The following is a 285,096-nucleotide window of genomic DNA, read 5'->3' as shown; positions in this document are numbered from 1 at the left end:
TTTGATTTCCATTTGCATGGAATATCTTTTTCCATCCCCCAATTTCAGTCGGTATGTGTCCCTAGGTCTGAAGTGGGTCTCTTGTAGACAGCATATATATGGGTCTTGTGTTTTTTTGTTTTTGTTTTTTTTTAATTAATTAATTCATTATTTATTTTTGGCTGTGTTGGGTCTTCGTTTCTGTGCGAGGGCTTTGTCTAGTTGCGGCAAGTAGGGGCCACTCTTCATCGCGGTGCACGGGCCTCTCACTATTGCAGCCTCTCTTGTTGCGGAGCACAGGTTCCAGATGCGCAGGCTCAGTAGTTGTGGCTCAAGGGCCTAGTTGATCCGTGGCATGTGGGATCTTCCCAGACCAGGGCTCAAACCTGTGTCCCCTGCATTGGCAGACAGACTCTCAACCACTGTGCCACCAGGGAAGCCCTGGGTCTTGTTTTTGTATCCATTCAGCAAGCCTGTGTCTTTTGGTTGGAGCATTTAATCCATTCACATTTAAGGTAATTATCAATATGTATGTTCCTATGACCATTTTCTTATTTGTTTTGGGTTTGTTTTTGTAGGTTCTTTTCTTCTCTTGTGTTTCCCACTTAGAGAAGTTCCTTTTGCATTTATTGTAGAATTGGTTTGGTGGTGCTGAATTCTCTTAGCTTTTGCTTATCTGTAAAGCTTTTGATTTCTCTGTCAAATCTGAGTGAGATCCTTGCCAGGTAGAGTAATCTTGGTTGTAGGTTCTTCCCATTCATCACTTTAAATATATCGTGCCACTCCCTTCTGGCTTGTAGAGTTTCTGATGAGAAATCAGCTGTTAACCTTATGGGAGTTCCCTTATATGTTACTGGTCGTTTTTCCCTTGTTGCTTTTAATAATTTTTCTTTGTCTTTAATTTTTGTCAATTTGATTACTTTCTGTCTTGGTGTGTTTCTCCTTGGGTTTATCCTGCCTGGGACTCTCTGCACTTCCTGGACTTGAGTGACTGTTTCCTTTCCCATGTTAGGGAAGTTTTTGACTATAATCTCTTCAAATAATTTCTTAGGTCCTTTCTCTCTTCTTCTTCTGGGATGCCTATAATGCAAATGTTGGTGCATTTAACGTTGTCCCAGCGGTCTCTTAGGCTGTCTTCATTTCTTTCCATTTTTTTTTCTTTATTCTGTCCCATGGCAGTGAATTTCACCATTCTGTCTTCCACGTCACTTATCCATTCTTCTGCCTAAGTTATTCTGCTGTAGGTTCTTTCTAGTATATTCATTTCAGTTATTGTATCATTCATCTCTGTTTTTTTGTTCTTTAACTCTTCTAGGTGTTTGTTTTTTAATTCTTCTAGGTCTTTAAACATTTCTTGCATCTTCTCGATCTTTCCCTCCATTCTTTTTCCAAGGTCCTGGATCATCTTCACTATCATTATTCTGAATTCTTTTTCTGGAAGATTGCCTATTTCCACTTCATTTAGTTGTTTTTCTGGGGTTTTATCTTGTTCCTTCATCTAGTACATAGTCCTCTGCCTTTTCATCTTGTTTATCTTGAATGTGGTTTTCATTCCACAGGCTTCAGAATTGTAGTTCTTCTTGCGTCTGCTGTCTGCCCTCTGGTGGATGAGGCTATCTAATAGGCTTGTGCAACCTTCCTGATGGAGAGACTGGTGGCAGGTAGAGCTGGGTGTCGCTCTGGTGGGCAGAGCTCAGTAAAACTTTAATCCTCTTGTCTGCTGATGGATGGGGCTGTGTTCCCTCCCTTTTGGTTGTCTGACCTGAGGCAACCCAGCACTGGAGCCTACCCCGCTCTTTGGTGGGGCTAACGGCAGACTCTGGGAGGGCTCATGCCAAGGAGTACTTCCCAGAACTTCTGCTGCCAGTGTCCTTGTCCCTGCAGTGAGCCACAGCCACCCGCCGCCTCTGCAGGAGACCCTTCAACACTAGCAGGTAGGTCTAGTTCAGTCTCCTATGGGGTCACTGCTCCTTCCCCTGGGTCCCGATGCGCACACTACTTAGTGTGTGCCCTCCAAGAGTGGAGTCTCTGTTTCCCAGCCCTGTCGGTGTCCTGCAATCAAATCCCACTAGCCTTCAAAGTCTGATACTCTAGGAATTCCTCCTCCCGTTGCTGGACCCCCTGGTTGGGAAGCCTGACGTGGGGCTCAGAACCTTCACTCCAGTTGGTGGACTTCTGTGGTATAAGTACTCTCCAGCTTGTGAGTCACCCACCCAGGGGTTATGGGATTTGAGTTTCTTGTGATTGCGCCCCTCCTACTGTCACATTGAGGCTTCTCCCTTGTCTTTGGATGTGGGGTATCTTTTTTGGTGAGTTCCAGTGTCTTCCTGTTGATGATCGTTCAGCAGTTAATTGTGATTCCGGTGCTCTCACAAGAGGGACTGAGCACATGTCCTTCTACTCTACCATCTTGAACCAATCTCATCTGTTTTTCCCTTTAAATGATGTCAGTCTTTGCTTCATTAATTTTGAGCTCTGGTATTAAGTGCATACATACTTAATGATTATGATTATTGTCTTTTCTTGATGAACTAGCCATTTTATCATTATGAAATATTCCCCCTTTATGTTTAGTAATATGCCTTTTCTTGAATTCTATTTTGTCTGGTATTGATTTAATTACTCCAGCTCTTTGGGTAGTTATTGTTTGCATGGTATGTCTATTCTTTTATGTTAAACCTGTGTCTTTAAGGTATATCTCTTCTAGATACAGAGTTGGGTCTAGTGGCCTTTTAGCTATACTTTTTTGCATTTTATATTTTAGTGGTTTCTCTAGAAATTATAACTTTTCATGGTTTACTTAAAGTTAATATTGTACCACTTCAAGTGAAATGTAAGAACCTTGCATTCATACAGTTCCATTTCCCATCATTCCATCCTTTATGCTATAGTTGTCACTTTGTATTTCCTCTATATATGTTATAATCTCTATCATATAATGTTAGGATGTTTGTTTTCAACAATTATATTTTTCAGTAAATTAACAGAAAAAAATAATTTTTATACTTAGCCACATTTACCATTTATTCATACTAACCATTTTGATTGTTTTTCATTTATTCCTGAATATCTAAAATTTTATCTGGTATCACTTCCATCAGTTTGAAGAACTTCCTTTATCATTTATGGTATGAATCTGCTGGCAGTTAATTCTCTTAGTTTTTGGTTTATCTGACAATGTTTTTATCTGACAATGTTTTTATTTCACCATTGGGTACTGTGATTTGTAAATCTCTCCAAAGCACTGACTCAGGTTTTATAAGCACAGTCTTGCTTATTCAACACTTTTTGATGGATTTCTTAAGATTTTCTAATATAAGATCATGCTATATGCAAACAGAGATCATTTTACTTCTTCCTTTCCATCCTGGATGCCTTTTATTTCATTTTCTTGATCCACATAACTTTTTAAAACAGCATTTGTCTCCTTGCTTGTTTACATATTTATTTTTATTTGTTTAAAATAATACCTCCTCTGACCTTTGTAGAAGCCTTTGGAAAAAAATTAATGAAATCATGGAGGTTATGTATGTGTATGTGTAATACCACAGGGTCATTTCTCCAGAATAGCTTTGGTTGTATTGCTTTGTTTCACAAAACAGATTTGACAGCATCTGCAAATCCAAAGATGTAAGATTTGAAGTCATCACTCATTATTAAAATAAAATTAATAAGCTCCTATTTATATTTGCATACCTTTTTTTGAAAAGTCCAACTAAAGACAATAGATTCACTTTGAAGAACAATTATATAGGATGAATCACTGTCTGTGTTAAAATTATAGGATGCACAAAATAGAATGATTCAGGGTAATGGTAGCAAAGGAAAGTGCAACCTAGTGGTTAAAAAAAAAAAGATAAAGTGTTTCTTTCAAATGACTTCAAGCCATTTCCTGGGATGTTTAGTCTCTCCATAGAGTTCATGCCTCATTATCCTTGTTAACAGAGGCAGTGGTACAAATTATACAGTCTTATCTGATATCCAAAAATATGTTTGGTTTTGAGATAGATGATATTTGGCATTTATTTTGACTTCTTAGATTATTTTATCTGTGTAACTTTGGAGTCCCTGAGTGTAAAAGATAGATATCTAGGGGAAACTGCCCTAGATTCATACTAAGTAAGAGGAAGAAACCAAGTGTATTCATTTCCCAGGGCTGCTGTAACAAATTACCACAAACATGGTGCTCTAAAACAACAGTTATTTCACAGTTCTGAAGCCCACAAATCTGAAATCAAGATGTTTGCAGGGCCACACTCCCTCTGAAGGCTCTAGGGAAGAATCTTCCCCTGCCTCTTCCAGCTTCTGGTGGCTTAGTCACTCCTTGGCTTGTGGCTGCATATTACCAATCACTGCTTCTGTCTTCACGTGGTCTTCCCCCTCCTTCTCTCTTCTGTATATCTGTGTGTCTGTCCTTTTTATATCTCTTGTAAGGACACTTGTCATTGGATTTAGGGCCCACCTGGTATCATCTCAAGATCCTTAATTACCTCTGCAAATCCCCTTCTTCCAAACAAAGTCACATTCACAAGTTCTAGAGGCTAAGATGTAGGACATATCTCTTGGGGTGGCCACCATTCAATGCACTGTAGCAACCAAGACCTAAATATCACTCATACGTAGTCCACAAAGTAAGGCAAAAATAAAAACAAAAAAGTATATGAGTTTAACTTACCGTGAGAATATTTGTATTGTCTGTTTAAAAACTCATTTTTGAGCTTCCCCGGGTGCACAGTGGTTGAGAGTCCGCCTGCTGATGCAGGGGACACAGGTTCATGCCCCGGTCCGGGAAGATCCCACATGCCGCGGAGCGGCTGGGCCTGTGAGCCATGGCCGCTGAGCCTGCGCGTCCGGAGCCTGTGCTCCGCAATGGGAGAGGCCACAACAGTGAGAGGCCCGCGTACCGCAAAAAAAAAACAACTCATTTTTTTAAACCTAATTATACTCTTTGCATGGCTAACTTCTATTTCTTCAAAGAGGCCTTCCCTGACTACTCAATATAAATTATAAAAATTGTCTGTAGCTTTTATAGTTTTTTAAAAAAGAGGCATTAACCTAAAATCTTCTGCCTTCACTACTGTCATCAATTCCTATCCATAAATTATAGACATGGGCTTGAATTTTCACAAATATGGCTTATCAGGTAGAGCAGAGGCTACTAACTGTGATATTTTGTACATAGATAGTAGGCCCTCAATAAATACTTATTAACTGAATTATGCCTCATCTGTCCAGGAGCTCGAACAAACAAAAGTAAGCATTATCCTTGATTCTGTACTCGTTCATCCCCATATTTATTTCTTCAATAAATCCGTGTCCCTGCTTCCAAAACATCCTGAACCTGACTCTGTTTCTCCACCTAGCCTACTCTAGTCCTGATCTCTTTACCTAGGCTTACAGGGCTCCATATGGCATGGCTCTTATATACTCTTTGAGTACATCAAATATCACTTTCTTACCAGTTCAATCCATTCCACATGTTCTTTTATATTCTAGATATATCAAGTTCATTCCCACCCAAAAGCCTTTGTTCGGGCTGTTCCTTCACCTCAATTCTCTTTCCCAGGATCTCTGTGTATTTGGCTCCTTGTAACTCAGGTCTTATATAAATCACTTTCCTGGTAACTCCATCAGCCTGTATCATAGCCCTTATCACTACCTGATATTTTCTTGTGTATTTATGTGTGCATTTATTATCTGACTCTGTTTACTAGAATGCTTATCTGTCTTGTTCCTGGATATATTCCCTGTGTCTAGGACAATATCTGGGATATAGTAGACACCCTATAAATAGTTGCTCAATAAATGAATGAGTGAATGAACATCTTGATAGATGTGAAAAAGACATAGGATCTCAAGCCAATAACCCCTCACCTTTGACAGTAGACCCAGATAACAAATTCATGTCATGAATTCATTGTGTACTATAACCCCTATCTTTTAGACTTAACATACATTTCACCTTCATCCGAGCTTAAGGGGGGTCATGATATCAGCAATGTTAAGTGATGTACTGCAGGGTGCATGCAAAGACTAGCCTGTGCTTGGCTACCGTTCCAAGTCCCTTCCCTCTGTCAGATATGCCTGTCTTTTGCAGGCTCTCCTTGCACTCTCCCCTTTGCTTTTAAACATTCATGATCCTAATAGTCATACTAGTGATTTTTCCATTCGTTTGAGTTCTATACCAATTCTCCTTCCACTGAATCATGGAATTTCACTGCTGAGATGAATCTTAGAAGAGAGGAAGAAAAGTGTAATAGTTAAGAATACTGGATTTGAATCTTGGCTCCATCATTGACTAGCTGAGTAGCTTTGGGCAATTTCTGAATTTGGTTTCTATGTTTTTAGAATGAGGATAATAATATCCACCTCATAGGATTGTTCTGAGGATAAATCTACACAAAGCACTTAACCTTGTGCCTATCATGCAGTGAATGTTTAATAAATGCCTGCTGCTTCCATTATGAGGTTGATGGTATAACCAGATTTAGTGTGGTTCATCCATTCATTCAGCTAGCAGCATAGGCACTGTGCTGGGCACAGGGTTCTACTCTCAAGAAGCTCATAGTCTATTAGGGGAGAAAGAAAAGGATACAAGCTGTTCACGTTGTTGTGATAGGTGCTAATGAGGGCCTCTGACCCCTATGACGGGTGGGGAAAGAGTGAGGCAGGGTTGGCACAGGAACACTTTTGTCTGCCTGCTGCTCTGTCTCAGCTGTCTTCATTTTTTCCCAAAAGGTTAGGACCTTCAGAAATTGGCACCTTTTAGAGGCCCTGGCACTCTCTCTTCCTTGGCTGTTTTAGAGCTTGCAAACCTGTCTTTAGACATAATTTAGTACAGAATTTCTGAAACGGCATCGTGAAGGACATTATATACTGCAATATGTTAATGGTTTTGTGGGTTTAAAACAAAACCCCAAAAAAGTGTTCCATGGTTCAAATAAGTTTGGAAAATGCCAGGTTATACAGAATTTCTTCCTGCAGCACTACTCCTGCCAACTTTTTAATATGCTAATGTGCATTATTAATCTCCAAGAGAGTGATATAGTTCCCAAACTTGACTTGCCTCAGAATGTCTTTAACAACTTATAGAGCTAATGTTCCTCAGAACAGTTAGAGAACCCAGGCAGGTGGCAACTGCAGATTTACATTCCAGCGTGATGTAATCCCTGAGTGAAAATGCCAGATTTCATTGTGGCTATTTCTTTAGTTCTACATGGTTCATGTGAGAATGACAACTGTCAGGCAAGAATGACATGTCTTTGTTGAATTTTGACCATTTGGAGAAAGAACCTCTCTGCATGAACTATAGTACCTTTCTACTATAGGTCATCTCTTTTGTTTAGCACTTAAGAGGAATTGGTTCTATTGCTTATTCATATACATGCTGGGCATAAAATTAGATATATAACCTCTCAAGGGCTGTCTGAATGATTTACCTAGTCTGCTGAAGAAGGTAATGGAAAATTGAACATGGCTCCTTCCCCATGGCATCCTATGATGGAAAAGTTAGAAATTATTTGAGTTGGAGCTCTAGAATGAGCTATGGCCTGTATGACTTAGAGTATTCTTATTTCTGCCAAGAGAATAAAAGGTTTCTAGGTATGGTAAAGCCCCATTATAAGCATCTTAGGATATTAGGGATTTGGGAAACTTGTAGGTTCAGTTGTGTCCCCCGTGTACTTTGAACTATAATACAGGAAATAATCACACAGATATAGGCCATGGCCTTTAGTACTCATGCCCCAGCACAAGCCCACTTAAACTGAAAATCATAATTTATGACATGGTTGTCCTTAATTCTTTATAGTTGTCCTATACATACAGTTTACCTTATTACCTGACAAGCCAAGAAAATAAATAGTAAAACCTGTGGCATATCCCCTACAGGATACTCTCTGCAATCCCAAGTATTTTTACTGAAAGTTAGGTAGTATTATCCCCCATTTTATGAGTAAGGAAATATAAAATGAAACAGCTTACTCTTGGTTACCCTGCTAAGTAGAGCTAGAATTCAAGCTCAGGTCTCTCTGATCCCAGTCTGTGTTCTTTCCACACCATCATGTTGTCTCTCAGTATATCCCAAAATGCTGCTGGAATTTGAAAATCATTGCTGAAACGCAATCCAGGAGACAATGCAGGTTCACCATTTTGAACTGTGGTTCTCAATAGCTTAGGGAAGACAGGCTCTAGGCTATTTCCTCCCAGTTCCCTTTGGCTAAGAGTTGACCATTTTTGGGTGAGAATAAAGTCCTTTTGGTAAACTATGATGTTTTGGAGTTAGTGTCCTTCTCTTGAAGATGAAATATGACATTTTCCCCCTACAATTGTCTCTTCTGTTCAGGACCAGGTTCTCCCACTCAGACATGCTCTGACGTCTGTAATGCATACCCTACAGTGACACAGACTCTTGGAGTTGTCTAATCTAGCTTCTTATCCCACACAGGAACATCTTAGTAGACACATCTGTGTTCTTCACTTTTCTGACCATCCCGTGTACCCTGCATCAGCAGGCGGACTCTCAACCACTGCGCCACTAGGGAAGCCCTATATTACTTTTTGGTGAAGAAACCAATGCACAAAAGCCTAAAGTTACTTAAATAAGGTCATTTAGCAAGGAAAGTTAGTATCCCTTTAAAGGCTACCACAGAACAGAAAAGACGTGTATATACTAAGCTGTCAGTTTCTGAACATCAAATTATAGGATATACAGATGTGGATGGACTTCTCAGCTTTTAACGATCCAGCTGTTCCTCATCACCTCTACTCATTGGTGTAGCAATACTTCGTTATACTTTTAGAGACGATTCCAACATCTAGCATTTATTGAGAGCTAAATATATGCAAGACATTTGTAAGCATAAATTTTGGGTTTAAACTCAAACCTGATTTTGAGTCCCTATTACTCACTAGCTTTGGACTTTGAACAAATCACTGAAACTCTCAAAACCTCAGTTTCCTTATCTGTAGAACGGTGATAAAGGCTACTTGCCTCAGGGCTATTGTGAAAATTAAATGAGATAACCCTAAATTACTGTACTAGATTGAAATTATGACTATACACAGCCGCCTGTTCTGTTTTCAGCCCCAAGGTACTGACTTTCCTCTGCCTGTTTATCTTATTTTTTTAGTTAATTAATTAATTTTTTATTATTATTATTTTGGCTGCTTTGGGTCTTCATTGCTGCGCGCGGGCTTTAGTTGCGGCAAGCGGGGGCTACTCTTCTTTGTGGTGCGCGGGCTTCTCATTGCAGTGGCTTCTCTTCTTGAAGAGCATGGGCTCTAGGCACACGGGTTTCAGTAGTGTGGCACACAGGCTCAGTAGTTGTGGCTTGCGGGCTCTAGTGCGCAGGCTCAGTAGTTGTGGCACGCGGGCTTAGTTGCTCTGCGGCATGTGGGAATCCTCCCAGACCAGGGATCGAACCCATGTCCCCTGCATTGGCAGGCAGAGTCTTAACTACTGTGCCACAAGAGGAGTCCCAAAAAGTTATTTAAAAAAATAATAATCCTAGAACCTGATGAGGCTTAATTTTGTTCTCTTAGAAAGTAGTATCTACTGCTTTTTTCAGTACTTTTTGAGATTTGTATTAGTTTAGAAGTTATAAGTGGGTTTTTTTGTATTTTTTAAATAGGAAAATTGGAGCTTTTAGTTTCTCCTAAGTTTCATCATTCATCCAAAAATTCTTGGGATCATTGCTTTCAGAAGGGATTATCATTATTTAACTTCTCTGTTCCTAGGGATATCTAAGCAGTATTAATATCTCTAGTATCCACAGCATTCAAGGGGGAATTTTCTACTGGACTGTAAACTCTTGAGGACGAGAACAATGTTTTCCACATCTTTGTGTCCTACTCTGAGCCTAGAAGAATTATGTGTATTTATGCAGTAGATATTTAATTAATGTTGAATAAATGAGTGAATTAATTCTAAACATGGTCAGATCCTGAAAAGGATGCTAAAGCTCTAATAAAAACCTAGGGCGAGGGGGAGAATGATAGGAGTATATGACACCTTCCCATGTCATTAATTTCCTTGACATATGGGCAAGTCACAATTTCTCTGACCTCAAGTTTGAGTTATACTAATTATCTCCAAGCGTTCTTCCAGATTTGAAATTCTATAAATAATCAGCTTTTTACTGAATGTTGTAATGTTTTAAGGGACATGTTATAGCCTAAATATCCAAATCTGTGTGAAAATGAACTAACTTATAATTATCAGATACATTTGAAATCAGAGCAAGGCTGTTGAATTCCCAAAAGAAGCGTGGCAGTTTTATTTTCTTGTTAAGAAATTTAAAACTTAATTAGATCTTGGCTAGTGCCTCCATAAGAGCTAGTTTATGGAGCTTGGTATAGTAGTTGCAGAAAAGTGACAGTTCCATAAAATATACCTAGAATGAGTGTAGCTGTATATAAAGTATGATTTGAGGAACGTCAGAAGGACATTCCCAACCATAAATACCTTCCCTACTTAACTTTCTTGCTTATAACAAATTACTACAGATTTGCAGCTTAAAATACCACCTATTTATCCCCTAGTTTCTATAAGTCAGGGTCTGAGCATAGCATAACTGGATTCTCTGCTCAGAGTCTTAACAAGGCAGAAATCAAGACATCAGTAGGACTGCTTTCTCATCTGGAGTTCATAGTCCTCTTCCAAGCTCACCTGGGTTCTTGGCAGAATTCATTTCCTTTTGGTTGTAGGAATGATGTCCCTTTTTCTTGCTGGCTGTCACTCGCAGCAGACTGCTGCAGTTCCTTGCCATGCGGCCCTCTCACAGGCCCTCTCACAATATGACAGCTCACTTCTTCAAAGCCAGCAGGAGAATCTCTTTCCCCAGTGTGCTGAGATGGGTTCTTATATAACTGTAATCATGGGAGTGACTATCCCATTACCTTTTCCATATAAAGTAACCTAATCACAAGAGTAGTATCACATCCTATTCACAGGTCCTGCCCACATTCAAAGAGAGGAGATTTTACAGGGTGTGGGGATGTTGAGAACCATCTCAGAATTCTACTCACCATACCAGAAATTACCACCATTCTATTCTTTGAGGACTTCTGAAGATATGGACATTTTAACTGATCTAAGCCATGTTATCTAAAAAGACGTTAAGAATGGCAGTCATAAAATTTTAGGGCTAGAAAAGAGCTTAGAAATCATTTTACTTAAACCCTTGCTTTATTCTTTTAACCTCTTTGTTTACACTTGAAGGAAAATGACTTGCTCAAATCACAGCTAGTGCGATGCAAAACTGAGACCAGAGATTCAGGTTCACTCACTTCCATACCACTGTTCTCTTTAGTACGCGGGATCCACTGCCACGAGAAGGACCTAGAGAATTCTACTGGGGACTCAGTGCTTTTATGAGAAGGCAGAAATAGGGAAAAGTTCACAGCAAAAATGTATGGGAGAGCATCCCCAGACAGCCATAGAACGAAGGCAGGAAATGGGAATGTCATAAAGACGTGTGGGGAAGAGGTTATGGGAAAAAAGCTCCTATTTTATAAATTCTTTTAAAGTTTGTGGAGGCAAGCCCCTATGCTTCAGTTTGTTATTGCATTTTGTAAAAACATTTATGTGTGAAGAAGAGTGTTGGCCAGGATTTCATTCATTTAAGACAAAGTCATCAATTTTTTAAACACAATTATTCATGATGTAGGCAGGGAAGCTCAAATTCTGAAAGAAATGTTTGCTTCATGAGGCACTTTCTCTGCAGAGACCTGATTTTTTTCCCCTAATTTAAAGTTACTTAGCAATTCTAAAGATTGATTCTGGCTTAACTATGTTGCTTTGAATATGTTGTGATTTAGTAAAATTATATATAAGTACCCCAAGGAGGAAGGGAGCTGCTTTAGGGATTCATGATTACCACTGGGGGAGAGAGGAGAGTGAGGGTAGGATAAACTGCCAAAACATCCTCTTAAATAGATAAGTGAGAACATCAGCCAACATTACATCCTACTATGAAAAGGATCAAAAGGGAGTTATACCAACTGGGGAAGTATAGAGATTACTTTTTAACGCATGTGCTGCTTTTGGGGGGCTTAAGGGGTTACTACCCTTAGAAGCCTCTGAAGTTTTTATAAGACACTTGTTAAGGTGAAGAGTATTTAGCCTTTTGGCATAATTTCAGCAAACTGAACTTAAATATCTCAGTTGCTTTCAACTTTAGCCATCAGAGATTCAGACTCTGTTGAAGCTGACAACCATAGCCCACCAAAGAAGTAATTTTGTAAAGGGGAGATAAAAGGCACTTCCTCCTCAAGATTGAGGTTAGAATAATATGAGAAAGTGGTTATCTAAATAATGATACATCCTCTTGGTGGAATACTATGCAGCTGTTAAAAAAGAACTGTTTATGTATTGGAATGGAATTATTTCTTAGATATATTATTAAATGAGTCAAGCAAAACCATTTAATATACCACCATTTTGTGGGAAGAAGTGAAGAATAAATATTTGATTTTATATCTATAAAATATTTCTGGGGAAACTGGAGATATTGGTTGCCTCTGGACAACTAGGGGGCAGGGGTATAAGTTTGGGAGGGAGATTTCAGCCCTTTTATACCATTTGAATTTGAAACAGCTGAATGTATTATCTAATGAAAAATAACTTTTTAAAATAAAAAATAATGAAAATTTAAAGAGTCAAAGAGGGAAAAGCAAGTTAATATGGTAAATTGGTCTCCAAATAAGACCTGGCTGTGTTGTAAAGGTTTCCCTGCAAGGAGACTTGACTGGCCTCCTGCAAAATCTCGTCCCCACCTGCACCTCTGTTCTAGCTCTCTAGTCAGGCATTAGCATCCTTTCCTGCTTTCAGTACTTTACTCAGACCCCTACCCCCCATCACCTACTATTGTACCTGCCAACTCTGGAGCAGTATGTCTCTTTAATCCTTTAGAATTAGGATCCAAAACGTACCTCCAACGAAGTACAGACTATTCCACTGTGACCCATATGTGTCTGTTAATGTCTGATAGTTCTCCTATGTACTTCTCCATCTTAATGGTTTGTATAGTTTCCCCCACTGAACTGTGATTGCCCTCTGAGCGTGGCACCTTAAACCACTGCCTAATGGTACTGATAGAAATGCTTGCCCTTTGTGGACAAAATGTGTTGAGCGTTTTTAATGACGCCAGATACAATACTGGACAATGGCAATAAACCTTACTGTAAATCAGTTTTACTAGATTAATCATGTAAGCCCATTGAAGCAGTCATCTGGGATGATGCTCTGAGATTCAGAAAACCTGACCACAGGTTTTCTCTGTGGCATATACCAGTATTTAAGAGCCAGGATCACCAGCATCACCTCTGACGGTGGACTGCCTGAGCACACAGAGGGGGTCAACCTGCCTGCAGCTCAGAAGCACCGTGTGGAACACAGAACTGTTATATTTTTTCATTATTAGTATACTGCATTGCTCTTCGTTCCTTAAATTGCTTGTCATCCTAAATATTGTCCTTTCCTCCCCACCCACACCCCTTCAGTCAGGCTGAAATGTGTATGTTGTATTAGCCAAAGTATCTCGGAAGAAGATGCAAAAGAAAGGACAGGTGCTTTTTAAAGGAAAATCCTTCCCCCGTCCCCGCCTTCCCCGAAGCCATCTAGGTATGGATTTAAGAAACTAGGACCTCTGCATCATAAGCCCTTCCAAAGCTGAAGCAGAAATGTCTTCCCTCACTTAACCTTGGCAGTCACCAGCCAGCTTTTGATTTTCTCCACTGCAGTCCAGGAAGACAGGAATAATCACATGGCCGCACAGCTAGAGACTGTCAACCCAACGTGGCATATCACCTTTCCAAACATCTTTGCATTAGGAAGAGACAGGCAGTTCCTAACTGGGTCACACTGTCCGTAGGTCTATCTATGTATCAGAGGCATAGAAGCTCCCAGGGCCACCTTTGTTTCATATGCTTTTCACTGGGTTGCATTTTAATAAACTTCTTTAAGTTCTTAAAATTGTCAGTATGCATTCCAAAGGAATGCTAATGTATAGGGCAATCAGATCTGTGGTTACACTATAATGCTGGCTCTTCACAACCCCTAGTTGTTACTCACTTATTCGTCCCTGCCCACTAGCAAGGAGTAATCCCCAACTTGGCTTTTCTTTCATCTGAGCTCTTTCTCTTGTTTAGAGTGATAGATTCATGGGAATTCCCTGGTGGTCCAGTGATTAAGACTCCGCGCTTTCACTGCCGAGGGTGTCGGGGAACTAAGATCATGAAAGTCATGAGGTTCGGCCAAAAAAAAACAGAGTGACAGATTCATGGGGGGATCCGTTGTCCATATAAGGGACCGAGTGGATCCAGTGTGTATAGGGAAAAGAGCATTAGCTGGAAGTCAGAAGACCCAGATTCTAGACCCAGCTGTGCTACTAGTTAGCTTTGTGACCCTGAGCAAGTTATTCAAATTCTCTGCATTTTACCTTTCATCTGAGGTCTCTTCCAGTTCTAAGATTCTGATTCCAAGTGGATGTTTGGGCTCTTATCCCTCCAGAACTCTCCTTTCCTCTGTTCAACTACTGTTGTGAATACTTTTATGTAATATAGCTTCTGACATTATAGTCACACAAACTCAGTATGTGTTTCTGTCTGAGGCTGAATTGTCCAGTCATGGACTGTGCCAGAGAGTAAATTGGGGGTCCTGGCACAATTCAGATTCTGCCTGGACTTTTCAAAAAGCCAGATGGTTAACACATTTTTGAGTGCCAATTCAGCACGCTTCTGCAAATTCCTTCCCACCCCAATCTAGTAGAAATCACCCAATCTCATGTCCATCTATTGTTCAGGCAGCTGGACCAGATTTGTACCAAAGGAATAGATAGGCCTTGGAAACGTAGGCTTCTCCAGGGTGACTTCATGCTCCATAGAGACATCTTTCAGATCAGAACCCCAACCATCAATCAATTAGCATCATGAAATAAGGGAGGCCCAAATTCCAGTACCAACAACTGGTCTGCATGGGGAAGTTGAGATCTGGGGCAGAGGGAGTGAGGGATTTTTCTCCTTGCTGTGATTTAATTATGGCTTTGTGGTTCAGAGATGTGGAAGCAAATCTGAATGAGCCAACTCTCAGGACCAGCTGTCAAGCACTTGGCTTGTAATCTGCTGTCATCCTACTTGTCCCAAGTGCTCTTGGCTGTACAGCTCACCAGCCAGTTTAATGTTTGTTTCCTCCACTGCTCTGATTCACACCCTGGGGGCTTATCTGAGGATCTTGGACTGTGAAAGGGCAACCCAGCCAGGCTCTTTGCTGGCTGGTAATATCCCAGTGGTTTGAATAACTTAGCTCCTGTAGTACAGATGGCATCAGAGCCCTCTCCATGTGAGATGGAACATATTCTGTAACTGTTCTGTCAAGAGATGGTATTTGTAATGAGGGATTCCTGACAGTGGCTTCCAGAAGTCCCTATTCTACAACCACTTAGTACCACTTTAATGAGCTTTCCACTAAAAAAAAAAAAAAAGCCAAGAGCTCTCACTGACATTCTTGGATATTATTTAGTTAATGGTTTATTTAGAGGAAAGAGTCTATCTTCATGGGGAAAAGGATAGGCACTTGGAACATCAAGAAGAATTAGCACTACTATATAGCACAGGGAACTCTACTCAGTGCTCTGTGGTGATCTAAATGGGAAGGAAATCCAAAAAAGAGGGGATATATGTGTAGCTGATTCACTTTGCTGTACAGTAGAAACTAACACAACATTGTAAAGCAACTATACTCCAATTTTAAAAAAAGAATTGGCAATAGGCACTCTGCCCTGAGAAAATGGAACTGGGAAAGAGAAAAAGAGGGTACTTATCAGTTATAACAGGTGTGGTATTGGTGTGAAAAAGGCATGGTTAACAAACATTGGCAGCGAAAGGAATGGTTAACATAAAGCATTCATGTTTATCTACATAGAACAGGTTTAGAGCCACTTCTCAGGACACATTTCTGTGGCCGCAAAGGGTAATTCAGTAAATGATCACAGTTTGAGAGCATCCAGTGTCTTCTGATCTGATTCTCTTTTCACTGAGCAATCTTCTGAGGTGAACTGAGTTTCCTTAGTAGATTTTCCTACTGAGAAGTATAATGGCCATCTGTCATCAGTTTAGTTCTCTTAACAGTTACTATTTTCATTGTAAATTGGCCTTCTGGTTTCTCCTCTTTCCCCGGGCCATTTAGTTAGCAGGAATCAGTTCTTCCTGAGCCGACTGAGAGAATCAAGTGTCTAGACCTACGAGGCTAAGTTTCTAAACCCTAGAATTTCTACAGTCTAGTAGAGGCCCTCCATCTCCCCCATCAGCACTTAACCACATCTCGTGAACATCCACACAATAATATATTCTGCTTAAGTCTTTTAGTTCCAAGGGATGTTGATTCCTCTTTCACTCTCACATCCCGGGAAGAGGGGCGGTATGAGCAGTAACCTAAAGCTGCAGGAGGAGGAATCTGACTCTTCCCGCTCTCCTGAGCAGCCTAGTCCCCCTCCAGCCAGAGGCTGTGGACACTAAGGTACAGCCCAGCTTGTGGCCTTTATACCTTTCTTCTGCCCTTCGCCACACAAGATCTTCAGCTGTTTCTGTGTACCTCCACCCCTATCCCTCACCCTCAGATTCTAGAAAACGCCAATAAACCATTCTTTGCACTACTAAGCCACCTCAGCAGCTATCCTGTGGCATCCCCTCATTTGAGTATAAGAATATTATACTTGAAGAGATCAGGTGACTCCACCACAGCAAGTTGATGAAGCCAGGACTAGAGCTCAGGTCTTGTGACTTGCAAGCAGTTTTTCTACTGTGTCTCCTTGCTCCTCTGCATTGTTCTGGCTCCACCACAGCAAGTTGATGAAGCCAGGACTAGAGCTCAGGTCTTGTGACTTGCAAGCAGTTTTTCTACTGTGTCTCCTTGCTCCTCTGCATTGTTCTGGCTCCACCACAGCAAGTTGATGAAGCCAGGACTAGAGCTCAGGTCTTGTGACTTGCAAGCAGTTTTTCTACTGTGTCTCCTTGCTCCTCTGCATTGTTCTGGCTCCACCACAGCAAGTTGATGGAGCCAGGACTAGAGCTCAGGTCTTGTGACTAGCAAGCAGTTTTTCTACTGCGTCTCTTTGCTCCTCTGCATTGTTCTGGCATTTGTATCAGCTGACCTCAGGGGCCCTGTGCTGAATATAATGGAGGCTATAGAGGTGAAGTGAAAGAGCAAATGCAGAAAAAAAAATGACAAGAAAGAACTGAAATTATAGGAATGAAATAAGCAGAGAAGGCACACTGCCTTTAGTTTAAGTTCACATTGCTTCTAGAAGAATCTAATCTGAGGTTTATAGATATGAACACTTCATTGCTGGTTGGTTCATAAATAGAAATTCATCTTTTTCTTTCCTCTGAGTTTTACCTCACTTAAGAGTGTGTCTGTAAGCAATAACATAATTTATAGATGTAGCTGGATCAGGCTTGAGGATAAATGGCAGAGAAGGCAGGGGAAATTGCCTAGTCCTTCCTGGCTTGTTTTTTGTGAGAACCCAGTTCTCACGTGATTGCTAGTGTTTAACAGTAAATGTCAGAGAAAGAAAAAATGGCAAGAGAGAAGAGATTTTCTGATGAGATCTGGAAAAAGATAAAAACAAAGAGACTGTATTGATCTAGTGAGATGGGGGCCACTGCTTCTGCCAAGGGGCACAGTTGGGAAAGACGAAGTGGCTGATGGAAAACCTGTTGGGAGGAAGGGCAGGAGCTCAGCCATGCAGATTCTCCACTGTCAGTCAGTAATGGGTGGGTGAAGCCTCAGACAAGTCTCCTTGTTCCCCACTTCCCCATCCTTTCTCTGCCTCATTATTTCCTTGACTTTTTGATATTGTGTTCTTTCCAGTGGGAGGAAAATGCCAAGACAGAGACTATCAGGCATTCTTTATTTTTTTTCAAGGCACTCTTCTGGTAATAATTTATTAGAAAAGCCACCACTGCATGCTGAAGACTTAGAATTCCGTCCTTAAATATTATGTGGATTTTCACTTTTTAAATTTTTATTGTGGTAAAATATATATAACAAAAGTTGCCATTTAAACCATTTTTAAGTATGTAAGTCAGTGGCATTAATTACATTCACAGTGTTGTACAACCATCACCACTATTTCCAAAACTTTTCCATCACCCCAAACAGAAAATCTGTACTGATTAACCACTAACTCCCCAGCCCCGTGTAACCTCCAATTTACTTTCTCTATAAATTTAGTATCAGGCATTCTTACTTAATTATATATACCTCCTAAACTGTGGCAGCAGTAGAAAGAAAGTGGAATCTGAAGTGAAAAGGAAAGGGGGTTATGGATTAAAAACTGAATTATCATTTTCTTAAATGTGACGTAAATACACTTGAAAATTTTTTATTGTGACTGAATAGTTTTATCCTTCCATTCAGAGAAAGCAAAATGAAAGTCCCTCAGCTGTGCTAACTCAACATCTTTCTTCTTTCAGTAACCATGCAGCAGGTGGCCAGGACAGTGGCTAAAGTGGAACTCTCAGATCACGTGTGTGATGTGGTGTTTGCGCTCTTTGACTGTGATGGTGAGTGGGGCCCTCTGGAGTCCGGCGGGAAAACCAAGCCTTACTGCCCTTTAAGTAGACACTTTTATGATGGAGCCTTGCAGCTCCAGGGTACCAGCCTAGACTGCTTCAACTTCCCCATTTCCCACATCAGTAGCTCAGCCCTCAGACTCATGACATTGAGAAATATCACCCCTGGTCCTGGTTTGTGTTCTCCATTTCTTCTTATAATTCTAATTTGCCTGTAGGCCTAAATTCATTTATGACCCTAAGGATCTTAAAAATAAAAACAAGGGAATTCCCTGGTGGTCCAGTGTTTAGGACTCCCCACTTCCACTGCAGGGGGCACGGGTTCGATTCCTGGTTGGGGAACTAAGATCCCACATGCTGTGTGACACGGCCAAAAAAAAAAAAAAATCAGACCCAGCTTACTGCTTAGTAGATAGGAGCACTTGAATATTTGAATGTCTCTAGGAAGAAGATGGTACTGGTCACTCCACCACCCAGGGCACATTTCAGTCATTTACAACCCATCGTAGCATTCCAGCTGCACACCAAGGTCTGTTGTGTCTGTGAGCACTCGGCAGTTTATTTAGCCCATCTAAGAGATCCTGGTTCTGCTCTGGCCTTATTTCTCAGCTATGTTGGCTGATACAATGATGATAATATTAACAGTGGAGGCTCACAGTTTTTTCTTTCTTTTTTTTTTGCCTTAAATTTATTTATTTTTACTTTATTTTTATTGGAGTATAGTTGATTTACAATGTTGTATTAGTTTCAGGCATGCAGCAAAGTGAATCAGTTATACATACACATCTATCCACCCTTTTTTAGATTCTTCTCTCATATAGACCATTATAGAGTACTGAGTAGAGTCCCCTGTGCTATACAGTAGGTCCTCATTAGTTATCTCACAGTTTTTTCATTGCTTACTATGAGCTGGATACACAGTGCAAGCTGCTCATTTAATCCTCTGACACAGGAGTAGTTATTAACCACATTTTACAGATAAGGAAGCTGCAACTCAGAGAGGTAAAGGAGTTTTCCCAGGATCACAAAGGTAGTATTAGATAGCAAATCCAGGATTTGAACCAAAAGTGCACTGCCCCCCTCTGTACTATATGACCTCCATTCCCTGTCTCACAGCCAGGATTCACTGTTCATCTTCCTCCAGGAAGCTAGGCTCACAGAATTCAAGAACAGATCAAAAGCTCCTGCATGTGTGAAACCTTCCCTTTTGATCCCAGCATAATGAATCACTCTGTGTTTTTAATTCCTTAACTTGGTTCAGTTTGTCTGCATTGCTGCATGTTACACTCCATCTCTGTGTATGTGACTTAACGTCCCTACCAAATTGTGAGCTTTTTATGGGTAGTTACAAGTCCTATCCACCTTTGGATCCCCCCTCCCCTGCAAACAGGACCTCAGACAGTACTTTGCACATAACAGGTGTTCATTAACTTTTTGTTTGTTTTTTATTTTTAGTTGTGCCAGGTCTTAGTTGCGGCAGGTGGGTTACTTAGTTGTGGCATGCAAACTCTTAGCTGTGGCATGCATGTGGGATCTAGTTCCCTGACCAGAGATCGAACCCACGTCCCCTACATTGGAAGGTGGATTCCCAACCACTGCACCACCAGGGAAGTCCTCATTAACTTCTTAAATTGAACTCGAGTTATTTAAATCTCCCCCCTGAACTCACAACCGAGGTCTTAGTGAAATGAAGCCCCAGAGCGAGGACAAGGAGAGTCCTCATCCACAGGGAAGGGTGATTATTCTCTAGAGCTGCCCTGTCCAATATGATACCACAGTTACATGTGGTTATTTAAATTTAAATTAATTAAAATTGAATACAATTTAAAACTCACTTCTTCCAGTATCACACGTGGCTGGTGGCTCCTGTATTGAAAATAGCACAGATAAAAACGTTTCCCTCATCGCAGAGAGTTCTAATGGACAGCACTGCTGCAGAGAGAGTAACTCTCCCCAGGTTTTGTTTTTACTCTAATCACTTTTAGGTAGTTTGAGTTTTTTCCCAAAGAACATTTTTATAATTTTTGAAGCCAGTATCCAAGAGCTGGTTTGTGAAGTGAATATGGGAGTAATGGCAACCAGCATCACAGTTCCCCTCTTCTCCCGGGAAGTCCTGGGAAATGTTTGATTTTCCAGCCTTTTAGAAGGAGGCTCTATCAATATCTACTTCTATTACCTTTAAAAAATCATTTTATCTCTGGGACCTAATTTTTTAATTGACATATAACATATTAGTTTCAGGTGTACAACATAATGATTCAATATTTGTGTATATTGCAAAATGATCACCATAATAAGTCTAGTCACCATACATGTTACAAATTTTTTTTCTTATAATGAGAATTTTTAAGATCTACTCTCAGCAACTTGCAAATATGCAATACAGTGTTTTAAAATATAGTCTTCATGCTGTACATTATATCCCCATGACTTACTTATAACTGGAAGTTTGTACCTTTTGAAGCCCTGCACCAGAATTCATCCACCTCCATCCCCCACCTCTAGCAACCTCTAATCTGTTCTATATATCTATGAACTCAATTATTTTTGTTTGTTCGTTTTAGATTCCGCATATAACTGAGATCATACAGTATTTGTCTTTCTCTGATTTATGTCAGCATAATGGCCTCAAGGTCCATCCGTTGTCAAAAATGGCAAAGTTCCCTTCCTTTTATGGCTGAATAATATTCCATCGTACACACAATATATATACACACACACACATATCACATTTTCTTCATCCATTCATCTGTCCATGGACACTTAGGTTGTTTCTGTGTCTTAGCTCTTATAAATAATGCTGCAGTGAACATAGGGGTGCATATATCTTTTCAAGTGAGTGTTTTTGTTTCTTTCAGATACATACCCAGAAGTGGAATGTGGATCACATGGTAGTTTTATTTTTAGTTTTCTGAGGAACTTCCATACTGTTTTCCATAGCGGCTGGACCAGTTTACATTCTCTCCAACAGTGCACAGGTTCCCTTTTCTCCACAGCCTGGCCAACACTTGTCATTTGTTGTTGTTGTTAACAGCCATTCTGACAGGTGTGAGGTGGTATCTCACTGTGGCTTTGATTTGCATTTCCCTGATGATCAGTGATGTTGAGCATCTTTTCACGTGTCTATTGGCCATTTGTATGTCTTCTTTGGGAAGCATCTGTTCAGGTCCTCTGCACATTTTTAATCAGGTTGTTTGGTTTTTTGCTGTTGAGTTGCATGAGTTCTCTGTATATTTTGCATTTTAACCCCTTATCAGTATATGATTTGCAGATATCTTCTCCTGTCTAGTAGATTGCCTTCTCATTTTGTTGATGGTTTCCTTTGCTGTGCAGAAGCTTTTTAGTTTGATATAATTCCACTTGTTTATTTTTGCTTTTGTTACCTTTGCTTTTGGTGGTAAATGGGGTTTATTTTCTTTTTGTTTGTTTGTTTTGGGGTTTTTTTGTTTTTGTTTTTTTTTAATTTTTTTAATTTTTTTTTTTGGCTGCATTGGGTTTTCTGCTGCTCGCAGGCTTTCTCTAGTTGTGGCGAGTGGGGGCTACTCTTCATTGCCGTGCGCAGGCTTCTAATTGTGGTGGCTTCTCTTGTTGCAGAGCATGGGCTCTAGGTGCCTGGGCTTCAGTAGTTGTGGCACACGGGATTCAGTAGTTGTGGCTCACTGGCTTAGTTGCTCCATGGCATGTGGGATCTTCCCGGGCCAGGGCTCGAACCCACCAGGGAAGCCTGGGGTTCATTTTCTTAATCTACAGAAAAGGGAAGTAGATATTAAATTCGAAAGCCATTGTCATTTCTACCAGTGCAAGACGTTAGGTCAAAATGCCAGGGGAGGGCTTCCCTGGTGGCACAGTGGTTGAGAGTCCACCTGCCAATGCAGGGGACACGGGTTCGTGTCCCGGTCCGGGAGGATCCCACATGCCGCGGAGTGGCTGGGCCCGTGAGCCATGGCCGCTGAGCCTGCACGTCTGGAGCCTGTGCTCCGCAATGGGAGAGGCCACAACAGTGAGAGGCCCGCATACCGCAAAAACAAAAACAAAAAAAAAATGCCAGGGGACAGAGAATTCCAATTTTCAAACAGACTTGTTTGTCACAGAATTTAGAGTTGCAGTCACAGATCACACATGCACACAAATGACACTCAGTCATATATCCAATTCACAGGTAACAAAGGCCGTTCAGACTGGTCAGCCCTGGCCTTAGGGAAGCAAGAAGCAAATCCCAGAGTAGTTTGAATGAAATAACCTCAGGTTTGGGGAATTCCATGGTGGTCCAGTGGTTAGGACTCTGCGCTTTTACTGCCCAAGGGTTCAGGTTTGATCCTCCGTCGGGGAGCTAAGATCCTGCAAGCCCCACCACCAAAAAATAAATAAATAAAAATAACTTCAGGTTTTTTCATCTTAAGCTTCTTTTTATACAAAATATTAAGAATCCTATTTAGACCTTTTTGTTCTTTTAATTGCATTCTTAATAAGCCATATTACTGATTAACTTTCAGCCCAGCCAGGCTACTTTTTAAGTTAAAGTATAATATACATACAAAAAAATGCAAATACCATAAGTGTGGAGCTTGATAAATTTTTAAAAACTGAACACACCCATGCATCATCCTGAAGCAGCACATCACCAGGACCGCAGAGCTGCCTGGTGCTGCTGCCCTCCGGTCACTCATACCCCCGAGGGCGGCCACTTCCCTAACTTCTAGTGCCACAGGTTAGCTTTACCTGTTTTTTGTTTGTTTTAATCTTGCTCTGAGGTATCCCTGAGGCTGCCCATGCTCTTTTCAGACAGCAAACATGGGCCCGTTTAGATTTTCAGGTACTCTGTACAGAAGTAAACCAATTATTCCCTCTTACCACTTTCTTCCCAGACTGATCATTAGTAGAGGTCTGTTTGCTAGCTTCCTGTCACCACCAGTAATGGCTGCGATTCTTTTAATCAGCAGACATTTACTCCTGAGCATCTAGTCAAATGGTAACTGTCCTCTACTTTTGGAGTGGTTACTATTCCATGTGGCTTGAGAAGTGACCTTGGGTCGGACCAGATGCTCTCCAGGTTCTCCTCTAGACCTGAGAGTCTGCCACTGAAGAGGGTCAAATGAGAAGCCATGAGAAAATGGGCTTAACCCAAAGCCAGGTTTTGATTTTAGTTTTCACCATGAAAAGCCTCATCATGTCTTACCTGGACTATTGCAGCAGCCTCCTAACTGGCTCCCATACTCACTCCATCTGTGCCACTCCAGTCTATCACCATCATCCAGCTAGAGAAATCTACCCAAAATGGAAATCTAACTACATCTTACTCCCCTCTCCCAGTCCTTTCCTGCCCTGAAGATAAAGTGCAAACCCTTTCATAAGGATACAAGATCCTTGAGGACCTGTCTCCTGCCTTCCTCTTTGGTTTACTGGCCATACCCCTATCTTTGTGTGTCCAGCAATACCTAACTCCTTGTAGTTCTCTAACAGCTGTGCTGCTTCCTACAGGTGCCTTTGCTTATGCTACTACCATACTGGAATGCCTCCCCCGTCTCACTCCCCTCTGCTTGGCCACTTCCTGCTCATCCTTTGGGATTCAACTTAGGAGTCACCTCCAGGAAGCCTTTACTGACCTGTACTTGCACCCTCCCCAGCCTGGGTTAGATAGTCTTCCTCTGTGCCCCCATAGCATCCTCTGTTTACCCCATTATGGCACTTACCATACTATTGAAATAATGTACTTGTCTCTCCCATAACCTGATGGTATTTCAAGGGACAAAGTCATTTTTATCTCTTTATTCTCAACACCTAGCACAGGACCTGACATATATATTCTCATTCAACTTCTGTCACACTACACGGAACTATCACTGAGTTGCAATTGGAAACATCAAGGACAGTACAAACCAGTTCATTTTTAACCAAGAGAATTGAGTTTGGCTGTGAGAGAGCTCTAGGCTTTGGGACCTACATGATGTGAGCAATGGAATTGTCTCATTGTCTTTGTTCCAAGGCTGTCACTTATCCCTGTTGTGTTTGCCTCTTCTTCTAGGCAACGGAGAGCTGAGCAATAAGGAATTTGTTTCTATCATGAAGCAACGGCTGATGAGAGGCCTGGAGAAGCCCAAAGACATGGGCTTCACCCGCCTCATGCAGGCCATGTGGAAATGTGCACAGGAAACTGCCTGGGACTTCGCTTTGCCCAAACAGTAACCGAGAACTGCACGAGGAGCCGCGCCTCCAGGCCAAGCACCCTGGCCCCTTGGGCAGAGCCTTGGCACAGTCCTCCCCGCTGCTGCTTCCGGAAGTAGTGCTCCCCTCCTCCTGGGAATGATCTCAGGACTCATCAAGTTTCCCCTCTCCCAGTGTTCTGATAGGCCCTGGTTCTAAACCAGTGATTCTCCCTAGAGGTCCTCAAAAACATGAGCAGGTCCTAAAAGCGTAGACCTTTGGCACGTTCGACAGTACTACCCATTCAAGCACCCTACAGACAAAGAATGCGGGACCCATCCATGTACCTGCCAACCCTGGGAAACACCCATTTCTTGAGTCATCTTGGTGTGGATTTATATTAACAAGAACATTCCTTGCTTCTCCTCCTGCTGGTGTTTTTTAAGCTACAAATTGGGAAAACCTCTGGCAGAAAAAGGAAATCAGTGATGAATGATAACGAGGATGACCCAGGCACCCTGAGCTGGTGGGAAGCCTGGGCCAGAGGAAGGATCTGTGTCAGTCCCCAGGGTGGCTCTGAGGCAGTGTGCACAGTGGGAATGGAGCAAGATTAGGAATTTAAAGTAGCTGCTGCATGGCTCTCTCCACTCCCTTCTTTTCCTCTCAGGCTCCCTAAGAAGACTCCAGCACGACTGTGCTTATTAAATGAGTGGCAGTGATTAAGCTCATGGCCCCTGCGAGTGCCATTTCCCCTCCAGGTGTGTGCCTCTGAAGCTGAGTCCTGGCTCAGAGCCTGTCTGCCCTGTCTTAAACACTTGTAAAATAGCACTTTAATTATAACGGTTTGCAGTAAAGCCCCACCAACCACCGCCAAAGGCTCTTGTCTCCTTTATTTTAGGGTCCTCTGGGGCCCTTTTCATTTCACTTCTCCACTGGCTTTGAGATCCTAGCAGCAGACCTGTTTTCTTTCCACCAGAGCCTGGTCCTTCCTGTTGAGAAGGCACTTTGAGCATAAACAAAACGGGCATTTGGAGGTTAGTGGTGGCATTTTCCAGCAAGGTTTGGATAGCATTTCATCCTGGACCAAGGCTACCAGGTCCAACGTAGTCCTTGATTACTCATGGCCCACGAGAAGGAACCAAGACAGGGTGGTGGGGGATATGAGACATCATCTGGTACGGTGGACCTAAGTGTTAAGAACCATAGCAACCGGGAATTCCCTGGCAGTCCAGTGGTTAGGACTCTGCCTTCTCACCACTGAGGGCCCGGGTTCAGTCCCTAGTCGGGGAACTAAAATCCCAGAAGCCGCGCAGCACGGCCAAGAAAAAGAAGAAAGAAATGAACCATAGCAACCAGTGTTTTATGTGGATTCAACTCTGCCACTAACTCAGTGTGACCTTGAGCAAGCAAGCAATTTCCCATGTTTTCTCAACTATAAAATGACAGATAGGGTTGAGCTTAATGGGCTTAGAGGTTTCTTCCAGGTCCAGAAACCTCTCCTTCAGCTCTTCTCCAGAATTCCTACAACCTCCAGAACCTCCAGGTAGTGCTCCTTGGCACGATAGGGTCTCGCATCCAGTGTAATAGCACCACCACACCAAAAACCCAGTGCTTCCTGCAAGGCCTAGAAGTTGGTAGGGAGTGTTTATCAGGCAGAGAAGAGCAGAGACATAGGTCTGCACCTGTGGCTCCACAAGGACAGGACTAACCCCAGCATTTTCTCCAGAGCAATTTAATAACCTCACTTCTAACATCCTTTCTGGGAGCAGATTAGATTACCTCTCAAAGGAGCTTCCCACTCATGCACCTCATCTATCTTCCACTGTTTCCTTTCTTGTGGCACGTATTCCTGGCACCCAAGTGTAGCCTTTGCCTTGCTCATTGCCCCAGGGCTGAGGCGTCAGCAAAATGTGAGCTTTTTCTTAAACTTGTCCCATAATCCCCAAATCACTCTTTTCCCCAATCCTCATTTCTCCAGCCTGAAAGAGAAGTCCCTTTCACAGCCTCTGTGGGGCATTCACTCCCTCACCAGGAGAGACCTGCCAACTGGCCTGGGTTCACTGAAGCTGAAAGCCAAAGTATAGCAGGAAAGGATAAGGATCTCACCTGCAACTTCTTGAAACCCAGGGTCAAGAGCACCTATGACAAGTACGTGGAATTCCAACTGAACTCCATTAGCTCCTAGGAGAGCCGGAGGAAGCAGAGGCGGTCCAGGTGCTCAAGAAGACAGGACGGCCACACTTTGGCACAACAGGGCAAATGTGCAGGCAAAAGGTACAAGCTAAGTCACCCAGAAGAGGCCATGATGCCCCAAGGAAGTCCTTGACCAAGGGACCAAGGAAGCATGTGAGCTCCCTGGTGGTCTAGTGGCTAGGATTTGGTGCTTTCACCAAGGAAGCATGTGAGCAGGCTGAGGGGACTTTAGTAGGCAGAGTTTGGGGGTAAGGCTGGGAGCATTTGGGAATACAGAAGGCTGATAATGTGCTTCTCTTTTTATTCCCATTGTTTCTAATACCTAGACAGAATAACCTTCCCCTCTGCCTTCAAGATTCAGATCAAACTGTCCCTTCCTTAATCCTCTTCCAGACAAGATTAATGGCCCCTCCTTTGCCTCCCAAGGATCTCTTGCCCACCCATAACAACGCTGCTGTAACTTGACGTAATTTTTGTGAGATTGTCACCCACAAAGTTCAGACCCAAAGCAGTGACATAATCAAAGAAAGAGTCTACCACCAAAAGCAAATTTTAAAATATTTCTCGGACGAGGTAAAAGTGATACTAGCAGTGCCTCAATAAATTCTTCCTGAGACAGGCTGGGACCTGGGGCCTTTACTGCAGTGCTTGCACCTGGACACACATCTCCACAGCAACAGAGTACAAAGAAACTAATGGAATTAAAAATAACTGCATGCATGCCGCAATCCGGGCAATTATGAGCAATAAGATAAAAGGCCACAAACCGACTGCCACTTAGGTGCTGGGAGCAAAAGCAGGGTTCTGTGCATGATCCCTGCACACGGCACCACCAAGAGGGTGGGCAGAACATCTAAGCCACTCCTCCGGCCCCATCTGCAGATCTGCCTCCGTCCTCACCCCACCGAAGGAACCAGCCTGCCCTCCACGGAGAGCGAGCAAGGGCACCTGTTACTTGTTGCTCCCTCGTGCTGTAGCACAAGTCCCAGTAAAGCCTTGCCTGAATTCCTCATCTGGCCTCTTATCAATTTCTGTTGGTTAAAGAGTCCAAGGACCCAAGTCAGTAACACTCCTACACACCCACAGCTGTTGTCTACTTTTGTTATTGTTCTCTACTTCTTAAAAAAATAAATAACTCCCCAGTTCTAGCCTCTAAGCTTTGGAGAGGAAATGAAACTAAGAGGGGAGCCAGGCTGCTAGGCTTCCTTGATGGGCTCAGCTGGGCTTCCTAGATGATCTAAGAGGACAAGCAGGGAGAATGTGGAGAGAGAGTTACTAAGGAAAGAGCGTAAGAACATACATGATATACAAAAATCATCATTTTCAGAGTTTTTAGTGCCCCACCTAGTTTTATGTCTGGTTGGAGCACAGGCACTGAATAGGACTCTTAAGGCAAAGGAAAAGGCCAGACAGTGACTGCCGCTAGACAAGGAAGAAAGGACAGCAGCAGGGGAGCCCGGAGTCAGGTTCCCAGACCAGAGCATCCTCTCCAAGCCCAAGCACAGCCCAAGCCAGGTTATGTGTCCCAACAAGCAGCTCAGAAAAGGAACGTGGAACAGAGTAGCTCAGCTTTCAGGCTTTAGGTGCCACCTGCTGGCAAGAAGGCTTAGCGCCAGGAGTCACTGGCAGGGGAGGGGCAGCTGCTGGAGTCCAGCCTAGCCCCAGTCCTACTCCAGAGAATAGGCCTCCCAGGGACCTGGGTGGCATGGGGTGGAGGGAGATGAACAACCAGAGATGAACCATAATCACGAAGAGAGACACAATGGATATGACAATACCTGAGGGGAGAGAAGCATCCGGGTATTGTTCTCTGTGGCTCCAAAATGGGAATTTTTACCAGCAAGTGACAGGGTAAGAGTCACCATTCATTCTACGACTCTTTACTGATCACCTACTGTGGGCCAGGCACTGAGCAAGGTCTTCAAGGAGTTTGCAGGCGGAATCTAAAAGTGAGAAAAACAGAAAAGAAGCAAAAAGGTTAAGTACAAGCTGTGTGAGAGCACTTAGAAAAGCAGAAGGCTATCTAATCCAGATTTGGAAGTTCAAGGCAGGCTTACAGAGAATTTTTTTTTATTAAAAATACTGAGACCTGAGGGTTGAGTAGGAGTTAACAAAGGGGGAAGGAGGAGTGTCCGGGCAGCAGGTACGGAATGTACAAAGGTCCAAAGGCCAAAAAGCATGTTTCTGGGAACGGAAGTTCTAGGGTGTATCCAGTAAGTACAGATTGGGGAATGATTTTGTTACCCAAGGATGAATTAAGATGGCAGTCATTCACAAAAAAAGATGACAAAAAATACCGTTGGGCATTTTGAAACACACTTATAGATAACTAATAGGTTGTAGAAAAAATCATGATGGAAATTTTTAAATGCTTGGAACTGAATATGATAATGAAAATACTAGATATGAAAACCTGTGGGACACAGCTAAAGGGAAACTTAGAAACATCTTAACTTCCATACTTATTTACAGAAGATGGGCTGACAGTTAATAAGCTAAGCACCTGCCTCAAAGAGTTGGAAAAAGGGGCTTCCCTGGCGGCGCAGTGGTTAAGAATCCGCCTGCCAATGCAGGGGACATGGGTTCGAGCCCTGGTCCGGGAAGATCCCACATGCTACGGAGCAACTAAGCCCATGTGCCACAACTACTCAGCCTGCGCTCTAGAGCCCATAAGCCACAACTACAGAGCCCGAGTCCCACAAGTATTGAAACCCGCACGCCTAGAACCCGTGCTGCACAACAAAGAGAAGCCACCGCAGTGAGAAGCCCGCACACTGCAACAAAGAGTAGCCCCCGCTCACCGCAACTAAAGAAAGCCCGCACGCAGCAACGAAGACCCAACGCAGCCAAAAAATAAAAATAAATAATTTTTAAAATTTATAAACAAAATATTCAATAGCTATAGTAAATTGGATCAACAGTTAAAAATCTGCTTACAACAAAAAGTACCAAACCCAGATGGCTTTATATAAGGGAGAAAAAAAGAAAATAGGACCAGGTTCTATAGGATCCTGTAAGCTCCAATAAGGAGTTTGGACTTCTATCTTAATGCCACTTGGGAGCCACTGAAGGGTTTTAAGCAGGAAAATGACATAATGAGCTTTGCATTTTGGAATGATGACTTTGCCTGCAAGGCTACAGATGGATTGGAGTGGGATCCAGGTTGGAGACTGCTATAATAATCCAGTTAACAGATGCTGGAAGCCTGGATTAGGGGAATGGCTGCAGAGTTGGAGAGGTGCTAACAGATTTGGAGATTTGGAAGATGTTCAGATCACGCCTGAGGGGTAAGCGTGGGGCATATAAATTGGAGGATGGTAAGGGAGAGGAAAGAATTCAGCATGAAACCTAAATTTGTTTGGGTAACTGGGTGTGTGAGAGTGCTCTTCGCGGGTAGGGAGGCTGAGAGAACCAGGTTTGGGTGGAGAATGATGAGGCAATTTTTTGATATGGTGCCTGAGAGATATCCCAGTAGAAATACCTAGTAGGTAGGTAGATATGAGTCTGGACCCAGGAGAGGTCTAGGGGATCTCCTAAAAACCTGGGTTCTCCCAATTTCAAGGCCAACTAACCATGAACCCATGAGGTCTGAATCAGTGTCCTAACACCAGCTCCATCTCTTCCCCAAGAGAAGCCGGGAATAGAGACCATCAAAGAGAAAGGAGTTTGAATCAAAGAACCCATACTTGGGATGTCCCTGAAACAGACATGTTTGGGAGAAAGGACTTCAAGTGCCCTGTGCCCTTATCCTCCAGCTTCTGGCCCGCCCTAGATGTGAGGTCTCCTCCCTCTTTAGGGAGAAATAGGGAGCAAGGGACTGAAGTGGAGATCCAGAGATGCTATGGAGACATCTTCATGTGTTCATTCAACAAATAATTTATTGAAGCTAAAATTGAAAATTCAATTACCTATCAGTCATTCACACTCTTGGGTGAATTTTCATCATCTTCAATGTGAGGTTTAGGTTTCTCTCTCTTTTTTTTTTTAAATAGGTGAACATTCACATGTTTCCAGAATCAAACTTACATTAAAAAAGTATACATTGGAAAGCCTCATTCCCAACCATTCCCACAGCTGTATTCCATTGTGTTCCATAGTTTAATCAGTAAGGGTCGTTTTTTTGGAGAGAGATTTTGGAGGCTGGAGCTCTCTGAAAGGAAGGCCTTGGTGGATAGGCATTTGGAGGCAGCAGGGGACACTGCGGAGTCAGCGAGCAAAAGAGCAAAGGACAGGAAGTGGGGGACATTCCACTGACTTGGTAATTCTTCCTGGAGCCTTAGGAAGGAATTTATCCCCTTGGCTAGCTCAGGAAAACTCTGGATAAAGTGTTTGGGGAGAGAAAAACCTGTCTCTGGGATTCATTTATTCTATTCATTTAACAAATATGTATTGAGCCCCTGTTCGGTGTCAGGCCTTGTGCTCAGACTGTGGGGAGCATAAGGGCAAGATCTCCATCCTGGTTTAGCTGAAGACAGGATGTAAACAGACTCACAAGCAAAGGGCGCCAACTGTGCAGAGCGGTGAAGGTGGGTGTCCATGGAGGAGCCAAGCTAAGTGCTATGGGAATTCACGCAGGGAGAGCTCTTGGAGGAGTTGGCCCTTTCTCAGCCTCAGACCCAGGCTCAGATGTCATCTCCCCCAGGAAACCTTTCCAATTCTACACACACAAGTAACAGCTCCCTCTTCTGAGCCTCTTCAAGCTTACACTCAATCCCACTGTTGTACTTTCCACACTGTCTTCTAATTCTTTTAATATCTCCCCTACTAGACTGAAAGCTCCCTGATGTCGGGTCCTGTCCTTTATTCTCGGTGCATCTCTGAATCCCTAAAACTCTGCACAGTGCCTGGCTTTCAGTGTAGACATCTATTAAATTTATTCCATCTCTCCACAGAGGAGATATAGAGTTTAAGCGGAGCCCTGAAGAACTAGTTAGATTTGGACAGGTGTAAAAGATAATTAAGGAGGACAGGCAGATGGATGGGGGGTGGGAGAAGGGGGTGAAATATATCTTAAGAGTGATGGGGAGGGGACCATAGGAGATTAAAGCATGTTAAGGTCAGACTGAATTCTTAGTGTCCCTGGAGGAGAGGAATCTGGAGGCTGGTGGTCACCTAATACAGCACAAGGTTTTTTTCAGCTCTAGGAGCAAAATGAGGAGAAGCTGAGATTCATTGGGAGAATCATTTTCCCAGTGACTTCACCTGGATTTCTATGAAGGCAATTAAGGATGTTATCTCTCTTTTTAGGCCTCATCCTCCCACCCATGCCATGATTCCAGCTAGTCAGGATAGAAGTTTCTAATTTTTTCCTTAGATCAACATCATGACATCTTGATTTCAAGAACTATTGAGGAGAAACTGTAACTTCAGGTCACCCCTGGCATACCAGTTCCATTTTCAAACAACATCTATAGACCAAGGGCCATAATGTTTAACATGAACTGAGCAGGAATGTGACTCTCTTCCTGGCCTTTGGACTGAGAAGGAACCACAGAAAAGTCAAATTGCCTCCGGACAAAAAGGACACCCGGTTTGAGATCTTTAAGAAAGGTAGGGAGTGATAACATGGAAGAAGCTGGTTAGCCCAGCATTCAGGCTGAATTTATAATCCCTTCTGAAACAACACAGCCTTTCTGAATTGAAACAGTTCCGTGAAACGAGGCAGGAAGAGGTCCTATCACGCACGCATACACTCCGCCGCCTCTCCAGACCCTGCCAACCAAAAGCCAGATTATTGACTGTGGACTCAAAATTGATATGCCTTGTGGGAAAGGAGAGGAGGGCTTACAAGCCAGTAGCTGAGCAATCACAGTCCAGTTCCTTAACACAACAAATTACAGGCCTTTTACACAGGGGCACCCTTCTCACAAAGTGATGTGCCTGTTGCCAGCCTGACAAGGGAGGTGCCTCGTGACACTCAGGAGATGGAAGAGATACTTAGCAAGAGAGGGGACTACCTAGCAGTCCCGGTCAACAAACCTCAGAGAGGCTATTTGAAAGGTGCCCCAGTGTTTATCCTTTAACACACATGAAGGACCGATCAATTTGTGGAGACCTTAACTTTCTCTAAGCGTAGGGCTGTCTTATTAAGGAGACGCTGATTTCTTCACACCAGGATACTCTTTACAGCCCAGCTTGGAGTTTTCATTGGGAAGAGAACAGTGGGAATGGAAAGAAAGGTTGGATGTGAAGAAATTTCCAAGGGTGAACCTGTAGCCAAGGAGGCCATGACCTTGCTTCTTACTACACTGAGCAAATAAAAGCTATCTGAAAAGAACTTCCTTGTGTTCCCACTTCTAGATCTGCCAGCTGGCCCACAGTATACCTAGCCACACTCCTGAAAATCAATGAGTTGTCCATGGCACTATCTAAAGCCATGCCATCACCATGCCCGGTATGCCACCTCCTCTGTCTATTCCTATAATTGTCTCCTCTCTTTCCTTTTACCAAAATTTCTCACCCAATTAAATAATTCCTATCACAGAATGCTATAATATATCCCATCTTAAAAAACAAAAACAAAACTTCCCCACAGTCTTCCTCACATTCCCCACATTCTTCATCCATTTCTTCCTTACACTCACTCTCTGAAATTCCTTCCTGTCAGGCTTTCACTGCTTATCATCCGCTGAGAGCAGTCCTGTCAAGGTCACCACCGACCTCCACCTTGTAAAATCCACTGGTCATTTCTCAGTCCTCACAAGTGCTTGTCCTCCCACAGGGTTTACCAGAGTTTGGCCCCTCCCTCCCACTTGAAACATTTGTTAAGTGAAAGTAATTTTCTTGGCTTGCCGAGCTGCTTCTTCATTCCCCCTTCCTGGATGCTCCTGTTCCAGACCTCTAAATATGAAACTGGCAAAGGGCTCAGTAACCAGACCTCTCCTCTTCCCTACCTACACTCACTTCCTTGGGGCATTTAGTCCCACGGCTTTAAATACTATTTGTATTTCTTTGTCCACCTAGCCTCGAAGATTTAAATGTCATTTATATATAGTGATAATTTCCAAAATTATATTTCCAGGCCCATCCTCTTCCTTACACCCTACTTACATACAAATTCCTACTCTACGTCTCCACTTGACTCCAAAAGGCATCACGAACTTAACACACCCTAAATCAGACATTTAATATTCCTCCTACCAAACTGCTCCTCTCACAATCTTCCCCCAGCTTCGGTAAATGGAAACTGTTCTTCCACTTACTCAGGGCAAAATCTTGGAATCATCCTTGACTCCTTTCTTTCTCTCACATCCCACATCCAATCCATCGGCAAAATCATTTTGATTGTCTTTAAAATATATCCAGAATTTGACTACTTCTCGCCACCTCCACCATCACCTTTATCCAAATTACTATTAATTCTCACCCGGATTATAGTAGTAGCCCCCGAACTCTCACCTGTAGTAAAACTCTTACCAAATCTCGCTGGGAAGGCCACATAAGGACTGAAAAATGACTGATGGGGACTTCCCTGGTGGTCCAGTTGTTAAGACTCCTCACTCCCAATGCAGAGGGTTTGATCCCTGGTCAGGGAACTAGATCCCACATGCTGCAACTAAAGATCCAGCATGCCGCAACTAAGACCCAGCACAGCCAAAAATAAGTTGTTTTTTTTTTTAAAGAGAGAGAAATGACTGATGGATTTGCCGAAGTGGGTCACTGGTAACGTTGATAAGACTGCTTTCACTGGATTGATGGGTAGGCATAAAAGCCTGACAGAACTGGATTCCACTCTACGGTGGAATCCTACATGCTCCTGTTGATCTGTAATAACTCACCAAGAAAATTTCCCTTTCAGAGCCCTTGTATTTGCTCTTCCTTCTGCCTGGACCACCTTTCTTCCAGGTAGTCACATCTGGAATACCTGCTTTCTCTCTCTCTCTCCTGAATTCGGATTTCTATTAAAATGACAGCTTCTGAGAGAAGATTTCTCCTATCAAGCTGTTTAAAATAGCACCATCCACTCTCAGTCCCTTTATTTCTTTATCTTTTCTTTTTCTCTTCATAGCATTTATCAATTTTTTTTTTTTTTTTGCGTTACGTGGGCTTCTCACTGTTGCGGCCTCTCCCGTTGCGGAGCACAGGCTCCGGACGCGGAGGCTCAGCGGCCGTGGCTCACGGGCCTAGCCGCTCCATGGCATGTGGGATCTTCCTGGACCGGGGCACGGACCCGTGTTCCCTGCATCGGCAGGCGGACTCTCAACCACTGCAGCACCAGGGAAGCGCCAATCACTATTTGAATATATCTCTTTATTGGACGTCTCCCCACCCCACTACACACACTAGAATGTAAGCTCCATGAAGGCAGGGGCTTTGTTTTGTTCACCTACTGCATACCTAGCCAGGCAAATAGTGGGTACTCAATAAATATCTGTTGAATGAATAAATAAGAGACATTCGTCTCAAACGCATAGAGTTACTACCAAGAACGTGCAAGCATACAAAACTTTAAGACCTCCGAATATGCCCCCTTGGACTCCAGGAATGTGGGCTTGCACCCTTGGCGCCTCACTTTGACGTCCCCCTCTTAGAAGACATACGGTAGCGCCTCCGCCCTCGCTCAAATCTCGGAAAAGGCGGGGCGGAGGGTTTATGTCATCACCCTGCGACCGCCTGCCCCGCGACGCGCCGGGTGCTGGCTCAGCCTTTCGCTCTCCCGGCCTCCCCCTCCCAGGTTCCGCGCTCTGGTTCCGCCATGGAATCCAACAAGGATGAAGCCGAGCGCTGTATTAGCATCGCCCTCAAGGCCATCCAGAGCAACCAGCCTGACCGGGCGCTCCGCTTCCTGGAGAAGGCGCAGCGGCTGTACCCGACGCCGCGAGTTCGCGGTGAGTGTGAGGTGCCGGAGACACGGAGGGGACATTAGAACTGATGGGGGGAATACGGGAACGGACCGACAGGAGCAGTTGGAGGAGGGGGAGGGGTGGCGAGGCGCGGCTACGCCTGCGCACTGAGACGCGCGGTGGCCGCCGGGAGGTGTAGTCTTTGGCTCCCACGCCTCTCCGGGATGCTGGACACCTGATGACAGGGGCGACAGCGACTTCAGATTTCCAGGTTCTTGCAGAACGCTCTGAGATTTGGAGTTCCCAAGAATGAGAGGCGCTGGCAGACGGGGCGAAAGGAACTTACGTGGAAGAGAAATCGAAACTACTTTTCCCAAGGGGCCTTTCGGTGGCCCAAGGCCAGTTGCCGGCCTGAGAAATATTATAGTTCAGGAAAATAAAGATAACTCCTCTGAAGGAGAGAATGAGTTCTATAGAGGGAAAGAGGACTTCCGACCTTCGGACGGCCTAAAAAGGCATCTCCATATCTTCACTCCCTCGCACGTCTCCGGGCGAGGGCCAGGGACCACCCTCCCCAAACTAGAGCCTGCCTTTTTCACATTCCACACACCACCTTGGAGCGTCTGTCCTGAGACCGGGCTCTTCACTCCCTCCTGGAGACTCTTTTCCCGCTTGCGAGACTCAGAGCGATGGCCTTATCCTCCCCCACCCACCCTCGCCCCCAAGAGTCCATCAATGGCCGGCCATATGGACGGCTGGACAGCCACAGGCTGCTAAGCGGCCCTAGACTGTTTCCAAACCAGAGAGGGAATAGCGAGGCTGTCTCTACTACTGATCATCTTCCTCTACCCAGGAACCCTTTTTTTCTTTAACCTAAGTCTTCTTTGGAGTTTTTCTTCATACACGCTGGAGGGGAGAAAGAGGTTGTCCGTTAAACATACAGAGTTTGCGCCTGCAATTACCACTTAGTAAAGTGGCGTATAGCAGATACTCAGAAGACCCGGGTTCTCATCCTAACTGCTACCATGTGATCTTTCTGAGCTTGGGTTTCCTCAACTGGAAAATTAGAGGGTTGGCACAGATACTGTGAATAACAATCATACCCATAGGCTTCTCAGTTTAGAGAGGCTCTTTCAGCGCATTTTCTCTCTTGAGCCTGCCCTATCAGGGAGGCAGAGCAAAGATCATTACCTTTGTTCGGTAGATGAGGAAATACCTCAGAGGCCAGGGACTTACCCGGATTACACAGCTAGAAATTGGAAAGTTCTGTGACTCTCTACATGTTTAGTAAAGGAGTGAAGTGAAACTGAACAGCATCAGTCAGCCTTCCAACCCTTCTTACCTGCGATATGCAACTGAGAAAGGGTAATAGTGGTGGAAGAGGCAGCCTGGAATGCCTGAATTTTTCTCCCTCCTGATTCTGCGGGTTGATCTTTGGCCTGTTTGCCTTAGAGAGAGTTTCAGTCTGTATTTTCCAGGACTCCTGAGGTAACCTGCTCAAGGAACTTTTCTGTGAAATCACACTCTGTAAAAGGGGAGCCCCCTATATGGGGCAGGGGGGGCTTCCAGCTCTCAGCGTTCTGACTGATACTTCAAGGGTTCAGAAACAGGCAGCCAAGAAAGGATGGTGACAACATGGCCTGTGGAGCTCTTCTGTCAGCAAGCCCCCTCGTCCAGTTCAGGTGCTTGGATGGGTGTCCTTCCTGGGGCACAAGTACTGGAATTTGCTCAGGCAGAAGAGGGACCTGCTGCATATTTGTCATATTCATGTTATTCTGAAAAGAGTATATGGCTCGTGAGTCTCTGTGAACTTCACCTTGTGCCATCTGCAGCCCTGCACTGAGCTGACAAGGATGTGGGGGTAATTTGGGCTTGAGATGGGGAAAGAATATTAGGTAGTTGTCTACACTTGATGTTTAAAGTTTGAACTCATTCCGGATACGCATTTAATGCAAAGACTTCTTTCTTTTCTTTCATTTGTAAAGTCTCTGCTTGTTGCTAAGTGGTAATAACAAGATTGGTAAGACATGATTGTTCACCTTAAGGAGTTTCCGATCTAGTGAAGGAGACAGAGTTACAGAAAACGTAATATTGCAAACCGTAAAACAAGAGCTGTGATTAAACAAAAATTAAGCACAGTGTTAGATGCTGAGAACCTAAAGATGGTTGTGAAAAATCCAGTCCCTTCCCTCCATGAGTTCAGTCTGCTGAGGTGGAGGGGAGTATGGGGGCCGGGGGCGGCATGGAGGATACACTATAAGCAGTATCATGACGGGGACGTAAAATAATTGTAGATCACAGCGAAGGAAGGCTTCAGGGAGTAGGATGGGAGGCCGCATTTGAACTGCACTTTGGAGGAAGGTAGGAGACTTGAGAAGGGCATACGGGGGAAAAAGACATGGAGGCTGCAAGTTGTAAGAGGTGTGGGGGAAGGGATTGAGTTTAACAAGATGTGGAGGCTGTGGCGGTAGTAATTTGAGTGCGGGAGGACTATGGTTGGAAAATACGATGGAGCCAGATGGTGGGAATTCTTTCCTGCCATGCCAGGATATTTTCACTTTATTCTGTAGTTAATGGAAAAACTACTGAAGTATTTGATAGCAGGAGGAAGATAAGGGTACTGTTCTTAAAAAGAGAACAGCATAGGGGCTTCTCTGGTGGCGCAGTGGTTAAGAATCTGCCTGCCAATGCAGAGGACACGGGTTCGAGCCCTGCTCCGGGACGATCCCACATGCCGCAGAGCAACTAAGCCGTGCACCACAACTACTGAGCCTGTGCTCTAGAACCCGCGAGGCACAACTCCTGAGCCTGCGTGCCACAACTACTGAAGCCTGTGTGCCTAGAGAGCGTGCTCCGCAGCAAGAGAAGCCACGACAATGAGACGCCCGCCTACTGCAACAAAGAGTAGCCCCTGCTCACCACAACTAGAAAAGCCCACACAGAGCAACAAAGACCCAACACAGCCAAAAATAAAAAACAAACAAATAAATAAAATTTATTTAAAAAAAAATAGAGAACGGCATAAAGGGTTAATGAGTGGGAAGAGAGACTCAAGGCAGAAACCTGTTAGGAGACACTTGCCTTGTGTGGGTTAGGAGTTATGAGGGCCTGAGATAAGGCAGCATGGATCAGGATAAAGTCACTGGAGGAAAGGTACTGAGCCTTCTGTGAGAGAAGGATGCTGAGGAGAAATAGGGACTCAGAATTCAAGCCTGTGTGACCAGGAAGAAACCAAGGCTGAAGAACATGGGTGGGAAGAGATGGGCAGAGTGCAAGGTGCCTGTGGGATGTTCCAAAGAAGCTGTCAGCTTGGAGCTCAGGAGAGAGCTCCCGATTCCAGGTGAAAGTCTGCTGTCATCAGCTGGATGGAGCTCACTGGAGTTGTGCCTGGCTGAGGTCACTGTGGGAAAGTGTGAAGCGTGTAGCAGAGGCTGCTGCAGGCACAACCATTGCCACATCTGCCCTTAGGCAATAGGCAGAGACAGAGGAAGCAGGAGAGTGAGCTAGAGCAACAGCAGGAAGAGGCAGTCCCAGGAGAGGGCAGTGGCCAGGGAGCCACGGAGCCATGTGTCAGGGAGGCTGTGAGCAGCACTGTCAGTTGCTGCAGAGGCCACGTGGGAAAAGGGCAGGTCGAGAAATGAAGGGGAGAGGGGCAAGAGCATGGGGGAAGACTGGTCTTGGAGAAGTGGAAGGACAGGCGGAGGGCTGGGGTGGGAGGAGGCTCAGAGAAACCTCAAAGGGTCAGGGGACCTCACAGTTAAAGGATGTGAGGGGACCTGAAACTCTGCCACAGGAGGTGGGGTGGGGAGGCACCGAGGGCTGGACAGATGTAGCGGGGCCCTGAGCTGGGGCCCTTTAAAAAGAAGGGAAACTCTCTTTCTGAGAGTTTCTATCCAGCCCCTGCAGCCTGGTAGCCCTTGGCTTCACTGCAGGCAATGATGGAAGGCACTGTGTTTTCCAGGGAGCTGATGAGAACATCTGCAGACCTCAGTTTCCCCAGTGTACAAAGTGAGGGTTAGCCATGGAGGACAGCTCGGCTGCCTCAGATTCAGTGGAAGCACCTGGCACAGATACTGACACAGTGCAGAATGAGTTGCTGGTAATATTGTGATCTGGGCTGATGAACTGGCCAGCCACGGGAGCAGGCTGGCCAGGGAGGTAAGGGATCCCAAGGTGGGGCACTGGGGAACTCGGGGCTTCGGAAGGTAAAGTCTCAGCACTCAGCAGGCTTTGGACCTAGTTGTAACCGTGAGATGCCAGGCCGTCCCAGACTCCAGGTCCATGCCAAAGGCTGCCCAAGGTTCTATGCAATGGCTGCCTCTGGGGTCCAGGCTAAGTCAGGAAGGCCAGCGCACGGGAGAAGGGAGGATTGGTAGCTGAGAGAGTTTGGCATTCAGGGTCCAGGAATGAGGGATGTACCAGGGCTGGCAAGGTCCAGGGTGGGGCTGTCTGTCGAAGGACTGAGCACACCCCCCATTGTGCGATCAGTCCTTCCATTTACCTTATTTCATAGAATCTTACTTACCCCCCTGAACAACTCTGTGAGGGCAGGGACTGTGTCTTCACTGAGGAATTAGGTAACTTGACAAGGCCACGTGGCTAATTAGCAAAGGCCCCAGACTGTCCAGCCCCACTCCCAGGCTCTTTCCCTAATCCAGCCTCCCTCTCCTCACTCAGCTTGGGCACTGCAGGTACATAGAGACACCTGGAGATGAAGTTACCGTAACAGATGACACAGTGTTTGTTGGGCATTGTGCTCAGTTCTTTGTAAGCATTCACTCATTTACTGATTTACTCTTGCAAGTTTCTTGAGGAAGGTAGTTCTACATGGAGAAGCTAAGTTAACTTGTCCAAGGTGACTCTTGATAGCAAGTGGCAGGCCAGGTTTGAAGCGGGCAGTCTGACTCTCCAGTCTGGGTTTGAGGAGGGGCCTCCGCTAGTAGCTTTGGCGTAGAAATGCTCTCACATCTACCTGAGCTGCTACTGCTCCCACCTCAGCTTTGGTCTCTTCCACCAATTTCCCTTCTTTTTAAATGTCTGCCAGCTTTACTGGGAAGGGGCAGAGTCAGGATTTGAACCCAGTCATGTCTGTCTAACTCTATCGCCACATTAAGCTATTCTATCTCCTACTCTTTTGTTACTTTGTCTGTCAGCCACTGTGCCATGAGGGATGTAACAGTGAGACAGGATGAGGCGGTCACATTCGGAGCCTAGCAGAGGGGATGTCCAGGCCACAAGAGAGACAATTGTCGACAACCAGAAATCTTGAACTGCCACCTCAAATAGGAACGTTCTGTGTGACCCAGAGCACATCCACTCCCCTTTGGGCTCTCTTTCTGCAGTGTAGGGAAATTAGAGGGGCTGATTCCGTGTAACTGCCTAAAAAGCTTCCAGACTCTTCCCTGAAAGGTACTGAAGAGAGTCCATCCCTTCTCCTGGCCGATGCCCCGGTGCATCTACAGCAACGGAATGGCTGCTCACGTTGTCCTCGGCATCAGCCTGGACCAGTGGGGCTTCCAGAGAAATCGAAATAAACAGCTTCTTTAAAAGCCCTAGGAAACCAGCAAACCAGCTCCTCCCTCAGTGCCATCTTGATCAGCATCGCTTTACCTGTTGGTTTCTTCCTTTGCCATTTCCTTGGTGCCTGGCGTAGACCTGGAGCCTGGGATGGCCGGACGTCTCACAGTTACAACTGGGTCCAAAGCCTGCTGGGTGCTGAGACTTCGCCTTCCTAAGACTTGCAGGTCCCCAGCGCCCACACCTTGGGTCCCCTCACCTCCCTGGCCAGCCAGTCCATCAGCCCAGGTCACAGTATTAGCAGCCCCTCATTTCGAACTTTTACTCTATGTCAGTCTTTGTGCCAGGTGCTCATACACATCTCATTTCATCCTTATCTACTGTGAGGAAAGCGAGATTCAGAGCAATTTCACAGCTCAGCCAGGGTCAGTGTTAGGAAGTGGCTGAGCTGAGATTTGAAACCTGGGTCTTTGTGAATGAACTTCTCTCTTGGAACAGCTGTGCTGGAAGGGGCTCCCCCTGCCAGGCTCGTGTGTTCTGGGATAGCAACTTAGTCAAGAGCATGGTTTCAGGAGCTGGACATCCTGGAATTTAAGTGCTGCTACTCATCTTGTATAGCCACAGGCAAGGTGATCAAACGCAGCTCCTCCCTTACAACAGGGATGGCAGTAATAAGACCCAGCTCTAAAGTCACTATCAAGAGTAAATGGGTGTGGGCTTCCCTGGTGGCACAGTGGTTGAGAGTCCGCCTGCCGATGCAGGGGACAGGGGTTCGTGCTGCAGTCCAGGAAGATGCCACATGCCGCGGAGCGGCTGGGCCCGTGAGCCGTGACCGCTGGGCCTGCGCGTCCGGAACCTGTGCTCTGCAACGGGAGAGGCCACAACAGTGAGAGGCCCGCGTGCCACAAAAAAAAAGATTAAATGGGTGAATACATGCAGAGCACCATGTCCAGGCCTGCTGACTCATAGTGAGCACTCATCACTCTCTCCTCTCTGAGTGCCTTCCCAGGCTTTGCTACAGGGGCCTCTCCACCCCATCATGCAGGGCAGGCTCACCTGTCAGCTCTGTTGGGATTTCCCAGCTGCTGACTCAGTGAGGACACGTGAATTTACAGCGGTGGCTCAGGACACAGTGGTCCACTTGAGCCCCAGTGCTCTGCTCTCAGCGAGCCCTGCTCCAGGCTTTGGGTGAGACCCACATGCGTCGCAGTAGAGAGTGTCTGACACCCAGCACGGTGCCTGGAGCCCTGCAAGCACCTGGCACATTTGAAGGAAGCTGATGACCATCCAGACTGTGCTGCCATCCTTCCTCTGCACAGAGGTGTCCTGGGTCCCTGCAGTGGTCCAGATGCCTGGTTTCCCAGGGCGCTGTACCCCAGGCATGACTAGGGGGCTCAGAGCTGGTTTTGTGCCTGTAATAAATGGGCACAGGGGACTCCTGCCAGAGATATGGGCCTTTCCTCATTGAGTCGGCAGGCACCAAGGACTTGGGTTTGAATAACTGTGACCCTCTCTGAGGGTGACAGCTAAGGCCCTGTATAGACTATGAACATTGAAGTAGGACATCTGATGTGGCCAGCCATTTGGAAGAGGTAAACAATAGCAAGCAGTGAGCACAGCAGATGTTAGTCCTGAGTCTCACACCACCCCTGGCCCTCTGGGGCAGAATCACTGCCCCACCCCATTCCTCTCCATGGCTAAGGGAGAGGAAGCCTTCTCCAGGAAGCCTTCCGACCAGCCCCAGCTGACTCAGATGGTCCTGCTAAGTGGAATCCCCATTACAGAGTACTTTGCCCATCTTCTCACTCAATGGAAGGTGGCTATTAAACACATTACTTTGGGATTTAAAAAACCTAAAGCGTTAATGGTTTATTTTTATGCTGAGTTTAAAAATGATCTATACCCGGGCTTCCCTGGTGGCGCAGTGGTTGAGAGTCTGCCTGCTGATGCAGGGGACACGGGTTCGTGCCCCGGTCCAGGAAGATCCCACATACCATGGAGTGGCTGGGCCCGTGAGCCATGGCCGCTGATCCTGCACGTCCAGAGCCTGTGCTCCGCAACGGGAGAGACCACAACGGTGAGAGGCCTGCGTACCGCAAAAACAAACAAAGATCTATACCCTAAGAACTGTGGACCCTAAGAGAGCAGGCAACTATCCCGTTAGCCCTCCACAGGCCCAAGTCAGGGAAGGAGCGAGCTTCGTTGGGAAAAAGACTGGGTGGGATGCGGGGGTCCCGGGATCTCCCAGGGCCAGGCAGTCCCTCAGCCATTGCACATGGCCTTGCTGGAGGAGGAGCCCTGAATAGTTTCCTTGCTTTTGCACAGCCCTGATCGAGTCCCTCAACCAGAAACCACAGTCGGCCAGCGACCAACCGCAACCCACAGAGGCAACCCAGGCGACCCATAGGAAAGCAGGTGGGGCCGGCACCCCCTCGGCCAACGGTGAAGCCGGAGGAGGAGAGAGCACCAAAGGCTACACTGCTGAACAAGTAGCGGCCGTGAAAAGGTAGAGGGCTGGGCGGCAGGCAGGGGCGAGAGCCTGGTGTGTTGGGACATTTTCAACTCTAGAGAAGGCTTCCTGCAGCCTGTCATCCACCTCACCTGGGAGGGTCTTAAGGCTGGAGGAGGTTCAAGAAGTCGAGCTCACCAGACCCTCTCCTTGTTTCCCACAAGGCTCTGGAGTGCCGGCCTCAGGGCTCCACTGTTCCTCCCGCCAAGACAACCCACAGCAGAGGCTGGAAATGCTGACACTGCCGGCTTCCTCTGCCACTGGCCAGCAGGTCCTGGGCCTCGTTACACAGCCCTGTTTGTCAGAGATGAGGCCTGGTCTCCCGCTCCAGATACTCCCACAACCCACACTCCTGCCCCCAACAAAGGCCCTTTCAGATCAGAGCCTGTGTTGGGTAGAGTGGAGACAGGAGACGGTTATCCCTCCGAGGCTTGGGCCGACCCTGCACAGAGCAGCTCACTACCAGGCTGAGACGGTCCAGCCAAGGCTTCTCAGGAGTAGCTACTCCTCCCATTTCTCCTGAGGCCTCCCTACCAGCCAGCCTCGGGAATCCCTCTGCAGTCATTCCCACATGGTCCTGGCTGCTACTGAAGACATTGGCAGGCTTCAGGTCTGGGGTTCAGCCTCTGTGTGACCCAGCGTGACTATAGTTTGCCATAAAAGCATTTGCCAAATTTACATCTTTCTGACCAGACAGGATTTTGACCAGACAAGCCCATGGGTTATAAGCAATAGAAACTGATTGTGGGCCAAGAGTCAGGGGTTCTCCAGGGAGCCCAGGAATAAGAATTAGTGGAAGAGAAACAGCGTCTCTTCAGGGCCCTGAGATGGGGTGAACAGACACCTGCCGTGTCTGGCCTCTCTGTTACCCCCTCAGACTCGGATAGCCAAGAGAGTAGAGCTGGCAGAGCCTGGAACACACCTGCCCTTGGGCAGAAGCCCCTGATGGACGGACACTGACAGTCCTTCTGTGGTTGCCTGCAGTGAGGGTGCTGTTAGCTCAGGGAAATGGTTCCTGGCCTGGCAAAAACAGCGACTGCCCCCTCTTAAATCCTGAGTGTATTCTTGCTGTCTCTACTGGGCCTGTCCTGCTGGTCCCCAAGCCTGCTCAGAGCTGTGCACCCACACTGCTCTTTCCTCGCCCGCCACACCTCCCCTACGTGTTTCTCCACGTAGAGGTCCCCCACCAAGCTCCACTCCCTTCTCTAGGGTCAAGCAATGTAAAGATTACTACGAGATCCTGGGGGTGAGCAGAGGGGCCTCAGATGAGGACCTGAAGAAGGCCTACCGCAGACTGGCCCTCAAGTTCCACCCTGACAAGAACCGCGCGCCTGGCGCCACTGAAGCTTTCAAAGGTGAGCTGGCCCTGGTTCCCTAGTGTATTACCGTGATGGAATTGTGTGTGCAGGGAGCCTTGGGGGGAGGAGGGAGGGAGGGAGGGAGAAGGGGCTTTTCCAGGAAATGGCCTTGGGAAGTGGCTCAAGTCCTCCCAACTCGGGAGCTGCTTCCTGGGAAGAAGGTCCTAGTAGCCGCCTACAGCCACATGGTCTGTCAGAGCACAGATGGCGCCACTCCTCCCTCTCGTTGCCCCTCAATCCCTGGGGGTTACAGGCGGGGAGCTGAGGCAAGAGAGGCCAGGTGGCTTCTCCAAGGTCACATGGTGATTGAGGGGCAGAAGCAGGCCTCCTGACTCACCCGTGTTCACGTCCTCATCCTGGGATCGTGGTAATAGTTTCCCTGTGCTGAGAAACTAGGTGGCCCTGAGTCAGAGCTTGGTGGCCTCCTCAGCACCAGCAGCCATGGCCAACCCACCCCGGCCTCTTTACACACACACACCCTCCCTCTCACACCACACACAGCCTAGGGCCTGCCCTGGGGGGACGTGAAAGTCTCTCTGGCCTCAGGGCCTGTTGGTTCTGGGGTGGGTGCTTCAGTTCTGGCTGAAATGATAAGCTACCCTTTAATCATTTATATTTTCACTGAACAAATCAGGCACACGTGCGGGCTCTGTGCCAGCACTGAGTTGCTGGGCGCTGCAGTTCCACAGACATCTCTTCTCTCACACCCACCTTGTCCTCAGTGGGACCTTCAGGATCTTAGGCTCACTCCCTCTGGGCGATGGTGTGGTGACTAGCCCTGTCTGGCCCAAGCAGGGTGCTGTGCAGTACGGGGGCTGGGACCACAGCCAGATGGGGAGTCTGCGGCAGAGCAGACCCCAAGACCCAGTGTGCCGTCTCACAGCGCTGCCCCAGGTGCTCCATGGCAGGCTGTTTAGGGTTGGTCCCCAGTGAGGCAGTCTGCAGGCATCTTCCCCCGCTGCTGGTCCACCAGCCCCAGGGGAAGAAGGAGAATAGGACTGGGGAGGCAGGGTAGCTGTGGTTAATGTTTCTCCAGCCCTGACCTCTGCCTGCAGCCCTGCCCTACAGGCACTGAGAGACCACACCTGGCCTCGGGGCCTGTCACAATGGGAAGAGGAGGAACATTCTCCTTATTCTCAGGGGTTGCAGGTTGTGAAGAGATGCAGCTTTGACCTCCTCCTTTGAGAGAGTGGGCCGCTGGCGAAGGAGCAAGAGACGAAGGAGGGCTCGGAGCTGGGGCCTTCGGGGCACAGGCCTCCCACCTCGGGGGCTCTAATGGGGAGGCCCCTGGGCTGGGCCAAGGAAGAGCAGCTGGGACCTGGACCCCAGGGAAGACAGGGCTCGCCCTGCCACACCGCCAGCATTGGTGAGCCGGGGGACGTGGCCCCTCCTGGGAGTTCCTGCTGCTCTCCAGTTTATAGCAGCACACCACATGTTTGTGCAGCCCTCATGTCGTGCTATGACTTCAAGATTACATACCCTCCATAAAGGGGGTGCCTGATCCCACTGGACACCCCAAGAGAGAGTGATGAGGTGGGGGCGTTTTGGTGGTTTTCATAAAGTCAGAGAGCCGACTTGAAGCAAGACACACCTGGGTTTGATTCCTGGCTCTGCAGCATCAGACCTGCGTGAGCTGACACTACACCTCTCTGAGCCTCAGTTTCCTCATTGGTAAAATGGAGATGGGATGTTAGGCATAAGAAAGATAATGCCCATAAAGGGCCTGGCGTGTAGAAAAAATCGGACCATCATCGCGAAGTGGAGAGCAAGGAGCCTGAGCATTAATCCTCCACCCGGCCCAGGCTGCCTGCATTCACGTAGAGGTATTCCTGCATGTCCCCCACCCGCCCCCTCTTGCTCAACAGCCAGACTTCCCGCTGGCCCCTAGGACTCCTGCTTCCTAGAGCAGCACTTGAGTACCTGAAGGAAGTGAGTGCTTGGCCGCCACAGGCGCCTCCAGCCACACCCCCAGCATCCTCGGGCCTGACCTTTCTACCTCCTTTCTAGCCATTGGCACAGCATACGCAGTACTTAGCAACCCAGAGAAAAGGAAGCAGTATGACCAGTTCGGCGATGACAAGAGCCAGGCAGCCCGGCACGGCCATGGGCACGGGGACTTCCACCGCGGCTTTGAAGCTGACATCTCCCCTGAAGACCTCTTCAACATGTTCTTTGGAGGTGGCTTCCCATCTAGTAAGTCCCCCCGCTGTCCCCACAGCCAGGCCTCCCTGGTGGTGATGGTGGGAGACTGGATGCCAGCCTCTCCCGTTTCCAGCAGCCCCACTCCTGACTCCGTCCCTCTGACCCTCCAGGTAACGTCCATGTCTATAGCAATGGCCGCATGCGCTACACGTACCATCAAAGGCAGGACCGCAGGGAGAACCAGGGTGATGTGAGTGAGGAGAGCGCTGGGGAGGGGATGGGGAGGGTGCCCAGTGACACCCGAGGGGATGGGGCCTGGGCTGGGGAGTGATACCCCTCGCTGACACTCTGCGGCAGCAGTGCCCCCAGAACTTAAGCCGGGAAGCCATCTTGGCCCCCCCTGTGCCATCCTGCTGAGGGACACCAGAGGGAACCATACTGCCCAGCACCCACGGCCAGAGTGGGGGTTTCATGGCCTCTGCTGGGGAATGTAATGCAGAAATTTCTCTACCTGCAGGCAGGTTCCAGTGTGAATGGCCTTTGTCAGGTCCATTTGTTCTTTTGGGGTTTTTTCCTTTTTTTAAGATTTAATTTTATTCATTTTTGGCTGCATTGGGTCTTTGTTGCTGTGCACGGGCTTTCTCTAGTTGCTGTGAGCGGGGGCTGCTCTTCGTTGCGGCATGTGGGCTTCTCTTTGCGGTGGCTTCTCTTGTTGCAGAGCACGGGCCCTAGGTGCAGGGGCTTCAGTAGTTGTGGCACACCAGCTCTAGAGCGCAGGCTCAGTAGCTGTGGTGCACGGGCTTAGCTGCTCCGCGGCATGTGGGATCTTCCGGGACCAGGGTGTGAACCCCTGTTCCCTGCATTGACGGCGGATTCTTAACCACTGCACCACCAGGGAAGTCCCGGTTAATTTGGTTAAGTCCTAAGTGACATTTTCCAAGCAACGGAAAGTTAAACTTAATGATAGAATTGTAAAGCATGACAACATAGGGCTGGCTCTTCTTGCTTCTTTTCAGCACTCTTTAAAAATGTATACAGGGACTTCCCTGGTGGTACAGTGGTTAAGAATCTGCCTGCCAGTGCAGGGGACACTGGTGCGATCTCTGGTCCAGGAAGATCCCACATGCCACGGAGCAACTAAGCCCGTGCGCCACAATTACTGAGCCTGTGCTCTAGAGCCTGCGAGCCACAACTACTGAGCCCGTGTGCCACAACTACTGAAGCCCACGCACCTAGAGCCCATGCTCCGCAACAAGAGAAGCCACCGCAGTGAGAAGCCTACGCACTGCAACAAAGAGTAGCCCCTGCTCGTCACAACTAGAAAAAGCCCGTGCCCAGCAACAAAGACCCAGTGCAGCCAATAAATAAATGAATAAATAAATAAATAACAGCAAAGAGTAGCCCCTGCTCACCACAACTAGGAAAAGCCTGTGCCCAGCAACGAAGACCCAACGCAGCCAATAAATAAATAAATAAATTTTATTAGAAAAAATGTATACAAAACTATAACAAGACAGTGCATCAAACATATTTTGAATGCCACAGATTATAAGACCAGCTGGCTGACTAAAATTAAAGCAGTTAGCTAAGATTAAAATACTGCGGACAGTTGCAGAATATTTAAAATTATGCCAGGCAGAGGGGTTCTCTCTTGCTCTGATAATGTGGCCTTCTGTTTTTATCCATGTTTTAAACTTTTATTTTGTGTGTATTTAACACACAGAAGAGTTTTTTAAATCACAGATTATCACACAGTGAACAAATTTTTTTATTTATAATTTCTTAACTGGCAGTTTTTAAATTGGTTATATAGTCATATGTTTCAGAATTCAAAAGGGTGTATATAGGGAAGGTCTCCCTCCAGCCCTGCCTCCCAAGTGTCTGGAGGCAGACACTTTTGCTCGCTTTTTTTTTGGTATTCTCTCACAAGTAAATACGTGTACCCACCTCCCACCCCAGCATTTAACCCCAGTTGCTGCTTTGTTTTTATCTGGGGAAACTGGCAGGTAGAGGAGTTTCTGTATTTTGGGGACCCGTGGGAGGGAAAGGGAGGGAGCGGCGTCATGGCCTATCTGCATGGCAGCTGGCTGCCACCACCTGGACTCCATTGTGCTGGGGGAGCTGGAGGCGTTTGCCGCCAGCGTTGCCCCCCACCCAGGTCCAGCTTGGGTGACCATTGGCTCTTCCCTCCAGGGTGGGCTGGGGGTGTTTGTCCAGCTGATGCCCATCCTCATCCTGATCCTCGTGTCAGCTCTCAGCCAGCTCATGGTTTCCAGTCCACCCTACAGCCTCAGCCTGAGACCGTGAGTACCTGCGGCTGGGGTGAGGCCGGGATGGTGGGTAGACAGGGGCCTTTGAGTCTCAGCCCCCATCAGGGCCCTTCCTTCCCATCCTTGTCCTGCAGGTTCTTGATCAAAATGCAGAAAGATGATTAGAATCCAGACTTTCCCTGTTAAGCTGAGGTTCTTGATCTTATAAGGATCATAGTCCCCTAAGAAAATGCAATGAAACCTGCAGATCTTTTCCCTAGAACACTGCACATACACCTGGTTTGCATATGATTTCACAGGCTGCATGACACTCTCCCGATCTTATCTGCAAACCTTGAAATAAGAACCGCTTCTCTTCCATTCTGGTTGGGGGTCCTGGGGCCATGGGAAGAACAGGGGCTCTAGAGTCAGAGCAAGGGTGGCTTTGAATCCCAGCTCCTCTACTAACTAAGCAGCTGTGTGACCCCGGAGTAGTTACATAACTTCTCTGAGCCCTGGTTTCCTCATTTATAAAATGGGAAGAATAATAACATCTAGCTGCTTATGAAAAATAAATGAGTAATACACATAAAATGCCAGGCTCATTAGAAATGCTTGACAACATTTGTTGAATGACTATATGGTCTCAACCACTGATAGTGAACTTGGGCAAGTTATTTGCCCTTTTAAAGCGTCAGCTCCCCTCAATTATTTCCAGCACCTGGCCCAGGATCTGATACAGAGCTGGTGCTCAGCTTCTATTGCTGGAAGCCCTCTGCTCCCATCTAGTGGCCTGGCTCTGCCTGGGAGCCTGGCAGGATCCCTCTCAGCCAGCAGGGAGCAGAGTCGGTCCACTGGACCCACACCAGCAGGCACAGGCGCTCTGTGGCCTGATGCCAGCCTTTTTCTCTGCAGCCCGAGAGCTGAGAGGCAAGAATGGGCAGACAAGGCCTGTTCTCACCAGAGCACTAACTCCTGTCTGCATGTTGAGGCTCTTCCCTGAGCCTGCAGAGCCTGCAGTTGGAGCTGGAAGATAGAATCCAAGAGATGGAAGGATACAACTCCTTGGAATCCTTCCTGTCATTTTGTTCCTAAGACTCTTCACTCTATACCGGGAGCTCCTGGATACACAGGCAGGCCCTTAGCAACGATTGGCTTAGGGTATGAATGAGGGAATGGACGCACAGGGAACTCAGGTCACACAGCTCGTTAGAGGTGGAGCCTGTGTTCGCTCCGGGTTCCCTCCTTCCCTGACCAGGCCCTCCCAGCAGCAGTGTGGTAAGCAGAGAGCCTGAGGAAGCCCTTGCCATAGTCTGTGCCACTCATACGGGAGGGACCCCCTGCCTTTTCTCCACACCCTCATTTGGGTAGCGTGGAGTTCCTGCTCTAGTTTGGGAAGGAAGCAGCTGCTCCTGTGGCCTGTGTGGCGCCTCCTGTTGGGAGCCCCAGTCATCCCTAGAGCTGCCCTGGGCCTGGGGACCCAAGCCCACTTTGTGCCTGGTCTGTTTCTGGCCAGGTCGGTGGGCCACGTCCACAGGCGAGTCACTGACCACCTGAACGTCGTTTACTACGTGGCAGACACATTCTCTGAGGAGTACACAGGCTCCAGCCTCAAAATGGTTGAACGGAATGTGGAAGACGATTATATTGCCAATCTCCGAAACAACTGTTGGAAGGAGAAGCAGCAAAGTGAGTGTGTGTGTGTGTGTGTGTGTGTGAGAGAGAGAGAGAGAGAGTGTGTGTGTATGTGTGCGAGAGAGTGTGTGTGTGTGTGTGTGTGAGAGAGAGTGTGTGTGTATGTGTGTGAGAGAGTGTGTGTGTGTGTGTGAGAGAGAGAGAGAGAGAGTGTGTGTGTGTGTGTGTGTGTTTGGGGGCACAAAGCTTGAGAGCAGGGAAGGAAAAAGCCCTGCTCCCCCAGTGATCTGTGGGCGCAGCACCTGGCACTGCCCTGCGCCAGCCATGTCCTAGCCAAGAACCAGCCTCCACCCCTGTGTTTCCCTGGGGCTGGGAGCCAGGAGCCACCTGGAGATGTCCTCCAGCTTCCCGTAAATCACTGCAATCAGCCTGTTGTTTGGCTGCCGCAGGTAAGTATGTAGAGAGAGATTGGAACATTTCTCCTCCCCACCCACCGATTGGGCATCTGGATCTATCCGTGGGACCCTGGGGCCGTCTCACCAGAATAACAGGTTCTCTCTTTGGCTGGCCTCACCTATATTCTGTAGAAAGGGGCCTCTATTATGCTCCCAAGGTGGGACCATATTTCCTTCTCCAGGGTCTACCCTAAGGGAAGCCAGCTCTGCCCCAGCTCCTGGGCCTGTAACTACCTTTCCCCTCCCGAAAAGGCCAAGCAGGCATCGTAGCAGCCTTAGAGGTTGCCCTAACCCTGCCACATTGCTTTGCAGAGGAAGGCTTGCTGTACCGGGCCCGCTACTTTGGCGACGCAGATATGTACCACAAAGCACAGAAGATGGGCACCCCGAGCTGTAACCGACTGTCAGAGGTGCAGGCCTCCCTGCATGGATAGTCCTGGGCCAGCCTGCCACCGAGGTCCAAGTATGAGCCAGGGCCTCCTCTGCCCTGCAACTCCTGGCAGCTCTGGTCTCAGTCATGAGGCAGAGGAGGGTGGGAGGAGGGAGGGAGGGAGGGAGCCTGTGATCGTGGCACAGTTTCCCTGTCCCCAGCCTGGCCTCCAGCCTGCAGAGTTGGGACAGCTCTGGGGTGTGCTGGGAAACTGAAGTCTTAGTGCCCTTCAGTGCTCCTCCACAGCACCCTGCCCCGCTTGCTGACTCTGGGGCTGTGGGGCTGTGGGGTGCCCAAGGCTGCTGCTGAGGGCCACTCATGCCTCCTTGGTCTACTTCAGCCATCCAGTCCCCCATGGCCCTTTCCCAAGTACAGCAGACTATTATCTGTGCCCTGGGATTTAGGCTGCCGAGGATTACTGGGCCCCCGAAAGCCCCCCCGACACTCCCCTGCTGACACCAGGATGAGCCACGTGGGAACGGGTGGGCCGAGAGCCCTTCCTCTTCCCCTGTCCTTCCAGGCAGGAGGAAATGGAACAAGATGGTTGGGCAGCCAGACAGCGCCCCGGGGGGGAGCCGACAGGCTGGGAGCAGGAGGGGCGCGTGCCCCCAGACTGGTCCTTGTCTGGTGGGGTCAGAGGCACTCTTAACACCACTGCACCTGGAAGCCGCAGGCATCCGGCCCGCCCAGGCCTCTCACCTGTGGTCAGAAGAAGGGAACAGAAGGTCATGAGTTCAGGGTCGAAGGAACAGAGAACCCTTAGCACAGAATGAGTGGGGGAAAAAGGTGCTGGTCGCAGGCTCCCCGCCTCCTTTACCCCTGTGTGTGGATAGCAGGCTCTGTTCCCAGCATTTGCCAGAGGGGACAGCTTGGACCAAGCCCAGAGGAGTGTGGGCAGAGCCGCTAATGGTTCTTTTTTGTGTTGGTCCGCTTGCCCACCCCTTCCTCTGCCTGTGTCCCCTCAGCAGGGATCCAGCTACAGACTCTGCTTAGAGGCCGTTTGCTGGTGCCTCTGGGAGAGAGAAACAGACTGCAGGAGGGCGACGGGGCAGGGGCTGAGGTGGGCAGCGCCGGACAGGGCCGAGGAGTTGGCTTGTTAGTGTGGGCTGAGCTGGAGGCTCTGGGGCACGTAACTGCCAAGCTAACTGTTACCACTCTCCTCCCCAGACTATGAAATCCCTGGAGAATTTGTGGTGACATGCACTGAGCCAAGGTGACGAACTGTATATTTAAGGAAAGACAAAAAAAGAAAAAAAATTAAAATGGAATTGGAGGCCGGACGCTGCACAACTGCCCCCTCTCTCACCCAGTAACTGCAGAAAGCTGTTAGGACAGGCAGGAAAACCTGACGTGGGGCTGCTTCCCTTCCTCCCAGGGCTGGCAGAAGCTCAGGCTTCTCGTCGGCTCTCTCCTAGGATACAGAAACCACGACAACGGAAGTGGAATGTAAAACTTGCAGCAAATGTCTGTAGGAAGGGCTGGGGAGGGGGTACCCAACTGCCTTTCTTCCCCCCTCCCAGGAGCTACCACCAGTCACCTCAGTGGAGGTAATCAGAGGTGTGGGCCAAGGATAGAGAGGAGGAGGAAAGAGAACTCTGTAGAATGTAATTTATAGATGCGTGTATATGTATGTATCTATTTATATGTAAATAACACATATAAAGATATAGAGATATATAGAGATATAGTCTACTTTTTAAACTATGCAGGGATTTGGTTGTTGAGTTGATTTCTTCCCTGTTTTAGAAAACAAAGCCTGTTTGGGGAAGGCAGCCTTGTCCTTCAAAGGCTAGACATTAGTCGTAGCTGACAGCATGAGGAAAGTTGGGCCACAGCTTTTAACGTTCCCCTCAACCCCAGCCTGTTCTTGACGGCAGCTGTAATCATGATAGCATAAATCTACAGAGAACTTGGAAGGTTGCCAGCTATATGGTTAAACCGGAGGGGAGCAGGCTGCGGGGGAAGAAAGGACTCCTGGGGCCAGGTGCCAGGTCAGTATTGAGTCATGGCAGAGGCCCCAGATGGCCTGTGGGGATGAGACCACCCACCGCAAGTTTGGCCAGCTCAGGTGGGCGCTTTGTTTTGTCCTGGTGCCCGGGAGCCCCCTGCCCCCACTGCCACTGAGAGCAGCAGTGTTGGAGAGGGGAGCCAGGTTCTGCCTGACCACCTCCCCGCTTAGTCCCTATGTGAGTTTTGCCTTATAGGTGCCCCAGGGCACAGCCCCATTGTTGCTACTGGTTTTTCCTAAGCCATGTACCAAGGACTCCAGAAGGCTTTTCCTCCCAGAGTCAACCACGTGGGGCCCAGGACGCTGGGGCAGAAGCCGACTCCTGAAGAAAGTCCATGACCGTGGGCGCCTCTGTCTCTACCCTCCGTGGACATGATGCCACCCGGCCTTCTCTTGCACGTTGGATAAAGGATGCACCTGAACCAGAAGGGTTTTCTTATGGTCACCCTCAAATGAGGCTTTTTCTCCACAGCAGTTGCTGCCAGGGCAAGGGAGGGAGGTTTTATTTATTCCCACAGTTTATACTGGGCCTTTTGGAATGACCGTTTTCCCCAAATTTTCCTCTGGTGGTGGGTGTGTCATTGAGCCTGCCATCCTCCAAAGCCTTACTACCCCAAGCTGCCAGCCAGGAGGGGATCACTACCCTCCCAGAGCTTCTCTTGGCTCTTTTTATAAAAGTCCCCCAACAAATAGGATTCTTGCTGGGAAAAGGGGCTTGGTTGAGGAGAAATGTCAAATACGGTTTTTAAACAAGGTCCTGCCCTGTGATGAAGCGCCCTTCCCTGCCCCCTGCCCAAAGAGATGCTCAGAACTGGATGTGGGTGAGAGCGCCCTGCCCGTGGTGGCCCTGGTGCTCGGCTCCCACCACCCCAACCCTCTGGTCTCAGTAGATGTCCCTAGACAGGCTGAGCCATGTGCAATAAGAACATAGATCCTAATGGATCCACTGAGAAGCTGTATTTCTTGAAATAGAATTCTGAAATTGTATATCTATAAATATATGTTTATTATGTGATTGGTTGGCCTTGGTGGGTCTGTGTTGAGCAAGGGGGGTTGAGCTGCGTGGGGAGCAGGGCACAAGCACCTGTTGCTGCTGACTCCAGCCCATACCACCGGGAGTTTTGGTGGCAAGCCTGAATGTCCCCTCGCCCCAGCTGACAGCCGCTTCAGTCACAAGTGTTGTTCCAGGGCTGACTCCATCCCCGCAAAGGGTAAGAGGCTCAATTAGGCCAGGGCCCTGGGGTCCCTGACGCCAGTCCAGGGTGGGCAGCCCAGGCCACGATCACAGCCCCTGCCTCCCCTTGGTCCTGCTCCCTCCCTTCCATCCCTCTGATTCCATCAGGCCTGCTGTGAGCCCAGCAGATTTCCCTTCTCCCCAGCCCGGAGCTCGAGCCCACCCTGGCCCAGAGCAAGGGAAAAGTTCTCCAAGTTTCTTTCCGTCTCTGGCTGCACAGCTTTCCCAGCCACCCTCCCCCAGAGGGCTGGAGAAGTTCGAAATATGGCAGCCCGAGTAGGGCTTTACGTGAATGGAGCAGCAGATCTGCCCGGGCCTCCCAGAGACAGGGCACAGCAGCCCTGACTGGTGGCCCCAGGCCCCTCCTGCTGCCGCTCCAGCCAAAGACAGGCAGGCTGCCCGGTGGTGCCACTGCAGCCCGGGAGCTCATTGGCTGCCCCCACCCGGGTCACCACAGCCTGCCCAGCCCCGTCTGCGAGCTGCCACTTGTTGGCTGCACTTGGCAGGGGCGTTGCCAGCCGCCCCCATTAACCCACCCGAACCCCCTGCCCTCGGCTGTGTGGCTCCGTGAGCCAAAAAGGGTGGGACAGACGCCGTCGACTGTTTGCTGCAAAAAAGAGCCTTTGACAAGCGTCCCCACCCACTGTCAGGTGGCAAAACAAGCGCCTAGTCCATCCAGGCTCCTGGGATCAGCCAGCTTATCTCCTTGTCCCAGGCTGCCCCCAGGTCTCGAGAAAGGAACTGCTCCAAGGGGCAAGGAACACACACCCCAGCCCGACTGTAACCTCATCCGCGCCCCGAGTTCCCTGGGCAGGGTCACCTGGTTGTTGAGGGCAGGCGCACAGACAGATTCGGGTAAATAGACTTGACATGGTGTTGGCTCTGGAGCAGCTCAGAATCCTTACCAAAGGTCACACCATGTGATTTGAGCAAGTCTGCCCATTTCCCAGAGCAGGAAACTGAGGTCTGGGGTAGGGAAGGTGATGCCCAAGGGTCTCCATGAAGCTGTGCATATCTTTGGGGTCTATGTGGCAGAGCAATCATTCTGAAAACATTTGCTGTCCTCGAGGGGATCAAACCCACTCGTGCCAAGTAGAGTGGCAGGAGTCCTGAGTTCAGAAGGGTGGGAAAGGGGGGAAAGACCACACTAAGGAAATAGACTTAATCTGAGGGGCTCGAGCTGGGGCCGGGCTGCCCTTATGAGCCATGCACTCTCTCTCCCGGCAATGACAAAGGCGTCCACCCTGCTATGCAGGGCGGCTTCCCTGAGCTGGAGTCACACCTCAGAGGTAGTGTGGTGGATCAGTTGGGTGTCAGTGTGGACCCCACAGCCCAGCTGCCTCCTGGGCTGATCCACGGACTAGCTGGGTGGTCTTGGGTGTGTCCCTCTTAAGCTCCCTTTGTCTCCGTGGCCTCATCTTCAAAATGCAGGTAATAAAACCACCTACTTCATTGGGTTATTTTGAGGAGTAAAAGTTATCACATATACAACACTTTAAAAAAATCAGTCCGGTACATAGGAAGCTCTATTTAAGTGTTGTTATTCATTCTCAGTCAAAGATTAACTGAGCACTAACTGGGTGTCAAATCCCACTCCAGACACCGAAACCTCAAAGGCGGCTGAGACTCGGGCTGCCCTGGAGGAACTACCGGCCGGGTAAGTGAACCGGCGTTCAGCAGACCCCAGTGGGCAGAGGACTGTGACGGCAACAAACCTGGGAGCATGGAGGTGCGAGCGGCTCTGGCTGGGGACTCTCGGTAAAGAAACTGGCATCTGTGAAGGAGGTGAGAGTGTGGGCAGAGCCTCGGGTGGGGTGAGTCCTCTGGCTAGAGGGGACAGTGTGGGCAAAGTCCTGAAGCTGGGTAAGTACAGGAGGGACCGCATTCAGGGAACAATGCATATGCCAGGTCCCTAATCTATAATTGTCACCTCACAAGGTACACCCAGTGGCCTTGGGCAGAGAAAGAACTTCACTGGGAATGAATGAACAAGAGACCCTGAGCCTCCCGAATCCTGGCTGTCCCCTGTCCACTCTGTTCAGCATTCAGCAAGCGTGTCTGAGCCTTTCTTGGTGCTGGGCCCTGCCCTCAGAGACAGCCCTGTAAGGCCAGCCAGGCGGGAGGCGGGCAGGGGAGTGGGGACAGAGGTTGGCAAAGCTGGAGGGCTAGGCCGTGGCATTCACACTGTCACCCCTGTCCCCCCTGACCCTCATGGAGGGATGTTTCACCAGGAACAGGGCCCAGGCTTCCTGTTACTTCCAATAGCCCCACAGCTGTTTGGGCAGGAAATAAAGGTCCAGGGCCCAGACAGGACAAGGGGTGCGAGGGGCATCTCGAGGGGCATCTCTAGGACCCCCATGGCCAAACAGCCCTCCCAGAGCCCAGGAGTTGGGGCTTTGCTTGGGAGAAGAGTGGGGAGTCTGACTGCCACACCCTGTTTACCCCATTCTCCCCTTTCCCTTCATTAATTTAGTCTAAACAAAGTCCCAGGGAGGGCCTGGCTGCCTTCTGTAGCTCTGACTCGGGCTGGAGTTTTCCTTGGGGAGGACGGGGTATACTTCTCCAGTGGAGCTGGTACTCGTAAGGCCAAGAGGTCAGGCTTAGGGCCTTCAGGGACTCTGGTCAGCACTCCCACTACCTTAACTGGATGGATTGTCGCCATTTTTCTGATGGACACAGTGAAGGGGCCCAAGAGACAGGCACCCAAATAGTGCAGGAGGATGCTGATGATCTCTTTACAGATAAGGGAAGTGGAGGCCGGAAGGATGGAGTGAGGTCCTTTTCCTGTCTCCAGGTGACCTGCAGGCCCTCACACCCTGACCTCGCTGCCTGACGCAGCTCATTCTGCCCGGAGCCTCCCTGTGGCTCCGCCACTGTCCTCTGGGAGGCCTGCCTGTGTTCCCACAGCCTGGGCCTGCCCTGCCCTCTCACTGAAGGTGCTCGTGCAGTTCTTGGAAGAAGGCTTCACAGCCTGAAGAGGCAAGGGCCTGTCTGGGGCCTGTCCACTTGTTCAGCGCTGCAGTCCTGGGGCCTGGACACAGTGGGGCCTCCATGAACACTGCTGAGGAAGAAAGGGGCACCCCCCCAGCACTGAGACACCTTTCTGACAGCCACTTGTGGCTGTCCCTCTGCAGCTTTCTCCACCTCGCATACCCTGCCCAGCGTCACCCTGTAGGTAGCTTTGTAGCCATAAACCCACATGCAGGACCAGGGACACTTCTGCCAAACTTGACAGGCTCCAATGAGGACCAGCATCCAGCTGGATGGATAGCATATGTGAACCAGGCTCCTGTGAGATAAGCACTGAGTGAGGCCTCTCCCCTTTCCCCGCCTCATGGGGGAAGCAGAGTCCTGCTGAAAATGCCCACCACTTCTCCTCTCCCTGAGGGGGGATGGCTGTACCAGGGGCTAGTATGAGAATCATAAACAGTGCTCATCCTCGAGGGGACCTCTGACGGCTGTCCGAAGTGTTCCCCACCCCTAATGGGTGGAAGAGGATGTGTTCTCCAGTGCTCAGGCTGGTGTCAGTTGGCACCACCCACGCCTGGGCACAGACCCAGTTCTGTCCCTGGGCTGCCCCAGTGCTGCCCTGGCCACAGGCCTCAGGGTCACCGCTGGCAGGCTTTGCTACCTGCTGGTCACCAACCCAGGGCCCCGGGTGCTGAGGATGGCATCCTGGGCCCCGTGTGTCAGACAGCCTCCCACAGTGCCACACGGGTAGCAACTGTTTCCATGGCGTTCAGGCTGTGAGCCCCAGGCTCACACAGCATGGGGGGGGCGGTTCTTGGGGCCATTTCTCTTGGGACTGCAAGGGGCCTCAGTCTCCTTCTGGTCCCTTCTAAGCACTGAAGCACTGAGCACAGAGTCCAGAGATCAGGTTTCAAGCCTCAGCTGTAAAGGACATTTGTATCGTATTTCATTTGTATCATTTAAAAATTTTTGTTACAATTAGCATCATTGCACAGACCTCACCTGTTGAGTCCTTAATGTCAGCCTCTGTCACCTGTGGGACCTATGGGCTGTTAGCCTGACTGGGGTGGGCTTTGTACAAACAGGGCCTCACCCCGGGGCCCCAGGACTTGAGCCTGGGGTTCACGCATCGGGGCGGGATTCAGGCCGTGGGATGGAGAGTTGTGTGACCCACATCTGTTTGTATTATTAGCTCAGGAGCTGGCAGGCCGTGGCGGCGGTAACACAATTCGAGGAACTGTTGACTCCGCTCTGGCCCCTCCCCATGCCTGCTGTCGTGAGAGCCAGAGAAGACAGCGTGAGGACTGCACGTCCCTCCAGGGCACTGCTAATGTCAGCGTTGGCGGGGGCCTCCCCAGGGGCCTTGGGTGACCCCGGGTCAGCTGCCTGGCCTCTGGCATCCTCCCGTACCCGTTTGTGCAGTCCCAGCTTCTGCGGTCTTGGCGACCCCTCCTCCTCCTGCCCTCCCTCCTCTCCCCGCCCCTCTCTGACTTCAGCAGGGAAGGTGATGGGTGGAGTGGGGGTAACCCTGCCTGTTCGGTAAGCTGGGAGGAATGACTGCCCCAGACCCCCAGGATGAGGACGAAAGTTTTCCCTCTTTCCTGCCTTCCTCATATATCCCTACCTCCTCTTTCTGTCATTGGTGCCTGCAGGTGCCAGCATCCCAGGGATAAGCTAGGGAAAGCCTGGGCCTTGGCCAGGTGCCCCAGACTGTGGCTCCAGGGAAGGACCTGGCTTCCTGGCTAGGTGCCCAGCTCTGCACCCCAGGTAGGGGGATCTTGAGACAGTCTCCCAAGATCTGTGTCCCATGGGATTCTCAGGCCTCTCCTGCAGGCTGCCAGGGGGCACATGAGATGAGGTCATGGAAGTCCTTCACAAGCCCAGAAGTGCCCCACAAGGTTAGCTGTGGCGTAGGTTTTGGTCCTGTAACTTCCCTGAGACAGGACCAGGGGCCTGTGGGCCCACTGAACTCTGTAACAAAGGCTGAAACAGACCTCAGTGTCAGCAGGAACCAGGAGTTAGAGAATTTAGTAGACGGTGCCAAGTGCTGGGCTTGGGGTCTAATTCTGGGCTACCTAGAGAGGGAAACAAGGACACCTTTGCCATCGAGGCATAAATAATAAAAGTGTTAGAAATGGCAGGCACCCCAAAGGAGGGTCTCATACTGTGTCCCCCTGAGCCCTTGGGCCCCCGGGGGTGCGAGGGTGAAGGTGAGAGGGGGCCAGCAGCCCTGCTCGTGTTTCAGTCACCCACTGAAAAACAAACGTTTAGTCCAGTTGGACCTTTGATTGGAGAAGAGGTTCTACTACAAAAATAAATATTGAAAAACCAGAGACCTCATCTAACCCCACAGTTTCACCAATGAGGAAACTGAGGCCCAGAAAAGAGAAGTGGTTAGCCTCAGGCTGCCCAGCTCAGTTGTGTCAGAGCCGCTGCCTAGGCCACTCACTCCTGGTCTGTGGAAAAGAGCCAACACCCCGAGGATGACGAGGACAATGGCAAAGCGGGGTCCCCCCATCAAGGTCTGGGCTTCAGCCACATCTCCTTTAATATGACCCCTGAGGTGAGGCCTCAGGTCCAGGAGCTGTGTTGACCAGATGCTGATCTGGGCTGGAGAGGAGGGCAAAGGCCCACTTCCCCGACCAGCTGAGAGCTCTGCGGGCTGTCAGCCCCAGCAAGGCCTCTCCAACTAACCAACTACCCCAGCCCCAACTTTCCAGCCTGCCACCCACTGCCCCAGGCATTCTCTCAGAGTCCTTACTGCAAGTAGCTGGGGCAGGCAGACAGGTGCCCCTCTCCCTGATTTTACAGTTGACAGAGGCACCTAGTGGTAAGTGGGCCCGGAACCCAAGCCTCCCCAGTGCCAACCCTGTGCTCTTGTCATTACTTCCTGCTCTTCCCTGTGTCTTTCCCCAGCACCCCTCCTGCCCCAACACCGGCTCTGCTCACCCTTGCCCTCAGCCCTGTGCTGACTGACCCAACCTTCCCCTCGTTGGCTTTAGCAAGGAGAGGCACCCCGACCAAGGTGCTGCCCGGGTTTCTCAGCCTGTGCAGAGCTCCCAGCCTTTCGCACAGCCCAGGCCCAGTCCCTCCCCTTGGAGGTGGACTTCTGTTCACCATCCCCTGACTGCAGAGAGGGCTCGGGCCAGGAACTTGGTCCTCCAGCCATGACTGGGTGGGACTAGGCCAGGACATCCAAACAAGCTCCCAACACCTGCCCTTTCCCCAAGATACAGACCATAACTCAGTGCCAGGGCAACCAACAGTCTCGGCTTACCCAGAATTCTCCTGCTTGGCACTGAAAGTCCCAGGAAATTCCTCAGACCTGGGCAAGCTGGGACAACTGGGCACCCTACTCAGCACACACGTGCCCAGGGTCTTCGCGCCTTCCCCATCCCCTGCTGAGCGGGCTCTTTCTTCATTCCATACCCCTGGTCTCCACTGAGGCTAACGAGTGGGACCATGGTCAGTCCACTCAAACTGTCTGGCCCCCTCAGACTGGGCTGGGGCCTAGCACAGACCCAGAGTCTGCTAAGGTGAGCAGAGGGCCCACAACCTGTTGGAGGTGTCCTGCCCCAGGCCCTGTAAGATAAGTAGCGGAGGGAGCCCACGAAAAGCCTGGTGGGATCCTGGGCCTTGATCCCAACCCAGCTTTATCCTCAGGCTGGGGGGCAGGCCACTCTGGGGTGACCCCAGGTGGGGCAGCCCTAGAGCTGGAGCCAGGCAGGGCCTGCCTGGGGCTCACTGAGGCAGCCTCTACCTGTCTAGGCTTGAGGTGAGTCATTTCCTCCCCCAGCTGGTATGAGGCTGGGAGGGGGAGGGAGGGGATGTTATCTAAAAATAGCAGGGCCCAGCCTTAGACTTACCCAAAGAGCTTCTCCTGGGGCAGCGGGGAGGAGCTGACACCAGCTGTGGCCCCAGCCAGATGCCTGCACTGGGCCGAGGAGGAAGATGGCCCTGAGACCCCCGCCCCCCACCCCTTCCCAGGCTCAGCTAGGGCACTGAGGTGTGGAGGAAGCATCTGAAAGGCTGAGACACAAGGAGTGTCAGGATGGAGTAGGAGCTTGAGGAGAAGAGAGGCCTCAAGCAGACAGGGCCTGGGAAGGGCCGGGGGCTCTGTGACTCGGCAGGCTTGGCCCTGGCTGGGGCCGGCAGAGACAGCAGCGACTGGATCACCAGCCTGGGTTTCCCTCCACATCATCCCCACAGGACCACGTTCATGCCACACCCCCAACCACACAACAGAGACGCACTCAGAGACACACAGACACAGCTGACCCATGTGAGTCACTTCCCTCCTAAGAGGACTCGTCCCTAGCTAAGCGGGACTCAACTTCTCTGGTCAGCAGCATAGACTGAGGACCCACTGCGTGCTTGAGCCACACCCTGGGAGACAAGGAAGCAATAATCATGACTGTCCCTGGCCTTGGGGACACCTTAAGAGGCCCACTCAGGAAGGGGCAGGACAACACACAGAGCAGAAACACAACAGGTAGGGAGGGCCCTGTGTGGTGGGACAATCTGGAGTCAGGTTTAAATCCTGGCCCTGCCATTTTCTAGCCATGTGACCTGAGACAAGTTATTTGACCTCTCCCTGCCTTGGTTTTCTCATCTGTATAATGGATGTCATATAAGGCCTCCGTCACATGTCAAATACAGTATTGTCTATAAAGTCCCCCAGCAAACAGACCTCTTTCCATTAAAGCTCATGGCATGAGGGTATCAACTTAATAAAACACTACAGATTTCAGTACACATTTCTAACCCAAAGACCCAAGATGATAATATTCCAGCTGCGATAGGTTAAGGTGAGGAGCAGTGAGGTAAAAAAACTGCATTTTACAACAATAGCAATGGCCACTGTTACGAACACTTCATATTTACCTCATTATCTCTTGTCCTCACAACAGCCACATACAGCAGGCATTACTGTCCCCATTTTATGTGTGGAAAGTGGAGGCCCAAAGACAGTAAGTAACTTGTTCCATCCACATCATACAGGTAGCAAATGGTAGAGACCAGGTTTGGACCCACTCTTTTTTTTTTTTTGGCTGTGGCTTGTGGGATCTTAGTTCCCGACCAGGAAATGAACCCAGGCCCTTGGCAGTGAGAGTGTGGAGTCCTAACCGCTGGACCGCCAGGGAATTCCCTGGACCCACTCTGAGTCCAAATTTCTTGTGCCTCATGGGGTGTAAGTGGGGGTCTGCTATGTCTGGAGTTGGCTGAAGGTACACTGATCTCTGACTTTTGGGGGAGGGGGCCCTTGGACACTAGCCTAGGGTGACTAGACTATGCCAAGCCTTTGGGGGCTGCCTTCTTCCGTCTTACCTCCCTCACCCTGAGCCCTCACCTAGAAACACAGAGTGTGCTCTGCCCTCTCTCGGGGTTACCACTTTTACTCCTTACAGTAGCCCAGCGAGGGAAATGCCACGACTCCCACTTGACAGAAAGGGCAGACAGATCAAAGGGATCATGAACCTTTGGTGGTCACAGAGCTGGGGGTGGCAGAGTCTAGACCTAGTGCTCTCCCCTCGAACTCCTAGGCTGAGGCTCTGTTCCGGAACCCCAGCTGTCTGATGTCGGGGAGGGGCAGGAATTCCTCTGCTCTCCCAGGCTCCTTATACCTTCCCCAAACCATCCCTGTTCCCACTTTCTGTACTGCACGTACAACCCAAACCTTGCATCAGTCAGTGGCCCCTGGCTCCAGTAAGAGCCTTTTTGTGTCTGTGGGCTTTCCCCACCCTTGTCTGAGTCATCCTCTGCTGGTTCCAGGAGACTGGAGAGAGGAGGCCTCTTATCCAGACAGTACATACAGATGGAGAGACTGAGGCAGGAAGTGACTTACTGCAATGAGTCAGGGGCCAGAGCTGGCAACAGTCCAGGCTGGGAGGCGACAGGTGTAGCTGGCAGGGCCTGAGGTGCCACATACTCAAAAAAGAGTTTTTAATGCAGTGTAGTAGGCACAGATATCAAGAGATTTGTGTTGTAGGCCCTGGGTGAGGAGAGGCGGGGTGATATGGCAGAAAAGATGGACATGATACAGGAAAGCAAAAAAAAAAAAAACCCAGAAGCCCAGTCTTGCCCATTACAGACTCCCTGAGCTCAGCTGGGGCGTGTAGCTCAGTTTTCTCCTCTATAAAAATCATCATGGGGCTTCCCTGGTGGTGCAGTGGTTGGGAGTCCGCCTGCCGATGCAGGGGACACGGGTTCGTGCCCCAGTCCGGGAAGATCCCACATGCCGCGGAGCGGCTGGGCCCATGAGCTGTGGCCGCTGAGCCTGCGCGTCCGGAGCCTGTGCTCCGCAATGGGAGAGGCCACAACACTGAGAGGCCCGCGTACCGCAAAAAAAAAAAAAATCATCATGGTTATCCTTTATTGGGTGAGTCCTAATGATCGCTGCAGCTTAACACTTTATAGACACTGTCTTATTTAATTCCTACCACAATGCAGTGAGGTTGTACTATCATCAGCCCCATTCGACAGATAACTTATCTGAAGCTCAGAGAAGTTAAGCAACTTACCCCAAAACACAGCGCTTGTTCCAGCAAGCATAGGACAACAAATCTAGGGGCTGAGTTAGAATAGCTCTCCAAACCCAGTGGGGCAGATGGGCCCCCGCGCGTGCGGCGCCCACGTGGAGCTGCCCAGGCGTGTGGGCGGGTTGGCACCAGGAACTCGTGTGTCTGTCAGCGCAGTGCGGCGGTGGAGGGACCAGCGCGGAGGAGAATACCAACAGCCCGGGGATAATGAGCCAGGGCTTCCGGGAGGCAGGGGGGATTCGAGCAAGCCTGCCCGGGCCGTGCGCCCGCGCATGCCCACGCGTGCGCTCAGGGCGCGGCGTAGAGAGCTTCCAGCGCGGCGCCCCCCACCCCACCCCGGAGCCCAGCACAGGTGGCCGAGAGAGCAGGGAGCCGGGAGGGGGTTAGGTGCTGCCGGCGGCTCCCGCCAGCGCCCTCCCCTCCGCCCCAGCCCCCGCCCCGCACGGGCCCAGCCGCACGTTGCCGGCGATTGCCTCATCAGGCCGCTGCAGCTCGCGCCCTCCCGCACGTGGCGCACACTGCACACCCAGCGCACCGGGCTGTCCCCGGCCTTGTCCCTCCCCGTCCACCGGCCCAGACCACCGCCAGGCTGAGTCCCCAGCGGCCCATTCACCGGGCAGGTGCCGGCGCTTCGTCCTAGACACCTTTGATGGCTGCCCTTTGCTCCGTCTGGTCCGAGCGGACAAATGAGGGAAATTGAGTAAGCCAGTTTAGCAAGGCAGGAAACTCCTGGCCACTTTGTTACGCGTGAATTTTCCAACAACTTTTCGGGGCGGGAGGGGGTGGCGCAGGGAGAATTTCTAGATTGAAGATGATGGGGAACTCATGCAGGTCTCTGGGGCTGTGAGTATCCTCCAGGCTGGCCTTACTGCCCTGTACCTCCCAGGCCAGGCACAGTGCTTGACACCCGTGGGCGCTCCACAAATTCTCTTTAAAATGCATTTTCTCACCCTCCTCCTGCTTTTGAGTGGCTGCCAGAAGGAATGCACAGGTGAGAGAGGGTGGGGTTTAGGGCTGGAGCCGAAGGCAATTGGGGCCTTAGGTTCTGCCTTTGGCATGGGTTTGCTGTTTCACTTGGGCAAATCCCTTGATCTCTCTGGACCACATTTCTCAGGGGGACTCAGCAATAAGGTAACATGCCTGGCCCTAAAGCTCAGGACAGGCTTTGAACTCGTAGCAAGCAGGAAAAGGAACCTTCCATTTGAAGCAGAGATTTCCTCTCGAACATTAATATTCTCCTGGGTCTTTCTAGGCAGGAGCCCTCAGTATTCTGTGTCTAGACTCAGTGACATGAGTGGCTCTGTTGCTTAGAGAATCAAGTCCTAATTCGTTGGCTTGGTATTCAAGTCTTTCTCTCATGAATTTCACCCAGCCTATCTAGCCTCACCGCAACTACACACCTACACTGTAGCCTTAGGAAGAATCTCAGACTTCCCCAAACATACCACACACACGTACAGCTCTGCCCTTTCTCACATTGTTCCCTCCACCCAGAATGCTCTTCCCTACACTCCTCAAATGACTGGCTCCTTCTAATATAGATCTCCGTTGAAATGTCCCCACCCCAGAGAGGTCTTTCTCAAGTGCCCAGTGAAGCAGAGGCCCTGTTATTCCCTCTAGAGCTACCTGTTTCTTCCCTCCTTAGCTCTTACCACGTCTTGGGATTAGAAGTTTATCTCTCCACTGGGCTGAAAGGTCTGTGAGGGAGAGACCACGTCCATTTTCTTTCTTTTTTATTTTTAAAAGTTTATTAATTTATTTACTTTTGGCTGCCTTGGGTCTTCGTTGCTGCACACAGACTGTCTCTAGTTGCGGCGAGGGGGGCTACTCTTTGTTGTGGTGCGCAGGCTTCTCACTGCAGTGGCTCTCTTGTTGTGGAGCATGGGCTCTAGAGTGCAGGGGTTTCAGTAGATGTGGCGTGTGGGCTCAGTAGTTGTGGCACGTGGGCTCTAGAGCACAGGCTCAGTAGTTGTGGCACATGGGCTTAGTTGCCCCACGGCATGTGGGATCTTCCCGGACCAGGGCTCGAACCCATGTCCCCTGCATTGGCAGGCAGATTCTTAACCACTGCACCACTGGGGAAGTCCACCACATCCATTTTCTTTATCTCCATATACCCAGCACTGATCAAGGTGCCTGGCACATAGTAAGAGATTAATAAATATTTATGGAAAGGAAGAAAGGGTGGATGATTGATTAGCAAAAACACTGAGAACAGCCTGAATGTCCATCAGTAGGGGACTGCTGTTGCAAATGATGGTACAGCCATATGGTGGTTACTGTGCAGCCATTAGATCAATATATACCCACGTGGAAGACTGTTCCTGATGCCTTGAGAAGTGAAGAAAGGAAGTCAGTCCCTTTCTAATTAAAGGAGTCAGAGCATGTATATAGATAAAGGCATAGATATGTCTGTAAACATAAGAAAATGTCAAGACGGCACACATCAACCTAAGTACCCCTGAGGAGCAGGATATAGACATTGTCACAGTTTATTATGTATCTAGAACCTTGCTTAGACATCATCTCCTCTGAGAGTCCTCTCTGATCCTTCCTTTGTATTGGAGGGGCTGCCTCGGAGCACGCAGCCAGGTGCTCCAAAGCAAGGCCTGACGCTTCTTCCTCAGCGTTCAGTCCAGAGGCCATGAGTGTGTGCGGGCAGCTGGGACAGGGGACAGCAGCTCCTCTGCGTGCATGAGTTTGTCCACACGGGCAGGTGAAAGCAGAGCTGGTGAGGACAATGGCCATAGCAGGACTGACAACAGGCAGCCCATCGTGACCTGCCAGGTGACATCACTGCAGGTGGCCTTGGGCTATCAGAAGAGCCAAAATGTGGCAGGAAGCCTGGCCTTCATGCAGGGGGGCCCAGCCGGCTCAGTTCCAGATTTGGGACGGTCAGCCTCGGCTGTGGGAGGTGCACAGGGCAGCTTCTCACTGCCCGCCGGGTGCCTCGGAGTCGAGAAGCGTCAGATGCAGCTTGATGAGAGCAAAAGCCCTTCTGCAGCCTGCCCACTTGTCCCTGTCTGTCCCACAGCGGCTCCCACGAGACCTGGAACAACACAGTTCAGACCAACTGGGCCAGGGGAGAGGAAGGAAGAGTGGCAAAGGGCTCAGGGTCAGATGTCTGAGTTTCTGTTCCCACGGGTGCCTCTCATTATGCTTGTCAGGAAGCGGAAAAGAGTGCAGACCTTCGCCTTCACTTTGTTTTGCATCTCAACCCAGTCTCTCTTCCCCTGCCTGTCTCAGAAAAGGTTCCCCACCTGGAAAATCGCGGGGTGGTGAGGGGTGGACCCTCCATCTGGAGTCACCTAGTTTCCAGTGGTTTCAGGTCCACACCTACCAGCCAGCCGTGTGACCCTGGATGACTGGCTTAGCCCCCCTGTGCCTCAGTTTCCCTAGTAAACTAGGTAACACGTGGCAAGTGTTTAGAAGTGGGCCTCATACACGTTGGTGTATCTGTTATCTACATGTGTTTGCTATTATCTGTCTGTCTGGGGTAATAACAGTACCTACTTTACTGAGCTGTTGAGGATTAAATTAGATAATGCATGTCAGGTGCTTTGACTTAAGCGTTTACTTTGTTTTACTAAAGATAACAAGACGGAAGTACAGATCTTGGTCCCAGAGATGCGGCAGGCGGGGGTGGGGATTAGCGTGGTGGCTGCTTGTGACTTACTGGGAACAGCGTGCAGGCCCTTCAGTGGCCCAGGCAGCCACGTTGGTTCGGTGTTGTTACCCTGCTGGGTGTTGCTGAGTTGTCCAGTCATCTGCCTGCTCCCTCAAACCCATTTAAACCAGCTCCATCTGGCCTAGCTTTCCCAACACACCATCCTGGCAGCTTTCATGGGCCCAGAGCACTGGGCAAAGTGTCAGGCCTGCTGCAAAATATGTTGGAACTTTATCTGACCCCTGGCTCCCATCCCATCCAGAAATACATTGGCTGGAACTTGCAGGCAAGCTGGAGCAAGCCTGGGGGCTGGAGGAGAAGGCAGTTCTGAATCACAAACCAGATATTCCCCCCACACCCTCCATCTTTGTTGACCCCCCTTTTTATTTGCACGGTTCTATGGATTAATGCTGTTCCTAGTTATGAAGCAGGCTTTAAAGCTGAAGGCTTAATCCTGAGCCCTGGATTTGCAGAGAAGGGAAAGAAAGAAGACCGTGCCCCCCCCAAACTCAGGGAAGTTCACTGAAGAATTTTCCTCTTTTTCTTCTTTCAGTGTTGCTTTGTGGCAGCCTTTTGGGAGGCCAGGATGACCCTCTGGGCCGCCATCTGGAACTCCCCAGAAGGAGCCTGTGACAATGGCAGCACTGGCAAGCACGCCACCCTGGCACCTGGCCAGCAGTGGAGGAGGTGGTGCTTACTCTGGGAGTCTCCACCCCGGTCAAGGTCGGGTCACGTTACCCTCCCCACCCAGCTCCCTTTGGCGACTCCCCCCAGGGAGGTCCCAGGCAAGTGTAGCAGGTCCCCAGACCAAACAGGTCTTCCTGCAGGTACTCCTCAAAAGGCCCCTGTCTTAGAATAGAAGGAATTCCAGGAGTGCCCCACCCCAAGCATGCATTGGAGCTTTCATAGAGCTAGCTTGCTAGCCAAAGGAAACGAGAAAAAGAAACATTAATGTGTGGGGCCTGAAGGATTCTAGATGTTAGGTTAATCTTCAGCTCCAAAATTTCCCATTACACAGGTCATACTGTCAAGACCCTAAGCCTCACAGATGTGGAATTCATTAGATTCAGAAGTTTTGAAAAATCAGCCTGGTCAAATTAGAGTACCGACTGGATATGAGATGATATTATGGAACAACTGGTTTTCTCAGGTTTGAGAATCACCGTGTGATTATATAGAACAGCTTATTCCTAGGAAATTCATGCTGAAATATTTGGAGCTGAAACATCATGATGCCAGCAACTTCTTTTCAAGTGGTTCACCAAAAAAACTTGATACAGATAAAGCAAATGTGGCAAAAGGGTTAAGAATCATTGCATCTAGGTGGGGGGTACATAGGTGTTTATTGTGCTATTGCAACTTTTCTATTTGTTTGAAGAACTTCTCCGTAAAAAAAGGGAAACTTTTAAATAAAATAAGCTATTCACATGCAAAACAAGACAATACAGAATTCAGCCTGCTCTAGCTGAATTTCACCTCCTCTCTGAGGATAGAAGTAGTAAAAACAAGATGGTGTCCAGGATTGCAGAGTTGAGCCGACCAAAGGGAACCAATTCTTTTTAAAGAGTTTATTAAGTGCTTGTCTGGAAACAGTACTGGTCGTTAAAAATCCTTTTAGTTCATGGCCAGAGGAGGACTCATTTTGGAAAATGGGAGAGTCCAGCCCTTTTAGCTTATTGGCATCAGATGTAACACAAGTCAAGAAACCCATCTTTTTTTTTTTTTTTTAATCTATTTGGTTGCGCTGGGTGTTAGTTGTGGCACACGGGCTCCTAGCTGCGGCATGCATGTGGGATCTAGTTCCCTGACCGGGGATGGACCCCAGGGCTCCCTGCATTGGGAGTGCGGAATCTTATCCAGTACGCCACCAGGGAAGTCCCTCAAGAAACACATCTTGAAGACTTACTATGAGCATAGCCCTGATATGTCACCAAAGGTGTTTTTCCCGTGCCTATAATCTGGTATTGAGTACAAGGTAGCCGCACTTTCTCATCGTGGTTGTCGTGGGCTGAACTGTGTCCCCCACAAAACTCCTGTGTTGAGGTCTTAACCCTTAGTACCTCAGAAGGTGACCTTATTCAAGAATAGGGTAATTGCAGATGTCTTTAGTTGAGATGAGGTCAATAGGGTGGACTCTATCCAATCTGACTGGTGTCCTTATAAAAAGGGGAAATTTGGGCACACGGAGAGAGCCACACATACACAGGAAGAACACCACGTGAAGATAAAGGCAGAGATTGGAGTGCCGCTTCTACAAGCCAAGGGAAGCCAAAGATTGCCAGCAAACCATCAGAAGCTAGGAGTAAGGCACGGAATAGATTCTTCTTCACAGCCTTCAGGGGGAATCAACGCTATTGATACCTTTAGACTTCTAGCCTCCAGAACTGTGAGACAATACATTTCTGTAATTGGCCACCCAGTTTGTGGTAGTTTGTGGTAGGCTGTTATGGCAGCCCTAACCAACCAACGCAGTGGTAAAATGAACATGCCATAAAATTTGCTGTATTAACCATTTTAAAAGTCTGCAGTTTAGTGAATGAAGGGTATTCACATTATTGGGCCGCCATTTTTTGTTTTTAGCTAGGGAAAAACCCAAGACTGTGGGAAAGTTGGAAGCCCAAGTTCCATATCAGCTTCTGCTTAGCTGAGTGACCTGTTTCATCATATGTGCAGTGAAGAGGCAGGCAGATGACTTCCTGCTCTGATGCTATCATTGCCCGTGTGGAGAAATTATAATAGTAATAGCTCACAGCTTATTGAGCAATTATTGTGTTCCAGGACCATGCTAAGGGCTTTTTTTTTTTTTGCGGTACGCGGGCCTCTCACTGTTGCAGCCTCTCCCATTGCGGAGCACAGGATCCGGATGCGCAGGCTCAGTGGCCATGGCTCATGGGCCCAGCTGCTCCATGGCATGTGGGATCTTCCTGGACCGGGGCAAGAACCCATGTCCCCTACCTCGGCAGGCAGACTCTCAACCACTGCGCCACCAGGGAAGCCCCATGCTAAGGGCTTTACAAGGATTATCACTCTTGATAATCACAATAACTTTATCAGGGAGGTATCATTAGTCCCATTTTACAGATGGGGAAATCGAACCTCAAAAAGATTAAGTGCTTGATTTTGACAGCCCTGGGATTTGAATGAAGCTCACGACCACTGTGCATACTGCCTTCTAGCTCTTTTGGCTGCACTAGCCTAGGAGGAAATTAAAAGCATAAGGTACTGATCAGATTGAAACATAGTTTATGTTTATGCCAAATCAGCCAACTGCCCTAGAGCCCCCATTGCACACGCTGTCACACACCAACCCAGCTCTCTCATGTCCCTGTGTTCTTGGGGAGGGACTCTGAAGAGTCCAAGAATTCTGAATTCCAACTTGACTTTCCAGGTCATTCGGAAGGTTTATATATGGAGGTAGGAAAATAAAACATTTTATTTGACAGCTTCTTAGCTTGACTTGTACATTTTGGATAGCTAGACATGTGGTATGTGGGTTTCCATTTGTGCAGTGCCCCGAAGGATAGAGGCAGCCCCGTTACCATGGTTCCCCCGAGCCAACAGATCTCCAGTGGCCTCCCAGTGGCGGCCGGAGCTTGGGACTCTCTCAGAGTCAAAAGGAGAAGCCGTAACCTCTGAGCATGGACCAGGCCAGGATCTGCCCTCCAGCAGTTTCACCTGTTTCCATCAAGGGGCAGGAAGGTACGTTGCTACAGCGTGGGGCGAAGCCCAGCTCACCCACAGGGCCTGACTTACTGCTTCACCAGCTGCACGCACACCCACCTGCTCAGCCCAGGTCCGCCTCGGTTCTCTAATCCCATTTGTTTTCTATATCCCTCTAAAAAAACACCTCTCTGTTTCCCAGAATAGAAAAGGCTAGAGCAGGTTCGCTGGCCAAGGAGAAGGAAAGACAAGGTTGAAGAGACAAGACAGAAAGGGTCCTGGAGAAGACAGCAGGGTGGTGGGGAACACAGGGAGAGGGCCGGGGGCCCTCAGCCTCCGGGGGCAAGCGAGAGAGCAGGAGAAGTTGAGTAAGCTGGAGGGCTCGGCGCGGCAGACTGGACCTGCTGGGAAGAGCAGCTGTGCCTGATGGAAGGAGTGGGGGAGGGGGAGGGGGCGGCTTAGCGAGGCCCCCGCGGCGGCCTCTTGGGTGGACTGCAGCCCCACCGCAGAGCCCCAATGGAAACACTGACTCCAGCTTGAGGGTTGACCGAGGAGGTGAGAGGAGGTGGAAAGTGGCTAAAAAGCCCAAGTTTGGCTGTCGCCCCGTTCAAATCCCTTTCTTCCACAACACCCTGCAGCTGTGACCACACTGATGGGCTTCCAAAGCACGATGGTAACCTGTTCCCCGTGCCCCTCACGGCAGGCCAGGCAGTTGTTAAACCCGTTTCACCAGCGAGGACATGAGAAGTGGACAGGTGATGTGCCTCACTCAAGGTCACATGGCCAGGAAGGTGTGAACATAAGGTGAGGCCAGCAGCCGGACGTGGGAAAGGAAAACCAGTGGCCAGATTCCAGAGAGGATACACAGCGCTCGTCATCACCACCATCAGAGCTCCCAGTGACTGTGCACTTCCTGGTTGCCTGTGCTCTCGCCCAACCCCCTGAGCCTATGGGAAAAGGCCTTTAAGGTAATTATTATCCCCATTCTACAGATGAGGTGTCTGATGCCCAGCGAAGTTAAGTCCATTGCCCAAGGTCACACAGCCGCAAGTGATGAGACTGACAGCCCAGGTCAGAGGGCAGAGTGTGTGCTGGCCTGGTCCACAAGTGTGAACCTCTGCTATGAGTACACATGAGAAAAACCCATAGAGAACACATATGCGAGACAGAGGGCCTGATTCCAAGCAGCGGGGAACAGCTGTGTTGGCAGGAGGGGGTGAGAATGTGTGTGTGAGCGCGGCTTTGACAGCAGCCAACAGCGCGTGGGAGTGTGTTGACAGCAGGGTGTGGGATGGCAGCGCCATCGCCATGTGTGTTTCTGCTGGCAGTGGAATGTTCTGGTCTGTGTTGATAAACAACAGTTTGGGCAGGCGCGAGGCTGGAGCAGGGACAGAAGAGAAGCACTGGGGGTGGGTAAAGGCGGGGGGGGGAGGGGGTGTGCCCGGGGTGATGGTGACCCAAGCCTGCAGCTCCCAGAACGAGGGGCCTCAGGGTGGCGGCTGTCGTTTTGTCGGTTGACCTCACTGGGTGCGCAGTCTGGGTGTGGATCCCTCTGCAAACCACCTGATGCCCATAAACATGGAAAACAGGAGCGGGGGACACACTGTGAGGAAGAGAGTGTTCTTCCTGGGTTGGTAGTTGCACCAATGGAGGTTTAACCAGCAGCCGAGGCCAGGGTAAACACATCACGATTTCTGCGGCTAGGCAAATTCCTCAAAAGTCAGCTTCTTGGAAAAAGGGGCACCCCCGAGACCATCCCGGGTCATGACTGTAATTGGAGCCCCTGCATCTCACCCTCGCCTCCTGGCAGACACAGGTGTAGGCCTGCGAGCAAGGGCATCTCAACCTGGGAGTCATTGCATGAGAGACTTCCCGGGGCTTGGCCCCAACCCCATCACTGCCCTGGCAGATCCTCCCATGAGAATGCCCCTCTGCTTGCTCCGTCTCCATTAGCTGAACTGTATGCTACCTCCAAGACCCTAGGTATTCCTCACCTCCTCCTGGATGCCTTCCAAACCATCCGGAGGGCCTTAGAACGGCCTCTTTCAGAACCCCAACTGCTCTTGTTGCCAGGGCCTCTCACACAGGCCTCGCCATGTGGATGTTGCCTAAACATGTGCTCTGTGCGGGGCACTGAACTGGGCAAAAACAGGGGGCTGTGAAGACCCCTGAAGCCCCAGTAGCCGCCCTCAGGAATCTTACAGCTCAGTTGGGGTGCACAGAGGGAAAAAACAGGAGTGAGGGTGTGAAAGGCTGAGTGAGGGCGCACAGTAAATGTGGTGGGAGATCAACAAAGAGAGCCAGCACTCCTGATCTGGAAGGGGGTGCAGTTAACACACAGGGGTGAGGGGTAGCCCTGCCCAGGTAGTTTCAGCTCCTCAAGTTCAGGGATCTTCTGAAGCCAACACATGGCATCTGCTAAATCAATGCCTGGGGTTCCACGATTGAAAGCGTCCCAACCACCCTCTGAAATCGTTGTTTGGGAACTGGAGGCTCCCCCACCGCCCCCTGCCCTCCGCAGGGTTGGAGGAAGGAAGCTTTGGCCTGGCCATGCTAGTGGAGGAGGCTGACGCTGCTCTTCCCTGGTCTGCTGGCTGCTGCCTTCCTGCCAAGGGCCTCTCATTCCCCAGGGTCGGTTATCTGTACCCGACTTGCTGCCATGTCCTGGCCCTTCTTGTCCTCCAAAGTTCCCAGCTCCTGATCACCCCAGAGGCCAGGGCAGAGAGAAACAACTTAGACTGAGGCTCCTGGTGGCTAATCACAGACGCATTCACCCTCCTTGTCTCAGACTGTTCTCTTGTAGAAGTTCAGCAAAACCATGTCCCTCAGTTCTCCTCATGCGGCCCTGTCAAGAGACAGACCTGCTTTCCTCCGTACACCCAAATGGGGTTACTCTTGGCTTTAATTTCCTAACAGGACCAACCTTACCAAACACAGTGGCTGGCTGCATCTATGTTTCCATTTGAACAATGTCAGAAGGGCCCTTACCCCAAAACATCTTCCCCACTGGCCCATGGAGGTTTCTGAAGTTGCACTATTAGTCCGATATTCAGGAGACCTTATAAAACTATGATTCATGTGTACTTAAAAATGGTTAAAATGATAAATTTTATGTTATGTGTATTGTACCATGAAAAAAAAATTTTGGAAGGATGTGCTCTAAACTATCAACAGCACTGTTTTCTAGATGATAGAAATTTGGGTAATTTTGGGACTTCCCTGGTGGTCCAGTGGGTAAGACTCCGCACTCCTGATGCAGGGGGTCTGGGTTCGATCCCTGGTCGGGAAACTAGATCCCACATGCATGCCGCAACTAAGAAGCCCACATGCCACAACTAAGACCTGGCATAGCTAAATAAATAAATATTTTTAAAAAATGAACCCATGTCATTAAAAAAAAAGAAATTTGGGTAATTTTACATTCATTTTTATACTTTTCTATATTATTTGATATTTTTAAACAACTGGGCATATACTATTTGATTAGAAAGGAAGATAGGGATTCTCTGGTGGCTCAGTGGTTAAGAATCTGCCTGCCAATGCAGAGGACACGGGTTCTATCCCTGTTCCGGGAGGATCCCACATGCCGCAGAGCAACTAAGCCTGTGCGCCACAACTACTGAGCCTGCGCTCTACAGCCTGCGAGCCACAACTACTGAGCCCACATGCCACAACTACTGAAGGCCACACCCCTAGAGCCCGTGCTCCGCAACAAGAGAAGCCACTGCAATGAGAAGTCCATGCACCACAACTAGAGAAAAGCCTGTGTGCAGCAACGGACCCAGTGCAGCCAAAAATAAAATAAATAATTTTTTTTAAAAAAAGAAAGGACAATAATACCCTCTTTGTTTTGAGAAATAAATACTATGACTTTCAAAAAAAATAATACAATTCATCCCCTGGAGAGGCAACACCTTAAGTTGTATGTGTCTAACTTTTCAGATCAGGGAGTTTTGAAAAGGATCCCCTAGAGAGGATTGAAGCAATGCAGGTTCCCTGGCTCAGGTGGCCAAGCAGCCCCGGTGGTTCTGAGAACAGCCAGGCCTTCAACTCCCAGCCTTGGAGATGTGTTCTGGGAGCCGCCAGCGCAGTGGGAAGGGAAGGGGGCGAGCTAATGCCCTGCCACTCTGACCTGCCCTTGCTGATACTCCCTCACAAGGCAGGGCCAAGGCAAGGTGTTCCCAGTTCCTGTAAGTGGGAGCCTCCACACGCCTTTCCTTGTTTAATAGATGCTTTGGGGAAACATGCACCCAATCTCTGGGCCTGGATGAGGCCTGGAGAGGTCATTCAGTCCATCCTTCTGCCTCTAGGCAGCACTGGCATGATCCCAGCTGGGCAAGCCTTGTTTTGAGGAGTTGGGAAGCTGGGCATTCCAGACCCTTCCTTGCTCAGTCATTCTCGTGTCTAAACATTTCTAGCCAGGAAGTCCTTCATCATGTCTAATCCAAACTCTCTACTCCATGAGTTGCCATCCTGTGGCTCTTGTGGGTCTGGTTGGAGACAGAAAAATGCCTCTTGCTTCCCTGCCTTCTCCAGGTCAGGAGCCACTAGACCCTTGAATCAGGACCAAAATCCTAACTGGCTGTGTGACCCTAATCAAGTCACTACTACTCTTTGAGCTTCAGTTTCCTCACCTGTAAAATGGGGCCAATGACGTCCATAGTGCAGGAACTGAGAGATTGAACGAGACAGCAAATGCAGATGCGTGGAAGAGGCATACAACCTGCTGCTAACATGAGGCTATAATTATTATTTATAATAATAACCGCCCATCCTGGCTGAACCATTGTACAAAATCATTTCCACTGTGGTGGTACATGGGGAATTTTAGATGTTACAAAAACAAGTATTTTAAATTAAAATTTAATGTGTGTTAGAAAAAAATGAAACTGATACATCAAATCCAGGATTTCACAAATATTATTGCTTAGAACAAGGGCAAGTTAAAACAAAAACAATAACAACAACTGAACATTGTTTTAAAGAAAAACTATTAAGTAAATAATACTCTGGGTAGCACAAGGTTAGGGCAGAAATCATAAAGGTGGTGTGAGAAATGCTGGCTGAGGGGAGACAGCAAAGCGGGGAAAGGAGGCTGGTTCTTGAGAGTGGGCAAGAGTTGCTGAGTCTGGGGAGGGCTGAGAAGGGATGTCCCAGAGGACAGGAGGAGACACCTGTTGAGCGGATGTTGAGCATCCTGCCCACAGATGCAGCCCTTTCTGGGTTCTGGAACAGTCTGTCTCCCCCAGAGCTGGGCTGTTACCAACTCCAGCAAGGCTGGTGGGCAGGCAGGGTTAGGATTTCCTGCCCATATTCATGGCTGCCAAGGCTCAGTGCCCTGTCTGCATCCAGCTGTCCCCTCCAGGGGGAATTGGACAACTCAAACCCCAGCCTTGAATCCCTCCTGCAACATTGCCCATCCATGGTTTGCGAGCCTGCGGTGTGGAACTCAGCCAGTGACTGGGAAACCACAACTTCCCCAATGGATACCCCTCTTCCACGCTCAACGTGGGGTTCGGCAAAGATGCCCTGGCAAAAAAGGTCCTCTGAGACCCGCTGTGTGCCAGGTCCCTGTCTGGGCACCAGGGACACAGAGTGAAAGAAGCCCCTGCCTTCCAGGAGCTCATAGCCAAGCCAGGGAGGCCCGCCTCTCACAGCCATTTCAGAGGTTTTGGAGGAAACAGTCCCCTCTGCCTGGGGGTCATCAGCCTCCCAGCACCAGACATTCTATTGGAAGAGGGCACCACCTCCCTTTGCCCCGGGGAAGAGGCTCCAGGCCCCTCATTTATCTTCCATCTCCCAGGCCCAGGACTGAGCACTGTAATGCCTCCTCTTGAGCTGGGGTTTTTCAGGCCCCGGGGGTGTGTATATGGATGGGTTTGCTGGAGCTTGAGAGCTCTCTATGAGACAATAAAATGTTTGTGTTTTCATTTTGGAATAATCTAAAAAAAAATCAATATACACATATTCTATATCATCTGGATGCCTTGCTTACAGCCGATTATGTGAGCACAAAATTTGGGTATCTACCTTTGCATTGATGTTTATGGAAAGCAGTCTTTTTTCTTTTTAAAGTAGAAGCTACATGCAGAAAAATATACAAAGCTGAAGTATAGAGCTGGATGAATTTTCACAAAGAGAACACATCTGTGAAACCAACACTCAGATCAAGAAACACAATATTATTACTGTCCCCTGGACACCCTCCTTAAGACCTTCCACACTCCCCAGAGGTAACCACTATCCTGACTCCTTTGAACTTGATATAAGTGGGTCATATAGAATGACTCTTTGGTCCCTGGCCTCTTTCTCTCAACCTGATACCATGAATTTCATCCACGTTGTTGGCGTATAGCCGTAGTTGACAGTGGTTAGCTTCTAATCCAGCGTTTCTCAAAGTGGGATTTTCAGAAGTGGTTCTGGAGGGTCTATGACTCTACCATTTGGAGAAAAACAAATGTGGGTACCTGCTGGTTCAGAAGGGTATTGAAACAGCCAACTGCAGGACACACAGTCCTGTCCTGGGCATTCACTCCACAGCCTAGGTCCTGTCGCTGTCCTCCTGACTTGCCGTTTCCCCACGCATCAGGCTCGCCCAGGCCTCTAGGTCTTTGGAGATGTTGTTCCTTCTGCCTGGGACTCCCTTCCCTTGCTCATCTGCCTGGCAAAGGCCTACATGTCTTGTGACCTCTGAAAGGCTGCCTCCTCTGTGAGGTCTCCCCTGGCTTTGCTGGGCAGGCTCAGGCACCCCTTCTCTTGTGAGGCCTCTGTGTTCCGTCCAGGTTGTCCCTGCAGCATTTATTCACACTTGTGCGGTCCTTGCAGGTCTGTCTCTCTGTTTGACTGTGGGCTGCTTCTTCTTCCTCTTTTTCGTTTTAATTGAAGTATAGTTGATTTACAATGTTGTGTTAGTTTCTGGTATACAACAAAGTGATTCAGTTATTCATACATATACATATTCTTTTCCACTATGGTTTATTACAGGATATTAAATACAGTTCCCTGTGCTATACAGTAGGATCTTGTTGTTTATCTATTTTATATATAGTAGTTTGTATCTGCTAATCCCAAACTCCTAATTTATCCCTCCCCACCCTTTCGCCTTTGGTAACTGTAAGCTTGTTAGTTCTATGTCTGTGAGTCTGTTTTTGTTTTGTAAATAAGTTCACTTGTATCATTTTTTTTAGATTCCACATATAAGTGATATCATATGGTATTTGTCTTTCTCTTTCTGATTTACTTCACTTAGTGTGATAATCTCTAGGTCCATCCATGTTGCTGCAAATGGCATTATTTCATTCTTTTTAATGGCTGAGCAGTATTCCATTGTGTCTATATACCACATCTTTAACCATTCATCTGTCAATGGACATTTAGGTTGCTTCCTTGTCTTGGCTATTGTAAATAGTGCTGCAGTGAACATTAGGGTGCATGTGTCTTTTCAAATTAGAGTTTTCTCCAGATATATGTCCAGGAGTGGGACTGCTGGATCATATGGTAACTCTATTTTTAGGGTCTTTTTTTAAATTTACTTATTTTGTTTATTTATTTTTGGCTGCGTTAGGTTCGCTGCTGCGTGCAGGCTTTCTCTAGTTGTGACGAGTGGGGCTACTCTTTGTTGCGGTGCGCGGGCTTCTCATTGCGGTGGCTTCTCTTGTTGCGGAACACGGGCTCTAGCCACGCAGGCTTCAGTAGCTGTGGCTCGCGGGCTTCAGCAGTTGTGGCTCACGGGCTTCAGTAGTTGTGGCTCACGGGCTCTAGAGCGCAGGCTCAGTAGTTGTGGCGCACGGACTTAGTTGCTCCGCGGCATGTGGGATCTTCCCGGGCCAGGGCTCAAACCCGTGTCCCCTGCATTGGCAGGCGGATTCTTAACCACTGCACCACCAGGGAAGCCCTATTTTTAGTTTTTTAAGGAACCTCCATACTATTTTCCATGGTGGCTTCACCAATTTACATGCTAGACTGTGGGCTTCTTGAGAAGGGGAGTGTGGAGTGATGCTGGATGCACTCTCAGAGGGACCAAGGAGGCACTTACTGCACCCTCCACCCCCAGAGCCATCAGAGGCAGGGGCGGGGTTCTCTGTGCTATTTCACCTGCCTTGTTAAATATGCAGCTCAGGTGGCCCCAGCATCCCTGTATCATCAGCAAGGGTGGACAGCATCAGAACAGTGGCATGGGGCTTCCTTGGACAAGCTACCACGCCAGGGAATTAAAGGCCTGGAGAGCCCTGCTTGGACCCAACGCCAGGCCCTAGGGCCCAAGGGTGAGACACTTTACCAGGCAGGCATCAGTTTTCTCATCTGTAAAATGGGGACAATGAACCTGGTCACCTTTCTCTTTCCTGGGTAGAGTACGAGGTTAATGAGTGCCCAAGGCTGGACGTGACTGTACTGAAGATGGAGTGCAAGCTGCCCAGAGGCAACGTAATGGCCTCGGTGACCCTTGGCTCTCTCTTCCTGCCTGAAGGTCTGTGAGACCCACAGTTCGGCTGTGGCTGCTCATCTTGGTCCCCCACCCTGTCCTGGGTGAGTCTCGGCTTGGAAGCCTTAAACTGCGTGCTAAGCACCTACTCCACTCATTTCTACCTAAATTTGCCCAGCCCTGTGCCCTGCCCCTGCAGTGCTCCGGCGGCTCCAATACAGTACATTGGGTGTCCTTGTCCCTTCTAACAGAATGCTACTCGTACGTAGTGTTCCTTCTCCAGGCAGCCTTCTCTTAGCAGTGCTGTTCACGTGGGGCTCACCTACACTGTCAGCATTTGTGAAGGGTTTGGGCCCTAACTGGCCCTCTACTTTGATACCATCCCCCCATCCTAAGGTAGAACTGGGGCCGCAGACTGTGACCTGGCTGGTCCCTGGAAGAGTGGGCTCCGCCGGATGAGGGTAGCAAGATACAGTTCCCTGTTGCCGTGACAACTAAAAGCACCCCCGTGAGCCTTTTCATTGGCCACTGAGGTTGAGATCCCGCCTCCGCTATCGGAAGGCACCAACCCGAGGCAGACTGGGTGAGACCCCACTGGGGCATTAGAGGGGGTGACAGGTTTCGCTTCGCATCCGGCAGGAAGACCCACAGGCACATGATCCCACTTCTCATGGACATCCTGGCTACAGTGGAGCTGTGTCCAGGAGTCGGTCGCGGGTGGAGGTGGGGAGCATCTCGCTGGCCTTTTCCTCTGGCGGGGCTGGCTAGACGTGGAGCTGGGTGAATGGACCGGGGAGGAAACAGTTTTTCTTACCAGCAGTTCAGGCCCGGGAGGTCTGGCTCCTTGGGGCTGCGGCTGGGAGGTCCCCAAGGGCTGCCAGGTGGAGGCGGGGAGTGGGGGGAGGCTGAGGAGGAAAAGTATTAGGGAAGGGGGTGGGGAGGATCTCACTAGTAGAAGAGGCAGACGTTACTGGAGGTAAAGGTCGGCTTGGAGTCACAAAAGACCCGGGTTCGAATCCTGTCTGTCCTCGCCAGCACACAGGTGCCTCCCTCTCTCCGTTTGGGGGGAGGTTCGAACACTCATGACTTTATGCCGATCCTTGCGCTGAACACCCTGGGACTTTTCCCTCCGTTATGCCCTCAAAACGACCCTGAAATAGGTGGGTGCCATTTTACAGGTGAGGAAACTGAGGCTCAAGGAGGCTACGTGGGAAAAGGCCAAGGTGAGCTCAATTCCCAGACGTGAGAAAGATCCGGCGGGGTTGGCGGTTATCGGGAGGGAAGAAGGAGGTGCCGTTCCCACCCCCACCCCCAGGCATCCTGGCCTGTCCGGAAGGAAGGGTAGTGCCAAGCCTTGAGGCTTGCGTGGTTTCCTCTAGCAAAACTGCCGTCAGGCTCTCTCTGGGGGGTAAACCGCCTGGAGCCTTCTCCAGAAAGTTCCCTGTGCAGGAGACTGCGGGTTAAAGATAGAGCCGCCCTCAGGGAGGAAGGGAGAGAGTGTTTATAACTCCTTTTTGCCCTTTCAAAACCGCCTAGAATTGCTAATGGAAGCCCTCATTTAACAACAACGGACCCACTTAATTTAGCCTAGCTGGGATTGAGACCTCGCCCCACCATGGGACCACACTGATGTGCTCCAAGGGAGGGACTGAGCCAGTAGAGGGGCGCTGGATTTAGCACTGGATTGTACATGATCTCTGAGCCTCACATCCTTCACCTGTAAAATGGGCTTGATTAGATCGTGAGGGCTAGGAAAATTAATCATGACTCCCACTAGAGTCTTTCTTGGTGGCACCTGTGATCTGCATGGACAAGGCAGTCCTCCCTGCAGAGTGCCCCCCACACCACCACCACCCCCAGAGATTCCTGGGACCCCTCAGAGTTACAGGAAGAGGCTTTTTCCCAGATGCCCTTGCAGTTCACCTCCTGGGGCCAGATTCATTAACAAACACTTACAGAGCACCTAAAAGTTGATGCTTTTTGAATGTCTAACATATGTCAGGCTCTATGTGAAGTGTTGGACCCTGACCAATTCTTTTAATCATCCTAGAACAACCCTTCCTTTCTCCTGAAAAATGCTATTACCATCATCCCCTTTTTGTAGATGAGGAAACTGAAATTTATAGAGAGGTTAAGAAAGTTCACCATGGAAATTTCAGACTCTTTCTGATGCAAATGACAGAAAGCCTGACTCAAACTGGTTTATGCCAAGAAGAGAATTTACTGGCTCGGGGAAACTGAAGGAGGCTCAAAAACATCATAAACACTGAATCCTTCCACTCTGCCATGAGCGGTCTTCTGGGGCTCCAGGTTCATAACATCCCAAATTCCAGGTCAGTAGAAAAGGGTCTCTTCTTAGCAATTGCGGACACAGGTCCCAGGATTTACTCTAATTAGACAGTTGGTGGTCACATGACCGCACATAAAAGGCCCTGCCCAGGAAGATTTATTACTGATTGGTGGGTCTGGTCACAGGCCCCATGGCTGCAGCCTCACCTGTTCCAATGAGCTGAAAAGGAAGACGGGAGGAATGTTTCTCCAAAGAAGAACCGGAAGAGATGGGAGATGGATGCCAGCTTCTAACTCTACCTGTGTCCTCTACGCTGGGGTCAAAATGTCACACAGTTGAAAAGAGGTAGAGCCTGGATTGAGCCCTGGCAGTCTGACTCCAGAACACAGGCCCTTCTACTACAGGTGCCAGCCTGGTACTAAGGTCCTAGTAGAGAAAACATAGATGTGGAAGATGAGGCTCCCCGCCCCTTCCTCACTGGTCCCAGGTCAGTCCTCATCGCATCTGGTGCCCGTCCCCACCTCTGGCCCTGGCTCCTGTTGTTCCCGAGAGGGTTCCTGGAGCCTTTCTGATAGCTGGGCCTGGGCTGTTGCCCACCATGCTGCCAAAGGCACTCCATATTTAGCTGAAGTTATGCACTGTCCTGGGGTCTAGTTGCTTCCTGTTTCTCCAAGCAGAGGGGAGGTTCCTTGGGGACTGAGACTGTGTTCTCCCTTCCCCTGTGTGTGGTCCTCCTCTGGGACCTGGCAGTATTTGTGCAGCAGGCAGCAACTGTGCTTGTGAGGGACCCTAGGAAGGCCCTTGTCTACCCACTATATTCCTCCTTTACTTTTTTTTTTTTTCAATGTATTTATTTTATTTATTTATTTTTGGCTGTGTTGGGTCTTTGTTGCTGCGCGCAGGCTTTCTCTAGTTGCGGTGAGCCGGGGCTACTCTTCGTTGCGGTGTGTGGGCTTCTCACTGCAGTGGCTTCTCTTGTTGCAGAGCACGGGCTCTAGGCACCCGGACTTCAGGAGTTGTGGCTCACAGGCTCTGGAGCGCAGGCTCAGTAGTTGTGGCGCACGGGCTTAGTTGCTCCGCAGCATGTGGAATCTTCCCAGACCAGGGCTCGAACCCGTGTCCCCTGCATTGGCAGGCGGATTCTTAACCACTGCGCCACCAGGGAAGCCCCCTCCTTTACTTTTAAAAATTCTATCATTAGATGGGATTTCACTCCTTTAATTCCTGTTAAGATTCAAATTCCTCTGAGAGAGGGGGCATAGTCTTGTTACTCATTCACACTTTAGTGAGAAATAATTCACAGAATCCTTCCTGAGAGCAGGCTTTGTTATCATGGCCACCATTTATTGAGTGCCTTCCATGCGCTCTCCACTGATCTAAGAGCTTCTCATACATTATCTCATTTAAATCTCACAACTCTGAAGTGAGTACCGTAATTTTCCTTGTTTTACAGATAAGGAAACTGAGGCCCAGAGAGGTTAAGCATCTTGCCCAAGGTTTGCAATCAGTGGAGCAGGAATTTGAATGTAGGAAGTCTGGTTCCAGAGCCCACACTGCCTATCACTCCACCAGGTTAGTCCCTAACACTCTTCAGTGTACAAACGTATTCAGTGTATTCACAGACATCTTTTGGACCTTCCTACAATTCAGTGAGGTAGTTGGTACGATCATCCTCATTTTACAGAGGAGAACACCGAGGAGGCTAAGTTCAGTCAGCTGGCGACAGGGTTTAGACCCAGCACGCCCATCTCAGCTCAACTCTGCTCCCCGGACCGCATGCAGCGGCACACAGTGACAGGAGCCTTGAGGCAGCTCCTGGGTGGGAGAGGGAGGGTGCAGTGGGCACGGAAACCGGGAGAGCCCAGAACGGAGCTGCTCCTTCCTCTCTTCTCCCCCTCCTCCTCCCTCCATCGCTTCCTTCTCTCCTTCCTTCCACTCATTCATTCACCTACCTGGGCACCTACTAAAGGTAAAGGCTGTGGGTAAGAATGGCCAAAACAAGTGTCCCTCGTGCTGTCACAGGGCTGACAGTCTAAAAAACAAACAAACAAAAACACTTGCTCTATCTTAAGTGTTAATGATGAGCTGGGCCCTGTGCTGAGTACTGGACGTGCGTCATGCTCAGAGCCCTCTTTTTCAGGTAGGAGACTGAAACTTAGGAAGGGTCCCAGCATCTCACCATTAGGCTGAATTGCCTCCGTCTTGGGGTGTAGTGAGGATCCAGTGAATATTTTTGGAGTGATGAACACGCACACACACAGCCCAGGCTTTGTGACCCCAGCACCCAGCACCAGAGGCAGCCATGTGTGCTGTCTCCGGCACCCTCCCTACCGCCAGGAGCCAGGCCCCATCCCATACAGGAAGATGATGGGGAAAGGCCATCTCCCAAAGCAGGGACAGGATGGCACACTTCAGGACCTCTGGATTGAAACTCCCAGGGAAATCGAATGAGAGTGATCTAACCAGAGATCCCAGAGGGAGAAACCAGGGCTGGGGGTCGGGGTGCGGGTGGGGCAGGGAGGGCAGGCTTCTAGTGTGGCTTCCTTGTGCCTCAGTTTCCTCTTCTGTAGGGTGACTTGCTCACAGCTGTGTCTGAAGTGTGACCCATCAGAAACTTCCTAGAGCTGGCTGGACGCTTCATCCTCCCCACTTTCTGACCTGGTTCTCCCAGGCTCTTCGTGGGGATTATGTTTCCTACTTTACAGATGTGGAGACAGGGCTCGGAGAGGCTGACCCACAGCCACATAACGAGCATTAGAAATGCGATGAGAACCCACCAAGGTCTTGAGTCTATTGCCCCAGCAAGTATCTTCTAAGCACTCAGTGGGGTATCAGAGTCTGAGCTGTGCCCAGGACATATAGCAGTGAGCAAGACACACTTGTCCTACCTCCAGGGGCACCAGTCCCAGTAGGGGGGTGGACAGACAAGGGAGGAAATGTTGAAAATGTTGGCAGGACAAAGTGAAGAGCCAAGAGAGACCAAAGAGAACGGCTCAGGGCTGTCTCAGCTCCCGCACTTGGGAGGACCCAGCAGAGCAAAGGTTTGGGGGCTGGAGAGTTGAACTGGGGAAGGCTGGGGTCCAGGACCAGTATTCCTGGCTCAAGTGGGGTGCTGACTGGGAGAGGGAGTTGGAGCTGCCTCACCCTCAGAAATACCCATACCAAGGCCACTTTCGGCCTCTGCCTGCTGCCTCTCAGGCCATGTTCTGCCTGCCAGGAGTTTCCATCCATCAGTTTCCTTGTCTTGGGTGGTTTCCTGCCCCACCTGCTTTCCTGGAGCCCAGTTCACCCATCACTCCTGCCAGACATGTACCAGGGTCACTCTGAGTAACTGCAGGGACCCAGGGTGACCTCACCTGATTCAGTTTGACTCACCCTCCCCATTTCTGGAAGGTGGCTCTTGGCCATTCTTACGTCATGCTTCAACACCCAGTGCCTGTGGGAGTGGCATATCCCCCTCCCCGCTCCCAACGGTTCACCGGGTCTGTGTCACAGAGGGGAAGTGCGGGAGCCCTGAAGAGGGAGCCCTCATACACCCAGATTAACTCACTCCGTCTACAGCTCACTTTGGACTGTTTCCTTTCCAGTGATCGCGAACATTCTCCAGTCTACTTTCCTGTTTTTAACAGGAAAAGGACATTATCTAGGAAGACTAGCTGTTGTTAATTGACCACTTACTATGAGCTGGGCAGTCTGTAGGTATCATCAGAGTCTCAAGCATTTCATTATTGGTCTTCATTTTCTAGATGTGGAAGCCAGAGCTCAGACAGGGGACTTGACTTGTCTGAGGTCACACTGCAAAGAATTGGCTGAGCTGGGTTTGGAACTCAGGTGTACTTGACTCCAGAGTTGTTTAGCCAGGGCCCCACTCCTGACCACGCCCTCCAGCTGCCCACAGGTCTGGGAGGGCAGAGGGAGATCATTCCATCCCCAGCTTGAGCCTGCCCAGATCCAGGCACCCCCCACTAGGACCCCTTCAATAGTGGTGCTGGAAGGGATAGAAGCTTTGAGAGGAGCCACCGTTTGCTCCACCCAGGGGTCTTAGGGCCATCACTTTCTTGGTGGGCAGAAGCCCAGACCTACATAGCGCGCATGGGAGGGGATCCTCTTGTGAGTGGGCCAGACATGTGCTACTTGGTGGGATTCGTGACTGGTCATCCCACCTAATTTTTAGGTGGGCCCAGGTCTGCCACCTCAGCTCTCCACCCTTTCCCTTCCACAGCCGCTCCCCAGTCTGCTCCAACTCCCTCCCCCGGGCCTCTCGCACCCAACCTGCCTTCACACCAGATGAGGGCTGCACAGCCCACAGTGGCCACTAGTCATGAGTGGTTGTTGAGCACTTGAAATGTGACTAGTGCAGCGAAGGAACCGAGTTATCATGTTATTTAATTTTAATCAGTTTACGTTTAAGCTTAAAAAGTGATACTCCATGCAGTGCTTAGAAAACACAGGTATGTTTGGAACAACTTGAATATGAGGATCTACTTTTTCAACTGCAAATTTTAGGAACTCTAAATACAGATCGTTTTCTGAGAAAAATTTAGCAAGTGTTTTACGTGTAAACCAACCACAAGATCTTGAAGACTTAGTAAAATAAAATGTAAAAGTATCTCATTACTATTTTTATATTGATTATGTGTTGAAATGATAGTATTTTAATATATCAGAACAAATTTTTAAATATTATTAAATATTTAAACTATTATTAAAATTACTTTTGCCTAATTATTTTGTAACGTAGCTATTAGAAACATTTTCAATTACTTGTGTGGCTCTTATTTCTATCAGATAGTGCTAGTCGAGAGGGTAAACATGTGGGTTCAAATTTTGGGTCTGTGTATCCTTGAGCAATGTAACCAGTCTCTCTGGACCTCAATTTCCTCACCTTGAAAGGAAAGAGAATAGCAGTACCTCCCTCACAGAATTGTTCAGAGGAATAAATGAGATACTGTTTGTAAAGCGCTTAGCACAGTGCCTGGCTTATAGTAGCGCTCAGGGAAAAAACGACAATATTATTATAGGCTTCCTTTTATCATAGCACCCAGTTGCAGTTCAATTAAACTCAACAATATTTATGGGGGGCCTGCTATGTGCCTGGCTCTGAGGAGTCGATGAAGAACAAGCCAGATGACAGCCTCTGCTCTCGTGGAACTCCCATCCTCCAGGAGGGAGGTGGCCGCTGAAAGAAACAGGGAAAGTGCAGGTAGTGAGTGCTCGGGAGAAAATGAAGCACGGAGATGTTGCTAGAGGCTGCTGTAGCAGGAGTGGCGAGGGAAGGTTCCCCTGTGGAGCATGACCGACGTGGAACCAACCACGTGACGCTGTGAGGGAAGGGTGTTTCCGGCAGAGGGAACAGCTAGTGCAAAGGCCACTGCGAAGCCCCTGTGACTGCAATCTGTCTCCTGTATTACACCATCTGCTTCACCAAACTTTCCACTTCTCTCATCCAACTCTCTCCTGGCCACTGCACTATCCCTGTGTTCATGGCAACCTTTGTAAAGCTGGTCCAACGTTATTCCCCATCTCATCTGCTCTGCTCTCTCCTGTCTGCTCCGGAAAACCTCCTCCCTCCTCTGGCCCTCCAGCTCAGGTCCCCTCTTCGAGGAACTTTCCCCTGATGGTTCCTGACCCCACTGGTCTCTCTCTGGCGTTCTTCTAAGACTGAACACTTTGTTTTACAACATCCCAGTTCCCACCTTGCCTCTTCATCTTTCTGGGGCAGTCATGCCTTCCCCACAAACTTGCCCCTTTTCCTAGGGCTGGAACCAGAATCAGGTCTTACACTCTTCCTAGCACTCAGCCGAGCCGTTCATTAACACCTGTGGATTGCCAGGTCCTGGGAGAGGCATGTCTGCCTGGGCAGAGTGGAAAATCCCTAGCTGAGGAAAGGGCCATGGAAATTTCTTCTTAACGTTCTCCTTCCAGACTTGGACTTGCCCCAGAAAGCAGTCAAGCATTTGCCCAGTGCCCTGCAGGGCGGCCTCTGTTTTTCCTCCTGCCCCCGCCCCCAACCCACCCCAGGCTTGAACCCAGGGAGCAGTGACAGGGTGGGGCTGGGGAGAGGCAGCAGCTGGCAGCTGAGCTCTGCTGTAAAGAATCGCTCTTGATGTCATCCAGTCCCACCCCCTCAGTTCAAAGATAAAGGAATAAGGTCAATGGCAAAATCATGCTAGACTGCGGGTCTCTCCTCTCCCGTTGAAGCTCATTCCATTGCTCCATGTTCCTCGATTTCCTCATCTGTAAAATGGGAATAATAATAACAGTACCTCCTTCATAGGACTGGGGATATGTGAAGTGAGTTAAAGATGTAGAGATAAATATAAGCCCTAGGTGTGCCCTTCCTCTAGCCCCTTGGTGGAGTGTGCAGTTCCCATTCTTCCAGCTGCCAACTTCTGGGGGGACTTAAAAGAGGGTTTGAAGTTATCACCGGGGGCTGGCAGGTTCCAAGGAGGATTGCCCGGTGTTGTCTGTACACTGTGTCCACAGCACATCTGGCTCACATTTGTCCTGCTGCTCTTTACATGTCCGTTGATGCAATTTTGGTGAGTAAAATGTGTATTCACTTGACATTGTTAATGAAGTCACAGCATTGTAATATATTTGCTCAGTCCGTGATAGCAAAAGTCAAAATTTTTGGAGGCTGAGAATTGGTTAGGGGCCACTGGGGCAGGTTCTCCAGTCCTCAGCCCTTCTCTCCTGGGAACCCAAGCCCCTCTCCTGTCCTCTGAGATGTGCCAGCCCAAATCAGCTCTACTATTCTGTCACCAGCCCTCAGATTACCCCCTCCCCTCCCCTCCGAGGGAATGGGAATGTGGGCTGGGGGGAGGCCTAGGTGAGAGAATGAGAAAAGCTGCCTTCACATGCTCAGGGCTGAACTCTCATCCTTCCTCCTCTGGGAACCTGTCCTCACTCTGTCTCCAAATTCCTAGAACATATAGGATACTGCAGATCCATCGCCCTCATGCGGCTCTTTACACCTTACTACCTGTAGGCGTGGGTGCGGTGGGCTTGACTGTTGGGGTAATTTGGACCTGGGCTGAGATGTGGAGAGGCATAAAAGGGCCTAGAAGTTTTGTGCACTGTTGGTGGGAATTTAAACTGGTGCAAATTGTATAGAAAACAGTATAGTGGTTCCTCAAAAAGTTAGAACTAGAATTATCATATGATCCAGCAATTCCACTTCTGAGTATATACCCCAAAAAAGTGAAAGCAGGGTCTCAAAGAGATTTGTACCCCCATGTTCATAGCAGCCTCATTCACAATAGCCAAAAGATGGAAGCAACCCAAATGTCCATTGACGGATGAAAGGTAAAGCAAAATGTGGTATATCCATACAGTGGAATGTTATTCAGCTTTAAAAAGGAAGGAAATTCTGACATTTGCTACAATATAATTGAACCTTGAAGACCTTGTATTGAGTGAAGTAAGCCAGGCACAGTAAGACAAATACTGTATGGTTCCACTTACGTGTTGTATCTAGAGACATCAAATTCATAGAGACACAAAGTGGAATGGTGATTGCCAGGGGCTGGGTGGCGGGGGGGATGGGATATTGTTGTTTAATGGGTATAAAATTTCCATTTTGCAAGATGAAAAAGTTCTGGAGCTTGGTTTCACAGCAATGTGAATATATTTAACACTACTGAACTGTATACTTAAAAATGGTTAAGGTGGTAAATTTTATGTTATATGTATTTTATCACAATTTAAAAAAAAGTGTTTGGAAGTGGCTCCAATGGGCCTCTCCAGGAGATGGCGGATTTGAGATGTCATGATCCTTTCTGTCCTTCTTTTCTTCCATACATGTGCATTGAGAATTTTCTATGAGCCAGGCACTGTTCTAGGCACACAAAAAATGTAGGCTGACATTCTGTTAGCAGAGACAGACAATAAATAAAATTTGAACCAAAATGCTCATGGCTTCTCTTTGCTTTCCTTTACTTAGTGAAAAATTTACCATATTTACACTAAATGGGACCCTAATTACGGAGCTATAATTTATGTTTTAAAACTTCTAGAGCTCATTTTATGTACTTTTTCATGTGTGTTAAAATTTTTTTAATTGAGGTATAATTTGCATACAGTAAAATGTGCCCTTTTATTAGGTGTTCAATTCTATGGATTTGAAAAACATGTACTTAAAAAACAGTTTTATTGATATAATTTACATACCATAAATTTCACCTATTAAATTATATTAATTTTATTATATTAATTATTATATTACTAATTATATAACAGTTATTATATTAATGGTTTTTAGTAGATTCACAGAGTTCTGCAACTCTGTGAATATACTAATTTAGAATATTATCATCACCCCAAAAAGAAATTCTATACCTATTAGCATTCACCCCCAACTCCCCCCAGTCCCCCAGGCCTAAGCAACTAATCTTTCTATTTCTATGATTTGCTTATTCTGGACATTTCATATCCATGGAATCATACAATATGTGGTCTTTTGTGATTTGCTTCTTTCAATTAGCATAACGTTTTTGAGGCCCATCAAATGTGGTAGCATGGATTATTACTTCATTTCTTTTAATTGACAAATAATATTCTGTTATATGGGTATATCATGTTTTGTTTATCCATTCATCTGTTGATGGACATTTGGGTTGTTTCCACTTCGATATTTTGAATAATGCTGCTATGAAAATTCATATATAAGTTTTTGTGTGGACATATGTTTTCATTTCTCTTGGGTATATACTGAGAAGTGGAATTGCTGGGTCATATGGTAACTGCATGTTTAACATTATGAGGAACTACCAAACCATTTTCCAAAATGGCTCTACCATTTTACAATCCCTCCAGCAATGTATGAGGGTGCCAGTTTTTCCACATCCTTGCCAATACTTGTTCTTATCCACCTCTTTGATTATAGCCACTCTGGTAGTATGAAATGGTATCCCACTGTAGCGCTGATTTACATTTCCCTACTGACCAGTAATGTTAAACATCTTTTCATAAATGCTTATAGGGCGTTCGTATATCTTTTAAAAAAATTTTTTTTCACAAGTTTTTTGTTTTGTTTTTTGTTTTGTTTTTTTGTTTTTGCTGCATTGGGTCTTCATCACTGCGAGTGGGTTTTCTCTAGTTGTGGTGAGCCGGGGCTACTCTTCCTTGTGGTGCATGGGCTTCTCATTGCGGTGGCTTCTCTTGTTGCAGAGCATGGGCTGTAGGGTGCGTGGGCTTCAGTAGTTGTGGTGTGTGGGCTCAGTAGTTGTGGCTCACAGGCTTAGTTGTTCAGAGGCATGTGGGATCTTCCCAGACCAGGGATCGAACCCCTGTCCCCTGCATTGGCAGGCAGATTCTTAACCACTCTGCCACCAGGGAAGTCCCTGTATATCTTCTTCGAAGAAATGTCTATTCAAATCTTTTGCTCATTTTTTAATTAAGTTGCAAGAGTTCTTTATGTATGCTAGGTGAAAATCACTTATCTTATATATGATTTGCAAAATATTTTCTCCCAGTCTGTGAGCTGTCTTCTTACCTTCTTGATTATGTCCTTTGGAGCACAAATGTTAAAATTTTATAAAGTCCAACTTGTTGATCTTCTTTTAAACTTGTATTTTTGGTGTCATATCTAAGAAATCATTGCCTAATCCAAGATCATGAATATTTACTCCTATATTTTCTTCTAAGAGTTTTCATAGTTTAGTTCTTCCATTTAGGACTATGATCCACTTAAATTTTTGTATATATATACTTTTAAAAAATTCTGGTATTAAGATATAATTTACATTCAATAAAATTCACCATTTGAAGTATACAGTTTTGTTTTGTTTTTTTTTAAACATCTTTATTGGGGTATAATTGCTTTACAATGGTGTGTTAGTTTCTGCTTTATAACAAAGTGAATCAGCTATACATATACATATGTTCCCATATGTCTTCCCTCTTGCGTCTCCCTCCCTCCCACTCTCCCCATCCCACCCCTCCAGGCTGTCACAAAGCACCGAGCTAATATCCCTGTGCCTTGCGGCTGCTTCCCCCCAGCTATCTACCTTACTATGAAGTATACAGTTTAATTAGTTTTATCTTATATACTTTTAATCCTTCTGTATTGGGACTTCCCTGTGGTTCAGTGGTAAAGAATCCGCCTTTGAATGCAGAGGACATAGGTTCGAGGAACTAAGATCCCACATGGCGCCGGGCAACTAAGCCCACGCGCCACAACTACTGAGCTTGTGCACCTCAACTAGAGCCCACCAGCCGCAAACTACAGAGCCCACGCGCTCTGGAACCCGCACACCACAACTACAGAGCCCAGGTGCCCTGGAGCCTGTGCGCCACAACTAGAGAAGAGAAAACCTGCACATCACAACTAGAGAGAAGCCCACACACCACAACGAAAGATCCCACATGCCTCAACGAAGATCCTGCGTGCTGCAACTAAGACCCGATGCAGCCAAAACTAAATAAAATAAAAATTTAAAAATCCTTCTATACTGTTAGATTTTTTTTCCCCTGGGAAGTTAGGGATAGGGAAAATTGAGTGTGTGCCCATTTTCTCTTTTTTCTTATGCCCCACAGTTTTGCTTGTAAATGTATGTGTGTGATTATGTGGGAGCGTGTGTGAAAGAGAAAGAGAGAGAATTTTGATTTTGACATCAGCTTCTTAAGGATTGCCACTTACTTTGGCTTTCTCTAGCAGCTCCATGGACCCATTTAATTATATATAGGTTGAATGAGTGAATGCAGTAATCAAGTGACAGTCTATCAGTGTCTGCCCTCAGAGCCATCAGTACCACATGGCCACAGATGTTTCCATGCAGCTGCCCATTGTTGGGACTGAGATGGAGACTCCCCAGCTGGGCCCATGTGTGGACGTGTCTGGGTTTAATGGACTGTTTTCTAATTTTGATTCCTTCATAAAGAGCCCCCTTTTCAGGATAATTACAGAGTCCTGTAATAATCTATTACTTAGGACTGGTTTCTGTTCCTCATGTTTTCGCAGCCTTCCACTGGGCTGCCCCAGCAGCATTGGCCACCTCCAGCAGTGAAAGCAGGGTGAGGCTGACCAGGACACCTTAACTGAGGAACCAGGAGAGCTCAGTGGATTGAGTGAAAGGCCCAGGAGGTAGGAGACCACACTTTCCATCTTAGCCCTGCAGCCCTGCTCTCTGAGCCACTCTGAGCCTTCAAATTTCCTTCTGAAACATGAGGTAGAATTAAAGGAACCTTATCTAGGGTGCTTAATATACACTGGGCTTAGAAAAATACCACTTAGAAGTGAAGCAGTCTGAGCACATTAGCTCACAGTGATGTTTTTTACCAGAATTTATTAAGGTTACATATTGACGTGACTGTTGTCAAGATGATGACTTTTGAACGTTAGAGGAAAGGCGGACCAGAGGTGAGGCAGTCAAAGGTGGTCCCTATCACAGGGTGCCTGTTCCACCGCAGCCCAGACCCCCCATCTCTTGCCCAGCCACTGGCTTCCTCTGCCAGTGGTGAACTCCAGTTATACCTTTATATATTGAATACATCATTTCCTCACTATTATCCCCATTTTACAGAAGAGAAACTGAAGGTGACTTGCTCAAGGTCATCGGCTAAGAAATGTCCGAGCCGGGATTTGAATACAGATTTCACTAACTCTACTGCATGGTGGTCTTACGCATTAAGATACCACTTCCGTTCTAGGAGCTCTATATTCCTCTAAACTAGGTGGCAGGCAGAGTAAAACAATGAAGTGTTTGTACCCTGCCCTCCTCTCTCCTTAGCCTAGAGTCTGAGGCTGGTGGGAGAATCTTGTGTTGTCTGAGTCCAGGGAGAGGGAGATGATCAAGCAGTCTGACAGCCAGGCTTGAAGGGAACCCAGGAGAGGGATACCAAACAAGTGCATACAATGAGATTGGAAAACTGCTGAATTTTCTACACAGCAATTGTGAAGGATGAGGCTGGGTGAGGCAGAGGGGAGTCATAAAAGGGCTGGAACTTGCTCTGGGCCTTAAAGGAAAGGAAGGGTTTTCAGGCAAAAGAGGGGGATCACATCCCTGGTGGAGGGTACTGGAATAAGCAGAGTCTGGGGCTAGAGGAGGGGGCAGGCCAGGGGAGTGGTAGAGAGTGGTAGAGGCTGTCAGCCTGGGTAGGGTGAATAGGGCCTGATACCAAAGGTCTTCAAAGGCAGGCAGTGGAATCTGATAATAGGGAGCTATGGTAGGTTCTCCAGTAGTATTCTGTTGGGGTGGGAAATAGAACTAAGGGAGGGAGGGAATCCTATACAAAGGGAGGGAATCAATACAAATTTTATAGGCTAAATAGAACGATTTCTGAAAGCATTTTCCAAAATTGGATTTTATGTGGAAGTCTCATATGCTTTATTAACTTTCAGTCTTAGCAACAAGGGAGCCTGTTCCATCTTCTCTTCAAAAGCCCAATACCTAGGACAAAGCTCCCTGCCACATCTTAGGAGACCGAAGAGCCCTAATCTGGGGCTCTTTCTGTCCTATTTGGGGGGATTTTCTAGGTCTTTCTGTCCTATTTGGGGGTATTTTCAAGCCCTGTGAGGATGAAGAAAGGCAGTCTGGCCTCAGAAAAGGGCATCTTAGCTGAGACTTCGTGGGACCCCAAGTTTTCCTCCAGCCTCGATCTGACCATCCAAGAGAAGGAACTTAGGAGCAGAAGCAAGAAGAACTACAGTTCTGCAGCCCATGGAACGAAAACCACAATCACAGAAAAATAGACAAAATGAAAAGGCAGAGGACAATGCCCCAGTTGAAGGAACAAGATAAAACACCAGAAAAACAACTAAATGAAGTGGAGATAGGCAACCTTCCAGAAAAAGAATTCAGAATAATGATAGTGAAGATGATCCAGGACCTCGGAAAAAGAATGGAGGATCGAGAAGATGCAAGAAATGTTTAACAAAGACCTAGAAGAATTAAAGAACAAACAGAGATGAACAATACAATAACTGAAATGAAAAATAGACTAGGAGGAATCAATAGCAGAATAACTGAGGCAGAAGAACGGACAAGTGACCTGGAAGACAGAATGGTGGAATTCACTGCCGTGGGACAGAATAAAGAAAAAAGAATGAAAAGAAATAAAGACAGCCTAAGAGACCTCTGGGACAACATTAAATGCACCAACATTTGCATTATAGGGGTCCCAGAAGGAGGAGAGAGAGAGAAAGGACCTGAGAAAATGTTTGAAGACATTATAGTCAAAAACTTCCCTAACATGGGAAAGGAAATAGCCACCCAAGTCCAGAAAGCACAGAGAGTCCCAGGCAGGATAAACCCAAGGAGAAACACACCCAGACACATAGTAATCAAATTGACAAAAATTAAAGACAAAGAAAAATTATTAAGAGAAGGAGCTGAGGGTGCTTGCTGCTTCCCGGTCTAGGAGAGGGTTAATGCTTACCTCCCCATCTAGCTCTTGCCTCCAAACACCAATGAGACTCTCTGTTCTGGAGCCAGACACGGCTTTTTGTTTTCCTCTTTGGGGGTCAGGGAAGCACAGCCATGAGCATTGGCCCTGATCTCAATTCCTGGGAAAGTGCCCCCAGATACCACCCAAGTGTGGAGCCTGCTTCATCCTCACCTCCACCGTGAGGGGCTGAGAGTGGGCAAGGTCAGCCATGGTCAGAAGAAGACCATCATTCAAGGGCTTGGGCCTCTGTTTACTAATCTGTAAAACTTCACTAACCCCCGCCCTACCCACCCCTCCCAGGGTAGCTATTAGGAGGATGTGCTTATTTGTAGCTCACGGGCCCAGCTGCTCCGTGGCACGTGGGATCTTCCCAGACCAGGGCTTGTACCCGTGTCCCCTGCATTGGTAGGCAGACTCTCAACCACTGCGCCACCAGGGAAGCCCGAAGTAAGGGCTCTTAAAACTACTCTGGGCACCCTCTTCCTTGTTACCACCATTTTCAAATCTAGTTCTAAACAGTTCATTCATTTTGGGGAACAAGTCATCTCTACCAAAGAGATGCGAGTCTTCTAAACCATCCCAAAGTTCAAGACCCTGTGTCAGGATCCTGGATGAAAATGCAGATTCCTGGGGCCCTGCCCCGGACACATGTGGTCAGAATCTCCTCCAAGGCAGGGAGATATGTGTTTAATTCAGGCCCCAAGAGATTTGAGTATACAATCAAGTGGAAGAACTACTGTTTTACAGTTGGGCAAACAAGGCCTGTCTGAGACCAGGAAGAGAAACAAGGGAGATAACAACTCTCCAGAGGCTGGTGTGGGAGGACTGGCCGAGTCACTGGGAGGGAGGAGTGGGAAGAGCCTTGGCCTTCATCTGGCCCAATCCCAATTTCACCGATAATGAAATTGGGGCCCAGAGAGTGCGATGAGTTCAGGTCACCAAGAACATTCATGAAGATAGGCCTGTAGTCTCCGGGCTCTTGAAGCCCTCACCACACCTCCTACATATGTTGTGTGTTTTGCTCCTGCCTGGAGGTCATGCCCCTCTCCGAGCCCTAGGTTCTGTGTCTAGTCAGAGGCTTGAACCAAGTTAAGTCTTTTTCAAACTCCCTTTCTTAATGCTCCTGCTCCCTAGCCTTTTCATATCCAGAGATAAAATGTGTAATTTTCACTGCAGAACAAATAGAACTGTGCCTTTTTTCACAAGGAAAAAAGCCTCTTGCCGTCCTTTAAGTGCCTGGAAGGACCTTGGGCTCAGGAGTCCTTTGTACCAGGCCCTTCTAACCCAGGGCAGCCAGGTGAGCTCTTTCTACTGAGACTGTGGCTCTGAGAGGTCTGACTCACTCCCTATCTTCCAGGGCTTTCCAGTGCTTTCCCTTGGTAGCCTCAGCCAGCAGAGCCAAGGGAGCCTGCGTTCTTGACACAGATGGCACTCAGTCTACATACGTCCATGACCAAGCTGGCAGGCAGCCCCAGAAAGGGACAGAGAAACACACAGCTGCACCAGGGCGTGATGAAACCCACCTTTTCCAGCACCCATCCCCCTCCCTTTTATTTCATGGCACTGATGAGAGGCAACCGTTTTAACAAACATGATTTTTTTTATTAGAAAAGTAAAAAATATTGCATAGGTCTTAATACTTGAACATCAAGTGTATTCATGAACAGCGAGTATCTTCATGTAAACAGTTCTAGATGGAAGACCCAGATGGTACTCCTCTGGGGGAGGGGTTCCAGCCCCCACCCCAATCAGCCCCATCCCCTCACAGTTCAACCCTTCACTACACATCCGGGGATGGGCCACACGCAGCTCCCAGGTGTATTTTTTCTTCAAGTGTCAAAGATCCCCAAGTGATCCCAACACCCACCCCTTCCTCCTCTTACATTCATGCGTCTGTAAGATAGCTGCCTAGAACAGGTTGGCTACCGTGAGCACACATCCCTTGCGGATGCCAGGGCAGCCCAGCTGCTCTCGTGGCTCTGTCACACCACTGTTGTCTTAACTGTCAGTAACAATAAAAATAATAAGGTACATGCTACATACACATCCAGCCAGAAGCCTGGTTGGCCCCTAAGCCTTTGTTTCATGCTACAGTACTGAGGGGCAGCGTGTGAGCCCAAGTGGGAGCCACCTGTCCACACCTCAGTGAGCTTCCTAGGGAAACACCGTGTTCCCCTCACCTTGACCTTCCTCCCCGCAGGTGGCTGTTGTCAGTTTTCTAACGACAGGCAGCAGTCCCTCAGCTTCTGCCTGCCAATGTCCACCCCAAAAGTTCAACTGTCTCTGTCATGGGGTCAGTATCGGCCCCCCAGACCCAAGTTCAACACTCCTCAATGAGCAGCTGCTCTGAGCTGTACAGCTTCTTTTTGATTACTCGGAAGCCTGTGCTCAGCGTCAGGGACTGGCTGAAGCCAGGGACGAAGGGAGAGTTGGCGGAGCTAAACAACCCCTGGATCTTGGGCCAGAGGCGTGAGTCCAGGCGCAGCACGAGGGTCAGCTGGAAGGTGGGCACAAGGCTGGGGTCGAGAGCCAGTTGACCCACGCTGTGGCAGCTCTTGCCCTGCTCTACGCAGACGTCTAGCAGCGCCCCCCGCAGGCCGCACGGCTCGCTGTAGGCCAGGCGCAGTAGTTCTTTGCCCACCTGGCTCACCAGCTGGCTGGGCATCAGCAGGCGTGCAGGGCGCCGCGAGCCCAGCCGTGCCTGGGCCAGGCTCTCCTGCAGCAGCTGCATCAGGTTGGCACACAGGTGCTCATCCTCGGGATCGCTGAGCAGCTCGAAGTCGGGCAGGGACACCCCATCCAGGTAAGAAGAGTCTGCAAGGGAAAGCACGTAGGGGAGGGAGTTAGAGCAGCTCTGAACGGGGAGATGCTGTTTCGCTAAGAAAGCAGCACTCCTTTCCACTCTGTGCCTCAGTTTCCGCCCCACTCTCGTACCCTATACTTCAATGCCCCTCCTCTGCCCGCCTCCTTCCACAATCCGGATTCTGATGGGATAGGAAGCCAAAGTGGCTTTGACTCCTTCCAGCGCGGTGCCTTCCCACCTCCCCGGCCCCTCTATTCGCGTCCGGCTCCCGCCCACGGCTTACCTTCCTCCGGCCCAAAGCCACTGTTGCTGCTGTCCAGGGACTCGCAGTCCGAGCTCTCCAGGCTCGCGCAGCGGCCGAGCGCCTCTTCTCGGGCCGCCGACCCCCAGGCTGAGCGTGGCGGCTGATCTGGGGTGGGAGTTCGGGACAAGGACGAGGACGAAGAGGACGACGAGAAGCGATCCCAAAGGCTAGGCATGGTGAGGACGGACGCCAGGACGTTTGCAGATGAGCTCAGGGTACTGGAGCGCAGAAGACGCTGTAAGACAAGAGCGGCGCGGGCCCGGCGTCAGTCTGGGGGCTGCTCCAGACTGAGAGCGCTAGGATCCCCACGGCTGAGGCCTCTCCGCGCAGCGACCAGCACACAGAGAAGGGACACTCACCAGCTACTGCGGTCAGCTAGAACTGGGACAAGTGCGTGCGCGAACTGGTGCCAACCCCCGAGCTCTGCCCGGACCTGTCCCTTCTCCCCACCCGCAGCTCCCCCTCGGCCTGCCGCGGTCCCTAGTACCAGCGCAGAGAGACCTATAAGGACTAGCGGGGAGAGGCCACACCCCTTCCGCGCTGCAGCCCAATCCAGACCCGGGAGTGTGGCCCACCTCGACCAATGGGCTCTGGGCGCACGTTCGCAACGTTCTCTCCTGCCCGGTGACAGCCGCCTGGCCCCGCCCCCCTTGGGCCCCAGAAAGCACCCGGCCAAACCCGCGAGCCTCGGCCACGCCCCCTTTCTGGAAAGGGATCCGCGGCGGCTGCAGCTGCCAAGGTCCCCGAGGGCGGTCGCGGCAGGGGAGGATCTAGGAAAGACTTGTTTATTATAGGGTCGTATTGCTGGGGGAGGGGGTAGGCCGCGGCCGCAAGGGGTAAGAGGCAGGGGGAACTTGAGGGGGGCAACAAGCAGGGAAGACGGTTGCCCCCAGCGTCTGAGAGCCTGCGAGCTCTGGGCACAACTGGGCGCACAAGTGGATGCCAGTGGGACGGCGGCGCGGGGAGCAGACGTTAATCCACCGGCCCTTGCGCACGTACCCCACGCTAACCCTTCTTTACGAAGGGTCGGGTTATGGGTCCAAAGACTGGGCAGCTCCGGGCACCGTGCTCCCTCTTCCCGGCGGCCCCACCTGCCCGCCCGCTTGTTACTCTACAGCCCCAGGGGATGGATTAATTGGGGGGGTGGGGTCCGCTCCCAGCCTCCAGCTGCCTCCAAGGAGGGGGTTTGGGAAACGTGGTTAAAAGACTATTGATGGGCCCCGGTTCCTAGCGCTTGGTTCTGGAGCTGGGAGCCATATCAGAGGGACACACTGACCCACCCGCCGACCCTAAGGACAGACAGAGGTGCGGCTGTGCCTCCCCGGCCCGCTGCGGCCGAGAGGCCCCGGGCGTCCGCCGGGTCCTAGCGCCCCTCTTCGCCAAAACGCTTTGTGTAAAAGAGCCGGAGAGTTGCATCAGGACCGAAGACCTAGATCTCCGGAAAAGCCCCGGAGTGAAATCGCTATCCCCTGTTTCGTCATTCAGGAGGGGCCACAGAAAATGTGACCCGACGGCGGTGCTCGAAGACTGACAGAGATTGCTGAAGGTGGGAAGGGGATCGGACGGATTCGACCTTTATTTATTTAAAGATATATCAATCTGGGTCACAGGATCCTGATGGAAGAGAGAACCAAACTTACATCAGACGCTCCCGTCCCTGGGAGGGCCAGAGCCTAACCAGATCAGACTGGCGGGCGTCTCCTCGGGGTAGATTTGCGCGTGACAGAAGACACTTGCCGCCGGAAGAGTCCGGCCGCTGCCATCCACACCCCCTCCCATTAAAAAAAAGAAAGAGGCTGGCCCGTGGGCCTTCTGGGCAAACCAAGACTTAGAACTGTGAACGACCAGAATCAAGCCCTGCACCCCATCCCCTTTTTCCAGATGGGTGAACCATCTCTGGAGACAAATTTATGGATAAAAAATAAATTTGACGACTCAGATTAGGAGATATCGTAAAGACTGCTGCAGAATAGAATCGTCTGTTAGCTGCTGGGGCTTTCAAGGCCTGAACACTGGCCCTTTCTTCCTATCCTCCAAGCTCTAGTCACTTGCTGGGAACCTTAAAGACACCAGGTCTTGGCAATTAGGTGAAGTGCTTGGAGGACTGAGGGTAGATGACATCCTCTTGAAATCACCCTTTACTGAGGTGGGAAGGAAAGAGTTGGGGTGACCTGTATGGGTGTGTTTTTCTGTCAGGACTGAAGATCAGGGAATTAATCCATCAAGACCATTCACTCCTCCCAGGCTGACTGGGCTGGGGACATCTGAGACAGCAGGATATAGACTTAGGGTGTTTTTCTTCTCTCTCTCTCCGCCGACCCCGCATGAAAAAAAAATTCAGAAAAATGTGGAACACTAAGAAAAATAGAGGTTTTTAAATAGAGGTTTCAGAAGCAAAAGAATCCAGTGCCATTTTGGAAAGGTCAGTTTACTAGGAATCATTCATTCATTCAATAAGTAGCCATCACGGAAGAAGTGTGCTAAGCAGCTTTTTTCATTCACTGTCTCATTCTGTTAATAAAACAGCTTTTTATAATGGGGAAGGGCTATGTTAATGGGCACTGGGTAATTTTGTTTCTTTTCAAAAGAAATCCATTAATGTTGTTGTCTCATCATTTTCAGAAAAGGACAGGCAGTCTTAACCCTGGAGGTTTTTCCCAGAGGAGAGAGTGGGCTATAGGGTAAACAACCACCTGCTAGGAGGCCTGGCTGCAGGGGGATGAAGGTGGAGGGCTAAATGGCTTCCCGACTGAAACTCTTCACCCCTATGAAGGAGGGGGGAAAAGCCCCATACCATTGTCTGTCAGGAGAACCTTTGGATCTAGAAGGGGAGTTTCCTAACTGTTAGCCCCTCCGAGGAGCTAGGGTGGAGGGTCTTGGTTCATCCTGTGAGGTGAAGGGCAGGATCCCTTCCACATGGCTGGGGCTGGAAAGACATGGTTACCATCTCACACACCTCTCTCTGCATTGAAGATGGGATTGAGGGGGGGTCCCAAAAGTGGTACTTGCAAGGAGTGGGCAGCTTCATCTCCTAGCCTCTGAGCCAGGCCTCTTCAAATCCTTCAAAGATCCTATGAACCCTGCATTTGCTTCTCTCCCCCTCAGGCTTAGGCTGGCTGCAGGTCAGGCTTGCCTGGACATGCTCCTGCCAGCAGCCTTGGAGACGCAGCTGTGGCATCCCTTCCTGCAGGAAGCCTTCCCCAGTGCCCAACCCAATACACCATCCCTTAGGTGCCCCCCCCTCAGGTCATCCTCACACCCCATGCACATCTCTGTTAATAACTGTTTCCCCTTTAGTCTTCTCACCGGACTATGAGCTTCCTGAGGGTGAGTTCTACTCTTCTTTTTTTCTTTAATTTATTTATTTTTGGCTGCATTGGGTCTTTGTTGCTGCATGCAGGCTTTCTCTAGTTGTGGTGAGCAGGGGGCTACTCTTTGTGGTGCGCTTCTCATTGCAGTGGCTTCTCTTGTGGTGGAGCACGGGCTCTAGGCGCACGGGCTTCATTGGTTGTGGCACGGGGGCACGGGGGCTCAGTAGTTGTGGTTCACAGGCTCTAGAGTGCAGGCTCAGTAGTTGTGGCGCACCGGCTTAGTTGCTCCGCGGCATGTGGGATCTTCCTGGACCAGGGCTCGAACCAGTGTCCCCTGCATTGGCAGGCGGATTCTTAACCACTGCACCAGCAGGGAAGTCCAGTTCTACTCTTCTTAACTTCCAGTGGCTAGCACATAGTAGAGTCTCAGTGAATATTCCTTGGATGAATAAATGAATGAATGGATAAAGCAAGAAGGTGGATTTTCCCAGAACTGCAGACCTACATCTGGATTCTCAGGATCTGGGTGGCCTTTGGGGTGAGCCTTCAGAAGAACTCCATGCTACCTTTCTAGCCCCTTTCTCACAAGTGCTGCCAAGAGTGTTGGATGTATCTGAATATTTCCCTTCTTCCTCAGCTCAGGTCAGGAAGTGGGCTTCTAAGGCAACCTAATTCTTCCAGTTTGGGTATAGTCGGCAACCCCAGGAAGTTGGGGATAGAGGTTCATTGTGCAGAGAGCTGACTTGTGGGAAATCTTTTAAAGTAATTAGTACTTTCCCTGCAAGTGCCTTAAAATACTCAAAATTTTTTTTATTGAGATGAAATTCACATGTAAAATTAAACTTTTTAAAGTGAACAAGTCAGTGGCATTTAGTACATCCACAGTGTTGTACAACCACCACCTCTATCTATTCCAAAACATCTTTATCATCCCAAAGGAGACCCTGAACTCACCAAGCAGTCACTCTCCTCAAAATACTTTTGAAGTTTATATTCCCTTGTTGGTGGGAGTAGGGTTGCCCCTTTGCACAACTCCAGATGGCACCACTACCATTCGAGTCTGTGCATTTACATGTGTCTTCTGGGGAAAGCACTCCTAACATAGACACAATGTGCAACATGGAATCTGTATCAAGACGACCCTGATGGGGAGATGGCTGAACTCCCAGCAGGAGTGGGCTAGTGTCATGTCCCCAGTGACTCAGGCCTCTGAAGTTGGTAACCATGCCCCATGTCCCAGTCTCTGTGGCCAGAGCCATGCCTGTGCAGAAGCTCTGCCTCTTCTCAGGCTCTGCTCTCTTCCCGTAGGACTCACAGCAGCCTGCAATTTCAAGTCAGTGAGCATACACTCCAGGCCACCTGCCCCTCCCTGTTCTGGCAGTTTCTGTCCTGTGCACCGGTTCCCAGGACCTCAGTCTGGCAAGTTGCCCCAGTCGGGTGTGGGGAGTTAAACCAGATCTTGGGGTGGGGGTGTTTCTGGGAACCCCAGAATTCAGGATGGGAACCCCTGAAGGCCAGCCAGCATGCCTGCGCGGCTCTGCTTGTGTTGCCTCCACAGCCCTTTGGAAACATGTCATTGAGGGGAGTGGAAGTGGCAGGAGGCGCCCGGGTGGTGGGGAGAGGGTGGAGTGGTGGTGGCACGTGGGGACAATGAAGCCAGCAAAAGTGTTCCCAGGACTCCTGTGGCTTTTTTACTTGAAAAACAACAACTTGGTCAGAATGGCAAGATTATAAGTGCACCTGGTTTACTAGGAAGGCTGTGAAAAGCTGTTGACAGCTGAGGGCTTTAGCAGGATTTTGACTGTGTTATTGGAGGGAGAGTTAAAAATTCAGTGGGGAATCTTTTTGCAAGTGAAGCTGCTTTTTGAAATGGATATACTAACAATACATTGTATTGTGCAGCCTTTCAAAGAAGCTTTTGAATTATATTATCTACTTACACCCGAAGGAATGAATATAATGCCATTCTACAGAAAGCAAATTGAGGCCCAGAGTGAGTGTCCTGGAATCCTACCATCAACTAGCGGCTTTCTAGCCTGATTGATAATTAGAATCTCCTGTGGAGCTTGAAACCCACCTCCCCAATCCCCATTCTGATTTGGTAGGTCTGGATGGGTCCCTTTTGTACAAAGCTCTCTGGGCGGTCCTGATGCTTATCTTTAGTTGGGATGTCTGCAGAGTGACCTGTCAGGAAGAAAGGTAGGCCTTGGAAAGAACGCTGGCTTGGCTTCCCAGCCTCTCTGTGGTTTGGGGGTGGGTTCGGGGCAGGTGAGATGGCACACAGCTGTGGAGACTAGGCCCACCTGTGGTAATGGTGCGCTCACAGCCAGCCAGTTCTAATGGGCTCCTAGGTTTCACAAGAAGTCATTTCCTCTGGGGACAGGGCAAAGGGCAGAAGGAACCCCACCAAGGGCTGGCTTATTAAACCACCATGACAAAGGTGGAGCTAGGAGGGTAGCCTGAGTATCCTGCCGGAGCTCAGGTTACCCCTGCAGTGGTGAAAGGCACGACGGCCTGCCAGACCTCCACTGCTCCCCCCCGCAGCCAGAGTTGTCCTAGGGATCCAGATTCCAGGGCACTGTCTCTCTTTTCTCACTAACACACTGGACTGCCTCTCAGGAAGGAATTCCATCTGCAGGGTCAGCTTTTGGCCAGCTTCTCAGAATCCCTCTTCCACCCTAGCTTCTGAACTCTTATGAGGGAAGAAAACAGTGAAGTGGAGGGAGGCTGAGGTAACACCCCTCTCCAGTTAGTACCCAAAGCCTAGGCTAACTGGCTTTCCGAGGCAAGCCCAGGCCCTATGAGGGGACAGGAGTCAGCTGACCTGAGTTCAGGCTATTTGGCTGCTAAAGATGAACAGGGTTCCGAGCTGTGGCCTGAAGCAGCACCTAGGAAGCGTAATGTGTCTTTGAAATCCAGTATTTTCATTACAAATTATTATTTTTATTACAAATAATGCAATCTTGCATTCTATTTTATATTTTATCCGTGTATGGGAATTTGTGTTAATTTCGGTAGCAAACTTTAAAATGACTTAACACTTCAATTACTTAATCTTCCCTGCCCCCCGAAAAACCCTTTTTAACAAAAAAGATACACTGCGTTTATCCTGTGGCTTCAGACACTGTTTGGATTTTCATACCCCAGTTTTGAAAACCCAGAACTAGAGAATCTCAAGGGCCTATTCAACCTCCACAAAGATTATAACAAAGAAAAACCGATTTCAGTTCTATGGAGCTCCTTTTCTAAAACTCCCGGGGTGGAGGGCAGCCCATAGGGTGGTGGACCATCTGGAGGAGGCCTGCCAGAGAAGGTAGAAACAGACGTCCCAGTTCCAGCCCTTTCAGTGTTCTCACTTTTTGAGGGTTTCCAATTGCCATATATCAAAGCGGGGGAGGCAGGGTCAGGATGAGCTTTGTTCATCGAGGTGGGGGTGGAGCGGGGGTGGAGGGATGACAAGGATGATCAGAAGCTGCTACAGTGGGGACAGCCTGAATCCAGGCTTACATTTGCATAGCGTAGATGAGACAGGCCTCATCAGTGCCATTGTACAGGTAAGAAAACAGGTTCGGATAGGTGCAGGGACTTGCCTAAGGTCACATAGCCAGTCAGCAGGCTGGAGCCGTGACTCTAGATCTAGGCTGATTTCCTTGATTCCAAGCCCCTGACACTTAGTTGAGAGCCAAAGGGACTGTATGGCTGGGAAGGGGGGCAGTACACGTTGGGGAGCAGTGGTGTAGAACAGGTGGAGTGAACACCTGGAGTCGATATGGAGCAATTGACAGAAAACTTTCTCTGCTGGTTAGGCTCTTTATCTGATGAGGCTCTTCCTCCCCGTGCAGAATTCAGCAGGGCCCAGCAGCGCTGACTCAATGGCAAAGCTCACTGTCGCCATGGGGTCCCCTTCAGCTAGACAACCGCAAGCCCAGAAGTGACACTGATTCTGTCACATCCTCCTCCAGGTATCCTCCCTGAGAGCTCAGGAGGGCCCATGTGGGAAGTGGTGAGCCAAAAGAGGAGCCTCTCCCCGCCCCCAGCTGTAACGTTTGTAACCCACAAAGGACAGACTTTGGCGTAGGAATCCAGAAGCTACGAATGAATCTTTTTGTATTTAAAAATCACACGCAGAGAGACACACAAAAAATCTAGATTTCTACCTTCTGCTCTGAGAAGAGGAGCACACAAGAGCTGAATTGACTTCCCCGCTGTGGCTGGTCTGCAGTGGGGCCAGCCGGGATGGGGGAAGGGAAGACCCCCTGCTCCCTCTCCTCTCCCCTCCCGCCCCCCACCCTCGGCCGAGGTACGCCTTCAGGGGAGCCGGGCAGAGGAGGTGACAGATGCTGAGCAGCTGACTGGGGAGGTGGGGGTCTGTCTCCACGGACCCCCTGGTGTGTGTTGGGACGACCGGGGACGTGACTTGGAGAACGTGCGTCTGGGGGACGAGGTGGGGGGAAGGAGGGAAAGTGAGACAGGGGAGAAGGGCGGGACTAGCGTTGACCCCGCCCACTCCTGGGAGGAAGGAGACTCCTCCCACCGTCCGAGAGGAAAGCCGCCAGGCTGCGGAGATGCTGAGCTCAGCGCTTTAGTCGTTGGGCTGCTGGGTGGGGGGCAGGGCGAGCGGCTGGCGCCTTTCTGGGGAGGGCAGAAGAGCGGGGAGAAGGGGAGGGAGGAGAGGCTGAGGAGGCCCTCACAACCCTGAGGCAGTAACTGTCCTCGGGCCGGGTCCGCTAACAAAGCCGTCTCTGTTGGGGTGGGGGAGGCCTCCTGGGTGCACGCAGAACCTTATGGGGGTGGGCGGGGGAGTGTCTGTGAGTCACCACCCTACACCCTGACTTAGGCCCAAGAACCCACGTCAGAGAGGCAGAGCCCTTGTGCCCTCTGACCCCAGGATTTGTTTGGTGGAGGGAGTGCAGGGAGCAGTGCCTGCTCCTATAGGGCTGCAGGTCAGAACTGCCCGGGCAGCCTCCGGGGACTTTTATTTAAGGCAGCCTTATAAAAATGCAGGGAATATCAGCTTGGGAGGGGAAGGAAGAAAACCCTTTAGACCTACTTGGCACAAATGGTTACCCGGGCCAAATGGATGGGTGGCTATTTTTGAGCTGACCTACATACCTATTTGCCTCTTTATCTTTTTATTATCACACATAGTTATTATGGGAGCTTTTCTTTAGCACTCGGTGCAGCTGCTGCATTTGCTGAGGGCTGCACAATGAGGCGTGTTGCCTCATTCTCCCAGGAAGTTTTAAGAGTCTCTGGCCCAGGGAAGAAGGACATCAATAGGCCTGCAGAAGCTTCACCACGTTTTTTACCCAAGGAATGGGATCTGAACCTGGATGCACCACGTCCAGAGCTTGTTAGCCTTGGAGGCCAGGAATGATATTCAGATTTGGCAACAATGTCCCTGGGTTTTGCCCAGGCCGGCCTAAATGGGCCTCATTGCTTGCCAAAGTTGACCTGTGGTCCTGCAGCCCCACACTATGGCAGGTGGGGCTTCCCTTCACAGATGGAGAAACTGAGGCAGAGATGAATTGTGGACAGAACTGGTTTGGGATTTTCTGCTTTGACTGTGGAAGTAACTCTGTTATCTTAAGTAGAAACAAGGAGAGCCTGGAACTTTCTATTTTACTTTTGTTCAGCTTCACTAAGGCCTCCCTCTCAAACCTTTTAATAGCTCCCCACTGCCTTTAGAGCAAGTCTGGCTCCTTACCTTGGCCTCACAAACCCCCAGGGCTGGCCCTTGACTATCTCTAGCTGCACCTCCCTCCCAAAGCCAGGAGGGGAAAATCACAGATGGTTCTAATTACCTCTGAAACGCTCTTAAATTTTCCATAAAGTACAGTATGCCTGGCTTTGTGTATACAACTTTGCACAGTAATATGTATGTAGATGTGCAAAATATATACAGCCATGTACAGTGGATCATAAAGAGAACATCAACAAAGTGTAGGCGTATAATTTACAGTATTTTTAATCACTCTAAAGAGACACACATAGACGTGGAAGTGAGACTGGCAGAGGTGACAGCAGATTTCTGTCTCCTCCCATCTGGTGCCCTTTCTAGGGCATGAAATCCTTGGCCCCTGGGGAGGAGAATGGGGGCTGCTTGCCCTCCTTAAAATGCTTTTTTGGCTTGGATTTTTCTTTCCAGGCTGGTATAATTGACTTCACCCAGGTGCCCTGTGCCCCGTGGGATGCTTTTCCTCTGTGGTCTCAAGTGTCTTCCCTTCCAGCTTGCTCCCATCTTCACACAGATTACTTTTCCCAGATGCCCTTCTAGCTCCTTCTGACTCACACTCCAAGCTTGTCTCAGCTCAGGGCCCTCCAGGAGCCCCTTTTGAGCACACTTGCGAAGCTCCATGTTCCCTGGCCGGGGAGTGCAGGGCCAGGGAGTCCAGTCCAGAACTGCTTGCCTTTGAAGCCAGTGCTCAGTTCGCAGAGCTGTGGATGTGTCGCTCTCTTCTCACTTGATGTATATTGAAATTATCCTATCCTGGGTCTGATGCTCCATCAATTTGTAAACTCTTTCAGAGGTCACCTATTTTAAATCTTTAAACACTCACCACCACAACTACCCCCAACATACACACACCCCTAACCTCTATATGTTAGATACATATGGTATATGCTCAACAAGTATTCGGCCCGGAATCGAATGGCAGTAGAGCTTGCCTGTGACTCAAGGTCAATGTGATGTCAGTGAGAAGTTTCCCTTGACCCCTATCAGGCAGTGGGGAACTCTACTTGCCCTGAACTCTGATAGTGTGTATTATTATCACAGAAAGTTAAAACTGAAAGAGGTATTTCCCTTCTTGTCAGATGAGAAGATTAAAGGGGAAGTGGCCTGGAATGGGAACCAGATCCCATGGTCTGCTGGCTTCACTGGCCCTCTCTCCTGGTGGCCCCATCCCTTCTCCTCTGTTGTTTCCTTTCAAAGTACTCATCCCATATGTAATTATCCATGTATTTATCTGTGTGGATGTACAATGCCTGTCTTTCCCATTAAACTGTAAGCTTGCCAAGGTCTGTATCTGTTTCATCCCAGAGCTCCAGTGCCCTGCACAAAGCCAGGTCCCCAGAGTTCCCAACACATATATATGAAAAAGAAAATGAGTGTCCATGTGGCCTGAGAACCTCCTTCTACTTCCCCAGGGCAGCACTGAGATTGGCTCAACAACTGCGGAGTTGACAGGCCTAGTGTTCCGTGTCAGGACCTCCAAGGCAAACACCCTGTCCTGAGCTTAAGACCTAGGAGGGGAGATAAGACACCTTGTGAATAACCCTAATGCAAGGAAAACAGCTGAGCTGGGAATGATAGTCAGACTTGGTGTTGCAATCAAGCAGTGGTGTGGGAGGCAGATCAGAGGTTCGAGACCTGAGGCCAGGAACCAGTTAGATAGTGATGGAAGAAAACTGAAAAAAAAAACCCACCTTGAGTGTCTGTGGCAGGATAACAGTTAAATAAACTATAGTACATCCAAATCATGGAGTATTATGTGGGTGTTAAAAAGAGTGAGGTCAGTTTTGGAAAAATGCCCGATACTTTGTTAGGCAAAAAGAACAAGTTGCAGAACAATTTGTAACCTCTAATCTCATTTTGAAAGAAAAACAGAGGACATTCCCCTGCAGACACACACTTACATGTGCAGAGAAAACATCTAGAAGGATACTGGAAAAACTGCCCCCAGAGGTTATCTCTGAGGGATGGAGGGGTGGGAGAGGCTTTTAGTTTTTCACTTTATATCATTTTTTTTTTCAGGTTAAAAAGTAAGGTTACCTTTATTTTGCTTTGTAGAAACACTGGAAATAGGATTTTAAAAAATAAATTTTATTATTATTTTTTGGCTGTGTTGGGTCTTCGTTGCTATGCACGGGCTTTCTCTAATTGTGGCGAGTAGGGGCTACTCTTCGTCGTGGTGCGTGGGCTTCTCATTGCGGTGGCTTCTCTTACTGTGGAGCACGGGCTCTAGGCATGAGGGCTTCAGTAGTTGCAGCACTCGAGCTCAGTAGTTGTGGCTCAGCGGGCTCCAGAGTACAGGCTCAGTAGTTGTGGCGCACGGGCTTATTTGCTCTGCGACATGTGGGATTTTCCCGGACCAGGGCTCGAACCCGTGTCCCCTGCATTGGCAGGCAGATTCTCAACCACTGCGCCACCAAGGGAGCCCTGGAAATCAGATTTTTACCATGAGCTCATATTACTTTCACAAGAGGTTTTTGTGTTTTGGCTATTGCAGGATTGCGGATGGGGTTGGGGGTTGGATAAAGAGGTGGGGTGGGGCTGCAGCAGTGGAGACCCACTGAGAAGTACTGCAGCTCCTAGACAGATGGGGGAAGGGTCTGGGAAGGCTCTGTGGTTCCAAATGGGGAGAAGTGAGGATGGCTGTGGAAATGGAATGTGGGAAGCACAGGGCAGTGTAGGGAGGCTCATTCAAGATGACTGACCTCCACAGTGCCTGTGACCCTGGGTAGGGGACAAGGAGCCCAAGACCAGGAAACCTTAACTTTTGGGAACAAGGGCAAGGAAAGGAAGGAGGTCGACCTTTAGGACCCTACGGATTCCTTGGTTGTTTCACCATCCTTTGGGTACAGACCGTTCTGGCTGCAGCTTGGAAACAAACAGAGCAAGGAGGGGCCAAAGCCAAAGGCGGCAGGGGGAGTCTGCCTTTCGCAGGGCCCGGCGGTGCCGCCTGGGTCTCTGCCTTCCTCCTGCTTGTTCTTGTGGGCTCACGTCCAGGCTTGGGTGAAAGGCCAGGGCTTCTGGCCCCTTCTGGAGGCGAAGCCCCTGACTAGGATCAGGAGCAAAGGAAACCAGAACAATGCTGTTCATGGAGAGATTGGGCGAGAGGGAGCTGAGTTGGGGCAGGAGAAGTTTCTTGGCTCAGAGAAGCCAATACAAGCCTGGAGAAGGTCAAAGATGAAGAATGTTCTGTGATTTCTAAGACAGCAGCTCATTTATCTCAGAAACACTTGCTCTGAGGCTGAGTCCAGTGGTAATGCTGCCACCATGCAAGCTGGGTAAACCCTCCTCAGAGGCACTGTGTTTGGAGTCATATCTCCATGTCTCCCTCCAAAAGTTCCTGTGGAAAGGCAGGAGCGAGACGTCTGCCCAGGGCCATGGGGCACTTTCATGGGGGTCTATTCAGTCAGCACTCCAACCTCCTAAAGGAGGTATTCTTTTACAAAGCAGGAAACTAAGGCTGGGGAGGATGGTGCCTTGCCCAGGACCACATGGTTAGGAAGTGTTAAAACTGGGATTTGAAACTGGGTGTGCCTATGTCCCACTTATAATTTGGTTGCTTGGAGCTCAGAACACATTTTCCCAACAAAATAATGCTGTAAGTAGTGGTTTGGTTGCCATAATGGCCGAGCTCACCCAGGGTATAGCCGGAATTAATTCTATGTTTCACTGCGGTTGTGGATGAATCAGGCTTCTGCGGGCTAGCCTGGAAACCCACAGAAGAGGGAAAATGCATTTCAGGGTGTGCCTGGCTGGGAACTCTTGCCCTCACCATAGCGCCTGATTCAGGGCAAGTAGGGAATGTGGTGGCTCGGGGAGCGCTTGTCCATTTCCAGAGCTCTTCCAGCAAGCCCTGGTGAGTTCTAGCTGTTCACCGGAGGGGGCAGAGCTCTTGGCAGGTTTGGGGTTTCTAAGACAGGGAGTGTTACGTGAGAATGTGCACTGATTTTCAGACTCTGACCATCTTAGGCCTTTCTCTTTCTTCCTTACACTGCCTCTCAGGTTCCTGCAGTCATCTTCCATCTTCTTCCCCTAGGGTGGAGCACTAAAGGCAAGATCTAGGGTTTATTTTCACAACGAAATCTGATGTCTGCCTATGAAGTAGGTGGGTGATAATGACTGCACAGGGTTAGGAGTGATGGAGATCAAAGCAGCTGTTGAGAGAAGCAAGGATCCATCAAAGCTTTTAGAGTGACTTCAGGGAGAGCAGTCATTCATTCAACAAACATTTGCTGTGGGTGTGCTGGGCACTGTCCTCCTTCCTTTCATGGCACTTCTGTTGCCAAAAGAATCCTGGGAATGACTGACTGTGGGTCTCAAACCCAGAATCTTAGCATTGGAAGAAGTCTTTTTCCAGATGGAAACTGCAGTCATTCATTAATTCAGGAAGGTCTAACTGTCAGGCTAACTACTGAGAATACATAAAGCCTGAAATTGAGATCCAGAGGGAGGTTGGAAGTGACTTGCCCAGTATCTCAGTCCAGGGTCCCCGTGCCTGGACTAGTACCTGCCCCTTCTGGCCACAGTCATGGCCTTCCTGCCTCAAGATATATCCCAGTCAGCTTTTAGGATTTCTCTGGTTTGGAGTCTAGGGCCTAGGGGAAGGCCACAGAGAAGTAGTAGGATTCCTTTTTTATGGACAATAACAATGCCTGGGTTCTCCCCTGGACTGAGAACTAGATTTCCCACTGGTGGTGTTCAGAAGACATAGAAGACTATTCTCAGTTCTATCAATGAGCCATCTGATCTCTAAATTCCAGGTCTTCACAAGCACTGTTACCTTTGCTTGGAGCTCCCTTTCCCAGGCTCCTCTGTCTGGCTAATTCCTAACTTCCCTTTGGGTCTCAGTTTGAAGAGCTCTCCCTCGAGGACTTTCCTGGGCCCCCAATGTTCTTAGGTCTCCCTGCTCTGTGCTCACCCACAGCACTCTGGACTCCACCTAGGATAACCCTGGACCCTGGGGATTGTTCTTGCTTATTGAATGCCTTTCTTTCCACTAGACTATGATCTCTAGGAGGGGTAGACACCATGGCTGCCTTTCCTTTGTTTGTACATTTGTTTTTAGCAATTGTGTGCCCTTTATCAATCATTGTTAACTTAGTACACAGTAGGTGCTCAATGTGCAGTTGGGAAAGACTGTGATCCATGGCTACAGGCAAGGCCTTCTGGTGAGTGACTTCCACTCAGGTCGTTCAACAACCGTTTATCAAGGACAAGCATACCCACAGGATACAAAGGTGACTTGGAAAAAGAGACTCACCGTCTAGTAGGGGAATTGATGATCCAGAAGCCAGTTTAAAAACTGAAAAAAATCTCTTCTAACCAGAGAGTTCAACCCCGTCCCTGAGTCCCTTTCCCTCTCTCCTGGCCCATTGATCCTTGGCTACTTGGGCTGGAGCCCAGCGTCTGCCTCTGAGTTTCAGGACCCTACCCAGGCCCAGAACAATCCAGGCCTAGTGTGGGGCTGCACATAGGCGTCTGGTGGCAGGTCCAGGGAGCTGAGGCACAGGGCAGACAGAGCACTGGGCTCTCCAGTTTCCTCTGGTCAGCTCTACACCACATGCCAGAGCTTTTAGCTGTTTTGGAGAATTCGTTAAGAAATCACCTTACTGTCAAATTCATCTGGAGAGAAACTTTGAAGGTAAAGGCTTACATTTCAAGGGTTTGAAGTGCTGGTCTTTAAGTAGTTACCCCTAAAGTGTCAGGAGATCTGGGTCCAAAAACCTTGAATTACTGACCTTGGTTGTTCCTCCCAATTTCCCAGAGCCTCAGTTTTGTCAACTGAAGGAGGTTTTGTCGTGAGGAACATGAGATGCTATTATGTGACAGTGCCAAGCAAGTCGAAGATGCTTCAGGACGAATGGGAAGGTAAGTGCCCACAGTCTGGTCACTGGAGGCTCACCCAGTAGGGAGGGCACAATGGAAGTGGCCTCCTGGGGTCCTTCAGTGGGCTTTACGTGGTGCAGGTGACCTAAGGCCGAGGATAGCGAGAGGCAGCACTAGGACCCAGGGGCGGAGTCTGGAGCCGGCTCAGCAGGGTAAGTTCACAGCCAGAACAGAATGTTCTCAGTGTACCCACAGGAAACCGTGAAGGGGAGAACTGCACATGGCCTTCTGCTGGGTGTGTTCTGGTCCTAGCCTTTTATTCTTTTTCCTAACCTCAGTCCCCACTTTCACATCCTGTAACCTGCAGAGCTGCCTGCCCCACCCTGGTGGGCTGGTCCCAGGCCCCAGGAGAGCAATCAATGCAGGAAGCCCAAAGCCTGGCTGGCCTTCACCATTTTCAAATAAGACCGTTTGCCTCTAACCTTGGTTTCCTGAATCAACCCTTTGTGATGGAAACTTTTCACAGTGCGGAAGGCGGACACAGGGGACAAAGCTGAGTTTCTAGCCGAGGCGAGGGTCTTGGCTCACGTGCAGGGAAACAGCTGATGCCTCTGGACCATCTCCTCCCTTCCTCCCTGAAGTCCAGGCCCCACCTGGGACGGGGTGAGGGCCTCCACGGCTGCTGCATAAATCAAAAGGAACTGGGAGCTGCCTGGGGAACCAGGGCCAAGTTTGGAGCAGAACATCCTATGATGTGGTTCCTAGTTTTTATTTCCACGAATGCTATAATATGTTGTCCCACCGAGCTATTTTTATTGAATGAAAAAAATTTTTAAAAAGCAAACCTCTGCAAAACCAACAGCCCTCCGTTACAGGGAAGGACAAGGTGAACTTTTCACTTCCTTCCCCGCAGCCTATCAACTCATCTGTGGTTTGGTGTCACCCACACTTCCATACTATATTGAATCTCAATTTTTGCCTCCTCGTTTTTGAAGCTGCGAGAGCAAGGCTCTTAAACCCATGTTGCTCCTGCACGTTGCGTGAGACTTTCAAAAGAGTTTTCTTAGTGAGTTCTCACAACTGATTGCAGAATGGCCAGGTATGGAGGCCAGATGCCAGCCTTGAGGCAGAGACGAGCCCGGAGAGAGTGAACAGTCAGGGAGAGTCTGTGAGCGGCCAGCACCCAGCTGTACTCTGGCTCCCTGCGCTACTGGGGGCTACAAGTAAGGAGCAAAGCTCTTCTTTTATAACACACCACATATCTGCCTCCTTAATGAGGGGCCTGGCCATTGAAAATAAACCCCAGTGCTTATATTAAGCTCTATTAATAGGGCTCCTTCCACTCTGGCATTTCAGAGTCTTTTCCCAAATATTGGTTTGTAAGAGAGTTTTAGTGTGTCCTCACCCCATGCCTATAAAGAGATTCGACTGGGTGCTTCCCATACTTATCCAAGCTCAGGGATTCCTTTCTTGGAGAAGGAGCTTCCCAAAGCTGGCAGTGCAGCTACTCCAGGGAAATCTGCACAAAACTTGCAGCCCCCAAAGACCTGGGTTCTAGTCTTGGTTTTTCCAATTTGCTGTGTGACCCTGTGCAAGTCACTTTCCTACTCAAGGCTTCAATACCCTCATTTATAAAAGTAGAGGATTTGGTTAGACATCATTGCTGTTACAGGTGGAATTGTGTCCCTCCTCAAAATTTACATGTTGAAGTCTTAACTTCGGTACCTTAGAATGTGATCTTATTTGGGGATAGAACTCAATAGAGGTAGCTGAGTTAAAGTGAGGTTCAGTAGGGTGAACCCTAATCTAATATGACTGGTATCTTGATAAAAAGGGGAAATTTGGACACAGACACATGCATAGAGTGATGATGATGTAAAGAGACATTGGGAGAAGATGGTCATCTACAAGCCAAGGAGAGAGGCCTGGAACAGATCCCTTCCTGCACAGCCTCCAGCAGGAACCAACCACGGTGACATCTTGATCTTGGACTTCTAGACCTCAGAACTGTGAGACTATTAAGTTTCTGTTTAAGCTGCTCAGTCTGTGTACTTTGTTATGGCCGCCCTAGTAGGCTCTTATGGCAGCCCTAGCTCAAATGAATACAGTTGCTAAGGCCCTTCAGCTCTTAGTCTATGGGATTCTTTCCTGCTACTCCTTGGTGGTTTCTTCTGCCCCACATGGCCTTTCTGTTGCCCTCTCCCAGTGAGTAAATGACATCATGTGTGTGAAGTACTTAGCACAATGCCCCACATACAGTTACTCTTCACTATATATTAACCATGATGAGTCCCCAGTGCCTGGGTATGACTTGTACCTACCCTGAGAGCTATTGCGCCAAAATGAGAGGTGTGGGTGCTGAGCCCAGGCCCTCATGGCCACTCATGCCTTCACTACTGAAGCCTTTCCCATCCCCCTTGGCAGCTTTTAAATTGAAGAGTATTAAATTGGCACCTTCCAGGAGCCTAACTCTTTTTCATGGAAAGTTCATTTTGGCCACAAAGCCAGCAGGACTCAAGAGACTGCAGAGGCTCAGAATGGGAGATGGTTTCTCTGTCCTTGGACTCAGTGATCCCCGGGGTCACGAAGAGCTGCAGAACTCTGAGGTTAAGGCCCTGCTTTTCTATTTGCCTAATAAGGATGCCCCTTGGCTGCGGCATAGTGGATAAGGCTTAACTACAGGCGCAGCCAGAGCTTATGCTCCCAGCCCTTATGCTCCCAGACAACAAGGCGCTGCCCTCCTCCTTGGTCCTCCATCCCCCCTTCTGCTTCTTTTCTAGCTCTCGGAATGAATACTCCACTGTACTGAGAGATGGCATGGGGATGATGTCCTGCTTTCTTCCTGGCTCCTAAGTCCATAGGTCTCTGGAGGCCATAGCACCTGGTCCTCCAGCTGCAATCTCAGGCTGGCTGGGAGAGTTTGATTTTCCTTTTCATGATCAGGAGTGCTTTCAAAAAGCACTGTAGCCTTGAGCATTGAAGCAGGATCACAGAATGAGCCTTGAGTCTTCTCTGGGCAGTGACACTGGTCCAGGATAGAAAGTCCTAGGTTGTCCTCTAGGCACTATGTTGGAGAGCTAAGTTGCCCTGACTTCACAGAAGATTCCAGATTTACTGTATTTTGGAGACTCTGCAGAAAGTTACGTGGGTAGTCTGACTTCAACAGCCCGCAAACATGACCTTTGGGTTTGCTAAACAGATGAAATGCCCATGCTTGTGTGGTTTATCTTCAAATATATGCCTGGAGATTTCTGAGAACAAGGAGGGGGAGAGAGGGTGTGGGATTTTACTTCAGGCCTTCGGGGCCAGGGAAGGAAGGAGGAGAAACCATTTGGGGGGAAAAACATCTCTCCGCAATGTCCATATACTTTATATTTGATCCCTTCAAGCTGCCTCTTATCCTGGTTTGGCTCAGAGCCCAGAAGGGAGGCTCCTTCAATAATTGCGAGCTTAGAACATCTGCCTTTCCCTAAAAATAAGTAAATAAATACAAATCTGTAAATATTTACTTTCCAGCCAGAGCAAAAATACTGTGAACAGTACTGCCTAGTGGTCTGTAAAGATCACCTCTGATGCGTTATACCAGCCTAAGGGTCTAACCCTTCCAGGTCTTGAGGAGCCTGCTTCCTAAGTTACTTATTGTAAAAGTCAGGATTGTTGACGTTTTTCTTAGGTGTACCCTGTCCGTGTCAGAGAAATGCTCTTTTGATGGAAAGTAGAGCACGGTGAATGAGGCTCAAAACAATCTGGTTCTTGCTTCCTTCTTCTGAGAGGTCGCACCCCTCCCCTGTTTACATGCTCAGCTCCAGCCACACCAAATGACTTGGAGTTCCATGAATGCGGCCCTGCCTATGCACGTGCTATTCCCTGTACTTGGCATGGTTCTCTGGCTTATTCCCCTCTAACCCCAATTGAACAGGCATGCTCAGGCCCAGGCTCACCTTCTCTAGGAAAGTTTCCTTGTTATCTCCCCTTCTTTCCCACCTCCAAGACTTCTTGGCTTCCACAGCACCCCATATAGACCAGAGTCATGGAGTTATGGTGCTGTATAGATTCCATGTGTGTTTACTTGTCTGCTTTTTCATTGGTCCAAGTGGTTTCCAAAACTGGCTGCAGGAGGGTCACACGAGACCCCCAGCCATAGACCTATTGGACCCCAGGAATGAAGCCAGGGAGTATTTTTATTAAGCTTGGTTCTGAGGCACAGCTAGGTTTGGGAACTATTGCTCCATCTTTGTAGTTCTATTGACTACATATTACCAGAGACATAGTAGGCCCTCAAGAAATGTCTGACCCTTCTAATAATTTCTCTCTTGTAACCTCTTCTTATTTTCACTTCCTTCCCTTGCTAGCCCTAGACCAACAATTTGCTTACCCCCTTGCCCTTACCGTGTAAGACTGTAACCACCAACTATTCATTTTTTCCATTCCTACTGCCAGGCTGCTAGGAGTTGCTGGTATACTTCCCCAACAATTGGTGCCATTGCAAATTCAGGGACTCAAACTGGAAATGGCCCCTGAATGTGCTTGGCAATCCTCTGACCCTGGTCAGCTCCCTCCCATTCTTCACAGGGACCATTCCCAAGCCCACTATTCCTGCTTTGTCCTGCTCCTGCCGCAGGCCATACACCAATTTGCCTCCCCCATCACAGAGAACATAGAAGCCATCTGATGGGAACTCCCTTAACTTCCTGCCACCTCACCTACACGTTTACCCGCATCAGCACTATCCCTCTGCCCTCCCTCCCTCTAAGGTAACCACTCCAGCTGGGCTCTGGATCCCACCCCTTCCACTTCCCCAGGGACCTTACACCCTCAATTATGCCCTCTTTCTCTTTGACCTATCCCCAGAACAAACGTCTTGACTATGTGTCCTCCTTTAACTATCACCCTCTTTGTCCCCCATTTTTGCCTCTGCTTCCCACTGAACTTCTTAAAGATGTTGCCTAGATTTGGCCCCATATTTTCACCTTCCACTCACCTCCCAGCCACGGCAGTCTGGCTCTGCCCCCACTGTACCACAAAGGTGGCTGCTCTTGAGACAAGGTCACCAACAAGTTCCTAGGTAAAATCCGAAGGCCTTCTCCACCCCTGTCAGTTCATTGCTTGGCTATACCAGATACTGGTATTTGCAGCAGGCTCCTTCTTTTTTTTTTTTTTTAATTTAATAATTTTATTTATTTATTTACTTATTTGTTTATTTATTTATTTATGGCTGCATCAGGTCCTCGTTGCTGCACGCGGGCCTTCTCCAGTTGCAGCAAGTGGGGGCCATTCCTTGCTGCGGTGCATACATAGGCCGCTCATTGCGGTGGCCTCTCCTGTTGTGGAGCACAAGCTCTAGGCACGCGGGCTTCAGTAGTTGTGGCTCGCGGGCTCCAGAGCGCAGGCTCAGTAGTTGTGGCTCACGGGCTTAGCTGCTCCACGGCATGTGGGATCTTCCCGGACCAGGGCCCGAACCCGTGTCCCTTGCACTGGCAGGCAGATTCTTAACTACTGCGTCACCAGGGAAGTCCAGCAGCCTCCTTCTTAAAACATCCTTTCTCCTGGTTTCCCTGATACCACATTCCTCATTTTCTGGCTGTCTCTGGTTACTTCCTGCCAGTTGCTTTCCTGGGCTCCTCCCCCTCCTGTTCCTGTCCCTTAGATCAGGGGTCCCCAACCCCTGGGCCACCGTACCGGTCCGTGGCCTGTTAGGACAACAGCAGGAGATGAGCGGCGGGCGAACAAGCGAAGCTTCATCTGCTGCTCCCTGTCACTCGCATTACCGCCTGAACCATTGCCCCCCACCATCCGTGGAAAAACTGTCTTCCACGAAACCGGTCCTTGGTGCCAAAAAGTTTGGGGACCGCTGCCTTAGATGCCAGGGTTCCAATTCTCTTCTTACTCTGTGGGCTCTCTCCCTGGGCAATACCATCCATGCCCACCTTTGGTTGCATGTCTCTAGGTGGGTGAGTCCCAAATCTAACTCTAGCCCAGCTCACTCTGCTGAACTATATGTAGACCATAGAGTCACCTGACTGCTGGACATCTCCTTGAGCCTGCCTCTCTCCCTGTACTCCTGTCTCAGTGAATAGAATCCAGTCCATCAGCTACTGACGCAAGAAACCCGGGTGTCCTCCCTGAGTTCTCCAAGTTTGACCAGTCACTAAGTCCCATATATGCTACTTCTTGAGTAACTCTCAGATAAAATCTATCATCTTGTCCTTATACTCTATGAATTAGCCATAACAAAGCACCTGCAGCCCCACAGAAGCACGATGTCCTTCTTCACTCTTGAGCCTTTGCGTATTTTGTTCCTTCCATCTAGAAAGTCTTTCCTTCCCACCCCACCTACTTGTTCTTCAGGTCTCAGCCTAAACATCATCCTCCTAGGAAGTCTTCTCTGACCCCTGCTCAGCTGGATTAAAGCTGTCTCTGATTTTACAGCATTTCCTGCTTTCTGTTATCAGACAGTTTTTTACACTGAAAATTGCTCTTTTCTCTTTCTTAATATATTTATAAACTTGAGGCTAATGACTGTGTTTTGTTTGACAGCATATCCTCAGCATTTAGCAGATGCTAAACACATAGTAAGTGCTCAAGAAATGTCTGTGAAATGAGTAAAAGACATTTGGAAATAAACATCCTCTCTGTTGTTGCTGGTAACAAACTATATTGTTTCATTACCTTCCCTAAAGAGCTTGTATTATAAAAATGAAGTAAGCGGATTCTGGATAAACAGCTTCTCTAGGGAGACTTGACAGGCTGCAGAAATTAAAGTATCTGGAGAGGTGGAGACCAGCTCATGGATGCTGACATGTGGGACTACCATTGGGCCCATGTGCAGGAGCCTATGAGAAGGGCAGCGGGCCACCAGCATCATTTGCCCAGGCTCCTACCATGGCTGTTTTGGACACAGCTGCCGTTTGTTCCACAGCTTCCACTTGTCAGTATAGCATTATAGAGAACCCTGGGCTGAGCTCTGGCTTATTGCCTTGGCTCTGCCCACCACCTATCTCAATTACGTTAGGCTTTTCTCCACTATGGATGCTGCACTGTAAGTAGCTAGCACAGCTTCTAAAACAGGGTAAACATGCAACAAATTCATACATTCATTCACTCAGTATATACCTGTAGCACACCTACTATGTGCCAGGTAGTGTTCTAGGTACTGAATATACAGCAATGCATGACACAGACAGGGTCCCAACGTCCTATTTGTCAACCAGGGGGATGAACTAGATGATCTCTAAGGTCTGTTCTATTCAGCTCTAAAATTCTCAGACTCCCTCTTTGACCAGATGCAAATTAACAAGGCAGGCTGGTGGCGAAGCATCCTGCTCCCGCCTCCTTCTCCCATTCTTCTCCACCCTTGGTGCCATCTCCATCCCCATCCCAAACTCAGCTCTGGGAAACAGGAGAAGATCTGGTATCATCTGTACTCTGCCTGCAACCCAAAACTTTCCCATGTATCTGTTAGTTAAGCCTTTTCTCTTTTGTGGAAAGGATCTGTCTTGGTTGGAACTTTGGGCAATTACAAGGAGGCCAGGCAAGGTATTTTAGGCAAAGTTAGGTGCTTTGGCAAAAGGAGAGGGAGAGGCAGAATGGCCTTCTCCTCCAAGTGTAGTATCTCTTGGGCTTGCCTGAAAGGGAACCACATCCTTAGGCAGGTTCCTCCTCTTTGTTGTGGATGATAGGCATCTCCTGGTCTTATCTCCTTTCTCCTACCTTTGGTTTGGCCTTAAGGTCCAAAGTTTCTATCACTTCAGTGTCTGGTGTTCTGATCGGGAACAAGAGATTCAAAGCCTCCCAACCATTTGGGGGAAGGGAAGCCACAGACTGCAAGCAAATGGACAGATCAGAGAGGTCCTAGGGTCAGGAACGTGATTTAGAGTTCCAGACCACTGTCATTCCAGGTCAGTATCAGCCATGCGATGGCACTGATAACACATTAAAGCTTATCAGTGAAAACTCAGGACTTTAATGCTGATCCTGGATAAAGTCAGAAAGTAAGATTTTTGACTACATAAAAGTAAAGCCAGCTTTATTTATTTTTTAAAAAATATTTATTTATTTGGCTGTGCTGGGTCTTAGTTGCGGCATGCGGGATCTGTAGTTGCAGCATGCAGGATCTAGTTCCCTGACCAGGGATCGAACCTGGGGCCCCCGCATTGGGAGCGTGGAGTCTTAACCACTGGACCAACCAGGGAAGTCCCCAAACCAGCTTTATTTAAGTTTACTATTTATGTATCATTACCATGAGACAAAAAACTTATATGGAATTATGTATCAAACCGACATGAACAATTCTTTATTAACAGCAAGTTCTGCCTTCAGATTTTCTAGTATATGATGAACTAGAAGGCACAGAGACAAAGATTTGAAAGGCCTATATTATTAACTATAATTTGGATAATAATCTTGGTACCTTACTTTCTCTGTACTGGTTTCTTCAACTGTAAACTACCTGCCTCATTTATCTCACAGCATTGATGAGGGACTAAAGACACGACATATATGAAAATGCTTTAGAAGCTGCAAAGTGTTTTGTGCACTGAGGTACTGTTACCATCCGCTCTCTTAGGATGGCTGTCTGTGCAGTCCTGGTTGTTAGCTGCCATCTGCCCTCTTGCCTTCCTCCTTGCTCACTTGGGTAGGTACCGCTTAAGCATCTAACTACATTTCATCATACTGAATCTTAAAAGGTTAGGTAGATACTAACATATAGCTAATTCTTATCTGTTTTTTTTAAATAAATTTATTTATTTTTATTTTTGGCTGTGTTTTGTCTTCGTTGCTGCGTGCAGGCTTTCTCTAGTTGTGGTGAGCGGGGGCTACTCTTTGTTGCAGTGTGCAGGCTTCTCATTGCAGTGGCTTCTCCTGTTGCAGAGCACGGGCTCTAGGTGCACGGGCTTCAGTAGTTGTGGCGCGCGGGCTCTAGAGGGCAGGCTCAGTAGTTGTGGCACATGGGCTTAGTTGCTCTGCAGCATGTGGGATCTTCCCGGACCAGGGCTCGAACCCGTGTCCCCTGCATTGGCAGGTGGGTTCTGTGCCACCAGGGAAGCCCCTAATTCCTATCAGTTCTTAAAGAAAGAGGCCTTCATTGTACTTAAGACTCTTTATCAACAAGCACTGGAAGAAGGGAGGGTAGTGACAAGGCTTATTTCCTCCAGGTAGTTAATTCATTTTATCATTAAAAAGAAGAAAGAAGGTTTTAGGATTTTCCTTTGTACGAGGCCCTGGATTGGGCTCAATGGGATGCCACATGATTCAACTAAAATAATCTTAGCTTTGGAGTCTGGCAGACTTTGAGTTCAAATCCAGACTTGGCCATTTACTTAGCTATGCAGCCTTAGCATGTAGTAATGCCTGCTTTGTGCTTCAAGTTCCTCTTCTGTATTAGGGGGTGTTACACATCTTACAGCATTACTGAAAGGATTATGATTAATGCCTGTGAGTGGCTGGCACATAATGAGTGCAGAGGGGATGAAAGATGAGCAACAACAGGTCCATTTTCAAGCCCAAAACATGGCAATAGGAGTTGTGGATGAGACATAATGACCAACAGAAAGGTGCAGAGAGGGAGGGGCCATCCTCAAATAGTGAGGGTCTCATTCCTGGCAGCGCTCAAGTAGAAGCTGAATCTTCACGGGGAAAGGTGCTTCAGAACGTATTTCTGCTCAACTCTAGGATCTCTTCAATTTCTAAGGTCATAAAAGGAAATGTCCAACTTAAAGAGAAAACAATTCTTTTTTTTTTTAATGAACTATGCTAATGTAATTGTATATCTGGGAGAAATTAAGGAAAGCTATGAAGCTATAAAATCCCTAAACAATATAAATGTATTTATTTATTTATTTTATTGTTTTTGTTTATTTATTAGTTTTGGCTGTGTTGGGTCTTCGTTGCTGTGCGCGGGCTTTCTCTAGTTGCCAAGCAGGGGCTACTCTTCATTGTGGTGCGCGGGCTTCTCACTGTGGTAGCTTCTCTTGTTGCAGAGCACGGGCTCTAGAGTGCGCAGGCTTCAGCAGATGTGGCGCGTGGGCTCAGTAGTTGTGGCACATGGGCTTAGTTGCTCCGCGGCATGTGGGATCTTCCCGGACCAGGGCTTGAACCCGTGTCCCCTGCATTGGCAGGCAGATTCTTAACCACTGCGCCACCAGGGAAGCCCGAGGAAAAAATTCTGTAAGTTCAAATACCAAAGGGTAATGATGAGGTAATACAGTGTCTGTGCTGTACAGTTACATAAATCAAATGAGAGAAAGTTACTGATTGCTTCTGAACTGTCACTGAAAATATGATTTAAAGGTTTATTGCAGACTACGTATTTAAAATTTTTCCTTTGGTAATCATAAAGATGGTTGATGCCAAAAAGGACAATGTTAGGAAACTCAATGGCTTTCAAATATGGAACTAGTTTAGGTTAAGAAGTATTAATATGGAAATAGGTGAGTTTGAGGACTGGTAATTTTTGTGTTCTGATGTGCTTCAGAGACAAGGTTAGTGGGCTGAATTGTTAATCAACTGCAATCTATTCCAAGTGCCAAGATTTTCTTCTGTCTGGGCTACGTGGCCATGAGCAGGTCTTTAACTTCCCTGTGCTCAGATTCCTTTTCGACGCAATGAGGTCACCACCTGCCTGTTATATACTATGTGTTAAAACATTCTGAACTCCTGAGATTAAGGCCAATTGCTACTGGAATCTTATTTATTCATAATTAACCAACTCTAAGCAGGTCAGGTACAAGTTATTAATGAGGAGAAAGGCAAATGCTGTCTGAGGCAAAATTTGCATACAATTTAATAAATGATTCTCCTAACTGTGCAGTGTGGACCCTGGGGTCCCATGAGGGAAAACAAAAGACACCTCTTAGCTTTTCAGGTTTTTCCTTTTCATGGTAAAAAACCTACTCAGATATTGATGATAAATTCATATACTTCGAAATAGACAAATATCCCTGAGAGAAAGCAAATCTACCATTTACTTAAGAGAAATGGTTTTTACATTCCCTTCTTATAAAAAGTAATTTGACCTCTTTCCCCTATCCCAAATCCCTGAGGCTTTGAAAGGATAAAGAAACCAATCTGGAGCTCTTTCAAAGGATTTATTTGCTACAGAATTGCCTGAGCCCACCAACAAGATGAACTCAGGATTTCTGTGTTTAAAAGGATTTTGCTCACTGCTTTATTTTTACCAGAACTTCAACATTCAAAAAGCAATTCTTTGGGCTTCCCTGGTGGTGCAGTGGTTAAGAGTCTGCCTGCTAATGCAGGGGACGTGGGTTTGTGCCCCAGTCCGGGAGGATCCCATATGCCGTGGAGCGGCTGGGCCCGTGAGCCATGGCCGCTTGGGCCTGCGCGTCCGGAGCCTGTGCTCCGCAACGGGAGAGGCCACAACAGTGAGAGGCCCGTGTACCGCAAAAAAAAAAAAAGCAATTCTTTTTGCCAGCATTTGGCATGCCTAGAGGTTAGAAAAAGATAGAATCTATAGAATTAGATGTCTAAAAATAGAAAAAAAATCCCAAACATTAAAAAATTCCTAATTTGGACAGGTCCTGAGTTGAAATCACATTCACCTGCAAAAAGAACGGTTTTAGGTCAGAAATGCTGTATTTTTTGGGCTTCCCTGGTGGCGCAGTGGTTGGGAGTCCGCCTGCTGATGCAGGGGACACGGGTTCGTGCCCCGGTCCGGGAAGATCCCACATGCTGCGGAACGCCTGGGCCCGTGAGCCATGGCCGCTGAGCCTGCGCGTCCGGCACAATGGGAGAGGCCCCAACAGTGAGAGGCCCGCATACCGCAAAAAAAAAAAAGAAATGCTGTATTTTATAACTCCAGATCCTGACCTCGGACTTGACTGGTGAGGATTCTAGGAACTGCATGAATTGACAGGAGGGATGCCATTCTGTTGGCCAATTCTGGCATGTGTCCTGGCTTGTGAAGTTTTATTAATCTCTCTTAAACCCAGACCTCCTGGTTCTGTGATGCCAGTTGCCTAAATCTGATTCTCAATACTTTTTTAAACAAATAAACAAAAAATTTCCTTGTAAGATCACACATTTAAGTATTTGTTGCTTGTGGACAGATACAGAGAAACCAAGTATGGATGTGAATTAACAATTCAGTGATGGAGCTGTGAATCTCTGGATGGCTATGTAAGCTGTAAGAAAATTTCCTCACTGCACCTGCACTTGCTGTGCCCCAGAGGTGACTGTCCAGGCAAGGTCAACTTGAAGAGGGTGTGAACCCCAGCAGCTGCTCGATGGGTTTAAATCGCCACTCATCTGCCTCCAGCTCTTCTACCAGACCAGCTAGTTTTTCCATCCGAGCAACTTGCTGATCTGTAAAGAATCAAGGAGATGATATATCAACCACCAACATGATGGCTGATTTAAAAATAATTTCTAAAAGGATTTCCCCCTCAAGATTCTAGTAATGGGGTCTTACCCTATGTTGGTCAGAAGACTTAATCTTAAAAAAAAAAGGAAAAAAAAGTAGTACTTATCCTCCATTCCATTTGTGTACTAAATTTGTGATTTGTATACTAAAAACCTAGGGTTACAGGCAATTGCAGCTTCCCCCCCGCAACATTATGCTCTCTATGGAGAAATGGTCTGGTCTGGTGGGTGAACAGAGTTCCCTGATGCATAAATGAAGACCTGGTGAGGGATGATGGAATAGAAAAGGTGCTACCAGGATCTTAAGAGTCCAGTTAGACCAAGAGGTATTACTTACATAAATACCCAAAGATGCAGATAATGATGGTAACCAATGGAGGACAACAGTAAAAGAAGGTTTCAGAAAGGAGAGGAAAAAGCAATACAAGCGGAGTAGGAAGCATTAACTCCCCTAGAAAACTAACCCCTTTGACTTCAACTTTAAGCCTCAATGTGGACATTATGTCTGGATTAAGACCGTAGAATGTTCTTGTCTGCAGGTAATTTGGAAAGTCCACTTAAATAGCCTTGCTGAGTTTTTGTTACAGAGCACTCTGACCTTTCTAAGTCCCCCTCTCCCACCCCCCAATAAATTTATTCTCATAGTTAAGTATACAACACTCATGTGCTTACCATGTTTCACCTGTTTAAGCGTAGATGCCACTTGATAGCTGAAAACGGATTCACAGAGGAATCTCTCAGAGCCATCTACAAAGAGAAGAGGAAAAGTTTTAATCTGCTCTAATCCATTTTAATCTAATGGTGCCTGATAAACCTAGTAAACATGTCCATTCTTTTCCCTGCTTTTACAATCGGGGTCTAGCTTTTAGTGTTTACAAAGAGGGCTTCTGTTTCACTTAGAATTAACACTGTTGAAAAGCTACTTCTTCTATACCTAGAATATTAAAATAGTCCCTCCACTTGTTAAAAGAGTTTAAAAATAGTGTTAAAAAAACAAAAACAAGAAACCCCAGTTTGATGTCCTGGTCAACATTTCCCCCATCCTAACCTGACAATTTCTTAATGTTCTCCTATTGTGTATGTCAAGCAAACACTGACAGCTGACACATTTGACCATGTGGCTCCCGTGCTTTCAAAATACAAAGGTACACCAAAACTCTTAATCATTTTCATTCTAAAAAGTAAAGCTGAGGAAAAATAGCTATTGTTGATATTTTATATTTCAAATTACATCACTATGGCCACCACAAAACACTGCTGGGAAGCTTCATTCTGTAAACGCCAACTGTAACCTTGATTTTCCAGCTGAATCAAAACACTGCAATTTGCATGGCCGTAAGGGTATGGTACAACTTCAGAACCTAGCATTGTACTGGTGCCAAGAACTGGCTACAAGAAGGTAGCTAACTCAGTCACCCCAGTACTTGAAAGATGACTGTGAAACATAAGCTAGTTCATGCTTTTCCTTGTCAGGCAAGGGCTGATACAGCAAAACATACCCCCAAAGGCAAAGAACTCATGGAGGAAAATGTGACTTTTAAAGGGGTAGCTGAAACCATTCGGTGAAGACATCTTATTGCAAAAATCCTAAAACAAATGGAGGGAGGGGACACAGCTGTCTTTTTTTAGGCGGTAGTTCATGCCAGCACTACTGGGCGTCATGCACTCACTCATCAATCATGGGTTGGTGCGTCAGCCAGGTATTAAGTGACAAGGAGATAGGCCTAACACATCCTAGCTTCATGCTGAGTTTCACACAAGGCAGACCTTATTTCAGAAGCTCATGGTAAAAAAAAATAAGAAAAACTATAGATACTGTATCCAAATAGCTTGAATATACAACCAAGAGGGCTTCTAATATTATCTTCAAAACGGATGCAAAAATAATATATATAATTATTTCCATACATATGTATGGAAATATATTATGCATTGATATATACATATTGAATAATATTTCAAAATATAGTTTCTTTCATATAGTGATGTAGACTTTGGGGAGAGTGCTATTCCTTAAACCCAACCTCTTTTCTAAATACTGTGCTACATGGGATATGATCCTATTCCCTCTTCCCACCCCCATTCCTCTGGCTGAATGTAAGTCATTTGTGAGCATATCATCTAAATTGAGCAAAAAATTTTTTATTTTCAATTAACTAAATATTATACTGGATGTCCAGTTTAAAGATCTAGGTAAGCTAATGATATTACTGAGTTTTTTAGATAAGGGCAATGGCCAGAAAATAACTTATGAATCTCACTGTGGGAAGAGGGACTGTGTGAACATTTGACACTAATGATGCAACTTATTATGCCTCTTTTGTGTAAATATGCCAGCATTCATACCCTTGCTTAAAGGATCAAATTATCATTTGTTTTATTTTAGGAAGAGCAAAGCATAGAGAATTAGAGCTCACTTCTCAGGTGGTTTGATCCTGAACTTTAGGATCTCACACAAGGCAGCGGGGATTCTGGCTGTTAGGACCAGGCCAAGATTTGTTTGGAAGCTCTTGCAAGTGCTACCTCCCACTTACATTTAATCACAGGTGTTATTAGGATAAATGCTTAAATTATAACATTTGCATATTTCCCTTGGTAATGAACTTCAAAGCAAAAGGATGTAAGCTAATCTTTCAAAAAGGCACCTGCATATCACTTTTCCACTCTATATGTCTGCGGAACACACTTTTGCTGATTTGCAGCTCTGTGTTAACCACAAAGTCTACTGCTTCTTAGCCACATCCTATTAGATGTGATATCTGTACCAATCTAAAGCCTGGAATTTCTCCAGAGGAGTCAGCCTGGCGCAATCTGTCTTCCATTTAGAAATTGTAATCAAACCCTTTGTAACCCACCAAGTAGCAATACATCAGCTTTCCTTTTAAGGGACAAGTAAAGGTTATAAATGGTGAAAAGTTCAGTAAATTGTCCAAATCTAACACCATTGCCAACTCCAATAAATAGGACGCTAACAAATTCATTTAAAAGAATATTACCTCACAGCAGGAAAATAGACAATGGCAGATAATTTATGCTTCAGTGGCCTACAATGTTACTAAAATTCAGCCACTTTTGGGCTGGAAGGCAGTCTCTAATTTGCTTACTAATAACTGGGTGAGGACAATCCTAGCCAAGGGCAGGGGAATGCTGAAAAGTCCTGTACAGTATACTGCTTATGTGAGATGTCTGTTATCAGAGAGCAGGTACACAAAAAAGTTAATTCACAAGGTTATTTGGGTTTATTATCCTAGACTTAGGAGGGCGCAAGATCAGATTAACCTGTTAAGATTATAGACAGCATTCAACCTTGATTCCTAATTGCTTTTGTTCCTTACTCTGAAGAGGCAACTATTCCTTCTCTATTTTCATACAGGCATATCTCAGAGATATTGTGGGCTCGGTTCCAGACAACTGCAATAAAGCAAGTCACACTAGTTTTTTGGTTTCCCCTTGCATAGAAAAGTTATGTTTATACCATACTGTAGTCTATTAAGTGTGCAACAGCATTATGTCTAAAAAAACAATGTACGTACCTTAATTAAAAAATACTTTATTGCTAAAAAATGCTAACCATCATTGAGCCTTCAGTGAATTGTAATCTTTCTGCTGATGGGGGGTTTGAAATATTGTGAGAATTACCAAAATGTGACACAGAGACATGAAGTAAGCGCTGTTGAAAAAATGGCGCCAACAGACTTGTTCAAAGCAAGGTTGCCACAAATCTTCAATTTGTAAAAAAAAAAAAAACAACACAGTTTCTGCGAAGCCCAACAAAACACGCTTTGCCTGTATTCGATTAAACTACCGTAAGAAAAATGGTCAGGTTCGTGTGTGTTAGATTACTTGCATAATAGTATCACCTATAAACATGGTAGATGATGCTTCCAAACTAGCATCCTTATTAACTCACATTTAAGGGTACTCTTTTCAATTTAACATTCTTCATTTGACCAGGATAGTTCAAGGACTACCATCTCTAAGTTTTCATAGTCTGTCCTTAAATGTAAGCAGCTTTAAAATGTAGGGGAAACTTTAAACCCGAGGAAGAGAATCAAAACTGTGCACTGTGAATTTAAACTTAAATTCATTCTACAATAGAAAGGCAACACAGTCCCCCATGAAGCATAATGGGATGGAATAGAAGTGGATAGAACTATAACTTGTTAGAATGTCAACATTTAGAGTAATTTTAGAAGCCTTTCTTCTTTAGTGTTTCCAAGTAATCTGGTATACACTGACCAAGAATGCTGATAGCTTTGAGACCAAGGAGGTACCTCCTGTATTAAATTCCTCCTGTAGCTAGAATTTAAATGACTTCAATCTTAGGGTCCATTGTTAAACGATGATTCCTCTTCTGCTGCTACAAAACTCATTAAGCAATTTAAGTTCCTCCAACTTCTGGTTTGTTTTGTGGGAAGCGTCCTTAATACCAGGTCTCTGCTGCATATAACTGAAGTCATAATTTATTTTTAGCGCCAAATATGGTAAACAAGGCAACAAATATTCGCTACCTCCAGACTCAGTGATGCTAGCTTGAGTATTCAGTTAACAAAAATGAAGAAAACAAAAGGGCAAAGACAGAAGTACACACACCTCAGATGTATCACTAACTGACTGTCTACTAACCATGACTTGAACCAATTCTAAAAAGCCTTATGGTTCCAGTCTTCCCAAGTTTTCCTGTCACAAATGATTCTTCTGTTTGTCCTGGCTTAATCCAAACCTCTGCTTTTTATTATACCTGATATAAATGAATAAAGATTACCCCAAAAAGCCGACTCTTAACTATAGTTTGTACCTTTCTCAGACATTTCCAGATTTTTAAATATACTTACTGAAATTTGCAATATTTAAAGCAAAAAAGATCAATATATAATTAAGCACAGATGTGCTAGAATCAAGTAGATTTTGAATCCTTGATAGGTTCTTTGCTAATTTTTTTCAAAAGGTATGATGAATAGTTTAACAGTTAAGGACCATTTTCATGAGAATCCCTGGATGTTGGTCAAAATGGAGATTCCTGTGCTGTAACCTACACTGATTTGGAATCTCTAAGGTGAGCCAGAAAGGTACACTTTATTTTTTATTATTATTATTATTTTTTAAAGTAGTTATATATTCAGTATTTTATTTATTTATTTTTGTGGGGGCCACTCACTGTCTAGGCCTCTCTTGTTGCGGAGCACAGGCTCCAGACGCGCATGCTCAGAAGTTGTGGCTCACGGGCCTAGCTGGTCCGCGGCATGTGGGATCTTCCCAGACCAGGGCTCGAACCCGTGTCCCCTGCATTGGCAGGCAGATTCTCAACCACTGTGCCACCAGGGAAGCCCAAGAAAGGTTTACTTTAAATAAGCTCTTCTGGTGATTTTTATGCTCCCTATTAAGAATTTATTGGTCCAGATCCTAAAATGACATGAATCTGATAAATTCTAGGAACCAATGCTGTTTCATGCTTACAGCCTGTGCCCCGATCTTGGCCAGCCAGTTTGCAAATGTGTGCTGAATAAGATGGGGGATGATTTGATGCAAATCCAGCTCCAGTGCTAGCAAAACCACACAGCACTGCCCTGCAATGGGCCTGGGCCAGGGCCAGGGCCAGGAGAGTCATCTTCACATACAAGAGTAGTAAATTGGTTTTTATTTCCTCTCAGGATCTCTTAATCTATCTGTCGATGAATTATATTAGAAAAAAATATATCAAACCTACCAAACATAGGGAAGCAGACTGGTGCCAAGATAAAGCAAACTGGAGCAGGAGGTCAACAGAATTCCTGGTTCCAGTGCTGACTTTGTCCTTTCACATGGTCAAATTACTTTATCTTTTCTGGGTCTAAATAACTAGATGACCTCCTTGATTTCCAAAGTCTTTTTCAGCTCCAAAATTCTGATTCTAGAGAAAGATTTATGTTTTAAAGATATTATTTTGAAACGGGGACAAGAAATGAAATGTGGAGCTGAAATCAGGGCAAACTTATCTCTAATCCACTTAATAGCTTCTTTACAATTAATATTCATAGCAGGTCTGAATCCAATTATTCAGCAAAAAGCAGCATGAGATCACCTTCTAACATCTCTCCAGCTCCTTTGGGGTAGGTGAAAAGGGCTTTCCGTGGTGGGGCAAGGTCTGAGACACTGAAACCAGATCCAGTGACAGAACTTCCACTGACCCCACCGGCTGAGGAGGATGAAGAGGCAGCCATCTCCTCTCTAGTAGAATTCTCACTTCACTACAGAGAAAGAAAAACAGCAATTGGCAAGTTTATGGAAGTGAGATTAACATTTCATTCTAGCTGCCATAAAAGCCAGCATACAGTTTAGTCAAGAATTTGCTCCAATTTTTTCTACCCTCTGTACTCCACGATCTTTTACTGATGCCTCAGGCCAAAATGTCACTCAGGATTTTAAGTGAAAATATGTTTATTCTTAGTTTTTCTACTCGAAACACTACTTCCTACCATTAGCAAACTGTTTATGTCACTTGGGATTCACTGTGGGTGATTTATGGGTTATGAAGTGGTGATACGGTAGTGCCAAGGTAGCAATTTAACTGAGGAAATGAATTATATGAGGATAAAACAACCATGCCTCATAGGATAGTTTGTCTTGGACACATCCTGACCCAACCACACCAAGAAATTCACTTATAAAATTTTCCAAATAAAATTCCAGAATAACAGTGTGTTCTGTTCCCAAGGAAGGGGAATTGGTTAGGAAATACATATTGGCCCTTTCATTTAAAAAAAACCCAAAAAACAAAAAAACCCCACAACTTTTTCATTCAAATGTAATACCCAAATTGATCACTTGGTGGCGGCCCAAAACTGGAACAAAATATTAACAGTTCAGGAATGATCTTAGAATTCAAGGCCTATTAGGAATTAAGAGGAATGGTGAGTGTTTAATATTATGTCACATCAAAAAGTCAAAATGTAAATGAGAAAAATCTGTACCGAATACACAACTCCTTAAAAAAGTTCAAAACAGAAGCTTATACTACACATTTACAAAAGATTCTAAAAAGTTTATGTTTTCTAAAAAGAATACTGTAGTCTTCCTGCAAACTCAGAACTACTATCATTCAATACAAAAAACAGGGCTTCCCTGGTGGCACAGTGGTTAAGAATCCACCTTCCAATGCAGGGGACATGTGTTTGAGCCCTGGTCCTGGAAGATACCACATGCCATGGAGTAAGTAAGCCCATGTGCCACAACTACTGAGCCTGCGCTCTAGAGCCCTTGAGCCACAGCTACTGAGCCCACGTGCCTAGAGTCCATGCTCCGCAACGAGAAGCCACCGTGGTGAGAAGCCCACTCAACGCGACTAGAGAAAGCCTGCGTCCCAAAAAACAAAAAAACCCCACAACTTTTTCATTCAAATGTAATACCCAAATTGATCACTTGGTGGCGGCCCAAAACTGGAACAAAATATTAACAGTTCAGGAATGATCTTAGAATTCAAGGCCTATTAGGAATTAAGAGGAATGGTGAGTGTTTAATATTATGTCACATCAAAAAGTCAAAATGTAAATGAGAAAAATCTGTACCGAATACACAACTCCTTAAAAAAGTTCAAAACAGAAGCTTATACTACACATTTACAAAAGATTCTAAAAAGTTTATGTTTTCTAAAAAGAATACTGTAGTCTTCCTGCAAACTCAGAACTACTATCATTCAATACAAAAAACAGGGCTTCCCTGGTGGCACAGTGGTTAAGAATCCACCTTCCAATGCAGGGGACATGTGTTTGAGCCCTGGTCCTGGAAGATACCACATGCCATGGAGTAAGTAAGCCCATGTGCCACAACTACTGAGCCTGCGCTCTAGAGCCCTTGAGCCACAGCTACTGAGCCCACGTGCCTAGAGTCCATGCTCCGCAACAAGAGAAGCCACCGTGGTGAGAAGCCCACTCAACGTGACTAGAGAAAGACTGCGTGCAGCAACGAAGACCCAGCACAGCCAAAAATAAAATAAATAAATTTATTTTAAAAAAAGGTACAGGAATTAGAAGATTAAAAAAAAAAATACACAAAACAGCCAGGGTTGAAAAGTGGAGTGCAGAATTAGCACTAACTTTAACATAAATAAGCAGTTTTCCGCTGAGGTGGAAAGATACACCTAAGTAATTTCTAGCTTTAAAGATTTAGGTTAAATTTTGCATGCTACCAGCGGGTGGTAACAGGAGTTAAAGTGAAACCGACAATAAACACTAGTTTGTAACTTCTCTATGAAGGCAGGCATTCTGATCACCAGAACCAAACATTATGCTTGGCCTATACTAAGCAGCTGCTGATTTAAATAAATGTTTGCTAAATGAGTTAAACATTTCACAGGAATCACAAGATTCCTTAAAGGTCATCTAATCCGATTCCCCCATTTTACAGATGACAAAACAAAACTGAGGTGTAGGGACTTTAAGCTTATTTGCCGTGCCATTTTTTAAGCAATGGCTTTACTGGCAAGTCATGTGCTATGTGAGAGGTAAAATAGCATACTGGTTAAGGGCTCAGACTCTGAAGCCTCTTGGCCTAGGTTCATGTCCTGGTTTTTTTACTTAACTTGCTGTATGACTTTGGACAAATCACTTAGCCTCTCTGCTTCTCAGTTGCGTCTCTAAAATGGGGATAACGATAGTACCTACACCAGAGGTGTCAGGAAGGTTAATATAACTAAAGCATTTGGAACAGTTATAGGGACAGTAAATACTTAATATTAGCTACCCAAAATCACTGATGGATATTTACTCCTGAATCTTTTTTTTCCTCTGCAGATCCCAGTTTTTCATACTTATGTTTCAACACACTTACTCATGGGAAAAGTCCTAATTCTTTCTATTTGACATAGAGTGTCAATGTCAAATGAATCCTAGAGGAGAAAGGGCCTGCTCAGGAAGAGGGAAAATGCACTCCACACTTTGACTTTAAGGTTCAAGATCTTAGGAAGAACCCCTTTCTTAGGAAAAGGGGAAAGAGTTGTCTTTCTACCCTCAAAGCCTAGCACAGAACCTGGATCAATGTTTCCTGAATGAATGATGAACAAATAACAGAACACAGAGCTAGCAGCTCAGCAAAGGTTATGCAGGGGATAGAGAAGCTTGGTGTCATGAGGGTTGGTCCATTACCGTTTTCTTTTTCTTCCTTATTCTGCGGATCTATTTACACAACTGTTTCTCCCATTAGGCTGCCAAGCCTAAGGTAGGTGCTCAGTAAAATTTTTTTGAATGTTTAAATACTGATGATGAAGTATTTGACCCTATTGAGGAAGTCAGAACTATTGGCAGTAGAGATTCTTATAGGAGAGCAATGCTATTTGGGGAGACACAGCATGGTTGTGTTCACAGTGATAAGATGAACAACACATTTCCTTCATGTATGATAGGGATGACCTCGTATTCATAAACTACTTTCCTTCCTAGCAGATACAAGCTTATGTTCTTAAAAAGAATCCTTCCTTTTGAAAAAGTCTCCGTATCAAAAAGACGCTGAAGGAAGTACCCTGGTACAATGGCAAATTATTACAAGCAATCATTAAACTCCATCATCAAGAAGTCATACCAAAGAGCTGGATTACCATTCAAAAAGATGCTGCAGCTAAAAACAGGTCGGGTGGAAAGAAAGGGGCAGAAGAGCGGAGGGGTCAGAATGCCAGCGGTTCATCCCCCGACCCCGGTCCCCAGGGGGCGACATCGGCGCCGCCCCACTGCGCAGGCGCCAACCTTCGGTCCGCATGCGCACTAGTCTGGTGCGGCCTGAGGAAATTTCCTCTTACACGCCCTCTGCGGCAGGCTCCTGTTTCTCCACCTACTTTCTCCATTTTACTAGTCCCTGCAGGTAGGATCCCAGGGATCAACTCCCTTTCCACCAAGCTCCCGAGGGTCCCTGAGCCCTCGACCACTTACCTCTGCGGCTTTGGCAAGTTCCTCTACAGCCCCGCCCCCAAGGCCAACCGGAGCGGCCGCGTTTACTGCGACGAGAGCGGCGGCGTGCTCGAGGCCGCGGCGTGCGCGTGCCCGTGCAATGGTGGGCGTGGTCGGGGCGGAGAGGCGCTGGGAACGCTTTCTCGAAGAGGCCTTCCGGGTCTTTCGCTTGCTGTGCCTACGGAGGTTTTCCTACCGCAGTGGAGCCAGTTTCTCTTCGCTCGCTTTGACGTACTCGTTTTATTTTGCTCGCTTTTATGATTCAGGGTTTCATCTCCCCCCACGACATTGCAGGCCTTCTGCTTTCCTCTCTCTTTCTCTCTCCAAACCACCGCGAAGCAGGGTGAAATTGGTTTTTTTCCCGTCATTCCTAATGAGCAGTCTCGTAGCCCAGGGCCGTAGAGGAAAGGCAGATGAAGGATTTCCTGTCTCTGAGACAACCCTATATCTGCCCCCAGAGCTCAGTCTGAGGCCCGATCTTAACATTAAAGTCTGTTTTGGTTTTTTTTTTTGCGGTACGCGGGCCTCTCACTGTTGTGGCCTCTCCCGCTGCGGAGCGCAGGCTCCGGATGCGCAGGCCCAGCGGCCATGGCTCACGGGCCCAGCAGCTCCGCGGCATGCGGGATCCTCCCGGACCGGGGCACGAACCCGCATCCCCTGAATCGGCAGGCGGACTCTCAAACACTCGCCACCAGGGAAGACCTGGAAGCCCTAAAGTCTCTTTTTGTGGAGAGTTTTTTTGTGTGTGTGAGAGGTCCTGGGAAATTGGGCACTAGGGTATAATGTTATTAAACTATTGCTAATTATACTGCCTCTTCCGACATTCAAGTCTGTTTACCTTTTATATTGTTATTTCTCACAACACGAAATCTCCTCTTGGTTCAGTAAGCAGATTACCAATTAAAGTGACTTACTTGCTGAGATTGGATTGCGCATTTAGTAAGAATTGATTTTTTGGGGGGGAACTCTTAAGTTATTTTGGGCTTCAAGACCATCTAACATACGTGGTAGAAACACTGGTTAAACATAACCACAGCTAACCCGTAAGGAACCTTTGTTTCCTAAATTACTGATTCATTAAATGGTGACTGGAAACTTGGCTTCTCTGTGAGTGATGTGGAGTTTTTGAGCAGTTACCTACGGAAATCGGATTCTTCCCCTCAGCAATGTGTTGGTTTAGAGAACCATGTTGGTTAAGTCATATTTTAACTTTGTTTTGATAGGCAACCGGATCTAATTGTTGGATATATATTTCTAGCACCTCTAAAAGAATTTAGGGTTTTTTTGGTCCTCCCCTTGAGGATAAGTGTTTTAAATATCCCTAATTCTCTTAAAGGTTGTGCTAAATAGTGAGGGTAAGACACTTTGCAAATGTTTAGATAAGCACAGAAGGTTGCATTTTACTCTCTTTAGGTTAAAGTAATGAAGAGATCTCTAGTTTCTCTTTCAAAGTCATGGATGGGCTCAGTATCTTTTAATCATTTTTTTTGGGAATGCTGAATAGCTTACAAATTACTGTCTAGAGTGTGCCAGGAGTGGAGTAGTGTAGTGGAAAATGCAGCAATTGATTTAAAACAGCTTCTAGATAGGGGAAATCTAGTGGAAACAATGCTGCATTTGCTTAGGATGTACTGTGAACTGATGCCCAATTATGTCCTTTTAGGCTTACATAAAGATCCACATAATAGAGGTAGGGTTTTATGATTAAAACAAAAGGTAAGGTGATGGTTTATTTTTCAGTATTCCACAGGACTGTTGTTTGGAGAAAGTATCATGGAAGTTCTGCGTCCACAGCTTATAAGAATTGGTGGACGGGTTTACAGGAAGAATCCCATCCAAGAGCAGACTTATCAACATGAAGATGAAGATGATGACTGTTATCAAGGTAATCCTGGTTGATCTTTGGTCAGATTAGAAGTAAAATGTTCTCCGTATTGTAGAAGCAATTCTTTGTTTCAGTGTATTTCTGTGTGAGCACTGAAATTTGAGATGTTTGGCCTCTTACAGCTCCCTTTGTGTTGACGTCTGAGGGGACAGATGAGTGAGTTTGATGAGGTGTTCTCAGTTCATACATCAGGTTGTGTCTCATCTTTGTGCAGAGGCTTAAATGTAATATGGGGTAATTTTAGTTAACTATTAATATTAACCATTAATAATCTGTGGCAAAATGAAGTTCTTTTATCTGTAAAGCTATGAAGTAATTTCTATAAATTATTGAAATAAATGAACATGTGCCCAGTGTTAACTGTTGTTATTATAATTGTTGTGTTGTAATTTTTCTTTTCTTCTTTGCAGTCATATACAGGCAGTTTCAAATACACAACCAACATTATTACTACTTAAAATAGGGATAATTTTTAAGAAGCAAACTAAACCGTTGAGATGGGCAATATTTTCAGGCTGATTAACTTGGACTTGGGTTTAATGCACAAATAGGGCCTTTCAGGTTCTCTGCTTCCTTTTCCTTTTGGTTTGTAAGCTTTTCCATTAGGCCCTAAGCCTTGGGGAATAGTCTTCCCCTTGGTCCTCCCTGCTGTTTCCCTTTTGCCTTGGGGCCTTGAGCTCCTTTATTTCACCCTCCTCCTTTCTCTTTGTCTTGGCTGTATGGAGTAAGTTCTCCAGTATCACTCCTACCTCATTCACTGAAGTGATTTTGTGTTTTAATACTAAAAACCACTGAGTTGTACATTTTAAGAGGATGAGTTTTATGTTACATGAAACACATCTCCAAAAGAAAAAAACAGTACAAAAAATGTTACTGTCTTAGCTTTCTGGGAGAAAACAGTTAAATAGTGATATGTAAATACTCCTTTTCCACGGTTCCAAGATTGGAAGATTTAAAATAGTCATGTGTTTTTTATTCTTTATTTTTCTTCTAAGAGCAGGTCAGAAGGAATATCAGAGCAGTGTTCTGTAGTGTAAAGTGTATGACTGTTTTTTTTGTGTGTGTATTGCTTTTTTTAAACCTTGAGAGTGGTTGGACAGCTGGTGAGAAAGCAGACTGTTGTCCATAGAGCAGCAGCTCTGAGCGAGATGTTACCATTTCTCTACAGGTCTCGTGGAGTGTGCAGAAGAGTCCTGTGAAGGCTATGAGGTGGTGCAGACCCCACAAGGTTTCCGGTGTACTCTGAAGGCCCCCAGCCTGCTCTACAAGTGAGTGAGGCCCCCGGCAGCTTCACGGGAAGGCATTTCTAGGAAACATAGCAGGAAGTGGATTCTTCTCTTTTCCACACTTATTGCAATGCTTGATTACTAGTAATAAAATGGTTTAGTGTTTAATGTCCTAGAATTTCTAAGGACTGATTGTAGATCAGTTTCATCATTTCACATGTGTCACCAAGTCCTGTTGATTTTGCTTCTTAAATATCTTTTGAATCTACTTATCTCTTTCTTTACAGCCACCCTGCTGCCTTGTCTGTGAATTACTTGAAGTAGCCTACTTACTGGTCTCTCCACATTGATTCTTGCTCTCTCTTCCAATCAGTTCTTCACATTGAGGGCGGAATGATCTTTTTAAAAGGCAAACCTGATTATTTTACTACCTTTGCTTGAAATCCATTAACATCCTTCCTCTGAAGATGGAATTCTCTTCCATTAGAGCAGTGGTCAAAATCTTGAACATGAGTTAGCCAGCCTTGATTTTTCAGTCTCAGTTCACACCACTGTTTCCCTGGCTTCGCACTTAAGCTTAACTGGTTTTCTTCAGTTTTTCACATGTGCTGTGTTCCTTCCTGCCTTTGAGCCTTGGCATATGCTGTTCCCTTTGCCTTTTAATCTCTCCTGTTCCTTAGCTAGTTTTATTCTCCTTCCTTAGGGAAGCTTGCTTTGACACCGACATCCCCACCGCCATATTGATTACCCTTCTATACGTTTTCATAACACCCTCTACTTTTCCTTTGTAGCATTTCTCAGTCTTATGTTTATATTTATTTGTGTGCTATTTGATATTTTTCCCACTAGATGGGAAGCTTCTTGAAGGTAGGAATGTGTCCTGTTATTCTCCAGTGCTTGTCAAATACTGATGTGCGTTTTCCAGCGTTATCGTTATATGTAAATTGCTTGGAAGCTTTGCCATCCCTTCAGTCTGTGCTTGCTTGCTTGCGTGATGGACCACATTCTCTTATTAACCACTAATACGGTTAGCTTATGTGGCTGACTGGCTTCTTTTGGGCTTGTGCCTCTGGAGATAGGCTGGTCTGGGAAGTCATAGATTTTTTTTCTGTGTTGTACCAGATGAATAAAGTCTGTCCTTGATCCTCTATGAGAGGAGATCTACAAATATGGAATCATATACCTTTAAGCTCCAAGAGGCAAGTAGTTTCATTTTTGTCAACCTTGAGAATCTTCTGAAACACCTATTAAGGATGAAATTCTTATGGAATGTGGCTGAATGCGAAACCAGATGTTAATCCTGACAGCTCACTTTTCTCTGAGGTTCCGGTGACATTTTCTTCTAAGAAACATGATTTTAGAAAGTTGTGGCTCAGGTTCCTGATAAAGTCAATGCAACATGTCTTCCTTAATGTATATATTTGCTACTGCTAAGGTGTGTAAAGATTCCTTAAATATCTGATTCTAACTTGATGACCTTTTGAATTCTATATATTCTAAGTACTCATTTTGTTCCAGATGACTTGCAATTTAGATTAGGTATTGGTTCTGCTAAATCCTAATTAATAGATAATATTTACTAGGAAGACTCCTTCCTCCCTCCCTCCCTTCCTGTCTTATTGAGAAACAATTGTCATACAAGGAAGATTTCTTTCTTATGAATCATTTATGTAAAGTTATTTGGATCAAGGAAGAGATTACTTAACCAAAGTAATTTATAATCAAAGCCTAATGGTGATACACGTGTGCACGGACTGGATCTAATACTGTGGTTCTCAACTTCAGGTGCACATTTAAAGCTCCTGGGGAGCTTTAAAAATTCCTGATACCTAGGTGCACCCCAGACCAGTTGAGTCCAAATCTCTGGGAGCTGAACCCAGGCATCATTAGTTTTTGTAGCCCCCCAGGTGATTCCAGTGTGTAGCCAAGATTGAGAACCACTCGATCTGGCAGGAATTTCCACTTACATATTCAATAAAGGAGTCACCCTTTCACTGCATATCTTTTATTGTAGTGAGTGTTTTAGACTTTCCATGTAAACCTCTTTTGGGTCTGGTACTCTTAACTGTAAGGATGCTGTCATGGGCTTAATGAGGATGGCATGGGCTGTACTGAGCTATGTGTCAGTCACTAGGAAGCCCTTTTATATATGATCACATTTAATCCTTAAAACAACCTTATGGGGCTTCCTTGGTGGCGCAGTGGTTCGGAGTCCACCTGCCAATGCAGGGGACATGGGTTCGAGCCCTGGTCTGGGAGGATCCCACATGCTGCGGAGCGGCTGGGCCCGTGAGCCACAATTAACTGAGCCTGCGTGTCTGGAGCCTGTGCTCCGCAACAACAGATAAAAAAAAAAAAAAAAAAAAACAACCTTATGTTACTTAGGTATTATTCACTCCATTTTTATAAGTGAGGAAATAGGTTTAGAGTGATTAAATGACTTGCCCAAGGTTTGATTCTAAAGCGTCTTTAACCTCAACCACTTCCCTAAGGTGCCTGGACTATTAATAACACTTTGAGCCAACTACTTAGGGTAAGTTTGTCCACTAGCCGTGTGCTAACAAACAAGAGCCTGGTTGAAAGCTCCCCTTGTTGATAAGGCCTGGAAAGGCAAGGGCCTGATGGAGTCGGTGCTGCACAGTCCCTAGCCCAACACAGAGAAAAACCACATTGAAACTGTGGAGTTCTCGTCCTCTTCTAAACATCTTGTTTTATAAAAATCTGGCTTACTACAGTAGATCTTAATGGAAATAACCAGGCTTGGTTATCCCCATGTAAAAAACAAATGCAAAGTTTTAGACATAGTCACCCATGCTGTTGGATACTGTAATTGAAATCATAGAAGCTGAAATACTGTTGATGAGGAAGTTTTATCTCTTAACTATGGTCCTGTGGTGGTCTCTTAGTGCTTTATAGACTCTGAAACTTTTCTCCTGGGATCCGGTAGTCTCATTTGCTTTAACACATCTAATTACTATGGGTTTCAGAAGATAACCTTGGATTGTCAGAATTATTTATGCTAGGAGGCCCAGGCAAGTAATGCAAATGAGCCAGCAGATGATTGAGGTGCAGTCAGTGAAAGACAGTAGGGAGGGACAGGGTTTGTGATGAACTCATATTCCACTTTTAGGAACGCGCTCATGTTCCAGCCTATTTTTGCCATGAGTAGTCAGATCTCCCAATTTTTCAAAAGAACTTAGAAATCTATATTTTTAGGTAAAATTTCCCAATTTTTACGTGAACTCTCCCAAACAAAACATGCCTATGTGTTTGAATTCAACCTGAGGATTACCTCTTTACTCTCTGTGCTTGAATCTGTCCTGACTGGTGAACCCTGCTCTTTGCTAAGCTCTTTACCTTTATTTAATTAATCAAGGATAATTCCCTTAGGATGAACTCATAATGTAATTTTTGCTCTCTAAGAGAACGAGGTTTTCCCCCTTCAAACTGTAGACCCAGTCAAGTGCCCTGTGAGACTGTGCCAGCTTTCCTTTCACTGAACTGCAGACCCAGATTTTGAACGTAGTTATTTATTTATTTTTGGGTGTGTTAGGTCTTTGTTGATGCCCGCGGGCTTTCTCTACTTGTGGCGAGTGGGGGCTACTTTTCGTTGTGGTGGCTTCTCTTGTTGTGGAGCATGGGCTCTAGGCACGTGGGCTTCAGTAGTTGTGGCGCGTGGGCTTCAGTAGTTGTGGCTCGCGGGCTCTAGAGCCCAGGCTCAGTAGTTGTGGCGCACAGGCTTGGTTGCTCCGTGGCATGTGGGATCTTCCTGGACCAGGGCTCGAACCCGTGTCCCCTGCATTGGCAGGCGGATTTTTAACCACTGCACCACCAGGGAAGTCTCTGAATATAGTTTTGAGAAGCAAGCAGGCATTGAGCATAGTTATTCTTTCTACGTGGTTGAATTGGCTGTAGGATATCATTTTGCCAATGAGTGTAATGCAGTATGTTCTATAAAGCTGTATGATTTGTAATTTCCCCTACAGATACTGAGTTTTTACTGAAGCACTTTTCTATGAGGGAGTGTCTCTGGCCACGTATGATTTAAACATGATGGAGTTCTTTATTCTTGAACATTTTGATTTACGTTAATTAATTTTCTTTATATTATAGGCATATAGTTGGAAAGAGGGGCGACACTAGGAAGAAACTAGAAGTGGAGACCAAAACTTCCATAAGCATTCCTAAGCCTGGACAAGAAGGAGAAATTGGTGAGACCCAATATATATGTTATATTTGGAATCACTTGTGTGTGTGTATGGAATAATGTGACCCAACTGAGGTGTTTGGTGACTATATTCTTTACGTGGTTCTGTAGCTATTGGCCTTTTTATATCAGTGTCAGTCTCCCAAATGAAGAAAGATGTAGTCATACAACCTTATCTTGATTAAGTACCTAGGCCTTAATTTTATACTTCACCACGCACTGATGGAATAAAGCTTCCAGATTTTGTTGTGGACAAGGAAATTTCTTTCATGCTTCAGTAGCTTGAAATGAAGTTGTGAATTATTTCAAGTTAGAATTAGAGAAAACCAGTGGGATCAGCAAATTTGAAATAAAGTTCAGACCTTTCCATATTGTTCTCTGTTTTTATCTTGCTTTGTAGACTAGGAAGGAAATAGTAAGAATAATAATTAAAACAACAACCTGATTCAAATAACTAGTCAGGTGAGGAAGAGTCGTTTAGCAATAGAAATTACGTCAGAAAGTGTCTGTACTAAAGCAACAATGTGAACCAAGGGCATAGGCTTGTGTTGTAAAGTGGCTTTGAGTGAGAGGCACTGGAGGGACAGAATTTTAAAAAACTCATCCTAAAGCAGTAGGACTTCTTCAATGTCGAATAAGTGCAGCAGCCTCCAATAATCCATTTTCCATAATCACTCATAGGTTGTATTAAGTTTTAGGAGAAAAAAATAAGTACTCTTTTCATTTTGTGCTGTGTAAGAATAATCACTGTGGCAGGTAAGTAGCAGTTGACTTTAGAGCAGTGCTGTCCAGGAGAACTTTCTGTGATTGTGAACATGTTGTGTATCTGCACTGTCCAGTGCAGGAGCCACTAGCCACACGGGACTGTGATTACTTGAAATGTGGCTAGTGTGACTGAGGAACTGAATTTTAAATACTGCTTCATTCTAATTCATTTAACTTTTAATTTAACTAGCTGCGTGTGGGCTCCTGTTTTGGACAATGAAGTGCTAGAATTTTCCCCAGCCCCTTGGTAACTTCAGCAAACTTTAGCTTTAGGACTTTAATGACATTTTTTTAAAAATTAATTAATTAATTAATTAATTTTTGGCTGTGTTGGGTCTTCGTTCTGCATGCGGGCTTTTCTCTAGTTGTGGTGAGCAACAGGGGCTACTCTTCGTTGCAGTGCGCGGGCTTCTCATTGCAGTGGCTTCTCTTGTTGTGGAGCACGGGCTCTAGGCACGCGGACTTCAGTAGTTGTGGCACGTGGGCTCAGTAGTTGTGGTTCACGGGCTCTAGAGCACAGGCTTATTAGTTGTGGTGCACAGGCTTAGTTGCTCTGTGGCATGTGGGATCTTCCTGAACCAGGGCTCGAACCCGTGTCCCCTGCATTGGCAGATGGATTCTTAACTGCTGTGCCACCAGGGAAGTCCCTGTACAGGTTTTTTCTTTGAACACCTGTTTTTACTTCCTTTGAGTTTCTATCTAGGAGTGAATTCCTGGGTCACATGGTATTTTTCTGTGTACCTTTTCAAAGAACTGCCAAACTTTTCCATAGCAACTGTACCATTTTACATTCATACCAGCAAGGTATGAGGGATTGCTTGTAGCTTTTGAACTCATTTCTCTACTTCATCAGATGGCCTTGAGGTTATTCTGTATTTAAACCTCATTCTGCTTAGACTGAATTCATTAACAGCTTTCTTACCCTTGGTACTGTCCCCTGTTAAGAATTATGTACACATTCATGACAATTTTATTCTCCAGAGCTGACAGTTTCAAGAGGTCACCTATTTTACAACCATTTGATGGTCCTTGAGCATTTTAATATTTGCCTTTTTTTTTTTGCTTGCAGTAATCACTGGCCAGCATCGAAGTGGTGTAATTTCAGCCCGAACTCGGATTGATGTTCTTTTGCTCACTTTTAGAAGAAAGCAGCCCTTCACTCACTTCCTTGCCTTTTTCCTCAATGAAGCTGAGGTTCAGGAGCGATTTCTGAAGTTCCAGGAGGAAGTACTGGAGAAGTGCTCCATGGTAAGCAGCAAACAGAACAAAACAAAAAGTTAAAGAAAAAATATAAAGAAGAGTACAAAAATGACTCATAATTCAAACAGTAGAAAGATACAAGTCTCTTCTCCCACTGAAAAAGGGAACCATTTCTAACGGTTTCTTTTAATTCTGAACTGCAAAAAATATATAGACATATAAGCACATAAGTTTTTATGTTACAGAAATATCCTTTAAAGGATGTTGAAGACACAAAGGGATCATCCTAATATCCACACTATTCTGCACTTTGTGGGTGTATTTTTATGCATTTTAACGCATGTATAGATTTCTGTAGCCACCTACCACAATCAGGATACAGAAGAGCTCTACTCCCCCAAAAAACTTCCTCGTGTTGTCTCTTACAGTCACCTCTTCCTCACCCCATACTTTGGCAATCACTGATCTCTTCTTGGTTACTATAGTGTTGTCTTCCTGAGAATGTCATATAAGTGGAATCATACAGTATGTAACCATTTGAGATTGGTTTTGGCTTTCAGGTTCATCTGAGTTGTGGTATGTTTCACTAGTTTGTCCCCTCTCATTAATTTGTTTCCAGTTTTGGGCAGTTATGAATAGAACTACTATAAACATCTGTGTACAGGTTTTTATGTGAACATAGTTTTCATTTCTTTAAAGTAAATATCCAGGAGTGGGATTGTTGGGTTATATGGTAGGTATATGTTTAACTTCATAAGAAACTACCAAACTGTTTCTCAGAGTGCCTGTACTATGCATTCCCATCAACAGCATAAGAGAATTCCAGTTGTTCTGCACCCTTGCCAGCATTTGGTGGTGTTGGCATTTTCATTTGAGCCATTCTAATAAGTGTGTAGTGATATGTTATTGTGTTTTGTTTTTTTTTTTTTTTTTGGCTGCATTGGGTCTTTGTTGCTGTGTGTGGGCTTTCTCTAGTTGCGGCGAGCAGGGGCTGCTCTTCATTGCAGTGTGCAGGCTTCTCATTGTGGTGGCTTCTCTTGTTGCAGAGCACAGGCTCTAGGTGTGCGGGCTTCACTAGTTGCAGCACTTGGGCTCACTAGTTGAGGCTCGTGGGCTCCAGAACGCAGGCTCTGTAGTTGTGGTGCATGGGCTTAGTTGCTCCGTGGCATGTAGGATCTTCTCGGAGCAGGGATCAAACCCGTGTCCCTTGCATTGGCAGGCAGATGCTTTTTTTTTTTTTTTTTTTTTGCGGTACACGGGCCTCTCACTGTTGTGGCCTCTCCCGTTGTGGAGCGCAGGCTCCGGACGCGCAGGCCCAGCGGCCATGGCTCACGGGCCCAGCCGCTACGCGGCATGTGGGATCCTCCCAGACTGGGCCACGAACCCGTGTCCCCTGCATCGGCAGGCGGACTTTCAACCACTGCGCCACCAGGGAAGCCCAGCAGGCGGATTCTTAACCACTCTGCAACTAGAGAAGTCTCTCTTATTGTGGTTTTAATTTGTATTTCTCTAATGGCTAATGATGTTGAACATTTTTTTTTATATGTATTTATTTATTTTTGGCTGTGTTGGGTCTTCGTTTCTGTACAAGGGCTTTCTCCAGTTGCAGTGAGCGGGGGCCCCTCTTCATCGCGGTGCATGGGCCTCTCACTGTCGCAGTCTCTTGTTGTGGAGCACAGGCTCCAGACTTGCAGCCTCAGTAGTTGTGGCTCACGGGCCCAGTTGGTCTGTGGCATGTGGGATCCTCCCAGACCAGGGATCGAACCCGTGTCCCCTGCGTTAGCAGGCGGATTCTCAACCACTGTGCCACCAGGGAAGCCCTGAGCATCTTTTTTAATGTGCCTTTTTGCCATTCTTTTATCTGCTTTGGTGAGGTATTCTTATCTTTTACACAACTTAAAACTGTTTTCTTACTGTTGAGTTTTGAGAGTTCTTTTATATATATTCTGGTTACAAGTCCTTTCAAAGATATGTGATTTCCAGATATTTTCCCCAGTCTGTAGCTTATCTCTTCATTCTCTTATCAGTGACTTTTACAGAGCAAAAGTTTTAAATTTTGATGAAGTCCAATTTATTAATTTTTCTTTTATGGATTGATGTCATATATAAGAACTTTTTGCCTAACCCTAAGTCACAAATGTTTTCCCTTAGAATTTTCATGGTTTTGCTTTTTTATATTTAGATCTGTGACCTAGTTAATTTTTGTGTAAGTTGTAAAGTTTAGGTCGGGGTTCATTTTTTTGCATATGGATGTCCATGCTGTGCTTTCTTTTTATGTATTTATTTAAAATTTACTTATTTTATTTATTTTTATTTTTGGCTGCATTGAGTCTTCGTTGCTGCACGCGGGCTTTCTCTAGTTGCTGCGAGCGGGGGCTGCTCTTCCTTGCGGTGCGCAGGCTTCTCTTGTTGTGGAGCAGGGGCTCTAGGCTCCCGGGCTTCAGTAGTTGTGGCATGCAGCCTCAGTAGTTGTGGCTCACGGGCTCTAGAGCACAGGCTCAGTAGTTGTGTGACACAGGCTTAGTTGCTCTGTGGCATGTGGGATATTCCCAGGCCAGGGCTCGAACCTGTGTTCCCTGCATTGGCAGGCAGATTTTTAACCACTGCGCCACCAGGGAAGCCCCATGCTCTGTTTTTTAATCCTGTAATAAAGAGAGGAATAAAAGCATGTGGAATAAAATAGAAGTGTGGTTAGTATTTATTTATTTATTTATTTTGGTTCTTGAGACAGATGGACATACATCTGATTCTGGATTCCTCTATCTGTGTAGACTTGAGCAAGTGAACCTCTCCAAATTTTTACAGCCTGCTTTGGAGAGTTGTAGGAAGGATTAAATGAGATAACATATAGTACTCAGCATGGTGCTTGATACAGAATAAGCATTTAATAAATGGTGACTGCTACTCCTGATATTTTTATGGCTGGTTAGGTTAAAATTGTTAGTATTACTTGGAGTATTCAGAGTAGGTGAGTGCTATATTTGATAGCTGTGGGCAAGGTCAGTGAAAATGTTTTTGGTGAAAATTTTTACAAAATCCTTTCTTCCTTCTCTTTTTCCCTTCTCTTGTTTGTCCTGTCCACATTGCTCAAGCTGGGTCTTAGGTTTTAGAATATAGTGAGATATAGGTATGCAGATATAGAAGTATTAGAATCCAAGTACTTTTATGGGACGGGGGTGACAGTTGGTCAACTTAATTATTTAAGAAGGAGGCTATGATGGTGAGAAGATTCAGACTGGGCAAATGTGAGTAGACAGTATAGAATTGTATAATCTATTTTTAGATGACTTCTTTGGCATTTATGTGCTTGAACAAAGGTACATTTATAAGTTCAATACACAAATACTATATATGTGTATGCATACATATATATGATTAGTAAACCATCAGAATATTACTAATTGTCATTAGTAAACCATCAGTATCTTTTTTCCTCTTAACATTTCATAGCAAGATGATTTCATTCTTAGTGGGAGTGGAGGGTCAGGTAGGAGAAGATCAAGAACGCTGAAGTTATAAAGACACAGATGTAGAGAATGGACTTGAGAACACGGGGTGGGGGAAGGGTAAGCTGGGACGAAGTGAGAGAGTGGCATGGACATATGTACACTACCAAATGTAAAATAGATAGCTAGTGGGAAGCAGCCTCATAGCACAGGGAGATCAGCTCGGTGCTTTGTGACCACCTAGAGGGGTGCGTTAGGGAGGGGGGGAGGGAGCCGCAAGAGGGAGGAGATACGGGGATATATGTATACATACAGCCGATTCACTTTGTTATACAGTAGCAACTAACAACAATGTAAAGCAATTATACTCCAGTAAAGGTGTTTAAAAAAAAAAGTGGAAGTAAATTTTGTGGGGGTGGTGCTGGTAAGTTTTGGAGTTGTTTTGCCTTGTAAATACCACTTACTGAAGCTCAGTGATTATTTATTTTTTGGAGTATTACAAATACTTGATATTTGACAAGCAGATTATAATAAATTAGCCTTTTTCTTTCTGTGTGTGTGTGTATATGTGTGAACAGTTTCTCAGTTTTCTTTTGGATCCTGACAAGGGCTGACAGGGAGCAAATATTGGAATGATTACTTTAACTCAGCTGGAATGAGATTGGCCACTATGAATGTCATGCTGGCCTTAATCAGTCCAAAGTACTTCCTTCCTGCTTTCAGGGAGACTCCATACTGACATTGTCTTCTTCCTGCTTTTATTTTATTTATTTATTTATTTATTTATTTTTTTAACATCTTTATTGGAGTATAATTGCTTTACAATGGTGTGTTAGTTTCTGCTTTATAACAAAGTGAATCAGTTATACATATACATATGTTCCCATATCTCTTCCCTCTTGCGTCTCCCTCCCTCCCACCCTCCCTATCCCACCCCTCTAGGTGGTCACAGAGCACCGAGCTGATCTCCTTGTGCTATGCGGCTGCTTCCCACTAGCTATCTATTTTACGTTTGGTACTGTATATATGTCCATGCCACTCTCTCACTTTGTCACAGCTTACCGTTCCCCCTCCCCATATCATCGAGTCCATTCTCTAGTAGGTCTGTGTCTTTATTCCTGTCTTACCCCTAGGTTCTTAATGACCTTTTTTTTTTTTTTCTGAGGTTCCATATGTATGTGTTAGCATACGGTATTTGTTTTTCTCTTTCTGACTTAACTTCACTCTATATGACAGACTCTGGGTCCATCCACCTCACTACAAATATCTCAATTTCGTTTCTTTTTATGGCTGAGTAATATTCCATTGTATATATGTGCCACATCTTCTTTATCCATTCATCCGATGATGGACACTTAGGTTGCTTCCATGTCCTGGCTATTGTAAACAGAGCTGCAATGAACATTTTGGTACATGACTCTTTTTGAATTATGGTTTTCTCAGGGTATGCCTTCCTGCTTTTAAATCAAGTCCTGCTAACAGCAGGGAAGTAAGCACAGCATAAAAGTGTTAATAAGAGACCATTATCTACTTATTTATTTATTTATTTATTTGCGGTTCGCGGGCCTCTCACTGTTGTGGCCTCTCCTGTTGCGGAGCACAGGCTCTGGACGCGCAGACTCAGCGGCCATGGCTCACTGGCCCAGCTGCTCCACGGCACGTGGGATCCTCCCAGACCAGGGCACGAACCCGCGTCCCCCGCATCGGCAGGCGGACTCTCAACCACTGGGCCACCAGGGAAGCCCTATCTACTTACTATATGGAAGAAGGTTTTTACTGAATTTCATTCTGATGTTAGAACGACAGATGACGGTAAAACCATGTAGGCGTTTTCCACTGGTACTCTGCTTTTTTTTTTAAAATATAAATGTATTTATTATTTATTTTTGGCTGCATTGGGTCTTTGTTGCTGGACGTGGGCTTTCTCTAGTTGCGGCAAGCGGGGCTGCTCTTTGTTGCGGTGCATGGGTTTCTCATTGTGGTGCTTCTCTTGTTGCGGAGCATGGGGTCTAGGCACGTGGGCTTCAGTATTTGTAGCACGCAGGCTCAGTAGTTGTGGTTAGAAGGCTGTAGAGCGCAGGCTCAGTAGCTGTGGTGCATGGGCTTAGTTGCTCCAGGGCATGTGGGATCTTCCCGGGCGAGGGCTCGAACCCATGTCCCCTGCATTGGCAGGCGGATTCTCAACCACTTCGCCACCAGGGAAGTCCCTGGTACTCCGCTTTTATTTTTCCAACTTAGCAGAGTTCCTTTGTAGAAACTTTGAAGAATGTATGCCTGTTCATTGAGATAGCAGTTGTTTCCTGAAAGACTATGTGGCCCTCAGTCTTGTTTTGATTTCTCTGACACTCATTTGACATCTCTGATGAGAGTTTCTTCATCTCTAAAATAGGAGTGGTCTCAGCATTCTCTTACATATAAGAAAAAGATGACACCTCTTGGTATAAAGTTGGCTCATACGTTTTTGAATTTACATATGTATGTATTATATACATTTATTAAAATTAAGTTACACACACTGTTTTGTAACTACCTTTTTGATTTTTTTTGGCCACGCCATGCAGCTTGTGGGATCTCAGTTCCCTGACCAGAGACTGAACCCGGGCCCCAGCAGTGAGAGCCTGGAATCCTAACCACTAAGCCACTAGGAACCTCCCTACTTTTTCGATTTAACAACATGTTTCAGGTCAATATAAGTAAATCTAATTGCTGCTTCTAATTGCTATGAGGTATCCTAGTCTATGAATGTACCCTAACTTATTTAATTAATACCCTATTGATGGACCATTGAAAGAAATTATTTCTATTAAATAATGCTATAAAGAACATTTTTGTAAATGCATCTTTGTGTTCTTGGCTGATGGTTTCTTTGAGGTACATTTTGGGATAATTTCTTAGAACTGGAATACATGGGTTAAGGGAATGTAAACTTAAAATTTTTTGATAGTTTTTTCCATTTTATTTTAAAAATCTGCCTTTTTGAGTTACAACTTACAAACAATATAATGCACCCATTTTAAGAGTATGCTTTGATGAATTTTGACAGACATGTACAACAGTGCAACAACCATCAAAAACAAGATGTAAACATTTCCATCACCCCAAAAAGTTCCCTTACACTACCTCTTTGCAGCCACTTCCGCTTCCTGCTATCTAATCTCCTACTAGTGATTCCAGGCAACCACTTATCTGCTGTCTGTTACTACTGGATTTCCCTTTGTTAGAATTTCATATAAATGGAATTATGCAGTATATAGTCTTTTTTTTTTTTAATTCTTTGGTCGCACTGTGCAGCATGTAGGATCTTAGTTCCCCAACCAGGGATCAAACCCACGCGCCTTGCATTGGAAGCACAGAGTCTTAACCACTGGACCACCAGGGAAGTCCCCAGTATATAGTGTTTTGTGTGGCTTCTTTTTTGTTCAGCATAACATTTTTGAGCATCATTCATGTTGGTGTGTGTTACAGTAGTTCATTTCTTTTTATTGCTAAGTATATTCCTTTGCATGAATGTACCAAAATTTGTTTATCCATTCAACTATTTGGGTGGTTTCTAGTCTTTGGCTCTTATAAATGAAGCTATTTTAATCATTTGTACAAAAATCTTTGTGTTAAGTATATGTTTTTATTCCTCTTGGGCAAGTACTTAGGAGTATAATTGTTGGATCAAGTGCAGATATATGTTTAGTTTTATAGAAAACTTAGAACTATTCCCAGCGTGGTGGTGCCTCTTCCTACCACAAATGATATATGAGAGTTTAGGTTGTTCCACATTCTTGCCAACATTTGGTGGTGTCTTTTTTATATTTTTAATTGAAGTATTGTTGATTTACAATGTTTTGTTAGTTTCTGGTGGACAGCAAAGTGATTCATTTATACATACATATACATATTCTTTTTCATATTCTTTTCCATTATGGCTTATTACAGGATATTGAATATAGTTCCCTGTGCTATACAGTAGGACCTTTTTGTTTATTTATTTTGTATATAGTAGTTTGTATATGCTAATCCCAAACTCCTAATTTATTTCTCCCCAATCACCTTTTCCCTTTGGTAATCATAAATTTGTTTTCTGTGTCTGTGAGTTTGTTTTATAAATAAGTTAATTTGTATCACATTTTAGATTTCATATGTAAGTGATACCATATGATATTTGTCTTTCTGACTTACTTCACTTAGTATGGCTAGGACCTCCAATATAGTGTTGAATAGAAGTGGTGAGAGGGGACATTCTTTCCTTTGTTCTTGATCATCGTAGGGGGAAAGTATTCAATCTTTTATCATTAAGTTTAATGTAAGCTGTAGGGTTTTTACCGATGCCCTTTATCTGGTTGAGGAAATTCCATTCTGTTCCTAGTTTGCTGAGAATTTAAAAAAATCGCAACTGGGTATTAAACTTTGTTAATCTTTTTTTGTTTGTTTTTGTGGTACGTGGGCCTCTCACTGCTGTGGCCTCTCCTGCTGCGGAGCACAGGCTCCGGACACGCAAGCCCAACGGCCATGGCTCACGGGCCCAGCCGCTCCGTGGCATGTGGGATCTTCCCGGACCGGGGCGCAAACCCGTGTCCCCTGCATCGGCAGGCGGACTCTCAACCACTGCGCCACCAGGGAAGCCCCCTTTAACCTCTTTTATGTGGAATATTTCATAGCCGTTCTGACTTTTATGTTATTGACATATTTGAAGAATGCATCTCTTCCAACCTTTTTGAAACAACAGAGCATTCTTTTTCGCATTTGTCTTATGTTTTGTCTTTGTCCTCATGTTTAAGTTGATATTATGTTTTCTCAGTTAGAGTACTGCATAGGTGATGTTGTGTCCTTCTGAGGATATCACACCTGGGGACATACAGCATTCATCTGTTTTTCGTACGTGATGTTACATCTAGTCAAGATATTGCCCAAATTGCTTCTAAGTATAATAACTGTATTTTATATCTTCCTTGCAACTAATAAGCACTCTGCAGGGAGCTACTCTAAGAACATGCAAATATAGTTGTGTCTTGGTATCTGTAGGTGGTGGTTCCAGGATCCCCTGTGGATACCAAAATCCACAGATGATCAAGTCACATATAAAATGGCATAGTATTTGCATATAACCTACGCACATCCTCTTGTATACTTTAAATCATCTCTAGCTTACTTATAATATCTAGTACAGTGCAAATGCTATGAAAATAGCTGCCAGTATGTGGCAAATACAAGTTTTGCTTTTTGGAACCTCTGGAATTAAAAAAAAAAAAAAAAACCCAGGCTTAGCATCCACTGGTGATTCTTACCTGATTTTTAAAAAATTAATTCGTTAATTAATTAATTAATTTATTTTTGGCTGCATTGTGTCTTTGTTGCTGCACGTGGGCTTTTCTCTAGTTGCGGTGAGCGGGGGCTACTCTTCGTTGTGGTGCACGGGCTTCTCATTGCAGTGACTTCTCTTGTTGTGGAGCATGGGCTCTAGGCTCATGGACTTCAGTAGTTGTGGCACGCAGGCTCAGTAGTGGTGCCTCGCAGGCTCTAGAGTGCAGGCTCAGTAGTTGTGGCACATGGGCTTAGCTGCTCTGCGGCATGTGGGATCTTCCTGGACCAGGGCTCAAACCTGTGTCTCCTGCACTGGCAGGCGGATTCTCAGCCGCTGTGCCATCAGGGAAGCTCCTTATCTGATCTTTACCATGATGGTTGCAAAATGTTTCTAGCGCTTGTTCTACATTTAGTATTCAGCTTTCTACATTCTGTTGTAAGCAGGGGACCTTTCTTCTCCCCTTACTTTTATTTATTTATTTTTAAATCTCTTTTTATTTTTTATAAATTTATTTATTTTATTTTTGGCTGCGTTGGGTCTTTGTTGCTGCGCATGGTCTTTCTCTAGTTGCAGCGAGCAGGGGCTACTGTTCCTTGCGGTTCACAGGCTTCTTCTCATTGAAGTGGCTTCTCTTGTTACAGAGCCCGGGCTCTAGAGCACAGGCTCAGTAGTTGTGGCACATGGGCTTAGTTGCTCCGTGGCATGTGGGATCTTCCTGGACTAGGGCTCTAACCTATGTCCTCTGCATTGGCAGGTGGATTCTTAACCACTGTGCCACCAGGGAAGCCCCTCCCCTTACTTTTAAATTTATTTGTTATTTGTGTGATTTCATAAATTATATTTTTTTCTCAAGGGCTTATAATTTACTGTTGTGCTTAATTATTTTGGTGCTTAAATTGTCTCAGGTTTATTTCAGGGTCCTCTCAAACCTTTTCTGGGGATGCATCTTCCTTGGCCTGTATTTGTGCTTTTGTTCCAGTTCTCCTGTATGTGTGTACACACACACACACACACACACACACACACACACACACACACACACACACACACACGGCTGCTTTTAAATGCCTTAATTTCTCTAAGGTCTCACCCCAGTGCTTCCTCTTAGAGCTTTAGTTGTTCTCTTGTATTCCTCTGCCTGTAATCTCTTGTCCCCAGGCACCTGAAGATCTGCTGTCTCCTGTAGTTCCTTCTCTCCCTCTGCAGGTAATTAACATTTCTTATAGTGGCCTCCAACCTGATAACCAGATTATACCACTGTTCCAAACTGCACTCCAAGTTAGGCAAGACAGAAACCAGTTCCTCAGGCAGCCTCCTAACAAGCCAGAACATTGCAAACAACTTTCACTCTTCCTTCTGCCCTGATGGAGGAGCAGGAGTTGTGTGGCTTCCTTCTGACCTGTTGTAATGTCCTAGGGAAGGGGTTTAGGGCAAAGGATAGATGAAATTTCCTACCATTTTGAGTGCAGCTTTCCTTTGGTTACGCATTTGCTTGGTTGTTGCTGATTTTTAATTGGTTTCTGGAGTTTTCCCAAAGCTGCTTTGGTCTGTATGTTATTGTTTATTTGCTGTTTCTGTCGGGGAATAAGGGCCTGGATCTTCTCAGTGTGCCATCTTGCTAATGTTGCTCCAAGTTTGTATAATTTTAAGGCATTATTTTCTCAAATATCTTTTTTCTTCCCTTTTCCTCGTCTCTGTAACTCTAATTTCACCTGTATTAGACTAATTGATGTTGGTGTACAGATTACTGAAGCTCTGTTCATTTGCTTTCCAGACTTTTTTTTTCCTCACTCTGCTTCAGTTTGGATAGTTTCTGTGGCTGCGTATTCAAATTCACTGTTTTTTTCTGAAGCGTCTAATCTGTTCTTAATCCCATCAAATGGAATTTTCATTTTTGCACTTATTTTTTTAATCTCTTGAAGTTCCATTTGTTTCTTTTTGATATTGTCCTTTTTCCTCTTCAGTATCCTCACGTTTTCCTTAAAATAGTTAAGCTTGTAAATAATAGCTATTTAAAGTCATTATCTGCTAATCCATTAGTATAATATTATAGCATTCTAGATCTATATCTGTTGATGGATTATTTTTTGCCATGTAATGTCTGAAACATTTATATTAACATATTACCATACAAATAACCCAAAGAAAGTTTAGTATTAGTTTTTTTTTGAATTTTATTTTATATATTTTTTTATACAGCAGGTTCTTATTAGTCATCAATTTTATACACATCAGTGTACACATGTCAATCCCAATCGCCCAGTTTAGCCCACCACCATCCCCATTGTTTGTTCTTTAATTCTTCTAGGTCTTTGTTAAACATTTCTTGCATCTTCTCAATCTTTGCCTCCATTCTTTTTCAGAGGTCCTGGATCATCTTCACTATCATTATTCTGAATTCTTTTTCTGGAAGGTTGCCTATCTCCACTTCATTTAGTTGTTTTTCTGGGGTTTTATCTTGTTCCTTCATCTGGTACATAGCCCTCTGCCTTTTCATCTTGTCTATCTTTCTGTGAATGTGGTTTTTGTTCCACAGGCTGCAGGATTGTAGTTCTTCTTGCTTCTGCTGTCTGCCCTCTATTGATGGATTTTTTTACCTGCTTATGGGGTCACATTTTTCTGCTTCTTGTGTATCTGTTAAATTTTTATTGGGTAGTGAACATTGTGAATTTACTCCGTTGGGAGCAAATCTTGTTTTTTCTCTTTAGAGAGTCTGAACCTTGGTTCTGGAAAATAGCTACTTGTGGATCAGCATAATCATTCCAAAGCTTGTATTTAAGCCTTTTAAGGGCAGATCTGGAGTATTCCTTTCTCTAGGGCTAGTTTAGCTTCACTCCTATGGTGTGTCCCTACTGGAATCTCTATTCAGTGCTCTGTGTATTCAAGCGTGGTGTCTCTACTCTGGCTGGTGGGAACTTGAATGTTAGCATGCTGTTTGAGCTTTGGGTATTGTTAGGCTTACAGCTCCCCAGTAGTTGTTTTTCATCTGGTCTTGTGGATTTCACCCTGTGTATGTGCAGATTGTCCTTCAGCCAAAGTCTCAGAGTTTTATGCTGATTTCTGGAGTCCTTTTTTTTTTTTGGCTTCCTCCTCTTCAGTGCTTGGTCCTACAAATTTTATTTGCCTTTGCATCACCAAATTCCAGAATTGAATTGAATTGTCCCCTCAGTTCACTGGGATCATTGGGCTCTGTTTGGGTTCCCCACTCTGTGCCCCTATGTGGAAATTGTCTCCATTCAGAAAGCCAAGATGGGGCTCAGTCTGTCTAGCTCCATCTGTTATCCAGTGTCTGAAAACGTTTGTTTTATGTGTTTTATCTAGTTGTCTAGTTTTTTTTTTTTCTTTGCGGTACGTGGGCCTCTCACTGTTGTGGCCTCTCCCGTTGCAGAGCACAGGCTCCAGACGCACAGGCTCGGCGGCCATGGCTCCCGGCCCAGCCACTCCGCAGCATGTGGGATCTTCCTGGACTAGGGCATGAACCCGTGTCCCCTCCATCGGCAGGCAGACTCTCAACCACTGTGCCATGAGGGAAGCCCTAGTTTTCTAGTTATTGATGGTAGGAGGCAAGTCCTGTAGGAGTTAATTCTTCATGGGCAAAAGGAGACATACATTTTAAAATTAGGATATAATTCATATAACATAGGTGCACAGTTCGGTGGTTTTTAGTATATTCACTACATTATGCAACCATTGCCACCATCTAATTCTAGAATATTTCCATCACCCCATAAAAGATAGCTCATACTCATTAAGCTGTCAGTTCCTATTGCCCCCTTTTCCCAGCCCCTAACAACCACTAATCTACTTTCTGTCTCTGTTAATTTGCCTATTCTGAATATTCCATATAAATGGAATCATACAATATGTGGCCCTTTGTCTCTGGGCATCTTTCACTTACAATGTTTTTAAGATTTATCCATGTTTTATCATGTAACGCTACTTCATTTTCTTTTTATGGCCAAGGAATATTCCATTGTATGGCTCTACCACATTTTGTTTATGCATTCATCACTTGATGAATGTTTGGGTTGTTTCTACTTTTGGGCTTTTATGAATAATGCTGCTATCCATACATGTTTTCTTATAATAATTTGTAATATTGTAAACAAGGCTGAGTTTACCATTATTTTTATTTACTTAATTGACCTTGATCTGATAAAAAATAGCTGTTGTGTTGTGCTAGACAGTGTTCTAAGTGCCTCCTATGCTTATTTTGTTTAATCTTCTGTCCATCCCTGTGAGGTAGATACTGATTTTCCATTTTACTGATTAAGAAAGTGAAGTTTAGAGAGGATAATTTTCCCAAGGTACCACAGGGTACCACAGCTAGTGGTTGCCACCATGCTAAGTCAGATAGATGATGCAAAGTTGTGTAGGACCTAGTAATGGCTGTAATTTATATAATCCAATAGAACAAATAGCTGAAATTAGTCCTGGGAGTCACTGTGGGAAATTATTTGAACAGAAAAAAAAAAAACAGACTGTTTAGGGACTTTCCTGGTTAAGACTCAGCACTGCCAGTGCAGGGGGCACAGTTTCAATGCCTGATTGAGGAACTAGGATCCCACATGCTGCATGGCATGGCCAAAAAAAACCCCCCAAAAAACAACCCTACCAAAAAATAACTGTTTAAATTGAAGATCTTTTGATGGTTGCTTGTCTGTTAACCACTTGTACCAGTCTTTCAGCAGGTATTTTCCTTGGGACTAGCCTTGAGTAGAATTAGGTAGTAATTTATACAGTATTTGAGCATTCAAAAAACAGCAGCAGAGCCTTCCCAGTTGTGCTTGGGTGTTTCAACTCCAAATCATATTCTGTCCCCTAATAGTTAAAAGATATCATGTGGATATGATATTATTTACGAAGGACTTTCGTTCATTAGGGATATCCATCTTCACTCCTGTATTAGGACTGAAGGAGGTGAGATTCTTTATCTTTTAAAAATACATTAATAATATTAATTTTTTTTTCTTTCTTTGAGAAGGTAAATTTATCGTCCTTTGCAGCTCATGTCAAATAAAAGAAGTCCTTTTGGGATCTCTGAGGTGAAAAGTAATATTGGAAAAGGAATTTATTAGATTACATTTATATCCTACTCTATATTAGTTTTCTGTTGCTGTGTAATAAATTACCACAATCTTAGCAGCTTAAAACAACACGCATTTATCATCTCACAGTATTGTAGTAGCTCTGTAGATTAGAAGACCTGGTGGCCTCGAGAGGGTTCTCTGCTTTGGGTCTCACAAGGCCAAAATCAAGGTATTGGCCAGACCGGTTTCTTATCTGGAGGCCCTGGAGGAGAATCCACTTCCAAGTTCATTCACATTGTTGGCAGAATTCATTTCCTTGTGGCTGTAGGTCTGAGGTCCCTGTTTCCTTGACATGGGGCCCTTCTCACTTCTGTCAAATCCTGCTTGTGCTTTGAGTCTCTGACTTTGCCACCAGCCAGAGAAAACTCTGCGTTTTAAAGAGCTCATGTGTATAGGTCAGGCTTACTGGGATAATCTGCCTGATTAAGGTCAGCTGTGCCGTATAACTGAGTATAATTACAGCCGTGATATCACATGCACAGGTTCCACCCACAGTCAAAGGAGAGGGGATTATATGAGGTTAAGGGTCTTTGAGGGTCATTCTTAGAATTCTGCCTGTAGCTATTAATGTTCATTTTAAAACATTGTTGTGAGGGTCACATTTTTGATACAGCTGACTTTTCTACTCCCGGCTCTCATCCTATCCTTCCCTCACCCTTCCCTGAACTCTTTTCTTCCCTTAAAATAGTGGGCCCCTTTTCTCTCTTTATTTGGTAGCATGCTTGTCCTTGACCTCATCCTCGACTCTCTAAGGGAACCCTGGATTTACCTTTTAGAATAACATTTCCTGAAATCACTTTTCTTTGTGCTGATCAATTATATAAGAAGTGTTTGACTACAGACATCATCATCATCATCCTTGTGCTTCAGCTCCCTAAGCCTGAGTATTTAATGTAGGATTTAGCTGCTCACAGACACCAGCAAGGTGTTTTTCATCTATGTGATCTGCAGATGAACTGCACCTTATTTTTTCACTCTTTCCTCTCTTGCATTAAGATTCAAAGATGTCTCACTGTCTGTAAGTTCAAGCAGTACGTTAAAACCCTGTATATCTCTCAATCTATCTATAGCTAGTAATGCTAATATAATTCCAATTTATCTCACAGCAGGGTCCAGTAGAAAAGCACATCAGTAATGAAAAATAGTAATTCAAAACTGTGTTTGGTGGAGCATTCTGAAGGCTTTGTAGATCTGTCTGAAGCAACAGGGGATTTCTCAGGCTGCCTGGAGAACCTGAACAGGTTATAGAACAAAAACTACATCATTCTGCTCATACTGTGGTGTGAAGGTTGACACTGGGCAGAAATGGCTAATGGATTTGGGGTCCATCCCCTCTCCCCAAGTTAGGATTAGTTTTTTCCATTTAGTATTATTCACTGAAGAAGAAAATTTATATATAAAAGCTTTAGTGGATAATTTAGGATTTTTCATGTGTAAGGGGAGTTGTAGGATTTGTAATTATCTTGTGAACTAATTTAGAATGAAGACGGATACAGGCGTACCTTGGAGATATTGCCCATTTGGTTCCAGACCACTGCAATAAAGGGAGACATATGAATTTTTTGGTTTCCCAGTGCATATGAAAGTTATGTTTACACTTTACTATAGTCTATTAAGTGTGCAATAGTATTGTGTCTAAAAAATGTATATACCTTAATTAAAAATAATGCTGTTGGAAAAATGGCAGCAATAGACTTGCTCCACTCAGAGTTGCCACAAAACTTCAATTTGTAAAAAACATAATATCTGTGAAGCACAGTAAAGCGAAGCACAATTAAACAAGGTGTGCCTGTAGTTGTCTTTGGTTGTAATAAAAGTTGTGAACTCCTGAGTTCTAATGTTAGGTGAGAAAGTAAGAAAAGGAGATGTTACAAGATTCATATAGTGTACCATTTGGATGGAGATGATTGTTGTGAATAAGTGTTTATCTTTTATTCATTCATTCACTATTTTTTAAATGTCTACCATTGTCCAGGCTATATATTTTGTGCTAACAATGGACTCTACCCTATGGATCCCATACTCTACTGGGGGGAAACAGTGTTCTTATAGAAATAGTTAGAGTACTGTGAGTTAAGTGCTATTAGAGGGAGTGCAGTGGGTTCACAGAGGAGAGATTCTCCAGTGGTTGGAAAAGGCTTATTAAGGGAGGTGACACTTGAATTGAGTCTTGAAAGAAGAACAAGAGTTCTGGCAAAGGGGGATGAGCATTCTGGGCAGAGGAACTGGCACTTGCAAGGTATGGAGGTGTTCTAGTCAGCTGTGTTCAGGGAAGAGTTAGGAGTTTGTTAAGACTGCAACCTGGAAAGTGAGTAGGGTAGGGAAGAGGTAGGAGTCAAGAGTGGAAAGGTGAATGGTATCCAGGTTGTGAAAGGTCATGTGTGGATTAAGGATTTTGAATGTATTTTATAGTCAGGAACCGGCAAAGGTTTTAAGTAGGGACTAATGTGATTAACTTAGCATTGTAGTTGCCTCTGAAGGCAGTGTGGAGGATGGATTGAGAGTTAAGGAGTGGGGTACGAGAGGCATCTACCAGTTAGAGACTATTGATACCATCTATTAAAAAAAAGACTAAGGGTTTCCCTGGTGGTGCAGTGGTTAAGAATCTGCCTGCCAGTGCAGGGGACATGGGTTCGATCTCTGGTCCAGGAAGATCCCACATGCCACGGAGCAACTAAGCCCATGCGCCACAACTACTGAGCCTGTGCTTCTAGAGCCCGCGAGCCACAACTACTGAGACCACATGCTGCAACTACTGAAGCCTGCGCTCCTAGAGCCCATGCTCCGCAGCAAGAGAAGCCACCTCAGTGAGAAGCCCGTGCACTGCAACAAAGAGTAGCCCCTGCTCGCCACAACTAGAGAAAGCCCGCGCACAGCGACAAAGACCCAGTGCAGCCAAAAATAAATTAAAAAAAAAAAAGACAAAGGCCTGTGGCATATTCAGGAGGGGATATGTTCCAGAGATATTATAGAGATCTCTCTAAAGTGGGGATAATAATGGTGCCTACCTTTAGTGTTGATGTGAAGAGTAAATGAGTTAATAAATTTAAGGTGTTTAGAGCAGAGCATGGTGCATAGTTAGTATTGTGTTTGCTCTTGTAATAATAGCACGGATTACTGTATAGGAGATGAGGGTAAGTGTAGCATCAAGAAGGAGCGGAGGATCTGACTTGAATAGGAGGTGTACCATTAACTCATCACTAATGTTTAAGTGATCATTGTCTGTCTTTGGGAATAGATGTAGGTTGGTAGATGGATTGCCAGCTAGTGCTTACAAGTAACTTATAGAGGAATAGTTAAGTTTTTAGAAAAGTATGTTTAACTATTCATTGTGCTTATCAACATAAGAGAGTTGTATCCTTTAGTTAAAGGGAGATGCTTTTTGCTTCTTTTCCGGTGGGTAAGGATATTTAGACCATGCGTGAGAACATTCATTTTTTCTGGTCACTGTAAAAGCTGATCCTTGAATATTTGTCCTTTGTTTTTAAGAACCTCTCCACTTTCCTGTAAGTATGTCTGGATAGAATTTATAAGATAGAAGAGTCAAAACCCTGTTTTCTGAAGCTTATTCAGCATAACGATTATTTGATTAATAACATACAGAGATTCTCAAATCAAAGTCAGCATTTGTGAACAGTCTTAAAGGATAGAAATGACTCAGCAGAGCCTAATTAGCTCTTGAGGGTGCTTTAAAAGGAAGAGTAAAGATGGCATTTGTTTAGAGTGTAGCCTAGTCATATAAAAAGCAAGAAGGGGGAAAGCCTCTATTTATTCCATACTACTATGTGCCAGAGGCTTCAGAACAACCCTGAGAAGGAAATGTGTGTTTTAGAGATGATGAAATTGAGTTTCAGAGCAGTGAGTAACTCACCTCAAGTAATACTATGGATAGGTAGCAGAAATAGAATTTGAAACCAGGCCTATCTGGTTGCAAAGCCAAATGCTCTTTTCACCAGTCTTATATGAATAACTTTTCTATGTGAATGAGGTAGGTATATATCACCCACCCAGGAGTGATTGTCTGGGATTTGGCCATAAAAAAGAAAATATAATGAGCATAGGGGAAGGCTTCCGTACTTATTTCCTCTCTTTCTTTGCATAGAATATCAGGAAGTGAATTGGTAGACCCCTCACAAATACCTGTTTCGTACTTATTTATAGGTTTTGTGAGAGCATGTAAAAAATCTATAGGACCTTTGAGTTAGAGGTAAACTGGGCCATCTCCCTCATCTTATAGAGAAGGAAACCAAGGTCCAAAGAAGTGAGATGGTTTGCCTGATCATAGCTGGTTTATAGCAGAGTTGGAATTAGAACCCTAAACTCTGTATTCCAGGTTAGAAGCCTTTTGTAGCTAAATCCCAAACCTTTGTTATGCCTGGAATTCCTGGAAGATGATATCTGTGCATATAATTTGAGGATTATTTTTTTTGTTTCTGGCTCTCAGCAGGTACTGTCAAGGCCAAGTGCTGTACATTATATATGTTCTGGGTGCTACACATTTGGATCAGATTCATAGGCATTCTTTTCTTAACTCTCATGTAATGGAGCATGACCTTTGGGATCTGAGTCTGAAGAGAGGCTTCACTTCTGCCAGCTGATAGCTCTGGCAGATGTACCTATGTTATATCCCAACTGTGTGGACAGAATGGTTTGAGTTCTTACTGGGGCTTTAAGGAAAAAAAAGTGGGCTAATCCATACTTCTCTCTACTGGCCTTTTCCCCAAGCATGACATTTTTAGATTTCACTATTCCTTGTTAATTGTTCATTCTGATAGCACTGCCAGCAGTTCTGCCCCCGTGGACCCCGAGAGCTGGATTAAAAGTGAGATCAGTGAAGGCACTGTGATCATGTGGTGACTGCTGATAAATCATGGAGCTGCAGTTTGAATGAGAGGGTTAAGGTCTTGCACCTAGGACTGCTGAGTTAGAACTCGCCTTTGAACTCTGAACTGGGGCTTAGGCATGCACATAAGCTTTCTGTGGAGGTAGCTTTTGCATGCATTTTTTCCTTAGATGAGGTCCTATTTAACAAATAAAGAAACTGAGGCTCATAGATATGACTTAGCCATAAAGAACCCAACCCCCCAATCTAGATAGAACCACCCTAGGGGATTCTTGTTACTTCACCCTTTGCTTCAGCTTGCTGGGTGGAAGGTCACCACCGTTAGGATTTTCAGGCGCCAGCCTGGGTGGCCAACCTAACAAAGTAAAATAGTTCTGGCTCCTAGTAATGGTGAACTTGGAGCAGGGCCCAGTGTAATTAAACCCCTGGAGAAAAGAATTTGTTGTTGGCCTGTATTCATTACAGTGAAGAAGCTTGAGGGTAGAAATATGATATATTCCAAGCAAAGAAAAATAGTGGCTCTAGAGATCTATGCCATTGCCTTGAAGATTGTTTGGTTCCACATTAAATTTAGATAGTTCAGTAAGAGAAAAGCTTTTCTTGGTAGATGGCATTCCTAGGCAGGGTAAAATTTAGGGTGTTTCTCCATTTATTAAAAGACTGTCCAGTAGAGTTTCATATGCATTATATAATCTAAAACACAGTTAAAGCCTGTCTGAACTCTTATGACTCACAATTCCCCCAAAGACTTCAGTTTATGTTGCCTTTAGGTATCCCATGTGTTCCTTTCCTTGCTCTTTTGTGTTCTCTCTGTTTTATTTCCAAGTATTTACTATTTTTGTGGCCAGGGAACTCAAGTTGACTGAAGTGGTAGGCTCCCAAAGAAAAAGGTAAGGGAAGAAAAGTTCTAGAGCTTCCTTTTTCTAGATAGTAAGATAATAAATTTATGTTGGTTTAAACCACTAAGTTTGTGGTAATTTGTTATAGTAACAGTAGGATACTAATAATTTTAAACTCACAGAAAAGTTATAAGACTAAGGATAGTACTCTACTCAGATTCACTTGTTAATATTTTGCTTTGTTTTATCATTCTCTCTTTCTCTTTTTTCATCCTTTCTGAACTACTTTAAAGTGCACTGCATATGTCATGACCCTTTACCCCTCACACCTCAATATATATTTCCTGAGAATTGGAATTTTTTTTAATGTAATAACCAGGTACATCTTCCCATGTTTGAGTCATTTTTATTTTTGTGAAGTGTCTCTTTATGTCTTTTGTCTATTGCTCAGTAGCATTTTTAGTCATTTTCCTTTGATTTTTAAAAGTTCTTTATATATTAGAGATATTAACCCTTTATCTGTGATATATGTTGCAAGTATTTTCTTCTAGTGTATTGTCTTTTAACTTTGCTTATATTTTTTGCCATGTAAAAGTTTTCTCTTTTTAAGTAATCAAATTTATTGGTCTTATTGCATCTGGATTTCTAGTCTTAGTTTGACAGCCTTTTTCTACATCCAGGTTAAAGAGGAATTTACCCATCTTGTTTTCTTGAATAGTTTGTTTTTTTACGTTTCAGTCTTTAATTTGGAGTTTATTCTTGTGTGTGGTGTAATGAATGAATATAATTTTATTCTTTTTCCAAATGGCTGTCCAGTTGCCCTAGTATCATTTATTAACAAAAATCATATTTGCCTCAGTGGTTTGAGATAACAGCTTTGCCATCCACAAAGATTTCTGTGTGTACATGGTGTTTTTAACATTATATGTTGAAAGACCTTTGGGAAGTCATCAAATACAAAAGGTCAAATAAGAGTTGATCAGAGGTCAAGTAAACTATTCCATGAGAATAGCTCTCAGCAGGTTGAGTTATAGGTGAAGACTTGTTTCAGGATTGCTAAGATGCTCTTAAAAAGAAAAGGCATACAGATTTTTTTTTTTTTTTTTTGCGGTACGTGGGCCTCTCATTGTTGTGGCCTCTCCTGTTGCGGAGCACAGGCTCCGGACGTGCAGGCTCAGCGGCCATGGCTCACGGGCCCAGCCACTCCGTGGCATGTGGGATCTTCCTGGACCGGGGCATGAACCCGCGTCCCCTGCATTGGCAGGCGGACTCTCAACAACCACGCCACCAGGGAAGCCCGGCATACACATTTTTATATTTAACAGCTTTATTGAGGTACAGTTTACATACCAAAAAACCCACCCATTTCAAGTGTACAGTTCAATCATTTTTAGTAAATTTACGGAGTTGTGCAATCATAACCATAATCTAATTCTATTTCTAGAACATTCCTGTCACTCCAGAAATGTCCCTTATGCCTATTTGCAGTCCCAGCCCTAACCCCAGGCAACCATCTGGCTTTCAGTCTCTACAGATGTGCCTCTTCTGAATATTTCACATAAGTGGAATCGTATAATATGTAGTTTTTGCATCTGGCTTCTTTTACTTAGTTATTGTTTTTGTAGTTTATTCATATTATTACATGTGTATGTTGCCTAGTAGTATTTCGTTGTATGACTGTACTAAATTTTGTTTATCCCTTCACCAGTTGATAGATATTTGGATTACTTCCACTTTTTGGTTCTTATAAATAATACTGCTGTGACATTCACTTACAAGTTTTTATGTGGACCTGCATCTTCATTTCTCTTGAGTAGAGTCCTAGGAATGAAACGTCTGGGTTGTACTGAAAATTCACGTTTAACTTTTTGAGGAACTGCCAAACTGTTTTCCAGAGGGGCTGCACTATTTTCCATTCCTCCCAGCAATGTATTCAGCAGTTCAGTTTCTCCATATCCTCACCAGTGCTTGTTATTGTCTGTCTTTTTGATTACAGTCATTCTAGTGAGCATGAAGTGATGTCTCATTTTGGTGTTGATTTGCATTTCCTAAAACACTAATGATGTTCAACACCTTTTCATATGTTTATTAGCCAGTAGTATATCTTCTTTGGTGAAATGTCTATTCAGATACTCTGCTCATTTTTAAATTGGATTGTGTATCATTTTATTATTGAATTTTTAAAAATTTAAAAATGTTTATATTTATCAGATATATGATCTGCAAATATTTTTCTCCCAAATAATTTTTTCTCTGTGGCTTGTCTTCTCACTTTCCTAATGTATCTTTTGAAGCACAAGTTTTTAACTTTGATCAAGTTCAGTTAATCCTTTTTTTCTTCTTTATGGGTTATGCTTATGCTTTTGATGCTCGTATCTCAGAAAAGACAATGATTAAAACTACTTTTCATGGAATTATGATATTTGCCTTATTTTCAGGACTAGTCTGGTGATCAGACTATTGTGTGAGTTTTGTTGAAATGTATAATGCCTTGCCTCTGGGTGATGGCCTCATTGTTCCAGAGTCCTTTGGGCAACTATTACTAGAGAGGCAGAGTAATATTGATCAAAAGTGTAGGCTTTGGGGCCTGACTACCTGGGTTTGAATTTTAACTTCATCCCTTCCTAACAGTGTTACTTTGGGAAAGTGGCTTTATTTCTCTGTGCCTCAGTTTCCTCATCTGTAAAATGGGGATAATACTATTGGGTTGGCCAAAAAGTTCATTTGTTTTTTTCCGTAAGATCTTACGGAAAAACTTTTTGGCCAGCCCAGTACTTTGCTCGTAGGGTGTTTGTGTATATAAAGTTCATAAGAAATGCCTGGGGCAGAGTAAGCCTCAAGAAATATTAGCTCTTATTATTAGGGGAGCAATTCTCAACTGTAGTTTGGGGTGAGGTTGTGCATATTGGAATCATTTGTGGGGCTTTGCATGCCTTTCTAAAGAGACAGATTCCTCCATGGGTTACAGCAGCTGGGATGTTTAGTATTGCGCTTAGCCTTCCTTGACACATTTAAAGTTGATTGTTCCTTAAAATCACTTTCATTAAATGAGGCAGTTTGGGTTGATGTGTAGAATTATAAAACTCTTCATCAGATGTAAAAATAGCTCAAGCTCCATTAACACTTAGAAAATGAATAATCTATTAATTCCTCTTGCCAAGGCAAAAATCAGGCAGTCTTAGGCAAACCAAGAGCAGAATATAAGCTATCTGCATTTGATAAATACATTTTTCTGCTTTTGGGGTGGTTTATTAGTCCAGGGATCAGATTATGGGATAAGAACTTGTAATTCAGAGATAGAAGAATTCCTGCTTTGCTCCTGTTGGAGGATAAGATTCACAACTTTTTTTTTCTTGTCTTCATTTGCAAAATGAGTTTAATGAAATTTGAGACCTAATTATCTTCAAAAGGGATTCATGATCTGATATGGGACTACTATCAGAATATATAACGAATCCTTATAACTCAACAATAAAAAGACAGAAAATGGGCAAAGGATTTAAATAGACATTTCTCCAAAGGGGATGTACGAATGTCCAACAGGGACATGAAAAGATGTTCAGCATCATTGGTCAATAGTGAGAAGCAAATCAAAACCACAATGTGATACCACTTTACACCTACTAGGATGACTATAGTAAAATTTAAAAAGGAAAATATTAAGTGTTGGTGAAAGTGTAGAGAAATAGGAACCCTTGTACATTGCTGCTTGGAATGTAAAATGGTTCAGTTTCTGTGGAAAACAGTTTGGTGGTTCCTCAGTAAGTTAAACATAGAGTCATCATAGGACCCAGCAATTCCACGCCTTAGTATATATCCAAAAGAGTTGAAAACATGTCAACATGGATGTTGACACAGATGTTTTTTAAAGCTGCATTATTAATAATAGCCAAAAGATGGAATCAATCCAAATGACCATCAAGGGATAAATGGCTAAACAAACTGTGTTATATGCATACAGTGGAATATTATTGAGCCGTGAAAAAGGATGAAGTACTGATATATGCTGCAACTTGAATGAAGTTTGAAAACATGCTAAGTGAAAGAAGCCAGACACAAAGGTCATATATGGTATGATTCCTTTCATTTGCCATATCCATTATAGGCAAATCCGAAGAGACAGAAAGCAAACTAGAGGTTACCAGAAGATGAGCAATGGGAAATAGGGAGTGATTATTTAATAAGTATGAAGTGTTTTTATGGGGTGCTGAAAAAGTTTTCAAACTAAAGAGAGATGGTGGTTTTACAAAATTGTGAATACACTAAATACCATTAAATTTTGTACACTCTAAAATGGTTAATTGTGGGGCTTCTCTGGTGGCGCAGTGGTTGAGAGTCCGCCTGCCGATGCAGGGGACACGGGTTCGTGCCCCGGTCCGGGAAGATCCCACATGCCGCGGAGCGGCTGGGCCCGTGAGCCATGGCCACTGAGCCTGCGCGTCTGGAGCCTGTGGGCTCTGCAACGGGAGAGGCCACAACAGTGAGAGGCCCGCGTACAGAAAAAAAAAAAAAAAAAAAAAATTAAAATGGTTAATTGTGTGCTAAGTGAATTTCTTGTCAGTTTAAAAGTGGGGGAGACAAGTTTTAAAGTGCAAGGAATGATTATGCTAGAAAAGGATGACCATATTTGATGTGGCTACTCCAGTGTCTGGATATCTCTCCAAATTCATTTTTCACTCACCTTTGCTTGGGACAGTTTATTCTTTTTTTAATAAGTTAGTTTCTTTCTTTCTCTCTCTCTTTCTTTCTTTCTCTTTCTCTTTTTCTCTCTCTATCTTTCTCTTTCTGCATTGCTGCATGCGGGCTTTGTCTAGTTGTGGCGAGAGGGGGCTACTCTTCATTGAGGTGCTCTGGCTTCTCATTGTGGTGGCTTCTCATTGCGGAGCACAGGTTCTAGGCGTGCGGGCTCTAGAGGGCAAGCTAAGTAGTTGTGGTACACGGGCTTAGTTGCTCCGTGGCATGTGGGATCTTCCTGGACCAGGGCTTGAACCCGTGTCCCCTGCATTGGCAGGCGGATTCTCAACCACTGCGCTACCAGGGAAGCCTGGGGCAGTTTGTTCTTACACAAAATATTTTACCTGAAAATACTGCAGTGTCTGCTAAGATAGAAACTTTTTTATAAAGAGTATACTACCTTTGGGGAAGCCCATAAGAGGCCCAGTTGCTCTGGAACTAATAAAGCTGATGAGGAACAAAAGCTATTCTTAGAACCTGTAATTAGGTAGCATTCTGTTTTTCCTGGGCATAACATTTTATCAGGCTACCAGTTCATTTTTTAAAAAAATATTTCTTGAAGTGAAATTCGCCTAACATAAAATTAACCATTTTAAAATGAATGATTCAGTGGCCTTTTGTGCATTAGCAGTGTTGTGTAAGTACCAACTCTCTATCATTCCACATGTTTTCATCACCCCAAAGGAGAATCCCATACCCATGAAGCACATCCTTGCCAGCACTTGTTTTCCACTTTTTTGATTATAGGCAGCCTGATCGGTGTGAAATGGTACCTCATTGTGGCTTTGATTTGCATTTCTTTTAATGACTGAAGAAGTTGAACATCGTCATGTGCCTGTTGGCCATTTGTATTTCTTCTTTGGAGAAATATCTACTCAAGTCCTTTTTCTTTTTCTCTTTTAAAAACAATTAATTAATTAATTTTTGGCTGCGTTGGGTCTTCGTTGATGGGTCTATGTTGCTGCATGCAAGCTTTCTCTAGCTGTGGCGAGCGGAGTCTTCTCTTCGTTGTGTGTGGGCTTCTCATTGTGGTAGCTTCTCTTGTTTCGGAGCTCGGGCTCTAGGTGTGCAGGCTTCAGTAGTTGCGGCATGTGGGCTCAGTAGTTGTGGCTCGCGGGCTCTAGAGCACAGGCTCAATAGTTGTGGCGCATGGGCTTAGTTGCTCTGTGGCATGTGGGATCTTCCCGGACCAGGGCTCGAACCCGTGTCCCCTGCATTGGCAGGTGGATTCTTAACCACTGCGCCACCAGAGAAGTCCCTTTTTCTTTCTTTAAATCGAGCTATCTTTTAGTTGTTGAGCTTTGTACGTGCTCTTTATATATTATGGATACAATATGACCCTTGTCAGATGTATGGTTTGCAAATATTTCTCCCATTCTGTAGGTTGTCTTTTTCACTTTATTTTTTGTTTTAACTTTTTACTTTCTATTGGAGTATAGTTGATTAACAGTGTTGTGATGGTGTCTTTTTCACTTTCTTGGTAGTCCTTTGATACACAAAAGTTTTAAAGTTTGAAGTCTAATCTGATTTTTCTTTTGTTACCATACTATTGGTGTCATATCTAAGAATCCATTGCCAAATCCAAGGTCATCGAGATTTTCCTCTCTTTTTCTTCTAAGAATTTTATGATTTTATGGTTTTAACTCTTATATCATTGATCCATTTTGACATAGGTTTTGTATATAGTATATGGTATGGGTTCACATCATTCTCTTGCATGTAGATATTCAGTTGTCCCAAAATCATTTGTTGAAGAGACTCTTCTTTCCCCATTAAATTGTCCTGGCAGCCTGGTTGAAAATCAGTTGGTCATGGATGTGTGGGTTTATTTCTCTGCACTCAATTCTGTTCCTGTAAGGAACGGCACCAAGAAACGGGGGAGAGCTTAAACAAGCTTTATTTGGGAACGCTCCCGCGCTAGGTTCACTGGTCCAAGAGAAAGGGGCCAGAGAAGTCGCGCCTGGGCGAGGGTTTGGGCAGAATTTATAGGGGAAGAAGGGAAAGGGGTGTGGTGAATCCGGGAGGGCGCAGGGTATTCCTTATTTGGTGGTCTTTTCGTTTATTGTGGGGGACCGTTAGTCCCGCCCCTCGAAAGGCGGGAAGGCTGGGCCGGGTGGAAAGTCCCCAGGTCATTTCCTGGAACTGGGTGGTCCGGAAAGTCTCCAGGTCAGTTTCAACCTGTGAGTCTGATTGCGTTCCCCTGCCTCGGGCCATTTGGCCTTACAGTTCCTACCATGTACTTTTGTATGGGCTGAGTTTCTTGTTTTTTCTCCCTTTGATAATAGGATCACGGGGTTGATAGCACCATTTTCCAGAATCCTAAAAAGCTTCACCTAACTATTGGGATGTTGGTGCTTTTGAGTGATCAAGAGATCCAGCAGACATGTGAGATGCTACAGCAGTGTAAAGAGGAATTCATTGAGTGAGTAATCCACAGGAGTGGGGAAGGGTGGTCACCCTGTACTGGCTTCTTTCTGGTATCACAGACTTGTTTTTGGACTAGGGAGCTGAGTGACATGGCAACAAAATTTGTTGACTCACCCATTTGTAACACTTAACATTGGATTATTGTCTAAAAGGTTTAAAATGGATTTAAAGCATATATTTACAGATTTGTGTGGAAAGGCTCTACCTTAAATTTTACCAGTTCAGTTGGCAAATTTTGTTCTTTAACAAGGACATCCCATTCTTTTCTCAAAAAGGAAATTCTCTTCATTATCTATAGAAGAGTGTAGGCTACTGTATTAGTTTTCTGTGCTGCTGTAACACATTATTACAACCTTGGTGGCTTAAAACAGCGCAAATTTATAATCTTACAGTTCTGTGGGGCAGAAATCTGATAGGGGTTTCACTGGGCTAAAATCAAGTTACTGGCAGGGTTGTGTTGCTTTTTGGAGGCTCTAGGGAAGAATCTACTTCCTTGTCTTTAAAGTCCTGATTTAGAGGCCACCCACAGTACTTGGCTAGTAGCCTCCTTCCTCCATCTTCAAAACTAACAATGTTGCATCTGTTTGACCCTCAATCTGTTACATCTCTCTCTCTGGCCACAGCAGGGACAGGTTCTCTGCTTCTAAGGATGTGTGTGATTTAATTGAGCCCACCCAGATAATCCAGAGTAATCTCCCCACCTTAAACTCTTTGGCCTTAATCACATCTGCAAAACCTTGTTTGCCATGTAAAGTAGTATATTTACAAATTCCAAAGAGTAGAACATGGGCATCTTTGGAGGGCCGTTATTGTGCTTACCATAGTAACTCAAGCATTATAACATGATTCCATAGGAGAGTCTTCACTGTATTTCAGAAATGCAGTCTTTAATTTTCTTTTCTTTAATAAAGGTAGTTTTGTTTGAGTCAGTAAGGATACCAAAAACTGTCCAAGCAGTCGGTTTTGGCTCAGGGAAAACATTGCTGTTCTGACGGCAGAGTTGTTATTCTTTTTACTGTAAGATTTTGATTTGCATATACATCTGACCTAACAGCTCTGTTTCAAAGGATCATCTCTTCTGAGCCCCCCTTCCTTTGTTCCTTTTACTTAAGATTGAAGCAAACCAAGAGGAACTTGAAAATTAACTGACTTGAATAGTTTTATTTTTATTCAATTGTAAAATACAGGTCCTATACTATTCTGACATGGCCTTGTAGAAGTGGGTTACCTGGTTCATTGGGTAAAACAAGGTAAAAGGATTTAAATTTTTTCTCAAGGTATGTTGTATATGAAACTGTAATACAAAGACTTATTTGTGGGCCAGTTCTCTTTTTTCCATTAATTGTTTTGAAGACAAAATATTTTTCTTGAGCAAAATCATAAGCTGATCGTGTTTGCAGCTGCCTGTTCTTTCTGAATTTCAAACAGCAAAGAATACTTCTTTGTCTTGTTCTTTGCATAGTGATGGGCAACTATTTTCTCTCTATCTGACCTAAAATTCAAAATAATTTGGTGTTTGTAATTAGATATTTACAGTTTTCCTTGCATAAAATAAAATTTTATGCTTTACCTTACAAAGCAGAGCAATTTTACCTTGTTTAAAAATCACTTCTGATACTTTAACTTCCCAGATTACTTTTTGCTAAACAAAACTGAAAGCAGCTGCATTTTTTGGCTGCCATTAGGATAATCCTGCTAACAAAAAAATTAAAGGCGGATAAAATATTTGTTCAGAGAGGTATTTGGTTTTTTACCTTATGAAAATCAGGTCACAGGATTTTAATCACTGAAGCCTTATCCTGAGCTATGTGAGGATTTAGTTGAGTTCCTCCCTTTTATGTCTCTTGGTGTCTTTTGTGACTAAATGCCAAATCTGAACCCTTTAAGCGTGTCAGAGTTGGTGTGCATAGGGAATGAAGAGCAGCCTTAATAGTTCCTAAGAATTTTTGACATGACAGGATGAAAACAGTAATTGTAGTTTTTCAAATTTAGCAAAGCTTTTGAAATAGGACACGTTACCCTGCCAAAAATCTGCAGTGCAGGCAAAAATTTTTTAAAGTTGCTCTTTTCAAAAAGCTGGAAAGGTTTAAAACCAGCAAGTATAGCAGGCCTCCCCAGCCTTCTTCTCTCACCTTCCCTCTGTTATACACACTTGTTTTAAAAGTATATAGTGCAAAATTAATCTACCTGATTGGCTAGGGGGGTGAGAATCAGAATTGGTTGTTTGTATTGTCCAGAAATGCCCTGTTTTCCTAAAAGGAAGAAAAGTCTCCTAAAAAAAAAAAAAAAAAAGATACTTATAATAAAGCCCTGGTGTAAAATGTATCACCTAACTTCTTTTTCTTTCTTATTCCTTTTTTTTTTTACATCTTTATTGGAGTATAATTGCTTTACAGTGGTGTGCTAGTTTCTGCTTTATAACAAAGTGAATCAGTTATACATATACATATGTTCCCATATCTTTTCCCTCTCCCTCCCACCCCTTCTTCCTTATTCTTGATCTTCGATCTCAGTCTTTGTACTTGGTATGCTTAGAAAAAAAATGTCAATAAATAATTGCATTTCTAACCTGAACCTTTTATGATGTAAAGATCGCAAATTAAAATATAAAGGTGGAAAACATTGGAAATGAATAGTCTACTATAACATGCTGTAGCTTAATTTAATGGCTTTTTAAATTGAGGTATTAAATGTGGCTATATTGGCGTTTAATTAAAATTGTGGTGATACATAGATATTTTAAAGAAATGGGTAGTTGAATGTTCGTTTTAAATTTGGGGGTGGTATTTGAGTTTAAGGTATATCACCTGACCAGAAATAGAACTTTCATTTCAATTCTTAGGCTAAAGGCTCACGTAGCTGTGTAGATTTCAAATGAATTATTCACGATGTTCAGTACATGCTGAAACACTAAATGTGTCCCTTGTGACTTTTCTTTGTGATATGTCGAACACAAACAGTGCCATGTCTCTGAGTATATAGTCTGACAAATGTGCAGCTCTTCTTTAGCTCCCGTTAACACTCTACTCATACCTAAGTGTTCCCAGTAGGCCTGAAGTAAAACCAAATAAGAAGTTAAAAAGGGACAAGAATGAGGAGAGGAGAAGAGGAAAAATACCCACAGATAAATGTCCCTAATTATTGCCTCACATGTCTCTCCATTGAAGAGTGTGCTCAGTGGTATCCAAGGTGGAATAGTTTGGTCACCAAGACAAAGAGCATTTATCAAGCAAACCGTTGGATTCTCTCCCGCTCTTTAATTCTCCCTCTTGATAAATCCTAGGGATAGGTTGAAAGAGTTTGTTTCTACTTGTAAGGCAGACTTTGAATCTGTTCATTGTTTTGTTTTTGGTGCCGCATCTAATTCCAGTGGTTTGAGGTAGTTTAGAGTGAGGACATATATACAAAAGAAATGTTAAAGTCAGACAGATTAGAAACCATAAAGATGGAATGGGAAGAAAATTCTGTCTAAACCGAGGTGAGATAATAATTGTACTAGAACTTTAACATTTAGTGGTGTTTTCAAGCATCAGTATACTTGAACTATGGGAATTCTTGGCAGTCCAGTGGTTAGGACTTGGCGCTTTCACTGCCGGGGCCCTAGGTTTGATCCCTGGTGGGGGAACTAAGATCCCGCAAGCCGTGCAGTGTGGCCCAAACACACACGCACATATATATATTTATATACTTGAACTAAATTCCAGAAAGGAAAACACCAATTATTATAATTCTTATCTGATAAAAAGGAACATAATTTTTCAGGAGAGAATCCTTTTCTGGTTCTCAACCCAAGAAAAAGTTGTATAAATCTTAACATAAAGAACCCAGGTGATGATGAGCTGTGTCTTCAACAGGAGTTTGGCAGAAGATATAAAAACATTGTTCACGTTGCTCTTTCTTGTATTGACCCCTGGAAATTGAGAGTGTAACATTAAATATAACCCAGTAAAAACATTTTAGTGGGAAACTAAACCAGTGGTATGGTGCTTTCTGGTGATCTAACTATGCAAGGTTAGAGCTGAAAAAACATAGAAGAATGTACACTTAGTATTAAATTTTTTTTCCCCAAAAGTTTTGTTGACTGCCCTTTGATAGGATTTAATGGCAGTCTTTCATATTGAATTCTTTGACTATAACTAGAAATGGAGATACACTGTATTGGCTGGCTATCTATCTATCTATTTTATTTATTTCTGCATTGGGTCTTCGTTGCTGCGCGCAGGCTTTCTTTAGTTGCGGCAAACGGGGGCTGTTTTTGGTTGCGGTGCACGGGCTTCTCATTGCGGTGGCTTCTCTTGTTGCAGAGCACAGACTCTAGGCGCACGGGCTTCAGTAGTTGTGGCACATGGGCTCAGTAGTTGTGGCACATGGGCTTAGTTGCTCCGCGGCATGTGAGATCTTCCTGGAACGGCTCGAACCCATGTCGCCTGTATTGGCAGGCAGATTCTTAACCACTGCGCCACCAAGGAAGTTTGTATTGTTGATTGAAGCTAAAGACTTCAATCAGATAATAATTCAGAGCTTGACTTGTGTTTTGGAATATCCCACTTATTGGAGGTGGTTATAGGGATACTTATGATCAGGGTCATAATTTTTCTCATTAAAGTACCTGTCTAAAATAGTTGAGTTATTTAGTTTCTTAAAAAATTCTGGTCTTGTGCAGTAATAACGGCCTTGGTGTTTTAAGGGAATCTTTTTTTTTTTTTTTTTTTTGGCAGTACGTGGCCCTCTTACTGTTGTGGCCTCTCCCATTGTGGAGCACAGGCTCCGGACAGGCAGGCTCAGCGGCCATGGCTTACAGGCCCAGCCACTCTGCAGCAAATGGGATCTTCCCGGACCGGGGCATGAACCCGTGTGCCCTGCATTGGCAGGTGGACTCTCAACCAGTGCACCACCAGGGAAGCCCTTAAGGGAATCTTTTACCATTAGGATTCCTAGGTTATAAAAGGATCTCCCTGGGCCTCAATTAAATATCAAGAAAACTTTTTTGTTTTGCCTTATTTGGAATTATTTTTTGATTAATCCTAACAGTCTGTTGTCTTTGAGCCAGTACCACATTTTATTCAATGACAATATAGGCGTGTGTCCACATTCTCAAAATTGTTCAGGACATCTTCTCCCTTTATAGTGGTACATCCAATCAATGTTTATCAGAGATTTATGGAGTACCCATTTTATATAAGGCACTGTCCCAGGTGCTGGGGATATAGGAGTAGAAAAGATGAATAGGTTCCCTGGCCTCATGGGGCTTGGAGAAGGCTGTTTGGTGAGCTGATTTTTAGCTGGGTTTCATGTTGTCACAGCAAAGCCTTTACTAGTTGAAGCATAAGTCTGTTTAAGAGGACTGGGAAGAAAGCAGGATGGTGGGTTTTACTTAACATAAAAGAAATACATGTTAACTTTAGAAGAGCTAAAAATTGCAGATAAACAGGAATTCCCTGGCTGTCCAATCGTTAGGACTCCACGCTTTCACCGCCAAGAGCACAGTTTCGGTCCCTTGTCGGGGAATTAAGATCCCGCAAGGCGAGCAGTGCGTCCAAAAAAAAAAATTGCAGATAAACAAGATATAACTTGTAATATTACCTAAAGATAATTACTATTAACATTTTGGGGCATGTACTCCCACGCTTTTTGGTTTGCATATATGTATTTTTTTTCCTTTGAGGTGTAATTTACTTACAGTAAAATGCACAGAGGTTAAGTGTAGTTGATGAATTTTGATAAATGTGTACACCCATGTAACTTCACCCAAATCAAAATGTAGAACATTGCCATCACCCTAGGAAATTCCTTCATGCTCTTTTCCAGTAAATTCACTTCTCCCAAAAGTAACTGCTGTTCTGATTTCTGTTACCACAAATTAAATGTGCTTGTTCTCTAATGTCATATAAATAGAATCATTCAGTATATATACTTCTGCGTTTGGCTTCTTTTGCATATATTTTTTTATTTTAACTTTTTAATGAATAATACATTTACATGGTTCAAAAATTTTAAAGTACAAAGGATATGCAGTGAAGAGTTTCCTGCCTACTCTTACCCCACCAAGCACCCTGATCTCCTCTCTGAAGGCAACAGATTTTAGCAGTTTCTTTGTATTATATCCTTTCAGAGATTTTATGTATGTACAAGCATATAAATATGTATATATATTAAATTTTTTATCCCCATCTTTTGCACGAATAATGGAATTGATTCAATATTTCATCAGGAGTTGCAAAATGGTGATATTCTAATTCCATCATTACCTCTACATCTATCAGTTGGAATTCTTCTGAAAGAACTTTCCTTTATTGGCTGTGGTTGGATATGTACCTGAATTTATAATTATTTCCTTGGGTTTGGCTCCTAGAAATTGAATTGCTTGGGCAAAGTTTTTCTATTCTTGAAGGCTTTTTATAAGTATTGCCAAATTGCTCTTAGAAATGGGATAGCAGTTTGCACCTTCACTGTTGTTATATGAGTGAAATACTGTCTGCAATTTGTAGAAATAATAAGGTAAAACCGGAGAGATGGGCAATGTAGTAAATGTCTTCATCAATCAGAACTGTCATCACTTGGCCTTTTCTGAGACATTTCTTAGACATGCTAATAAACTGGTATTGGGATAAATATAGTGTGACTTTGGAAAAACTTGTGGTTCTAGTTTGTGTTCATTAAACATGTATCTATTTTGAAATTAGAAGGACGGTTAAATCATGTTGGTTAGAAAAAACCCTCAACAACTTCATTTTTGTAATATTTGACTATGTATATTAACCATGTTTCAAAATATAATAGCCCTCTTAACTTAAACAGTTATAAAAAATCTAATGTGTTTTCCTTTGCAGTGACATTTCTGGGGGCAAACCCCTGGAAGTAGAGATAGCAGGGATAGAATACATGAATGATGATCCTGGCATGGTGGATGTTCTTTACGCCAAAGTCCATATGAAAGATGGCTCCAACAGGTATGTTTCTGGAATACTTCTTTGTTTTAATTGTGAGGTGCCTAGAAGAATCCCTGGAAGTTCAGGTAGTTTTGATTCCTTTTCTTTGAGGTCTTATTATTGTAAGGAGTGTGTAAATTCTTTCTTTTTCTGAAATAGTAAGTTAATATCTTGCAAGAGGAATTTGTTGTAGGAAAAAGTATCAGACTTTTAGTTTGATAATTATTGAATTACTTGGATGGTAGATATTGATAGTAGCAATCTAGTTTTTAATGGAACTCAGTGCCTCCTTCATGGTTTCCAGGATAATAGGAGGCAGGAAGGATGGCATATTAGGATGGCAGTTTCAAAAGTGACATAATGCAGATCTAGTGAATACCAGGGCAAAATAGGGATGATAACTATACAAACTTCATAGGATTATTAAAATTAAACTAATATACATAAAATGCTTAGATCAGTGCTTGGCACATACTGACATCATCAAAACATACATTGAAAATGTTTGCTATTTTTAATTTTTGTTACTACCACACCTCGATCCCTACTTGGAATTCTCAGTCTGCAACCCAGGCTATTTTTGAGGCTCGCCTAGGCATCCAGAGCCCTTTGCCATATTAGTACCATTTATTAGTCTGTGCAAGGCCTTTGGTGAGCAGAGGAGCGCAACTTGAATTGGAAGTTTGTTTTTGTGTGGTCTTTTCATTAGGGAAGGATAGAACAGAACTCACACTGAACAAAAAACCCTCTAGGGAAAATCTGTGTCTCTAGGCAGGCCCCCAAATTGATTTGCTTTCCTAGAGGATCTCTTGGAAGGTTTCTCTTATCTCAATTTGAATTGATGATCTCAGTTATCTTCTATCTCAATTCCAATGGAAGTGAATTTTGAGTGTAAGGGAGGAAAAAAAAGATATAGAATCAGTTTTTGTGTGTGTGATGTATGTCAATTACATCTCAATAAAACTAGAGAAAAAAAGTGTCTTAATATCATTACTGGGAATTCCCTGGTGGTCCAGTGGTTAGGACTCCGCACTTTCACTGCCATGGGCCCAGGTTCAATCCCTGGTCGAGGAACTAAGATCCTGCAAGCCCTTTGGTGCAGCCTAAAAAACAAACAAAAAAAAACACCAAGTTTTGTAAAGTCCCCTCCCCAAATCGCAGTGTCTAAGGGACTTGTACACCTCTTGTTTAATTCAATATTAAAACTATTTGAATGCCTCCTTTGTGCAAGGTATTTTGAAAGACTATGTAAATTGATACAGAAATGAGTAAGACATGGCCCAGTTTTTAAGACACATTCAGTCATTTGTGTTTCTTTATGTGAAGAGACACTGCTCAATGCAGAGGCATGGAGGAGAGGCCATGTTATAACAAAAACACGGTCAACTTTCTTTGTATGATTTCATATATTTTAGATGAAAGATTCCCTTAAAATGCTTGACTGTGAAGTGCCTGACCTTTAAAAGAATGGAACCACTTAGATCAAATTTTTCCTCTGGAAACAGAGCTGGGACAGTGTAGCTACACTTATTGATAGATCCTTGGATTTTGTAAAACCTGACTGTGTAGGGAATTTGCATTCAAATTACTTAGTAGTCAGCTGTTGCTAAGACTTAAGCATTGAACACAGTGGCTATTCTGTTCTGTTTCTTACTGTCACAGGCCTCCACCCTTGCCACTTCAGAAGAATAGCTTCCTCACATTATACTGAGAACATGAAGCCCAGTCAACTTCCTTCCTTTTTCCCTCACAGTCTACCTGTTTTCATCACACCCACTCCACTCAATTTCACTTTCTTTCTGAAGAATTGCATACATTAACTCTGATGAGGCTAATCCCTTTACTTATTCTGGGACCCCATTCCTTCTTATCTCCTCAAAGACCTGACACCATCAATTATTCCACCTTGCAGGGCATTTCCAGTCCCCTTTTCCCTCAGGCATTTTTCAAATGTCCAGGATGTGAGATGCAGTAGACCCTAGGGCTTCTTTCTTATGGAGGAGGCAGATGTTGGTAACTAGAATACACTAGGTTGAGGACTGTGATTGAGATTCTAGTGGTACATAAATGAGCAGCAAAACTGCCCATGTGTGGGCAAATTTTGTAAAGGAAGGCTTCAGAAAGCAGGTTTCTTTACTGAATAAGGAGATTGCAGGCTGAGGGAGTAGCATGCTAGGAAAAGGGAATAAATACTAAGTACAGATCTAGACGCAGTGTTATATGCCATGTAAAAGGAATGTTGATTTTCATTGGTCATTTGTTTATTCAACAAAACTTTATTAAATGCCCACTGTGTGCCAGACACTGTGCTAGCTGTGAATATAGAATGGTCAGTAAAGGGACTTCCCTGGTGGTCCAGTGGTTAAGACTCTGCGCTTCTACTGCAGGGGGCTTGGGTTCGATCCCTGGTTGGGGAACTAAGATTCCACATGCCTCTCCGCAGGGCCAAAGGAAAAAAAAGCAAGAATGGTCAGTAAAGCCAGACACAGTTATTGCCCCCATGTAATTTACAGACTAATGGAGAAAACAGATGTTAACAACACGTAAATATATCATTGCAAAGTGTGATAAAGGTGAAGCAGGGGGAAAATGGTGCTCTTTTAAAGACAGAAAATATGGCAGTTTAGACTGTGGGAGGGCAGAGTAAGGAAAGCCTCTTGGAGGAATTGAAACTGAATTGAGGTCTGGAGGGGTGGGATTTTTCAGGCAAAGGGGTGGTGGGAAATTCTAGGCAAAAAAAAATTCAGAGCAAAAGCCCTGTGGCAGGAAAAAGACTAGCAAATTCCACATATGGATGAGACATAATGAAGGAGAGGTCGGGTCACATGAGATGTCCATGTGAAGAGATTAGAGGGGCTTGGATTGAGGCAGTAGCAAAGATAAGAGAAAAAAGAATAAATACAAGCAGAATAAATAAAAAGAAATCCATATCAAGATAAATCAGGATGGAAGTGCAGAACACTGAAGATAAAGAATTTAAAAGAAGTCACCTACAAAGGATTGACAGTTATCCAGACAGTGGGCTTCTCAATATCAACAACAGAAGCCAAAAGACAGTGGACTGTTTTCTAGAGAAAATAACTGTCAAGCTGGAATTGTTTACCCAGAAAAAAAAAATCTTTAAAGAACAAAAGTGAAATAACTTTTTTGTGTCCAAATGCTGTCTTTCCTTCTTGTTATCCTTCTTTTTCTCAAATAGACTCTAAGATTCTTGGAGGCAGGGGGTTTGTCTTATTTACTATAGAGTATTATGTGATAAAAACAGATTACAGAACAATTTGTAAATATACATTTACTTTTTTCCCCTCAAAAGTGGGAAGAGAGAGCAAGAGAGAAACAAACCAGTTAGTCTGAATATATAATCATCTTATCAGTGGTTATTTTTGGATAATAAGTAATTTTTTTCTTTTAGCTTATCTGTAAGATTTTTTTAAAAATAAAAACAATGTTCGTAAAGCAGGCACATGTTACAGTTGTTCAGATACAGTTGATATACTTTGTCACATGAAGGTCAGTAGTAATCAGTATGTACGTGTAAGTGGTAGAATTATGGTTTGACCTAGCTGTGTTTGACTGTAAAGCCTATGCTCATAGTGGGGCAAAAAAAGGAGATTAAGAATAATTAGAGACGGACCACTCTTGAGAAGTTTGGTGAAAGGAAGATGAGAGAGATGTAGTTAGAGTCTACAACTGTGCAGCTCAACATCACTGTACCATCTTCCAGTTAGCCATCTTCCTTTCATAGCTGAGCTTCTTCTTTATATATTGTTTTCTCTCATAAAATTAAAGCCTTCCAGATGGGTAAAGTGAAAATTAAATGGCTCCCTTTCCCCCTGCTCTGACTCTCCCTGTGTTCCTCCCCAATAGATTGTAAGCAGAGCAAATACTGCTGAGAGTCACTGTCCGTGCGTATTGTTTTATACAAACTGGATCACATTATTCATATTGTTCTATAGTTTGTTCTTTTCATAAAACATAACCTAGACATTACTTTTATGTCAGTGTCTATAGATCCTATGATCTACTACTACATCAGCCTTTCTAAGCCATAGCTTATATACAGTAGGACTTCCCCTTGCTTAAAAATCTCCCATCATTTCACATCATCCTTTGAATTAGTTCATATTCCTCAGTCTAGCAGTCAGTATCTTCCAGGATGAAACCAACTTAATATTTCAACTTGATCTTCTACTTATCTTGGACTTGCCCCAAGCCCTAGCCCGCTTCACTGCTTGATGATCCTTTGTGTCTTTGTTAATGTTGTTTCTTGTGACTAAAATTTCTTTCATGTTACTCCTCATCTCTTTTTGTCCAAGTGCTGTTATTCCTTCTTGCTATCTTTCCTTCTTTTTTCTCAAGTAGACTTTAAGATTCTTGGGGGCAGGGAGTGTCTTATTCAGCATTGTATATCCAGTGGCTTTTATAATTCATGACTCATAGTCGATGTTCAGTGAATGTTTGTTTACTTAAGTCATTTATTTTTTCAGCTGATTTACAAAGATGAATTGAGTACAGTTAGCTTCCTGTCCTAAGCCCATCCTCCTGGTAACCTATTCTGGTCTCAACCCAGCGGTAACGTCTTCCACATTTAAATTACCAAAGCACCTTGTATTGCTTGTGTCATTACCAAAGTCCTCTTTATAGTTATTTTAATAGATTGTAAGCTCCTTAATGACAAGAGCTATGTTTGCTTAGTTTTTAATTCTTTTAGTGACTAGCATGGTGCCTGTATACAGTAAGAACTCAAGAAATGTTAATTGGATAGAGCTGAATTAAATTTGGGGAAAAAAAAACAAAGAAAAATCTGGAATTTGCACTTTCTAGGGAGTCAGTGATCATTCTGCAGTACAACTCCACATCCATAAAGATGGCTCTGGAATGCTTGAGCTTTGTAGCACGTACAGGCCTTTAAACTAAGAGCTCAGATTCAAGGCATTAATAATTGGCTTCTGTTTTCAAACACAAAGCACTATCTAAATGATAAAGCTGCTTAAGAGTAACTTATTATTTTTCTCATAGCAACCCTATATTATTTTTAATTCACTTAAGAGGATGCAAAGGTATAGAGAAGCTTTGTGACTCATTCATAGTCAACCAGGGAAGGATCAGTGAAGTAAGAATTCAAAGACTATAATGTTAGAAATATACTGACATATTGTCAAATGTAGTATCCATGACAGCAGCCTGAAATTTAGTGATTGTTTCTAAGCACCCTTAAGTTGTCTTAATAGAACCCCAAAGATTTGTCATTTATGAATTCATGCATACATACCTGCAACAGCTATTCATTGAGCACTGATGATATGTCAATTAGGTATTAACTTGGGTGCCAGGGTAAGGTGGTGAATAACATGAAGAGCTGGCTTCGTGGAAGTGCACAATAAATTGATAGCAGAGCAGAACTGGCTGCCAGGAGACTTAGATTCCCATCCCTCTGCCCTGACTGAGCAACTCAGCCTGTCTGTGCTTCGTTTCCTCTTGTGTAAAGTGAGCAGGTTAGACTAGAACATTTTAAAGGACTTTAATCTCTTCAGAGTTCTGAGGGAGAAATCTTAATTTGCCAGAAAGACAAAGCTGGAAACTGGACTCTTTCATTTAGTCAATTTAATTTCCTTCCTCTAGTATTACATGCTCCCTGTTTCTCTACAGCTGAGCTCCCTGTCCACTTCTTTTTCTTACTTTTATTTATTTATTTTTGGCTGTGTTGGGTCTTTGTTGCTGTGTGCGGGCTTTCTCTAGTTGCAGCGAGCAGGGGCCACTCTTTGTTGTGGTGCGTGGGCTTCTCATTGCCGTGGCTTCTCTTGTTGCAGAGCATGGGCTCTAGGTGCACGGGCTTCAGTAGTTGTGGCTCATGGGCTCTAGAGTGCAGGCTCAGTAGTTGTGGCTCACGGGCTTAGTTGCTCTGCAGCATGTGGGATCTTCCCGGATGAGGGATCGAACCTGTGTCCCCTGCATTGGCAGGCGGATTCTTAACCACTGCGCCACCAGGGAAGTCTGCACTTCTTTTTCTTTAATAGGAGAGAGGCATCATTCTATTGTGATTTGAAATTGAGGTGCATTTTGCAGTGCTTGGTTATGTTTAGACCTATGTTGTAATATTTTAAAATATTTTAAACTTTATGAGATGGTGTTAATCAGAAACTTTAGACCCAATAATGTAGGTCTTGGCTTGGAGATCCACATGCACAATTAAGTAAGTTAAACTGCAAAATCAGAGTTACGTGCATTGTGAATGTATTTTATTTTCCCCTTAGGAATGTAGGAACAAAGTCATTTTCTTGAATCAGTCCTCTTTCTCCATCCTTACTAATATCTTATTGGTTAGCCCTTCTCATTGCTGGTTTAAATACTTGAGAAAAATATTTTATGTCATGGGAAAATATTCAGGGTATATTAAGTGAAATAAGCAGGTTATACAAAATGGGCCCAGCCACTCCACAGCATATGGGATCTTACCGGACCGGGGCACGAACCCGTGTCCCCTGCATCGGCAGGTGGACTCTCAACCACTGCACCACAAGGGAAGCCCAATATTCTGTCTTTAAAATTGATGTTTATCTATCTGTAGTAAAAGACTTAAAAATTATTTAACCCAAAATTAAGTGCTTATCTATGGATGGTAAGGTTGTTTTCCTTTTTGTCGTTTTCTGCATTTTCCATTTTTTCTATAACAAACATGTATTATTTTTGTAATCAGAAAAAAAGTTAACTATGCAAGGAAGCACAGCATCTCTCTTAACTGGCTTCCAAGCCTTTAGTTTTCCCCTGCATATCTTGCTTCTTACAACCCCGTCTTGCTTTCTTAGGTCTACCAAATAAGACTACAGCCCTGCCTGACACACAGGAGGCTTCACAATCTGGCTTCAGCCTGCCTCCACTTCATTGCTGCCCTTCCCTCTCCACAGAATTTTTCATGAACCTGGAGTGCGGTGTATTCTTTGATATTCACTCTTTCAGTTGTTCAGGACAAAAATTCTTTTAGAATCACTTTCAACTCCTGACTGCAGTATATTAGCAAAGCCACCGCCCTCCTCACCACCTCCACTGCTGCCATGCCCACCAGCTTGGGTGTTGTGACAGCCTCTCAGCTGCCTTCCTGCTTCCGTTCTTGCCTCTACCACTGTGTGTCCTCCACACGGCAGCCAGAGTTTTCCTTTTAAAATGTCAGTTGGATCGTGTCATTCTTCTGCTGAAAACTCTCCAGAAGCTCGCCACCTCACTCAGTAGAAGACAAAGTTATTACAGGGGCCTAAGAACCTTATGTAAGCCCCTGTGACCTGGTCCTCCCTCCTCTCCCGCCTCATCAACTCTCCCCACAGTTTCATTCCATACACTGGCTTCTTACTGTTCCTCCGTCATGCCACAAGCAGGCTGCCTCAGATGACTGTATTTGCTGTTCCCTTTCTCTGGAATGCCATTCCCTTAGGTCTCTGCTCAAGTGTCACTTTATCAGGGAAGCCTTACCTGATCACCATGTCTAAAATAGTACACTTACTCTCAATCCCTTTCTCCTCCCTCTCTTCCATTTTGTTTCCTTCATGGTGCTTAGCACCACCTGATGTCGTATATGTATATTTGTTTGCTATCTGTCTCCTTCCACCAGAATGTAAGCTGCTCAAGAGCAGGGACGTGTTCTGCTCATCTTTTGTATGATTTCCATTCCCACACCAGCCCTTCCTGTCTCCTTTGAGATCTTGTTCTGTTGATCCCCTCTGTTTCCTAAGGTTTCATCTTCCTTCTCTGCTGGATAGTTTCTTGTTGTCAGTAAGCATTTTCAACTCTTTCTCTTCATTGAAAATAAACACAAACAACCTGCCTTCAATTCTATACCTAATTACCGAGGCAATTAGTTTCTTCCCTTCCTTGCAAGTTTCTTGAGTTTATGTGCGTGTATCCCCTTCCCGTCTGTCTGGCCTCTCCCTTGTCCTCTTCAATAAGGCTTCCCTTCGCCAGTGTGCCAGCGAAACTGCTCTGGCAAAGACCTCTAATAATGTTCTGATTGTAAGAAATAAGTAAGCATTTTTTGCTCCTTTTCGTACTTTACTTTTTATAGCATTGTACTATACTGATTATTCCTCTTTTCGCACCCCTTGTAATTCTCTTTTCAGCCTTCCTGAAGTCTTCCTTTTCTTGTTCCTCATCCTTATCGATTGTCCTTACTGGTTCCTTCTCTGCCCCTTACATACGAGTGTCCCATAAAGGCTCCGTCCTTAGCTCTCTTCTTGCTTGCTCTGATTTCCCCTCACCTTAAAAGCATCTGTCCCATGCTTTTAACTACTTTTTTTGCACTGATAACTCCCAGATCTGTGTCTTTTGCCCAGATTTTTCTCTTGAGCTTCAGGCTTGTTATTTCCATCTGTCTCCTGGACATGTCGCACTTGAAATCTGGTGCCACACATGAAAAAGTATACACACTATTAACCCTCTCCACCACTCCCCACCTTGGTCAGTGACCCATCTGCTCATTTAAGGTGAACTCGTGGGAGTAGCTCTCAGCTGCTTCCTCTGCTATAACACTGTCGTATCTGAGGGCCCCAACTTCTCTCTCACAAGCTCTTTTGAATCCATTCCCTTGTCTCGGTTCTCACTGCCCCTGTCATAGTTTAGATCTTCATCCCTTTCTACTTTATAGCATGGTCCTTAAAATTTGTCCTCTGAAGCCAGACTTCATGGGTTCTCATTTTGGATCTATCACTTATTAGTTGTGTGACTTTAGTCAAGTTTTATAACTTCTCTGTGCCTCAGTTTCCTCATTGGTAAGGTAGGGATAATAATTTATCGTGAGGATTAAATGATTTAACAGATACAAAGTGCTTAGAATAGTGTGTGACACATCGTGTTTGTTATTATTTCTACTATTAGTACTTTTAGTACCACATAACTGACCTCAGTACCGCTGGTCTCTTTCCCCTTCTAAAGCATTTTCCACTGGCCACACAGTCAGCTTCACAAATGGGTAGCTGACCACATCATTCCCTTTTAAAAGATTTCCATGGCTTCCCATGGTCTGATCATTTTAGTCCCAGCCCTGTGTTGTTTCTGGAGGTCAATGGTGAGGGTATGGGTATTTATTTTATTATGATTAATTATAGCTTACTTGCTACTTCCTTGGTGGTCCAGTGGTGAAGACTCCATGCTTCTACTACAGGGGGCACGGGATCGATCCCTGGTCAGGGAATGAAGATCCCACATGCCATGTGGCCAAAAAATAAAACAATTATAGCTTACTCATGTTTAAATATTCTTTGGTCAGTAGACAAAATAAAAACAATTAAGATAGAGAAGTTAGAATTATAAGAAGATTAATTTGGAACTTTGGAGCCTGAAAAACATGAAAGGGAAAAGAATCCTTTGTGCTTCTCACTCAATCTCTAGGGGAAGATAACTCCCTCTTGCTGCAGCGTATGAGTGCAAGCGGAAAAGGGTTGTTTTGCCCATGTCTAAATGGGTGAAAGATAACTGGGGGGTAGGGGTACCAGAGGCTGCTCTATCCGTGTGGAGACAGGCATTGAGCAACTCAGCTGCTGCAACCAGAGAGACTGCCCTGTGGCCTCAGGAAAACTCCCACAAATGGGCCACGCAAGGTGGGTTTGGCACACATCTCACATAAAACAGACCCATCCAGCGCTGCTCAAGGAGAAGCTGCTCACTGGGCTACAGTGTTTTACCGCAAGCCATGGCCCAAGAAGCAGTGGAAGATTCACAAACTCTGCAGATATCTCAGGGCCACTTGCATCTGGGAAAAGAAATGGTATGTGGCACAAAGAGTATTACTAGTATGTACATCTAAAATGTAAAATCTTAAAAAATGTGAAATCTATTGTTCATTAGTACACTGGCAACGAATGAAAGATTTTGAGGTGGGGAGGTCAATTAGCATGCAGCACAAATCTCAAAAAAAGCCAAGGGAAAGGTTGAAAGGAACAGGCTGCTCCCTGCGCTCATCAGGTGCACTGCTCTGTCATTTGATGCAGACCTCCACATCAGCACCCATGTTCAGTGAGAACTTCAGGCTCAGGTTGGACATCTGGTCACACTATGTAAAAGCCACAGGCTGAATTTCACCATCAGATGAGTGAGTGGTCACAGAAGATGGCTGCTTTCTGAGGCCTAGGGCCAAGATTTGCTCCACCACATCCTCGATGGGATAATGACCCCCTCTCAGTGGCGCAACTGGCAAAGTTCTTCAGAATTGAAGGGGAGATAAAGAGTTTTTCAGACAAACAAAAACTGAAGGAGTTCATTGCCACTAGACCAGCCTTACAAGAAATGTTAAAGAGAGTTCTTTAAGCTGTTGATCAAAACACCTGAACAGAGTGAAAACTTCCTGTGCAAGAATTGTTTCTGGTGGAGGTATTGGAATGAACAGCCATCATCAAGATAGAACTCACCCGCTGCAGAACCGTTAGTGCTTAGAGCCAGCTGGAGTCCATTCGGAGACATCAGTTATGTGGCCTGTGGATTTTCCTATAGTTATCTTCATTGGTACTACACTTCTGCCTTAGTGAACACTGATGTAGTGGCCAGGGCTGCTGGGATTTTCACAGTGCCTGCTCCTTCCCAGTGAGCAAATGTCTGAGAGTCATGCCAGACCTCATTTGATCCTGGCAGAAACACATCAACCACAGTAGCTTTTGGTTCTGTGACTGGATGAACCAATAAAGCACCTTCTTTTAGACAGCTCTCTGCTGAGCCTGGCTTCTTGTGTAAGATTTCCAAGATCATAAACTTCCATCTTCCTTCAAAGCCATGCTTAAACCTCCTGTGAAAACCTGGCCCCTCCAAGTATAGTTGATCACTCCCTTACACTCACCATGATGCTGTGCAGTTGTTTCCAGGTGTCTTGTTCACACAAAGCTGTGTGCTTCATGATGGTGGGGACTGCAGCCTTATTTACTTCCTCTTCTTTTGAGGGCCTTGTACGGTGACTGGCTCAGAGTAGATGCTTCATAAATGTGAATTAGTAATCAGGGTTCAGGAGTTTACTGAGATTTCTGTACTTCTTTCTTCAATTTCTCCAGGCTGCAGGAATTGGTTGATCGAGTACTGGAACGTTTTCAGGCATCTGGACTAATAGTGAAAGAGTGGAATAGTGTGAAACTCCATGCTACAGTCATGAATACTCTATTCAGGAAAGACCCCAATGGTAAGTGCTTCATAGAACCACAGCACAGTTTGTGATCAACAAGGCCTAATGATGTCCCTGGGGTTTGAAGAGAATGGGCTATCAAAGAATCTCTGCTGGGCTTCCCTGGTGGCGCAGTGGTTGAGAGTCCGCCTGCCGATGCAGGGGACACGAGTTCGTGCCCCGGTCCGGGAAGATCCCACATGCCGCGTAGCGGCTAGGCCCGTGCGCCATGGCCTCTGAGCCTGCGGGAGAGGGAGAGGCCACAACAGTGAGAGGTCCGCGTACTGCAAAAAAAAAAAAAAAAAAAGAATCTCTGCTACATCTTCTGTTTTAGATCCATTAGCTTGTTTTGATGAGCCCAGTGGAAGGGGGCAGGGACATATCTAGCATGGGACTGTAGCATTCCAAATCTTTTATTTCTGTCGCACATAGGGTTGCCAGATATAGCAAATAAACATACAGGATGCCCAAGTAAATTTCAGGTGGAAAATGAATAATTGTTTTAGTGTAGGTATGTCCCATGAAATACATGGCAGCTTTTTCTTTTTTTTATAAAACAAGAAAGAAGATTAACTAGTAAAGGTAAATGTTAGAGCAGTGATTCTCAACTAGAGACAGTTTTACCCCCAGAGGACATTTGGATTGTCTGAAGACATTTTTGGTTGTCACAGTTAGGGGGCTGGGAGTGAGTTGCTACTGGCATCTAATGGGTAGAGGTCAGGGGTTCTGCTTAACCCTCTACAATGCACAGGACAACCCCTCATAACAAAGAATTATTCAGCCCCAAATGTCAGTAGCACCAAGGGTGAAAAACCTTGTGTTAATGTTTTTTTCCCTCATGAATCTAAACCTTCATATAAAAATGCCTGTTTTAACCCTTTATTTGCGATAATAATCTACATTTTAATAAGGATTATTTTTCTTCCCATCCTCACCCACCAAGTCAAAGCTGTCTAGCACACATTCAGCATCTATCTGATCAGGAGATACAAATTCAAGTTATGTGCAGCTTCTTCTTCAAAGACCTGTTGTTTAAAATATACCAGCACCAAAACTCCATATTCAGGTTTTATTATATTTGTTAGGACCCTGACCTTGGTTTTAGAAAGTCTACGTTGGAAGAGGACTACATCAGGACTCCATCAGAACCCATGAACTATTTATAGATTTATAGTTTAGGACAGTTTTTGTGTCCCTTTTTACCAAAGTACATCTTTTAATTTCTTCAGATATATACCAGAGAACTCAACTGTAAGTTGTTTGGTTTGGTTAGCGCCATTGTTGGACTAAGAGATATGTAGCTAATCCAATTCATAGTTCTAGTGTTAACTGTTTTATGATGCTACATTGTATTTTCTTTAAGACTTTTCTAAATAAATCAGTGTTTTACCTTTCAGAGCACTGAGATCAAAAAACATTCAAATGACTCAGTCAAAGCCTATGGACTCTGGGTAGTTAGTAGAATCCGAAGCTCTCTACTTATTCTTGTTCTGATGGAATATATTTCTTTCATTTGGATAGTGGTGTTGCAGAAGACCATTTGGAATTCCAGAAAAAAAATTTTTTATGGAATATTTGATATAAATTATAATGTAAGTTATCTAATGGGAACATTTAAAGGAGTTTGTGGTATTTATTTTGTTCTGGACAGTTTTAAAATTTTATTTATCTTAATTAATTTATTTTTGGCTGCATTGGGTCTTTGTTGCTGCGTGCAGGCTTTCTCTAGTTGTGCCGAGCGGAGGCTACTCTTCGTTGCAGTGCACGGGCTCTAGGCACACGGGCTTCAGTAGTCGTGGCACGCGGGCTCAGTGGTTGTGGCACACGGGCTTAGTTGCTCCACAGCATGTGGGGTCTTCCCGGACCAGAACTTGAACCCGTGTCCCCTGCATTGGCAGGTGGATTCTTAACCACTGCGCCACCAGGGGAGCCCCGGACAGTCAGTTTTAATCTTGGAAAACACTGTAGATCCCCTGAGGTGGTGTACATTTTAACATCATCATGTAAAGACAGAGGTTCAGAACTCTAATGTACACTCTAGGGACTTCCCTGGTGGTCCAGCGGTTAAGACTCTGTGCTCAATGCAGGGAGCCCGGGTTCGATCCCTGGTCAGGGAACTAGATCCTTCATGTATGCCGCAACTAAGATCCTGTGTGCTGCAACTAAGACCCGGCACAGCCAAGTTAATTAATTAATTAAAAATAAGGTACACTCTAATTCAGGGGTCCCCAACCCCCAGGGCGCAAAGCAGGAGGTGAGTGGCGGGCAAGCAAGGGAAGCTTCATCTGCCGCTCCCCATTGGTCTCATTACTGCCTGAACCATTCCCTCCACCCTGGTCTGTGGAAAAATTGTCTTCCATGAAACCAGTCCCTGGTGCCAAAGAGGTTGGGGACTGCTGCTCTAATTCATTGGTTCAGAAGTTACATTGTATCTAGCACCATCCAGTAGGACTTTCTATGATGATAGAAATATTCCATATCTGTGAAATTCAATATGGTAGCCACTATCCACATGTGGTTATTGAGTACTTGAAGATGGCTGGCTAGTGAGACTGAGAAAGTGAACTTTTAATTAATTTAAATTTAAATAAGTACTTCCCTGGAGGTCCAGTGGTTAAGACTTCGAGCTCACAATGCAGGGGGCACAGGTTCGATCCCTGGTCAGGGAACTAAGATACTGTATGCAGCATGGCATGGCCAAAAACAAAAGAAATTTAAATAATCACATGTGGCTAGTGGCTACTGTTTTGGACAGTGCAGTATTTTATTAGACATGTGATACTATCAGTAATACATTCTGCATCTGTCCTAGTCCTTAAATCTTAGTTCAGAACTCTTACAACTATACCATACCCCATTATTAACTAACCTCTTAACATAAAAGAGTTGAATTATATAGGAATCTGTGTCTTATAAATTGTGTGGATCCAGATGTATATTCAGTTGGCACCAGAGCTTCACGAAAGAAAATGTTCTGTGTTCACAGTCTAGTTATCCTTTCCTGTTGACATATATTTTAAATATAACAGCTTTAGTGAGATGTAATTCATATACCATATAATTCACCTATTTAAAGTATAGTGAGTAATGTAACCATTACCACAGTAAATTTTAGAACATTTTCATCACCCCAAAAAGAAACTCCATAGTTATTGGCAGTGACTCCCCGTTTTCCCCTTACTCTTCAGTCCTTAGGCACCACCAGTCTAATTTTTGTCCAATGAATTTGCCTTTTTTGCATATTTCATATAAATAGAATCATGCAATGTGTGATCTTCTGTGACTGACTTCTTTCACTTAGCATAATGTTTATAAGGTTCATCCATGTTATAGCATGTATCAAATGTCATTCCTTTTTATTACCAAATAATAATCCATTGTATGGACATAACACATTTTATTTATCCATTCATCAACTGATGGACATTTCTGTTGTTTCCACTCTTTGGCTATTATGAATAATGCTGCTGTGAACATTTATGTATGTGTTTTTGTGTGGGCGTATGTTTTCATTTCTATTAGGTATATACTTAAGTGTGAAATTGCTGCATCATGATATCAGTATGTTTAACTTTCTGAGGAACTGCCAGACTGTTTTCCAGAGTGGCTGCACCATTTTACATTCCCACAAGCAGTACAGTAGTTCCCCCTTATCCGCGGGAGATACGTTCCAAGATCCCCAGTGGATGCCTGAAACTACATACCACATTCTGTATTTTTCCTATGCATACATACTTACGATAAAGTTTAATTTATAAATTAGGTGCAGTAAGAGATTAACAACTAATAATAAAATAGAAGAATTAAACGATATACTGTAATTAAAAGTATGTGAGTGCTGTCTGTCTCTCTCAAAATTTTTTATTGTACAAATGTAGTGCCTTTTCCATTTTCACTAAGCACTTACCATGCACTGTGACTGTAACTTTTGCAGTTTTTGAGGTGTGACAGCAAAACTAGTATGAATCTCTTTTTCCTTCTTCCTAATTTCACGGATAGAAGATTTGTTCTTAATGTAGATATTAGCAAACCTCAGCATATGATCTTTTTCTTTCCTTATTAAGTCAAGAACTTTCACCATTTCACTTAAAGGAAGCGCTTTATGGCTTTTCTTTGGCATATCCGAATTGCTGGCATCATTATTCTTGCCTTTGGGGCCATTATTAAGTAAAATAAGGGTGACTTGATTACAAGCACTGCAATACCTTGACAGTCAGTCGGATAACAGAGAGGGTGGGATACGCTGGACAAAGGGATGACACTTTCTGGGTGGGACAGATCACGCTACTCAGAATGGTGCACAATTCAAAACTTAGGAATTGTTTATTTCTGGAATTTTCTATTTAATATTTTTGGACCTCGGTTGACCATGGGTAACTGAAACCATGGAAAGCAAGACCATGAATAAGGGGGGACGACAGTATATGAGGGTCTCAATTTCTCTACATCTTTATCTGCACTTGTTATTACTTTTTTATTATTGCCATCATTTGGGGTGTGAAGTGGTATCTCATTGTGACTTTGATTTACATTCCCCTTATGGCTAGTGCTACTTACAGATTTTGCACCTGTCATTAAACATTTTAATCTTCAGATTTCATTACTGCTTTTTTATTGACATTTACTTAGTATGAATTTACTTTAAATTTTCACATCTCCTTTTAACAAGGAACCTATTTTTAAGTTGTGAAATATGCATGGGATTGGGATCTTGGATTAAGAGAATAGTTCTCATTGGAAAAATTGTCCTGTAGGTACCCAGGTATAATTCCAGTGGGCTAGCTAAAATATATTATGTTCATGGAGTTAGCACTTTGGATGTATTTTATCAGTTCTGACGTAGTAATCTCCATACAATAAAAGAAGCTCCATACAATAAAAGAATCTCCATACAATAAAAGAATATACTCAAAAGTAGAAATACAAATTTTTTTTTTTCTTTTGCGGTACGCGGGCCTCTCACTGCTGTGGCCTCTCCCGTTGCGGAGCACAGACTCCGGACGCGCAGGCTCAGCGGCCATGGCTCACGGGCCCAGCCGCCCCGCGGCATGTGGGATCTTCCCGGACCGGGGCACGAACCTGCGTCCCCTGCATCGGCAGGCGGACTCTCAACCACTGCGCCACCAGGGAAGCCCACAAATATTTTTGAGTGTCTGTTGATGGGCAGGAAAGGGTTGATATTTCAGAAAATATTCTGATAAATAATTTTTGAAGATGCTTTGAATTTTATATACTCTGGATTCTTCTCTGTCTTATGTTTTTCTCTTGAAAAGGCTATAGAATACATTGTTTTGCTTTTACTTGCCAGTTATCCCTTTCCTTTGATATCCTTTTTTCTGCTGCATTTGAAGGACATCTTTTGGGATAAGCAAGCTAAATTAATGCGAGGAGTTAGAATACAGCTTTGATGAGGCTAAGGTCATAGATTTGCAAATTTCTGTGTAGAATGTCAGGATACCTTTGACTGCAACTGAAGAGGTTTTTCTCATTGGGGGGAGAGTCCTTAAATCAACCCAAAGCATAGTTGCCAGCATTTTTGACTAGTTAATATGTGAACTTCTGTATATTTTTATGTATTTAGAAATGCATGCAGCTTATATAAAATCTTGGGGTTTTAGACTACAAGGAACCTTTGGAAATCACCTTGTCTTAACCTCTAACTTTGTAAATGAGGAACTGAGGTCCATAGAGGAGACATAAACTGCCTAAGAATATGGTTAGTTATGTAGTTTATATACAGTGAGTACTTGGACAGTGTTCAATGAATAAATATATATCAGTTGATGACAGAGCTGAGACTAGATGCTGGGTCTCTTGACTCATAGCCTGATGTATTTCCCTCCATATTATGTCACTTTCCAGGTAGTACATGAAGATCTTGCTAGTTGTCCCTGTAGAAGTCCAAGAGAAAACAGATATATAACCCAAGCTTCTCTTCTAACATTGTCTTTGGAATATTTACAGCTGAAGGCAGGTACAACCTCTACACAACAGATAGCAAATATGTCTTCAAGGAAAGAGAATCATTTGATGGCCGAAACATTTTGAAGGTCAGTATGAAGCAGAGTGAATTGGAAACCTTTGGCATGTGTCCTAAAATAAGGGAGGACAATAAGTGGTTCTCCTTTTAACAGTAAAGTATATTTTTCTCATATTTCCCATGAGGATTATTGATTGAAAGGACTGTTAAAATTGTTTTTCATTGTCCTAAAAGAGAAATCTTTTTTGACTTGTTAAAAGGCTGTTGGTATCTCTTAGAGTACTTGAAACTGATGATTTAAGAAACAAGTATAGTGACTATTTGGATCCATAGGAATAAGTTGATTTTAACCTTGTGAGTCTTGCTCTGTATTTTACCTCTGGAGGACTGAGTGTGCATTTTTTTAAGTGAAAAAGAATAGTTTGTCTTGTTCTAGTAGATTTTTCTCTTCACCCACAAAGTCGCTCTCCAAAGTTCCTGTATAATCTATGTTTACTCAGGAACAGCCCATGTACTAAAAGCTCGGTGGTCCATTTCTGACTGTTGAGGATTTGCTTCTGAGCGTTAAATTAACCTATGAAATTCAAATAAAAGGGGTTCTTTAGGATTGCATTTATCTTTCTACCACAGACCACATTCTGTAACATCCACAGTTTATGCTCTCTCTATCAGGTTAACATACCATTGTGCCTCTGTGCAGAGAGAAACATAAGTTGATACCAAAAGAGAGGTTTTTGATTCTTCATTTTACTTGTTCTATAATGATGTAGGTCATACATTTTCAAGGCCATGGGTGTTTTTTGGAGCTGGGAGGGAGAGTATGTATATAATAACTTCAGAATAAGCTCTAGCTTTAAAAATGTTTTTTCTTTTTCCTTCCTTCCTTCCTCCATTCCCTTATCTTATCACTTGACAGTTTTGTTGCCCAATGCCTAATATGACCTCATTGCGTATAATTAATGACATCACTCTTCAGCAGCTGCAAGCTCCTCACTGCGAGCCCAACAGAGCAATGACAGCATTCACTTAGGCAGGCATTCCTGCCTTGTGGGGAAGGGGCTTTGCAGGGCTTTGTGGATTCCTTCTTTTACTTGATACCTTTTCTCTCTTTGAGTAATTTTCTTGTCTTCAAAGTAGCTATTGTAGATTTGGTTTGAGTGGCAAGCTGCTAATGAATTCAGTTGCAGTTTACTTATTTTCCCAGGCCACAGCTTCATTGTATGAATCTTTCTCCTCCTCTAGCTCATTTCCTGGGGCTTTTTAAATAATAGCATTAATTACTTTACTTTTTTGTTATTGTTAATTTGATTAAGAAAAAAACTAGACGGATGGGGAAAGAAATCTGTTGGAATGACTCAAGCCAACTTGGTTCCTTTGAAATTAGAATTAAAGCCCAAAAGGTATGTTGATGCAAGTGGAGTGTGAGGTGCTTTAACATCTGTAAGAGGGAGGTAACAGCAGGGAGCCTGAGAAGTTGCTGTATGAACAGTATGGATCTCTCATTGAATATTTAATTTCTCTCATTCTGGAAAGTCAGTTTTCCATTTAAAGATGCTTGGCTTGGAAATCTTCCTAACCCACCCCAGTGATGACACGGCTGTAGCTCCCTCTAGTGTTGACAAAAGCTTGCTATAGTAGTTGTACCCTTACTGTTAAGGCCTAATTGGAATTTTAGAGCTGGGCCCAGCTAGGTACTTGGAAACTATTTAATCCAGTTCCTCATTTTACTCTCTAAGGGTGTGAGATCCAATATGGTTAAAATGTTTTGCCAAAGGTTAACGCTAGATAGTAGCAGAGTCTGAATCAGAACAAAAAGATCCAAAGCTCACAAGTTAGCAATGTCTCTACTCTCTTCCATAAAGATGCTCAGTGTTTAGGTAGAAATCAGTAGATTGAAACTGGGCCTATCTGAATTGTGAAAATATCTGACTAGACATAAATGTTGAGGCAATGGGTGTGCCAGTTAGTCTAAAACTGGCTAATTAAGAATTAGACTTTTGAGTTGAATATAATACTAACACCAACAGAAATACTTATTGACTGTATACCATCTGTCAGACTATGTGCCCTATAGATAAAAGTCATTATGATACAGTCCTTACCTTCCACGAGCTTCCTGTCTTTGAGAGATACAGCTGGTTAATAGGTAATTACCATATAAAATGATGGGGACAAATTATGAAATGGAGGGGAAGTACCTTTGAGCACAGGTAGTTGTAAAAAAGTATCTTTTGATAGAATTTCCAATATATTACTTTTTTTTGTAAACTTATTTATTTATTTTTGGCTGCATTGGGTTTCATTGTGGTGCATGGGCTTCTCATTGCAGTGGCCTCTCTTTTTGTGCAGCACGGGCTCTAGGCGTGTGGGCTTCAGTAGTTGTGACACGTGGGCTCTAGAGCACAGCCTCAGTAGTCGTGGCACACAGGCTTAGTTGCTCTGCAGCATGTGGGATCTTCCCAGACCAGGGCTCAAACCCGTGTCCCCTGCATTGGCAGGTAGATTCTTAACCACTGTGCCACCAGGGAAGTCCCCCCAGTATATTACTTTTTAATCATTAGTTCCAGAAAATATAATCTTTCACTTACATTTAATCAAAGGAATTAACTTTTCTTTGAGAATAAAGATAAAATGTGGCATCCAACAACTAGCCCCCCAAACACACAAGCAGTAATAACTGTATTTATGAAGTAGCTATAGCAGCCCACTTTTTGGAATTACAAGACAAGTCTTTCTCAACTAGAACATTAGAACCCATGGCCCCTGAATCCCTTGCAAAAAAAAAATTTTTTAAACTGATGGATTATACATAGTTTTTGTACCAGATATAATTATTATGTTTAGAAAGGGAAAAAAATCACTTCATTAACAAGGTAGGAACTGACTTGGAATAAACAGAAAGGTTAACTGCATATGTGTACAGCATATTAACAGCTACATAGGTCAAGGATCAGGAATGCTGGTGATGGGAAGCAGCCTTGGAAAAAAATCAACTTCATCTGCTATTCAAAGAGAAACAAAACGAGAATGCAAGTCATTGCTCATTGCTGTAAGAATTTAATGAGTAACAGCCAATTGCTATTCTACTCCATGAAGAGAATTGGTCCTTTTGGCTTGGTGTAGTATTATGTGTTTCGGATGCCTTAATAAGAAAAAAAAACTCCGACTCTTGGAGGTAGAAGCCACATTTTTCTTTTGTATAGCTCTTTTGAGAGTTGTTGCAGCTATTATAGACTAGTATCTGGTTATCCCTAGTTAAAATAAGAATTTTCTTACCCTAAGAAAGACTTTGAAAGAAGAACTGACAACTAAAGAATCATTCCGCGTGTTTTTCAAACCAGAAAAGGAATGTATTTAGTAGTAACATTTTTTTATGGAAGACTGACAGATAGCTCTGAAAGGAGGATATACAAGTGAAGAAGACCTAGGCCAAATTAATAGGATAGTGTCCTGCATCTAACAGATAGGAGCAAAGATGTAGTTTGTTTGTCTATAATGCAGTGATAAACTTGTAAATGGAGAACTCATGCTGATCTAAAGATGTAATGCAGGAAATAACTGCTCCTTCGCTAGCTAAAAGTAGAATGGTCATTAGCTGCCAGTTTCTGGAGAGAGAAGTGGTCTTAATGGCAGTCTGTTTGGGGGACTTATGAAATGGTCTTATGCAATCGAATCAGTATTCCAAGACTGTGCTCTCAGCAGATTGAATAGGGGTCCAGTAGTAACTGTTTAAAAGCATAGCTTCTAACTGCAAAGTGAAGAGGAGACATTAGAGCCCTAGGTTGTACTCACCAGAGATGATTTGGTATAAATAAAGGCACAATAATATATTTGGGAAGGAATAGACAGTACTATGGGTCCAAAATCAAAGGACACTGTGAAAGTGCCATTTCTTTAGATACTTAAAAGTCCTGGAACAAAGTGATGCTGGGAAGTCATGGACATATATACACTACCAAATGTAAAATAGATAGCTAGTGGAAAGCAGTCACATAGCACTGGGAGATCATCTCGGTGCTTTGTGACCACCTAGAGGGGTGGGATAAGGAGGGTGGGGGGGAGACGCAAGAGGGAGGGAATATGGGGATATATGTATATGCATAGCTGATTCACTTTGTTACACAGTAGAAATTAACACAACATTGTAAAGCAATTATACTGCAATAAAGATGCTAAAAAAAATCCTGGAACATATAAAGCAAGTAAAAAAAGAGATGAATTTTTTTTTATATATAAGAATATTTAAATTTAGAGAAAGAGGGAATTGGCAGTATTTAACTATATTAATATTTAATAGTACTTTATCTGAAAATATGTTTTAAATCTAGCTAGGTACATTGAGACTTTTCTTGAAAGATGTAAATGAGAGTAACTCAAGTATTTCATTCATTTTTGCTTTGCTCCATTGCTGCCTCTTAAAGTTCTTTAAAAGGACAGTTAGAATGAATGCATTTAAATGAGAGCTTTATTTAGTTTTCTTTACTTAGAGAAGTTTCTATAAAGGAAGCTGTTTAAAAATACATACTATTTATTCTCTTTGGTAAAAGTTCATAAAACATATGTGGACTTTTAAACAAATAATCATAAAGTGAACACTGTAACTACTACCAAGGTCAAAAAGCAGAATGTGCCTCACATGTCCTTCCCTGGCCAACTCTGTGGTCTATTTGTCCTAAGGTAACAAAGGCACAATTAAGTTCTTAAATACTCTTAGTGAAGAGGCTTGTTTTCAATGATTACTTGTTTCAGAGTATTAGAAGAATATTGAAAAGATGAATTTATTTTTTCAAGGGAAGAGAGATTAGATTGAGAACTCGGTAGTAATTTTTAAAAAAAAGATATTAATGACTACAGAGGAAGACTAGCATTTAGAAAGTATATTATTTCTAAGGAAGAAAATATTGTGTTTTTTATTATCCAATTCAGTATTAAGCCACGTTACATACTGTTCTTGAAAATTACTTCTTAGTCACATGGCTCTTCTTTAGAATTTTTTTTTTCAAAACTCACCTTTCGCAGAAAGCCTTTCCTTGAAAAATCTATCACTAAATGTTCCATTGCACTATTATATCACTATGAATAACAGCAAATTGAATGTAGAAAAAAGTTGCTATGTCTCATTACCACCGTAGCTATGGTGTCATTTTTACTACCTGATATTTCTATGACTTGAAATTTTTTTTTTTTTGGCCGCATTGCATGGCTTGCGGGATCTTAGTTCCCTGATCAGGGGATTGAACCTGGGCCCCAGCAGTGAAAGTGCCGAGTCCCAACCACTGGACTGCCAGGGAATTCCTGAAATTTTAATTTAAGTAAAATCACTAAGCAGGTGTCACTTTCTATTTAAGCTATTTATGCTTATACACTGTTGACATTTATTAACTTCACTTGGGCATACTAATATTTTGTAAGAGCTTTTATCCACAGCATTGGAAGCAATCACATCATTCTTGACAATCATGTAAAATAGGCAGCTTGTTAGAGGAGCAAATGTACAACTTTCTAGAGAATTTCACTTGGAAAATAAAAGCAAGATGTTGTGGAAAAGGCTTCTGTGAGAAGAGAGTTCATAGAAATAACATATATACTCACATATGTATATATTAATTAAGGATTGGAAGATAAAGCTAAGGAAATCTCTGGCAAAGTGGAGAGATAGAAAATATGAGGGGAAAATCTGACAAAGAGGATCCTCAGGCAGTGCAAAAATTAACTGTTAGGGTTCTAAAAGGAGAAAACAGACCTTGGAGTCTTGAACTTGGATGAAAGAGCCTCTGGACTGGTAGTGTTCCCAGGTACTTGGCAATAGTAAAGAAAAATCCTTTCTGGAAGAAAGTTCTATCACCCTCTGCCTAAAAGTATTCTTCCAAGGAACTTTTGCCCCCAAAACAGCCAATACACAAAGATAACTAGGCATATGAGGAAACCACTCACCATAAGCAAACAGACATCCAGAACTCATAAAGACATGAAATACTAGAATTATCAGACTTAGGCTAAAACAACTTTTTTATCAGGTAATTGGGAACTATTGCAAAGAAAAAGTGATGTAGCAGTTTTGAAAAGAACCAAGTAGAAATGCTAGAACTGTAAAAATGCAATAACTGAACTTAAGAGCTCAGTGGATGGGGTTTAGCAGGAAGTTAGCAAATTAGATAGAGCTGCAGAGGGAAGTAGTGAAGTGGAAATTGTCACAAGAAATTATCCAGCATGTTGCATGGGCAGAGGGGGAAGGTAAAAATTACAGATGAGAGAAAAAGAGACATATAGGATAGAGTGAGAAGATCTAATATACATTTAATTGGAGTCCCAGAAGGAGAGGAAAGAGAGAATGGGCCAGAGCTGATGAAAGACATCAACCTACAGATTAAAGAAGCCAAATGAATTCCAAACAGTTATGTTGAGTGAGCCTATATTGCACTTTTCTTTCCTACAACTTGTGAGTGAATCATGGACGACATGAACTAAACTACTTTAAAAAGGCCCCAGCAGTTTTTAAAATGAATGTCTAGAGTTTGTTGGCAGTATCCACATTACAAAGAACAAAACACAGGAAATCAGTGAAAGAATGCTTTTCTTAACGTAGGTTATAAAAAAAAAAGAAAGAAGGGAAAAAGGTATCCAGGAATTCTCTTTACTATTTTTGTAACTCTTCTGAAAGACTGAAACTACATCATTGTAAAAAATTACAAAAAATAAAAAATAAAAGAAGATGGAAGACAGACATGCTCTTGGGAGGGGAATAGGACACTAACCATTTGTTATGGTTGTAGTTTTTTTTTTTAATAACCATCTTCCAGAAAAGTTTGTTGAAGTCTTGCCTATGTTTTGTTCCAGCGTTTAGGATAGATGTAACTTCTGTTAATTCCTGATCTTACTACAAAATTTGGCCCATTTGATTTCAAGGGGTATAAGAATTTAAGGTAAGGAACAACTTCCTGATTAGGATGTTTCATATTGAGCAAGCTACTAATAAGGTAGCTGCATCTTTCACTAGAATGTTTTTTGTTTTGTTTTATTTAAGAAAATAGAGTCCATTTCTCTTTAAAGCCATTCCTCCCACCAACATCCTTTTCAAACTATTCCATTTAATTCCATGAAACCTATCTGTCAGCTCTGTCATTACACTGAAACCGCACTGTAAAAAGGCACCAGTAGCCCCCTTTTGTCCAGTGCCTTAACCTACTTTAATTTTTTCCCAGTAACCACATTGAGAGTTTTAAGCCCTTTTCTCTTTCAAATGTTCTCTTCTCTTGGCTTCAGTGGCAGTTTTTTCCTTTTTCTGGTTCTACTTTTTTTTTAATTCACTGCCTTGTATGACTACTTCCTAAAGTTTTGTCCTTATCTCTCTATTTTTCTTTTACTGCAATCTTGTTCTATCCAAATCCTACTCATTCTTCAAAGTCCAGTACAGGTGTTACCTCCTCCATAATGGTAAGGACCATCCCAGTCTATGGCATGCTTTCACCTCTCAGTGCCTTCCCTCCTCTCCTTACTTTGTGCAGACACCATTCACATGCCTCTCAGCGCTTAGCAATGTCTTTTGTGCCTGGCAAGCATTCAGGCAGCTTTTTCTGGATTGGCTAACTAAAACTTTTTTCCGTAGAAATCAGAAATCTATAAATTTCCATAGAATCTTCCTTTGGCAGAAGAAAAGAAAAAGAGTTTGATTGACAAAGGGGATATATTTTGCCCCTTACTTGAAATTGTAACTCTCAGAACAGGGTCCTGTAAGCTATGGTCTAAGGACCAAATTTGGCCTGTCCCCTGTTTTGTATGGCCCTCAAACTACGAATGGTGTTTATATTTTTTTAATGGTTGAAAAAAATTAAAAGAAGAATAATTTATGACATGTAAAAATTATATGCAATTCAAATATCAGGGTCTCTAAATAAAATTTTATTGGAACACAGTTGTCCTCATTTGTTTATGCACTGATTGCTTTTGTGCCACAGTACCAAAGTTAAGTAGTTGTGACGAACAACGTATGACCACCTGACCCTTTATGGAAAATGTTTGCTGACCACTGTCTTAAAGGTTAGTGTTTAGTTCAATTTTTTAATTTTACCCAGTGCCCTTTCTGCTTTATGATTAGATATGATGCTTGTATTTAATAGACCTTCAAGATATTTATGTCATAAATATTTAGTTAGCAGCAGTCAGTCCTATTGAATTTTCATTTACTTAACTCTTTTCTAGCAAATGTTTCTTTTTAAAAATTAGTTTACTAAATTCAAGAAAAGAGAGCCCCAAGTCAAATAAACCTGTAACTCATACTCACAACCCTCCATTAATAAGTGAAGTTCATTTTTCAGTTAAATTTGACTGCAACTTTATTACTTCACATCAGCAAGGTTCAGCTGATAGGAATAATAATGAGCTTGAATTTACATTTAAATTCCTTTTATTTCAAAATACATCCAAAAATAATTTTGTTTCTCTGTGGTGTGCACTAATTAACTTTAAACATGAACAGTGATTTATTTTGCATTTTCATTTATGCCTTATTACCGAATGTATTAATAAAAAGTATTGAATGAAAACTAAAGACCAGTGAACTTGTAAGTAAACCTGTGTTAATTTTAAAATTAGCATGAATAGGGCTTCCCTGGTGGTGCAGTGGTTAAGAATCCGCCTGCCAATGCAAGGGACACGGGTTCAAGCCCTGGTCCTGAAAGATCCCACATGCTGTGGAGCAGCTAAGCCTGTGCACCACAACTACTGAGCCTGTGCTCTAGAGCCCGCGAGTCACAATTACTGAAGCCCACGTGCCTGGAGCCCGTGCTCTGCAACAAGAGAAGCTGTAGCAATGAGAAGCCCATGCACCTCAACGAAGAGTAGCCCCTGCTTGCCACAACTAGAGAAAGCCCGTGTGCAGCAGCGAAGACCCAATGCAGCCAAAGATAAATAAAAATAAATAAAATTTAAAATAAATAAATAAAATTAGCATGAGTAGCAGAAAAATGTGGCATTTAGAAAGGAACCTGTGACAAGACATCTTGCCAAAATACGGCCCACTCTTGCTTTGCTCTGTTAGTGATAAAATATGGCTCTGTCTCCATTCTTTTTTTTTTTTTCCCATGGGTTTAGAATGCAAGTTTTATATTTGAATCCCCATTGAAATAAATATGTTAATCTTAGAAAAGTATTTAGTTATATGCCAATAAAATTATCCCTAGAGCCCCCAGTGATAGTCATGCCCCATTCTGGAAAACACTACCATAGGGAATTACTGGAGGTATCCTGGGGAGGTAGGATGAAGCCACTGTTTGTTGAGCAAAGGTCATCTGTGTCCCAAGTAAGCTGCTTGCTGCTGTTCATAATTCTCTGAACCCCAGACCTACCAGCATATTGGATATTATCTTTCCTGGCTGGCAACACTTTGCTGGCTCCCTGTTCTCTTCTAGATAGAAGAGTAAATGCCTTAACATAACCTACAAGGTCTTGGGGATACTGGGATAGGCCTACCGTGGCCCCATCAGGCTGGTGAAGAGAGGGGGACAGGAGACAGGGAGGATCTCCTTGAGGAAGTGACATTTGAGCTGAAGTCTACCGACTTACGGGAGAGAACTAGGTGATGGTGGCGAAGAGCTTTTTTAGGTAGAAGGAACAGCATGTGCAAATTTCCTGAGGCAGGAAGGAACAATGTGCATGTGAGCACCTGAAAGAGGCACTAGAGGAAGAGTCAGGGAGAGGAGTTTGCAGGGGCCAGACCCTGCCTGCAGTCCCTGGAGGCATCACAAGCATTGTGATCTTAATGCTGTGCCTTATGAGGAGCCATTTAGAGCTTCAAGAACGGTGACTTCAGTTACTTGAATAACAAATACTTTTTTTTTTTTTTCTCTTGCGCTACGCGGGCCTCTCACTGCTGTGGCCTCTCCCGCTGAGGGGCACAGGCTCCGGACGCGCAGGCTCATCGGCCATGGCTCACGGGCCCAGCCGCTCCGCGGCACATGGGATCCTCCCAGACCGGGGCACGAACTCGCGTCCCCTGCATCGGCAGGCAGACTCTCAACCACTGCACCACCAGGGAAGCCCCAACAAATATTTTTTTTTTTCTGGTACGCGGGCCTCTCACTGTTGTGGCCTCTCCCGTTGCGGAGGACAGACTCTGGACGCCATGGCTCACGGGCCTAGCCGCCCCACGGCATGTGGGATCTTCCTGGACCGGGGCACGAACCCGTGTCCCCTGCATCGGCAGGCGGACTCTCAACCACTGCGCCACCAGGGAAGCCCCCAACAAATACTTTTTGAACAGCTACTTCAGGGGGAGCACTGGGGATTTTAATAGAACAAGACTCTCATGGTCCCTGCCATCAGGAAACTTACATTCTTTTAAAGACAAAAGTTATACATATGCATGGTTTAAAGAAATAACAAGTATTAATAAGGTTTTCTATGAAAACAGAAGGCAGTCCAGTACATTTTCCCCCTTTTCCACTTTCACAGTCTGCCTCCATTCTTGATGATTACAAAACAAAACTTGAGCAAATGGGAGATGCAGGAAATCATTAGGGGCTTTTCATATTTTGCTAGTAATAGAAATAACATATTAAATGTTAAAAATCTGAAAGACTTCTGACAGGTGATTGAGCAATTTCTTAGAGCATCAGATATATAAGGAAAAGTGCAGTTTGAAATGCTTCAGTTTGGTTTGGTACTATCTTGTTTTAGATTATTGGGTTGGGGGCAGGGGAAGATTCACATCCAAGCAGTATTTCACCAAAACTTATCCTCTGAATTTGTTTTATGTGTCACTTTGCCTGGAAAGTGAAATCTTAAAACACTGATGAGAGCAACTAAAGATATGACTGTCAGTGAGGCACAACCATCGTTAAAATGAAACTGGAAAATGAGCAGTTGGCTGATTTTTGACAGAGCCAACATCTGTTCTAGACAGATGCACCCTCCCTGGTCTGTTGCTCTGTTCATACAAGATGTTTTTTTTTCTCCCTTCACTCTCTTTTGAATTTATGTTTATTGGTTATTCATCTTTGCAGTGGTACTGGGATACTTCATGCCTTGTCTTTGCTCAGGCAGGGAATGATGGGTTTGGAAAGTCTAACCTAACACAAAGACAAGAAATAGGCAAAGACAATAAGAGTAAAAAAGAATTATGAGTTTAAAATTACTTTTCTTAAAATCATTTCTGGTTTTTATCAGGATGAAAAGTATTTTATTGAATACCTGCTGAAGATAAAACACTAAGCTATGTGCTTGGTGCATTTGTGGGGGATGGGGATAAATATTCGATTGTTTGGTCCCTCTGATCCCATTCCTATGAACTCTTTTGACAAGATGCCTGTTACTATTGTGGGGAATATTTATTTCTTTTATATATTCATTTGTAGGAGTCTAGTGTATCATTTTGGGTGTAGTTCACAAGTGAAGGAAGTTGGATTATGGTTCACTTCAGTCTGTTTTTTTTTTTAAGTTGTGGTAAAATATACGTGACATAGATTTACCATTCTAACCACTTTAAGTGTATAATACAGTGTCATTAATAAGCACGTTCACATTGTTGTATAACCATCACCACCATCCATCTCCAGAACTTTTTCACCATCCCAAATTGAAACTGTGTACCCATTAAACAGTAACTCTTCATTCTCCCCTCCCCTCCGCCCTTGGCAACCATAATTCTACTTTCTGTCTCTATGAATTTGGCTCTATAGGTACCACATATAAGTGGAATTATACAGTATTTACCTTGATTCTGGCTTATTTCAGTTACATAATGTTTCCAAGTTTCATACACATTGTAGCATGTATCAGGATTTAGTTTCTTTTTAAGACTGAGTAATATTCCATTGTATGTATATATTCCATTGTGGTTTTTTAGCTACAGTGTAAACACACCAGTAACCAAATATAAATCTGCACCTAGAGATGGTGACAGGGCACTGTCTTCTTTGAGACAGCCTATTTAGAGACTAGGCCAAATGAAACCATATTAGATTAGGTGGCTTGGTGCCAGCAATGTCTAAGTGTTATTCCAAATGTTAGAGGACGTTGTGGAAAGAGAAAAGAAGTGAGAGTGAACTTCACCATGTGATGAAGCTGTGACAATTTCTTAAGAAATCATGTCCTCTTTCCCATATCTCAATGGTGAAACAGTTTTAGAACTAATGCTCATAGATGAACATTATTATTACAAAATAAAAGAAAAACAAGATGTAAGTAAACCAGAATTCCAGTTCAAAGTTTGCGCTCTCAGTTGTAGGTTAAAACATTGATACCAGTTTGTTAAATTGTAGAGGTCTTGCAACTCCTGTGGTGTGTGTGGGGATGATAACCCTATCCCTCTTCCAGGGCCTTTTGTCTGACATTTAGCCCACACCTTTGCAGAGGGGAAGGAGGTCATCTGGACTGGATTACAGGCAAGTAAGTAAGTGTGTGTCATAATAGATAATGTTCCAGTGGTGCTACTGAAGGCAGGTTTCCTATGGTCCTGAAAGAGGACAAAATAAATATTTCACGTCTCGTTGTCTAATAAGATGAGATGACTTAGTTGAAAATCTAAGATAACATGTGGCAACCTCTCTCTCACCTTACAAGGAAGCATTTCAAACAGCTATTTTTTGGACAGCTCTTATTTATATGTATATATGCTCTTGCCGGTGCCTGATGTTGCCAAGGGACATCTGATTTGCTCTTTAACTTTTCTTGTTGCTGTTCTGTTGGAAAAGTTGGAGTGGAGGTGGCTGCACCTGATGACCTTTCCTCTTTTCTCACTGTTCTTGTTCTGAATTTGTCACTTGGCACACTAGTCAGCCTCTTTGTGCCCTGCCTCCCTAAAGCCATTTGCCTAGCGACCCCCAGGCTGAGCAGAAATCATCTCTGCTCCTTTTTGCTGACTTGCACTTCCTGTCTCATATATAATACAGAGATCAAACACTTACCTCCTGTTGCTATTGTTTGAGGGACAATTATGAGTAATCCCTGAGGGAAGATGACCAAACTGAAAGTAAGAGTGGTAACAGATTTGAATGAGCATCAAGCAGCCTCCTTCTGAGGGAAAGAATTTATCTGCAGAAACATTATCTAGATTAGTTCTGAGAGGGCATCTGCCCCTAGGGTTGGTGGTCACAGGCTTAGGGCATTGAAGAGACCCTGCTAGCCAGCAGCCACCTGGGGCAGTTTTTCCCTGGTGAAGCAGTAATATCCATGCCTGAAGGCAGGGCTTTTTCTGGAAGAAATTTTGCAGCAAACTCAACTCCCAGCAGCCCATCTCTGATGCTAATTCTACTTGCTGCTGTGGAAACCAGCAGAGCGTGCTGCTGTGTGCTGAGATGAGGTCTGGGTTCTTCAGCCATGTCAGCACAGCCTCTTCTCTCCTGTCTCCTACTTCCACCCACATTTTTTTATTGCTACTTTTTAAAACTGAAAGACTCTGCAGGGAGGGGAAGTCCTTTGGCATTTTGAGTATTGAGGTGCTCAGCAGAACTGCCTGGCATCCTGTTTGTATATAGCAGTTTTAATTCACTCTCTAATAGGTCATTTGACCTTACCAGCAGAGCCTTAAACTTGATAATCCTCACGTCAGCAGTGAGGCTCAGGGCAAACATCCAAAAGTGCAACCCTGCGTGATTGTTTGAAGGAGGTGTTAAAGCCTTCATTCCCTGGCTGTTTGGCTTCTGCCTGGCGCCTCTTCAGGTCGGGCCTATAACATTCCTTGTGCTCTCTGCAGCTGAGAGAGGCAGGTGGTTTGGGAGAGCAGAATCAAAGAGGGAAGTTCACGTTCCCATTCTGTGTGAGCAGCTTGATAATGTTCCTGTGCCACTGCAGTCAGTGGGGAGACTTGGGCTCTGGTGACATGCAAGCTTTTTGGTACTGTTTTAATGGAGATGCCCAAAGCAGGAGTGATGTGCTGATAGGTTGAAAAATCATAGCTGATACACTGATTACATTCTTCTTGCTCTTTCCTTTTAGAGGTAATTGATGATAAGAATTACTCCTCCCACAGACTGGCCTTGACTTGCTCCCTTGATCTGAGGTGCCCTCGGCCTTTTGGAAGTACATTATGTCCTATTTTTATTGGCTATTATTAGCTATCATTATTGGCTCTCTCACCACTGATCACTGCAGTTTGAGGTTTCAGATTAGATGTGGTATCTCAGGCGGAGTTAGGGCTGTATTTGGAGATGACTCTAGGATAGTAACCACCTAACAATCACATTGTCTTTTATTCTGAAGTAGATGTTTCTATTCCATTCTTTAAAAATATAGCCCTGTGAAACCAGTTGATGACTGCAGAGACTGTAAGCTATCAGAGTTCCTTCTAGACTTTTTCTTTTTTTCTTTTAAGGAAGCTGCTTTTTGTCATGTAATGATGCATTGGATGTTATAGTTGGTGAGTGACAATAATAGAGCTCAAAATTCCATCTGATAATTTATCTTCCTGTAACTGCAGAATATCCTTGTAAGGTATTGTCCCTGTTCAAAGGTGGAAAAATTGAGGGAGAGAGTAGCTATGTGGTTATTGATAGGAAAGCATTGAAGTCTAGTTTGCCCTAAGAACTGTTTTGATCTCTCTCTTCAATAGAAAAGAAGTTTCTACCTTTGGTTTCCAGGTGAAGTTGGGTATGTTTGTGTATACGTAGAGTGGCATGGCTTACCTTAGTGTGAATAGGCTCCATTGTGTTCTTTTGTGACGATTTAGAAAGAATCAATGTGAGTGCAGCCTGTGTAAATAGTTTTCAAGTAGATGGAAGGTGTTTTTGACCTGATGTGTTAGATCACCATTTTCCTTCTTGTCTCTTCACATCTCTCATATTTGCTCTCTTCAAGAGTAATCTTGCACGTAGCCAGAAGAAAAATGCAAGGTATGGGAAGGCTTGAGAATTTGAATTGCCTGGTACCTTGGCAGAAACTCAGAATCATTTTTTTAGGTTTGGGGAGTTTTAACCAACAAAACTTACCTGTGGGAAAGGAAAAAACTTACTTGTGATCCTAATTCTAAGTGACATTGGCAATATGACATATGAAGAGCTGTGATAGTTTTCAAGTCTATTATATTTTTAGGCTGTTGTCCATATCTTTCTGTTTACTACCTAAAGTCTTATCATTTTTGTACCTGGAGGTACAATTTTGTGAAGAATGCTTCTGAAATATACCATTATTTGTTTTGTTGTTTTTCAATTAGAATCTTCCAAGGGCTGTGATTATAGTTTTTTCACATTACTTATCTTTCTTGGCCACAAAACCAAGTGGACGCTTCCTTTGCTGTCTGATTGCATATGCATAGCCCAAGGATGGGACTTCTTCCCCACTTGGCATTCTTTGGTACAGATTTGTTATTCAGATTGTGAGACAAATGCACACTGCCATGTGGACATGGCCTTCTACTGGCCTGTGTTCTAGGCCTGGTCCCAGGAACTCTTAAATTTATATCACAATGTTAGTGGTCCTAGCCTGTCTCTGTTTCTTATCTTTTAAATGGGGATAATAATGCTGAGCTCAGGTTTATGTCACAGTGATTTTTTTGAAGGGTTAATGAGCTGGGCTTTGTGAGATACTTTCTAGATCCTTAGATGAAAGGTGTTATTTAGCCTCAGCAAGGCTTTCTGTGGGAGTACCTTCCAAAGAGCTCAAAGTGCTTGTCAGACTGTCTTCCATTCATCCTCATACCATCCCTGGTAGGGAGGTAGGTGGGGGAGCATTATTATTAAGTACAAAATAGTGTTATTACTGTTACTTTTATCTGTAAACAGGGGGTAATTGTGAGAAATAGAAGTTGGTAAAACAGATTATAGAAGAAAAACACTGGGAAAACTTCAAAGTAGCGTGCGTTTGCCATTCCTGTTTACTTTAGGTTTCAGAAGTCTAATTGCCATACATGAAAACAATAGAAATCATCCCTTCTTGGGGGAGAAACAGGACCCGCTGCATCCTTCTAAATCCTTGCATTAATTGAACACCAGTATTTACTTTCATTTGTACCAGATTATGTACTAAGGGTTAGTTTAACTTGCACATACCAGGAATGACTATAAATTTCATAGGACTTAACATTTTAAAAAAATTGTATAAGGACCTCCCTGGTGGTGCAGTGGTTAAGAATCTGCCTACCGATGCAGGGGACATGGGTTCAATCCCTGGTCCGGGAGGATCCTACATGCCACGGAGCAACTAAGCGCGTGCGCCACAGCTACTGAGCCTGCGGTCTAGAGCCCACGAGCCACAACTACTGAAGCCCGTGCTCTGCAAGAAGAGAAGCCACCGCAATGAGAAGCCCGTGCACCGCAATGAAGAGTAGCCCCTGCTCACTGCAACTAGAGAAAGCCTGCGCACGGCAATGAAGACCCAACGCAGCCAAAAATAAATAAATAAATAAACAAACTGTATAGTTGATTTACAATATTGTATTAGTTTCAGGTGTACAGCAGAGTGATTCAGTATTTTTATAGAGTATGCTCCATTTAAAGTTATTTTAGGACTTCCCTGGTGGTCCAGTGGTTGAGACTCCATGCTTACACTGCAGGGTGTATGGGTTTGATCCTCGTGGGGGAACTAAGATCCCGCATGCCACATGGTGCGGCCAAAAAAAAAAAAAAGTTATTTCAAAGTAATGGCTGTAATTCCCTATGCTGTACAATATATCCTTGTTGCTTATCTATTTTATACATAGTATTTTGTGTCTCTTAATCTCATACTCCTATCTTACCCCTCCCCACTTCCCTCTCCTCACTGCTGTCCACTAGTTTGTTTTCTATATCTGTGAGTCTTTTTCTGTTTTGCTATATGCATTCATTTCTTTTATTTTTTAGATTTTACATATAAGTGATAACATACAGTATTTGTCTTTTTCTGTCTGACTTATTTAACTAAGCATAATACTCTCTTGGTCCATCCACATTGTTGCAAATAACAGAATTTCATTCTTTTTTATGGCACAGTAATAGTCCTGTATATACCACACACACACACACACACACAAATATATGTATATACCACATTCTTTATTCATTCATCTGCTGATAGATACTGAGTTTGCTTCCGTATCTTGGCTATGATGTAATAGTGCTGCTGTGAACATTAAGGTACATATATATTTCTGAATTAGTGTTTTGAAATTTGGGGGGCATATATCCCCAGGAGTGGAATGGCTGGATCATATGGTAACTCTATTTTAGTTTTATAAGGAACCTCCATACTGTTTTCCATAGTGGCTGCACCAGTTTACAGGGGGGTTCCCTTGTAGAGGGGGTCCCTTGTAGGGGGGTTCCCTTTTCTCCACATCCTCACCAACATTTGTTATTTATAGACTTTTTGATGATAGCCATTCTGACAAGTGTGAGGTGTTATCTTATTGTTGTTTTGATTTGCATTTGCCTGATAATTAACGTTGTTGAACATCTTTTCATGTGCCTTTTAGCCATCTGTATGTCTTTGGGAAAATGTCTGTTCAGGTCTTCTGCCCATTTTTTAATTGGGTTTTTTTGTTATTGAACTGTATGAGCTGTTTGTATATTATGGCTATTAACCCCTTGTCAGCCATATCATTTGCAAATATTTTCTCCCATTCATTAGGTTGTCTTTTCATTTTGTCACTGGTTTCCTTTGCTGTGCAAAAGCTCTTAAATTTAACTAGATCCCATTCGTTCATTTTTGCTTTCATTTATTTTGCCAGGACTTACATATTTCGAATCTTCATTTTAGACTTCAAAACTGAATTTCCTCTTTTTGAAGTCAAATCGGATACCAGATAGTTCACTGAGGCCACCCAGCACAAGAAATAGATTTTCTTAAAGGAGAGATCTTTGAAGAGAGTGACCACTACTTTGTCTAAGATTGAAGAAAGAGAGCGAGCCTCATTTGGGAAGCCCAATGGACAGGGATCCCCAACATGTCTGTCATTATGCTGTTGAGGATTGGCCATTCATTCAGTTTTGTAGCTTGAGGTCACAGATATTAGGAGGTTCCTCTTTACTCTCCTCCCCAACTCTCGCTGAGATTTTGAGGCTCATCTTTGCAGCCTAGTCACATGTGGAATTATTTCTGGTCTTTTATGGTTGTTTCATAGAGCCTGAGAGGAAGGAGTAGAAGGTCTGAAATGAATGCAAGGGAAAATGACCACAGTTAGCCCTTAAATCTTGCTTTTTGTTTTCTTTCAGTGTATACCACTACACTACCAAAAATCAGTAATTTCTTCTGTGTTCTCCCTAGGAAACAAACATGTACAAACTAAAAATGGTAGGCTTCACAGATCATGTGAGCAAGGGACAGCAGGATGGTTAGATCTTTGTCTCGAGATTCTGTCAGGGAAGCTTTGGTTTTGACTAAAAACCTTTCATCTTGGTGGTCCACATTTGTCTCTTGGTAATAGGAAAACTAATTTTCTGAAGATAACTGTGAGTAGTCAATAAAGGATAGCAGCTGTATGCTTAACAGTTTTCAAATGTCATACTTAACACTTAACTTGGGTTTTAAATTTTCTTGAATTGTCCAAATCAGTACTTATTACTTACAAGTGATATCACAAATATTGGCAGTCTTAAATTCTATGTTTGTTTCCTTATCAAATATTTGTAGTTTCGTGCAGCTGTTCATTGTTTTGTTCCTTTACGACAGGCTTTAAAAAATGCTGGCTTCCAACACAACAGGGCTCTGTGTGTGCATCAGAGAGAAATGTTTTCAGAAAGAAAAAGGTTTAGGTTTCAAAATCCCCAAGGAATTGTTATAAAACAACAGTGAGGGGAAAAAACTCAATATGATTTAAATACCTTGCCATGGTTCTTTTTTAATTTAAATTTTTCCTGTTAGGTCTTTTATTTTCTAAACAATAGACCACTTTGCTCTTCTTGAACTACTTTAGCCTATAAAGAACAACCAAGTTTCTTTTTTTAAACGTGTAGTTTAAGCTTTTTCCTCTTCTCCATTCAGGTACCTAATTAAATGGAGCCATTTAGTTGATTTGTGCTTATTTTCATCCAGAATTCAATTAAAATTCTTCTAGCTGAACTACAGCCATCTGATTCTTAAACGAGGTCCAGGATAAGAAGTGACAATGAAAGTAGGAATAACAAGGAAAAAATATGTTCATTTCAGTCTTTGGGAGTTTTGTGAGTCAAGCTTAATCTCCGTGGTTTAACAGGGCCAGGTTTTAAGGGGCATCACCCACAAGGAGAGGCTGTAGAGTACAGAGGTTAAAGAGTTCAGACTTCAGAGTTAGGCTACCTGGGTTTGAATATTTTTTTCTTTTTATAATTGAAGTATAGTTGATGTACAGTGTTGTGTTAGTTTCAGGTGTACAGCAAAGTGATTCAGTTATACATACATATATATCTTTTTTTTTTTCAGATTCTTTTCTCATGTAGATATCACACAATATCGAGTGTAGTTCCCTGTGCTATACAGTAGGTCCTTGTTGGCTATCTATTTTGTGTATAATAGTGTATATATGTTAATCCCAAACTCCTAATTTATCCCTCCCCCACCTTTCCCCTTTGATAATCATAAATTTGTTTTCTATGTCTGTGGGTCTGTTTCTGTTTTGTATATAAGTGCTGGGTTTGAATCTTAATTTCCTTTTCTTTTTCTTTTCCAGCTTTATGAATGTCAATTTTCCACTGTTTACTTGCTGTGTATTCTTGGGCAAGTTACTTTAGCCTTTTAAATTTCAGCTTCAACCCTAAAATGGGGGTTAATAATAGTATCTGCTTCTTGGGGTTGTGAGGAGGCAGTCAGATGATCACATAGAGCCCGAAGTATAATGCCTGGCATGCATGCTTGCTCAGTAAACTTTAGCTCTTATGATCTTTACTTCATTAGTGTTGTTGTCAACATATATATCTGTTGTTCACCTTGATTTTTTAATATATAACAATATTGGCATTAGGTAACTTTGTTTTAAAAATCTGTTACGATATTTTTGAGTTTATAAAAATTTAAATTGACATGGTAAAAATCACCATAAGTAAAGTCAAAAGACAGATGACAAATTGGGGGAAAATATATTTGCAGTTCATCACACAGAGTTCATTTCCCTAATACATAGAGAACTACTACTCAATTAAAAAAGTAGACAGTTGTAAACTGTTTATGGTGATGTGCTTCCACTTAACTGTGCTACGGATTTCATGTCTTTAATATATATTCTCAGAGCATACCAGGCAGACCCTTGGTTGGAGAAGGGCTTGAGACACACAGCTAAAGACACAGAATGAGTGTGTAAACAGATCTGAATTTTTTTTGTTTTTCCCCATAAAATAGCTCCCACTCAGAAATGTTCTGTCGCTATCAGTGGTACCCTCACATATCCCTTTACCCTGTCATCCATGACTTTTCTCATCTTCTTTTTGTATCTCCTTCCTCTCATCCAGAAAATCACGGAGTCTGTTCTGTGTTTCATTCATAGTATTAACATCTGCTCCAATCTTTCCAGGCCCACTACTACTATTTTTAGTCAATAGACACTCAGTATCTCACAGTTTAACTGCTACCCTGGTCTCCTTTTCTTTCTTCTCTTGTTCCTTTCTCCAGTCAGCACAATCAATATGCCACACCCAGATTAATTTCCCTTGGTTTTCATCTTGGGTCACCAGCTTACTCAGAAGCCTTCAGTGTTTCCCCACCGTCTAGAATGAAGTCTAACTTCTGAACCTGACCCTCAGGGCCCCCCTTAATCTGATTTTCCCTCCTTATGTCTCTAGCCTTAGTCTTCTCACTGCTTCTTTTTAGGAACCCTCCATTACATCTAACCTGGCCTACTTGACCCTCCATATACCCATTTCCGCCTTCATGCTGCCCTCCCTCCTCCTCTTCACTAAGTCTTAGACTTGCTACAAGGCCCAGCTCAGTTTCTGACTCTTCCAGATGGCTTTTCTAGATGCCCCAGCCCTCTACATCCATTGTTTTCTTACCTCCCGCTGCATTTATTAATTGCCTTTACCTCTCCTCCCACACTTAACCTTTGCCACCTATATTGTTTTAGGTAAACTTTGAGTACATAATACAGTAACTTTTCACAAGGTGAACACACCCGTGTCATCAACATGCCTCTCTTCTGACACATACCCCATCCTCCCTAACCAGATGGCAGTTGCCTGGGAGACAACACCACATCATATGCCTCTTTACATGAAAATGCATAATATCAGGTGCTCAGTGACATTCTAGATCAGAAATTTGAGCTAAGACTAGGCTTTGACAAATAAGAAACACATAGAAATTTAAAGGAATATGTGAAATTTCCATTACTAATAACTATAAATTCTTTCTTCACAAGTAGTTACAGTTGAGGTTACATTAGAGGTAATACCATTGGGTAAGTCTTGTTCAAGGATTCCTAGGTGGTGATCTATAAATGAGATTTTTATATCCATCTAAACAAGGCCATGTTATAGTTTTCTCTTTTCCTACACAAAGTACACAGACATCTCCAACATTCGATTTTGGTGTCATTTTATCCAACAAATGCTTATTGATCATATGCAAAGATACAGTTACAGCATATAGTGGGATTCAGCTTTGAAGAGCATAAAAGATCTTTCTTCAGTAGAGCTTATATTTTAACGAGTCACCAGAAATAATTGGCAGAACTAAAAGAGAAGCTTAAGACTAAAGATAAAACAATGACTAAACAATAAAGTAACTATGAAAAATTGTTACTAAATCATCATAAACATAGAGAACAAGAACATGGGGACAGGAAAGGCTAAAAGGGAAGCTTAAGACTAAAGATAAAACAATGACTAAACAATAAAATAACTATGAAAAATTGTTACTAAATCATCATAAACAGAGAGAGAGAACAAGAACATGGGGACAGGAAAGGCTAAAATGAAGCTTGGCCTTGCACTAGGGACTTTCGATAAGAAATCCATTTGATTATGATGTTATCAAAAGGTGCGGAAGAAGATGGCAGCCTATGAAGGTAGAATAAGGACCGGTTAAGAAGAGCAGAGAGATGTTGTAAACATCATAGGAACTATTTACTTTTCAGGAGTGCTTTACAGTTTACAAGGAAGGTACTTCGACTTGTTCATCTTATTGAGTCTTACCCATTATGATCTTGTACCATGGGTGGTGTTGTCTGTCCACAGCCACCTGGCTCCCACGTGCCTGTCGTAAGTTTCGACTGACTTCAGTCTTTCCACCTGCTGCTCTTGTCTTAGAGGAGCATGGGAATTTGTGTTCAGTCTTCTCTTAATTTGTGTAATTACTGCATTGAAATCACATCCCAGCTAACTTCATTATCACCGTATTTACTCTTTGCTTCAAACCTAAAGCATGAGAAATCTCCCTGGCAAATCATGCCGTCTGGAGGTTATAAGTATTTAAAAGGCAAAGTGAAGTCAGAGGTAAGTACTTTCCAGCTCCTAGCTGTGGTGTCTCCATCACTTGGAAGCATAGGTACAAAGAGAAGAACCATGGACTGCTAATCCCTAAAAACTAACTTGTTGAAAGTATTATGAGTTCCCTTTTAGTTTTGTTTTGCCTTGTCTTTTATTGCCCCTTTGGTTATGTCTTCTTTGTACCTAGAAGGCTTCAGTTTGTAAAGCTGTAAATCTGTCAGTCTTGTTGGCATGGCTTTCACTTCAAATTAACGTTCAGCAAAGGGATTAGCCAATAAACATTTCGGGCTGTATTTCTTTACACAAAAGGGTGGATATGGTTTGAACAGGCTGCTGAAGCCAGGAAGAGAAGTTAATTGTGTAAATCAATGCAGGCAAGAGCTGATCACCTTTCTGAAAGACAAGACAATGCCGCACACAACCTCTAAATAGATGTTTGGGGTCAAGTTGATGTCATGTTGAAGAATCAGTATTTACTGGGCTTTATAAAGTTAGACTTTAAATGAACCCCGGGCATTTCGCTAGGCCATTAATTGCAGGAAGAGGAAAGGTGACAGTGGCTGAAGTCCATGGCTATAGAGATACTATAAAAATAAGTGAAGAGACAAGACAGTCAGTTGCTAACGTGCAAAGGTCTCAGCTTTAGGTTCTACTCAGGCATTGTTGGTTCACGTACTGAAAGGCTTTCTCAGGATTGTGCTGGCATTTGAAGAAAGAGCAGCTCTTCCATCCTAACAGAGGAAGGTCAGCCCTTTACTCTTTGACACTCATTATCTAAGCAGTGTGGCTTAATTTTCCTCAAATGAATTCTGATGTCATTTTGCATTCTGCCTTGTAAATGTGCTGATCACAAAAGCAGGTCTTTCTGAGTGTGGCTCATCCCTCCCTCTGACAAAGTTGAAAGCTTTTTAAATAAAGAATTGTAGTAAAGAGCATTTACTTTAGGACGCTGGCTTGAATCCAAAGTCTAATGAAAGGCTTTTGATAAATATTATCATTTGTATTTGTTATATCATTCAATAGAAGTGTTCCTCTAGCTGTTTTGTGTGCGAAAGTGTTCTGTACTCCTCGCTGGGTTATCAGAATTATTTGTAGGGCAGGAACCTTATCTTCTGTTTATTTTAGTCAGTGTTTCTAATAAATGCTGTTGATGAGGTGGGGGAATATATCAAATTTTATCCTGGCTGTAACAAAACTAACATCCTGCATGGTCAGTAACTGAAAGTCATAGAAGCAGCTTTGTTAGGCCCTATGGATCAGGGTATGGCCCTAGGATGTTTGTTACAAGTTCCTGGTCATATCTGCTCACTAGATACATTTTGGAGTTGACTTCTCAGACCTCTTTCTCTAGTGCATTTTGTCAGAGGAGGCTTTTCAATTAATCAACGAAGAGCTGCTGTTCTTTTCTCACTCCCGCTCCTATCCCTCCTCTCCAGGATCATTTTTCAGAATAAATACTGAGAAGAAAGCACAGGAGATTTGTCGGGATTGTTGTGGTGTTTTTACAAGAGAATCCGATGTTTAATGTTTTCATCTATGATATTCTTTGGATATTCACTCTGAGTTTTTATTCTTCCTTTTCAGCTATTTGAGAACTTCTGCTTTGGTACCCTAAAGCTCAATTCAATTCACATCTCTCAGAGGTTCACAGTAGACAGCTTTGGAAACTATGCCTCCTGTGGACAAATTGACTTCTCCTGAGGTGGATCTTGGGAAACACTGGAAATTAAACATCCTCACAAGGTGCTGAGGGAAAGTATCATCATTTTAATTGCCAAGGAGGGATGTGGAAATTTGGGTGATAACTTTCCTGGGTGATTCCCCAAGGATACCATGGTGTCTAATGGTGGTCCACAGTCATTGCACTGTCAGCGAGATGGTTGTGAGCACAGGGAGAACATACGACTGTAACCCTTAGCTTGTTCATCTTTCACAGGGTCTACCTCTCTTTCCAAAGCTCTTCTCTGAAAATGTACCTCTGAAGCCCAGTGGAGCTCAGATTTGCATTATTTCTTATATACCTACTGATTTTGCCTCAACCATTTAAACTTATATTAATACTTTAAAAGAGAATTACAGGTGTGTGATCTTATTAATCTCTCCACCTAGATAATATCTACAGATTGTAGAAGGTTTGTATTTTTTCCTTCCCCCTTTTAATCAATACCCAGAATTTGTTTTTTATTGTGGTAAAACACACATAACCTAACTTTTGCCATCTTAAGCCATTTTCAAATATACAGTTTGGTAGTGTTAGGTATATTCATATTGTTGTGAAATATCTCTAGAACTTCTTTGTCTTGCAAATCTGAAACTCTGTACCCATTTAAGCAACTCCTCTTCCCCCCCACCCCTACAGGCCCCTGGCAACCACCATTCTACTTTCTCTTTCTATGGATTTGAGTACTTGAGATACCTCATATAAGTGGAATCATACAGTATTTGTCTTTTTGTGACTGGCTTATTCTACTTAGCATAATGTCCTCAAGGTTCATCCATTTTGTAGCATGTGTCAGGACTTCCTTCCTTTTTAAGGCTTAGTAATATTCCATCTGATGTATATACACTCATCCCTCGGTTTCCTTTGGTTTCAGTACCTCTCTTGGTATCTGTGGATTCTCAAGTCCCTTATATAAAATGGCATAATATTTGCATATAACCTATGCATACCCTCCTGTATACTTTAAATCATCTCTAAGTTATTTATAATACCAAACACAATGTAAATGCCATGTAAATATTTGCCGGCACACAGTAAATTCAAGTTTTCCTTTCTGTAACTTTCTGTAATTTTTTTTCTCAATATTTTTGGTCTGCAGTTGGTTGACTCCACGGATGTGGAACCCATGGATATGGAGGGCCGACTGAACCACATTTTGTTCATCCAGTCTTCCATCGATGGACACTTGGGTTCCTTCCACTTCTTGGCTGTTGTGAATAATGCCCTATGAACATGGGTGTACAAATATCTGAGACCCTGCTTTCAATTCCTTTACTACTTAGAATTTAAACTTTAGCAAAATAACTGGTAAAGTTTTTACCTTTTACTTTGATCTGTCCTTTTTCTTCTGAAGTTGATACCTTTTATATTTCTTAGATTCCTGTTCCTTCACCCTACCCTAACCCTTGCCTTCCCATGCCACGGATGGAGCTGCAGTATTGTAGCTCTTTTCTGTTTACTTCTCAGGGCAGCAGCAATCAAAGCAATGGTGATACCATCAGGACTATGCAGAGTTCCCTGGGAGAGTGTCAGCCACAGAAGGCACTCACTCCTCCTTTGCTGCAGACCAGCAAAGGGAGGGAGCTCCCAGCACAGGTTTGCCCCACCCATCAGTCCTGCCACACTCTCTGCTGGGGAGCTCCAGCCTCACTGTTGTTACCTCTCATCTCTACCCCCTTCACAGCCTTTCTCCCTCCATGGCCTCTCTTTTTCCTTCATTGCTTAGTCTTAATCTTGATTCTTACTTTCTATTTGAGAAGTATGATTCTGAATCCCGTGTGTTAATAAGGCCACGGCATGGTAAGGGCTGTGTATAACACTCAGAGATCTATCAGTGTGACTGCACAGATCATTTGTGAATAAATGAATTTCTAAAGTAACTGTGTTTTTCTTTTAGTATTATTATATAGTTTCAGTTTGACCCCCTTAGTCAGTGTGTGTTGGGATACATTGCTGCCATCACTTATTCAATAGCATAGCATATTTTTCATCCAGGAGTTACATATTGGTGCTTGCTTTTCCCCACCCCCCCACACAAAAAAAGGGTTGCTTTTTCCCAAAAAAGCTTTCTACTGGTAATATTCATTTTTTAATTTAAGTTGAGCTTTCCTCACTCACCTCTGATTGTTAAATGGCATATGGGAATGAGCGCTCCCAGAGGTAGTACTGAATAGCAGAGTTGACTGAAATTCAGTGCCCTCATCTCTTCTTGGTCCCGCTTCTGTCTTACTGATTTCTTTCTGACAGCTGCCGTTGGGCAACCTTGACCAGGAAGTAACGATGTCTTCTTTTGAGTATCAGAGGTATGACTTAACGTTTTTAGGAAAAAATTTTTGTCTTTGGAAAATGTAACTTTATATATCAAATGCTAAATTCTTAACAGAATTAGAAATTCTATTATTTAGTATTTAGAGGTAACTATGCGTTTAAGGACTTATCATACTGTAATTTTTCACAAGTAATTTTTCACAAGTTGTTTGTCTTTTTCACTGTCATTCTCTGATACTTGTAAAGTGGAGTTTTCCAGCAGCTATGTGATATGGTGACATCATCACTCTAATGGTTAATAGAGTGTGTGCTTATGTATTTTTGTTTGTTTTGTAAGTTTGTAGGTATTGGTAGAATTGGGAAAAAATTTTTATGTTTTAAGTTTTCTTTCTAGAAGCCAATAGACAAATTTTTGAGACAATGTAGCTCTAAAGAAAATACACTTTAAACTACTGTTGTAGAAGGGGGAGTAGCAGGTAGTTTTGATGTAGAACTTTTAGAGAAGAGCAACAGTGTTAGAGAGCAAATAATTTTTGATGGAGCTAAAAGAATTTTTCAAGATTTCAGGTCCCCTTTCAACAAACTGTAATGGGGTCAAGGATGGAGGATTTACTTCTGTGCTTATAATCCAGTCTCCCTTAGTATTACCACTTTGCAGTTCATTCTGCACTGAAATAGAGTTAAATTGCACCTAACATCACTCCAGTTGGTTTTTGAGGCACTGAATTCACCCTCAACTCCTCTAAGAGGAGAAGGGGAAAAAAATCTCTCACCATGATTATTACACAAGATCTGTGTTATTATATAAGGAACTTTGTTATGGAGAATAATATTGGTGTTTTTTTGAAGGGGCACAATGAGTTACCCCCAAATGAACTCTATACCCTTGGTAGAAACATGACAAATGTTTCTTATAATGGTTATTTACTTATTTTTGTCTGCGTTGGGTCTTCATTGCTGCACGTGGGATTTTCTCTAGTTGCGGCGAGTGGGAGCTACTCTTTGTTGCAGTGCACGGGCTTCTCATTGCGGTGGCTTCTCTTTGTTGCGGAGCACGGGCTCTAGGCGTGCAGGCTTCAGTAGTTGCAGCACGCGACTCAGTAGTTGTGGCACACGGGCCCCAGAGCGTGTGGGCTTCAGTAGTTGCAATGCGTTGGCTCAGTAGTTGCAGTGTGCAGGCTTCAGTAGTTGTGGGGTGCGGGCTCAGTAGCTGCGGCTCGTGGGCTCTAGAGTGCAGGCTCAGTAGTTGTGGTGCATGTGCTTAGCTGCCCAATGTCATGTGGGATCTTCCCGGACCAGGGTTTGAACCTGTGTCCTCTGCATTGGCGGATTCTTAACCACTGGACCACCAGGGAAGTCCTATAATGGTTATTTTTTAAGTGAACTTCAGAGTTTACTAAATTGGACACGGATGACAATCCAGCTTCATAATGACACAAAGCTTGGTTCAGGTTTGCTCTTGCACTGTGCGCTTTTCCTTGTGCCAAAGAGAACCTGATGGTACCAGAGGGGTATTGAGTTAAGGAACGCTTCTCAGATTCTGTCTTGATGCTTACAGGGAGATGGATAGCAAAACCCAAGGATGCTATAGGTGAGAAAAGGGGCTGCTGTTGTGGTTGTTTATCAATAACTTTTTTGTTGTTATTAATAAAATGATCTCTCAAACAAAGGTAAAATAAGATTACTGTGTGAAAAATCATCAAGCTATCTACTTTGTCTTATGCTTTTTCCAGTGTTATGCTTCAATTTAAATATTTGTTTAAAAAATAAATTTCCTCATCCAGAGGTTACTACTTCCTATGCATTTAAGCACATGAGTCATGTTGCTAAGTATTTTTCACAAATGATAACAGCTAATATTAGCAGAATGCTCACATTTGTCATTTATTTGTGAATAATGGGTATTTATTCATTAAATCTTTACAAGCCCTCTTAAGTTGGTGTTATCATTAACCTCATTTTAGAAACTGAGGCTTAACAAGGTTAAGAAATTTGCCTGAGGTCATAGTGCTTGTATCTGTGGTTCTTAAAATGTGGTCTTTGTACCCCTCAGAGTCCCTGAGATCCTTTGGAGGGGTGGGAATGTCCTACTATTTTCATAAAAATATTAAGGCATAATTAGCCTTTTTCACTCTGATTCTCTCCTGAGTGTACAGTGGAGTTTTCCAGAGGCTATATGATATGGTAACATCATCACACTGATGGTTAATAGAATATATGTTTGTATATTTTTGTGTTTTCTAGAATTTTGTAAGTTGGTAGGTTTAGGTTATAGATACATGTTTTTAGAGAGAAACTCAGTTTGCTCTCAATACTTCTGCTGTGCTTTTACTAGCTACTTCCCATTATAGCTACTATTATGGGCTGAATTGTGTCCCCTGAGAATTCATATGTTGAAGCACTCACCCCCTAGTACCTCAGAATGTGACTGTTTGGAGATAAGGCCTTTAAAGAGGTGATTAAGTTAAAATGAGGCTGAGGCTGTTAGGGTGGGCCCTAAGCCACTCTGACTGATGTCCTTATAACTAGAGGAAATTTGGACACACAAAGAAACATCGGACCCCTGACTACGGAGATCATCTCCCTGGGTCTGTCTCCAAAAAAGTTTGGTTGATGATATTGCCTAGTAACTGGTGATTGGAAGGGTCCGAGAATGACAGTGAAACTGACCAATTCAGAACAGACAGGGCCAGACTGAGGAAGTTCCTTCTGCCTCTGCCCTGATCATCAAAGCCTTCAAGGAATGGCCAAGAGACAGAAAGAAGCAGAACATTAAGCACAGTGGACATACAATTTTTGATGAGATTGTCAACACTGCCCAACAGATGTGGCACTTATTTTTAGCTCAAGAACTGTCTGGAACCATTAAAGAGATCCCAGGGACTCCCCAGTCTGTGGACTGCAATGTTGATGGCTGCCACCCTCGTGACATCATGGATGACATCAACAGTGGTGCAGTGGAATGCCCAGCTAGTTAAGGACAGCAAAGGAAAATATTTCAATAAAGGATCATTTGACAACCAAAAAAGAAAGAAAGAAAAACATCAGATATGTGCATGCACAGAGGAAAGACCATGTATGACAGCAAGAAGGCAGCCATCTGCAAGCCAGGAAGAAACAGGAGAAACCAAGTCTACCAACACCTTTTTTTTCTGGCCGTGCTTTGCTGCTTGTGGGATCTTAGTTCCCCGACCAGGTATTGAACCCAGGCCCTTGGCAGTGAAAGCAGGGAGTCTTAACCACTGAACACCAGGGAATTCCCAATTCTGCCAACACTTTAATCTTGGACTTCTAGCCTCCAGAATTTATTGAGAAAATAAATGCTGTTGTTTAAGCCACCTAGTCTGTGGTATTTTGTTATGGCAGCCCTAACAAACTAATACACTTGCTATAATGCAGAAGGTAATCTACCTTTCTTCTTTTGAGCCAGACATTAAAGAGATTTGCCAAAGTGTAAAACAGTAACAATACGACTACTCTTATTAATTTGGTGTGTGTGGGGGTAGGGAAAATATAATTTTTTTCATAAAATATGTTATTTTGTTAATATGGGTTTGGTATCGTTATTTTTAAATACACTTTTTTAATTAAGTTTTTTTTGAAAGATTTTTTAGAGCAGTTTTAGGTTCACAGAAAAATTGAGAGGCAGGCTTAGTTTTATTTTCAAGTACAGTATATCAATGTCTATACTGTATATCTCACATAAACAAAAACAAAAGTTCTTTGGGGTCCTCAGTAATCTTTCAGTGTACAGGACTCCTGAGACCAGAAAGTTTGAGAACTGCTGCACTATACTGTCACTTCCTTTCAAATGGGATCAAGTGATACATGGTTTTCTATAATGAGCTTGTCTTACCCAGTAATATGTAGTGGATCACATTAGTTGTCAGTAGATACAGATCTACATTACTTTTAATGTCTGTACCATAGCCTGTTTTATGTATTATAATTTAACTTGTTGATCCCTAACTAATGGACCTTGATTTGGTTTCCAGGTTTGGCTATTATAAATAATTCTGGATTGAACATCTTTGTATGTTTGTCTTTTTATGTTTGTGAGGTCATCTAGAAATGAGATTAAATGGTTTTAAAGATGTGGTTAAATTTAAGTTTCTTGTTTGGAAACTGAGGTTCCTTCCTCCATTTTGTATTGCTAAATATTAAATACAAACAGAAGAAAAGCATGAAACATATGTACCATTTATCAGATACACCCAGCAGCTTTGGGGCCCCTTTCAAGGCTGACCTGCCAGTAAGTCCCTCAAAATTTAGGAAAACCTTTTCTTCTTTATAAACAATAGTTATTGTCCATTTTCTACAGCTCTTTTCTCCCTCATCTGGAAATTTGGATTTTCCCTCCTAAATAGCTTTACTATTGGATTAACTAACAGTCCTGGACTGTTATTGATTTGCTTTAAGCCCAGGGCTAATATTGACCCAGCTTGAAGGTGCTACAGAAGGCAGGTCCCATTGGAGGAGTGTGGGAAACATTTTGACCTTCAGGGATCTGGAAAGAGCTATTATCTTATTGATGGGTATCTTGTTAGTGCCTTTCCAAACTCTTTATTGGGCAACTGTAGTAATTTCAGAAGACCAGGGACTTCATAAGATAGTATTACAATGGGAGAGATGTGACATCTAGGATCTACCTCCTCAATGTCTTGGAGACATGTAATTAGGTTTGCTAAAAGACGAGGATTGAAATGGAAAAAGTTAGCAAATGTTAGTACGTATTCAGAACTATGGGACATCATAGCTACCTCTTCCCAACCTGAGGGAAGAAGACCTAACATTTCAAAAATGTTCACTATGCCCAGGCACTTAGTATGTAATTTTGCATGGGTTTCACAGCAATTTTCTGAGATGGGTGGTATCATTAATTTATAGATAGAAGATAGATTAAGTATTTTGCCCAAGAACGCAGCTAGTAAGAGGGATTCCATCCCCAGTCTATATGACAACAGATTGCTCTTCCGTTGTACACTGCGGCTGTGTACAACTGGGCAAGGCAAGCCTGCTTTATTTACTGTGAGATGTAGACATCAATGGCCAGGGCCTCATTGCAGCACCACCTCTAAATCCAACTGCACAGAAAAAGAAAACATGGAAAGGGAGTTGTTGTTTTCTGTTTTCCCAAGGGACCCCAACCCAAGCCATTGATGCATTCAGAATTCCCAGGCAAGCCAGACTCAGGGTGACTAAGAACCTTTCAACCTGTGTTTCTTTCCTACTGATTAAGATCATGTTATTCATTGCCTTTGATTTTTTTTTTTTTTAACATCACAGCAGCCAAGTTCTTTGTTTTTTTAAATAAAAACACAATCTAGGGCTTGGGTCCCAAAAGTTTAATATGTTTTGTCCTGTCAGATTATCTGTTTCCTCTTTAATTTATTTGTGATGTAAACCTCACCCCATTTCTGCTCTGATCCTGGGACTGTGCCCAGAAATGTGTATGTCAACACATTTCTAAAGGCAATGATAAGGATCACAATTTTAACAAAAACTTAAAACACCTCAAACAAACCCAGCCTCCCCACACCCCTTTCCCCAGTGGCTTATTAAAATCAACTGAAGTCAAAACCATAGCAAATGTGCCTTTTTCAAATTTACTTCAAGGCAGATGAAATAGCCAGACATTTGCCTTTTAGGGTTGCCCTAAGAAGAGCTAACAAAAAGGGTGACAGCCCTTAAACAGTTGCTTGGGGAGGAGGACATCTGCCTCTGTTTTACCAGCTATTCAGTGCTCAGGCCTTGCCTTGAAAAGAGCATGTGGGGCTGGGCAATAGTTCTCAGGCAGCCAGTTGTTATATGGCTTTTGTCTTAACGAAGCCACCCATTACTGTAGAGCCATAACTCGCAGGAAGCCAGCTGTCAGGGCTGTGGCACAGGCCCCTCTGGGTGGGAGGCAAGGGGAGAGAAAGAGTGTCTGTGGCCAAATTCCCTTTTAGACACCTGAGCCTGGCTTTGTAACCAGAGAGTTTCGTCTTTTCCTCACTCCCATCTTCCCTGAGGAGACCCGGCACCCTTCTTGCTCTCCAGCCTTGGAGAGACAGCAGGGACATCTCCGGGTCTAGATTCCTTGGTTTGCAACCCCCTAAGTGCTGGGCTGGGCTGGGCTGGGCTCTGCGGCGGCAGCGGATGGCTGGCGTTTGGCGCTCTGATCTAGCGCTTCCCTTTGAAATCTACCCCCTCCTTTTTTTTTTTTTTTTTTTTTTTTTTAAACCAGGTATGATGATGTCAAACGTGATGCTGATGCTACAGTTACAGACACGGCCCCTGCTGGCGCAGCCTCTCTGATTCTCTCTTCCTCTCTACGTCCGGCGCTGGGTTTTTTTTCAGACAAGTGCATCTCCTAACCAGGTCACATTTCAGCTGCGACCCACTATCCGTCTGTCACCGGAGTCAGACCGCAGGAGGAGGGCTGAGGAAGACGACGGCGTTTGCTCCCCCAACTGCGGGGTGGGAAGAAGGACATTAAAATACTGCAGAAGTCAAGACCCCCACCCCCTCACCTCAGGTCGAATTCAGACCACGATGCGCGCTCCGGACTGCGGGCGGCTGGCGCTGCCGCTGCTGCTCCTCACAGTAGCTACCCTGGCCGAAGGCGACGCCAAAAGGCTCAAGGAGGGCGAGACCCCCGGCAATTTCATGGAGGACGAGCAATGGCTGTCGTCCATCTCGCAGTACAGCGGCAAGATCAAGCACTGGAACCGCTTCCGAGACGTGAGTCTGCGGGTCTGAGAGGGCCGAGGGCTGGGGCTGGGGGTTTGGGGAGGGAGCTTTGGAGCAGAGACCCTGGGGCTACATTAACATCGTCTTGCGCTTGCCTTCTGTTCCCATCTTGGGCTTTGGGTAAAGGAGAGACAGAAGGGGACAGGGCCCTTGGTTGGCGCTTTGAGTTGGGGTCGGGGGGCGCTCTTAGCAGTCCTCCTAAGGCGAGATGGTGAAAGGCGTGTCCGTGATGGGGGGGCTGGTGAAGGCAGTGAAAATACCGGAGGCCACCTCTGGGTGGCCCCCAGAGCCAGGTCTGGGGTCCCCATGCTGAGGGACGCGAGCACTAATGGAGGCTGGTTTTCCAGGACCAACCTTTCACGGGGGAGCGCGGCCCAGAAGTTGGGGAGCTCCAACCTGGAGGGAAGACTCCCTAGCCCAGTGGACTTGAAAAGCAGAGGGGAGAGCCCAGTAGCTGGGTATGGGAGCCCTTCGGGGACGCCCGATGGAACCCAGGCTTAACCTTGTGCCGGACTTTGCCGGGTAGGGGGGTGGGGAGGCGGCTGCGGAGGAGCGGGCGTCGCTGCAGCACTTTGTTTACGGGCACCTGTAGCTCAGAGGGGAAACTGAAGGCTGCCATGTTCGCAGAAGGGGAAGTAGGAGTGAGGAGGGGAGGGCAGAGGGCGTGGCTGGGACCCAGAGAAGGGTCCGGGCAGGGGTGTGAGGTGCTGGATGCGCCCGGATGCTCCGGAGGAGAGGAACGATGGTACCCCGCGATCTGGTGCTTTCCAACACCCTGTCCCCAGAAAACCTCTCCTACGACCCCAATTCTTGCCCCTCATTCCCCAGATTCTCTCATCAGACCCACCTAGTATAACACAGGCCACACCGTGACCTTTCTCATCTTAAATTGTGTGCATCCAGAAGTTCCTTAGCAATGTGTTTAAAACACACATGCTTCATATGATTTCCAGCCACATGATGGAAACAGGCAGAAATATGCATCTTTTTGTTACCCTGAAACAAGTGACTGTTTATCTCCAAAGTCAAACTGGTAGGTTGTAATTCATCAGGACTCGCATGCTGCCTGGTCCTCAGGGCTGAGTGGCCTGGGCCCGAGTGGGCGGTTTGCACCACCCCACGGCTGGTCCAGTGACAGGAGCCTGGAGCTCCAGCAAGACCTTTTCCACGTCCCCTGCAGGCCCAGCACAGATTAGCTGCAGTCTCCTGCCGCTGCCTGGGAAGCAGCCCGGCCACAGCATCGAGAGCGTGGCAGCAGGCTGGCCCATCCTGAATCCATGTGTCACTTGTCCAGGCCTCCCTCTGACTCGTTGGCAGTTTGATCTTCCATAATGGGCCTAGTGAAGGTCAGAGGGAGAAGAAATGCTTAATCAGAACAGTACAGGTTTAAAAACAAAAGGTTCCTACCCACCTCCCTTCCACTGACTTCCAATAGCCAACTCTGTGGGTGAGGATAGATGACTGACTGCATGACCCCTGGCACAGGGCTGCCCACCTGTCTCCCTGTACTGATGCCAGTCACTTCCCCCTTCCTCCCATGCTCATCAGAAAAAAGCCACCAGAATGAAATTCTGCAGGACCTGCCCCCATAGGATTCATGGAAAACTTCAAAGCATGTGTTGGTTTGCATGGCCTCAGGCATTTATAGGGTAGTTTTCCTCTAAAACCCCATTTAAGGTAGCCCTGGGTATAGGAGAATGGGGTCAGGGAGAGAAGGAGGACAAGGAAGGGTGGGCAGGAGGACCTGGCTATAGGGATCCTTTGGCAGCTTCTGCAGAAATGCAGGAGGCTGCTAGCTCAGAGCCACTGCATTGCATAACTCTAGGGGTGCCATGGTGTGAATGGTGCCCCCTGGAGTTGTGCAGTGCACAGACCATGCACAGGGGCTCTGCCAGGACTGCAGACAGTTCTCATTCCTCCCCTGTTAGCAGAGGCCCCACTTGCCACCCTAAGGACTGAAGGCCCTCTAGCTGGGCCCAGTAGCATCGGCTTTATGTACATTTCATCAGGCAAGCTTTCTTGAAAATATGCTCCTTCGCTTCTCAAAAGAGAGGTAGGAGTTTCTTTTGAACCTCTGAGGCATTGCCAGATGGAGCCAGAACCTTGTTGATAATCAGTCACAAAATGGTGCAGGGCCCCCACTCTGCCTCAGTGGAAGGGAGGCAAGCAAGCAGGGGGAGTGGAATATTCTTGGGGAATAGGATCAAGGAGTCGATAGTGTGGGTGAGGGAAATGTCTCCATTTAATGGTTGGACTGAATTGAGGGGGGAGATTGAGAGAATCATGTCGAAGTGGTCAGGAGAAGGAAGGAGAGAAGGAAAGCGTGGGCCGTTGCTCCAGTGTGGAATTGGCCTGAGCTGGTTAGTGGGGAGTTCAGCTTAGCATTCTTCCTCTGAGCACTAGGATTATTAGTGGGGTGGGGTGTTGTGAAGGATTTACTGGCAGAGTAATCCTCCCCTCCAGTGGGCGCGGGGCTCTCCCATGTGTCAGGAGAGATCTCTGCCCTGCTGCTGGGAGGAGGGAATTTCAAGTCAGAGGAGATGGGGATCTAGCTGTGCCCTGCTCTGTGCAGGCCTGGGTTTTTTGGAGCCCTGCTCCCTAGTGCTACTATCTCCGAATTCACTCCCTGCAGAAGTGGGTGGATTTTACCGCAGTCTTTGGAACAGAACATCCAGAGCCTGGTAGATAGAGATGGACACTTGAGAGGAGACAGGCCCATTACACAGCATTCTTCCTGGCAGCTTCCAAGAGCTGGCTGGACAGCACTGACCGTTCTTTTTCTTCTTGGCTCTTCTCTGCTTTGTACCCCACTTCCATTACATTTTAATGATACTTATGAGGATCCAGCACAGTGCTGGGCACCCCGGAGGCATGCAGTTAGCACGTGTTGAATCACTGGTTGCAGGGAGTGCTTACATCTGCCAGTCCCTGCAGTTAGCACTTTATCCCTGTGGCCTCTTGTGCCCTCCAACAACCTGTGAGATAGTTACCATTACTTTATATTCCACCCTATATAGGACACAGAGGCACAGAGAAGCTGAGTAACTTATCCACGGTCAAATAGCAAGTAAGCAGCAGAGCTGGGATTTGAACCCAGGTCCTCTAACTCAACTTTGCTTTTTAGAGAACTCTAAGCCTAACCCTTAGTGGAGATGGAAAAGAAGAGTCTACCCTGGCTTGTGCCCTATGGGCTCAAGGATGCCTGGGCAGGAGCAGCACCTCCTAGGAAGGGGGGGGCCAAGGCTCTCAGTGTCTTTGGCAGCCTGCCACCAGCCTGGCCTAGCGACCCTCCAGAGCAGCTCTCTACCCAGGAGAGGCATGAGGCCTGGGTTCAGGTTCTGATTCTGCCACTGCCTGGCAACATTATGCCAGGTACGTCACATAACCTCTCTGAACTTCAGTTTCAGTCTAGGAGACTGAAACGGACACGTGAACATGAAGACATCTTGTCAGGGGGCTGGGGGGGCATCCATTTCAGGTCATATAGAAAGAAACTCCAACCCCATAGAAAAACCGCCAGATGGATCAGTGTCTCTGGGGCTAGCCCACACCATGCCTCTGGCTCCATGAGAATGACACCGATGTATGTTTACTAATTCGCTCATTCACTGCAGATCTGAGCACCTCCTCTAGGCCTGTGGCTTCACCATGAACCTGGGATCTGGCCCAGGGAAACGTCGCCTGCTGGCTACTTAGGATTCTCATGTTTTTATGAACACCAAGTAGGCCAGTAGCAAGTTTCAGCCACAAAGGGCCTCCCTTGTTACCACCCCTCCCCTCTCCCCACCCCATACTGCTGAACCAGTGCAAGTGTGGGAATGAGCTGCACAGGTGTTCGTGGATAAGTGTGGGTGTGTGAGAAGAACCCCAAACTGGGTCAGGATGGATTCCATCATTGGGATTTGGGGATGGGAGGCTGGGTCCTGCCCTGTCCTCCTCCTCTTCCACCTCCACTTTGGGTTCAAATCCACTCCCACGCTGGAGGGGCTGGCGTCACCCAGAGCAGTGTAGTGCAGTGAGAGACTCTTGAACACCCAGTGGGGCTCCAGGCCTTGGGAAGAGAGGGAGAGAAGAGCACTCTTTGCCTAGAGAGGCCGTCTGAGTCTCCTCTCAACTTCCAGGCAGTCTGCAGGGGATGGCCAGCCAACACCACCCCCTCCATTCTCCAGAAGGTCAGAGGGCTGTCCGGAGGAGTGGAAGAGCTCTATCCTACCCTGAGCCCCAAGGGCCCTGGGAGGGTGCTCAGCTTGTCTTCCTCCCTGGGGGAGCCACTTCCAGTTTCTGACCCTTGATTTTTCCCTTGGTTTAATGGGCAGCCCTTGTCATTCTGTGACTCCGGAAGATGACGCCAGAGCCCGTCCACAGCCCTCCACCTGCACACATCCCCCACCCCCCTCAACTGCCCCCTTGCCACAAGCTGAGCAGCAGGACTTTGGGTTTAGGAAAAGGATTTTCTTTTTGCTCCTGAGGAGGTATCTGTGACCAGGTCAGGGTTGAGTATGTATTAACCAGAGACCAAGAAACCTGAGAAATGAGGCCTAATGGCATCCTGGGGCAAACACCAGGCTGAGGATGGCCATACTGCCGCTGTGTAGGTTCCCTTGTAAGTGTAATGTGGGTCTTCTTAGGGCTATAGACAGGGAAAATGTGTCTAACCTTGGCGGGCAGACCCAGGCCCAGCTGCAAGCTGTAGGGTGATGTGATTCTTGAAATGTCGCAGCCTCTGACCCCCTGAGGGCTCAGCCAGTGTTCAGTTGTATGTGTAGCCCCTTCCTTGGGGTTGCTGCAGCATTTATTGGTCATAAACACATTTGGCACATGTTGGTGCTGCTTTGCATCATCACTTATGCTGTGGGCTTGTATCTCAAGAGTCCTCCTGCTGGTGTTTATCACATTCCTCCCAAGGTAAGTCCCTGAGGGTAGGGTCTGGGGATAGACTGCTTTGTGACCTTACCACCCTGTCCTCAGAGCATTGCATGGGGTTTTTGTGCACACAGTAGGTGCTCAGTATAAGTATATGCACCGTGGAATAGGAAAGGCAGGAAGGGTCTCAACTCACCTGTCCTCTGAGCCCCTCCCTCTTTTCCCCAGGGAGCAGCACTGTGGATTCAGGAGGTAGAGGGCAAAGGGAGAGCTGGGGCTGAGCCACGCTGACTATTTGGGGTGAGCTCTTCCTCTTTCTGGACCCTGAAAGGTTGGCATAGTCACAACTAGAACCCCGGCACCCTGACTCCAATGATTCATTTGTAGGATAAGGGAGTACATACTACTGTGAAGGAACATTATCCCGCAGGCCTCCCTGTTCTCCCCTGTGTCTGTGGGCCTGGACCCGGCTGCAGCCAGCCTTCCCCTTTCTCCTGGGAAGTAGGGGGCTCAAAATTTCCCCCCACCTCAGTGGGCCCACCGAGCAGGTGACCCACCCATCAGACCTGTGGGTGGGTGAGCACAGGGCTTCCTCAGGTGGAGACCAGGTTCCCTGAGGCAGGGCATCCTGCCCCTGTGGCTCTCTTCTCTGACATCTGAGAAGAGGTCAAGGCTGCACACAGCAGGAGGGACAAGCCAGGCTGGGCCAGTGTCTTACTCCTGCTTGGATGCAAGCTGCTGGCTCCTTCCCTGATCCCTTTCTTCCTTGCACAGGTTAGAGGACGTGGAAGAGTCTGAACTTGTTCAGGCTCCTTTTCCCCTCTTCTCAAAGTTCTCAGTTTAGGAGAGGGGGGGAGCAGAACTGCGGAGCCTCAGCAGCATTAAGCACTGAGCACTGAGCCTCCACGGTTTACAGATAAAGGAACCGAGCACACCCAAGCCCATGTGCTCTTTCACAACCCCATGTCTGTGTTTCCTTAGCTCCAGTGTCTGGCCCTCCTCAGAGATCCCTGGGATTTAAATCCTGCCCCCCACTCATGTTCCAGAAAGGAAACAGAGGTCCTGAGGCAGCTCAGAACAGAACTCCAGGCCCACCCTCCCCTATACCTCTCTCTTGTTCTCTGCCCTCTATGGACCCCTGGGGCCACTGCCTGAACCAGAAACCCAAAGACTGGGGCCGAGATGCCCCTGGAGCTGTGGAGAGCTCAGGCCCCGCGGAGTGTGGGGATGGGGGTCAGCGCGGGCATACCTGAGGCCAGGTGGAGCTCCTGGCATGCTGGCAGTGATAAGCACATTTTTGTCCTCCAAGGAAATTCCTCTGAGCAGAGAGGAGGTGGGAGGCGGGGAGTCTGCCAGATGCCTGACTCCGTCTGTTTGTCCAGACCTAACAGCCTCTGCCGCTCCCTCTGAGAGAGGGGCAAATATTTAATGACTGCCCCCCTCCCAGCCTCCTCCATATGGAGGGTGCCGCCCCCTCAAGATGCCTTCTGCCTGGGCCTGTGACAGGGGTGTCAGGCCTCAGCTGAGAAGGAGCCAGGCGGGCCCCACTTCACCCCTGCTTGTTCCTGTCTGGGTCCTTCCCTCTGTGCTCCCCGGCTCTTTGCAGGGAGAGGTAGGAGGAGCCCCCAGCTACAAGTTCCCCACTCCTGGGCCTTCTCAGTGGACTGGGTTGCATCAGAGGTTCCCTCGCCTGAGGAATGAGGCCAAAATAATGCTGGCTACGGGGCCTTTCAGAGGTTGAGAGAGGCCTGGCCCACTTCCATTTTTAGAGGTTCTCGATCTATTAAGAAATGAAGAAGTGCCATAATAGGGTTACAGAAGTTATGGTTTCTTTAAAGTCTCATGATGCACATCTTTCGGTCCTGTCGGTGTGCCTCTGGCTGTAGCGCCTCAATTGGAGACGTCAGAAGTCTGCGTTTGAGGTTCCTTGTGACTGTGAGACCCAGAAGTGCCTCTTGTCCACCTTGTCCCCCAGACTCCCACCGTATGTGCCAAAGAACCCAGCTTCAGTGCTCCTGTTTCGTGAGTTTTGCAAGTATAGAGCTGCACAGTTTACAAAGTGCTCTCACAGCTGTTATCGCACTGGGTCCCTCCGCAGCTCAGGGAGGAAGGCAAGGGAGTCACCCTTACTTTATAGGCAAGGGAAGGGGCTCCAGTGAGGGCAAGGCTCTCTAGGCCACAGTCTTGTTGGCAGTCAGAGGCCAGGCCAGTACCCAGTGCCCTGATTCCACGCCAGGGCAAGGGTGGGGGGTGTCAGTCTTTCCATCACACGGTGCTGCAAAGAGGCAGGTGGAGATTTGCCCAGGTAGTTTCTAGCCCCGGGGCGCTGCTCTTCTGCGTGATTCACTGCTGTGTCCCATCCTCCCCACCAGATGGAGAGGCTGGGGGAGATTGGGTTAATTCAAGCTGTGAAGTGAGCGGGTGATTTGGGTGCTAATTAAAATGACAGGAAGTAAACAGCGCTTGGAAACACCCAGCATGTGCCCCCTAAGCCCGACTAGGCTTGCGCACTCACTGCCGTTTCTCCCCCAGCTTGGCACAGTGGGCCCTGTCTCCATGGCAACCGGGCTGAGCTGCTGAGATCAAAGCAGGAGATGGGTTAGCTCCAAACCAGCCGTACCAGGGCGGGTGAAGAGGGTTCTGGAAATGCCTGGAGAAGGGGGGCCCCCAGGTGTCTTCCCCCACCACTGCCAGTCTCTCCACTCTGCTTACAAGACTCCCTGCCTAGGGGTTGGAGCAGAGCTGGTGTGGTGGGAGAAACCACCCATGGGCTGGGATTGGGCCTCCTGGGTCCAGTCGTGGCCTGGGACTTTCTTTATCTGCGAAAATTTATGGAGCAATACAGGGTCCTGGTTAGGGGCACAGATTCTGGAATCCCAGTTCTAGGGGTACCAATACTCTTCTGCTGTGCTGTTGATGTGTGATCCTGTATAAGTCACTTAACCTCTCCAAGCCTCAATTTTATCACCTGAGAAATAGGATGATAATAGTGATTTTCTCTTAAATTCTCATGAAGAGTAAAATGAGCCAATGAGTGCAAAGTGCATAGCGCAATGCCTGCCACATAGTAATTGCTCAAAAGATGTTAGCTATTATTAGTGTATTTTTACTATTGCTAGGTGCTGGGCATAGAAAGGTGAACTTTATATGGTCTCTGCCCTCGAGGAACTGGCCACCTAAATAGGGCAGAAGCAATGGCATTGCTTGGTGTAACCAGAGCAATAATAACTTCTACTAGGTGCAGTCCACCTGAAGGAAAACTAGATACGGGGCGAGGTTAGGGAAGATGAAGTGTGAAAGCCAGGTTTTGAAAGATAAGTAGAAGTTCAGGGGCTGGGTGCAAACATATATTCCAGAGAGGGAAGAAGGCTGTGCCGAGGCCTGGCCAGAGTGATACATCCACTGGAAGGACATGGGGACAGGAAGAGACTCAGAGAAGATGGGCTTTCTTCTGTAGGTGACAGGGAACCCTGTGAGGGTTTTTAAATATAATATTTATTGTGGTTTTTTTCCCCCTTCATTACAAAAGTAATACATGTTCATTGTAGAAATTTTAGAAACTTGGAAAAAGGCAGAAAGATGCCCAGATTCTCTACTCCTCTCCCCCAGAGGAAACTACTGTTAACATTTTGATATGAATGCTTTTTACCTAATCATCTTTAAACATTTTTTTTTCAAAATAAGAGCAAGCTATATATTTAGCGAAGGGTTTTAAGGTGGGAGAAATATGATCAGAATTCTCTTCTAGACAGATCCCTGTGCCTGCAGGGGTGTGGAAGAAGGGCGGGGTCAGGGAGAGCCCAGAGGAGACCCTGCAGTAAGTGAGGCCGGGGTTGCTAGGGTGGGACCAGTGGGCATGGTGAGGGGAAGGCAGGCTGGAGAGAGAGCAGGAGGTGGAGTGGACAGGACTCTCCTCACACCCCACTGGTCTCTAGCTCTCCCAGTGGTAACCACTCTCTTCTCCATTTGCAGGGGCCCCTCATGTGGCCTCTCCCTGCCCATTTCCTGTCCCTCCACCATTTTTTCCACCTGAAGTCTCTGGTCTCTTCTGCTATAACAGCTTTTATTTGTTGAGTATTTTGTGGACACCAGGCACCCTTCAGATACCATCTCCTTTCATCTCTGAGCGGTCCAGGAGTTAGGTGCTGAGCTCCTACAGGCCGAGGTGCTTGCCCGAGGTACGCTGATAAGGGAGCATGGGCTTCTGTGGGACTCCAGGGCCCTCTCTCCCCATCATCCCGCTCTTTGGCTGGCTGCTCCCATTCTCCTGGAACTGAGGGTCCTGGGATCCAGAACCACTTTGGCCTCCCTCAACCTTATCCACCACAGTGGAGACAAGGAGCTTAGCTAGAACCCAGGGCAACCCTTGTATACAAAAGGGGCTCAATCCCTGTATCCTGAATCAGGTGGAGTCTTAGCCTCACTTGGGCTGGGGTGGGTGGAGGTGGCTCCCCACCAGGGCTCTCACAAAGCAGCTGGATGGTGAAATAGCCCTTTCTTTGAACTCTCTCTTCCCCCAGCCCACTCCCCCCTGGATTTCTAATCAGAAATGCTTGGTATTGACCTTTGAGAACCTTCTTTGTTCTGAGTCCCAAAGGCTTCTGCTCACAGCCTGGTTGGAAGTTAAGGCATTAGGTTAGGTCCAGAGTGAGGGGGAGAATGAGCAGGCGTCAGGGCCCTTGGCTAACACCCCTCCCTGCTCCAGTCCAGCTGTGGGTGGGTTCTGGGGCACACAGACCTTGTTGGTTGAAAGCAGGTGACTCACATAAGCCACTTGCCCCGTCCTCTTCACAACCTCATGCCCACTCCCCTTCCAGAGGATGATGGAGCAGATGTGAAGACCCCAACTCCATGAAGGCCAGTCCCTACTTTTGCCCCAACTTGTAACCCTGGCCTCCACCACTTGGCCATGCTCAGCCTCATTTCCCATCTGTGGTGAGTGGACACCAGGGGAGGGACCCCTCCACCCTGATGAGTTCCTGGAGAAGAAGGGCTGGGTCTGGGCTAGGTTCCTTTGGCCCTGGCATAAAGGGAAATTATGCCGCAGTTCCCTGTCGGCTGCCTGGCGGTCTTCTTAGAAGCTTGCCCAGGGGCTCAAGAGGGTTCCAGCCACGTCCCGTGGAATTGGGTGGGTGCCTGAGCCAGGAACCTGGGCTGGTCTGTTGAGTGTCCAGGGGGCCGCCCAGGCCAGGTTCTCCAGAAGCCCCTCCTGTGGCTTTCCTCCTGCTGCTCCTGGGTCCAAGGACTGCAGGACACTTGGCTGCTTGGACACATACGTGGGTTGTTACTTAGTTTCTAGATAAAAACCAACTGGCATTGGGTGAACTGTCTTGAAGTGCCCTTTCCTACGAACACCCAGCACACACTGTTGCTTCACGTGTGTGCATGGGTACAGATGCTCACAGACGAGGACACACATGCCTGCACACACAGGTGCTTTGGGACACACGCCCATGAGTGTGCACGTGTGAAGACCCAAATGAATGCACACACGTGTGTGTGTGCAGAAGCACACACTCAGGTTTGCACCTGACCCCAGCGTGCTCTACCTGGGTCTGACGCCAACTGCTTGATCAGCATGGCCCCTCTCTGGCCTTTGCCCAGGAGGCTGTGTTGATAAGGACTCTTGCCCCTGCCTGTTCCTGATGCTTGTCAACTTCCAGGGGACACATCAGAGGCCTCAGAGCCCTTGGGCTTTCAAGGCCCTGTGGGTGCCCTCTGGTGCAGGACCCCCATGCCCTCTTCCCCAGGCCTGACAGGAGTCTGGTCCCTTCCCACCCCTACCCCACAGTGTGGCCTCTGCCCTCATCCTTGCATAGTTTTGATCCTTGGGTGGGACTCACGACGAGGAGGCAGCTGCACGTGTCTTCTCCTGCCCCTTGTCCTCCAGCACCTGGAGCCCCATGCAGAGGAGGCCGGCAGCTGGCTCCTTGGCACTGCCAGCCTCCAGTCCAGAGAAGCCCTCTCCCGCCTGCCTGGCAGAGCTGCTACTGGGAGCACCTTGGGAGCTGTTTACTGGTTTTCAGCTGCTGCCTCCACCCCACAGGAGAAAGTGGGGAAACCAGAGGAGCTGGGGTTTTATGCCAGTGAGCTAGGCTGGGTGGGAGCTGCTCTGCCTCTGGCCACTGCGGGGTCCACAGGCCCAGGGGAGGGACTTGCAGCCGGAGGAGGGTGAGGAGAGAGCTCCCGTGTGCCCTGGGTGCCCGACAGTGTGCGGTATCCAGAAGAGAGGTCTGTGCTGGGCATTGGGTGACCTGGGTTCTGAGATGGTGGGACTTGGGTCAGGTCATTTCTTGTCTCTGGACTTCCCGGCCTCTCCTGCACATAGAAGGGGCTGGGACAGATGACCTCAGAGGGCCTTTTCAGGATCTTCTGAGTCTGAGGATTTGCAGCTGGACGATGGTAACTGAGTAAGCTGTTGGGAGGGGCCATGGTCCCCCTTTCTCTCAGTGCACCATCTGAGTTCTGCACGCAAGTCAGACCTTGACTGAAAAACAGGTGTCAGGGGAGGGAACTGCCTAGGAAGGGAGGGACCCTGGTAGAAGGAGAGAGGGTGTTTCTGGAACAGCCAGGGCATAGGCATGAGAATCACTTCCCAGGCAGTATGGGCCCCTCAGACACCTGTCCTGATGGTGGGGTGAGGGCTGGTTCCTTTGGGACCAGCTTCAGGGCCTGAAGTAGAAGGATGGGCCCTCACCCTTAAAGCCATGGGCCTCACCTCTACTGCTCCTAAGGCCAGCCCTGAGCGGGCCCTGGCCTCAAGCTCTCTTTTGTAAAGACATAGGAGTACTGTTCTCCAGTTGGAGGCCATAGAGGTCAGAGGATGGTAGCAATCAAAGACCATTGCCCAGCATCCACAGTCACGTGATGAGGCCTGGGGAACCCTGACCACATGGTCTGAGGGTAGGCCTCACACTAAAATCCTCATCTCTCCCTCTCTCCTCCTGCTCCGGTTCCCGTGGCCTGCTGCTGCTTGCTGATCCCCAGGAGGTAGAGGTGAGTGCTGCCTGGGGCTCCACTGCATATGTGTCTGCAGCTACACACCCCACTCTCTTCTCTTCCCACTTGCACACTCACCCCAATTTCTCCTCCCCTGCGTCATCCAGTGTGGGATGGGGGGTGTGGAATAAGTAGATAGGGGAATAGGGGAGAGGCCGGAAGAGATTCTGGACATGGGTTTAGGGGGATCGAGGTCTGGGGGAGGCAGCTGGCAGGGCCTGGGTGGACAGGGGTCATCTGGGAAACCATGAGGATTGTGGCAGTTGGCATGCGGAAGCAGTGGCCCAGGCTTCTCCTCTGTTGGCCCTGGAGTTGAACTTCGGCTCTAGGATGTAAATCTTAGCCCTTCCCTTCTCCCTCACCCGCTCTGTCCTTCCCTAGGACGACTACATCAGGAGCTGGGAGGACAGTCAGCAAGGAGATGAAGGTAACATGCCCCTCCCACATTGGGGAAGGTAACTGACACCCATGAGGACTTGAGACCAGAGGGCAAGTCCTGATCATGGCTTTGGATGCTCCTTGGGGAGCCAGACCAAATGGGGATGGAATTTCCAAGCCGAGGAGCTCTGGTTATCAAGGGCTGATAGAGAGAGGGGCTTCCCAGCTCAGAAGTGGGGCTGGGGGCTCCTGGGCTCTCTAACACTGAGTCCCCGGTGACCTGTGTCCTAACTCTGTGTCCCTGCAGCCCTGGATACCACCAAGGACCCCTGCCAGAAGGTGAAGTGCAGCCGTCACAAAGTGTGCATTGCCCAGGGCTACCAGCGGGCAATGTGCATCAGCCGCAAGAAGCTGGAGCACAGGTGAGGGCCTTGGGGAGGTGGGAGGCCTGGAGGGGGTTTGCTTAAAGAGCAAGGGCTTAACTAATACATAGGAGAGGATCAGTTATCTTTTGCTTCGGAACAAACTACTCCAAAGCTTAGTGGCTTAAAACAACAAATGTGTGTTATCTCACACAGTTTCTGTCAGGAATCAGATGTGGTTCTATTGGATGGTTCTGGCTTAGGGACTGTCAGGAGGTTACAGTCAAGATGCTGGCTGAGGCTGCATCATCTGAAGGCTGCACTCAGGCTGGAGGATCCACTTCCAAGCTCACTCACTTGGCTGTTGGCCCTAGTCAAGGGAACCTCTCCATAGGGCTGCTTGAGTGTCCTCACAACATGGCAGCTGGCTTCCTGTAAGGCAAGTCATTCAAGGGAGAAAGAGCAAGGAGGAAGCCACATTTATGACTTAGTCTTAGAAGTCACACATTGTTACTTCTGCCACCTCTGTTTGTTAAGAGTGAGTCTTAAGTACTGCCACACTCTAGGGGAGGGGAATTAGGTTCCATGTTTTGAAGGGAGGAGTGTCAAAGAATCTGTGGACATATTTCAAAACCACCACACTGTATGAGATCAGACACCAAACTGTGGGACCCAGGGAAAAGCACATTTCCCTTCTGGGCCTCAGTGTCCATATCCGTAAGACAAATAGGTTGGCCCAGATAGTTTGAGGTTCCTTCCAGCTCTGACATGGAGCCACTTCATGAAATATTTAAGGTTGTAGCTTCTGAGGCTTTTAGAGGAGGGAAGGAGTGAGGGGCATTTGAGGCCTTAGCTCCAGCCCAAGGACAAGACCCTGCCTGACTCCAAGACCCCCTGGAGAAGGTCCCATTTCCCTCCCTTTCTCCTTAATCATAGAATCAGAGACCGGAGACTTGGGGTTGCAATCTTAGATGCCTGTAGGGGCCCGGCAGGTAATGTAAATGCATGAAGAGAGCTTGGTGACAGACCACTCTGGTGAGCCCAGGCCTTGTGGAAATGCAGGACCAGGACTCCCATATCTTCCATTTTAACTAGGCCAGAAATCCAGGGTTTTTTATGTGAACTCTTCCATTTTGCAAATGTTCATGAATAACCCAATTAAAAACAAAAACCCTTGGTGGTCAAACAAAATGATCCTACAGGCCAGATGTGACCCATGGGCCATCAGTTTGCAATCTTTGATTTGGTCTTACCCCTTACGCAAGTGTGAGTCCCTTTTACATCTTACACTTGGGCCTGGAGTTGCAACCTGAGGGCCCTGCTGGAAAGGGGAAGCTGGGGGTCTATACCCTGCCCTGTTGGTTCCACCTTTATGAGCTAGAAGAGGGTCTGGCTGGGGGTGATGGGAGGTGGGCAGGGGCAGGGAGGCAGCTGCATCTACTACAGATCACCAAGAGCAACTTCTTTTTGGAACCAGTCTCCTGAAACCTCCCTTGCCCTGTCCGTCTCTCATTTTTGCTTCCACCCCTGTGCCCTCCCATTCTGCCCCTCCTGTAGGATCAAGCAGCCTGCCCTGAAACTACACGGAAACAAAGACAACATGTGTAAGCCCTGTCACATGGCCCACCTTGCCTCCGTCTGCGGCTCTGATGGCCACACTTACAGCTCAGTGGTGAGGAGCCCTGGCCCCAGGAGGGGTGTGGGTGGGGTGCACTGGAGTCCGCAGGGAGCAGAGAGGACAGCTCAGCTGGGCCTTCTGTGGGGCTCCCAGTACTGCTGTGGGGCCACATGCACTTGTCAGTGCATTCAGCGTGGCCGACCACAGCAGGGGCACCAAGCCCAGGAGTCTGAGCCAGACCCTGCCCCTGACCTCGGGCAGGTGCAGGTGGGGGCTGGGGCCTGGAGGAGACCGGTAACTGCAAGTCAGAGTAAGTGAGGAAAGGGCCTCATGAAAGTATGGAGGGCAATGGAAGGAAGGAGCTCCGTCGTCTAGGTGCTGGGGGTTGAAATCTTCCCATGGGTGGATATCCACGTGGACAGGATGGTTCACCAGCAAGCACCAGGCATTCTGGGGCAGGAGGAAGTAATCCTCCGTGAGACGACAATGTGGGAGGGAACGGTGGTTGGGTGAATGAATTCCAACTTGATGGGATTTTTGTGAGGGTTAAATGAGACAGTATTTGTGAAAGCATTTTATAAACTTTAAAGTACCCTAGAAATGCGGGTGCTAATTGTGAATGCTTCTGCTAGCTGTGAGGAGTTGCTTGGTGTCTGGAGGGCATGGACTGTTAGCTGGAGTTGGGTTCTGGGGCTTAGGAACCCTTTTGGGGTGAGATGCAGATTTGAGAGTCACCCGTTGTGGGTGATGATTGACGTTGGGGAGGGGATGAGGTCACCCAGGGAGAATAAGGCAGGGAGAGAGAATAAGCAAAGGGGCAGAAGCTGCATGGAGGAGGGGTACAGAGGACGTAGGCGGAGCTGGTAGAGAGAGAAGGAGAGCGCTGAGTCACACCACCTGAGGGCAAAGCAGGGTTTGGGCAGGAGGCTGTGGTCTGAGGGTCCCAGTGCTGCCCTGTGGGGAGGTGGAGGTCATCGGGAGGTCTGGCTTCCAGCCCAGCCCCGTGGCCTTGGCTGAGTCACTGGGCTTCTCTGAGCTTCCGTGTTCTCTGCTGAGTACGAGAAACACAATTCCTCCCTCACAGAACTGTCGGGGGCCAGGTGAGGTCACGTTGTAAAATGCTACGAGGGCCCGCTTCCATGAGCGGTCACCCCATGGGGAGAAAACAGACACGACCAGGGGAAAACACTTGAAGGGCGAGGAATGGATGAACCCCTCTGGAAACTGTAAAGGCCAGGGAATTAGCAGATGTTCAGTAGCCAGTAGCGGTTTGTTATCAAGAGAGCCCATGGAGGTGACTGTGGGAAGGCCATGAGGGAGGGGCCCACAGCCGCTTACCTAGGGGCCAAGGGACTGTGGGGAGGAAGAGGAGAGGCCAAGAGGGCGAGGAGGGGTGGGTGAGTGGGGGTGAGGGGATGGGGGTTTCCTGGGAAGGACAACTGTGCAGAGAGGCAGGCTGGTGCGGAGTGGGGCTCCTGGGAGCCTTTGAGTCCCCCCGCTTCCTGGGCCTGCTGCCCCTGACCACTGTACACCTGTGGCCTCCAGGGGGATTAGGAGGGCCGCTCCAGGCTGTTCGTGGGTCTGTCCCTCCCATCTCCAAGGAGGAAGGCAGATGTGGCTGCCATGGTTGGCTGGAGGGTGCCCCTAGCAGTGTCCCCATCACCCAGCCCGACCTTTCTTTTTGTGCAGTGCAAGCTGGAGCAGCAGGCATGCCTGAGCAGCAAGCAGCTGATGGTGAGATGCGAGGGCCCCTGCCCCTGCCCCACAGAGCAGGCCGCCACCTCCTCCACAGGTGGCAAACCAGGTAATGAGTGCTGGGCCGCAGCCAGGCAAGGGGTGGGAGGCGGCTCACTGCCAGGGCCCCGGGACGCCTCCTTCAGGAGAAGTAGCAAAGACAGGGACAGGCCTGAGGGACCTGTGGGTCTGGAGGTCTGGTTTACATGGAGCAGGAGGGCCCCGGCCTCATCCCAGGGAGACTGCGCTGGGTGTTTTTAGTGCTAGGGAGTGAGGCGGAGGAGGAAGGTGGGAGAGGAGGAGAGAGAGCCTCTGATTTCTAACTCCCCTTCCCTCTGGCATCCCACTGCCCAGCCTCCAGGCCTGTAGGGCAGCACCCCCAGCTGAGACCATGCTTGCTGCTTCACCCCACCTTCACCCTCCACCCCCTTCTCCCTGTTCTGCCGACTGCAGAGACCTGCACGGGCCAGGACCTGGCTGACTTGGGGGATCGGCTGCGGGACTGGTTCCAGCTCCTTCATGAGAACTCCAAGCAGAACGGCTCAGCCAGCAGTGGGGCCCACCCGGCCAGTGGTACAGGAGCTGGTTGCTCTGCAGGGGAGGAGGGTGGGAGATGGGAGGACAGGGGTACACTGGGCCACCTGGCTGCACTGGGGAGCACCCACTTTTGCTCCTTCCTGCCAGACCCTGAGCCCCTAAAAGAACCTAAACCTCAGAACAAGGGGAGGGAGGCATGATCAGACAGGAGGGATTTGGGATAGCTAACAGGAGGAACTTCTTAAAATGAGTGGAAGGAAGCTAAACCCTGAAATGGGTAGCCAAGGGAAGGTAAGGAATTATTTTCCCTGAAGGGCTTTCAAAACAGGGTTTTGACTGGTTTGGGTGCAGTCCTAGGCAGAGGCCGAGGGATGGGCCTTCAGCCATTCTTGAATTTCTCAACGCCATGGTTGGATTCTGAGCTGTCCTGACCCTGAACAGAGGGCTGGGGCTGACAGAGAGGTGGAGGGATGAATGGACAGATGGATGGAGCGATTTACCTTGAGCAGGTCTGAACCGTGGCCTTCTCCCCAGGACTGGACAAGAGCCTGGGGGCCAGCTGCAAGGACTCCATTGGCTGGATGTTCTCCAAGCTGGACACCAGTGCCGACCTCTTCCTGGACCAGACGGAGCTGGCTGCCGTCAACCTGGACAAGTACGAGGTCTGCATCCGCCCCTTCTTCAACTCCTGCGACACCTACAAGGATGGCCGTGTTTCTACCGCCGAGTGGTGCTTCTGCTTCTGGAGGGAGAGTGAGTGTGGCCCCTCCCAGGGCCCCAGGCCCCCGGCCCTGCTGTGCGGGCTCTGCCCCTTGCTCCAGGCTGTCTTTGGGAGTTGGGGTGGCTACCTCCCCATGCCCTTTTCCTGCTCCCCCACTTCCTGCACTCTCTCAGCACCTCATCTCTTGGAGCCCAGGGAAGCCAGCACTTGAACTCCCTTCCTCGGCAGGCTCCAAGGTGGATTTTGTGGGTCCTGAAGCTTATGCACTTTCGGAGGCCTGCTTTAAGGAAGAGTATTAAAAACTACACATGTAAAATTTCTAGGGCCCCTCAGAGGGCTTGGAAGGGGCTCAGGGTTCCTGAAGCTGAAGCTAGGTTGGCTTCTCAGTGATTCCACCTTTAGGCCCATCTCACAGTACTTGCCCCAAATATGTGATTATGCCTGTGATCATTAGCCTTAGAGATATAGCATCGTTTGTCAGCTTTATGTATCCTGAGCCAGGGCAGGACATGTGCTTAGAGATCATCTAGGCCAAGTGAATAACCAACGTCGATGGTTAAACTGAGGTTCCGAGAGCTCAGCTGACCAGCCAGAGGTGGGGTAGCCTGTGCTCTGCCCCTGGTGTTTGGCCTGGTCCCCACTGTGGTCGTGTGATGGGAGTATACAGCAACTGTGGCCCGAGGCTGGGTCTTCCTCTAGGGTTCCGCCATAGCTGGTGTGGGACGCTGGGCAGGCAACTGAATCTTTCCGAGTTCAGTTTCTTCATCTGAATGGGGAGATAACGATACCTCAGAGGCTGTTGTGAAGATGAAGTGAGAAAATCTGGGTGCAGAGCACCATGTAAATCACAAATCCCTCTGCCAGTGTGGGGTATTTTGACCAGTTTTACTGCCCATAACTGCCCAGCCTTCCTGCTCTCTCTGCACAGCTCCAGCACTTTTACTTCCCAGGCCTTTGGAGCTCGTGCTGTCCATTCTGTATAGTAGCCTTCTTGGGCAGGAAGCTGGGAGCTGCTCTCATTTTACAGACAGCCAGGCCCCCGCTGGGAAGGGCTAGGGGACTTCTCAAGGTCACAGACAAGTTAGATTTGGCTGCCAGTTATCTTCAGGCTTCCATCTAATGTTCCCTCCAGTCTTATGTTGCCCCCGGGCCCTCTCACCCTGGGGAATCTGTGCATTCACCTCCTCTTCTGAATCCTGTTTACCCATCCCATGAGTGGCCAATACCCTCAGAGATACCCCTGGGCTTCTTGGGGGGCCTCAGCACATCCCACAGCCATGGAACAGCCTCTCCCAGTTGGAGCCTGGTTGTTCTCATCTGGCAGAGCCCCTGTGCCAGTTTTGGAGACCTTAGAAGGATCAGTGCATCCCACTGTGGGGCAGCCCTGTGTCAGATCCTGGGTATTTTCATCTTGCAGAGCCCTCTGACTGGGTTTCTAAGCCTTGAGGGGGCTCAGTGAGTCCCATCAGCACCATGGGACAGCCCCCATCAGAGGCTGATTCTCTCCCTGCAGAGCCCCCCTGCCTGGCAGAGCTGGAGCGTATCCAGATCCAGGAGGCTGCCAAGAAGAAGCCAGGTGAGGGGGCTGGGCTCGGCTGAGAGGAGGAGTCAGGTGCCCCGGGGTCCCTCTGAGGCCCAGAGGCTCTAGCCACTGGGTATCATGGAAGATGCTGAGTTCAGAGGAGGCCCTGGCTTAGGAAGACAGGAGAGGGAAACTCCCTCCTGTCTTTATCCTCGTGGTGGGGAAAGGTCTCCCAACCAGCCCCTCAATAAGTGTGTTTTAAACACTAATTTTGTGCCCATTCCTGCCAGGACTGGAGGTAGGGATACAGAAGGTTCCTAGAACTCTCTGTTCAATTCACTTCAGCCAGGGTGTGTGCAAAGCCCATAGCAGATGCTCGTGTTCTCGGCAAACATTTGAGTGCCAGCCCTGGAGAGACAACAGCAAACCCAGCCTAGATCAGAACTGATGGGCAAGACAGTAGTGGTCCCTGGCCTCATAAAGCACACGTGCTACTTGGGGAAACACAACCCACAAGGTGACACACCAGGAAGACAGAGCGACCGGTTGTGGCTCCTGTATGTAGCTGAGGTGCTGAGGGAGAGCACAGTGGACAGAAGTCAGCCTGGGGTCAGCGAAGGCCTCTCTGGGGAGCTGGTGTTCAAGAGGAGAACTGAGGGATGAGAACGAGGTAGCCAGGAGCAGTGCTGAGGGCAGGAAAATGTTCTTGGGACACAGAAAGGACCCGTGTGGCTGAGCGTGGTGGTTGAGGGGACAGAGGTCCGAGGGGCAGATCCCATGGGGCCTTATAGCTCCTGGGTGCAGCTTGGCCTTTAACTGGGCAGTGAGACCGGCACATATGAAACCAAACACTGGAACCTCCCTGCAAAGCCGTATTGACTGAGAACCCAGTGGCCTTTGGGGGCAGGCACTAGTGCCACTTCTGCCAGGAAGCCAGGATCTTCCTCCTGGAAGCAGTCCTCCTGGTCTGCATTCCCCTGCCCTGGGCCTTAGGGCACATGTCCTGGGGTGACTGGTGTTAACATTTCTATGTTATCTCACCCCTACTACGTGGGCAGAGTCTATCACTGGGGCCCCAGAGTGGGGATGTCAGCCGGTGTCTGTTAAGTGAACAGAGGAGCAGCCTGAGGGCAGGTCAGAATCAGAGGGCTGGGAGGAGAAGCTGGCGTTGCTGGCAGGAGACAGCCAGGCAGAGGAGCAGCTGTAGGATGGAGGGTGTCTGGCACAACGAGGTCACACTGGCCGTCCTGCAGGGCTTGGGAACTGTGGAGGCAGATGGGAGCCATTGTAGGGGCTGAGCAGGTGGTTTAGAAAGGCAGGTTTTCTTGTTTCTGGTCAGTCAAGCTGGAATAAATGCTGACGTCCAACCCTGGACGTCTGAGCTTGTTGGGTGGTCAGTACCTGCGCTGGCTGGGATCTGGTGGGGTCTGGGCCCCTGTGAACCCAAGGTCCCAGGGCCACCTCTGGGAAGAGCCCACACCCCGAGGCCCCTGCTCTGACCCTGCGGGGCGTGCCCCATTCAGGAGTCTTCATCCCGAGCTGTGACGAGGATGGCTACTACCGGAAGATGCAGTGCGACCAGAGCAGCGGCGACTGCTGGTGTGTGGACCAGCTGGGCCTGGAGCTGACGGGCACCCGCACGCACGGGAGCCCTGACTGCGGTAAGGGCCGGACAGCCGCCAGAGGCCCAGCTCGGTGTGGCAAGGTTTCCTGCTAGCAGGATGCTAACCTGCCCCTTGGCTTGTTCCCCTCACAGACGACATCGTGGGCTTCTCAGGGGACTTTGGGAGCGGTGTCGGCTGGGAGGACGAGGAGGAGAAGGAGACAGAGGAAGCAGGCGAGGAGGCGGAAGAGGAGGGCGAGGCTGGCGAGGCGGATGATGGAGGCTACATCTGGTAGATGGCCCGCGGGGCGCTGGGGCAGGCCAGGGTGCTGACGGCCGGGGAGACAGGCCAGCAGAGGCCTGGACAGAGCAGGCAGGTGGCGAACGGATCCAGAAAATAACAGTCTGAAGCTACCCTGGCTCCAACGGGGAGGACCCGATGTGCAAGTGTGCATGGCACGTGTGTGGCATGTATGGCCGGGATGTGTGAGTGTGTGTGTGTGTGTGAGTGTGTGTGTGTGTGTGTGTGTGGCATGCACTGAAAAACGTGTCCTTGGTCCACACTGCTACTGGCAGAGTGAGTCACCCAAAGGCCCCTTCGGCCTCCTTGTAGTTGTTTTCTTTCCATTTTAGTTTTAAAATACACACATACACACACTGCAGTGTCAAAGCTGATTAAATGAGATGCCCCGTTGCCAGTCCCCCAGCCCCATCCAGGCCCACCCTGACACCCTGGGATTCCTTGTCCTGATTTGCTACCCTCTCCTCAGTCAGTCCTCCCTCCTCCTGCCCCTGCCCTTCTCTTTTTCCCTTCTGGAGTCAAGCCCTGGCCTGTGGGATGAGGCCTAGGGACCATCCCTGGGGGCAGAAGGGAGGGAGGGCAGGGAGCTGTATGCTGGCCAGTTTGGCTGTGACACGCCCACCAGACTCAGATGAGAGGGGCTGGGACACCTGTCTCAGTAAGCGCTTTCCCTTTGCTGGACTCTCCTCTTAACCCAAGCCAGTGTGACCAGAGGTGGCAGAGAAAGAGCTGGGGGCAGAAGCTGAGAGGTGGGGGAGGAAAAGGCCTTGGCAAGCTGCTGGGGAGGGGAGGGGTGGACCATGTGAGGAAGAGAAGGGGCCAGCTTGACAGGGAGAGTATGCCTTTGCAGATCCAGGTAGAGCTCTTAGGAGTAGAGATGGGACACCCCTGAATGCCAGGCCCTGGAACAGCTCGGGCCTCTTTCTGTGGCTCTCAGGTAGGGGCCTGGTCTGGGCTGTTCTGTAGGGGCAGTGGGTGGTGGTTATGCAGGTGAGCTCCCCCTAGCTCTGAGGGAGGACCACACCTTCCCCTGTCTCCATTGCTGGGGTCCCCCACTCCAGGAACCTGAGGATCAGGCTGCAGGTGAAGAGCCTGGGTCTTGCCCAGGGGTGTGTGTATGCACCCACATCCTCCCTGACCCCTTAATAATTGCTCCCCTCCCATCCAGACCAACAGAAAGCATTGTCCCTGAGACCCTGTGAAGGAGGAGCAGTGGAAAGCTGCAAACTTCTGCCCTCAGAGACCAGGATGTTTCCCCATCTCTCCTCAAGAGAGAGGCACCCCTGGGCCATTTCCAGCCCCACCCCTCTCAGCCCCCGGGCTTGCCCTCCATCCCCTTCGAGGGTCCCCTAGGGCTGCTGTAGTGGAGGGCCTTTCAAGCTCTGAGGTGTTCAGGGTTGTGAAAAGTCAGAGGGGACAGGTCCGGGGCAACTAGAATCTGAGGCCATGCTTCACTGTTCCCTCAAATCTTACCGTGTGGCAGCCAGCATGGATGAGAACGTGCCCCAAGGTTTGTTTTTTTTTTTTCTTACTCTATCCAGTTCTCCCTGTTGAAGCAAATTTTTTAACACCTTTGGTGAAGAATTTCTTGCCTGGATTTGGGCCTCTGATGCTCTTTGGTGTGTGGTGAGTGCAGTGTGTGTGTGTGAGTGCAGTGTGTGTGTGTGAGTGTGTGCGCCCACGCACGCACGAGCCTAGGGACCATCCCTGGGGGCCTGGCACATGAGGAGATGAGGAGGAGCGCCCTGTGTGCTGGGTGGTGGCAGGGTGTGGGGTCCACGTTGTCGTAAGTTTCCCTGGGCAAGCCTCCCAGCCTGGCTCCCCAGATTCTTTACTTCCACCCCGGAATCCACATCTTACAAGCCCTCCCTAGGGGGAAATAATGAAACTCCAGTTAGTCCCATGAACCGCTTCTCATTCCACAGCACAGTTCTGATTGTTGAGGTGTCGCGCTGTTCCAGATCCCCCTCGCCTGTCTCCCCCTCTCCCCTTCCTGTCGTCCCAGTCCTTCCTCTGGTCCCCGGCTCAGTTCAGGGAAATTCCGGTTCACATCAGCCCTCTGCTGTCTGAGCACAGCTCCTCTCAGAGCTACTTGAAACTTCCTGCTCTCGCTAGGATTGGAGTGTGTCTGTCTCTTCCCTCTGCCCTGGCTCAGACTTCTGGAACCGTCTCCTGGGTGTGGCTGTTGAGGATGCTGGGGTGTTCTGGGGTGGGGAGGGGCAGAGAGGGAGGAGTGCCCCTCTCCTCTTACTTCTGCCCCCCCTCCTGGGGCACATGCCCTCTCTGGGTCTTCTGGTTGTGCACGTTTTTGTGACCTTGTAAATATGTTGTAGAGAGAAAGCAAAAGGCGCTGAAGTAGACCCTGGTGGGACTCAGGGGTCCAGCATTGCCCTGTCTCTGAAGCCCCTACGCTGCTTTTCACCCCACTCTCTGGGACCAAGACACCTGCCCCCTGCAAACTTAGACCAAGCAGCTTGTGCCCAGTGGGCTGAAGGCCTCCAAGTCACTTCTTGTCAGACAAGGTGCAGGTTTCCTTGTGAGCAAGGTTGCAGGGTGGTCCTTCCTCAGCTTCTTGGATGTGTGCCCTTGACCAAGCTGTCTGCCACCTGGCCCCTCCCATGTCCCTCTTCTCGGTGTCCTCTCTCTGTCCTGTCCCCACTCCCCTGGCTTAGGCAGGCAGCGGGTTTCGGGCTGTGTTGGAAGGAGCTCGACCACAATTTCAGAGAAGTTTCTTGCCTGGCCCTGGAGCTGCCCTTGGCCACCCCAGGCCTCCTTACCCACTGGTGCTGGGAGAGACGGGCACGTCTAAGATGGGGCAGGTTGGAGTTGGAAGGAAAAAATGTGCCTTGAGAGACCACTCAGAGAGGGTTCAGGGCGATGGGAAAGGAGGTGTGGGAGCTCAGGAAGAAGGAGGAGGGAGGTGAAGCTGATGAGAGTGTGAGGGGGTGTGACTGCCCCCCGTTGTCCCCCTGGGGCTGTGGCCACATGTGGCCAATGGTCACACTTCTGTCCTCACACCAGCCTGCCTGGTTTTAGTGGGCAGGCCACCCACTCACCTCTCATGAGCTCCATCTGCTTTCAGCTTCACCTGAGTGGGTGGCGGTCCATTGGGATCAACATGGGAACCCTCCATTTCACCAAAGCCTCCCCCGCAGCCCTTGGGGAGAATGGGTGGCTAATCCACTGACCCCCAGCATCGTCGTGAGGCTGTGGGCTGGCAGGGGTCAAAGGGAAGAGACACCGGGGGTGCCAAAGGAGACTCGAGACATCCGAGGAAGTCCCAAGCAGAGCAAATTGCTTTATAGCCTGAAGCCTCCTTAAACTGTGTTACGTGCAATAACTGAGCTTAGAGTTAAGAATTGTGTTCCAAGTGCTTGAATTTCCGTCTGTATATTTAAAGTGCTGAAATCGTATCTCTCAGTAATTTTAGATGTCTTAAAAAAAAATCGAAAAACAAAGTGTTAGACTGTGTCTGTGCATTGATGGGCACTCAGGCGTCCCGTGGGTCACCCCACCCTCTTCCTCTCCCCTGTGCCCCCCCTCCCCTCACATTCACCCCTGCCCCCCGCCTCCACTTGGGGACCCCGCCTCATGTTGTCTTTATCTGCCTATTAACTCAGCCTAAGGAAACAAGTACACTCCACACATGCATAAAGGAAATCAAATGTTATTTTTAAGAAAACGGAAAATAAAAACTTTATAAACACCACCTACTGGCACTACTCTGATTATTCTCCCCCTTGGTGTCATTTTTCACAAAACAAGGTCCCAGGATTCAGGCTTGTGGTCAGCACGCTTCCCTTATTCACCTTCATACGTTAGACCTCCGAGAGGGTGGGGCTGCGAAGAGAGGCCTGATTTACTGAGGGGAGGACCAGAAGCAACTTAGAAACATTTTTGGTATTATTGCAAATATATATGCAATGTCTGTTTGTAGATAGGCCAATAAATACATCTGTATCACAAAACAGAGATCAAACTCTGTGTCCTGCTTTTTTTATTCAGCCAATTATGAACCTTTCTCTATGTCATTAAAATTATTTGAAGACATGACTTAAAAAAATTGTATTGAAATATAGTTGATTTACAATGTTGTGTTAGTTTCAGGTGTACAGCAGAGTGATTCAGTTATACATATAGATTCTCTTCCATTATAGGTTATTACAAGATATTGAGTATTGTTGCCTGTGCTGCACAGTAGATCCTTGTTACTTATCTATTTTATATATAGTAGTATATATATTTTAATCCCAAACTCCTAATTTATCTCTCTCCCCCACCCTGACATGACTTTAATAGTTGCAGAGTATTCCACAGTATGGATGTACTCTAATGAATTTAACCATTTCCCTATTTTTGGATATTTCTATTGTTTCCAATTTCTTGATACTCTCAACTCTAGCCCTAGAACTTGCTAACTGTGACCTTGGTCAAGTTATCTGCAGATGAGGAGAAGTCGTCGTCTCACAAGGATCACAAAGAAGTGCTTTCTCAACAGTGAAAACCCTGCATAAATGTCTAGTTATGCCTCCCGTGCCAGCTCAGAGCCAGGGCAGACTCTGCCCGTCTGGCTAGAATGGATACCAAGGAAGGGTAGCTACCTCCTAGGTGATGGGAGGCTGTGCGGGCTGGTTTTCTTCCCTTTGATGTTTCTCACTGTCATCTGCAAGGTCAGACTTGGAGGCTCAGGAGTCTTCCTGGAGGAAGTGTGAGGATGGATGTGACTTGCCCAGGAGCTTCTTCCAGCACACAGGATGCAGGAGAAAGTAGGTTGGAGATGCAGATGGAGATCCCTAGAAGCTGGTGCACGCTCTGGGCTTGTGGGAACCTGTGGTTTTGGAAATAGAGGAGCCATGGGGGAGGTGTGGGGTCCTTGAGGTTGGATTGGTCAGTGGAAGCATCTTATGCCAGCCCATGAGGTAGGCACTATTATTAATGCCCATTTTGCCGATGAGGAAACTGAGTCTCAGGTTTGGTAACTTGACCAAGGATATGCAGCTAGTGTGGGGCAAAGCCTGAATTCTGCTTCCTAATTACCATCCCACACAAAGCAGGCTGCCATCAGTGCCCAGTGACTGCTCCTTGCATGGCCCACAGGTCCTCCTCCGAGGATGATCACCTTCACAGGGGTAAGTCAGGAAGGCTTCCTGGAGGAATGGGACTTCAGCTAGGCCCCCTACATGGGTAAGAATCATCTAGTGGCTCAACCCTGGCCACACATCAGAATCACCTGGGGGAGTCCAGGCCCCCAGGCCCCACCCGCAGAGATTCTGATTTCATTGTTCTGGGTTGGGGCCATCACTAGGTGCTACTGACATGCAGCCAGATGTGTGCCTCCAGGTTAAGCAGATAGAAGCAGGGTGTGTCCCTTAGGTGAGGGCAGGATGTGCAAGAGGCCAGGGCAGGAATACACCTGTGAGGAGCAAGGACTGGGCCCTCATCTCTGGGTGGGGACAGTGTGAGGCCTGCAGGCCAGTTCAAGGGCAGGAGCCAGGAGGTCCAGTGGTCCCCGGACAGGAGGGCTTCCATTTTATTGTTTCATCTAACATCTTATCAGTCACCAAGCCAGGCCTGGGTACTGGATCATCGAGGAGCCTGCAGCCTGCTGAGGGCGCCTGCATCCACCCCTTGGGAAGCCTCTGCGTGAGTATCCTCAGCGCGCAGGGAAATATTGGCGTTTGCACTTCATGATCAGCATTTGTTCCGGCCATGGGGAGTTAGAGGCCAGTCAGGGCCCAGGCTACTGGAACAATTCATCCATTGTCACCATATCCCGGCCACCTGGGTTTCCAGGGCCATCGACAAAGAGCATCTCCCAGGACAGGCCCAAGTGCTGACAGCAGTAAGTGAGCTGCCTGGGACGCCCGCTGCCACTGCTTCTCCTGGATGTGACCCCTCAGCCTTGGTCCTCCCCGCCCCCCCGTACTGTGGGAGCCAGCTTGTTCTGGCGCCTCGTTCTTCCTCGGGATTTAGCCTCCTGGAGACAAGGACTGTATATTGACTGCTCTTAGGTGAACAGCCAGGACCTGAGAACAGATCTACAAACAAAAACACACGTAAACCCCTACAGAACCAGCCTCCCCACACCTGCCCTGTGCGCCCCGTGCCTTTGGCTGGTCTCACACCTTTTGTGGGGGGTGGGTTCGGAGAGGGGGTGGGTTTGCCCAAGAACAAAATAAGACAAAACAAAATAACACAAAACAACAGCAACAAAAACCCCACTAACTTTAAAAAATTTTTTTAAATTATTTTTGAGCAACAAAGGTGAGGGAAAGGAGGAAAACACAAATGTCTCTATATTCCCATCAGCGTCCTACATGCTTTTTACCGTATGTTGTTTAATCTTCCCAACAAACCCAAGGGACTAGTATTGTTACCCACCCACCCCCATTTATACAGGAAACAACTAAGCCTCCAGGGGAGTGACATTGGTTCACTCCTGTGGCCGCGATGTCACCCCAGCCTGGCCGACTCCAGTGTCAGCCTCCACGTTCTGCGGCCACTGCTCTGTGATTCCCACAGTGAGACAATAAATAACGCAGAGATCCCACATCTTCGGAAATAAATCATGGGTGAACGTGGATGGGAGCTTGAGTGCCGGGGAAGAGCGTGGAAGAAATGAGGACACCTGGAATTCACCTGGTCCTGTCTCTAAACTTGGGTCAGCACCTCTTCACGAGCCTTAGTTTCCCCAGCTGTGAGATGAAAGGGTTGGGCTAGACTGCCCAGTTTTGTGATTTTGTGCCAGCGTGAAGAGGCAGGAATCCTGACTGGCTCAAAATTTTCTTGCTCTCCCTCTCACACTCCACACTTCCTCTAATTAACCCCAAGGGCTCACACATTTGCAAAGCAAAATTAACTATGCTTTAAAAAGAACGCTGGAGAAGGGCCGTTGAGCCGTGGCGGCCATCTTTCTGATGGCTCAAAGGACTGAGTTCTTCTGCTGGTGACATTTGGAGGTGGGTAAGGCTGGGGCTACACTTTGGAGCAGGGTGTTTCCTACAGTTGGGGGAACAGGAAGGGAAAGGCAAGCACTCTCCCCTTCAGCCTGTGCACACTGCCACCTGACAGTGAGGTGGCCAAGGAGGTCACGTGGCTAACACAGTTCCCCAGCCTGTGCCCGGGGCAGATGGTGATCTCAGGCCCAGCCCGGCCAGAGCCTTCTCGTGCATGACTTCATCTAAGCCTTACAACAGCCCTCATCATCTTATGGATGAGGACACCGTCACACAACTGTCTGTGCCAAGTCCTCTCACTAGTCCCCCTTTTATAGATGCTGAGGCTGAGGCACAGGAGGCAAAGGGCACAGGCTGAGTGAGTGATGAAGGGTATCCGTAGACCGTTGGGTATCGGGGACTCCTGGGGGCTGTGACAGTTAGCCGGACTAAGTTAGGAGGAGAGCGGAAACATGCTAAGTTAGGTGGAAGGAAACATGGATGCAGTGGCTTCCTTCACAGAGGGCTTCCTCTGCACCAGGCCCGGTGCCGTGGGAACAGACACGTGGGCCGTCTTCTTCACTCCTCACAGAATCCGAAGAGTGTGGGGAGCTCTGGGGGCCATTGGTATCCAGAGAGATGACACGGGGTGTGGAGTAGGATGGGAGGAGGCCTCCCCGGCCTCCAGGGGTGGAGGGCCTGGCATGTAGCCTGCAGGGCCTATGCCCAGGCAACAGATCCCAAAGCCCACGGGATCCCTAGCAGTTCCTCAAACACAGGCGGGGTCAGAGGCTGCAGGATGACCCTACGTTCACTCTCCCCTTGTATAGCAACAGAACCCCCTATTTCTAGCTGGGCATCTGGCTGCCCAGACAAAGGCCACACCTCCCAGCCTCCCTTGCAGTTCCACATGGTCAGGTGACTCCCTGCTGGAAAGTTGGATGAGAGTAGAAGTGACAGATGCCACTTCCTGGTGGTGGCCTTCAGGAGAAGCATGGCATGCCTCCCCCCCAACTCCTTCTGTCCCTTCCCACTTCCAGGAACACAGATACAGCAGCTCCATCTTGAGGTGACGTAACCAAGGGAAGGAGCCTGGGCCCCACTCACCCCGGAGTCACTGTTCCAGCCAGTGGAGAGAAACGTAGGTGTTATTTTGTCTAAATCATTGTTATTTTTGTCTGAAACAAGAGCCAAATCTATATCTGAATTCTGATGGTCTCAAACTCTTTTGCCCTGACCACAGAAAGAGGTAGATCTTTCCTCCAGCTGGAATGATCTTCCTCTGCCTCCCCTTCTATTGCCCAGCTTCTACCCACTGCTGAATCCCCAGCAGTGATCACCTGAGCTAGTGCCTGTCTCTAGACAGGTGGTGATCAATAAATATCTGTTGAATGAATAAATTCTAACTTAGCTCTGTTCATCTATTGCTTGGACAACTGCAGCAGCCTCTACCCTGTCTTCTAGCCCCCTCCTTTCTAGCACTGTTGGTCCATCTTGGTCACAGCTGCCATGGAGACAGGGTGATTTGCTTCCTCTACATAATACCTTCAGTGGCTCCCTATTACCCACAGAGTGAAAGTCAAATTCCTTTTGACTGGCTTTGTAGAAGCCTGGTGATTTGGCCACCACACTCCTTTTGTTCCTCCTCATCTTCATCTTCCTCTCCACCTTCTGTGCCTCAGAACCTTAGTTTAGTCTGTACTTCCTGCCTGAAAATTTTCTCCATTCTTCTTCTTTACCTGGTGAACTCCTACACATCCTTCAAAACCCAACTCAAACGTCATGTCTCCTTCTCACCTCCTCAGGCAGAGAGGACCAAGCTACTTCTGTTCCTCATTGGCCTTGTGTAGGCCTATATTCTGTCCTAAGACCACTGAGCTGCATCTCCTTGATTCCCTGGGTTTTCCCCTGCTGGAGTTCCTTGAGGGCATGGATCATGTCTTGTCACATGTGTATCCTTGAGTCCTGAGCCTGGCACAGGACAGGTAACCAGGATGTATATGTTAAATAAATGAGTGACTAGATGAATTATCTTGTCCCAGGTCAGCCTGACATCCCCCTTTAAAATATCGGGCTTCCCTGGTGGCGCAGTGGTTGAGAGTCCGCCTGCCGGAAGATCCGGGAAGATCCCACATGCCGCGGAGCAGCTGGGCCCGTGAGCCATGGCCGCTGAGCCTGCGCGTCCAGAGCCTGTGCTCCGCAACGGGAGAGGCCACGGCAGTGAGAGGCCCGCGTACTGCAAAAAAAAAAATCGTCACTCCTGGTGCTGTTTATCATTAGAGATTCACTTCTCTTCAGGTGCGTAAACAATTTTACCCTTTCCTGTAGAAACTTTCTGCAAATTGCTGCCAAGCTAAAGTGTCCCAGTAATTTTATGTGGGAAACCAAAAGGTCAACGTTTTATATGAAGTGCTGAAAATTAGATTTAGTTAAAAGAAACCAGTTTTTATATTTAGTTAAAATAAACAAGTTTTTATAATTTTTTAAATTTAGTGAATTTGGTGCATTCAAGTGTATAAATTTTTTGGCAAATTGGCCTGCTTACTGCCTCCTGAACTACTCTCCCAGCTTATATTTCAAAAGGAGCCCTAGCCCAAAGGAATGACTCTCTAAGGATGGAAATTGGTGTCTTTTGGGGTAGAGACATCACAGACAGAGAAGCTTTCATTCATTATGTTATTTGCAATTTACTTGGATTTTACTTGGAGTCACAGCCCTGTGCTTTTTCAGTGTCGCCCTAACAGCACCAAGTGCTCACATGCTCACCAGAAAGTGCATGGGGTGACCTCTCTCAACTGGAGGGGGCGCTGCTGGCCTGGATGGGAACCACCCTCCTTTGCTCTCGTTGGCTGCTTGGCCAGTGGGGGTGGGAGAGTGTGGAAACAGGACCATATCACCCAGGACCCTTCAGTGCAAGCAACAGAAACTCAACTCACACTGGCCTAGGCAGAGAAGGAATTTACTGGCCCTCATGAAGGGGGAGGATACTAGGGCAGCTCTTGGAAGTGAAGGAAAAAGTCTAGGAACCAGGGCCTCCAGGAGAGCGACTGTGAGGTGAGTGCCCCCAGGGCTCTCCCCGGTGCTGCCCATCTTTCATCAACACTTTACTGTTTCTTTTCACCTGTTGGCCTCAATCTCTGACTCCTGATGGGCGTTCTCCACGTGGCATAGAAGTTGCTGCTCCAGCAAAGAGAGAGCTGCTTGCTCCCAGAGTCTACGCATCAGTGGCAGGGAAAGACTCTGACCGGACCCATCGCTGCTGCCAGGTGAGTCGGGTGCTGTGGGTGGTCAGCCTGGATCACGTAACCACCCTTTTGGCCAGAACATGGGCTGTGATCGGGGGAAGGGACACAGGGAAACTTCCTGGAAAGATACAAACCAGCAGTCCTCTATACAAGCGGTGAGCAGAGTAGTTTCGCCTGAAGAAAATAACCCAGGGATGTGGATAAATGTCACATATTTTACTTAGCTCTCTTGGGAGACCAGGACTTTTAAAGATTTAGATGCTTCACTATTAATTCCAACCTACTGACGCCACACAGCTACACGCTTCCCTTCCAACTAAGCTCACTACTCATTGCTCAGAGAATAAATATTCCTAGAAGGGAATGAACGAATGAATGAATGAATCTATGGATCTGTACATGGCCCACTCTTTCCTACCTCTGGGCCATCCACTGCTCTGTCATCTGGAACATGGCCGCCACCACACCTGTTTCTGCTTGTTTTGATCATATCCATCCTTTAAGGCCCAGTTCAAGTGCTGCCTCCTCCATGAAACCCCTGAGCCCATAACCAGCAGGGATTTCTTTCTTCTTAGGCCTTGGTTTCCCTCACTCTTTATAGACTCTAACCTGATCTTATGTTGTTTGTATTATGTATTGGTTTAGCAGAAAGACTTTCCAACAATTAGTCCATCACACAGGTGGGAGGTAGTAAGTTCCCTGTCCCCGTAGGCTTTAGAGCAGAGGCCTGTTTGGGGGATGTTATAAATAGGTGAGGACCTCTTGGGAACTGTCAGCAGGCTCCCAGGGCTGCTGTAACAAATTACCACAAACGGTAGTTTTAAGCAACAGAAATTTATTCTCCCACAGTTCTGGAGGCCAAAAATCCAAACTTAATGTGTCAGTGGGGTTGTTACTTCTGGGGGCTGTGAGGGAGAATCCACTCCATGCCTCTCTCCTAGCTTCTGGTGTTTGCCAGCGATCCTTGGTGCTCCTGGGCTTGTAGATACATCATTCCAGTGTCTCTGTTTCCACATGATGGTCTCTGTGTCCTCTCCTGTTTTTTTGTCGTTCGTTTTGGTGGTGCTGCGTGGCTTGTGGAATCTTAGTTCCCAGACCAGGGATTGAACCTGCGTCCTCAGCAGTGAAAGCACGGAGTCCTAACCACTGGACTACCAGGGAATTCCCCCTCTCCTCTTCTTATAAAGACATCAGTCATTGGATTTAGGATGATCTCAAGATCCTTAACTCACTGGATCCACAAAGACCCTATTTTTCAAATAGGATCACATTCTGAGGTTCCAGGTGGACATGTATATTTGGGAGACACTGTTCAACACACTACAGGGATTCTGTGTAGGACAAACTAACAGAAACCAAAGTGGCCACAGTAGAGGCCAGACAGATAACTGGAGAGCACAGGCCTCAGCCCCAGGCATCCTCAGATCCAGTTTTCAAAAGAAGCCAGAGATCAGACTTTTTATGTAAAACATCTGGATTTTTTTTTTTTTAAGATTTATTATTTATGTAATTTTGGCCGCGTCAGGTCTTAGTTGCAGCACGCGGGATCTTCGCTGAGGCATGCGGGATGTTTCATTGTGGCCTTTGGGCTTCTCTCTAGCTGTGGCGTGTGGGTTTTCTCTCTAGTTGTGAGGCGCAGGCTCCAGGGCGTGTGGGCTCTGTAGTTTGCAGCACACAGGCTCTCTAGTTGAGGCGTCCGAGCTCAGTAGTTGTGGCGCGCGGGCTTAGTTGCCCTGCGGCACGTGGGACCTTAGTTCCCTGACCAGGGATCTAACCCGCGTCCCCTGCATTGTAAGGTGGATTCTTTACCACTGGACCACTAGGGAAGTCCCACATCTGGATTTTTTAATGTTGGCAACATATTAAAAACCTGTAGAAGCATTGCGATCCATACAGCTGTACATTTATAGACAGTACATCTGTATGTCAGGTTTGCCCTGTGGAGCATCAGTTTATGACCCCCAGTAGAAACTACAGCTTTGCTTGTGAGCTCAGAAAAGAACACGGCCTATGCACTTCTTCCAGAAGCCACCAGATGGCGCGCTGGTCATTGCATTGGGCAGGCCTGGGAGACGTCCTAGGGCTGAAATGGAACAACCGGTTTTTTTCAAGTCAGAGGTGGTGAGTGGGGGCAAAGTAGAGAAGTGGGATTAAGCTGATGACCAGAGTTTATTCCATTTAAAACTTTTGCATCATTCTCTCTTTATCTTTGATGCCTGTTATCTCTTTTTTTAAATTTTATTTTATTTTATCCATTTATTTAATTTTTGGCTGCGTTGGGTCTTCGCTGCTGCACATGGGTTTTCCTCTAGTTGCGGCGAGCAGGGGCTACTCTTTGTTGTGGTGCACAGGCTTCTCATTGTGGTGGCTTCTCTTGTTGTGGAGCACGGGGTTTAGGCGCGCGGGCTTCAGTAGGTGTGGCGCATGGGCTTAGCTGCTCCGCAGCATGTGAGATCTTCCCGGACCAGGGCTCAACCCCGTATCCCCTGCATTGGCAGGCGGATTCTTAACCACTGCGCCACCAGGGAAGCCCGATGCCTGGTATCTCTTGTTTGCTAGTGATACCTACTTCCTTGGCAGACAAAATGAGTTCAAAAGTAGTAAAGATAATACCATAGGAAAAAGAAAGGAACAGCCAATAGTACCTATTCAACAGCTTTTTCTTATTCTAAATAAATCAATTAAGCTTTAAAAATGGACACATACACACAGCAAAAGGAAATTCAAACCATACAGGATATTCCTGCTCCCGCTGCCAACACCTGCTATCTCTGTTAATTAACACTCCCTCATTGCTTCAAGAGCTCTGAATTCAGGGATTGAGATTACTTTTGTTGTGGTTGCACATATGTAATACCCTTCTCTTGCAAGGAAGGTTCTGCAGTTTGCGCAATGGAATTAAGTACATCAGTACAGATGGTTACTGACTTCTATATAAATATGACCCTGATAATCCTTGTGAAAAATCAGGACTTCCCTGGCAGTCCAGGGGTTAAGACTCTGTGCTTCCACTGCAGAGGGCGCGGGTTCAATCCCTAGTCCAGAAACTAAGATTCCGCATGCTGCGGCCCAAAATAAAACAAAAATCATTAGTGCACAGTAGTTAGGAGGGGACATTTCCAGGAATTTAATGACACCTAATCACAGTTTAGCTTTTAGATGTGACGCTTAATGTTGTATTTTTAATATGTGATATAAATTTATATTTACTTTTTATTACGGAAATGATAAATATTCACAAAAATGGAAGGAATGGAATAATGAACCTCCATGCTTCAACAATTAGCAGCTCATGACCAATCTTGCCCCCTCCTTGTACTTTTTGTTTGTTTGTTGGAGCATATCAAAGCAAATCCCAGACACTGTGTCATTTCATCCAAAATACTTTAGTAGTATACATTCTTCTATTTTGTTCCTTTGCTTTTGTTCTTTTTCTTCACAAGAGAACTCATAGCCAACTCGCTCAAGATTGATCACCATCCAACTCAGGCCAGTGGAGCCCCTCTTGACTCCATCTCAGCCTTAACTGGCCTGGGGTTGGAGCCCGTATCTTTTTCATCATTTCCATCAACGAGTTCACTTTTCTGTTTTCTGTTTTGATCATTTACCCATGATCAAACATCATGGGTAAAACTCAAAAGTATATTCAAATAATTGTCTAAAACTCAGAAAAAGATGGCCGCTGCCCAAGTCCATTTCTTGGCTGACAGTACCCCTGTGCCATCGTAGCTCAAAGTGTTTGTGGGTCAGCTGAGGCATGAAATGGCTGACTTTTGTGTAGATAAAAGATAGATAGACTAATGGTGTCGATGTCAAATATACAGGGATCAAAGGTCATAGGGCTTCCATCTGCCTCAGGTGGTCCTGCCCACCTGGGATATTGGTGATGGCTCTGTGTGATAACCACCGTGCTGTTAGGAAGCCCAGCTATCACACATGAAGCAGTCACATGGAGAGGCCCTGAGACTACAGGAAGAGAGAGAGAGGTGCTTGGTCATCCCCCAGCCAGCCCAGTCCCGTGCTGTTCCAACACCAGCCTCCATCTGACTACAACCTTATGAGATCCTGAGCCAGAGCTACCCGACTGAGCCCATCCTTGACTTCCTGGCCCACAGTAACCATGAGAGATAATAAAACGGTTGTTGTTGCTTTGGGCCACTAAGTTTTGGGCTGATTTGTTGCTCAGCAATAGGTAAACAGAGCAATCTAAAATGTGTTCTGGGGATTTTCTCCTGGAGATAGGTAGTAAGAACCTCCTAGCCTTGGGTGGAGTGAATAGCTTTCTGTGTTCTGATTTCAGTCACCTGCAAACAATCTGCTGCTTATGCCAGAAAGTCCACCATTCGTGGCTGACCCTTTGGGATGTGTCACTGACTGTCCTCCTAAGAGGTGAACAGAGAGAGTTTCTGACCCCATCTCACCCTACCCCTCTGTGAGGGAATGAGTCGACTCCTTTCCTGAATGGGGCCAGTAGAGGGGCTGCAAGCCATTCCCCTTTGGGTCTGTCCCCAAATGGATAGACCATTTGTACTGGCAGACCCCTCAGCCCCACGTCAAAGTTGTCCTGCACCCTTAGGCTAGATAGCGGGGGACTTTGTAACGCATACATTTTATATACAACATAAATATCTAGTCGTTACATGCCCCTCTATAGGGTAGTGGCTTTTAATTTCCTGGGAGCCACAGTCATTTCAAGAAGCTCATGAGGCATATAGACTTACAAATTTAGCATATAGACATACAAACTTAACATTAGGTTCTATAAATAAGTAAACTATTTATAAATAAGTTAGGTTATCTAGCTATAAATTCAATTTTTATGACTGCATAATATTCAATTGTGCGGCTAAAATGTAATTTACTTAACTAGTCTCCTATGGTTGGACGTTAAGTGGCTTCTAAAGTTTTCATGTTTTAAACTATACCAAAAATCTCTGTCGTAAGATTATTATGAGCATCTTCTGGTCTTAGTTTATGCTGGTTGCATCTTGTGTGTCCTTGTGGCTGTTTTATATTTTTGGAACGAGACAGGGCATGTTTAAATACATACGGTGTTTTAAAAATGAGAAATACACGAGTTGGAACTGCCCCCTGCCGTGGCCTTGGGGTGCAGCCAGGGGCTCCTGGCTCAGCCTCACCCAGGGAGGGGAGGGGAGAGGGCCGGGTGGAGGGGAAGTGCTGGGTGTGGTTTCCAGCTAGTAGGGTGTCAAGAACGCCTGTGATGTGGGCTGTGGGGGACCTGGCCTCGCTGCCTACCCAGGGAGCAATGACTTATGTCGTGGGATGACGAAGAACGGGAGCGGCGTGTTCCCTCCTGGAGCTGGGGTTGGGGGAGTGGGGCGGGAATGTGGCAGGAAGGTGGAAACAGCTGCCTTCCAAGGGCCTGGGTGTCCATAAAGCAAGTCTTCAGCAGCGGGCAAGGGCCTGTCCTGGTGCCACCAGCAGTGGCCAGAGGCTGCCCACGGAGGTGGGCAGGGCCCAAGGAAAACAGCCAGCAGAGAAAGGGGCCTTTGTGGCGAGCGGAGGACGGCTGCCGGACCCGAGGAGGTTGCCAGAGCTATGTGGCCAGGGAGGTGGCCGGCAGGTGCTGTCACCAGGTGACCCCTGTCTATTGGAGAAAGAAAGCACAACCTGAAAGTTACAAATTCAGTTTTATTCAGGGGTCTTACTGAGGACCATAGCGTGAGAGACAGCCTCTGCTAGCTCTGAGGAACTGCTCCAAAGAGATAAAGGAGGAGCCAGGAAAAAACTGTGGTCGAATGTCAAAAGTTCACAAAGAACAGACATCTCCAGTTAATTATTTTAGCTCTCTACTATGCATGGGATGATGCAAGAATCTGGGTTCATTGAATCGGTTGCCTAGATATGCATCTTAACTATCTAGGGCCAGTATCCAAAGCACAGAATGTTTCCTGGTTTTCTCCATCCTGAATTCCCCTCAGGGTGTGCCGCCAATGCGGTAGCTGCAGTGGCTAATGGCTTGGTCCTTGTAAAACTGGGATGACGGCAATGTTCCCTGTCCACACCCCGATGATGCTGCACTGGCGGGGGCAGGGGCTATGTAGTGCTACGGGGTGGGGGCTTTGGTGTCTAGAGCAGCCTCCCTCCCTCCTTTCCTTCCATTTTACTTTTGCTTTTTTTATTCTTTCATTATTTTTCTTTTAAAAGGTTTTTCTCCTTGGTAATTTTGGTAATTACAAGAGTGACCTGTGTTGCCTGGTGAATCCATACAAAAATGGAACCAGGCATAGGGATCTTCTCCCTCCCCCTTCCCCATTCCCGCAACAGCCAAGCAGGAGGAAACTTCTATACAGCTAGGGTCTTGCTAATGTTCATTAAGAACAAAAAACAAAAACCTCACCCCAGGCCTCACCATCACTGGTTTTTAGCATGGAATATTTGGAAATATGTTAAGGCTTTTCTGCTGTTCTTTTTTTGACAATGAGAGGGCAGAGTTGGCACGACCATGAGGGGACGAGGGATGCTGAACGTCCTGTAATGTGTGGGACAGTTTTACACATTGGATCGTCTCGCCTACAGTTCCCATAGTGTCCCAACTCTGCAACATGCTTTCTAAATTTAGCAGGATGTGCACAGCCCTTCAGACAATGGAGCTGTGCCTAATCCTTTTTTTTTTTCAACAGACGCATAATATGAAATGGCAAGAATCTACCTACCATGTTCATTCAATAATTTCTCTTGTAGAGAAATGGCTCTTCAGATACTTAGGGTTCCCCCCGGCCACTATTTCAAACTATATCAGAAAACCACTCCTTTTTATAAATCCTTTTGGTGGGTGCTTTTGTTCCTCTAGGAAACTTGTCAGTTTGGGGGGCTGCTGGGCTAAAGTGAGTGTATTTTGTGTTTCAGAAGAAAATGTCAGATTATTTTCCGAAAGGGTGATGCAGCGTGTTCACGGAGAGCACAGCTGCCTGTCCCAGGCACCCTCAGTGTCCCTGGCTGTTGCTGTTTGATGTTTGAAATTCTTGACTACTCGCAGGTGAAAAATAGGATTTCAGTGTGGCTTTAATTTGCATTTTCCTAAACTCTCATGAGGCTGAGCGTCTTTTCAAATTTGTATTGGCCACTGGCTTTCCTCTTCTCAATTCCTGCTCCATAGTTGCCTCTGGGGAGGCGGTCCCGCAGAGAGTGGGGGGATCCCACAGCAGTAAAGTGCCCTTCTCGTCACGTCATATCAAAGTCTGCGGTCAACATGACTTACCACTGTTGATGTTAAACTTGCTTAGTAAGCTTGGAACAAGGGCCCCGCATTTTCATGTTGGACCAGGCCCTACCTCTCATCTACACATCCTTCAGCTCCTGCCTTCACAAACCCACTTCTCTGCTTTCCAGTATCCCAGAACTCTTGGGGACGCAGGGAAAACTCTCCTGAGAACCCCGCCTATGCTTCTGGGTCACCAGATGGCAGCCCCCCGTGCTTGCAGGAACCCTCAAGTTTCCATGCAGAATTCTGAGAGTCCCCCCAACACTGGGCTGGGGGTGGTGACAGGGTGAGCCACCTTCCCACCATGGGGCCAGGTGGAAAGAGCTATTTGTCACCAGAATTTTTTCCCCACAAGGGACCATCCTCCACACTCTATGACTAAGCGAGGGTTGGGACTGCTGGGGTGGGGTCAGTTCACCCGGCTCTGAGGGCTCTGGGGAGAGGTGTCTAGCCTCAGATGGGCTCTCTTAAATCCTGGGCCCCAATTCCCCTTAGAGGTCCTCTGCTTTGCTTCTCTGCTGCTTCTTGGAACCATAGGACAAGTCCCTCACCCTCCTGTTATGCAGTTAAATGGGCAGGCCCATCCTGGGCCCTGTTCATAGGGACCAAGCATGTGCTGCACGTCAGCCCGAGCTGGGCGCTGGGCGGCAGCGGTGAAGCAGAGCCAGGCAAGGCCGAGACTCTGAGGGGCTCACAGGTGGTGGTCCAGGACGATGAATCTGAAATAAAGCAGATAACCAACAGTCACTGGGCACCAACACCCAGCAGGTGGGGCTGAGGACGGGGCTGCTCCACTCACGCAGGTCAGGGAGGCAGAAGGAGAGTTTAAATTGAGACCTGACGGGTGAGGGGCAGAAAGAGTCCCAGGCAGAACTAAGTATGCACAACGTGAGAGCTGCGAGTTTCAGTTTTATTGGGGAACTTTCTGAGGACTGTAGGCCAGGAGACAGCCTCTTAGAGAGCCCTGAGGAACTGCTCTGAAAGGTAGAGCAGGAGGTCAGCATAGATGTGATTTTTTTTTTTTCTTCTGAGGTATGTGGGCCTCTCATTTTTGTGGCCTCTCCTGTTGCGGAGCACCGGCTCCGGATGCGCAGGTTCAGCGGCTATGGCTCACGGGCCCAGCCGCTCCGCGGCATGTGGGATCTTCCCGGACCGGGGCACGAACCCGTGTCCCCTGCATCGGCAGGCGGACTCTCAACCACTGCGCCACCAGGGAAGCCCCATAGATGTGATTTTGATGAAGGGGGTGCTTGCAGCCAAGCACATATCTCAGTAGAAGTTGCTGCTGGTCACGAGGGGCAGATGCCTCAGTTAGTGCTTTTAGTGCTTTTCTAAGTACAGTATGGGAAGTTGCAAGAATCCGCGTTCATAAAAAATTTCGCCCGAAAATGCCTACCTGTCTGAAGGCCTGTTCTCTCAGTTTTCCTGGAGCACAGAGTGCCTCATCCTGATCTCCGCCCTGCACGCCGGGGTGTGTTGAGAGTCAGCAGCTGCAGTGACTAATGACCTAATTCTTATGGAACCGCAGGGCAAGCGAAAATTTTAAATTAGCAGGACAATAGCTCATCACCCTGCCTGCAGGGAAGGTGGGGAGGGGCATCCCCTGGGTCATCCCCACCCCGTGCCTGCCAGCCTCAGCTGGTGGAATTTTCCTGAGGTGGGTGCCCCCAGATATACCTGGCTGCAGGTGTCTGTCCCCACAGCTGCCAGCCGCCCCCAACCCCGGGAGGAAAGTGTGAGCATCAGGCCTGCTCTTCCCTCTTTTTCTGTCCTCCAGCCCCACCCAGGCCTCGACACCAACCACCTTACCCTGTAATTTCCCGTCATGGGAGCTTGTTTGGGATTTACCTGGGACTGCTCCCTCAGCTCCCTCCCTGAGACAGGGCCTCAGCCCACCTACCCCCTCCCTGAAGAGGCCTGGCCAGTGAGGTGTGGGTGACTGAGCATTGGCTTTGAGGCAGAGGGCTCAGACTTTGGCTGGCCCTGCTGTGGCTCACCGGGTGACTTTCGGCATGTCACGGATCCGCTCTGTGTCTTTCCAAACTAATAGCACAGAGTTCATCTGAAGGCAACATAGAAACCCCTCAGGATCTCAGATGGCGAGAAGCCGGGTCTTGTCCGTATGCTGCAGAAGGGGAAACTGAGGCCATATCACAACCTACTGGTTCAGAGGCTTTGCGGTGTGGGGATAAGAAGCCAGGCCTACAGAGTGGGACCTTTGTCCTGCTCCCCGCCAGCCATACGGTCTGGCCATGTAATACTCTTAGAACCTCAGTTTGCCCACCTGCAAATGGAGATAAAGCTCTTTCTCTCAGGGCTGCCATGAGGTTAAACAACGTTAAAGGGCCTCATATAGAGCAGCTCCTGGGGAAGGGGACTTGCTGTCTGTAGGACAAGATCCCAGCCTCAGCCCTGCCCAAGCCTCTGAGTATATAAACCTTGTGCAACTTCAGACAGAGCTCAGAGGAGCAGATGTTGGAGATGTGTCTTCCTCGGTGGCAAGGAGGAGTTCGGGAGGGGCAAAGTGACAGGAGGCAGACATTTCTTTAAGGGTGACTATGTGACAGTGGCCAATTTTGCCAGCATCCCTGATCCCAGTCTCCCTATCTGTAAAGAAGAATCCTAATACCTCATAGATGCATGTATTAGCAACTCACCAAATTAGAAGCTATTGCTATTACTGTTATTATTACTATTAATTGCTTTTTATTGATGAGGGAGATGTGAGGCAGATGTGTGTCCCCATTTTACAGATGAGGAGAGTAAGCAATAGAGGAACCTCAATGACAGACTTGGCGCCTCTCTGCGCCTCCTCCAGGCACGGAGGAATGGCTCCAGAGACGAGAAGGTGGGTCAGGGGAGGCCTGAGAACCAGGGAACAGGATCCAGCCTTCAAGTCTGAAAAATCAGATTAGGTCACCGGGGGACATGGTGCTGGAGGAGACAAAAACAAGCCCAGACCATTTCCTGGTTGGGCGCTGAAAGCCAACACCAGCTCTTTCTACTCCATAAATAAATTTCATGTTTAAGTCAATATGGAATGGTGTGAGATTATTTTCCTTCTGCAAAAGAAAAGAGCATTTATCCGGTCTCCAGAAGCTCATTCCTTATTTCCAGCTCCTCTCTGACATCACCCAAGGGCAGCTGGAAAGGAATTTTCTTTTCTCATCCCCACGGGGGAGTCAGGTCAGGAACATGTGGGCAGTGCTTGGTCCCAAGCCACAGACAGGCTCTGTTCCTGCAGTTCTGTAGGTCGTCGTTGGGAACTCAGAGTAGATTTTCCCTCTGAAGCAGTGTTGTCTGTGTTTCTTTGGTTACCAGGCTGGCCCAGCAGCCCATTTTGAAGGCAGGGAGGAAAAAGCAAGGGCGCTGGAGTCAGATTACCTGGTGTAACCCCAGCTCTGCTGTGTCCTAGCTGTGTGACCCTGGGGAAGGAACTCAACATCTCAGTGCCTCATCTCAGGCTGCCAGTGTTAGTTCTGGAGACAGTTCTCCAGAGGGCCTCTGGAATTTCTGGAGTCCCGTGACACCTTTTGCTCTGGACTATCTTTTCAAGGGTGTTTGTCTAGCAAACAGCCTTGGCAGATGTAGTGTCTCCCTTGGGTAGAGGGCAGATTTGTTTGCTTTCCAGGAGAATAAAAACAATGTCTCCCTCCAAGGCAAAGATTGGGCAGGTTTGATAGAAGCCACTTTATAAGATTGGGGATTTCCTAATCTCAGGATTCCTCAGCCGAGACACAAACCCCCTATGGGCACAGTGTTTCCTCACGCCTGTCTCCCACTTGGCCCGTGAGACAAGGGAGCAAAGGGAACCAAGGCAAACATGGAGCTTGTGTCACCTGTTTTACCTAATAAGTCTGTTGTCTCTGTCCCAGAAGTCTGCCAGCATTCATGGCACTGGCAGGCTGACTGCCGGCTTACAAGCAGAGGAAAAGTCTCAGACCTGCCACCGTTCTTGTTCTTGGCAGTCCCTGCCTGACTCTAATAGCCACCCTGTTGTGGGAGGGTGGGATGCCTGGCCCTTGGTGGGGAGTTAATAAATGATGTTTGGAACAATTTTGCTATCAGTGGATGGGAGGCTGGTTATTCACGAGCCAATCAGAATTTCCACCCAAGATGCCAGCAGTGCAGCATGGCCTTGGCCCCGGGGTTAGGAATTCCATCCCAGCAGGGTCTGGGACACGCTTGCAGGACCTGTGGCAAGGGCTCCAGAAGGGTGGACTTTAGGTCCTTTTTGACCACCCCTTCAGCACCTCCCTTCTCAGAGGCAGCCTCTATGATCAACTTGAAATACATCTTTCCAGACCTTTCCCTGTGCATAGATATGTTTAGAGAATGTATAGTTTATATTTACAGAAATGACTTACACTGTATATATTATCTTGCAATTTTCATTTTTCTCTCAAAAATACATCCTGGACACCTTTCTGTGTCATCCCACTTAGGTTTTAAGAACTGCTGGATAACGTTGCTAATATGACTGTGTCGGCTGAAAAAAAAAAAAAAAAAGTACAACCTAAAACCCGAGAGTTATGTTTTATTTGGCAGATTTTCTGAGGACTTCAAGCCCATGAGACAGCATCTCAGATAACCGTGAGAAAACTGTTCAGAAGGGGCAAGGCGGGGAGCCAGGAGTTTTCCCAGCAAAAGACCAGGTAGTCGGAACATCAAAAGATTACTGTTAATAAAAGAAAACAAGATATCTCAAGTTAAGGAGTTTAGTACTTTTCTATGTATAGGAAGATGCAAGAGTGTGGGCTCACTGAAATCATTCCTTTGACATGCACTACAGCTATCTGGGGCCGGTAGCCTGTGTTTTCTCATCCTGAGTTTCCTTCTGTACAAAGATACACATTGTACGTATTGAAACACCTTCCTGGGCGTATGGGTGAGGGCTTCTCCAAGGCAGACATGAAGGTGCTCCCCCTGCATGTTACAAATATGGCCATGGAGACCCTGAGGGGCTGCAGACTTCCCTCTGATCACGCTGGGGGTGGTGTGGTGGTCTCAGTCCCGATTCTCCCTTTTCCTCTCTTCTAGGAGTCTCCACCCTGAAACGTGTTGGGATGGGGTGTGGGCCGTGGCACCAGGCTGGAGGAAAGGAGGGAAGGGGTGACGGGGCCACAGTGGCTCTTCTCCCTGTGATGCTGGCAGGCCCAGTGGGGATAATTGCTGAAGCACCACAGAGGCCCCCGAGGAGCCACCATGTGGGTACCAGAGGGGAAATACGGGCCGCCAAGGGCCACTGGGCCCCAGGTTTCCTAAGAACCCTCTCCTGGGTGCCCCAGTTTAGAGAGAGGCTCTGTCAAGTGTGACACTGGACTTAAAAGCTACGAGGTCCTCTTGAGGGGCCCAGTCCTCTCAAGCTCAACCTAGAAATCATCCACCAGCCCTAGGGCCCCCTAGGTTGCTGCTACCTGTCACATATCCTTGTGGCCCAGGCATTGCAGACCAAATCAGTCAGGTCAGCCAGCAGGGCAAGGTCTGGGGGAGAGACCAGCCAAGACACCAAGCCAGTCTTCAGAAACACCAGCTCGTGGTCCCAAGAGCCCCTGCCAGGATCTGTGCTGGGCCTGCTGAGGACATCCACAGAAGGCACAGCTTGCTGTGATCAAGCTGGCAAAAGGATGTAACGTCAAATGTAACAAGCAAAACAGAATGAACTCAGTTCATTAACGACTACTTCCTGGGAGCTAATGTGACAGGCTCTGTGCTAAGCTGTTTATCTCATGGCCCCTATTGATGCTGAAAGCTCGGCCTCTGTGCACCGGTGCTGAATCGAATCTCGAATAATCTCGGAGACAGAGTTTTGGGTGAAATAGAAAAGAATCGCTTTATTGTTTTGCCAGGCAGAGGGGGACACAGTGGGCTTGTGCCCCTCAAAGATTACTATGTGTCCCATCCTGGGAGGATTTGGTGACGAGTTTTATAGTAATTGTTCAAGGGTGGGGTTGCTGATAAGGATTAGGGGGTATGCGGGGCCTGCCCTCTTCTAATCTGGTCTCAGGTAATCTTTTGATGAGCTTCTCTGGTTCCTTCAACCTGGTCTTTCCTGTTATAAAGAATGCTAACACCTTCCAATTGTTGGGGGTTTTAGTTCTGTAAAGAGCTCAGAAGATAATTGTGTATATCCCTTGAGGCCAGGGCCCTGCCCCAGGGCTGCGCTATCGGCTGCCCCTCCCCTCTCTTTTCATCCCCTCCCTTTGCTGATTAGCAACTGTTCAAGAATCTGCCCTTTGGAACTCAGGGAAGGTCGTGGAGGCTGGAATCTGTTCCCTACAAACAAAGAATGGGGAACTCCGAAAGGCTTCCTTGCCCAGAAGCCCCACAGGGTCCTGCTCAGTTTTACTATTGTCACACTAACCTTGTGAGGCAGGCTTTATTATAACCCTTATTTTACAGATGAGAAAATAGCTCAGAGAGGTTAAGGAACTTGGTCCAGGCCCCACAGCTAGTAAACCATGTGCCTGGGACTCAAACCCACACCTCTAACACCAGCCTTCTGCTACCAAATTGTTCTTAACCTTTAGAGAGTCATGGACCCCTTTGAGATTCTAACGAAAGCCCTGAGCCTTCTAATTAGAAAAGTGCCCGCAGTATAAACATACAACCCACTCTTGTGAGTGGGTCTGCCTTCCTGGGTGTGCAGCCTGTATGGTCACACTCAGACTGTGCTCAGAAGGGGCCTGTGCTTGGTTTAATGTTTCGCTGTTGCCATCATGAAATTCTTAATACTTTTTGAACAGTGGGTCCCACATTTTCATTCTGCACCGGGACCTGCAAATTATGTCTTGCATACGGCTGCACTTCATACGTACAAGTGTACACACACGCCACAATTTGTAAATGACTTCAGCTGTGCAGGAATCCCATGAGGCCATTCAAAGATTTAAGAAAGACCCTTTTTGCTTTCACCTGCTTCCTGGAAGGCTGTGTACGTGTGCACGTGTGCGTGCGTGCGTGCGTTTGCAGGTATGTGTGTGTGTGTGTGAGTGTACTGTGTATGTACATGGCACACTGTCAGGTAGAACCGTGTTTCCCAGGCAGGGAGCAGAGGAAGAGGTGGCGAGCTTAACATCACTCTCCACACATTTTTTGACTGCAACTTCTCCACCTCCGAGAGAGGAAACCCAGTCCTGATGATAAACAGCCCAGTACTAAACCCATGTCCTTAAAAACCTGCCACCTGCTGGGACAGGACAAGGATGTTTTGTCAGGATGGCAGCCTCAGGGTAAACACGGGAAGGTGGCCAGAGGCAGGTGCTTAGGCCATAGGGTTCTCTGTGCCCACCCCTGAGAGCAGAGACTCTTCGGCGAGGGATGGGCACTAGGATGGCCACATGTGTCCCTGAGAATGGAGAAGGCAGAGAGAGCCTCCGCAGTCAGGAGGGGGCTGCTGGGGGCCTTTATGCAGTCCTCGCTCTGATCTATATCACCTTGAGCAAGTGGCTTAACTCCGTGACTCAGTTTCCCCATATGTTTAATGGGGATAACAATAATACCTAGCCCTGAGGTTATTGTGAGCATTGAGTTTAGTCGAATGTCCTCCCAGCAAAGCACAATGATAGCTATTATTGTTATAATTATTAAAAACTGGATCGGAGGACAGGGCTTCAAGCATAACAGCTGTGCTTTTAGTTTGGGGTTTATCTTGTTGTTGTTTTTAATCAGGCGCCTGTGAGATATCACTGTGGGAGGCGGGAGGTGGGCTTCTGCTGCTAACGACTAGGGAACCAGTGCTGGGATGGGAAGTGCCCTGAGGGGAGACGAGGAGCTCAGGGGAGGCTCATCCCTCAGGACAGGGGTCCCAAGAGCCCAGGAGGGACCTGGACGGGCCCAGAGTCTGAGGGTGGGGCTGTCTGCAGGGGCTGGGTTTGAACAGAAGAATTTCTTTTCTTTTCAGTAACCACAGCAAAGGGCTCTTTCTTTGTCTTCAAGGTTCCCAGCCTTGCCCCCCACCCACACCCCCAGCCTCCCTGTGGTCACACGGTGGAGGCTGCCCTGGGCAGGCGTGAGTGTGAGCGGCCTCCTGCCTCAGAGCAGGGCAGGGTGTCCAGGGGCTGGAGGAGGCTGGCAGTGCCGCCGGGAAGGAGGTTCCACACTGGGGCTCCCTGGGGCTTGGAGATCCACCTGCCCTGAGGCCCTGGCCTGGGGCTGTACAGAACCGGGTTGAGGGGTGGCATTTAGTCACCAATGTCCACCCTCCCCATCTCCCAGAGGAGATGTGATTTTGAAGTTTGTCCCTGCCGTAAGTGTCAGCTAACATTTTTGAGGCTTTCTACATGCCAAGTTCTCTCCTAAGCTCTTTGTCTGTCTTATCTCATTAAACCTCACAGCATTCATTTAACTCTAAGAGTTATTACAGATGAGGAATACGAGACTAACAAGGCCAGGGTGCCCAGCTAACGAACGGTAAGCCTGGACTAGAGTCCAGCTCAGGGAACGTCAGAGCTACCTTCTTCTTCTTCCTTTTTTAATTTTTTTTAGATAAATTTATTTATTTACTTATTTATTTTTGGCTGCATTGGGTCTTCGTTGCTGAGTGTGGGCTTTCTCTAGTTGTGGCGAGCGGGGGCTACTCTTCGTTGTGGTGCACAGGCTTCTCATCGTCGTGGCTTCTCTTGTTGCGGAGCACGGGCTCTAGGCACGCGGGCTCAGTAGTTGTGGCTCGTGGGCTCTAGAGCACAGGCTCAGTAGTCGTGGCTCATGGGCTTAGTTGCCCCGTGGCACGTGGGATCTTCACAGACCAGGGCTCGAATCTGTGTCCCCTACATTGGCAGGCGGATTCTTAACCACTGTGCCACCAGGGAAGTCCCCAGAGCTACCACAGCTTCACACTGACCTCTCTTCATGGGGCAGAGACCCAAGGAGACCAGCAGGGTCTGAGAGCTGAGAAGGAGCCCTCCTGTCTGCCCCCTTCATCCTCTGGCCAAGATGACTGACTTGACTCAATCTAAGTGGCCCACACATCTTGGTGGCAGAGGACTCTAAGCATTTTTACTGGCCTTTTGGTAAAAATAATCAGGTGAAGTGCCTGGCCTTCATAAGTATTCATAACTGTTGAATAACTGTCTACCGTTATCATTAGCTTCTGAACGGGGTCTCTGGCCTCCCCAACCCCCTTTTTAAAAAATTTACTTATTATTATTATTTAATTAATTTATTTTTTGCGGTACGTGGGCCTCTCACTGTTGTGGCCTCTCCCGTTGTGTCATTCTGACCGGTGTGAGATGATACCTCATTGTAGTTTTGATTTGCATGTCTCTAATGATTAATGATGTTGAGCATTCTTTCATGTGTTTGTTGGCAATCTATATATCTTCTTTGGAGAAATGTCTATTTAGGTCTTCTGCCCATGTTTGGATTGGGTTATTTGTTTTTTTGATATTGAGCTGCGTGAGCTGCTTGTAAATTTTGGAGATTAATCCTTTGTCAGTTGCTTCATTTGCAAATATTTTCTCCCATTCTGAGGGTTGTCTTTTCGTCTTGTTTATGGTTTCCTTTCCTGTGCAAAAGCTTTTCAGTTTCATTAGGTCCCACTTGTTTATTTTCGTTTCTATTTCCATTGCTCTAGCCCAGCCCCCTTTAAGGATGCACTATAACCCTTCATTGGAAGGGTGAGGACCCCGGCCTGAGGGTGGATAACTTGCTCAGGCCACTCACTTGCCTCTTTCCTGGCAGCCTGACCCTCACAGATACGTTATCCTCCTGGCGGAGCCCTGAACAGTGAGTGGGGGTGGGGTGGGGGTGATGTGAGTGGACAGACCCAGGGAGAGAAACAGTAAGCCAGAAGCCAGAGAGACATGGCGAGGAACTCGGGAGGCCAGGCATGGCTTGACCATTCACCAGGTATGTGGCCTTGAGTGGAATGCTGTCCCGCTTTCATAGAAGAAACACAGAGAATGGTGGAAGTGACAGGGATTCTCTCCTTGACCCAACCCCAGCCAGGCTCCTCGGAGCTTCCTTCTGGACTAGGCCTCCACTTTGGCCTATAAAGACCTGAACAGACGCTGACATAGTTTCTAACAGCCCAGGGCCACATCCCTAGGATGATGCTGGCCCCTCTTAAAGTGCCTGAGTGGGAAAACTCAAGGCTGCCAGAAGAACTGACTGTTCCAGCCGTCACCTGACTCCGCGGGAGGGGCAGAGCCTAACGTCCATAAGGCCAGTATGCCAATCCTGAGGGGTTTCACGTGGACCAACACCTCCTTGCTGTTTGTTTGTAATTCTTCACTTCCCTGACTTTCCTGAGCCCCTGCGCACCACCCCCGCATTCTCTCATTCTCCCGTTAAAATGCCCAGTCACCTCTGTGCAAGTCCCAGTTAAGTATATTTCACACTGGACTCTTCTCCCTGCTGCAGTGGTTATATCACTGATTAAAATCTGTCCTGACCACTCTAGCTAGTGACAGGCTCCTTCATCTTCCACAGAGGTATCTCAGGGCCTCTGCGAGTTTGGATGAGATGCTCGGCCCATTGCTGGGCGTGGCCTTGCGCACTGGGCATCTCCACCAGGTGTGCTGGGCTGTCGCAGGTGGAAGGTGTTATGAAATGACATGCATGACCATTGACACCCAGACTCTAAAACCTTTGGATTGTTTTCTTCCTATCTGGGCTGAGCATAATTCTGCACCAATCCAACAGGAGACTCCTTGGGGAAGGCAATGGGCAGAGATGAAGACTTAAGAAAATAAAAATGGGATCTGGGTCCAGTGGGGCTGGGAGGAGTAAGGGGTAGGAACCTGGGGTAGAGGGTAGGACGGTATGTGAATTAGCATACAAGCACACACACCCTTTCCCATGTCCAGCTTGTTTAATATCAGACCCTAAATGGGGCAGTAGTTCAGCTATCACACCTCCCAGGTGGACGTTGGGACCAGGTCACCATTCCGGTTAGTAAAGATGGGAAAGGCAGAGATGTCTTTCTTCTAGACCAGGCCTATGGGTGGGACCACGAGAGATGAGAGCCCCACAGCTGTGTGTTCTAAGGAGAACACTACATCCCATTTGAGTGGAGACAGTAGGGAGGGAGAGGGATTTTAATTTCTTGGAGGTTTCCAACCTCCTCTTTGAAGATTTTATTTAAAAGAATCCTTGTTTAAATGGGTTTCATGTTTCTTAAGGGCAAGTGTAAGAGTGGTTTTATAAGGTATGATCCCTGCTTTCAGAGACTGACAAGAATAACATGATTAATTCTCATCATCAACATGGCTCCAAATGTTTTATAGACCTCCCATTTCAGAGGAAGTAATTATCACCTTGGATGGAGAGTTAAAATTGTCAGACAGACTGGGGTACAAGTTATTCACCTTATTGGCTCTGTGTGACCTTGAGCAAGAATTATGGGTTGAATTGTGTCCTCCAAAATTCATATGTTGAACTCCTAACTCTCAGTGCCTCGGAATGTGACCTTATTTGGAAATAGGATTGTTGCAGATGAAGTGAGTCAAAATCAGGTCATATTGGAGTAGGGTGGGCCCCTAATCCGATATGACCGATGTCCCTATAAAAAGGGAAAACTTGGAGGCAGACCTACACAAGAACACCAGGTGAAGATGAAGGCAAAGATTGGGGTGATGCTTCTTCAAGCCAAGAAACACCAAAGATGCCAGCAAACTGCTGGGAACTAGGACAGAGGCATGGAACAGATTCTCTCTCACGCCCCACAGAAGGAACCAACCCTGCTGACACCTTGATCTCAGACTTCTAGCCTCCAGAGCTCTGAGACAATAAATTTCTGTTGTTTAAGCCACCCAGTCTGTGGTACTTTGCTATGGCAGCCCTAGCAAACTAATACAGCATGTCACCTCACCTCTCAGTCTCAGTTTTCTTGTTTGTAAAGTGAGGATAATAATATTACCTACTGGGAGGGGTAAGGGAAAATAAAAGCGTTATTATGGGATTATATGAAATCATGTTCATGAAACTTTTGAAAATTGTAAAGCACTGCAGAATTTAAAGAATCTTTCATTCAATTTCATTCAATTAGAAAAATGATAAAGAGACTTCCCTGGTGGTTTGGTCCAGCGGTTAAGACTCCACGCTTCCCATGCAGGGGGCGTGGGTTCAATCCCTGGTTGGGGAACTAAGATCCCACATGCTGTGGGGCACGGCCAAAAAAAACAAAGGTAAAAGAAATAATAGTACCTACTGTGGCAGAGATAGTGATAGTCACCAAACATTCTATTTGTTCCCCTGTATTCCCCACCCACACTGCAATTGGGTACGTGCCATGTGATTAGCACTGGCCAGTGGTCTGTGGGCTGAAGTGACATGAGTCACTTCTGGGGAAAAGAACAGAAGAGCCAGCCCAAGACCCTAGAGTTGTCTTTTCCTCTGCCTCAGCACCAAGACCTCCTGTTCAGTAGACTGAGTGACAAGATCAAAGCTACCTGACTTGCTGGGTCGCTGCATGAATGAAAGATGCCCCGGAGAGGTTCGTGGACCCACAGCCAACTTCATGTAGATAAGAAATAAACCTTTGTTATGTTAGGCCCTGAGACCTTGGGGACTGTTTATTACCACAGCAAAACCTAGCCTATGTAGACTAATACACTACCTCTAGGATTGTTGTGAGGATGGAATGGGTCAATATGCGTAAACAACTGAAGCAGTGCCTGGCATATAGTAAGGACTCGATAAGTGTTAGCTCTCATACCACCTGTGTGACTGGGGCAGGATGTGGGACCTCACTGAGCCTCTGTTTCCTCATCTTCAAAGAGAAGCAATGACGGCATCTACTGTGGAGTTGTTGCAGGGATTAAATAAGGTGCGACTCGTAAGTGCGTGGCCCAGGGGAAGTGAAGTGTGTTCATTCCCCTCTCTCTGCTCCTCATTATGGCTCTGCCTGGCCAACGTGCTTTCCTGCCTGTCTCTCTGAGGCCCCTCTGAGCAGGACTTGGCCAGCATCCACTGACCCTTCCCTTCCTGATGTAAATGCATTGGGCCTCATCCTGTGATGAAGTGATTACTCAAAGCATCTGCTCTTTGTTTTGTAAATCTTCCCACAGCTGGGGGGCTGGAGGCCCAACCTTCCCTTGCTGCCAGGCCTCGGAGCGGGATTTATGCCCGTGCAGACCAAGGATCAGCTCATCAGCTGTGTGCTGCTAGGCAGACTGCCCTTCCCAGAGCCGGCCAAGGTCTTGAGCTCAGCGGACCTTTGCTTTTCCATGGATCAAGGTAAGTCAGTTTTCCCTGAGCTGGGTCCTAAGGAAGCCATGCCATAGGGGCTCTCTGTGCCATGTGCAAGGAGAGGGAACGTTTCTCTTGAACAAAGGTAAGAGGGAGAACGTTAAGACACCAACGAACCTGCAAACAGAGCTGGGAGCTGTGACAAAGTGCTGATGCCCCAAAGCTCAGGCAGAACCAGAAGCAGAGCAGCGCCATGCAGAAGTGGCCTCTGCGAAGTTGCAGACATGCCAAGTCCGAGAGCGATGTCAAGATTTCTCTTTGATGTAAAAAAGGAATCGAAGTTAGATAAGGCCATGATTGAGAGCAGCTGGATTCTAGTAGGTCCTTAACTGTTAACTGGCTCTTTGCACTGATTTTTACAATGTGCTCTTGTAGTTGATCTCACCTTAATTGGCCCTTGTGGTGTTAGCAGTGGTTCTCCCAGGGTCGTCTGGGCCCTGATGCCGTATCCAGCCTCTAAATTAAATCTCGGAGACAGAATTTGGGGTGAAGTAGAAAAGAATAGCTTTATTGCTTTGCCAGGCAAAGGGGGCCACAGAGGACTAATGCTCTCAGAACTGTGTGTCCCGACCTGGAGGGGGTAGTGAGGAGTTTTATAGCACTGGTTGAAAGAGGAGGGCGTGATCAGCTCATGGACATTCTTCTGACTGGTTGATGGGGAGGTAAGTGGGAAGCATCATCAACCTTCTGGTTCCAACAGTTCGGGGTCTCCGTGCTCTTGGGCAGCAGACAGTTAACTTCTCCCACCTGGTGGGGGTTTCAGTGTCTGCAAAACAGCTCAAAGGTATTATGTGTGTCCCTTGAGGAGGAACCAGGACTCTGCCCCAAGGCTGCACTATTTTTTCTTGACTTTTCCTCCCTTGTCTCCAAATCCCCCTCCCTTCCCTAATTAGTGACTGTTTGAACCTGCCTGTTGGAACTCAGGGAAGGTCATGGAGGCTGAACGAAGCCTATTTCCTGTAATCAAGAAACTAGGGGGGGCTTCCCTGGTGGTGCAGTGGTCGAGAGTCCGCCTGCCGATGCAGGGGACACGGGTTCGTGCCCCAGTCCGGGAGGATCCCACATGCCGCGGAGTGGCTGGGCCCGTGAGCTATAGGCCGCTGAGCCTGCGCATCCAGAGCCTGTGCTCCGCAACGGGAGAGGCCACAACAGTGAGAGGCCTGCATACCGCAAAAAAAAAAAAAAGAAATGAGGGGACACAGAAAGGCTTTTGTGCCCAGGAGCCCTACAGGGTCCTGCTCGTTTTCAGCCCCTTTAAATAGCGGATGTCCAGACCCCACTCCAAACCAACTGAGTCAGTCTCGGAGGACAGGGAGAGGCAGTGGTTCTCAAAGTGTGGACTGGGGACTGGCAGCGCCAGGGCACTGGTTAAAAGGCAAGTTCTCAGGTGCCATCCCTGACCAACTGAATCAGAGACTCTGGGGTGAGGCCCAGAAATCTGTGTTTTAACAAGTCCTCCAGGAGATGCTGATGCACAGGAAAGTCTGAGCACCAGCTGGTGGTTTTAATGCATATCCAGAGTTGAAAACTACTGGGTTAGTTTAGGAAGTTCTGTGTTTTTAAAATAAGTAGTGAATGGGTGAGGGTTGAGTTTCATGTCCTCTTCAATGGTGGCTTATCTTCTCCCTGCTGAGGTTCAGAGTTCAGGATGAGAGAGCAGCCGGGCTCTACTCCCTATAAGGGGAAAGGGGACAGTGACCTTCCTATACTTTGAACATCTTCTACGTACATAAGTGAGAACAAGACAAAAATTATCTTCACAATTAATACTGCTGCCCACTCTGCTCTATTACCAACACCAGTAACAGAGGAGGCGGGCCACAAACCTGCTCAGGGCATCCTGGACAAACTGTATTTTGACTCTACTGAAATGTAAAGAAGTGGAGCCCAGACTCCCTTAGCTGCATCTTAGTGAGTTCAGCTAAGCCCAGTTCACACCCTGCAAACATAAAGCCTTTTTCTTGGGTTTTGGCACATTCTTCACAGCCCTAATCCTGGAGGAATTAATTTCTCATTTTGGAGTAACAGAATAGTTGTGGGAAGTGGGTGGAGTGGGAATTTCTAGGAATCACAGCTTTTTTTGTTGTTTTCATTCACTTCTTTCTTTCATATTCAATCTAATGTTCTTGTCCGCCGTTCCTGACGCTTCACCCAGCAACAGTTACTCTGCTTTGTCTTGGGGTCACTAGAATTTAGAATTTTTATGGGTGTATTGGTATTTTCAAGCAGAAGGGAATGAAGAATGTGTCTGGGTTAAAGCAACTGGAGGATGGGGTCTGGCTGGAACTCCATACCCTCTGCTTTCCCAGCCTGGAAGGAGGTGTGGGCATGTGTGTGTGTGTGTGTGTGTGTGTATCTGTGTGTGTCTGTGTAGGGAAGCAACCACAACATGTCCCTCGATCTGGTTCTCCCACATCTGGCGAAATCTGTGACCCATATGAGCCAGCTCCTGCCTAGTGAGGGGCCACAGGAGAGGAGGGAAACCAAGGACAGGTGGACGCTTGCCAGAGGGTGCTGTTGGCTCGAGGGGCCCATGTCTCTCTGGCTCATCCCTCTCGATCTCTGGACACATCAGCCTCATGTACACACCTTGCCCCAGGCGCACCCTGGTCCTCACTTAGTTTTTAACCACCCTCCTCTTTCCTGTCTGTCTTTGCCTCTCAGGGCTTCTGCTGGCAACACTGTGGGGTTTCTCCTCGGCTTCTTCCAAGTTTGCTGGGCTAAGGGAGATGTCTTGGATTTATTCAAATCAGCCCCATATTGGGGCCAGATGCTTCAGAGAAAATGAGCTGGTCAGGATGAAGTGAAGAAACAAACAGGGGAAAGAAGGAGGCCCAGTGGTGAAGGGCAGTCTCCTCCAGGGCCTTCTGAAAAGTCTCCTTTCTCGGTGCAGCCTGTGCTCCATCTCTCCTCCCAAACCAAACATTTGCTTATACATTTTTGTAAACTTCCACGTCTCACTCTGGGGCCAGCAGACCACTGTTTGCTAGGCTGTTTCTTCCTCTTTGTGGACAGGGTGAGGCGGACGGAACACGGGAGTCCTGGCAAGTGTGAGCTGAAAGCCTTGCAGGAAGTCGACAGTGAGTGCCAGCCCTGTGGGGGGCAGCTGGCAGGCATGGCTTTCTGAGGTGGGCGAGGACGCAGGCAAATGCTCAGGCTTTTCTCCCTTCTAATTGCACAAGTTGTATTAGTAATCATAACCATAATTAGTCATAGTAATCATAGCAATGGTGATGATAAATTACCGTGAGGCGTTGGACTGGGAACATCACACATTATCTTCTCATTTAGAGCCTCCCAACACCCCCAGAGCAGGTGCTTTGGCGTTGTTATTACTGCCATTTGTACTTGAAAACTGAAAGGTTTCAAGAGAGGTCTCCATGAATCAGGGATGGAGTTGAGATTTGAACTCAGGCAGCCTGACTCCAGAGGTTACACTCTTTTTTTTTTTTTTTTTTTTTTTTTGCGGTACGCGGGCCTCTCACTGTTGTGGCCTCTCCCGCCACGGAGCACAGGCTCCGGACATGCAGGCCCAACAGCCACGGCCCACGGGCCCAGCCGCTCCGTGGCATGAGGGATCCTCCCGGACCGGGGCACGAACCCATGCCGCCTGCATCGGCAGGCGGACTCTCAACCACTGCGCCACCAGGGAAGCCCCAGAGAGGTTACACTCTTAAACACTATGTGATGAATGCAAGGAATACCTGTTGGTTTAAAAAGTTGTTTAAAATTTAGATAAGTAATTTACCGTCAACAGTTTGGTTAATGTCTTTCCAATCATTTCTCTGTGCAAATATATTCACATTATAAAGAATATTTTATATAAATGGAGTTTTATAGCCCTCTTTTATTACTTAATATATCCTGAACATCTTTAACTGTCATAAAAGGTCTTCTGCATGATTATTTTAATAGCTGCAGAGTTTCCCTTCATATGTATAACCGTAATTTGTTTGACCAATTCCTTATTATTCAACACTTAAGGGTTTTTTTTTTTTTTGGTTTTTCACTATTATAAACAACATTTAATGTTTTAAAACATTAAATCTTAGCATTCAGCCACAGTTAATTCCTTAGAATAAATTTCTGTACTAGATTTGCTGGATGAAAGGTTATGAAAAATGTTAAGGTGTTTGATGCATGTTATCAAACTTTCCTCCGAGGAGGTGAATGGATGTTTATCTACGCCTTCACCAGCACTGGGTTTTACTATTTTAAAAAACTGTTGCTGGGGGCTTCCCTGGTGGCGCAGTGGTTGAGAGTCCGCCTGCTGATGCAGGGGACATGGGTTCGTGCCCTGGTCTGGGAAGATCCCACATGCGGTGGAGCGGCTGGGCCCGTGAGCCATGGCCGCTGAGCCTGCGTGTCTGGAGCCTGTGCTCCGCAGCGGGAGAGGCCACAAGAGTGAGAGGCCCGCGTACCGCAAAAAAAAAAAAAAA

At 46.1% G+C, this 285,096-nt stretch overlaps 6 protein-coding genes across 16 annotated transcripts in view; 4 read left to right on the top strand and 2 right to left on the bottom strand.

Moving 5' to 3' along the window:
* Positions 1-25,569, top strand: part of MICU1 (mitochondrial calcium uptake 1) — a 223,853-nt gene extending 198,284 nt beyond the window's left edge. The window contains exons 11-12 of the mRNA XM_024739749.1: positions 18,454-18,543; positions 24,575-25,569. Of these exons, the coding sequence (XP_024595517.1) occupies positions 18,454-18,543; positions 24,575-24,735 (251 nt within the window). The 3' untranslated portion in view covers positions 24,736-25,569. The remainder of the gene's footprint in view (positions 1-18,453; positions 18,544-24,574) is intronic.
* Positions 25,570-35,502: 9,933 nt separating this feature from the next.
* On the top strand, positions 35,503-54,987 carry DNAJB12 (DnaJ heat shock protein family (Hsp40) member B12). Of its 3 annotated transcripts, none has more exons than XM_024739745.1 (9): positions 35,503-35,714; positions 43,512-43,692; positions 44,905-45,050; positions 47,061-47,246; positions 47,366-47,445; positions 49,389-49,498; positions 50,961-51,133; positions 51,847-51,944; positions 53,132-54,987. In XM_024739745.1, exons 1-9 carry the CDS (start codon positions 35,582-35,584, stop codon positions 53,159-53,161), a joined length of 1,137 nt encoding a protein of 378 aa, XP_024595513.1. In that variant the 5' UTR covers positions 35,503-35,581; the 3' UTR covers positions 53,162-54,987. The 3 variants fall into 3 exon arrangements, with proteins under 3 accessions (XP_024595513.1, XP_024595515.1, XP_024595514.1); XM_024739747.1 differs by having other exon boundaries at positions 51,847-51,991; XM_024739746.1 differs by having other exon boundaries at positions 51,847-51,997.
* Positions 54,988-98,063: 43,076 nt separating this feature from the next.
* On the bottom strand, positions 98,064-99,741 carry DDIT4 (DNA damage inducible transcript 4). The gene is made up of 3 exons (XM_024739740.1): positions 99,610-99,741; positions 99,230-99,485; positions 98,064-98,957 (listed from the first exon to the last, which is right to left on the bottom strand). The coding sequence occupies exons 2-3, from the start codon at positions 99,423-99,425 to the stop codon at positions 98,464-98,466; spliced, it is 690 nt and encodes a 229-aa protein (XP_024595508.1). The 5' UTR covers positions 99,426-99,485; positions 99,610-99,741; the 3' UTR covers positions 98,064-98,463.
* Positions 99,742-124,226: 24,485 nt separating this feature from the next.
* ANAPC16 (anaphase promoting complex subunit 16) lies at positions 124,227-136,509 on the bottom strand. 3 transcript variants are annotated; one of them, XM_024739778.1, is made up of 5 exons: positions 136,396-136,509; positions 132,561-132,726; positions 127,172-127,246; positions 126,287-126,442; positions 124,227-124,286 (listed from the first exon to the last, which is right to left on the bottom strand). In XM_024739778.1, the coding sequence occupies exons 2-4, from the start codon at positions 132,697-132,699 to the stop codon at positions 126,327-126,329; spliced, it is 330 nt and encodes a 109-aa protein (XP_024595546.1). In that variant the 5' UTR covers positions 132,700-132,726; positions 136,396-136,509; the 3' UTR covers positions 124,227-124,286; positions 126,287-126,326. The 3 variants fall into 3 exon arrangements, with proteins under 3 accessions (XP_024595546.1, XP_024595547.1, XP_024595545.1); XM_024739779.1 differs by lacking the exon at positions 124,227-124,286 and adding an exon at positions 125,529-125,679; XM_024739777.1 differs by lacking the exon at positions 124,227-124,286 and having other exon boundaries at positions 125,914-126,442.
* On the top strand, positions 136,139-229,045 carry ASCC1 (activating signal cointegrator 1 complex subunit 1). Of its 6 annotated transcripts, none has more exons than XM_024739770.1 (11): positions 136,139-136,327; positions 138,154-138,298; positions 139,467-139,566; positions 143,638-143,735; positions 145,566-145,744; positions 172,227-172,363; positions 179,199-179,318; positions 190,319-190,443; positions 196,390-196,475; positions 220,288-220,446; positions 228,918-229,038. In XM_024739770.1, exons 2-10 carry the CDS (start codon positions 138,187-138,189, stop codon positions 220,402-220,404), a joined length of 1,074 nt encoding a protein of 357 aa, XP_024595538.1. In that variant the 5' UTR covers positions 136,139-136,327; positions 138,154-138,186; the 3' UTR covers positions 220,405-220,446; positions 228,918-229,038. The 6 variants fall into 6 exon arrangements, with proteins under 6 accessions (XP_024595538.1, XP_024595537.1, XP_024595544.1 ...); XM_024739769.1 differs by lacking the exon at positions 228,918-229,038 and adding an exon at positions 221,523-222,153 and having other exon boundaries at positions 136,158-136,327; XM_024739776.1 differs by lacking the exons at positions 136,139-136,327; positions 228,918-229,038 and adding exons at positions 136,527-136,644; positions 221,523-222,153.
* On the top strand, positions 229,041-253,772 carry SPOCK2 (SPARC (osteonectin), cwcv and kazal like domains proteoglycan 2). Of its 2 annotated transcripts, XM_024739767.1 has the most exons (11): positions 229,044-229,414; positions 241,274-241,282; positions 241,667-241,712; positions 241,971-242,085; positions 243,583-243,697; positions 245,333-245,447; positions 245,831-245,950; positions 246,449-246,667; positions 248,149-248,211; positions 249,681-249,818; positions 249,914-253,772. In XM_024739767.1, the coding sequence occupies exons 1-11, from the start codon at positions 229,226-229,228 to the stop codon at positions 250,054-250,056; spliced, it is 1,272 nt and encodes a 423-aa protein (XP_024595535.1). In that variant the 5' UTR covers positions 229,044-229,225; the 3' UTR covers positions 250,057-253,772. The 2 variants fall into 2 exon arrangements, with proteins under 2 accessions (XP_024595536.1, XP_024595535.1); XM_024739768.1 differs by lacking the exon at positions 241,274-241,282 and having other exon boundaries at positions 229,041-229,414.
* The last annotated feature ends 31,324 nt before the right edge of the window (positions 253,773-285,096 follow it).

This window comes from Neophocaena asiaeorientalis, unplaced genomic scaffold (assembly GCF_003031525.2).
Source record: "Neophocaena asiaeorientalis asiaeorientalis breed wild unplaced genomic scaffold, Neophocaena_asiaeorientalis_V1.1 scaffold501, whole genome shotgun sequence".
Taxonomy (NCBI): domain Eukaryota; kingdom Metazoa; phylum Chordata; class Mammalia; order Artiodactyla; family Phocoenidae; genus Neophocaena; species Neophocaena asiaeorientalis.
This window is presented reverse-complemented; position numbering and strand designations above follow the sequence as displayed.

Excerpts from the sequence above, each read along its gene's own strand:
- DNAJB12 (XM_024739745.1), top strand. The coding sequence starts at position 35,582 with ATGGAATCCAACAAGGATGAAGCCGAGCGCTGTATTAGCATCGCCCTC. Across the intron at positions 35,715-43,511 it reads CCCGACGCCGCGAGTTCGCG|CCCTGATCGAGTCCCTCAAC; the intron begins GTGAGTGTGAGG and ends GCTTTTGCACAG. Across the intron at positions 51,134-51,846 it reads TTGGAAGGAGAAGCAGCAAA|AGGAAGGCTTGCTGTACCGG; the intron begins GTGAGTGTGTGT and ends ATTGCTTTGCAG.
- DDIT4 (XM_024739740.1), bottom strand. The coding sequence starts at position 99,425 with ATGCCTAGCCTTTGGGATCGCTTCTCGTCGTCCTCTTCGTCCTCGTCC. Across the intron at positions 98,958-99,229 it reads TGGCTTTGGGCCGGAGGAAG|ACTCTTCTTACCTGGATGGG; the intron begins GTAAGCCGTGGG and ends TTTCCCTTGCAG.
- ANAPC16 (XM_024739778.1), bottom strand. The coding sequence starts at position 132,699 with ATGGCTGCCTCTTCATCCTCCTCAGCCGGTGGGGTCAGTGGAAGTTCT. Across the intron at positions 127,247-132,560 it reads AGCTGGAGAGATGTTAGAAG|ATGGCTCTGAGAGATTCCTC; the intron begins GTGATCTCATGC and ends TTCTCTTTGTAG. Across the intron at positions 126,443-127,171 it reads GCTTAAACAGGTGAAACATG|ATCAGCAAGTTGCTCGGATG; the intron begins GTAAGCACATGA and ends GATTCTTTACAG.
- ASCC1 (XM_024739770.1), top strand. The coding sequence starts at position 138,187 with ATGGAAGTTCTGCGTCCACAGCTTATAAGAATTGGTGGACGGGTTTAC. Across the intron at positions 179,319-190,318 it reads ATGAAAGATGGCTCCAACAG|GCTGCAGGAATTGGTTGATC; the intron begins GTATGTTTCTGG and ends CAATTTCTCCAG. Across the intron at positions 196,476-220,287 it reads ATGGCCGAAACATTTTGAAG|CTATTTGAGAACTTCTGCTT; the intron begins GTCAGTATGAAG and ends CTTCCTTTTCAG.
- SPOCK2 (XM_024739767.1), top strand. The coding sequence starts at position 229,226 with ATGCGCGCTCCGGACTGCGGGCGGCTGGCGCTGCCGCTGCTGCTCCTC. Across the intron at positions 241,713-241,970 it reads CAGTCAGCAAGGAGATGAAG|CCCTGGATACCACCAAGGAC; the intron begins GTAACATGCCCC and ends GTGTCCCTGCAG. Across the intron at positions 242,086-243,582 it reads CGCAAGAAGCTGGAGCACAG|GATCAAGCAGCCTGCCCTGA; the intron begins GTGAGGGCCTTG and ends CCCCTCCTGTAG.